The sequence below is a fragment of the Anomaloglossus baeobatrachus genome, chromosome 5, assembly GCF_048569485.1.
Source record: "Anomaloglossus baeobatrachus isolate aAnoBae1 chromosome 5, aAnoBae1.hap1, whole genome shotgun sequence".
In the NCBI taxonomy this organism is placed as follows: domain Eukaryota; kingdom Metazoa; phylum Chordata; class Amphibia; order Anura; family Aromobatidae; genus Anomaloglossus; species Anomaloglossus baeobatrachus.
In genome coordinates this window covers 331,160,385-331,448,742 of record NC_134357.1, presented here as the reverse complement: position 1 = coordinate 331,448,742, position 288,358 = coordinate 331,160,385, and the positions used below count along the sequence as shown (strand labels likewise).

The 288,358-nt window shown below is 46.1% G+C and overlaps 1 protein-coding gene, 1 long non-coding RNA gene and 1 pseudogene across 4 annotated transcripts; all 3 read right to left on the bottom strand.

Moving 5' to 3' along the window:
* Positions 1–131,768: 131,768 nt before the first annotated feature.
* Positions 131,769–269,256, bottom strand: KIAA1755 (KIAA1755 ortholog). 3 transcript variants are annotated; one of them, XM_075349806.1, is made up of 21 exons: positions 268,794–269,256; positions 259,302–260,665; positions 230,467–230,667; positions 221,813–221,936; positions 219,281–219,374; positions 189,507–189,593; positions 188,831–188,947; positions 186,886–186,984; positions 186,648–186,796; positions 166,914–167,052; positions 164,530–164,652; positions 163,367–163,558; positions 162,278–163,269; positions 160,871–161,120; positions 157,419–157,508; positions 152,776–152,997; positions 141,707–141,877; positions 137,934–138,111; positions 135,251–135,364; positions 134,515–134,757; positions 131,769–132,148 (listed from the first exon to the last, which is right to left on the bottom strand). In XM_075349806.1, the coding sequence occupies exons 2-21, from the start codon at positions 260,089–260,091 to the stop codon at positions 131,994–131,996; spliced, it is 4,530 nt and encodes a 1,509-aa protein (XP_075205921.1). In that variant the 5' UTR covers positions 260,092–260,665; positions 268,794–269,256; the 3' UTR covers positions 131,769–131,993. The 3 variants fall into 3 exon arrangements, with proteins under 3 accessions (XP_075205921.1, XP_075205920.1, XP_075205922.1); XM_075349805.1 differs by lacking the exon at positions 268,794–269,256 and adding an exon at positions 266,798–267,020; XM_075349807.1 differs by lacking the exon at positions 268,794–269,256 and adding an exon at positions 266,798–267,020 and having other exon boundaries at positions 230,467–230,664.
* LOC142310520 (large ribosomal subunit protein eL37 pseudogene) lies at positions 190,138–190,446 on the bottom strand (annotated as a pseudogene).
* A 1,266-nt stretch (positions 269,257–270,522) lies between the features above and the next one.
* Positions 270,523–272,264, bottom strand: LOC142310075 (uncharacterized). Its single transcript, XR_012754079.1, has 3 exons — positions 271,821–272,264; positions 271,026–271,100; positions 270,523–270,941 (listed from the first exon to the last, which is right to left on the bottom strand). It is a non-coding gene; the product is annotated as an uncharacterized LOC142310075 (long non-coding RNA).
* Positions 272,265–288,358: the final 16,094 nt, after the last annotated feature.

The window sequence follows — 288,358 nt, the reverse complement described above, 5'->3', positions numbered from 1 at the left end:
CAAATGCAAGAAGTCTTGTAAACAAAATGAATGAATTGGAGACTCTTATGTCAACCATGTATTATGATGTGGTGGGCATTACGGAAACCTGGCTGGATGAAAGCCATGACTGGCTGACAAACCTTCAGGGTTATAGTACATTTAGGAGGGACAGGAAAGACAAAAAAGGTGGTGGGGTGTGTATATTTATCAAATCTAACCTAAAACCTGTGTTGAAAGATGACATTGGGGGAAACTGCAACAATGTAAAGTCAGTATGGGTAAATGTACATGGGGAGGGGAATAATGGAAAAATGCTAATTGGAGTTTGCTATAAGCCTCCTAACATACCTGAGCAAACAGAGGGTGATGACAGACCACTGTATCTCATCTTTTTAGACTTGCTTGTAACAGGGTTGGTGCCTCAGGATTGGAGGATTTCTGATGTGGTACCGATATTTAAGAAAGGTAAGAGGGTAGATCCAGGCAACTACCGTCCAGTAAGCCTGACATCAGTAGTATGCAAAGTTTTTGATTGAATTTTAAGGGATGACATGCAAAAATGTATTGCAGAAAATAATATAATAACTGACAGACAGCATGGATTCATGAAAGATAAGTCGTGTCTAACCAACTTGTTGGGGTTCCATGAGGGGGTAAGTGCAAACCTGGATATTGGTAATGCAGCTGATGTGATTTATTTGGACTTTGTAAAGGCATTTGATACTGTACCACATAATAGCCTTTTACTAAAGCTCCAGAAGCAAGGACTAAGGGAAACTATATGAAACTGGGTAAGGAATTGGCTAAAAGATAGGAAACAAAGAGTAGTCATAAATGGTACATTCTCTAAATGGGCTATAGTCAGCAGTGGGGTGCCGCAGGGATCTGTGCTAGGACCGATTCTTTTTAATCTCTTTATTAATGACCTTGTGGATGGGATTGATAGTAAAGTGTCAGTCTTTGCTGATGACACCAAACTATGTAGGATATTAAAAACTGACCTTAATAGTACAATATTACAAAAAGAGCTGGATAAGATGTCAGAATGGGCAGATACTTGGCAAATGAGATTTAATGTTGATAAATGTAAAGTAATGCACCTAGGATGTAGTAATCCTATAACTGCGTATACATTAAATGGAAGTAAACTCGGGACTACAGAACAGGAGAAGGACTTGGGTATTCTCATTACAAATAAGCTGAGCAGCAGCACTCAAAGTCAAGCAGCGGCAGCTAAAGCAAACAAGATTCTAGGGTGTATAAAAAGAGAGATTAGATCCCGGGATCCCAACGTATTGTTACCCCTCTATAAATCACTTGTAAGGCCACATCTGGAATATGGGATCCAGTTTTGGGCTCCACATTTTAAAAAGAACATTCAGAAGTTAGAGTCATTTCAAAGGTGGGCAACTAGACTATTACAAGGAATGGAAGGCCTCCCATATGATGAAAGGTTGAAAAAGTTAGATATGTTTAGCTTAGAAAAAAGACGTCTCAGAGGAGATCTCCTTTATATGTATAAATACATGTTGGTCAATATAAAGGACTGACACATGACTTATTTCTTCCAAAGACAATACTAAGGACCAGGGGGCACTCACTGCGAGTGGAAGAAAAGCGATTCAGACAGCTAAATAGGAAAGGGTTCTTTACAGTTAGAGCAGTCAGACTGTGGAATGCCCTACCACAAGAGGTAGTAATGGCAGATACTATAACAGCTTTTAAAAAAGGGCTGGATGATTTCCTCAGTACACACAACATTGTTGCTTATAAATGACTTAGGGACAAAATGTAGAACTGGTGGAGGAAGGTTGAACTAGATGGACCTAGGTCTTTTTTCAACCTAAGTAACTATGTAACTATGTAATTGTTTCAATCAGGTCAGCGAGTCATCAAGACATTTTCAAAGTACAGCATAGAAAATCAACATTTAACTTTACTATCACTCTTTTTTTTCTGGTGCTGCTGGAGGAGATGACTGTACCAGGGATCCGGTCCTGGCCCCCTGGTCCAGGACACTCATAGGACAGCCTCTTGCAAAATGTCCCGCTTTCCCACAACGGCGACAGATGGGCTGACCATCGGCAGTATACCGATCAGGAACTTGGGACAACGGGTTCTTACCGCATCATCACCAGGGAAGGTCATCAGCATTGCAAGCCAGTTCAATGGATACCGGTAGCTGTTTCACCTGCTTGGAAAGCACCTGAGTAAGCACGTGCTGTTGTTGGTGTGTTTTGTGAATGCACCGGCAGGTTAACCTCCTCCTGACCCGGCATAGATATTACCCCATAAAAGTGGTGTAATACCCTGTGGCGCCTGAAGCCAAAGGGTGCCACACAAGCACATGGCAATAAAACAACAAACGGATTTCCACAGCTTCTCATGGACAGCTTCTCCTGAGAGGTCAGAATACAAGAACTATCACTGGCATGTGGGAGAGCCAGGAGTGAGTTTAAATAATGAAAGGGAGTGGCGTAAGGTGCAGCAGCTGAGATTAGAGCTAAATGAAATCTCAGCAGAATAAAAAAGGAAATCTTGACCCTTTGAATACCATATGAAGTTAAATCCGTTCTACTCGTGTTAAAAAGAACCTACAATCCACTAATCGCCGTGACCTTCTAATCCCAAATACTGCAAAGATCGCAGTGACACACTCGTGACACCACTGTCAGGTAAAACCAAATGTGAAGAAAGATGACATCCAAATAGATGGTGAATGATAAAAAGACTGGTCTCTTCTTTAGGGATAACTATACAAGGGATGATAGTGACTAGACTGCATTATGAGATTAAGATCCAGTTTAGTTCAAAACATGTAAGAGAGAATCCATGACCTGTTATAATCTTTGGATGAGAGATTCTTTCTTATTGTGTCAGGGGTTTAGGGAATTACAAAATGCCAACAATTTGACAATTACCTTAGATATTCCTCTGTAGCACAGGTAGGCCACTAAATTGTTTATATTATTTTATATTTTCATAGTGTTGGAAGACTATGTGATTTATATTTCAATTATATTAACATTCATCTAGTGGAGCCTCCTGTAGAGCTGTCATGTAGATTGGTAGAAACATTTTCTAGAAAATTATCACAAAATTGTCAATGTTTATGGAATGAATGTACCGGCAGCAGAATATCACATTGTACCATGTAAAAATTCTGTGTTAGAATCATTGCCTGGAGTAAACTAATAATGTAAACCCAGGGATGAGATTAAACCTTTGCATAATCAAGAAGAATATTCTGAGGAGCAGGAACTTTCATTATAATTCGCCATCCTTGGCCTTGCTTTACTAGGCAGCACAATTCTCATTGTTAAAACTGTGATATAAATCTTCCTTTACCAAATGACTGAAGAGGAACGTCATGGAACGAAACAGAGGACATGGCCAAGATAGATTGTGTTAAAGGGGTTTTAAATTTGCAAATCTCAGCCTGATCATTGTGTAGCATAAAGATCTGCAACTTTATAGCGTACTTGAGCTCCTCCATGGTTAGGGTCTCTGCTTACAGTCATTTAATGGGTGGTTCACTAATTATTTTTCCAAGACACATTGATATAATGTTGAGAAACAAGGCTCCTCTCAAATACCTTGTGTTGCCAATAGTGCCTGTGAGCAGTGCTATTGTGGTCCACTCATCCCCTTCTCGTGACTCCCCCTGGGCTCCGTGATCTCTGATGTCCGGTGTTGTCACACCCATTTCCAGTTGACTTGACTTCACCGCAGCCAGCCCCAAGCTTCTGTGAGTGATTGGGCTGTGGGCGGCGTTTCCCCCCTCATCACAGCCCAGCATTGCTCCTGCTTGCGGTGAGAGAAGGGGATGAGCAGATCTCAATAGCGCCACTCACATGCACTATTTTTTTTAAATAAGACTTCCTATTTACATGCAGGGATAGAAAACCAGTGTAAACCTAGTAATTATCATGGCTAAAGGCTACTTTACACACTGCGATATCGGTCCCGATATCGCTAGTGTGCGTACCCGCCCCCATCTGTTGCGCGACACGGGCATATCGCTGCCCGTGGCGCACAACATCGCCCAGAGCCGTCACACATACTTACCTGTCCGGCGACGTCGCTGTGACCGGCGAACCGCCTCCTTTCTAAGGGGGCGGTCCGTGCGGCGTCACAGCGACGTCACTTAACCGCCGCCCAATCGCAGCGGAGGGGCGGAGATGACCGGGACGTAACATCCCGCCCACCTCCTTCCTTCCGCATAGCGGCCGGGAGGCAGGTAGGGAGACGTTCCTCGCTCCTGCGGCGTCACACGCAGCGATGTGTGATGCCGCAGGAACGAGGAACAACCTCGTTACTGCTGAAGTAACGATAATTGGGAATGGACCCCCGTGTCGCCGATTAGCGATTTTTCACTGTTTTGCAACGATGCAAAATCGCTAATCGATGTCACACGCAACGGCATCGCTAATGCGGCCGGATGTGCGTCACGAATTCCGTGACCCCAACGACTCCGCATTAGCGATGTCGTAGCGTGTAAAGCCCGCTTAAGAGTTTGATATAATTGTATCCAGTCTGTGTAATTCTCCCTGATATAAATAGTCCAGACTCTATAATTGTACCTTTTGCCTACACTGATAAACTGTTGAAACTTATTAGTTGATACTTGGGCAATTAATAGATTGAAAGGGTTGTTCCCATAAATAACCCCACAAATTACTAGAATGGCTTTTACCAAGTCCCTTGTGAAAATGGAGTAGCAGTATGCATGAATGACCACATGCAGGGTGCTTTGCTATATCTGTTAGTTTCGTAGACAGCGGCCTCAGTTCTTTAAGGTCAGATCCTCACAATTGGGCTAATGGGGTTATTTTACCTAATTTGTACATTTTACATAAATGTCTCCAAAACGTTCCTACTTATTGTGTTTATTAGCATTGCGCCACTCCCTACAGGTAGTCTTACACAGAGTCTTGACTATCATGGGAGATACTGCAAAACTGAGCTACTGTAGGTCCTCTCAGCTTGGGAAACCTAGCTCCCAGTCTGGGTGGTGGTAATAGAATCTTTAATACAAAGTTACTTTCTGAAGATTTTATGAATTGAAAAGTTTCTGAATTTTTCAAAATTTACATATTTTTAATAAATTTGACCTAAAAGTACATCAGATTTTCACACAAGTCCTAAAAGTAGATAAAGAGAGTAGTGATGGATGAACACCCGATGATCGGGAGCCTCACCTGAATGTTTTGTAAAGTTCCAGTTTGGGTTCTGAGATAACGCGAACTTGCATCCGAACACCGAACTTGGACCTTACAGTTATGTGATATGGGGCGGGGGGGGGCTGTAAAATAAATAATATAGTTAAAAAAAAACATTGTCATTATACCTACAGGTCCCGCGACGCATCCTGCAGGCTCTGTCTGCCAGCCGCTTCTGCTACCGGGTCCGATCATTGCTGTGCCCCAGGGTTACAGGACCTTCCATGATGTCATAGCCATGTGACCAGTCTGGTGTGACTGTTGAACAGACATTGGGTTACAGACTGTTCACATGGCTATGACGTCACGGAAGGTCCTGTAACCCATGAGGTAACAACATTCACGTCAGACTGGTCACATGGCTATGATGTCATGGAATGTCCTCTAAGTCAGATGTAGCAGAGCTGAAGATGCTCGCCCACCTTTGGACTACGTCGGAGGGTTTTAAATAAAGATGGAGTCCTAAATGTCTGTTATATTTCTAATAAAATATTTTTTCTCTGTGTTGTTGTTTTATTTTACTGTTAAAATAACAGACAATCACAGATGCTGTCACAGAGAGGGCATCTGTAATTGGATGCTGGAGTAACATGAAACCAGCCCATATATTCTTGCATCCAGAATGTATGGGCAGATTCCAAGTTACTCAAACAGCCAATCAAAGACGCCCATTATGCGTGACAGCGTCTGTGATCGGCTGTTGGGTCCCTCACACATATAGTAGTGTAAAAATAGATAATTTATTTTAAATGACGTAGCGGTCTACAGTATTTTTGATTCTCAGCTCAGATAAGGTGGATGGCTACGGGCTGCCACCCCCATCTGCCTGGCTTTACCTTGGCTGGCAATCAAAACACAGGAAGCTCATTAATTTTTTTTTTTTTTAATTATTTAAAAAAATAATTAAAAAAATGTCTGAAATGGTGCATTATTTCTTAGCGCCATTTACAGGCGTTTTACCCGGCTCATCCAGCGGCCCTGATGGCAGTGGCACGCTGAGTAATAAGGGGGTTAATATCAGCTTTGTAGTCTTAGTTGGTACTAAGCCCGAAATTCATGATGTCACGCCAAATTAGAGATGGACACCTTGAATTTCTAGTAAACAGTGAAAAAAAACCCACAACAAACATTTTTTTTTATTAGAAATAAAACAAAAAAAAAAAAAAACATTTAGAGACTCCATCTTTATTATAAAAAAATCCTTAGTCTGATGTATTCCACAGGTAGAGCAATTTCACCTCTGCTTCATCACTCTGTACAGACAAGTGTCTTTACAGAACAAGAAGCAGGTAGAGCAATGTCAGCTCTGCTTCATCACTCTGTACAGGCAAGTGTCTCTACAGAGCGAGAAGCATGGAGAGCATTCTCAGCTCTGCTTCATCGCTCTGTAAAGACAAGCGTTTCTACAGAGAGAGAAGCAGGCTGACACTGAGGGTATGATTCCACTTGCATATAACTCGTGCAGTCTCACATTGCATCACCCTGCACGGCCTGACACTCCTGACAGGAGTGCCCCAGCTGCATGGAAATACATGCAGCCGACCTGCCCTGCCCCTGTCGGGAGAATGTGCGCCGTGCCGGGTGATGCGTTACCAGACTTGCACAGTGACAGTCAAAGTTCAATCAAGTCCTTGAGCCATGGACTCGGGTGAACCCTGACATCACCGCGAACACGGCCGAAAACAGCCAAAGACTGCTGAGTGACGAGCAGTGCAGTGAATACCCCCGGACGTTAACAGGACCTTCCATGATGTCATAGCCATGTGACCAGTCTGTAAGCCAATGTCTGTACAACATTCACACCAGACTGGTCACATAGCTATGACATCATGGAAGGTCCTTTACTCAGTGGTGGTTACGGGCACAGCAATGATTGGATGCAAAAACTGAAGTGGCCGGGAGACAGAGTCTGCAGGACGCATCTCGGGACCAGTAAGTATGATCATAATGTTTTTTAATAATGTGCTTTTTTTTTTACAGCCCATGGACCTGAACTGGACTCGAACTATAACACAAGCTTCCCAGGAAAGCTCGTGTTCGGGATCGTGTGAACGAACACTATGTGTTCGGTACGGACCCCGAAATTTACAGATCGGGTTCGCCCATCACGAAAACAGAGTCAAATAAAACAAAAGTAAAAAATAGTAGACTTTGTCATTTTTTTAAATGCAGACAATGATCTAGTATCACATGTCTGTGAGTGTCAAAAGTAAGTGAACCTTTAAGATTATCAGGTAATTTAAAGGGAAATTAGAGTCCGGGTGTTGTCAACCAATGGTATGACAATCAGGGGTAAGTAGGCAACCTCTTTTTTTTTTTTTTTTTTTTTTTAAAAAGAACGGATCTATCAAAGTCTGTCCTTCAAAGCACATTTGTTGGGGAAAACAAAAAAGATTTTTGAGGACCTTAGAAGAAAAGTTGTTGACATTAATCAGGCAGGAAATTGATTGAAACCACCTCTGACTCTGAAGAATTTAGACTCCACCAATCCACAGTCAGACATATTGTGTACAAAGAGTACATTCAAGACAATTATTGCCTACCCAGGAGTGGTTGACCAAGAAAGATCTCTCCAACAGAAAGGTATATAATAGTCCACAAAGTCACAAAGGAACCCAAAGAAGCAACAAATGGCCTCTCTCCCATTAGCTAAGGTTAAATTCATGAGCTCACTCACCCTGAGGAGAACGCTGGTCAACAATGATGTTCATGGCATGATTGTAAAGAGAAAGCCATTGATTTTCTCAAAAGAACATTCCTTCCTGTGAATAGCTTGATTAAGATCGCCTGGTTAAGCCAGAAGACTTGGAACAATGTTTTGTGGACAGATGAGACCAAAATAGTTTTTTTTTTTGTTTAAATGAGTAGTGTTATGTTTGGAAAAAAAACCCCACTGCAATACAACATTAAAACCTCATACTATCTGTAAACCACAGTGGTGGTAGTATAATGGTTTCGGCTTGTTCTCATATGCATCTAGCCTTGACATCATTGATGGAACAATTAATTAACTACACCAGTGAATTCTAAAGAAAAATGTCAGGAGTGGACATCTATCTGTGAGCTGAAACTCAAGAAAATGTGCCTCATGCAGCAAGTCAATGACCCAAAGCACACAAGTCGTTCTGCAAATGATTAGTCAAATAAAAATAAAGTTACAATTTTAGAATGGCCAAGTCAAAGTCCTGACCTTTAAGGGGTTGTCTGAAATTAACAGTGACTTTCATACTATATGTCTAGCTATTTAATTTAACTCTTTAACGACCGCAGGTACACATAAAAACAGTGATCAGAAATAAGTGAATAGCGCACCCCTCGTAGCATCGCCCCAGACCAGTTTTGGAACCGACTGCAGCCGACTAACCCCTTAAATACCACTGTCAATCATGACAGCGTTAAAAGAGTTTTAAAAGACCCCCTTTGGTAGGATCGGTCCTCCATGATCGTAATAGCGGGTGCTGCTCGTTGCCATGGCACCATGTGGTCATCTGATAACCCAAGGGTATGGTGGCCTGTTAGACTCTGCTTATAGCAGGAGCTAACAGACTGTGTCAATGAGTACTGCAGCGTATGAGATCAGTGATCAAACTAAAATATATTCAAGTCCCACAGTGGAACTAAAGGCCGCTTTACACACTGATATCGGTCCCGATATCGCTAGTGTGGGTACTCGCCCCCATCTGTTGTGCGACACGGGCAAATCACTGCCCGTGCCGCACAACATCGCCCAGAGCTGTCACACATACTTACCTGCCTAGTGACGTCGCTGTGACCGGCGAACCGCCTCCTCTCTAAGGGGGCAGTTCATTCAGCGTCACAGTGACATCACAGCTGCGTCACTGAACCGCCCCCCAATAGAAGCGGAGGGGTGGAGATGAGCGGGACGTAACATCCCGCCCACCTCCTTCTTTCCGCATTGTGGCCGGGAGGCAGGTAAGGAGAGCTTCCTCGTTCCTGCGGTGTCACACGGAGCGATGTGTGCTGCCACAGGAACGAGGAACAACTTCGTTACTGCTGCAGTAACGATAATTGAGAATAGGGGGGCATGTCACCGATGAGTGATTTTGCACGTTTTTGCAACGATGCAAAATCACTCATAGGTGTCACACGCAACGGCATCGCTAAGTTGACCAGATGTGCGTCACAAATTCCCCAACGAGTTCGCATTAGCGATGTCGCAGCGTGTAAAGCCCCCTTTAGTGAAAAAGTAAAAAAAGTTAAATAAAATATGTAAAAAAGTGAAAAACACACAGAAAAAAAGTGTACACAAATCAAGAAAAACTGTTTCGGCACTAAAAATGCAGCCTTTGTATTGTTTTTTGTGCGTCCGTAACAACCAGATTTATAAAACTTTCATGTTATTTATTATATATGGCCAACACTGTAAACCAAAATAATAAAAACATGCCAAAATGTTGTTTTTTCATCATACTTACACAAAAAAATAATAATAAAAAGTGATCAAAAAGTGATATGTAAATAGTGAAGGCAAATAAATGAAAATGAAAATGGCAAACCGTCCCTTCAAAAAAATCCTAATACGGCTCATTTAGCAAAAAAGTTACAGCTCTCAGAATAAGGCGATAAAAAAAAGAATAAATTTTTCTAAAATATTGTTTTTAGTGTGTAAAAAAAAATATGGTGTGTATGCCAAAATGGTACACAAGAAATATTCAACTCATAGCGCAAAAATTAAGCCCTTGTTCAGCTGTTTTTCTGAAAAATAAAATGTTACAGCTCAGAATATGGTGACAAAAAACTATTATAGAAATAATTTTTACTGTGTAATAGCAGCAAAACTAAAAAAAAAATATTTAAATTTGGTATTGCTGTAATTGCACCGATTTAAAGAATAAAGTTGTCTTATCACTTAGGGCTCATGCGCACGTACATACTGAATATTCTGCAGCGAATTAACAGCACATGTGCGCTTCAAATCGCTGCAGAAACACTGCATAATAGATGCAGTTTTTTTTGTAGAAAAAAAGCCGATTTCATGCGCTATGGCTGCTGCCCCCACCATAGACAGTGGGAGCTGCATCCATAGCGCACAGATAATTGATATGCTGCTTTTATGAACGCACGGATTTAGGTAAGATTTTAGCACCCAAATCGCTGTGTTCATAAATGAATCGTGCGCACGTCTCATGCACAATCTACATAGATTGTGCAGGGGACGCAGGATGCATGCATTTACGCTGCAGCGCAATACGCAGCGTAAATGCATGCAATGACGCAACGTGCGCACGAGCCCTTACACTGTACGGTGAACTGCGCAGAAATAAATTTAAAAACTATTCTTGTACTGCTTTATATTTGACCATCCTACCTCCCAAAAATCAGATTTTTTTGGTTCACATTTATCCTGTGCTCTCCGCTAAGCGCTTATATCGGAGTTTCCGTGTAAATCCCAAAAACAGTGATTCAGACAAAACCCTAAGGGAACCACAACCACTCTCTATAATGAGGCAGATGGAGTCACTTCGGACTCGGTTTGGTCTCTGTTACTTCAGAGTCCAATTTTGTTAGAAAAGTGTGGACATCCACAGTTCCGTACATGCCTAAAAAGATGAATATCACCAAAACAGATGCCAAACGGAGAACAAAGTATCTCCATCTGCCTCATTATAGTGAGTAGTTCTATCAGGGGTTTGTATGAATCACATTTTTGGGGTTTAAACATGGAAACCCCGATATATGCTCAGTGTAGAACACAAGAAACACTTTAGTGGCTCTCAAATATGACATGGTGTCGGCAGTCTATTTCAGCCAAAATTGTGTTTCAAAATTCAAGTGGTGCTCCTTACCTTCCAATTCCTGCCGTCTGTTGAAATAGAGGCTTCTGACCACATGTGGGGTATCTGTGCAGTCAGAAGAAACTGGATAACAGACTGTGGGACCAGTTTGTTAATTTAATTGTAGAGCCCCACAGGGCCTTAGGGTACTCGTCACCGGGCAGTGGTTTCTTGGGGTTGCTGTGACTGCCCGACCCGGCTCCGTGGCCCCGTCGGCTACATAAAAAAACAACAAACAGGTGTTCAGTGTAAATGGGGATGGAAGGGGGGCGACGGGTCCCTGAGAAGCATGTCGCCGGTTGCAATGGCGACGGGGTCTCGGCCTCCTCCGCTGCAGACCCTTCCTGCGATTTTTCCTCTCCCAGGGCGGTGTGGGACGAGAACAGGGGATGCTTCGCAGTGCCACCTGTGGTGCGCGACCAAGGATTAGCCGCCGCTGCAGAGTCTCTCTCCGGGGAAGTTGTTGGGTGCAGCCAGGATAGTATCGCTCCCCACAGGCGGAGCGAGATTACCCCGGGAGGTTGGTGAGAACGGGGCGACAGTCCACGGGAGTCACTAGGTGCGGGTTCCAGGTGCTTTTATTCACTGGTAAGCTGGTATCACGCCCCAGGTGCTGGTTCTTGCCGTCAGAGACTCCAGTCGATCCCGGGCAGGTCAGAGGTCCGGTCCGGTCTGGTCTGCTAATCAGTGGACTCTCTCCTCCGTGCACTACTCTGTACCTGGTGGGTCCCTGTAGCGCTTTAGGGTTCCCTCCTGGCCTTTCAGTCTTAGCCCTTATGCAGGCAGCGTGAACCTTGTCTGGGGTGGATTTTTGTCACTCTCCCTGGGTTCTCCCTTTGCTGCTGTGCTCCGGGCTCTTAGTTTGGTCGAGGGACCATGGAGATCCTCTCACTGGGCAGAGTTATCAGAAGAGCCTGGAGCGTCTGTCTGACCTAGGGTTCTGCACCCCGCCATGCTCAGTCCCCTGAGTACTCCCCGTACTCTCCCAGCGACTGTACTCTTTGAGCCCACGATTACTGGTACCGGGTCCCATCCCTCCAGGTGTTACTAGCCCCGGTCTGGCTGGCTCCCCTCTGCAGGAGACTCCTGCAGAGGTTGGTGGGGTCTTACATCCCAGGTTGTCCTGTTCTGCCTTCCCAAGGGGAGCCTGGCAGGCAACCCCTCAGGGAGCGGCTCCACAGCATGTTCACTCTCTTTCTTTCTGACTGGAACTGAACTCGACTTCCTGTCTGCTCTGTAACTTACTCCTACTCCTGCCCACCACCTTTGCAAGGATCCAGATCGTTCTTATGGTAACCTGGGTCTGCTAGGAGCTTGCTGAGTCACTTCCTGGCTGTGTTTGGATGAGCTATGTGAGAGAAATTATTAACTCTTTCCTAGTGACTGCTTCTCCCTTCTCCAGGTCCAGTGGATCTGAGGAGCCCCTAGGCTGCCTGGAATCCTGTTACCCACAATGGACCCAGCATGGGGGTGCCCATAATGACCCAAACCTGAACCCAGTCCCCATTGGGGAGGGCATCCCTGCTGTATGGTGATGTGAGGTGTGTGTAAACTTACTGGCTTAACCTCCTCCTGCCCGGGAAGGATCTAATGATATACCCTGTAGTGACCAGTCTAAGGAGCTCTACATAAGCCCTTGTAAAAATGAAAAAATTGGAGCTAAAGCAACATTTTATAGAGGAGAAGTTTTTTTTTCATTTCACTTTGCATTAATTCCTGAGTAGAGATGAGCGAACCGGTCGTGGTTCAGCTAGAGTTCGGTTCGCCGAACGGAGGTCTCGTTCGAGTTCGGTTCGGCGAACCACTCGAACCGCATAGGAAACAATGGGAGGCAATCACAAACACATAAGAACACCTAGAAAACACCCTCAATAGGTGTCCAAAAGGTGACAAACAACTCACAACACAACACAAACACATGGGAAAGTGACAAGAACAAATTCTCATGTGAAAACAAAACAGCGTTACGAGGAAAAAGAGGACGAGACACAGATATAGGCATGGCATGCCCTTCTAAAATCATGTATAACACCGCAAGGGGACTCCAAGCAGAGTCTCCCTTTTTTCCAAAAATTGGGCCACACAGACACCCTTCAGTAGCAGCACTTGTGCCCCAGTTGCAAACTGGACAGGTAGATTTGCATCAAGCACATTCAAAAATACGCCATCCTTAACCGTCCCCGGGATTGCACCGGGGTAGGTAGCAAAGTCTTTGCTGAACCATGACTTGTTCATCTTGGCTCCTTTTTAAAAACACTGCAAGCAAGGGTTAGTCCAAGCGGAGTCTCCCTTTTTTCCAAAAATTGGGCCACACAGACACCCACCCCTTCAGTGGCAGCACTTGTGCCCCAGTTGTACACTTCACAGGTAGATTTGCATCAAGCACATTCAAAATACACAAGCATTTACTCTCCCCAGGATGACACAGGGGTAGTAAATTCCTTGTGGATCCATGACGTGTTCATTTTGATGAACGTTATTCTGTCCACATTGTCACTGGACAGACGCGTGCGCTTAGCACACACCCAGCAGCACTGAAGACACGTTCAGAGACAACGCTGGCAGCTGGACACGACAAGATCTCCAAGGCGTAACTGGTGGGCTCTGGCCATTTTTCAAGATTTGAAGCCCAAAATGAGCAAGGCTCCAGTTGCAAAGTCATGACATCGATGTTCATTTGGAGATACTCCCGTATCATCCTCTCCAGCCGTTGACTATGTGTCAGACTTGTTGTCTCTGGTGGCCTTGCAAAGGATGGTCTAAAAAAATTATGAAAAGATTCCATAAAATTGCTGTTACCAGCACCAGATACGGTGCTGCTGGTACGGTTAGACTGTTGAAGATGACGAGACCGTCCCATGTTTGTCGAGTTACAACTGGGAGATTCACTCTGTGCACCACGGGTGTTTTGTGGAAAAGCCGAGTTAAGATCGAGTAACAGCTTTTGCTGATACTCCTGCATACATGGGTCCCTTTATATGGCTGGAATTATGTCACAAAATTTGGACTTGTACCGGGGATCTAATAGTGTGGCAAGCCAGTACTCATCATCACTTCTAATTTTGACAATACGAGGGTCATGTTGGAGGTAGTGCAGCAAGAAGGCGCTCATGTGTCTGGCGCAGCCATGCGGACCAAGTCCACGCTGTGATTGTGGCATAGAGGTGCTAACCGTTCTTTCTTCCTCTGACATCTCCCCCCAACCTCTTTCAACTGAAATTTGACCAAGGTCTCTCTCATCTGCTGAGTCTTCCATGTCCATGGACAGTTAGTCTTCCATTTCTTCATGTTCTCCTGCACCTTCCTCAACATTTCGCCTGCTACCATGCGCCCTTGTTGATCCCTGTCCCCCATGGTCCCATGCCTGCCGCCTTGGTGATGATGAACGTCTGGACCTTGGTGATGTTGTTGTCTCTTGCGCATATGAATCCTCCTGTAGTTCCTCCCCTTCCTGTTGTCCCACCCCCTGAGTCCGAATAGTGTTTAGCGTGTGCTCCAGCATGTAAATGACTGGAATTGTCATGCTGATAATGGCATTGTCAGTGCTAAACATATTCGTCGCCATGTCGAAACTGTGCAGAAGGGTGCATAGGTCCTTGATCTGAGACCACTCCATCAGGGTGATCTGCCCCACCTCTGCATCTCTTTGGCCCAGGCTATACGTCATGACGTATTGCACCAGGGCTCGGCGGTGCTGCCACAGTCGCTGTAACATGTGGAGAGTAGAATTCCAGCGTGTCGGCACATCGCATTTCAGGTGATGAACCGGCAGGCCGAAAGACTTCTGGAGCGATGCAAGTCGCTCAGCTGCGGCGGTTGAACGGCGGAAGTGAGCAGACAGTTTTCGTGCCCTGGTCAGAAGGCCATCTAGGCCGGGATAGTGTGTTAAAAATTGCTGGACAACAAGGTTCAACACGTGAGCCATACAAGGCACATGTGTCACCTTGCCCAGGCGAAGAGCCGCACCCAGGTTTGCAGCATTGTCGCACACGGTCTTACCAGGCTGCAGGTTGAGTGGAGACAACCATTTACCAAACTCAGTCTCCAGAGCTGCCCACAACTCAGCCGCTGTGTGACTCTTATTCCCAAGACATGTCAAGCTAAAGACCGCATGATGCCGTTACGCTCTGCTGCCAGCATAGTAATGAGGGGTGCGTGATTCCTTCTGCACAGTTACAATGCTGGTGGCCTGACCAGGCAGGCTTGGGGCGGAGGTGGAGGACCCAGACGAGATTGAGGATGCAGAAGCAGTGGATGAACTTGGACAGACAGAGGATTGACACACAAGTCGTAGGGACGGCAAGACTTGTGCAGCAGACCCTTCACCATCTATCACCATAGTTACCCAGTGCCCAGTCAGCGACATGTAACGTCCCTGTCCATGCTTACTGGTCCAAGTATTGGTGGTGAAAAACACCCGCTGACACACAGAGTTTCTCAAGGAAGCTGTGATGTTGTAGCGCAGGCACACCTTTCTTAGAGAAGTAGTGGCGAATGGGCATCTGGTACTGGGGCACAGCGACAGACATAAGGTCTCTAAAATCCTGTGTGTCCACCAGGCGGAAAGGCAGCATTTCGGTAGCCAAGAGCTTAAAGAGGGATAAAGTCAACCTCTTAGCTTTGTCATGGGTCGCAGGAAATGGCCTTTTATTTGTCCACATCTGAGGGACAGAGATCTGGCTGCTGTGTGTAGACGGTGGTGAGTATGGTGTCCCTGGAAAAATGCAGGTTTGTGAGGAAGGTGCAGGTGTAGACATGATGTTGCCTTCATCCAACATTGGTGCTATCGATGTCTGACAGAGCTGTACACATGCACTTGTTTCCCCTTCCAAACCAACTGACGACCTAACAAGCAAACTGCCTGTTGCGGTTACCGTGGTGGAAGTTGTGCGTGGAAAACCAGGTGTGACAGCTGTCCCCACAGTCCTAGAAGATGAAGAGCGCGCGGATGCACTGGAAGGGGCAGGCGGTGGATGGTCCGCTCCGCTAGGCCGCATTGCAGCACGGTGAGCTTCCCACTGGGACATATGATATTTATTCATGTGACGATTCATGGAAGAAGTTGTCAAACTGCTGAGGTTTTGGCCTCTACTAACAGATTCCCGACAAATTTTACTGATCACATGATTTGGACGATCCTTTGCAAGGTCAAAATAGGACCAGGCTAGGCAAGGCTTAGAGGGCATGTGACCTGCTGAGCCACCCCGACTAGTGCTCAGAGGCAGAGTGGTGGCTGAGGATGCAGTTGTAGACGTGCTACCAGTAATCCTCCTCTGTCAAGGAAGGCGCAAGGTAACTTCGTCGTCAGTTGCATCCTCCTCCACCGCCTCTGTTGACCTCCTCGAGACTGTGGGTTGACAGTAGGTGGGATCTAGAACTTCCTCATCAATTGTTGTGTTTGCACTCCCCTCACCCTCAGACCGAGCCTCTTCCTGCCCTGACCGAATATTTAAGTTGTCATCCCAATCTGGTATCTGCGTCTCATCGTCATCAGTATGTTCCTCATTGTCTATAACAACAGGTGTTACAGTTGGTCAATAAGGGTCGACATTATGCTCAGAAAATTGTTCCTCACGGCCTGAATCTGAGTCACAAAGGTTCTGGGCATCACTGCAGACCATTTCCTGGTCTGTACTCACTGTAGCTTGGGAGCAGACCTCTGATTTCCAGGCTATAGTGTGACTGAACAGCCCTGCAGACTCAGCCATCTCTGTTCCACCATACTGTGCAGGGCGGATGGAGACTTGAGAGCTGGGAGAAAGCAAGTGTGATTGGGATGACAACTCAGAGGACTGGTGTTTTTTGGATGCGGTAGTTGAGGTGGAGGAGAGGGCACTTGTAGCACCACTTGAGATCCATTCAAGCATTTTCTTTTTTTGGGCATCATATACCTTTCTTACAGTTCTTCGTGTCCGTAAAAAATGGAGCACATTGGATTGTCCACGGAAAGTAGTAGACATCTTACTCTTGCTGGTAGATTGCCTATCTTCAGCAGATGTTAATGGAGCTTTGCCACCTTCCCCACGGACACAAACTTTTTTTCCTTTTCCAACACGCCTGTTCCCCTTTCCACCAGCATCTGTTATTGTGCCACTCCTTTTGATTGCGACAAGATAATGCACTTAAAATGTGGTAGTAAAAATTGAGAGGTGGTGTAGATTGCAGCGGTGGTCTAGCTTTATTGACAGCAGAGTAAACAACAATAACTATCCACGACAATGCAACTATGGCCATTAAACTGGCAGCACAGTTTGCTATTCTAATAGCTTAGTAAAAATTAGTTTGAGGGTGCAATGCAGAGGTGCTGGAAATAGCTTTGCACCTGTGGGACACTAATGAAGTCCAACAGCTACTTTTAGGATGCCACTAAGTTTCCCCAGTGTTTGCTATTATAATGGCTTAGTAACAATGAGTTTGAGGGTGCAATACAGAGGTGCTGGAATAACTTGGCACCTGTGGGACACTAATGAAGTCCAACAGCCACTTTTAGGATGCCACTAAGTTTCCTCAGTGTTTGCTAGTATAATGGCTTAGTAACAATGAGTTTGAGGGTGCAATGCAGAGGTGCTGCAAATAGATTTGCACCAGTGGGACACTAATGAAGTCCAACAGCCACTTTTAGGATGCCACTAAGTTTCCTCAGTGTTTGCTATTATAATGGCTTAGTAACAATGAGTTTGAGGGTGCAATGCAGAGGTGCTGCAAATAGATTTGCACCAGTGGGACACTAATGAAGTCCAACAGCCACTTTTAGGATGCCACTAAGTTTCCTCAGTGTTTGGTATTATAATGGCTTAGTAACAATGAGTTTGAGGGTGCAATGCAGAGGTGCTGCAAATAGATTTGCACCAGTGGGACACTAATGGAAGTCCAACAGCCACTTTTAGGATGCCACTAAGTTTCCTCAGTGTTTGCTAGTATAATGGCTTTTTAACAATGAGCTTGAGTGTGCAAAGGGCAGGAGGGTACAGTGGCCGGGTTGTGGGTCAGTGTAGAAGAAAGGAAGCCTCACTTTCTATCCCTCCTAATGGTGAAATGCAGCAAGGAACTCCCTGACCTTAGCTACACAGACGATCTTACCTGTAGCTGTTAAAACCTCTTTCCACGGACCTGACTGTCACCTATGGCTCTGAGACTGCTGTAATTAGCCCTTACAGGGGCTGAAAGAAACTTCTATCCCTATTCTGTATAGCGCTGTGTGTAGAGCGTACACAGCAGTATTGGAGACAGGAGCTGCACCTGCGGTGACTGACACCCAGACGCAGAAGGCAGATAATGGCGTCCAGACGGGCAGATGCCCGTATTTATAATGCAGGGATATGTGACATGGACATCCTATCACACATGTCGTTGCTTCTCTGGCTAAAAGTCCACTTAGCTGTGTACGTGTCTGGGATTGGCTGACATGCTGGCCCGCCCCACTACACGCGCACTTAGGGAGGGAAGGAAGAACAGAAAAAAAATGGCGATTGCCATTATCCCAGCAGCAGTGATCTGAACGCGCTGTTCCCGCAGACTTTACGCTGAAATTTCATAATAGTGTGAGTCACAGAGTGACTTACAGTATTACAGCAGAAAGCCAGCTAGTAATTAGCTTGGCTTTTTGCTGCTAGAACCGTACTCGAACGTAACTAGAACTATCGAGCTTTAGCAAAAAGCTCGAGTTCTAGTTCGATCTAGAATAGCCCCCAAAATCACTCGAACCGCGAACTGGAGAACCACGAACCGCGCTCAAGTCTATTCCTTAGTAGCACATGAATGGTTAAAACATTTCCTGACAGTTTCGAAGTATTTGAGGTGTTCGGTTTTTAAAGTGGTATCACTTTTGGGGAGTTTCTGGCATAAATTTCTTTGAAAAGTCACAAAATGTTTGCAGAATTGGAACACAATAAAAAATGTTACGACTTTTTGAGGTTTTACACTAGTTTCAGCCAGGACTGGGGACAAGTGTGACGCCACAGATCATCTAATTCATGAAGTACTGTGGTGTGACTCACACCAGAAATATCACTCCAGTCCACGGCTGGAGTAAGATTTGTGGCGAGACACATGCCACTCGTCAGATTCACCTGACTCACTAAGTAGTGGACACCTCTTAATAAATCAGCAGCGTATGATTCCAACACACTCCCTCATCAAGAACATCATGAATATTGCCGGTCAACTGCTTTAATTCTGTAAGCCGTTCATGGGAGAAAACCCACCAACATAACAGGGTTGAATATGTTTTGTCTTTTGCCATCCACAGACATGGTATTGGTTCATTTCCTTTAAGAAAAAAAATGACAGACTAATATTTTTTATTCAATTATTCGCTATGCTTCTCTTTATCTACTTTTAGGACTTGTGTGAAAATTTAATTTAGTTTTAGCTCAACTCTAAGCAGAAATATGGAAAATCTAAATTGCTCACAAATTTTCATGGACCAATGTAGGATACCAAAACACAGGATCCTTGTAGTTTTCAGGTTGAATGGTGCACGCATTGCTCTCGTTAATATAGGTTTGCTGACTAACAATATTGTAGGTTCTTTCCCGCCGTGTGTTATACATTTATTTTCCTAACGGAACACAGTTAAACGTTGACTTCTATTAGGTGCAATGAAGTCACTGACTGACACCATATTGTAGACATCTGTTATCTTTGTTGATTATAATTGAAAAAAATGATTCAAAATATGTCCCCTTTTCTTTGGGTCATTAAAAGCTTCCTTGAGAATTGAAACAAGATGTTATTGAAAAACATGTTTTATATTCACAATCAGATGGATTCAAGAACATACCAGTGTTTTCTTGTAAGCGCATTCTGTTATTGTGAATATATTATCCTCAGGGCTGCTCTATGGCAAGTATTATACTGAGACACATGCATATATGCCATATAGGCTTCCTTTAAAGGGGGCTTTACACGCTACGACATCGCTAATGCAAACTCGTTGGGGTCATGGAATTGGTGACGCACATCCGGCCGCATTAGCGATGCCGGTGCGTGTGACACCGATGAGCGATTTTGCATCGTTGCAAAAACGTGCAAAATCGCTCATCGGTGACATGGGGGTCCATTCTCAAATATCGTTACTGCAGCAGTAACGAGGTTGTTCCTCGTTCCTGCGGCAGCACACATCGCTCCGTGTGACACCGCAGGAACGAGGAAGCTCTCCTTACCTGCCTCCCGGCCACAATGCGGAAGGAAGGAGGTGGGCGGGATGTTACGTCCCGCTCATCTCCGCCCCTCCGCTTCTATTGGGCGATCGCTCAGTGATGTCGCTGTGACGCCGCACGGACCGCCCCCTTAAAAAGGAGGTGGTTCGCCGGTCACAGCGACGTCGCCGGGCAGGTAAGTAGTGTGATGGGTCTGGGCGATGTTGTGCGGCACGGGCAGCGGTTTGCCCATGTCTTGCAACAGATGGGGGCGGGTATGCACACTAGCGATATCGGGACCGATATCGCAGTGTGTAAAGCCCGCTTAAGCCTATCGAACTCTCGTAGCCTAAATTGCTTCTGCATGAGCAATGTGAGTCTGCACAAAGCTGAATGTCTCAATTAATGGTCTCATCACAACATTAACAATGATAGTGGGGGCGGGGTGGGGAGTAATGGTCCTTAGGGTCTCACAAAGCCCTCCTGTCCTGTGATAAAAGGTAAGAATTAGCAGATGTTTCACTTTAATGCATAATATAGGGCCACGGTAATGTTAGAATTCATGGGCTGACTATATTGGAATGGTCACCTATAATAGATTTTCTTGTTATAAAAGACATATCTGTAGTAGGGGGGCAAACTACGCCCACTCCTATGTAGAAGTACTAGTGTATTGTACATTTTAGTGTATATTAAAGGTATAATGTATATGTATATATAAATGCAGAATGTAGCAGAGCTGAATGGGAGCGGCGTTCGGTTCCACTTAACGACCGAAGGTATTACATGTTTTAGGGTAAGAAAGGTATTTGATTGTAATGTATGTTGTAGAGAACTGTAAATACTGTGTAATATAGAGTACTGGCCCCTGGTGGGAGATAAAGTGTGAGGTATCAGGAGCACTGTAGGTAAAGGGTTAAGGGTAGATTTAGTATTAATAATAATATAGGACAGTTAAGTACTTTATATAGATAGGATGTCTTAGTTGCAACTAGGGAAACAAACAGCAGGAGGGGGAAGTCAGTAGTAGTTAGTTAGCTAATAGGATAGAACAGGGACACAGGAAGAGCAGCAAAGAGGTTACCAATGAGACGGAGATAGCAGGGAGGAGTGAGTAGAAGGTTTAGAAGCACAGAAGAGTTTGTAGTCAGTTAAGCAGCAGGAGCTGAAGTATACAGGCAGGTCTAGGGCCTGTCTAGGTTGGGAGGAATCCTCCCATGTGTGAAGACCTCACCCTGTGGACGGGCTGTGTCATGTCCTGAGATCGGTGGAACGTCGGAGTACAGCAAAACCACCGGCATTCCCTGAACTGATCAGGAGCTGCTACTCATCTAAGGGTCCGAGTGAGACACTGCAGCTGCATGGTAAGGATACATGGGAGAAAGCCTACTTAGGACTCAGCTACTGGAGGATAGTGCTCAGGGCGAGTGCCAGGAAGAGAGAAGTTTCTGCCGAGGCAGAACAGGCACAGCTCGAGCGGTCCTAAAGGCCTAAAGCACAGAAGTAGAGTGATCTGCAATAAAAAGGTTGCTATTTGTTTACCAGAGACTGGCGTGTGCTTTATGACGCTCTCCCCATCTATGATGAGGACCCTGCAAGTAAAGATGAAGGTAACACCAAACATAATGACTAATGCCTCATGCCCAACGAGAGCACAATACGGACATACACATTTCATGAAGTCAGGGGAAGCACTGCTGGCCATCACCCACCTCCCCTCTTCATATTCCACACAATATTTATTTTTCTATAGGATGCATCTACATGGAATAGCATAAACAACAATGCTAAGCTGTACATACAGCAAGACGGATCACAAAGGACACCATTGAGAGTTTTTGAGTGGATGAGTGGATGAGTGGATGGGACAAGAGATAAGCGAACCCGAACAGTAAAGTTTAGTGTTAGTACCGAATATGGACCTTACAAAAAAAAAAAATCAGTGTTTGAGTATGGAGTTCAGGCGCTTTATGTATGCTGACCACTCATGTGAACATCGCTGTGCTTCGGTACGCTCGGTGCGTGTGAGCCGCTTGCAGTGTTTGAATGGCTCCCACTGAGGTAAAATCAGCATGATCGGACGTAGTGTGCACAAAAAAATAAAAAATAAAAATCCAGCCTTTCCTCTCTGGGGGTGTGCTGTTTATTGCTGGCTGTATGTGGGTGGACACCCAAACTGCCCAATCAGTGACTTCCAATGGGGTACAGGTCATGTTCAGCTGCACAACCGAACTTTATCTAAAGCCTGTCTGTACTTGAACTTCCACGGGTCCACTCATCTCTCATCATTACCGCCTCCAAAGCAGCTAGCAGCTTGTTACAGAAACATGAAGGAGAACTTTATGATTATGACCTGTAGGGCTACAAAGGCCCCATATAAAGTTCTTACACAGGGGTCCTCTACTGTCTTGGCCACCTCTAATTTATAGGCTCGGAGCTTTTCCAATGCATACACCAAACACAGTGTAAATAGACACTTATACCCATAGTTTGACAAGTACTGATCTTTTACCAGATCTTCAAGTATGAGTAGACCACCAGCATAGACATCTGGTATTCTTTACATGCTGTCAGCACTTCTGATCAAATCTGATTCTGATCTGGTGAAAAAAAATAGTATGTGTTTTTTGAGGCAAGTAACTTTTTTTATTCGTCCATCGATGAACCCGTGAGAGGGTTCATTTTTTTGTGAACCAATCTGATGCTTTAGTTGCTATTTTGGGTACTTATGATGTTTTGATCACTTTTTTGAGAGAAGTGTGGTGACCAAAAAATCTCCAATTGTTTGCCTTTGTTTTTTTGGGGGGTACTCGTGACATTTTGATCACTTATCAATTTTTGGGGGGAGGTATGGTGACCCAAAAAAACCCACAACAATTGTGTGGCTTTGTTTATTTTTTTCTTTTTGGCATAAAATGTATGTTTTAAATAATTACGGTATATATTTTTATGAATCAGACTTTTACAGACATGACAATACCAAATATGTATTTTTTATTTCATATTTTTAGACTGGGAAAAGGGGGTTATTTAAACTTTTAGTTTTTTTAATAATTTAAAAAACGTTTTTTACTTCATTTTTAGCTCGTTTAGGGGACCATGACCTGCTTTTTTTGATCGCTCATACCATATACCACAATACTACAGTGCTGGAGCGCATCAGCGACCAATTTAAATGCTGTTGTCAGTGATTTGCAGGGACATGTACATTATTTAACAAAATCTGCTCAGAGAGCAGGTCCAGCTCCTGAGCCATCTCCATACACGTGCACCCTGAGATAGCCATGTTTGGGTGCACAAGGGGTTAAGTAGCTCTGCCACCAGATGATTGATTGAATGACTTTCTAGCAATTAAAAATGTAGTGACCTAAGAGAAAAGAACTTCTAATGATGCCTGAATTAGCTCTCTTAGCTCATGGAGTATTGCATGTATGATTCCATACTCAGCTGGACTCTTAAAGGAGAACTAGTACTTCACCCATGTTGTGCTGAAAACTAAATAAACTTTGAACATATTTTTTCCTATTTTATTTAATGAAAAGCATAGACTTCGTTGTCTACACCTTTTATTAAATCTGTATTAAACTCTTGTGTGCTCAGGGAGAAGCTGTGTGCTCCTGCCTGATGTGCACTGTTTGGGGAACCATTAAACGAGAGGCCTCAGGACCCGGATGACACCAGTCTGTTTCAGCCTGATGAGACCTCGGGGGAATCTGGGATCATAAGGTCACAGCCCTTAGTGGATCGCAGATCCACCTTAAAGCCCACTCGTAATTTATACTGAATTGGAGATTATTTAATTCCATTTGGTTATGAAAGGGTTAAGATTTCCTTTCTATCCTGCTGTGATTGACATGTAGTTGTAATTCTCAGCTGCAGCCACTATCTTCTGTTATATAATCCCACTCCTTATTCTCTCCTATGCCATCTGTAGTTCTTTCTATGCTGACCTTGGAAGAAGATGTCTCTGGAGAAAGCTGTGGTTATGTTTCCAATAAATGCGGTGACGTTCCCTCGCAGGAGAAGAATTGGAGTTTTTTTTCCTATCTGTCTCCCAGTTTGTCTCCCCTCCCTCGTGTTGTCTTTATATTAGTAGTAAGACTAGTGTCTTGCTGGCATGCTCACTAGTCAGGGTAAATCCAAAGTTAGCCAGGGTGTAGGCATGTGATCACGTACTGGGGGAAGGACTCGTCTAAGAACATTAGGGAGCTCAGGCATCAGCTACAGGTCAGTCAGGTGATAACCCACTCCCCTACTCCTATCGTCAGAGGCTTTCTTTTCTTGGTGTATCCCACCTCTTGTGCCATATGCCTCGCCCCAGCATGACATAGGACCCTACCAATTTGCAAGCAATTAAAGTGCATGGAAAATAAGACAAAAACATATTCAAAGTTTAGTTAATCTTTAAGGCCATCATACTCAGGTAGCCTCTTAGACGGGCGCCGTTTCTGCGACGATGGCGCTGTCTGCCTGTGGTCATGTGACATTCCTATGTCATATAAGCACTGCAGAAACTGATAGGCTGCAGCCTTCACAGTTCTGTAAGATGAAAGACTGCAGCCCTTTAAAGGGTCAGAAATTGACTGATAAGATCGCTACATTACTTCTCATAGGTTGTACTTATAAGACAGTTTCATTCAGTGTGACAGCTAGTTTCTATATCTTACTCCCATGATGCATTGCTTGTAAGACCCCATGCATGGTCTCTTTAAGAAGTAGAACTTACCTCATATTAAACTTTTGTTGTTTCTTTCTCAAGATGTAGAAGTAATTGAAATAAACTTTTTGCTTATTTTTGAGAGGCAGTCACTCTATTAATAAACTTTTGGTTTGTGTATTTCTTATAGTCACATTTCAGGAATCTGTTAATGCACTTTGTGATTTAGAATAGTTAATTGAAACAACATTCTGATATAAGTGGTCTTTTGCTGTCTGAGAGACATTGCCATATCCATCTGTTCTTAATAGACCGCGAGAATTCTCTCTTTGTTATATTAAACTCTTTGAAGGCTCCGATCTTCTATTGGACGGTATCATTTACACTGGCACATTTTAGTTAAATCATTTTACAAAGAATTATGGTAGAGAAAATGCAAAGCCCACAGAAAGACTGCTGGGAAACATATCTACTAAAAGAACAGTGCTTCTGCTACTAACACTGAGCTTAGAGATCTATGGCTTCAATAACTACTTTAAAAAATATCCTTAGTATTCTTTATGGTATAATTTCATATGACATTTGTAGACATAGTGGAAAAGATATCAACGTATGTACTTAGAAATATATGTAGACAGTAGCATTATGAGCACCCGCCATCAGGGAAATGTTAACCGGTTCTTTTGCTCTGAGGTTTTTTTTTTTCCATTTGATCACTTTATTTAATAGTATGTGTGTTACTCCCCTGTCCTAGCCTTTAGGGGTACTTTGCACGTTGCGACATCGCTATCAAATGCTAGCGATGCCGAGCGTGATAGTACCCGCCCCCGTCGCACATGCGATATGTAGTGTGAGCTGCTGTAGCGAACATTATCGCTACAGCAGCTTCACACGCACATACCTGGTCGGCGACGTCGATGTGACTGCCGAAGAATCCCTCGTTCAAGGAGGCGGTGCGTTCGGCGTCACAGCGACGTCACCGCGACGTCACTAAGCGGCCGGCCAAAAGAAGCGAAGGGGCGGAGATGAGCGGGAATGTAAACATCCCGCCCACCTTCTCCCTTCCGCATTGCCGGTGGACGGCGGGCACAGGTAAGGAGATGTTTGTCGGTCCTGCTGCTTCACACACAGCGATGTGTGGTGCTGCAGGAACGACAAACAACATCGTACCTGCGGATGCACCGACATTATGAAAATGAACGATGTGACACAGATCAGCGATTTTTGATTGTTTCACGCTCGTTCATCTTCTCTCCTAGGCTTTACACATTGCGACATCGTTACCGGCGCCGGATGTGCGACACTTTCGATTTGACCCCGACGATATCGCAGTAGCGATGTCGCAACGTGCAAAGTACCCCTTAGCATCACACACTACTCCTCTTCCTACTTTGGCCAGTTGCCTCTACTCTAATACATTTCATGTTGAAATGGCAACCTGTGACACTCCTTTGATGACTCTCTCAGGCCTTGTAGGCCAGCTTAGGTGGCAGGATAATGCCTGAGTATTCAGGTAGTTGGCATTATCACTACTCTGAACCTGCTGTCAAACTGAGTTCTGATATATTAAAATCAGCCTGAGTAGGGAATACTGGGAAAAAAAGATCCCATATGGTCTGGTGACAATGGTAAAGTTTGTGTAAGTAGGGCTGCTGTTGATCCAAGGTAGAAGGATGATGATAACGATGAATATTATAGAGACCTTTGCACTGCCCCTCTATTGTGATGAAGGAAAGTCCTCAGTCAAAAGAGTTTAATTGCAACTGTGGTTTATTTCAACGCGTTTCAAAATCTATTCTGGCTTCTTCTTTAGAAAAAACACAATTGTGAGCCCAGATGAAGAAGAGATAGAGAACAACATTTCTCCATCTTCTCCATTATGTCAGTACATGCATATCAGACTGCACTCAGATGTCATCCAAGTGCAGTCCAATAATTTCCACGCATCCATAGACTTTAGTGGTTGAGCCTCACCTGACTTCAAAGTGAAATCGGAGCATGTTGGGATTTGATTTTCACAGATGGATATTAGCAGTGAAAAAAAAATCAGTCATCAGCACTGTTCCATTGAAAAACATTAGTTTGAGTGGTATCAGATAAAAAATGGGATAGCACTTGTTTGATTTATACGGTGATGTGAACAAACCCTCAGAAGCAGGTCCATATAGTTCAACCTTCCTCCACCAATATCACTAAATCATTTATAACCAACAATGTTGTGTGTACTGAGGAAATCATCCAGCACTTGCTGCTGCTGCCATTACTACCTCTTGTGGTAGGGCATTCCACAATCTCACTGGTCTAACTGTAAAGAACTCTTTCCTATTTAGCTGCCAGAATCTACTTTCTTCCACCTGCAGTGAGTGCCCCCTGGTCCTTAGTATTGTCTTTGGAAGGAATAAGTCATGTGCTTTGTACTGACCACACATGTATCATACATAAATTTGAGATCTCCTCTGAGACGTATTTATTCAAAGCTAAACAAACCCAACTATTTCAACTTCTCACCATATGGGAGGCCTTTCCATTCCTTGCAATAATCTATCTGCCCATCTTTGAACTGACTCTAACTTCTGTATATCCTTTTTAAAATGTGGAGCCAAAACTGGATCCCATACTCTAGATATGGCCTTACAGGTGTGACACCCTGGACTAGCCAGGAAGTGACAGGTAGACCCCCTGCACAAACACCAGCCCCTAATAAGGTTACAGCAGCCTACCTACAAAACTCTTGTCACCTCTCTCAGTGTTCAATGGTCACACCAGGGGGCGGAGCCAGGTGGTTGGCCACGCCCACCGAGGAGCCCAGAGAGCCTGAGACAGGAAACAGTCAGTTCAGTTAAGTCTGTCAGTGGAGTTGAGGAGTACAGTTGAGTGGAGTTCAAGTGCAGCAGGCCTGTGGCGTCAGGTCTGCAGCGACAACACTGACCGGTGCCGGGGTCGTAGCCCTGGTACCGTAGCAAGGAGGCAGACGGTGGTTGCCGCCTGCAGGAGCTGGGAAGACAGCTGGTGGAACCGTAAGGGACCGAGACAGGGTAGTGGCCCGCAGGCACCGAACCGGGGAGCCAACTGGAAACCGGAGCAACAGGCCAAAGCAGGAAGAGGTGTAGTATCTGGTGGTAAAGGATAGGACAGGTGAGTAACAGATATTATTGAATAAGGTAATCAAATGAAAAAGAAAATAAAAAATACCGAGCAAAAGATACGGTAACATCTCCCTGATGGCAGATGCTCATAATGCTACTGTTTACAACCATATATATCTATGTATAGATTTTCCCCTACGTGTCCAAATGTAATGAAATTATACCATAAAGAATACTAAGGATATTTTCTGAAGTAGACGAAAAGACTCACAGCAGTCCCAAACATGCACCTGTTCACACTGCATGTTAGGGAGTGCCATCAGTCTTTTTGCCTAGATTAAGAGGGCCTTCCCACTGACTGTTCCCCCTCCCCCCATTAGCCACAGGTGATTTTATTCTCTAGTAATATGAAATTGCCTTGACGTGACTACTGGGCTGATATAGAAATGGCCATTTTTATATGCTAAATATCTACATTTTTCCTAGATTTCCTTTAGCAGTAATGCATGTCTGTATTCTTACATTCATGGTTTGCATGCTTTAGCATTTCAAAGTGCAAGTGTATTTTTTTTCGTCTTTATTTTCTACAGTAGATATTGAAACCATAGATATCTAAGCTCAGTGTTAGTAGCAGAAGCACTGTTCTTTTAGTAGATATGTTTCCCAGCAGTCTTTCTGTGGGCTTTGCATTTTCTCTAGCACATTTCTTTGTAAAATGATTTAACTAAAATGTGCGAGTGTAAATGATACCGTCCAATAGAAGATCGGAGCCTTCAAAGAGTTTTAATGTAACAAAGAGAGAATTCTCACGGTCTATTAAGAACAGATGGATATGGCAATGTCTCTCAGACAGCAAAAGACCACTTATATCAGAATGTTGTTTCAATTAACTTTTCTAAAATATTCTATTCTAAAATATTCACAAAATGCATTAGCAGATTCCTGAAATGTGACTATAAGAAATACAAAGTCCAAAAGTTTATTAATAGTGTGACTGCCTCTCAAAAATAAGCAGAAAGTTTTTTCAATTACTGCTACATCTTGAGAAAGAAACAACAAAATTTTGTTGTCCTTGTTAATATGAGGTAAGTTCGACTTCTTCTTAAAGAGACCATGTATACAGTCTTACAAGCAATGCTTTGTGGGAGTAAGGTATACAAATTAGCTATCACACAGAATTCAATAAACTGTCTCATAAGTACAACCTATGAGAAGTAATATAGTGACCCTATCAGTCAATTTCTGACCCTTTAAAGGGCTGCAGTCTTTCTAACAGATCTGTGAAGGCTGCAGCCTATCAGTTCTACAGCGCTAATGTGAAATAGCAATGTCATATGACCACAGGCAGACAGCCCCCATCATCACTGGAACGGCGTCGGTCTAAGAGGCCAGTACCATGTATGCTGGCTAGATGAGAATGATGACCTTAAAAACTAACTAAACATTGAAAGTGTTTTCTCTTATTTCACATGTACTTGTCTGGCATGCAGCGCAAGAGATGGGGTACACCAGGAAAAAGAAGGCCCTGATGATAGGAAAAGGGGAGGGAGTTACACTTGACTCACCTGTGGCTGATCCCTGAGCTCCCTAACATCTCTAGATGGGTCCTTCCCCCAGTATGTGATTAAATTTTTAGACTTTGGCTGACCTTGGATTAACCTTGACTAGTGAGCAGGCAACAAAGACACTAGTCTTACTACTAATATAAAGACAACACAAGGGAGGGGAGACAAAGAGGGCGACTGATAAAAAAAACCCCTTCAATTCTTCTCCAGAGAGGGAACTTCACTGCATTAACTGGAAAGATAACTACAGATTTCTCCTTAGACAACTTCTTGAAAAGTTTCAACATAGGATAATACAGTGATAGTGATGTGACACCCCAGTGGTCATGGGAGGGAGGGCAGGAGATTCCATGTTTCATGGCCCACCAACAAAGCCCTAAGGCAAAGTAGCAAAATAGAGCTCGAGGCCGTGGAGGAACACGCGGGCCCCATATCTGGCTCGTGCTGCCCATCAGAGAGGGACATAGGACTAAGCAACCAAGAACCGGGGTCCCAAAGTAGCTGCAAGCCACGGGGATCCGGCATTCAAAGAGCATAAAGGAAGGCCTCCAACGTACCTGGCATAGACACATTCCTCTCTTCATCTGGTTACTGTCGGCGTCCTCAGCCCTGCACCCTAACTCACCAACTCACCACTACTACCTCCATCATCTCCCTGGGGCCGGCTCCACCTGTGGGGAGCAGAAACATCCCGGCTGCTACTACCCTCTGCTTTGGAGGACAGCGACAGCAGCGACGCCTATTCCCTGGCTGCATACTGCAGATGGCATCACGAAATCAATCCTCCATTACCACCCCCTCCTTTATTGTACACCTCAGGGTCACGAAACCGGGCAAAAAGGCCACCCCGTGACATCCCCAGACCCGACTTCACCAGGCCCGGCGACGAGTAATTTAACCCCTTGCACCGTGGGTGCTACAGTGACATAAGGTGATAGCATATTATGGGATCATATTGAATGAAAATATATGACAGAAGCTGGCACAAACTGATAACATTTAAAGATGACCTTTCACCAAATTTTTTATGTTGATTTGGAGACAATTTTTTTTTTCATATTTATTTTGCTTCTGTATTAGCAATCAAAGTATTTGGCAACAATTTAGTTAACATTTTTAAGTCCAAGTAGGTGTTATCAGAGAGTTTTGGTGTGTATTTCTTCTCCTGTATTATGCTGACCAATGATAAGCAGCAACACTCTAAAGGGGGCTTTACACGCTACGATATCGTTAATGTTTTATCGTCAGGGTCACGCCGTTAGTGACGCACATCCGGCGTCATTAACGATATCGCAGCGTGTGACACTTTTGTGAGACCTAAAACGATCGCAAAAGCGTCCAAAATCGTTTGCCGCGGAGAGGTCGTCCTAAAACCAAACATCGTTTACCTCTCATTAGCGATGTTGTTCGTCGTTCCTGCGGCAGCACACATCGCTGTGTGTGAAGCCGCAGGAGCGAGGAACATCTCCTTACCTGCATCCATTGGCTATGTGGAAGGAAGGAGGTGGGTGGGATGTTTACGTCCCGCTCATTTCCGCCCCTCCGCTTCTATTGGACGCCTGCCGTGTGACGTCGCTCTGACGCCGCACGACCGGCCCCCTTAGAAAGGAGGCGGATCGCCGGACAGAGCGACGCCGCAGGGCAGGTAAGTCCGTGTGACGGGGGTGCGCAATTTAGTGCGCAACGGGCAGCGATATGCCCGTGTCGCACAAACAATGGGGGCGGGTACACTCGCTAGCGATATCGGCAATTATATCGTAGTGTATAAAGCCCCCTTATGGAAAGAAGAACACGCCCCCACTATAGCTTACAGCAGGTTTCTCAGTGTCTTGGAAAGGGCTCAATGGGACAAATAAATAACAGGTCATTGTGTTTTGGGCAACCTAGAACAATTATGTGTTTTTGACTCTTTTTACACTATTGAAAATCATGAAGTATGCTGTGCCATTCTTTTACACTTGTATACCAGTTATGGTAAGACAGAAAAATGTCATGCCTAGTAACCTTGTGGCGCCCTGGACAAGCCAGGACGTCACAGGTACTGCAACAACACACCCCACACCCCGGTTAGGCACATCAGCCGCACACACAAAATCCTTGTTGCCTCCCTCCAGGGGCTGATGTCCACACCAGGTGGGGTGGAGCCAGGCGGTTGGCTCCACCCACCGAGGAGTTCACAGTCCTGGAGGCGGGAAAAGGAGGGCAGTTGAGTTTGGAGAGTAGAGTTGGAGAGTGGAGGAAGTAGTAGTGGAGGAGCTGACTGGCCGTGTCCGGGTACGTGGCCCGGGTACAAAAACAGCAAGGTTGGCAGACGGTGGTGACCGTCTGCAGGCGAGGCTGATTGACGCACAACCGGAAGGACCGGGGATGGGCGGTGGCCCGCCGGTACCGGACCGGGAAGCGAAGAGAGGCCAGCACCATTCGGCAGGGCCTGCGGACCCGGACCAGGCTTGGAGTCGCCGTTAAACCGGTCAAATCCATCAGCGACGGGAACCTCCGGGGTTTCCCAGCAGTAAAGATCCGACTAAAGGCAACCGCTCAACCGTGAAGGGAAATACAGCTACCGCCACAGCTAGAGTTCCCAGGGCCAGCGCCTGCAGGCAAAAGGGGCTCCTCCGGCAAATATACCGCTGGGGAGCGGGTTACCGGTGGGAAGCCATCGGGGCTGAGAACACAACACTGGTGCAGGGAGAGACAGTTACCACCAACCTACCGGGAGTGACCGCCGCAGCCGTCTGTGGGACTCGTCCATCCAGCCGTTTGTTTTACCAGAGACTCCGTGTACGTTACTGGCTGAGTAAGTACCACCGTGCCGTCTGGCACTGCGCTGCCCCCGCGACCCTGCACCCGGCCAAGCCCCGCAATCCACCTTACAGTCAACAACTCCGGGCCCCGGAACTAAGAAAAACCCCCTACCCACGGAGGGGAGAGAAACATCCCAGCTGCTCCCTGTCATCGCTCCCGGGATCCCAGTACAGAGCAGCGGTGGTGCCCCAACCTCACCACACACCGTGGGTGGCGTCACAAACCGACATCCCAAACCCCAACAGACCACCCCTTTCACTCACGGGTGAGGAGCGCCGCTTGAGCCCCCGGATCCGGCCCACCGCTCGAGCCACCAAGCAGCAGCAGCCGGACCTGAGCCGCAAGCGCGGTGAAGCAGCGCACCCCCCGCCCGCAACAACTTGGCGTCACGAACAGGATCTTGCCGCTCTGCCATCTGGTAGAGGTGCGCCTTGTGTCCCGCCGGAGGGTCCGGCCGAAAATTTTCAGAAACCGCCATCTTGGGCGCAAAAAGTCCCCGCTCGAGTGTCTTCCCGAGCAGTGGAGGCACGAAAGCCGAAGCTCCGCCCCTGAAGAGGAGGTGCCGGAAAGAAACCAAGGGGGCACCGATGGCGTCTGGCCGCATGTAGACCGCGGCTATAAATGCAGGGACACCAGGACCCTGCGGCCATCTTTTGGTTCCTGGAAGAGGCCGCCGCAGCGATGCACCATCCGACCAGCAACACCGTTAGCTCCCGCGCCCGGCACTGCGGCGTGGGTGGAGGTCTGGACCGCTCAGCTGCATAGCCAACTGTAGATTTGAGTGCAGCTCCTCTTGGAGGAGTGGGAGACCGACATGGCGGATGTGGTGGCGGCCATACGGAGACGCGAGGTGGAGGAAGTTTTGGAAGAGCGGGTAAGCGACCCACGCCCCTGTATCCCGATAGGGTCGGCCATCGTGGCTGAGGAGACCGGTCTGCACCCGCTCGCCCTGCTGCCTCCCCCGCTGCCCGTGTTGGCTGCCGCTGCCCCGCCACTAGGCCCGCTACCACCGCAACCGGTAGCGGTACCCTGCCAATCCGCCCAGGCGGACCGACCTGCAGCTGAGGCCCGTGACCGCCCGGCACCGCTCCTCTGGAAGATACCAGAAGCCGAGCCCGTTAGCGGAGATGCCCCGGAGGCACACGCAGTGACCGTGCCTAGGCCCGAACCGACTCCGGCAGCTTGCCCCGTGCAGAAAGAGACAGAGGTCAAGCGGGAGAATCTCCCTGTACCCATCCCCCATGCCTCGGCTGAGGCTGCGCCGGGTTGTTGCTGTGAGGCACCACCCCAGGCCATGACACCGCGGGACCTCCCACCCTGAACGCCAGTCATGGGCAGCGTAAAGGAGATCTCTAGTGGCCCGACCTGTGCGCAGGGGCCCGCAATAGCCCCTTACTGGGACAGGGAGCCGACACCGCTGGGCCAAGAAATTGCGGAGAGGGAGAAGAGGAAGGCGGAGCTGGTAGCCCGCACAATAAGAGAGAAAGAGAACCTCCGCAGGGCCACTTTCCGAGTGCGGGGCCCGAGGTACGAGGGGCAAGTGAGGAGGTTCGACGTCCGTAGGGGATACGGCTTCATTTTCGAACCGGGCCTGGAGGCCGAAGTTTTTATAGCCCGGAGGGACGTAAATGACCACCTGCCGGAGGATCACCCAAGCCGCAACTTGCTCCCCGGCGACCTTGTCACCTATACCCGGCACTGCGGGGAGAGGGGCTGGTTTGCCCTGGACGCTAGGCTGAGAGGAGGCCAGGAGCCTCAAGCACCAACCCAGCCCCCTCCCCCGCCAGGTGGAGTGGATCTGGAGTGATGGCAGTGGTCCTCCGCCACAAGTTGTCCCCGTTGGGACCACCAGCACCGTTGTATGTTGTTGAATGTAACTGAATGATAAGAAAAGGAATCAACCGTTGTTTACCTGATTTGCACCGTGATTTAACCGGCCGTTGCCGGCAACTAGTCCCCGTAGGGACCTTCTGCAGTCGTTTGCGTAAGAAACTACTTACGGACAAGCCCGAGAACTTGCAGGGCAATCACAAACTTGTGGCATGTAAATAACAATGTTGGCTTGTTACCGTGATCGCCTCCGGAGAGGCTGATTTGGGAGGATGGGCCTGGAGGAAATGGATGGCCCAGGCCCGCCACTACCGTAACCGGTGGCAATCCTCCGGGGGCTCAGGGGTCCCCATGGACGCGGGTCCCCTGAAAGAGAACGTACCCGCTCGGGCAATTTGGTTCTGGACTGGGGAAAGGGGTGCTGCCCATTTTCTTAGGGGCAGCATCAGGGCCAGGTTGTTTGGGCGGGAGAGAGCGGAAGCCGTTATCATTAATAAAAATGTTCGTAACGTTTAAGACAGTGCCTCCCGTTATGGGAAGTTTTATAAAGTAATGCTTGTGTTTTACATGTTTTCTACTTTTTCAGTTGTGAAAATAAAACCGGTGATGGACGAGCAGCCCGCGGACGGTCTGCATTTAACCAAGGGGGAATGTGGCGCCCTGGACAAGCCAGGACGTCACAGGTACTGCAAAAACACACCCCATACCCCGGTTAGGCACATCAGCCGCACACACAAAATCCTTGTTGCCTCCCTCCAGGGGCTGATGTCCACACCAGGTGGGGTGGAGCCAGGTGGTTGGCTCCACCCACTGAAGAGTTCACTGTCCTGGAGGCGGAAAAAGGAGGGCAGTTGAGTTTGGAGAGTAGAGTTGGAGAGTGGAGGAAGTAGTAGTGGAGGAGCTGACTGGCAGTGTCCGGGTACGTGGCCCGGGCACAAAAACAGCAAGGTTGGCAGACGGTGGTGACCGTCTGCAGGCGAGGCTGATTGACGCACAACTGTAAGGACCGGGGACGGGCAGTGGCCAGCCGGTACCGAACCGGGGAGCGAAGAGACGCCAGCACCATTCGGCAGGGCCTGCGGACCCCGACCAGGCTTGGAGTCGCCGTTAAACCGGTCAAATCCGTCAGCGACGGGAACCTCCGGGGTTTCCCAGCAGTAAAGACCCGACTAAAGGCAACTGCTCAACCGTGAAGGGAAATACAGCTACCGCCACAGCTAGAGTTCCCAGGGCTAGCACCTGCGGGCAAAAGGGGCTCCTCCGGCAAATATACCGCTGGGGAGCGGGTTACCGGTGGGAAGCCATCGGGGCCGAGAACACAACACCAGTGCAGGGAGAGACAGTTACCGCCAACCTACCGGGAGTGACCGCCGCAGCCGTCTATGGGACTCGTACATCCAGCCGTTTGTTTTACCAGAGACTCCGTGTACGTTACTGGCTGAGTAAGTAGCACCGTGCCGTCTGGCACTGCGCTGCCCCCGCGACCCTGCACCCGGCCAAGCCCCGCAATCCACCTTACAGTCAACAAGTCAACAACTCCGGGCCCCGGGACTACCAAAATCCCCCTACCCACGGAGGGGAGAGAAACATCCCAGCTGCTCCCTGTCATCGCTCCCGGGATCCCCGTACAGAGCAGCGGTGGTGCCCCAACCTCCCCACACACCGTGGGTGGCGTCACAAACCGACATCCCAAACCCCAACAGACCACCCCTTTCACTCACGGGCGAGGAGCGCCGCTCGAGCCCCCGGATCCGGCCCATCGCTCGAGCCACTGAGCAGCAGCAGCCGGACCCGAGCCGCAAGCGCGGTCGAGCAGCGCACCCCCTACCCGCGACAACCTTAGTTAAAAGATATTTCAGTAAAAGTCCAACAAATATGATAATGTAGTTACATGTTTGACTTCCAAAAGTATGTTGAGCATATCATTAGAGGCCATCACTTTTGTAAGTTCCATATTTTGTGTTGCACATAGTACAGCAGGAAATGGAAGGTGAAGTATCACTTGATCCTCTCTTGCTTTTGTTCATGAAGATGTAAGAGGGTGTATAAATTGTGATTGAGTTCCTGCCCCAGGAAACACCAAAGAAGTTATTTTGCAGCATAATGTGTTGTGTCATATAAAGTGTAAGAAGTATAAATATGCATAGTGTTGTATGTAAGGTATGACGTACTGTATAATGTAGTGCATATTGTTGTAAATAATTGTATTGTAATGTATAAGATGTAGCAGAGTTGATAATGTTAATATGTAGAGTTGTTACAGTATTGATGATGTAATATATTGGTTTAAGGTGTAATGTTATGTAGTATATAATATAGGATGCTTAAAGGGAACCATCACCAGATTTGGCCCCTCTAAACTGCGATCACTACCAGTAAGCTCTTATATACAGCATTCTAGATTGCTGTATATAAGTTCCCATGCCAATCTGTACATGATAAAAAAACTTTTGTTATACTCGCCTGGGGGATGGTCGGGTCCGATTGGCATGGCTGGTCTTTGTCATTCTGCCCCATATTGTACTAAAAAATGGGAAATTGCGGTATTGCAAATAAAAGTGCAATTGCACTATTGTGTTTTTTTTTTACCATATTTACCGTATTCACTATTTTGAAAAACTGAGCTGCCATTATGATTCCCCAGGTCAGTACAAGTTTGAGGATACCAAACATGTATAGTTTTACTTTTATCTAAGTGGTGAAAAAAAATTCAGAAGTTTGTATAAAAAAAAGACGTGTAGCATTCTCATTTCATTTTTCGAGATCTGGGGCTCAGTGACGGTTTATTCTTTGCGTCTTGAGCTGACATTTTTAATTATACATTTTTGGATAGATGCAATGTTTTGATCGCCTGTTATTGCATTTTAATGCAATGTTCTGGCGACCAAAAAAATGTAATATTGGCGTTTGAAATTTTTTTCTTGCTACGCCATGTACTGATTAGATGAATTGATTGATAGATAGGGCATTTCTGAACGTGGCGATACCAAATATGTATATTTTTTAATATTGTTTTATTTTCAATGGGGCAAAAAGGCGGGTGATTTGAACTTTTAGTTTTTTTATTTCCAGATCTTTTAAAACTTTTTTTTAAACATATTTTAATGATTTTACTAGTTTCCCTAAGGGACTTTATGGCTGTGGACTCTGATCGTTCTCCTGATTACAGCGATGCTTCATCACAATATCACGACAAATGCTCTATTACTGTGAATGCTGCCATGCCACCTCATTGGCACCCTGTGATCCCGTCACAGGGCATCCGATAGCGGCAGGGAACAACTCAATCCCCGTCGGAGTGTTTTAGATCTTGCTGTCAGACTTTGACAGCGCAATCTAAGGGGTTAACAGGTGTGTGTGATCAGAAATCTTCCTGAGCCTGTTAAGCGGGCTTTACACGCTACGATATATCTAACTAGATGTCGGCAGGGTCACGTCGTAAGTGACGCACATCCGGCATCATTAGTGATATCGTAGCGTGTGACATCTATGAACGAGCAGAAATACTCACCTTCTCGTTCATAGTTGACACGTCACTCATTTTCTAAAAATCGAACGTCTTGGTCATTGTTCCCGAGGCAGCACACATCGCTCCGTGTGATACCCCGGGAACGATGAACACAGCTTACCTGCGGCCGCCGGTAATGCTGAAGGAAGGAGGTGGGCGGGATGTTTACGTTCCACTCATCTCCGCCCCTCTGCTTCTATTGGCCGGCCGCTGTGTGACATCGCAGTGACGCCGAACGTCCCTCCCCCTTCAGGAAGAGGATGTTTTCCACCCACAGCAAGGTCGTTTGGAAGGTAGGTACGTGTGACAGGGCGTTACATCATTGTTCGACACGGGCAAGGAATTGCCCGTGCCGCACAAACGATGGGGGCGGGTGCGATCGCAAATGCGATCGCACGATTAATTGTAACGTGTAAAGCAGCCTTTAGATGCACATGTCTGCTGATCACATCAGCAGACATGTGCAGGGAATAATGTGGGCTTGCCATGTGAGCCCGCAATTAAGGGACATAAAAGGCCAAGGATGTACAGGTACGTTCTTGATTGTGAAGGGGTTAAAATATCTGGTTTTAGAAAAAGACGAAAAATATTACATTCCAAATATATAATTGTTTTTACAATACATAATATTTTAACAATATACAAAGGGTGTTACAATGCATTGAACTAAAAAATAAATGATTTAAAAAGGTTAAAAAGCACCTAAAGTGTGAAAGTATTTGTAACAAAAGAGTAGCAAAAAATGTTAGCTGCAAATGATAAAAATTGTTCCAAGAATCATGGAAAGAGTGTGGAGGGGCAAACAGCAACTGCTTTATCCTGTACGCCAAAACTTGATTTCTTTATGAAGGGCCCATTTTGTCATTTACTAAAGACCTCTTTCTCTTCCATGTACCCTGGCAAGAATTGTTCATTTCACCTGAACTAATCTCATAAAGGTTGTGAGGAGCTGGCCACGGATTAAAGACTATTGGACCAATGGACATAGAACGGACTTTTTTCATCACGGAGTGCCAGCTACGTCTATCATATTGTTGTGATTGATTAGAGATTTGCTTGCTCTCTGTTTAAGATGCTCTTGACTGAGTGTCTCCATTAAGTCATTGTTCTCCCTGAAAGAGAATGTCAACCTCAACCTGTCTCCATGGACTCCAATATAATCAGGCCTAAAGTACAATTTCTTTTCCTGCACCTAGTGGGGGGTTGTGCATCTTTCTTCATCTCTGTGTTGGGCTTCCCCAATACACAACTTTTCAGACTGGGCTTCTGGAACCTTCTTCATACTTTGAGCTACATGTAGATGATGTTCACAGGAATGAGTGTGAGCACTTCTGCCCATCCAGAAGGCTGATCCCAGGAGTTGGTGTTGTGATATGGAGGAGCGAGGAGCTGTTGCTACGTCCAGGTCCTAGGCTCATGAATGGACTATAGAAATTTGAACTGGCTATGGTCGTGATATCCATCGTCTGGGTTTTAAAAGATAACCTAAGGACTATTCTTGTTGGCTATATCTGGATAGAAGTGCTACGGTCATGGTATTCATCATCTGGAGGAGCATAGGCTATAACAGTAGACTACAGAGGCAGAGGCTACAAAGGTTGGAGACAGTACGTATTGCTTGGTACAAGGGCAGTGGAACTACTGTTCCCAGTTTAGGATTTCATGTACTGGGGACATCTCATTTTGATCATATACGCAGAGTTGCTGTAAGACTGTATGGAAGAAATTAAAATTGTTGCATTGTTAACCTGCCTAGGTTGTTAATACAACCCACAAACTAAGATGTTCACAAAGGTAATTTGTTGGGTCCTCCACAAAGAGAGGTTCGGTGTAATCAATAGATTATTAATGGCAACCATCAATGAGGAACCTAATCTATTAATTCAGAATGACCATGAAAGGAAGACGACTGGATTAAAAGTCATTATCAATCCTTTACCAAGCCGTGTCAAATTCTTAGGAAAAAAAGCCAAACCAGAAACTCCATTGGCAAATACAAGTTTCTAGGTGTTTGCTCTTCATCAGTGCAAAGCATGAGGTTTGAGAGGCCTCTGCCCAGGAGTTTAAGGGGTCTAAAGGGCAAAGTTTCTCCTTGTGGAGAGTTTAAGTTGGCGTAAAAAGACGTATAGACCTTGCAATGCTCTTCTTAGATTTTAGATATACATAAATATTAGCAAATATTAGCACCACATAGATGCCAGTTATTATCGAAAATCCTAAGTTTGGAAAAGTTAACTATGGGAAAACGAAATCACAAAATGAGGCAAAAGTATAACATGCATTATAATTTGCATCTTTTTCCACCCAGAAAAATGATAGAAAATGTAAATTAAGCTGCTCCTCTCATTCTAATCATGGAAAACTCATTTAAGGCTACTTTCACACATCAGTTTTTTGGCATCAGGCACAATCCGGCGTGTGCCTGATGCAACGGATCCGGCGCAGAATATGCAAAAACGGATGCGCCGGATACTTTTTTTTTTGACGGATCCGGTATACCGAATCCATCAAAAAAACGGATCTGGTGCATCCGTTTTTGCATCCGTTTCGTCTGTTTTTTTTGCTGGATCCGTTTTTTTTACAATAAATTGTAGCATGCGCAGTTTAAAAAAACGGATCTGGCGGCCGCATCCGTTTTTTGCCGCATTACGTCGGATCCGGCATCCATAGGCTTCTATTGTAAATCACGCTGTATCGCGCCGGATCCGGCGCAATTCGTTTTTTTGTCAGAGACAAAAAACGTTACATGAGACGTTCCATCCGGCCACCGCATTAGCCAATTACGAAGGATCCGGCAAAAGTCGGATGCAACGCAAGGCCATCAGGCACAATCCGGCGCTAATACAAATCAATGAGGATAAAACGGATCCGGCGCCAGATCCGTTTTATCCGATTTTTTCCGGATTTTGCCTGATGGAAAAAAACTGTTGTGTGAAAGTAGCCTAAGCAACTTTTAACTCATCTGTTTCTTCCTATAGTGTAAAAAGATACATTATTGCTTATTGAGTGATTCTTATGAGCCATAATGTTTTACTCAGTTATGTTCTACAAACATTGAAATGTTTGTATTTGTCAGATCATCAAATAAAGACAAATCTTTATCCAATTACAAGGTGTCAGCAGGGAAATAAGCAGTAAGATAATAATTACCGATATAATTATACAGCTAGAACTTGTACGACACCCCACCTCTGGCAGAAGAAGCTTGGCCCCAAGAGTAAAATATGTTTCTGCCATTTGACATAGTGACTTTCATGTTCCGCCTTTGCACATTTTTAATTGAGTGGGCAGTTTTAGCTGATAAATGTGTATTATTTCTGGCACATTGAAGAAATTCCATTGAAGATGGAGATTTGCGCTCTTCCTGTTTGTTGATCGCTCACCACCACCTTTGGGTCTTTGCAGGATTATAGATATTTGCATGCTGATTTGATTCCCTTAGAGCTTGAGACTTGTATATATGCATTTATGACATTGGCTCTTTGCTCAGATCTTTCTACTTAAATAAGAAACGAAAAATATTTGACTCCTGAGAGATTGGAAACTTCTACACTTTTTCTACATTTCTTGGAGCGCTTACAAAAAGCCTGAAGTTAATGTATGAGGTATTTACATGGTTCATGTGTGGTATGTTCGGGCATGTGGAGGCTTTTGTATTACAAGCTGAGCTCACTGTTTGCATTGTCTGTCATTCAGCCACAGTGTGAATATTTCTGCATGAACACTTTTGTCCTGTCTCTCACCTGTCACCTTTACAAAATGCCTTATGTTTATTTTGGGAGGAGTGTTGTCCGGTTATACTGCTTCTCTTCCGCTTGCTGCTTCCTATGTTTTTTCACCAGGAACCAGGTCAAACCAGATGACATCTGGTAAAATGTTATGAGTTCCAAGGAATGCGAAACTTAGGATAATCAGCTCATAAGCGTTCTTCGGTAATATCATGTGGATGACCAATCTGCAGAATAGGTCATCAACATCGGATCACTATGCATTCTACAATCAACACCAAATTGATCACCTGTATTAGCTTCATATGTGTCTGGATTTGAAAACTAAAGAAAGCTGAAGTACACAGCTCATTTTAATGTGTTGTGGACACAGTCAATATTATTATAGATGAAATATTATTCAAGAGAAAAGGACGAGTGATGAGCAGATAACCAGGACAGGCGAGTCCCGTTTATCTGTTTTTTAACATACAGTTCCGGGCCGGATGCTGGTCCCATATAAGTATATGAGGACCAGAATCCTGCAACTAAATATGGTGGTAGAAGGGATAGGGGTATTGGAGCTGGCATGCTATACTTACCGAGGCTCCGGTGTGGCTGTACACTGTTCCCGTGGCCGCCCATTCATTTCCGGGTCCACACATTAAGCTCATGCATATGCACTGCTTTCCCTGCCCACCGGCATCTGTAATTGGTTGCAGTGCATATACATGAGTCTATTGCGCGGCCCCGGAAGTAAATGGGTGGCTGTGGGAGCATACAGCCTCGCCGGAGCCTTGGTAAGTATGAAGCGCTTGCTTCATTCTTACTTTATTTTTCTTTTATTTTTTTTTTTTATTTCCTAAGTTGCCGGTTCAGGATCAACACCCGGGTCCAGCACTCAGATAAGTTTGAAACTGCGCAGATCCGGACCTTTACAATCCGAGCCCATCCATCACTAAATAGGACCTGTTCTCCAGTACTCAGCTGCTGCTGCTACATATTGACCGAAGCTGTGCCGTTCAGTTCCATGGAATGTTACATCTGACTATTACAGAGAAGCGGATCTATGGAAGTTCGGTTCGGCTAGTTTCTCTTTTGTAAAAGTTCTGCTTGAGTCCCTGACTTGACCTGAACCCCAATAGAAGTCACTACTTGGGCAGTTTGGGTCTCAACCCACAAGCAGCCAGCCATAAACAGATCACTTCTGGGGGAGGGAGGGTATTGATTTTCCAATTTTTTTGTTTGGTGCACACTAGATCTAATCATACTGTTGTTACCCCCGGTGAGAGCCATCAAACACTGCAAGCATCTCTCACTGGGCTGAGCACCGAGCGTATCTGAGCACAGTGATGCTCGAGTGAGCAGTGTTCATATGTAAAGCATCTGAACTCCAAATGTGAACTCTGTTTTTTTCTAAAGTATGTGTTCAGTACGAACACCGAACCTCAGGTTTGCTCATCTCTACTGACCACTTCCACCAGAGCTAATATAAATTGACCGCCACCAATCTGATATCTTATCACCAGACATACCAGACTTTTTGTAGGTTATTAGAACCTGGTATATTATGATGTAGTGGAGAAGGGAACTTATCTTTACAACCAGCTACTAACCTGATTGAAGAACATTTTAGTTTCTACTCAGCCCGTCCCCTGAAGAGCATGCTGGGTCTTCTAGTGTGAGAAACAGACTTTGAAGCTATTATCTGTTCTGACTAATAGATGTGGGTTGTTAAAAGGGCCCACATGTTTTATTGAGGGGTGACATGCTTTTTTGTTGATGCTCTAGTCAAGAAGAGATGAGATACTAAGCAGAGAAGCTGTTCTATCAATTCAGAGTTGTTTTATAGAGTATTTGAAAATGGTTTTTTCCAACCATACAATGCGATTAAAGATGAATTGAAGCTGTGATCTTGATTATTACACAATTCTTCAAAAATGTAATTTACTCTGGTTGCTTCTTTATGACATTAGCCACCCACTCTTTTTTCTTCTTCTTTGCTAAGGAAATATTTCTAATACCAGTTCCACACAGATAATACTGAGATATGTGGATGTATTTCATCCACATGGAAGTCTATGTTGATTTTTTACGGGCACCAGCAAACATGACTCCCTTTGTCATGGTCCCATAAATTAGCACTTAGTCTCGCCCCTAAGTTAGTATACTACAAAAATAGTGCACTACATGTCTTTTTTCTATAGATATTTAATTGTTTCTTATCTAGTGATAATGCTCGAGTGCTCGGTACTCGAACCGAGCAGGTCAAACTTTTGGAGGGATTCAACTTGAGTACTGAGTATAATGGAAATCAATGGAAAACTCAAGCATTCTTCTGGAAGAATTATAATATAGATCTAGGAATACTGTGTCATCTAACTAAAATAACTAGGTGCAGAACTAAAACCACAAAAACATACCATAACCAGGTACTGATAGCATAATGGTGTCTTAGGAATACTTGGGCTGTAGGAAAAAAATGCCTGATTTATGTGTGGCCAATGTAAACAGTATAGCTAGATATGATATGTGGACAAACATTGGAAATACATACAGTACATCTAATATTAAAATATGCAAATTTAATATAATAAAATTTATTAAAAAGCTGCTTACCATTAAGTGGACCCTATAAAAGAAATCATTAAGTCCTTTGTGGACAGAGGCTGGAGATAAGTATTCACTAGCCCCCTGAACTGTGAATCAAGATAGTCACTTATAGTCCTTAAATAAAGATTAAGGGGGCACTTGTACTTGCCAGTAGATAGTCCTGTTGTTGGACTCCGTAATGAGGTCATCTGGGCGTCCTGTCTGTGGTTATTTGACCCTTCCCAGCCTAAAAATAGCAGCCTGCAGCCACCCTAGAAGTCGCACACCCTTTAGATGTGCCAAACCTGGCGGTTTGTCCGACTCTTCCCGATTGCCCTGGCGCAGTGGCAATCGGAGTAATATTTTTTTAGGGTTGATGTCTATTGTCTAATGTCAATTGGTATCAAACCCGGGTGTTAGTAATGGAGAAGCGTCTATCAGACATCCCCATTACTAACCAAGTAATCTCCCCCCAAAAAACCCAATACACAGGAAAAAATAGTTTATTTGTATAAAAACTACCCCACACTTTTCCTCGTTTACCAATTTATTATCAAAAATGTTCCCACAATGTTCCATCGCATTCCATGTTCCCTGAAAGCAGCTCAGGCCACTGTGAATAGCGCTATTCATAGGTGCTGGGTAGTGAGACAATTCTCATCAGAGCCAGTGAATCAACGTTGGGCTCAACAAGACCCGTTGAGCCAGATGAGACTTGGTCATCACTACCTAGCGCCTGTGAATAGCTGTACTTTACTGCTATTCACAGTTGCCAGAGCTGCATTCGCGGAACATGGATGATGAAGGAATTTCGTGGGAACATTTTTGATAATGAATTGGTGAACAAGGGAAAGTGTGGGGGAGTCTTTATACAAAAAATACGTAATTACTTACCGGTAATGTGTTTTTTCTGAGCCCATGATGGCACCACGAGAGAGGGGATCCGCCCTTCAAAGACAGGAAACCTCCAGAATAAAAAGGGGCGGCACCTCTCCCCGCATCAGTTGATTACCGAGCATGACAGGACCTCCGAAACAAGGAACATCGTTAAAACATAACCCACCACCATAACCGCCCAGTGAAGAGGAGCAAAAAAGGAAGCAAACTAGCAACCCCCAAGTGCAGGGAGGGAATGTAAGGGTGCCGTCATGGGCTCAGAAAAAACACATTACCGGTAAGTAATTACGTATTTTTCCAGCACCCATGACGGCATCACGAGAGAATTACAGAGAGGAAGACCTAGGGAGGGACAACAGTTTGCAGAACCCGTCTCCCGAAGGTGATGTCGGTGAACGACAAATCAAGGCGATAGTGATTAAAAAAGGTGGACGGAGAAGACCAGGTTGCTGCCTTACATATTTGCTCGATGGAGACCTCTGACCTTCTTGGATCCAGTGGATCCCTGGAGGCTCCCTGTTCAAGGACAGGAAACCAACTGATGCGGGGAGCGGTGCCACCCCTTTTTATTCTGGAGGTTTCCTGTCCTTGAAGGGCGGATCCCCTCTCTCGTGGTGCCATCATGGGTGCTGGTAAAAAAATAATTTTCTGTATGTGGGTCTTTTTTGGATTACTGAATTAGTAAGGGTGGTGTCTAAGATACAGCTCTCCATTACTGACCCCTGAGCTTGAGTCCAACTGACACTAAACAGCTGACATCAACCCCCAAACATATTACTCCAACTGACACTGCATGAGGGCAATCATGAAGAGCCAGGCAAAGTGCCACAATTGGTGTATCTAATGTGATGCACCAATTTTGGGGCGGTTGTGGGCTGGTATTTTTAGGCTGGGAAGGGCGAACATGCATGGACCTTCCTAACCTGATTATACTAGCTGTCTGCTTTACATTGGCTAGTTATCACAAATAACGTATAATAATAATTATATATATATAATAATATAATAATAATTATCACGTTATTTTTTTTAAGTATTTATTTTTAGGTTAAACAAGGCTAAAAAGACTGTTTAGTGCCACGTGAAAGGCATTAAAGGGTCAAGTGTACAAAATACAATGTACTGCAATAGCAAACAAACACTGCCTATATGCCTGCTTTAATATAAGCTCTCCTTCCTAGATGAACTCTGCTTGAACCACTTTCAGAGGAGAGTGTGCCAACCACTGCACCCCAAGTCTCATATAAGACCCAATGATGTAATGCGGCCCCAATCACATTACCACGTATGGAAAGCAATACCTGCATGTTCATTGGCCATCTAACAGCCACAAAACATGCGAGGCGGGGACTTGAGCATAGTGCTCAAGCACCCACAATACTCCATCGAGTATTGAGCAATGGCCAGCATGCTTGGTTATCACTAGTTATTTCAAGCAACATTGCGTATAAGCAAACATGAAGTATTACATGCCTTTATTGAGTAAGTGCACTTAGGGCTTTCAGGATGAGCTTCATACAGAAAGATCAATGACACAGCTTATCCTAAAAGCATAATACCAAGATTTGACCATGTAAGCAATTGTATTTGCAGTCATAGTCCCCGAAATCTGTGCTCATCATCTTGTTAAGTGTTCTGGGAAACCTGAAACTTACTGTTAATTCCAAGTATTTTATGTGAAAATGAAATATAGGAACATTCATTGCATTACAATTGTACCCAATTTATCTGGCATTGATTAGCGAGAAATTCTATTCTAAAATAGAATGCTATGATTTGTCTTGGTTTTCATTGAAAAGGAAAACATTCACATCCTTTGCTCCCATTGCATAATACATAAAATATCCTTTACAGAAAGGCGTTGGTCCAACAACTGATATTTATTGGCTAATACCTTAACATGGAGAAAGGTGTCACCTTTAAAAGACATTCCCCCGCTCTCACTGGTGCGCCTGTGACATGATTGCGGGGCGCCGAAGATTTGTCATGACAGCCGGGAGTCAGCGTATAACCACTGTGTCTGTCATCACAATCCTCCTGTGAACACTGGCTGTGTGCCGACATTCATAAGAGATTATCATTTCTGCTGTACAGGGCGGATGATCACAGCTTCAAGTTCCCTAAGGAGAATAATAAAAACAATAAAAAATAAAAAAAAAAAATTTAGAAATATGAAACCTCCTACAATAGTTAAAAATCACCCCCTTTTGCCCTATTGAAAACAAAACAATAAAAAAATTCACATATTTTGTATCTCTGCATCCACCAAGCTTCACGATTCAAACGTTTTATGTAATGGGTATAGAAAAAGTTTTACCACCTGTACGGGGAGGGGACCATAAAAGAAAACATTTGAATCGTGAAGCTTGGTGGATGTTTACTTTATGCACTAGAAATCCGCTCGGTCTGAATTTAAAACAAGATCTATTGTTTCATTATAATGTATAGTGCTTCCTGCAATTTCATTATATTTTAGATTCTTGATATATGTGTTTTAAAAAAAAAAAAACCTTTGCCTTTTCTTCTTTTCTTATGTTAAAAAAGTGTGATTTTTTTTCCTTTGTTTCTTTTTTTTCTATACTGCTGTTTAACTGATTAGATGCATTCTACAATATCTGTCTTTATTCACCTGATTGGTAGGTTTCCCACACATACTCAGGGGGATATGACGTACAGTACAGACCAAAAGTTTGGACACACCTCATTCAAAGAGTTTTCTTTATTTTCATGACTGAAAATTGTAGATTCACATTAAAGGCATCAAAACTATGAATTAACACATGTGGAATGAAATACTTAACAAAAAAGTGTGAAACAACTGAAAATATGTCTTATTCTAGGTTCTTCAAAGTAGCTATCTTTTGCTTTGATTACTGCTTTGCACACTCTTGGCATTCTCTAGATGAACTTTAAGAGGTAGTCACAGGAAATGGTTTTCACTTCACAGGTGTGCCCTGTCAGGTTTAATAAGTGGGATTTCGTGCCTTATAAATAGGGTTGGGACCATCAGTTGTGTTGTGCAGAAGTCTGGTGGATACACAGCTGATAGTCCTACTGAGTAGACTGTTAGAATTTGTATTATGGCAAGAAAAAAACAGCTAAGTAAAGAAAAATGAGTGGCCATCATTACTTTAAGAAATAAAGGTCAGTCAGTCCAAAAAATTGGGAAAACTTTGAAGTGTCCCCAAGTGCAGTGGCAAAAACCATCAAAGAAACTGGCTCACATGAGGACCGCCCCAGGAAAGGATGACCAAGAGTCACCTCTGCTGCAGAGGATAAGTTTATCTGAGTCACCAGTCTCAGAAATCGCACGTTAACAGCAGCTCAGATTAGAGACCAAGTCAATGCCACACAGAGATCTAGCAACAGAGACATCTCTAGAACAACTGTTAAGAGGAGACTTTGTACAGCAGGCCTTCATGGTAAAATAGCTGCTGGGAAACCACTGCTAAGGACAGTCAACAAGCAGAAGAGACTTGTTGGGCTAAAGAACACAAAGAATGGACATTAGACAAGTGGAAACCTGTGCTTTGGTCTGATGAGTCCAAATTTGAGATCTTTGGATCCAACCACTGTGTCTTTGTGCAACGCAGAAAAGGTGAATGGATGGACTCTACATGCCTGGTTCCCACTGTGAAGCATGGAGGAGGAGGTGTGATGGTGTGGGGGTGCTTTGCTGGTGACACTGTTGGGGATTTATTCAAAATTGAAGGCATACTGAACCAGCATGGCTACCACAGCATCTTGCAGCGGCATGCTATTCCATTCGGTTTGCGTTTTAGTTGGATCATCATTTATTTTTCAACAGGACAAAGACCCCAAACACACCTCCAGGCTGTGTAAGGGCTATTTGACTAAGAAGGAGAGTGATGGGGTGCTACGCCAGATGACCTGGCCTCCACAGTCACCAGACCTGAACCCAGTCGAGATGGTTTGGGGTGAGCTGGACCGCAGAGTGAAGGCAAAAGAGCCAACAAGTGCTAAGCATCTCTGAGAACTTCTTTAAGACTGTTGGAAGACCATTTACGGTGACTACCTCTTGAAGCTCATCAAGAGAATTCCAAGAGTGTGTAAAGCAGTAATCAAAGCAAAAGGTGGCTACTTTGAAGAACCTAGAATATGACATATTTTCAGTTGTTTCACACTTTTTTGTTAAGTATTTAATTTCACATGTGTTAATTCATAGTTTTGATGCCTTCATTGTGAATCTACAATTTTCAGAGTCATGAAAATAAAGAAAACTCTTTGAATGAGAAGGTGTGTCCAAACTTTTGGTTTGTACTGTATATCGCTGCTATTGTGGATTTAGTTTAGAAACAATGAATAAGGAATAACATCCGAAATGCATTTGTTTCTGTTCTTATCCTTTTTTCTCTGGATTTTCTATGCTACCATTTATGGATCTATTTTAATGGAATAATTTTTGGAATAAAGATTTATATATTTTTAAGAAGGTCGGTTGCTGGATTTCTACTCTCTTTCAAAAGTACAACTCATTTCACAAAAACCAAGCCCTTATACGGCTATACTGACGGAGAATTTTTAAAAAGTTATGTCTCTCAGAAGAATGGGGGCGGACAAAAGCACTAAAAAACTGAAAATTGCAATGGTGTGAAGGGGTTAAATAGGCTGCCAGGTGAAAGATCATCTTCAGGTTCTGGTTGCTTCAGTACTGGAGTAGGTAGAGCATGACAGTCATAATATGGTCCTGTGAGAGTGCTGATATGATATTCCAGCTGCAGTGTCTCCTCCTGTCCATCAGGGCGGTGTTTGCGTGGCTGCTGTGTCTCCTCCCGTCAGGCTTGGAAGAGGATTCTGTGAGGTACAAGTAAAAGGAAGAGGGAAGGAAATAAACAGACAGATTAAGGGGAACCCTGAAGTGTGATGGCAGCCTTTCCCTGCGATGGTGTGAGATCCCTGGACTGCTGGAGACAACCTGCTGATTGCTATGTGAATAGAGGCCACACAGCTAAGTGCCGGCGATCATAGGCTGTTGCTAGGGAGAGAAAAAACTGTGATTGGAGAGGTTTCCCTGGTTACTTGGACCTTCTGACTGATCTGCTGCTTGGTTCCTGAGGTGATTCGTTCCTGTGGTGATTCATCCCTGTTTTGATCTTTCTCTGAGGTGACCTGTCTCTGATTGATGGTGCCTTATGGACTTGCTGTGTAGTTAAAATCTGCTTGGATTTCTGTGGCGCCCTGGACAAGCCAGGACGTCACAGGTACTGCAACAACACACCCCACACCCCGGTTAGGAACATCAAGGTCAGACACAAATCCTTGTTACCTCCCTCCAGGGGCTGATGTCCACACCAGGTGGGGTGGAGCCAGGCGGTTGGCTCCTCCCACTGAGGAGTTCACAGTCCTGGAGGCGGGAAAAGGAAGGCAGTTGAGTTTAGAGTGCGAGTTAGGGAAGTGGTAGTAGAGGAACTTACTGACCGTGTCCGGGTACGTGGCCCGGGCACCTGACAGCAAGGTTGGCAGACGGTGGTGACCGTCTGCAGGAGAGGCCGATTGACGCACAACCGTAAGGACCGGGGATGGGCGGTGGCCCGCCGGTACCGAACCGGGGAGCGAAGAGAATCCAGCATCATCCGGCAGGGCCTATGGACCCCGACCAGGCTAGGAGTCGCCGTTAAATCGGTCAAATCCGTCAGCGACGGGAACCTCCCGGGTTTCCCAACAGTAAAGACCCGACTGAAGGCAACTGTCCAAACCATGAGGGAGATAAAGCTACCGCCAGAGCTAGAGCTCCCAGGGCCAGAGCCTGCGGGCAAAGGAAGGGCTCCCTTAGCCAACATACCGCTGGGGAGCGGGCTATCAGTGGGAAGCCATTGGGGCCGAGAACAGAACACCGGTGCAGGGAGAGACAGTTACCGCCAACCTACCGGGAGTACCGCCGCAGCCGTCTGTGGGACTCGTCCATCCAGCCGTTTGTTTTACCAGAGACTCCGTGTGCGTTACTGGCTGAGTAAGTACCACCGTGCCGTCTGGCACTTCGCTGCCCCGCGACCCTGCACCCGGCCAGGCCCTGCAACCCACCTTCCGACCTCCACCACCGGGCCCCGGGACCACCAAACCCCCCCTACCCACGGAGGGGAGAAAACATCTCAGCTGCTCCCTGTCAACACTCTCGGGATCCCCGTACAGAGCAGCGGTGGTGTCCCAACCTCACCACAAACCGTGGGTGGCGTCACGGACAATATCCCTAAACCAAACCACCTCTTTCACTCACGGGCGAGGAGCGCCTCTCGAGTCCCCGCGATCCGGCCCACCGCTCGAGCCACCGACTGAGCGAGCAGCAGCAGCAGCCGGACCCGAGCAGTGGGTGAGCGTAGCGCCCTCCCCGCCCGCAACAACTTGGCGTCACGAACAGGATCTTACCGCTCTGCCGTCTGGTAGAGGTGCGCCTTGTGTCCCGCCGGAGGTGTCCGGCCGAAAATTGTCAGAATCCGCCATCTTGGGCACGAAGAGTCCCCGCTCGAGCGTCTTCTTGAGCAGTGGAGGCGTGAAAGCCGAAGCTCTGCCCCTGAAGAGGAGGTGCCAGAAAGAGATCAAGGGGGCACGGATGGCGTCTGGCCGCATGTAGACCACGGCTATAAGAGCAGGGACGCCAGGACTCTGCGGCGATACTTCGGTCCCTCGAGGACACCGCTACCGACATGTCCGCTCCGTCTAGCCACGCGGAAATTACGGAGCCGGTGCCTGGAACAGTGGCATGGCTTAGGGCCTGAACAGCGGCAAACTGTCAGCGCTACCGGAGCCAGATATGTCTGCTGATGGAGTGGTGGACCGCGGAGGTGGAGGAGGTGGCGGCGGTCGCCCGGGTGTACGGGGTGGAGGCTATGATGGAGTTGCTGGTGAGTGACCCACGCCCCTGTGTCCCTGAGTGACCGGCCACTGCGGCTGAGGGACCCGGTCTGCCCCTGGCCCCCGTACTACCTTCGTCTTCCCTGCCCGCATGCCCCGCCGCTGCTGGGCCGTCTGGCTTGCGCCCCCTTGTAGCGGCAGCAGAAGGAGTGGTGGGCCCGGAGACTGCGGCAGCTGGCGGAAACCCACCTGGTGCAGAAACGGACAACAGTGACTCTGGCCCGATACCGAACCTGTCTCGGAGGACGAGGGAGTCATCGCCTTGTGTTACATGGAGGCCACTTACATCCCAAGGAACGGAAATAATGGATATCGGGCGGCCCTACCTCGTCGTGCCTGCTATGCGCTGGAGGGGCTGGTACCCGTGTTTTTCCACCCGGGGCCGGCTGAGGAGGATGAAAGTGAGCAGTGATGGCAGCGGTCCCCCGCCACAAGTTGTCCCCGTTGGGACCACCAGCACCGCGTGATACGTTGAATGTTAATGTTGTTGAATGATAAGGAAAATGAAAGAAATCAACCGAACTATGACCAGATTAACACCGTGATTCAACCGGTCGTTGCCGGCAACTAGTCCCTGTAGGGACTTTCTGCAACCGCTGCGTAAGGAACTACTTACTGACACGCCCGTGAACTTGCAGGGCAACCACAAACTTAGTGGCATGTAAATATATTTGTTGGCTTAATACCGTGACCGCCTCCGGAGAGGCAGATTGGAAGAAGGGCCCGCAGTGGAGTAGGCTGGGGCCCGGCCACCACATGGACCGGTGGCGATCCTCCGGGGGTCAGGGGTTCCCCATGGACGTGGGTCCCCTGAAAGGGACCGTACCCGCTCGGGCAGCCTGGTGATGGACTGGGGCAAGGGGTGCTGCCCACTTCTTAGGGGCAGCATCAGCGCCAGGTTGTTTGGGCGGGGGGAGAGCGGAAGCCGTACCATTTAATAAAAATGTTTAGTAACGTTAAAAGAAAGTGCCTCCCGTTAAGGGAAGTTTTATAGAAATGCTTGTGTTTTATATGTTTTACCGTTTTCTATTTTTCCTAGTTGTGAAAATAAAACCGGTGATGGACGAGCAGCCCGCGGACGGTCTGCGCTTAACCAAGGGGGGATGTGGCGCCCTGGACAAGCCAGGACGTCACAGGTACTGCAACAACACACCCCACACCCTGGTTAGGAACATCAAGGTCAGACACAAATCCTTGTTGCCTCCCTCCAGGGGCTGATGTCCACACCAGGTGGGGTGGAGCCAGGCGGTTGGCTCCTCCCACTGAGGAGTTCACAGTCCTGGAGGCGGGAAAAGGAAGGCAGTTGAGTTTAGAGTGCGAGTTAGGGAAGTGGTAGTAGAGGAACTGACTGGCCGTGTCCGGGTACGTGGCCTGGGCACCTGACAGCAAGGTTGGCAGATGGTGGTGACCGTCTGCAGGAGAGGCCGATTGACACACAACCGTAAGGACTGGGGCTGGGCGGTGGCCCGCCGTTACCTAACTGGGGAGCGAAGAGAAGCCAGCACCATACGGCAGGGCCTACGGACCCCGACCAGGCTAGGAGTTGCCGTTAAACTGGTCAAATCTGTCAGCGACGGGAACCTCCGGGGTTTCCCAGCAGTAAAGACCCGACTGAAGGCAACCGTCCAAACCGTGAAGGAGATAAAGCTACCGCCAGAGCTAGAGCTCCCAGGGCCAGAGCCTGCGGGCAAAGGAAGGGCTCCCTTAGCCAACATACCGCTGGGGAGCGGGCTATCAGTGGGAAGCCATTGGGGCCGAGAACAGAACACCGGTGCAGGGAGAGATAGTTACCGCCAACCTACCGGGAGTGACCGCCGCAGCCGTCTGTGGGACTTGTCCGTCCAGCCGTTTGTTTTACCAGAGACTCCGTGTGCGCTACTGGCTGAGTAAGTACCACCGTGCCGTCTGGCACTGCGCTGTCCCGCGACCCTGCACCCGGCCTGGCCCCGCAACCCACCTTCCGACCTCCACCACCGGGCCCCGGGACCACCAAACCCCCCCTACCCACGGAGGGGAGAAAACATCTCAGCTGCTCCCTGTCAACGCTCCCGGGATCCCCGTACAGAGCAGCGGTGGTGTTCCAACCTCACCACAAACCATGGGTGGCGTCACGGACAATATCCCTAAACCAAACCACCCCTTTCACTCACGGGTGAGGAGCGCCGCTCGAGTCCCCAGGATCCGGCCCACCGCTCGAGCCACCGACCAAGCGAGCAGCAGCAGCCGGACCCGAGCAGTGGGTGAGCGCAGCGCCCTCCCCGCTCGCGACATTTCCTCTTTATACCTGAGAATTCCCTGGATCTATCCATCAGTACTGTAAGTCCTGAGCTCAGGCCACATGCATATCTTTTTTTATTCTTGTGGCCAAGTGTGCACACACGTGGTAGTGGTTTTAGCGCCAAAATGGTTAAGGTACGCTGCGGTCACACAGAACTGAACTGGAGCTACTGTTGTACTGCTGTTAACAAGTGTTTAACCCCGAGTGAGCTTTTAATGTGCACATGTAATGAGGGGAGAGAGAGGGGAATATAAGTATAGATAAGATTGTTAATCAGTGTGTTGGTTCATAGACAGATCCTAGTTGCACTCAGAAATTTACACTTTTGATTAGTTTATAGGTTCTGTTCCAGCATTGTTTGGGTTTTCCTGTTAGGTAAATTGTGTTCCAGTAGTTCCCACGATATTGGAATGGGTCTCTAGCCTACCACACTGTTCCTGGCTTTCTGAGCCGGGTGTATGTATATTTGTTTGTGGTAAATTCCACCTTGGTCCTGTGTTGCATTTCCCACTCCCTAAACGGTTTATAAATATAAGAAGTTTGCCCTCAGCCCTAGTCTGGTCTTGTTTATGGCCCACTGTATCCTGAAAGTAACCTCGAGGTTCTACAGTCCAACAGGGCTATTGTAGAAGAAGAAAGCTGGAGCCGGAGAGAAGGAAATATCTGATTACGTTTAAGCTTTGATTTAATCTATATGTTAAGATCTGTCCATATAGGGTTTTTTGTTTGTTTGTTTTAGTTACGCTGATGAAAAACTTCACTGATTCATGTCTTATACGTGGATGGCACAGGAATGTGGATCTGGCAGCCTAACACATGAATCACTCTGGAATATCACATACTTTAACTTTACCCATTAAAAGGTATCTCCACCCAAAGAAATATTTGGGAGTAGGTAGGAGGTTATACTTATAATACGAATGATTGCCTTCTCCGCTTTAGTAGTAATAATTTCACTTATTTAATCACAAGCTGTTACAAAATAACAAGCAAAACACTCAAAAAACAAAGAGCGTTTTAGTGGATTTGGAGCGATTGCTATAGACTTCCATCTTGAAATTTTGTGGTTACTGTGTAAACTCTTTGCCCTCAGAGAAGATGAGTCTTACTAGAAATTGCATCTCAACACTTTCAATTGTGCACTATTGTGCAAGTGGTTATTACAAAAGAGTTACCTTAGGCTGAACTCTGTGAACGTCTCTAATTTAGATGATTCAGCCTAGAGCTGTTCTGTTTTACAGTATGTACTTAAGTTTCAAATATTTGTGTGACTTAAAAATGGCATGTTATTTGTTTTACAGTTATATTTAAAGTGAATCTGTCATCAGGTTTTTGCTATTTATTCTGAGCACAGTATGATGTAGACATTGAGACCCTTAATCCAAGGATGTGTCACTTATTAGGCTGTGTGCTGTAGTTTCAATAGTCAGTGTTTTTTTAGCAGAAGATTATAACTAGAGGACTAGGTCTCACATCAGTCAGGCTCATCTGTATAACCACAACCCCTTCACTGATTAGTAACTTGTTCATAATGCGCAGTGTACCAGGAAACTGACAGATGGGAGTCTGAGTGCAGTTCTACACATCTACACAGAGAAAATGAGAATTCTAGCAAAACAGTCCAGTTAGTGTCACGCTTGGATTGGTGAAAGTCTGACACACAGCGTGACAGATGAGCATGGACCAACAGATGTCTGGCGTATAGCGAAATACACAGGAAACAATGGGGATGGAAAAGGAAAGGAGGACCACCACAATAGGGAGCAGGGGAAGGACACTAACATGAGTCTGGTCCCTGAGCTCCCCTAAAGTCCCTATATGAGTTCTTCCCCTCATCGCCATCACATGCCTAATCTTTTACTGTCCCCCCACTCACACTGGATAGTGACAAGGCCGGTGAGTACATTAGACTTCACCACTATGGTAACGATACATAGGAAAGGAGGACTAACAGGGCAACATAGACAAAAGGATATTCAAACAAACTTCATTGCTGCAGCCAGACACTAAGGCTGCAGTCGACTAGGCTCCAAAATGTACCTTTGGAACAGGTAAGCTTCAGCAGCATAAAACCAGCAGCTCCAAGAGCACTTCCTCCCTCTATGGTGGTCAGAATAGAATGAGATTCTATTACTGGCATCAGGTGATTGATCATGTGACTATTTAAAGTAGATGAGAGTGGTCACAAACCGGCTGCACCTGAGGTGAACTAACCAGGAACTACTAGCAAGGAAGATGTCACTAACCTTTGCTGCACCAACTGAAAGTAAGAGGTAAAAAAAGAAAGAGGTAAAAAATATAGAAAATGAAAAATATGATTTATTATGTTAAAAAAACAAAACAATTAACCTCTTCGCGACACATGACGTATTGGGTACGTCATAGATCGTGTGAGGCTAATCCCCGCCCCTTCCCGTGGGCAGGCTGCAGTGATCCGCACACATATCAGCTGATTTCAACAGCTGACATGTGTGCCTGCTAGTTGCCAGTGGAATCACGTTCCACCCGTGACTATTAACCCCTTACATCTTGCTGCCAAAATCTGGCAGCGAGATGTATATGCACGCCGCCATTAGGATAACTTACCCCGCCCCCATCGGAAGTCACGTGACCTGATCACGTGCCTTCCGGTGGTTGCCATGGTAGCACAGGGTCATGCGATGACGCCTGTAGCTATAATGAGTCACTTCCTCTTACACCTGGCAGACTGCGGTGTGTAATAGAAGAGCTCCTTTTCTGCAGATCTCAGCTGTGTAGCTGTGATCTGGAGATATTATTAATATTATTATTTATTATTATAGCGCCATCAATTCCATCACTTTACATGTGAAAGGGGTATACATAATAGGGACAAGTACAATATTCATAAACAATACAAGACACAGACAGGTACAGGAGGATAGAGGTCCCTGCCCGCGAAGGCTCACAGTCTACAAGTGATAGGTGAGGATACAGTAGGTGAAGGTAGAGCTGATTGTGCGGCGCTGTAGCAGACAGAGGGTTTCGGCAGGTTGTAGGCTTGGCGGAAGAGGTGGGTCTTCAGGTTCCTTTTGAAGCTTGTCAAGGTAGGCGATAGTCTGAAGTGTTGAGGCAGAGCATTCCAGAGTATGGGGGAGGCACGGGAGAAATGTTGGATGCGATGGTGGCAAGAGGAGATGAGAGGGGAGTATAGAAGGAGATCTTGTGAGGATCGAAGGTTACGTGCAGGTAAGTACCAGGAGACTAGGTCAGAGATGTAGGGAGGAGACAGGTTGTGGATGACTTTGTAGGTCATGGTTAGGGTTTTGAACTGCAGTCGTTGGGCAATGGGAAGCCAGTGAAGGGATTGGCAGAGAGGAGAGGTCAGGGTGTAGCGAGGGGACAGGTGGATTAGCCGGGCAGCATAGTTTAGAATAGATTGTAGGGGTGCAAGACTGTTAGAAGGGAGGCCACAGAGCAGGAGGTTGCAATAATCCAGATATGGAAGAGCGATCAGATTGCTGATCGTTATAGTCCCCTAGAAGGACTAGTAAAATAAAAAAAAAGTTTAAAAAAAATAAAAAAATAAAAACACCTAAAAGTTCAAATAACCCCCCATTCGCCCCACTGAAAATTAAAGGGTTAAAAACAAAAAAAACATATATTTGGTATCACCGCATTCATAAATGTCCAATCTATCAAAATATAAAATTAATTAATCTGATCGGTAAACGACGTAACAGCAAAAAAATTCAAAATGCCAAAAGTACAATTTTTTGGTCGCTGCAAATTTTGCGCAAAATGCAATAACATGCGATCAAAACTTAGCATCTGCGCAAAAATGATACCGTTAAAAAATGTCAGCTCAAGATGCAAAAATGTAGCCGTCATTGAGCCTAAGATCCATAAAAATGAGAACTCTACGGGTTTAGGAAAATTGCGCAAAAGGTGCGCCACTTTTTTTGGACAATCTTCTGAATTTTTTGTAACCCTATGCATGTTTAGTGTCTACAAACTCGCACTGACCTCAGGCATCACAGCAACACATCAGTTTTACCATATAGTGAACATGGTGAATAAAATATTCCGAAAACTATTGTATGATCACACTTTTTTTGCAGTTTTTCCACACTTGAAATTTTTTTGCTGTTTTCCAGTACACTATATGGGAAAACTTATGGTTTAATTTAAAAGTAGAACTCATCCCGCAAAAAACAAGCCCCCATATGGTAAGACTGATGAAAAAATAAAAAAGTTATGGCTCTTGAAAGAAAGAGAGGAAAAAACCCCCCGGAAAAACGCCCAGGAGTGAACGGGTTAAAAAAGTGTTTTATTGGTATTTTCACGTCTGCGTCGACCCATGTATAAAAATATCTCATTATTTAACCTGTATGGAAAAGAGGTTACAAAAGAAAAATCATATATACCCCAAAATAGTACCAATGGAACCATCAACTCATCCAAAAAAAAGCCAAATTTAAAGATTTCTCAGTTGCTGGAAATATAAAAATATTTCTCTCAGAATATGGACACACAAAAAACAATTATTTTTAAAGTGTTTTATAGTGCAATAGTAGCATAAAAACTACACTAATGCCCTATTTCTGCTGTTGTACTAACCAGTATAGTAAAGGTGACGTCACTTATAGTACAGGGCAAGCACTGTAAAAAAAGATAAAAACAAAAAAATGTAAAATTGCTACCCTCTATAAAAAACAATAATTTTATTTTACACGTTACATACCCTGCAAAATAATGCCATTAGGGTTGTCCCATGAACAAAGTACATTTTAATCAATAGCTCTTGTAATAATAGTAGTAAGTTACAAAACTGTATAGGTTAAAAGAAATGTTCCTAAACTGCTGTGTTCCGAAACACAATAATAAAAAAATAGAAGAATTGGAAAAAGGTCGAAAAAACTGCGACCTCAAGGAGTAAATAATATTCTTCCTTGTCTTTGTATATTTGTGAATGCTAATAATAAGGTTTTATGAGCCTTTGCCTCATGTTGTGCCCACATATCATTTTCCTCAACCCTATATGCTATTTGGCTGCAGACTCATTGGGACGGATCCGGTGACTGTTCTAGCCGTTCCCCGAGACCCTTGCAGAGTTAGTAAATAACTGAATCAGACGGAAAAGGGCAAGATGTACGACCAAATATAACATATTGTTATGACTGCACCCAAGATACATAAGCACAACCCAGGAGAGACAGGGGCAAAGCAGTCATGGGTCACACAAGGGACCACAGGGTCAATAATCAGTACAACATCTTTTGCAAAAATATAACAAATATTTATTTAAATACAATGCATAGCAAAAGAAGTGACAGTACAAAGATATCATCAGAAAGAGTTAATAAAGAATACTGATCAGGCTAAAGTTATGTCACTGGTGTAAAACACGGGTCCACGTACCCTATAGGGAGTAAAGATACGACAATGTCAAATGATGACTCCTCTAAGCAACTATACATGGACTGCAGATTTGCCCATCATAGAATAACAAAGCATATACAGGGTTAGGGGGCATTACAGTATGTGTCCAAAGTAACGGGCACTCATTCAGTTAATAGTTCCCAGTGCTCAGAGGAGCCAACTCCTAGACCATGTTATAGACAGCCAGATAAGGAGTAAACAATAATGAGGGCAAATAGAAAACGTGCCCCTATATAGTTGCTTAGAGGAGTCATCATTTGACATTGTCGTATCTTTACTCCCTATATGGTACGTGGACCCGTGTTTTACACCAGTGACATAACTTTAGCCTGATCAGTATTCTTTATTAACTCTTTCTGATGTCTTTGTACTGTCACTTCTTTTGCTATGCATTGTATTTAAATAAATATTTGTTATATTTTTGCAAAATGTGTTGTACTGATTGTTGACCCTGTGGTCCCTTGTGTGACCCATGACTGCTTTGCCCCTGTCTCTCCTGGGTTGTGTTAGAGTTAGTAGATAACGTGAAGTATATCTGCCCTAGGATTCTGTATCCCGACAGCGCCGGTCCTATGGAAGCAGCTGCCCTGCTTCTCCCCAGCGACGGTGTTGAATGCCATGGCCCACAGAGCTGCTCGCGGCACGTCCGCTCTGCTCTGTGTCTGAAGCTGTTCTCTCTTGTAGTTGTGTTGTGTGTTCTGAGCTGTTGCCCCCAGCCTCTGCTACCGGCTTGTTCACTACTCTCACTAGGTCAACCTGTGTGCTCCTGACTCCCCCTGGTGGTTGCTTCTCCCTGACCCTGAGTCCCCGGTTCCAGTGGATTGGGGAGCCCCTGGTGCAGTGGCGTCCTTTAAACGCACCACTTTAGTGACCCCCTACTGTGATCCGACTCTGGCCCAGTCCCCATTGGGGAGAGCAACCCAGTGTTACTGCATGTATGTGTAAGTGGAAACTGGTACCGACCTCTCTTGGACCCAGGATAAGTACTACACCCTAATGGAGGTACAGTACCCTGTGGCGCCTGAAGCCTTGGGGGAGCCACACGATATATAAAAACTAGTGATCCCTGGCAGACACAGAAAGAAAAGGGCCCCTGTGCAAGAACAATATATGGGCCCTTTGCAGCTCAATAGATAATCATAATGCAAAATTTCACTTACACTGGAGGTACAAATGGGCTCCTTACCTCCTGGGCACCTGTGTGGCCTCACAGACTGCATGAATGATATGTCTGCCCTTTCTAGTGATGAGTTAGAGCTACCATGATCGTATGCTTGGGATTCGTAACAAGCAGCTGGATATTCGGAAGGGCGCGACTTGTGCACCAAGTATAATGGGGGACTCGAGTATTTTTCTAGGAACTCTTCCAGAAAAATGCTTGAGTTACCCATTGACTTCCATTATACTCGGATTCTTGAGTAGCGCCCATCCGAGTATCCAACTGTTTATTACGAGTACTGAGCACCCAAGTATGGTAGTGCTTGCTCATCACTACTTGTTCCAAGTACTGAGCACCTGAGCATGATAGTGCTCACTCATCACTGCTCGTTATGAGTATCAAGCACCTGAGCATAGCAGTGCTCTCTCATCACTATTCGTTACAAGTAACGAGCACCCAACCATGGTAGTGGTCGCTCATCACTACTTGTTTCAAGTAATGAGCACCTGAGCATGGTAGTGCTCACTCATCACTACTCGTTACGAGAACCGAGCATGGTAGTGCTCGCTCATCACTACTTGTTACGAGTACTGAGCACCCGAGCATGGCGGTACTCGCTCATTACTACTCGTTACGAGTACTGAGTACCTGAGCATGGTATTGCTCACTCATCACTAGTTGTTACGAGTACTGACACCGGAGCATGGTAATGCTCATTCATCACTACTTGCTATGAGTATTGAGCATCTGAGTATGGTTGTGTTTGCTCATTACTATTTGTTATGAGTACTGAGAACCCAAGCATGGTAGTACGCTCTCATCACTACTCGTTACAAGTATTGCGCACGCGAGCTTGGTAGTGCTCACGCTTTACCATTTGTTACAAGTAGCAAGCACCTGAGCATGGTAGTGCCCGCTCATCACTACTCATTACAAGTACCGAGCACCTGAGCATGGTAGTGCTCGCTCATCACTACTCATCATCAGTACCCAGCCCCCAAGCATGGTAGTGCTTGCTCATCACTACTTGTTACGAGTACCAAGGACCTGAGCATGGCACTGCTCGCTCAGCACTACTTGTTACTCGTACCGAGCATCCAAGCATGATAGTGTTTGCTAATCACTAATAATCACCCTTATTTGTGGAACCACATTACGATTTTTGAGAAAAAGAAAACCAGATTACTTAGGGGAACAGTGGAAATAAAATGAGAGGAAAAACTGATCAATTTTGACCAGTTGACAGACATGTAATCAGCACACCAATCCTGGGAGTGTATAAGGATCCCAATTCCACAACAAGAACAATCCTTAAATAGTAGTAGATCCAGCAGTTCAATAAAATATAAAACTTTATTTTCATCCAGTTAAAACCATATCACAAAAAATGGCAATATCATCTGAGAAAAAATCCCAGAGAGAAATACAGTCAAGGTTGGCGTGTTTCGAAGTGAAACTTCTTACCCATAACCTAAGGTAAAAACATGAAAAGAAAAAGTTTTATATTTTATTGAAGTCCTAGATTAACAACTATTTTCGGTTTCCTTTTTTTTTTTTCAAGATTACTTATCAGTCGGGTTTAATATTTTTTTTGCATATTTTTAACATTTCATTTTCTTCATAATTAACCAGTGATGTAGCCTCAGTATTTAACTCTACGCATACATGCTTCATTCTATATAGCGTATAGACCTGATATGAGATGATGTCTTCAATGTTGAATTTCATTGTTGGTTAGAGAAATTACCTTATGAAGTTTTTTTTCTTCTTAACCTGGAACCAAGGCTCTTAGGGGTACTTTACACGCTGCGACATCGCTACTGATATATCGTCGGGGTCACGTCGTTAGTGACGCACCTCCGGCGCCGGTAGCGACATTGCAGCGTGTAACACTAATGAGCGACAATCAACGATCGCAAAATTGTTCCGAAACGGTGATCGTTGACATGTCGTTCGTTTTCTTAATATCGCTGCTGCCACCGGTACAGTGTTGTTCTTCGTTCCTGCGGCGTCACACATCGCTGTGTGTGACGCCGCAGGAACGACGAACATCTCCTTACCTGCGTCTACCGGCAATGCGGAAGGAAGGAGGTGGGTGGGATGTTACGTCCCATTCATCTCCGCCCCTCCGCTTCTATTGACCGGCCGCTTAGTGACGCCGCAGTGACGTCGCTATGACGCCGAACGCACCTCCCCCTTGAGGGAGGGACTGTTCGGCTGTCACGTCGCTGACAAGGTATGTGCGTGTGATGCTGCCATAGCGATAATTTTCGTTACGGCAGCAAGCACCAAATGTCGCACGAGCAACGGTGGTGGGAGCTATCGCGCTCGACATCGCAAGCAATCGCTAGCGATGTCGCAGCGTGTTAAGCACCCCTTAGTTATCAGTGAGGGCATTTATGGGTGTAAATTTTGGCTGACACTTCTGTCCATGATAAGGATGAGATGGTGCCGGCTTCATTTTAGCTACCAACCTCTACACGCTCCCGGCACCACCGTAGGATCCTGGTCAAGAAGTGAGAATTTAATGATAAGTTTAGATTTTCTTGGGTTCCAAAATTATACGCAATTTAATTTTAAATTAACAATTTCTCTCCAGGGTTTATTCCTCTGAGTCTGAGCATTCTTATTTCTCTTCTTACCTGCCACATAAAAAAAAAAAAATCACAGGCAACAGCAAATTTGTACCATGAGCAATGCCCTGGTTGATTTTTCTTTCTTACATATATGAGACAATATATAACGACATGAAGTCACCGCTGTATGATACACACACTTTTAGGAATGACATTGATTTTGAAGATGTGCCAAAGGGCAAATTGTACGAATTTGTTCACTCCACCGCTACCAGACTGACATAACCACACAGCAAGATTATAATAAAGGAGACAGCTGCTGAGATGACAGTAAAGTGAGAGTATCACAGTCTAGAGCTGTCATTGTGTGCGCTCTTATAGAACATTGACCCTCCGCATCTGTCAGCAGCTCCTTGGTCATGTCATGACTGAGCCAATATTGTAATCTCTGTTCTGCTGCTTTATAACAGACAGGCTGAAAAGACACATCCATTTGTTAAAAAGCCTGTGATTATAGCGAACACCTCAAAGATTCCAGCTCCGGAGTTTAAAGTGAGGCCATCTCATTAGCACAATGATTGACAGGCTCAAATGGCAATAGGAACATGACATGTTTAACTTAGGCTTAGGTATAAATACATGTATTTTATTAAAAAAATGACATCTGTGACACACACTCTTGGTTCCTATGTGACTGCTATAGTGACGGCTCTGGGTTTAGTTTTTGTCATGCAGCAAAATCACCATTAAGGGTGCTTTACACGCTGCTATTTCGCTGGCGAGCGTATCCGCCCCCATCTGTTGTGCGTCACGGGCAAATCGCTGCCTGTGGCGCACAATATCACTTACACCCGTCACACGGACTTACCTTCCCTGCGACGTCGCTGTGGCAGGCGAACCGCCTCCTTTCTAAGGGGGCGGTTCGTGCAGCGTCACAGCGGCGTCATACGGCAGCCGTCCAATAGAAGCGGAGGGGCGGAGATGAGCGGAATGAACATCCCGCCCACCTCCTTCCTTCCTCATTGCGTGCGGCCGCAGATACGAGGTTGTTCCTCGTTCCTGCGGTGTCACAAATAGCGATTTGTGCTGCCGCAGGAACGACAAACAACCTCGCTACTGACCAGACAACGATTTTTGGTAAATGAATGACGTATCACAGACCAATGATTTTTGCCTCTTCTGCGATCGTTTAAGGTCGCTCATAGGTGTTACACGCTGCAATGTCGCTAACGACGCCGGATGTGCGTCACAAACAACGTGACCCCGACGATATATCGTTAGCGATGTTGCAGTGTTTAAATGGCCCTTAAGTCTGTTTCCCCAAGCAAGAGAAACAGTACAGGATATAAGAAGTGTTTCTCTCCATTCAGTGGGAAAAAAACTACAGAATCCTATAAATTATAGTTCATTATAAGAATGTCACTCAGACATTAGATATGTACCACGCACACATAAAGCCTGCTTTACACGTTGCAATTTCGCATACAATATCGTATGCGATTTGTAACGCCCCAATCATATGTGTGGCACGTTCAATTTGTTGAATGTGCCGCACATACGAGTAACCCCCCGTCACACGTACTTACCTTCCATACGACCTCGATGTGGGCGGCGAAAGTCCACTTCCTGGAGTGGGAAGGACGTTCGGCGTCACATCGACGTCACGCGGCAGCCGGCCAATAGAAGCGGAGGGGCGGAGCTGAGCAGGACGTAAACATCCCGCCCACCTCCTTCCTTCCGCATTCTGGGCCGGGAGCTGCAGGACGCAGGTAAGATGTGTTCATCGTTCCTGGGGTGTCACACACTGCAGTGTGTGCTACCCCGGGTACGATCAACAATCTGATGTGCAATTCTAGAGACAGGTACGATGTGTATGTGATGAACGTTTTACCATTCAATCGCAATCGCACGTAGCTGTCACACACTGCAATGTAACTTACGATGCCGGATGTGCGTCATTTACGACGTGACCCCGCCGACACATTGTAAGATACATTGCAACGTGTAAAGGGGGCTTTAGACACATCCCATTCATCCTGCACTAGCATACGTCACATTATCACGAATGATGGGCAGACCCGGAATGTAAAAGTCCGGATCCGCGCGGTTTCAAATGTACTCGAGTGCTGGACCCGGAATTCCAATTATTGATCCGGATCCACCAACTCTGGAAATAAAAAAAATAAAGGAAAAATAAAGAAAATAAGAATGAAGCTAACAGGGTGTACTTACCGAGGCCCCGGGATGGCTGTAAAGCCTGCTTTACACGAGTCGATTTATCGTGCGATAGCACAAGCGATCGTACCTGCCACCATCATTTTTGCGTCACAGGCAAATCGCTGCCCGTGGCGCACAAACTTGTTTAACCCCCGTCACACGCACTTACCTTCCGGACGACCTCGCTGTGGGCTGAAGTGGGAGGGACGTTCAGCGTCACAGCGACGTCACACGGCAGCCGGCTATATTTCGCTGAAGTATAAGAAACACAGGTCCAGATATAGGACTGGTGTCCAATACATGTTCTTGTATATAACAGTGTTCGCTACAACATAGATACAGGAAACACTTGTCAGTTCCTGGTAACACAGAGCCCTCTACATCCTCCACAAGCTTCTAACTATGGAATCCACCTGAATGCCATTTCTCTGATTTTATAAGACACTGTGCACACAGCCTCTCCAGATAAGCACCTTGATAAAGGCCCCAAAAGGCCGAAACGTTGGTCTCTGGACATCTGTATTCTTTTTTTACCCCTTTTTTTCTGCTTGAAAAATAAAAAGTAGACTTATATTGCAAATAATATTCTTTGGACTCTTATTATTTCACCTATGGTGTGCCGAAAATAATCTACCTTTAGCTGACAATCAAGTAACTGTTTTTAGTGGTTCTCTACCTATATTTAAATGAAAATGAAAAACCTCCTCATAATTCATCATTTAATAGATAACTACCACAGTTACATGAAAATGTCCCTAAAAAGAAGGTAAAAATCTTCAGTAGGTCAACGTCTCTTCATGTTCACCACTGTTTCGTTCCACGCAGCCCGCTAATGAATACAGTCCTTTTTTCATTTCTTCCTTCTTGCCTTTGATGTAATTCACAATAGCTTTGATTTCAAAGAAATGAATTGGTAAAGTGTATATATTTAAAATCATTTCCAGGCTTCCAGTTTCCTTCCGTATTTTTGCTTAAGAAAACTTCAACACAATTTATGTGTTGAATTGCCGACCTTTAGCATGGTGAAAATCGCTTTCTTAAGTGGTTTTTGTCAAACTGACTTGCAATTTTTTTTACCACTTAAATTAAAGGGAATCATCAGAGTTGACATTATGATCACAATTCCCCATGTTTTCCTACTTCCAAGTAACTGTGGTGCAGAATTATTTAATGTTACAAGACACAACGTGACATCTCTTAAAGCTGGGACACATAATGACTGATTTATGAGTTGTCCTGCTGGAACTTAAAATAGTTTCCCCTTTATTTTATGATAATTGCCCAGTATAAACAATCATTCATGCATACAAGTTGTGTTCTTAAAAGTCCCACAGACATTACGGTTAAATTCTCCAAAACTACCAATTTTGTTGGAACTGGCTGGACATGTAAGATCTATACAGGTGTCCTGAGTTTTATGTTTTGATGTTTTTGTTTTCTCATGAAAACATTCTGAGGTTTCAATAGAATCACAGTCCTCTTAGCTCTAACCCTCGCCCCACACTGCCATGAGATCAGATCAGGAAGTGTTTGTAATGATACCTAACTTAGCTCTTGTAACGTCCATACCAACTGTCCTACCCCCCTCTCACGCTGGGGACACCGTCACACTCATCCACCTGGCCACTCTGTGGTGGCTGCTCCTTCCTCAGTCCCTGCCTCTGACTCTCGGGGACTGTGCACACTGCTCATGCCTCCTGAGAGCACTCAGGGTGCTTGTGCACCTTTTCTTAAAGGACCAGTGCGCCCTAACATGGAAGGGCCTGTAAAATTTGTTCTATTCCTAGAGACGCATTGCTAGTTGTTCATGTCCCTTACCTATGTGCTGCTGTGTTACTTACTGCTGTCTGTTTCTTACTTCCAGCTACTGCATCATACCTTATCGTCCAAGCCTGCTGTACAGTCTACTGCTGCTTCGTACCATATCGGTCAAGCCTGCTGTTTCAGCTGCTGCTACGTTGTACTACATCGGTCAAGCAAGTTGTACCGGACACTGCCGCATTGTACCCTTGCAGCTGAGCCTCCCATATCAGCCGTTCTGGCTGCACCTGCCTCATCAGAGACTGTCAGTGTCCATATCCCTGGGGTCAGCTGTCGCAGCATCGAGTCTCCCTGAGTGGCATCTGGTTTCTACCTGCAGCTCAAATCCAACCTCTCAATCAAAGGCTCTGGTGAAAACCTGGTGTGAGCGATAGTATTGCCCGTCAGGTATTTTATGTGCTGTGGCCCAGTGGGTCCACTCCCCACTCACACTTGTGAGCATTACAGGTCTGCTTTGTCTCTACGTAGTAACTGCAGAGATCAGTGAAGTTAGGAGGGTGTGTTCCTTTTCCCATGTGTTGCTACCTGCTTTTAATTGATCAACCTCACTTGGGGGAAGAGTTACATGCCATCAGTCAAATCTCTTGCCACACCGAGTAAACGTTATATAAATTATAACGTAAACTTTACAAGCTAATATCTCAGCAATGGAGAGGAGAACTTACATACTAAAAACTACATTTTACTCAGCTTTGCAGCCACTATTCCATGATGTGTCCAGTTTAACATGCTAAACCTGGTGAAAGGTTCCCTTTAACCCTCAACTGGAGAGGTAATAATAATAATCTTTATTTCTATAGCGCCAACATATTCCGCAGCGCTTTACAATTCAGGAGGATCATATACAAACAAGTAACAGTTATAGAAAATACAATATTTAGAGGGGAAAAAAAGACAACTATGCTTGTGAGAGATTACAATCTACAGTGAGATGGGGGGAGGGGCAAGGTACAAGTGCTTATTTACAATGACAATCCAGCCATCTCAAAGAAATAGGGGATAGATAATGGCTTCCTGGACCAGTTGGCCAAAGCCTTGAGATGCATTTGGGTGCCATGGAGTTTGACGTGGGGTTATGTTCTGAGAAGTTGTGGAAGGATTATGTGAATTTAGTTTGGCTAGGGAGTGTGATAGGCCATCCTAAAAAGATGCGTTTTTAGAGTCCATCTGAAGCTGAGCAAGTTATGATTCGTCCTAACTTTTTGGGGTAGAGCGTTCCAGAGGATTTGTGCAGCTCGGAAGAAGTCTTGGATCCGGGAGTTGAGGTGGGATTTTTGTCACGCAACTGGTGACGTGGGGGCTTCCTATACCCCAGTGTTAGAAATCTCTAATTTTTACAGAAAATGCAAAGATCAAATTTGTTTTGTTTTCTTATTGGCAATTGATTACACATGAGTATACCACTTATTTGACACCCACAAGTATCGGAAAATGTAATACATTGATGATTCATACCAGCATTTTCCAACGAATGCCAGCTGAACAAAATTTCCCTGGGGTGTTGCAAAGCCCACCTCACCAGTTGAGGGTTCAGTCATGGACATGGTACTTATGATCCACCATGGACACCACTATGTATACCCTTTATGTAGTTAAAATTGCACATAATTAAAATGCTTTTGACCTGGACTTGTGTGGTAACCTCATCTTTTTAGAACCTAATTGGATAACCCAGTTGTTATCACTGCTGAATATGGTCATGTTGGTGCACATCAAACCATGGAAGCATTTCCAAGGACTGCATGTTTTCCTCCTATTTGTTCTTCTGTTTGTAAATTAATTAAATGGTATTAATATGTCAATCACAACAGACTTTCACTGCCAACATTACTGGACATGGTAAGCTGAGACGTGCCAGAGGATGTCATTGACAACTTGGTCTTGGCCGCTTTCTCCTTGCCAATGCTTAGTTTTATTCCTGACAGATCCTCATTAGGTATCACAGTAGCTTATATCCAGTTATTCTATTAGTGTACTCTGTCTTTGAAACATCTTTCCAAAATACATTCTTGTTATCATTGGCGACATGAATTTCTTGCAAAGCAACTGATTTGTAGAAAACTATCTCAATAGTATTCAGGACTGTATGTGAACTCCATGCGTGCAATAATCTCATTGTGTGAACTAGCGAGCAATGTGTCTGAATTCCAACATCTTAGAAAGCGCAATGGTTCCTTCCTGTCCTTATACACATTTGAATACTTTCTCCAGTTATATAGAGACAAAAATATGAAAAAAAGCAGAACTGTAAGTTAGAACAGCTCTGATTTGGCATATTACATTTCTAGAAAGTAGCAACTGTTGTAACTTTTTATTTTGCTAAAGGAAATCCACCTCTTACTTTGTGTATGGGGACAAATATATATTCTGGAATGTTTGTCAGTGTTGATAATATTTTGAAGCCATCAACCATCTTGAAAATATTAGCAAGCTTCTGTTGATAGATCTTTTTGCTGATTCTGAGTATATACTTGGCCTATTGAGTGCTCACTAACACATGATTAGAACTGTGTTGCTTGGATAACATATGAACAGATAATTTAAATAGAACAAGTCAATAGATTAATGTGGCCCAAACCAACGATATCATAAATCAGAGCCTGGCTGTGCAGAAGCATTTAAAAAAAACAAACCATAGGTTGAAAATTTGGCAAGGTACACACATGAGCGAAAGCGTCAATCAAATGGAGGGGTCAAGGAAAAGCCGGCTGTGGGCTGCACTGGACTAGTCACATCTCTCCCCAAAATCCCTGTGAGGATTTTACAAACTAAGATCCTGATTCATCAAAGTGTTTTCAGCAGAAATCTTGTGTAAATACTTCTTGATAACCTGCAACATTTTTACACAACTATAGGTTGCTCAACACCAGTTTTTCCCAGCTTTGCCAAAATAGATGCGGTTGGGTTGGAACGCAGTGGAAAGATGGTGTGATGTCACAGCTCGTCTAATTCATTATGGGTTGTGGCGTATCTTATGTCAGAAATCATATTCTAGTCATGGCACATGATTAGGGATGAGCGAACCCGAACTGTAAAGTTTGGGGTTCGTACCGAAAACCAGATGTTCGGTTTCCGCACCCAAACACAAATGTTTACCTGTATATTCGGTTACAGTTTGGGTTCAGTCACTTGGATAATTAAAAAAAAGAAAAATTAAGCAAACTGGTTAAAGCAGGACATACCAGTCTCTGCACACGTGGCTGTCACTCTGCTTCTGGGTCTGCTCATCCCACACATATTCACTGCTTCCCCTGCCCACCATCTGTGACAGCACCTGTGACTGGTTGCAATCAGACTGACGGCGTGCTGGTGTCTCTAATTTATTGCCCTCACAGAGGCTGTCTGAGTCCCCTAATGGAGTGTAAAAATAAATAGCTAAAAATTGACAAAGTGTCCCCCGTATATTGATACCCTTCACAGATAAAGCAGACAGCTACAGGGTGCAGCCCCATCCGTGCACGTTATCTTTGCTGTGTATCTAAATACGAGGGACACCATGCGGCTTTTTTTTTAATCATTTAAAAAAATAATTTTTTAAAAAATGACGTAGTCCCTCCCAATTTTTATACACAGCCAAGATTCAGCTAAAAGCTGGGGGCTGGTATTCTCAGGCTAGGGAAGTTCAAGGTTATTGGGCCCCCCCAGGTATTAGATGCGTCAATTCCAGCACTTTACCCGGCTCATCCCAATTGCCCTGGTGCAGTGGCAATCGAGGTACCATAAGGGGCTAATAACAGCTGTGATTTGTCAAAAATCACAGCTGCCACTAAACCCGTGTTTAGCAATAGGTAGGGGTCTATGAGACCCCCTTTTCTAATCATGTAAATAAAAAAGATATAAAGAAATCCTTTATTAATAAAAAAATAAAAAACAAAAAGCAAGCACACCCTCTTTCTCCATTTTATTAACCTCCAAAACACCCAGGTCCAACGTAATCCACACCACGACATCCTCGATGATCCCGGCCCTGCTACATACTGAAGTCTAAGCACATGGGAATATTAAAGAACATGACCACCTGCTGCGGCTTCAGGCAAATACTGACTGAGACGCAGCTCTGAGCGGTGACGGCACTGAGTTTACCTGCAGTCACAGCTGGAGGTAGCCATGGTACCCCACCTGTGACCACAGGTAAACTCACCTCAAGTGAACTCAATAAGACCTGCATCTCCTGGCAGAAAACTGCTTTTTTTTGCCAAGAGGGGCAGATTTGGTACTGGAATTTATATACCAAATTCCTGCACAAATACTGCATCTCCTGACAAAAAAAAACCATCAAAACGTGATGCAGTTTTGATGTGTTTTTTTGGTAGGAGATGCAGATTTGGTGTATATATCCCAGCACCAAATCTGCAATACCTGGCAGAAAACCACACAAAAATGAATAACATGGGAATTAGCAAACTCCGTTCTTTGTCCTGTGGACTGATTTTAACTAATTTGGAATAAACTAACTTTTATCTACATTCCTGAGGACATGTTGCTGGATATTTTTTTTCTTTGCTGAAAGTTCCCACCATACCTTGCCAGTGCACCGCTCTGAGATTGCTTCCTACTATATTGTCTACCATGGTGAGCTGAAGATTTTCTTTTCCCCACTATTTACAGTGTAAGCCTCCACATAGCTCCACTTTTTACAGTATAAACCCCCACATAGCTCCACTATATACAGTATGAGCCCACATATAGCCTCCCTACATACAGTGTTAGTCCCCTATATACAGTATGAGCCTACACAAAGCCTTCCTGTATACCGCATGAGCCAACATATAGCCTCACTATATACAGTATTAACAGTATTAGAACTCTATATACAGTATGAGCCCATACACATAGCCTGCCTATATACAGTATGAGCCTCAAATAGCCCCACTATTTACAGTATGAGCCCTCACATAGCCCCACTATTTACAGTATGAGCCACCACATAGCCCCACTATATACAACACGTACTCACCTTGTTCCCATTCCCGAGAGGTGTCCTCTTTCTGGTTCAAATCCAGCGAGGTAGTTAAAATGGCATCAGCGTTCAGCACATAGTAGTGACATGACTACCATGTGCTGCATGCTGACATTGGCTGCCGGCCTACAGGCCAGTGGCTATTTTAATGCCTGAGCAACAGTTACCGTCAGGTCTCCTCTGCATCCTGGGAGGCCTCACCGAGGACCGGTGCCCACAGGAGCATCGCTGGTGTCCAGGTGGGTCAGACTGATGCTGATCATAGTACAGGTGAGGAGAAGATGGAGAACAAAATTTCTCCATTCTGAAATCGGCCTGCAATAGGATGTCATCTAAGTGCAGTCGAATGATTTAGATATACCCATAGAGTTCAATGATTGCGCTCTGTCCGATATGCGCTGTTACTTTCAGCATGCTATGCTTTTTTTACTTATGCCGAATTGGCAAGAGAAAAAAAAGAGCCGATTGGCACTGCCCCATAGTATAACATTGTATGGCGCCCTGGACAAGCCATGGGCCACAGAGCACAACACCAACACACCCCACACTCCCAGCAGGCACACCGAAGTCAAACACAAAACCCTTTTTTCCTTCCTCCAGGGGCTGATGTTCACACCAGGGGGTGGGCCAGGCGGTTGGCCCCACCCACCGAGGAGTTCACAGTCCTGGAGGCGGGAAAAGTGGACAGATTAGTTTTGAGGTGAAAGTGAGCAGAAGGAAGGAGTAGTTGAGCAGCCTAAAGTTGGTCCGGGTGTGTGGCCCAGACAGATCAGCAAGGTTGGCAGACGGTGGTGATCGTCTGCAGGAGTGGCCTATCGGAGTTTACCGTAAGGACCGTGGACGGGCGGTGGCCCGGTGGTACCGGACCGGTACGCAAAGAGAAGCCAGCACCATCTGGCAGGGGCTTACGGACCCCGGCAAGGCTAGGAGTCGCCGTGAATTTGCCAAATTCGTTAGTGAAGGGAACCTCCGGGGTTTCCCAACAGCCAAGTCCCGACAGAAGGCAACAGTCCAACCAAGTGAGGGAGACACCGCCACCGCCAAGGCAACCGTTTCTCAGGGCCAGCGCCTGCGAGCATTAGGGGCTCCTCCGGCCTATATCCAAGCCGGGGAGCGGGTTACCGGTGGGAACCCATTGGAACCATCTACCTTATCTAGGTGCAGGGAAAGTCAGTCAGTATCAACCTGCCGGGAGAAAACACTACCGCAGCCGTCTGTGGGACCCGTCCATCCAGCCGTGTGTTTTACCGAGAACTGTGTCTTCATCATTGGCTGAGTGAGTACCACCGTGCCGTGCGGCACAGCGCTGCCCCTGCGACCCTGCACCTCACCAGGCCCCGTAACCTGCCTGCCATCCATCCCTACCCCATCACCGAGCCCCGGGACAACAAACCCCCTACCCACGGAGGGGAGAACTAACAACAAAGCTGCTCCCTGTCACCGCTCCCGGGTTCCCCGTTCAGAGCAGCGGTGGTGTCACCAATATCACCACAACCGTGGGTGGCGTCATGGACAATAATCAAAACCCCCACAATCAAAATCCCCTTTTCACTCACGGGCGAGGAATGCCGCTCGAGTTCCCGGGATCCGGCCCCACCGCTCGAGCCACCACCGAGCAGCAGCAGCCGCAGCAGCGGCAGCCGGACCCGAGCAGTGGGAGAGCGCAGCGTCCCCTCCTCCGCCCGCGGCAATTGGATTGAGTGTTATCCAATAAAAAATCAAGTAGCACTCGTCCAATGTATACGTTTATGTGAGCGAAAACTAAAGGTATATTATGGTCCGATCAGACTCAATATCCAATTATAAAATTCCACCCTTTAAAGTTTGTTGGCTGGCTACAAGGTTGTGTGTTGTAAGTATAGTGATTCATCTCAGCTTCTGTTTTTAATTCTTGTCTTCATACGTATTTTGTTTTTCATCACAAATTGTGCCAAAATTATTTTTTTTTCAGATATTCCATAAAATGCAGGGCAACACTCCCAAAATACAGAGTAAATTATCCTGTCCTTTCTTTCTGTATTTAAAGTGTAATTTCGGAGAAACAAAATACTATTCAGTCTCTGGATATCTACAGTAACACTTGCACCACCAAATCTTTACTGGTACCCTGCATTACTAAAGTTGTTGTTGTCCAAGATTGTCCAAGTAAAAGAAAATAAGCTACACAGTTTCATCATTCATGGGAGTTGCAAAAGTGCAAAGAGAAATTACAGCTTTTGCAATGTCATCAGGATGTTTTTGCACCTGAGCCACCCTCGGAATGATGGTGCCAGTACAAAATGTTAGCCGGTCGAGCAATTCACAGGAAAGAGTAACCTGTCAATTACTTGCAGAAGGCCAGCGTATGGAAGAAAAGAAGGTCTGAGAAGTAGGAGAGCTACAAATGCACATCTGCGAGGGTTGCCGGGGGGAGGAATATTGTGTGTGATGATGAGTAGACCTGGTTATGTATGAGAGTTTGAGTGGTGCAGGTAAACCAAGTCCCATCCACAATGGTGATAGACAACAAGGCAAACGGGTCTTTCTCAATGTTTCTTTTAGTTTAACACATTGAATTTTGCATGTGAGGTAGCGGGCACAAATCGTACGTACATTCTCTTCATATACAGTGCTGGCCAAAAGTATTGGCACCCCTGCAATTCTGTCAGATAATACTCTGTTTCTTCCTGAAAATGATTGCAATCATACATTTTTTGGTATTATTATCTTCATTTATTTTGCTTGCAATGAAAAACCACAAAAAAGAATGAACCAAAAATCAAATCATTGATCATTTCACACAAAACTCCAAAAATGGCCCGGACAAAAGTATTGGCACCCTCAGCCTAATACTTGGCTACACAACCTTTAGCCAAAATAACTGCGAACAACCACTTCCGGTAACCATCAATGAGTTTATTACAATGCTCTGCTGGAATTTTAGACCATTCTTCTTTGGCAAACTGCTCCAGGTCCCTGAGATTTGAAGGGTGCCTTCTCCAAACTGCCATTTTGAGATCTTTTCACAGGTGTTCTATGGGATTCAGGTCTGGACTCATTGCTGGCCACTTTAGAAGTCTCCAGTGCTTTCTCTCAAACCATTTTCTAGTGCTTTTTGTAGTGTGATTTGGTTCATTGTCCTACTGGAAGACGCATGACCTCTGAGGGAGACCCAGCTTTCTCACACTTGGCCCTAAATTATGCTGCAAAATTTGTTGGTAGTCTTCAGACTTCATAATGCCATGCACACGGTCAAGCAGTCCAGTGCCAGAGGCAGCAAAGCAACCCCAAAACATCAGGGAACCTCCGCCATGGTTGACTGTAGGGACCATGTTCTTTTCTTTGAATGCCTCTTTTTTTCCTGTAAACTCTATGTTGATGCCTTTTCCCAAAAAAGCCAGGCTGGAGTTTGCCAAAACTTACCTGAGAAAGCCTAAAACGTTTTGGAAGAATGTTCCTGGTCAGATGAGACAAAAGTAGAGCTTTTTGGGAAAAAATGAAGATAATAATACCAAAAAATGTGTGATTGCAATCATTTTCAGGAAGAACCAGAGTATTATCCGACAGAATTGCAGGGGTGCTAATACTTTTGGCCAGCACTGTAAGTTCATATACACAGCAGTAAAGTCTCTTAAATTTCATGCCCTAACTAACAGACTACCTTTGCTTCCTTATTCTCCATGAAATCATCATGGGGCACAAGTATTATGGTGTGGATCAAGACTCCGGCCCTCAGATAAACCAAGTCTTAGCTTCTAGGCCACTTCCGCTGGAAGCCCTATCCTCTTTAGACAAGAGGGGGGTAAGCGGGTCTCGCCATAGTCCCAGTGAATTCACTGCCGAAGGTTATGTACAAAAAGGTGGACCCCTGCCGCATCAGAGTTTGTGCTTAACCCTGCCAGAAAAAGTCAGAGGCCTGGCTAGCAGTACTGTCACGCTCCCCGGGTCCCCCGTCACGCTCCCCGGGTCCCCTGTCACGCTCCCCGAGTCCCCTGTCACGCTTCCCGGCTCACCTGCCTCGCTCCCCGGCTCCTCTGCCAGGCGTCCCCCGCTCCACGGCCTCCATGCTCCAGCTCCTGCGGTCCCCAGGCGGCCCGGTCCCCGCTCCCGGCGCCCGCCGGCATCCCTGCCTCAGCCCGGCTCTCCTGCCTCCTCTTCACCGCTTCCTGCTCTGGCTTCTGGCACCCGGGCCTCGCGCATGCGCATTAGGGCGCGCGCGCGGTCATTGACCCTCTCTTAAAGGGCCAGCGTCCACTGACAGGATATTGAACACACAGGTACAGGGTATAAAGGGGTTTAATGTCCAAGTGGGCGGGGCCTGTTCTTCGTGTTTCCTAAGCTAGGAGTCAGGTCTCCTTGTGTCTCTGTGATATACTCACCTATCTCTCTTCTAGAGCCGCTCCTGCCTCGCCATCCGGTCCTGCCGATTCCCGAACCCCGAACACTGACTATCTGCCATCCCGTCAGTCCGTACCATCTCTGATCCCGGACTACCATCAGTGACTCCGTGGTCCCAGGGACTTCTCCATTCCCCTCTTTTGCACGGACTGTCCTGCTACCCGTAGTGCTCCGGCTACCGGACCCCTTGCCTTCATTAAGGTGTTCGGCCCAGTGGATGCACCTCCTGGGTCTGCCCGTCCACCTGGCCCTAACAGTAAGAACAGGCCATGGATCCCGCCGAAGCACTAGCGGCCTTGCAGGAAGAACTCACACGCCAGCGTGAGACCCAGACCCACATGCTGAACTTCATGTCTTCTGTGGACGCCCGCCTGAACACGCTGCAAGCGTCGGTCACATCTTCGGCATCTCAAGCTTCCACTGTACAATCCACGGCCACAGCTCCCGTGGCAGCCTCCTCGGATGCTTCCAGACTTCGTTTGGCCTCACCAGCCCGGTACGCTGGAGATCCCAAGACCTGCAGGGGTTTCATCAATCAATGCTCTCTCCATTTCAAGCTACTGCCGCACTGGTTTGCCTCCGACCAAGCCAAGGTCGCGTTCATGATGTCCCATCTAGAGGGTGAGGCGCTGGCCTGGATGAACCCCTTGTGGGAGAAGGAGGATCCAGTGACCACCAACATCCAGGAGTTCCTGCAGGCATTTCGTGGCACCTTTGACGAGCCCGGACGCGCCTCCGCGTCGGCCTCATCTCTCCTCCGGCTACGTCAGGGGACTCTGACGGTGGGTCAATATGCCATCCGTTTTCGCACCTTGGCTTCGGAACTCGGGTGGAACAATGAGGCTCTAACCGCCGCCTTCTGGGAAGGCCTCTCGGGTCGTATCAAAGATGAGCTGGCTGGTCGTGACGTGCCGTCCACCCTGGATTCCCTGATTGCCCTAGCGACTCGAGTGGATCTTCGTTTTCAGGAACGATCCAAAGAGGTGTCCCGTGAGAGACGTCCGATACGGCATTCTTCTCCTCCGCAGAAGCCCGCCGTACTTCAGTCAACGTCATCTGGTGTCTCCGTCCACGAGCCCATGCAGATCGACCGTTTGCGGCAGTCTGAACAACGCAGAGCAGAACGGCTCGCCAAGGGTCTCTGCTTCTACTGCGGAGAGGGCACACACCTTCTACGCTCCTGTCCAGAGAGGCCGGGAAACTCCAAAGCCTAGGGCTGGTAGGAGAGGCCACCCTAGGTGCTGGGATTCTCTCAGACCCGGTTATGTGGACTGTTCAAGTGACAACGGGAGAGACGCGGTTCACGGCCGAGGCGTACCTCGATTCCGGGGCAGCAGGAAATTTCATCCAGCAGGCCACGGTGGACAAGTACCAGGTGCCTGTTACTCCACTCGACAAACCCCTAGTGATTGCCTCTGTGGATGGGAGACCCCTCTCTGACACCATCTCGTGGATCACCAAGCCGGTGGAACTGCGTATCGGTGCCCTGCACACCGAGAACATCGCTCTCTATGTCCTCCCACACATGTCCCATCAAATCCTGCTGGGACTCCCCTGGTTACGGACACACGAACCCTCAGTCAGCTGGGGTACTGGTGAAATCACCCGATGGGGCTCCTCTTGCCACGAGAACTGTCTGAAGACTATTCAACCCATCCGATGACCTCCGGTTCCAGAGTCCCTACCGGGGCTGCCCTCGGCCTATTGGTCCTTCGCGGACGTCTTTGATAAAAAGGAGTCAGAGGTACTGCCACCACATCGTCCTTACGATTGTGCCATCGACCTGCTCCCGGGAACTACACCACCTCGAGGACGGATATATCCGCTGTCTCCTGCCGAAACAAGGGCCATGTCTACCTACATCACAGAGAACCTGGCAAGGGGATTCATTCGGAGATCCTCCTCTCCTGCTGGAGCAGGCTTCTTCTTCGTTAAGAAGAAAGAGGGCGACCTACGCCCATGCATTGACTACCGGGGATTGAACCAAATCACCGTGAAAAATAAATACCCCCTGCCGCTCATCCCCGAATTGTTTGATCGGCTTAGAGGAGCTCATGTGTTTACCAAGTTGGATCTTCGGGGTGCCTACAACCTGGTCCGCATCCGCTCTGGGGACGAATGGAAGACCGCGTTCAATACTCGCGATGGGCACTATGAATACTGTGTGATGCCCTTTGGCCTGTGTAACGCACCAGCAGTCTTTCAGGAATTGGTGAACGATGTGTTCCGGGACCTTCTCTACATCTGTGTGGTGGTGTATCTTGATGACATCCTGGTCTTTTCTCCGGACCTCCAGACCCACAGAGAGAACGTGCAGCTGGTACTACAAAGACTGAGGGAAAATCGTCTGTACGCCAAGTACGAGAAGTGCGTCTTCAAGCAGTCTTCTCTTCCCTTCCTGGGTTACGTAATCTCCGATACCGGACTGCAGATGGATCCGGAGAAGGTCTCTTCCATTCTCAACTGGCCCCCTCCTTCTGGACTGAAGGCAATCCAACGCTTTCTGGGATTCGCAAACTATTACCGTCAGTTCATCCCTCACTTCTCGGCTCTGACTGCACCTCTCTCCGCCTTGACCAAGAAGGGGGCTAATCCAAAGGACTGGTCACCTGCGGCCGACGCCGCGTTTGGCTCTCTGAAGCGGGCATTTGCTTCCTCCCCTGTGCTCCACCGTCCGGAGTTAAACCGACAGTTCACCTTGGAGGTGGATGCCTCCTCCTCGGGAGCCGGAGCAGTGCTCATGCAGAAGTCCTCCTCCGGGAAGATGGTGACTTGCGGTTTCTTCTCCAAGAGCTTCTCAGCGCCTGAACGCAACTACACCATCGGTGACCGAGAGCTATTGGCAGTCAAACTGGCTCTGGAGGAATGGCGCTACCTTCTGGAGGGAGCAGTGTACCCCGTGATCATTTACACGGACCACAAGAACCTGGAATACCTGCGGTCCGCTCAGCGACTGAACCCACGGCAAGCCAGGTGGTCCTTGTTCTTTGCCAGGTTCGATTTCCAGCTCCATTTCCGACCTGCGGACAGGAATATACGCGCAGATGCCTTGTCCAGGTCATTCATGCCCATGGAGCAGGAGGAGGAGACATCCCAGCCCATCATCTGCCCTAGTAAAATCATTCCGGTGGCCCCTGTCACCCTGGCCCAGATACCACCTGGGAAGACCTATGTCTCTGAGACTGACAGGCAAAAAGTGTTGCACTGGGGCCATGCCTCGAAAACAGCCGGCCATGCTGGTCAGAAAAGAACATGGAGTACGATTGTACGTCATTACTGGTGGCCATCCCTTCGTACGGACGTCGCTTCTTTTGTCTCAGCCTGCTCCTCTTGTGCCAGGAACAAGACGCCCAAAGATCTGCCATATGGCCATCTTCTGCCTCTGCCTATACCCACGGTTCCGTGGCAACACATTGCAATGGACTTCATTACGGACTTGCCCCTGTCCTCCGGACACACAGTCATATGGGTCGTAGTGGATCGGTTCTCCAAAATGGCTCATTTTAGTCCCTATGGCTGGACTGCCCTCTGCCCAGGAACTCGCTGACGCCTACATACAGCACATCTTCCGCTTGCATGGCTTTCCATCACACATTGTGTCCGACAGAGGAACTCAGTTCACCTCCCGCTTCTGGAGGGCTCTCTGCAAACATCTGGGAGTGACTCTGGACTTTTCTTCAGCCTACCATCCTCAGTTGAATGGCCAAGTGGAACGAGTCAATCAGATCTTGACCTCCTTCTTACGTCACTACGTTAACGCCCATCACGACGACTGGTCCACGCTTCTTCCTTGGGCTGAATTCTCCCATAACCACCACGTCAGTGAGTCCTCCTCCAGCTCTCCCTTCCATGTTGTTTACGGACTTCAGCCTTCCGTCCCGTTACCTGTATCCGCTTCCTCGGATGTCCCTGCTGCTGATGCTGTAGCCCGTGACTTTGCAACAATTTGGGACTCTGTCAAGGCGTCCCTTGGACGTGCTTCCCTGCGGATGAAGAGACACGCAGACAAGAGGCGTTTGGATCCTCCGTGTTTCTCTCCAGGAGATCTCGTCTGGCTTGCTTCCAAGTACGTCCGATTGAAGCTACCATCATACAAGCTGGGTCCTCGCTACATCGGGCCGTTTAAGGTCATCAGCAAAATTAATGAGGTCTCCTACAAGCTGCAGCTCCCGGCCACGATGAGAATTCCCAACTCCTTCCACGTCTCCCTGCTCAAGCCGGTTGTCCTTGGTCCCTTCTCCGCTGCTGCCAGTTCTGCTCCTCCTCCTATTGCTGATGATGACATCTATGCGGTAAGGGATATCGTGGCCATGAAAACCGTACGGGGTCGGCAGTTCTTCCTGGTGGACTGGACAGGGTATGGTCCTGAGGATAGGTCCTGGGAACCCCGGGAAAATGTGGGTACTCCTCTGATACGTGCCTTCCTGTCCCGGTTGCGGGGAGGGGGGTGTGGGGGGGGGTACTGTCACGCTCCCCGGGTCCCCCGTCACGCTCCCCGGGTCCCCTGTCACGCTCCCCGGGTCCCCTGTCACGCTTCCCGGCTCACCTGCCTCGCTCCCCGGCTCCTCTGCCAGGCGTCCCCCGCTCCACGGCCTCCATGCTCCAGCTCCTGCGGTCCCCAGGCGGCCCGGTCCCCGCTCCCGGCGCCCGCCGGCATCCCTGCCTCAGCCCGGCTCTCCTGCCTCCTCTTCACCGCTTCCTGCTCTGGCTTCTGGCACCCGGGCCTCGCGCATGCGCATTAGGGCGCGCGCGCGGTCATTGACCCTCTCTTAAAGGGCCAGCGTCCACTGACAGGATATTGAACACACAGGTACAGGGTATAAAGGGGTTTAATGTCCAAGTGGGCGGGGCCTGTTCTTCGTGTTTCCTAAGCTAGGAGTCAGGTCTCCTTGTGTCTCTGTGATATACTCACCTATCTCTCTTCTAGAGCCGCTCCTGCCTCGCCATCCGGTCCTGCCGATTCCCGAACCCCGAACACTGACTATCTGCCATCCCGTCAGTCCGTACCATCTCTGATCCCGGACTACCATCAGTGACTCCGTGGTCCCAGGGACTTCTCCATTCCACTCTTTTGGACTGTCCTGCTACCCGTAGTGCTTGCCTTCATTAAGGTGTTCGGCCCAGTGGATCCACCTCCTAGGTCTGCCCGTCCACCTGGCCCTAACAAGTACGTTCACTAGCTCAGTCTCTTGTATTGGGGATATTCATGCATTTCCAGCACTTAGCTTTCTCATCTGAAGTTTTAATCATTAGGACTTCTCGCTACCTCACAGTCATTCTGTCGCTTTGGAGTAAAGAAGATCACCCACTAACGGCAGCCGTTTTAGTCATAACTCGACCTGCATGTCTGAACTCAATTGTAGTCAAATCTTATCTGAAGATCTAAGATGGTTCCTCCCCCTTTGAATTACTCCCAAAAGTTACCTTATACTTAATTTCTTCCTTGCTTGTAGTGACCTAGTATCAGAGCAAGTCCTACCTTAGCAACATACTATTATTTACAATGCAATCTCACATAACATTCCTACATATTATATACGTTCTAAAGCTGGGGTCACACTAAACGACAGCGACAACGACGTCGCTGTTACGTCACCATTTTCTGTGACGTAGCAGCGACCTTGTAAGTCGCTGTTATGATCGCTGCTTAGCTGTCAAACAGCAGCCGAAGCAGCGATCATAACGACAGTGCTGCAACATGTGCAGAGAGCAGGGAGCCGCGCACACTGCTTAGCGCTGGCTCCTTGCTCTCCTAGCTACAGTACACATCGGGTTAATTACACGATGTGTCCTGCAGCTACATGTGCAGAGAGCAGGGAGCCGCGCACACTGCTTAGCGCTGGCTCCCTACTCTCCTAGCTACAGTACACATCGGGTTAATTACACGATGTGTACTGTAGCTACATGTGCAGAGAGCAGGAGCCGGCACTGGCACCATGAGAGCGGCGGAGGCTGGTAACGAAGGTAAATATCGGGTAACCACCTTGGTTACCCGATGTTTACCTTGGTTACAGCTTACCGCAGCTGCCAGATGCCGGCTCCTGCTCCCTGCTCTCTTCATTTCGTCGCTCTCTCGCTATCACACACAGCGATCTGTGCGTCAAAGCGGGAGAGCGACGACCAAAAAATGAAGCTGGACATTCAGCAACGAGCGGCGACCTCACAGCAGGGGCCAGCTCGTTGCTGGATGTCACACACAGCGACAGCGACGGGACTTTGCTGCAACGTCACAGAAAATGGTGACGTAGCAGCGACGTCGTTGTCGTTGTCGCTGTGTGTGACACCACCTTTATACTCTATACATTAATATGCATGTACCTTCAGGGGCAGGAACCAGTCACCTCCTCACAGATCAAGCCCTTGCACTTGCAAACTCCTTTGCATGACAATATGCCAGTGTATTACAAGACAATGGAGACACGAATTTGAATTACAAAGGTGTGGAGGTAAACATAATTAGAAGAATTTTACTGTGCTAATGTTACTTCGGAGTAAAGGCCCCGTCACACTAAGCAACATCGCTAGCAACATCGCTGGTAACGAACAACTTTTGTGACGTTGCTAGCGATGTTGCTGTGTGTGACATCCAGCAACAACCTGGCCCCTGCTGTGAGGTCGTTGGTTGTTGCTGAATGTCCTGGGCCATTTTTTAGTTGTTGCTGTCCTGCTGTGAAGCACAGATCGCTGTGTGTGACAGCGACAGAGCAACAACTAAATGTGCAGGCAGCAGGAGCCGGCTTCTGCGGAGGCTGGTAACCAATGTAAACATCGGGTAACCAAGAAGCCCTGTCCTTGGTTACCCGATATTTACCTTTGATACCAGCCTCCTCCGCTCTCACTGCCTGTGCTGCCGGCTCCTGCTCTGTGCACATGTAGCTGCAGCACACATCAGGCAATTAACCCGATGTGTGCTGTAACTAGGAGAGCAAGGAGCCAGCACTAAGCAGTGTGCGCTGCTCCCTGCTCTGTGCACATTTAGCTGCAGCACACATCAGGCAATTAACCTGATGTGTGCTGTAAGTAGGAGAGCAAGGAGCCAGCGCTCAGTGTGCGCTGCTCCCTGCTCTGTGCACATTTAGCTGCAGCACACATCGGGTTAATTAACCTGATGTGTGCTGTAACTAGGAGACTGGGGGCTGGTCACTGGTTGCTGGTGAGCTCACCAGCAACTCGTGTAGCCACGCTCCAGCGATCCCTGCCAGGTCAGGTTGCTGGTGGGATCGCTGGAGCGTCGCAGTGTGACAGCTCACCAGCAACCTCCTAGCAACTTACCAGCGATCCCTATCGTCGTTGGGATCGCTGGTAAGTTGCTTAGTGTGACTGGACCTTTAAAAACCTACTGACAGGTTCCCTTTTACGATGCCTGGAACACCATGGAGTATGACGTAGGGGATGAAACAGGAAAAAATAAGATTTGTGCCTATTGGGCTGTTAGCAATTCCACAATATATTTTTATAGTGTTTGGAGATATTATACCCTTACCCCTTCCCTGTAGACTGTAAGCCCTTGCAGACATGGTCCTCTTTCCTTCTGTACCAGTCTGTGCCTTGTATTGTTAATGATTATTGTACTTGGTTTTATTATGTATACTCCTTTTCACATGTAAAGCGCCATGGAATATATGGCACAATAATAATAAATATTAATAATAATATTTAATTGATCCAAGCACCGTGGAAGCGCACATCAACAGAAAAAAGCACTAAATTAATAAACAAATGAACCCCTCTTACGAATTTGTTACATCTTATTCCAGCGCACTCTTTGGCAAGACCACTGTACAAATATCAGTCTATAGGTAGAATCAGGGCCATGGAGTTAAAGACAGGTTGGACACTTTATTTTAATAAATATTGGACAACCCCTTTTAAATGAAAATGTTCTGTCTTCCAGCAGTTTACACTAGAAGAAACTAAGGAATGTATTGCATGCTTATTGATTATTGTGTTTAATACTTTTCTGACATATGATGTACTGGAGCGTCCTATTTCAGGTGCGGGTCTATGGAGAGGGTTCAATAACTACATCACATGTCCGTTCCAGCGCCCATCATGACTCCGGAATGTCTGACTGAAGGCCTTTGACCTTCACCCAACAGCCCCCTACCCCCTAGGGTTCTTATCTAAAATAAACACAAACACTGCGTGACGTTGGATATAAAGGCCACAGCAGCCCCATTTATTAGTAACAGAAACATAAGCCATGTAACAATACAATTCTTCATTGAAGAACCCCCGAAAAAGGAGGGGGGGTACCTGAAGGTTAACCAAAATGTTCCTTGCAACATCAGCCCATCTCCTGACCCTCAGCCGCAACACACCGACTCGAGAGCCCAAGCCAGATGTTGCCCACACTATGTCCCGCTGAGACTCAACCCAGCAAGGACCCGTTTACCAAACAATTGCACCGCTAGAGGTAACCCGCTCCGGCACTGGGTTCCGTCCTCTCCTCTGTGCAAACCCCCACCTTCAGACACCCCCCTCCTTTCCGCCGCTGCGACAAATACGATCTTCCTCCTTTTCTTCGTCGATGTCGAATCCACAATCAGGGCGGGCGGGCGGGAACGATTACAGTCACTGTCCAGGTAGGAATGGCCCACCCCCCCTCTGACCTGCCCTATATACGACCCCCTATAGCACCACCCCCTGGCCAATCACACTGACCCCTGATCCTAGCTGCCCCTTAGCACCACCCCCAAATTTCGCGCCCAAACTGACTTCTCCATTAACCCCTTATTAACCCTATGGCCTGGCATCCCTCCTACTCATGTAGCCCTCCCTTGAGCCCCTTCGGGGCAGCAGTCCGGGCTCTTCCTTGACTCCGGAATGTCTGACTGAAGGCCTTTGACCTTCACCCAACAGCCCCCTACCCCCTAGGGTTCTTATCTAAAATAAACACAAACACTGCGTGACGTTGGATATAAAGGCCACAGCAGCCCCATTTATTAGTAACAGAAACATAAGCCATGTAACAATACAATTCTTCATTGAAGAACCCCCGAAAAAGGAGGGGGGGGTACCTGAAGGTTAACCAAAATGTTCCTTGCAACATCAGCCCATCTCCTGACCCTCAGCCGCAACACACCGACTCGAGAGCCCAAGCCAGATGTTGCCCACACTATGTCCCGCTGAGACTCAACCCAGCAAGGACCCGTTTACCAAACAATTGCACCACTAGAGGTAACCCGCTCCGGCACTGGGTTCCGTCCTCTCCTCTGTGCAAACCCCCACCTTCAGACACCCCCCTCCTTTCCGCCACCGCGAGTGCGCATGACCCCTTGTGCGCGCGAGTCCTCCCACACCAACAAAGCCTTCTCAACCCCCTCCATCAGCCCTAAGGCCCAAATATCATTTCCCACCGAATTTAAATGGACCCCGTCCCGGCGCAACAAGTCGGCGGACGCCGCTTCCAACTCCGGGTGGCGAACAGAGACACCCCCGACCCGGGAAATGAAACGCCCAATCTCCCGATTCACTTTGCTTCGCGCCCTGTTTACTGCCTCCACCGACCTGGCGTGCCGCCATGCCAGCCGCGCAACCATATCAGACCAGACAATTATTAGACCCGGGTGGGAAGACAGGAGCCGCAGGCAGTCACACTTTATGTCTTGTATCAGGTCCCTGGAAGCCCGGAGACCCAGGTCATTCCCACCCGCGTGTAGTACTACCACGTCCGGTGCTCTGTCCAACTGTGAATGGTGGCGCCAGGTAGGCAACACCTCACTCCACAGCATGCCCCTGACCCCGATCCATCGCACTGTCGCCTTTTCCCTGGGGACCCCCAACTGACGGCCGTCCGGTCGTATTCCCGCACGAAACGCCCCCCAATACACGTATGAGTGGCCGAGCACCCACACCAACAATGGTAAACCTACAAAACAAAAGGTGACAACACGGAGGGGGGGGGCACGTGGAAGAAAAGGGGGTAATGAATACCAAACAAATACCACCCCCGACCCCCCCCCCCCCCTGTGAGGCAAATCCCGGGATATGAAGATGAATTATGACTTCCAGTCATAATCGCTCATCACTCCCTGGCAGTGCCCCCCTCCCTTCTTGTTCTCAATGTCCAGCATCTGTGAAGGTGTTACACCTCCATGGCCATCTCCTGTGATATGGAGATGAGATGATGTGGGAACAATGGACACAGGAGGACTCCCTGCCGTGACCCTGTGGTAGGAGCTGCTATCTAATTAGCAAGCTTGGAAGTATCCAGACAGAACGACTCCAGTAAAAAATGGTTCATATCTCGCAAGCCATATTTCCGATAAATATGGCAACCATAAAAATGGTGTCTCCGCATGCGGACGATGCTGGCACACCCTTTTTATGGGAGCGGGAGCTTGGGAAATACCCCAGGCGTGATATCAGCCAATGTGGAACTAGTAGACGAGTCATGAGTCCTCTCATTCTGTAGCTAAATTCATAACTGTCACAATGAGAGCATTGGCGTCCGCCTACGACGCTCCCAGGCAAAGTTATGGCCCATATTCCATGTTGGGATATTGTCCATAACTCAAGCCAGGGGTGGAGCAGTGCTCCTTCTGAGGTCACTAAGGTAGGAGGGGACCTGGATTTGCCCAGGTTGATAACCCTACTTCGGCCATTTTCCAGCGTTCTTTCGCTGGGGGGTCACGTGTAGGAAACATCTGTGGGAAGGATCCTAGAAACCTGGCCTACAGCGCCCCCCTGTGGCCAGACGCACAAGGTAACTGCTGGAACTGTGTATGCCTGTTTGTAACCCATGCTTTGCTTGTAACTGTACTCTGACATATGTATATTCTGTAGATTCCCTATTGTATATATTGTAGTTCTAGTGTGCTTTAGGCTGATTAAATTATATAATTAATCTTGGGCTGTTCTGTTATCTCGATCTTGAATCCCACGTCTGTGTGTTCGGCTAATAGTTACCGTGAAGCGGTTGGTGGCAGCGAGTTGTGCCAAGGATTATTGTGGGGAGGCCAGTGAGATTCGGGGAGGTTTTATATATTCCGCCCGCGGAGGTCGGGGGAATATATACCCTACTCTCACCGGGGACCCTTCAATAATCGGCATAAGTAGTATAGCGGCCTCCTTGCTTATTGTCGGGCAATTCCATAATTGGCCTGACTATAAGAGGGGCGCTAGAGAGCGCGTCACGTGCTCTGTCTGTCGGTCGGGAGGTATAAAGGAGGGGTGACCCCCACTTGTTACCCCCCGATTGTGACGTACTGGTAGCCAGCGCGGGGGATTTCTGAGTGACCCCCCCCGGTGGTTTGTGACATATTGGTGGCATAGCGGTGGGATCGAGATAATAGTGTGTGTGAGTGTGAGACCCATACTCCCAGACACTAAAGACTGCCTGCAGCAGCTGTGGCTGCTGGGGTCTTCAGACTAGCTCAACACTAGAGTGTCAGAGTGCAGATACTGTAAGGTGTGTGGAGGCATCAGGTGTCAGTTCTGTGTCAGTGACCAAAAGTCTGCAAGAATGGCTGATGGCACCAGGAGCAGAGCTAGGCAACTGGCCAATGCTAAAGCAGGAGCCGAAGAGAGGGAGGACGGTGCTGTGGACAGTAATGAGGAGGTTGCCCACGAGTCCTCCAGGAGCTCGACGCCAGAAAACCGTTCTCCAGAGAACAGCTCTGCAGAGGACATTGCACAACCTGGCACTGCTGGACAAGATGAGGAGGAGCTCGCCCAAGGGTCCTCAACGAGCCAGATGCCAGTCCTCCGCTCTGAAATGGACAGTGAATCACCTGGCTCTGCAGCGTGCCGCAGATCACCACTTGCCAATCCCTCCGGCCTGAGAGGTGCAGAGGCCCTCCTTCAAGCTGCCTTGGCCAGGCTTATGGCTGGAGACCGGGATACCTACGAGATACTCATGGCCGAGCGTGGGCGACAGGCAGCGCGTGACGCTGAGGCTGCGGAGCGGCAAGCAGCGCGTGACGCTGAGGCTGCGGAACGGCAAGCAGCGCGTGAGGCTGCGGAGCGGCAGGCAGCGCGTGAAGAGCGAGAGCGAGAGCGACAGGCAGACCGTGACTACCAGCTGCAGCTAGCTCAGCTCCGGCCCTCATCAGCCACATGTGACCTTCAAAACACCAAACTTCCAAAGGTCCGTGTTGAGGACTTCCCAGTGCTGGAGAAGGATGGAGACTTGGACTCTTTCCTGACTGCTTTTGAACGGACTTGCTTGCAGCACCATCTGGACAAGGATCAGTGGGCCAAATACCTGACCCCCGTCTAAGGGGTAAGGCCCTGGATATCCTTGGGGACTTGCCTGCTGAGGCAGATCAGGGCTACGACACCATCAAGCGGGCCCTGATCCAACAGTACAACCTCACTCCAGAGTCCTACCGCAAGAAGTTCCGGACCCTGCAAAAGGGACCAAAGGACTCCTGGGCTGACCACCGGCGGGCACTTGCCCGAGCTGCCGACCACTGGACCCAAGGCCTGCAGCTTTCCACCGGACCGGAGATCCTGGACTTGTTCATCACGGAGCAACTCTTGTGGAACTGCCCTGAGGATCTCCGCCAGTTCATCCGAGACCAGAAGCCAAAGGGGTCCACGGCTACAGCTGCCCTGGCCGATGACTACACCAACAATCGGGCTCCTGAGGCCAGGAGAGCAGCCACCAGCAGCACCTGGAGAGGGGGTAAGATGAACTCTGCGACTGCCCCACCTGCCCCTAGACTGCAGGGGGTGTCCCCCTCAACTCCCCTCTCCAGGCCCGTGGCAGAACCAAGACGGTGCCACCAGTGCAACTTACCTGGACACTTCAAGGCCATGTGCCCTCAGCATCCCAAGGCCTCGGCTCCGTCCCCGTCCCAAGGGCCGCCCAAGGTGTATTGTGTGGGTGGGGGTGGTGGTAGGTCCCTGGACAGCTTCCAACCTGTCACCGTCGGCCGGTCTGTGACCATAGGACTGCGAGACAGCGCCTCGGAGGTGACTCTGGTGCGGCCTGACATGGTGTCCCCCCAAGACTTGATCCCGGGAAAAACCCTCGCTGTCTCCGGGATTGGAGGCATTGACCCGGCGCTGCCTGTTGCTGACATTTATGTGGACTGGGGCGCAGGGCGAGGGGTGAGGGAGGTGGGGGTAACTGATCGGATCCCCGCAAACGTGCTACTTGGGACAGATTTGGGGCAGATAACCTCCCAGTTTGGGCCCCCACCAAGGGCTGAACCTTCAGCCAGTACGGACATGACTCCTGACAATGTTAATGTGTTATCTATGAATGATGTGAGAGAGGGGGGAGTGAACTCTGATATTTCTGCTTGCATAGACACCATAGACACACACTCAGCTGCAGCTGTGACAGGGGAGGGGGTCAGAGAAAGGTGTGACAATGCCTCTACAAGTAACCAGCCTGTGAGCTGGGATCTGCTGCCCTCTGCAGGGATAAGCAGAGAGCAGGGTGCTGCAGGGGGAGGACCAGTGTGTGGGGTGGGGGCTACCACAGCAAATGTGGGGTCCCCAGAGATTTCACAGCGGGGTTCTGTTGCTGCAGGAGGGGAACAGGCAGGTGAGATTGGGGCCGGTCCAGGAGCGGAAGTGCTCCCAGGTAAGATCTCGGTGCATGGTTCCCCCACAACCGGGGTGTCAGGAAGCCAGGTAGGTCTGCCTGAACCGGCGACTTGGTCAGGAACGGAGGAGGAGCAGGCACGACCCACGGTCGCAGCGGCTGTGGCCGCTGTCACCCGCAGTGGGAGTGCTGGAAGCCAAGGGGCCTCCCGGAGGTCCGATAGCTCTTCCCCTTCTGACCAAGTGGCAGCCGAGTCAGGTGGAGGCCAGGACACAGGTCCCGGGGTACTGACTGAAGATGTGACAGTCTCGTCGATTCTGGCCACATCTAGTCAGGGGTTTCAGGCAGCGTTAGAAGCTGACGACAGCCTGAAAGCTCTTAAGGAGCAGGCGGCACAGCCTCCCTCGGACTCGGACCCGGAGCGAGTGGTCTGGGACCAAGGACGGCTGTACCGGGCCACGGTCCAGCAAGGTTCACCGGAGGCGTGGCCCAGGGACCGACAGTTGGTGGTACCCTATCCGTTCCGGACGGAGTTGTTGCGGATCGCACATGAGATTCCGATGGCCGGACACCTAGGGATCGCTAAGACCAAGGCCAGGTTAAACCAGCATTTCTACTGGCCAAAAATGGGGGCCGATGTGGCTGCCTACTGCCGTTCGTGTGAAACCTGTCAGAGAGTGGGGAAGGCGGGGCCACACCCCAAAGCCCCACTAGTATCTCTGCCAATCATCGATGAGCCTTTCAGGAGGGTGGCTGTGGATCTGGTCGGCCCGCTGGCCATCCCCAGCAGCTCCGGGAAACGCTTCATACTGACGGTAGTGGACTATGCCACCCGGTACCCAGAAGCAGTGGCCTTGTCGTCCATTCGGGCTGACAAGGTGGCCACCGCATTGCTGGAGATTTTCTCCCGAGTGGGTTTTCCCCAGGAAATGCTCACTGACCGGGGGACCCAATTCATGTCCCAGCTGATGGAGGCCCTCTGTAAGCAAGTCCAGGTGCAACATCTGGTGGCCAGCCCGTACCATCCACAGACTAATGGCCTGTGCGAGCGGTTTAATGGCACCTTAAAGCAGATGCTTAAGATGTTGGTCGACTCCCATGGGCGTGACTGGGAGCGGTATCTCCCACACCTGTTATTTGCTTACCGGGAGGTTCCACAGGCCTCAACAGGATTCTCACCGTTTGAGCTCCTGTACGGGCGACGTGTGCGGGGCCCCCTGGCTCTGGTGAAAGAGGCTTGGGAAGGGGATTTGGCCACCCCTGGAGTGTCGGTTATCGAGTATGTCATGCGCTTCCGGGACAAAATGCAGGCCTTGACGCAACTGGTACACGACAATATGGCTCAAGCCCAGGCCGATCAGAAGCGTTGGTACGACCAGAACGCTTGTGAGAGGACCTACCAAGTGGGTCAAAAGGTGTGGGTACTGGTCCCCGTACCACAGGACAAGCTTCAGGCAGCCTGGGAAGGCCCATACCTCGTGTACCAGCAGCTCAACCCTGTGACGTACCTGGTCACCCTGGACCCTGCCCGTGGAAGGCGGAAGCCCTTCCATGTGAACATGATGAAGGCACATCATGAGCGGGAGGCATGTGCGCTCCCCGTGTGCAACCTGCCCGAGGAGGGAGAAGCGGAGACCCTCTTGGATATGCTAGCCCAGGTTAGGGCAGGCGGATCCATTGAGGATGTGGAGGTTGGCCACCAGCTCTTGGAGGACCAACGGTCCCAGCTGTGGGCCACCCTCCTCCCCTTCCGGGGGTTGTTTACCAACCAGCCCGGAAGGACTGACTTGGCTGTCCATCACGTGGACACTGGGGATCATCCCCCGATCCGGCGTTCAGCATATCGGGTCTCCCTGGAGGTGCAGCAACACATGCGCCAGGAGATTGACGAGATGCTGAAGCTGGGGGTGATCCAGGCATCCAACAGCGCTTGGGCCTCGCCTGTAGTCCTCGTCCCTAAGAAGGACCGAACCACTCGGTTCTGCGTGGACTACAGGGGGCTCAATGCTGTCACGGTCGCCGATGCGTACCCAATGCCACGCATCGATGACCTGCTCGATCAGTTGGCCGGGGCTCAGTACCTGACCATCATGGACCTGAGCCGGGGATATTGGCAGATCCCCCTGACTCGCAAGGCCAGGGAACGCTCTGCCTTTATTACCCCATTTGGACTATACGAGTCCACGGTGATGCCATTCGGGATGAGGAATGCCCCTGCCACTTTCCAGCGGATGGTCAACACCCTGCTCAAGGGACTTGAAGGGTACGCGGCCGCGTACCTGGATGACATTGCCGTCTTCAGTCCCACCTGGGAGGACCACCTAGAGCATCTAGCACAGGTGCTCAGGCGGATCCACCGGGCAGGTTTGACCATCAAGCCGGGAAAGTGTCAGCTGGCCATGAGCGAGGTCCAGTACCTCGGTCACCGGGTAGGCGGGAGAACACTGAAGCCCGAGCCTGAGAAAGTGGAGGCCATCGCATCCTGGCCCACCCCCAGGACCAAGAAGCAGGTGATGTCCTTCTTGGGGACCGCCGGGTACTATAGGAGGTTTGTTCCACGCTATAGTAGCCTGGCAAAGCCCTTGACGGACCTCACCAAGAAGAAGCTGCCCTCTGCAGTCGATTGGACAATGGACTGCGAGACAGCCTTCCAGGCCCTAAAGGACGCCCTGTCCAGCCCGCCCGTGCTACAGGCAGCCGACTTCACGCGGCCGTTTGTAGTACAGACCGACGCCAGTGACTTCGGCCTCGGTGCGGTGCTCAGCCAGGTGGACTCTGCGAGCCAAGAGCACCCAGTCTTGTACCTGAGCAGGAAGCTGTTACCAAGGGAAGTGGCCTATTCCACGATGGAGAAGGAGTGCCTGGCCATAGTGTGGGCCCTGCAGCGTCTGCAACCCTATCTATACGGGCGCCACTTCATCGTGGAGACGGACCACAATCCCCTCGGCTGGTTGCACACCGTCTCTGGGACGAATGGGCGATTGTTGCGATGGAGCCTTGCGCTCCAGCAATACAACTTCACCATTCGCCACAAAAGGGGCCGTGACCACGGTAACGCAGACGGGCTGTCCCGACAAGGAGAGGTCGCGGACGGGCGCACGGGGGAACACCGGAGTGTGCTGCCCCCTAGCGCCCTCAAAAGGGGGGAGGTGTGAGGCAAATCCCGGGATATGAAGATGAATTATGACTTCCAGTCATAATCGCTCATCACTCCCTGGCAGTGCCCCCCTCCCTTCTTGTTCTCAATGTCCAGCATCTGTGAAGGTGTTACACCTCCATGGCCATCTCCTGTGATATGGAGATGAGATGATGTGGGAACAATGGACACAGGAGGACTCCCTGCCGTGACCCTGTGGTAGGAGCTGCTATCTAATTAGCAAGCTTGGAAGTATCCAGACAGAACGACTCCAGTAAAAAATGGTTCATATCTCGCAAGCCATATTTCCGATAAATATGGCAACCATAAAAATGGTGTCTCCGCATGCGGACGATGCTGGCACACCCTTTTTATGGGAGCGGGAGCTTGGGAAATACCCCAGGCGTGATATCAGCCAATGTGGAACTAGTAGACGAGTCATGAGTCCTCTCATTCTGTAGCTAAATTCATAACTGTCACAATGAGAGCATTGGCGTCCGCCTACGACGCTCCCAGGCAAAGTTATGGCCCATATTCCATGTTGGGATATTGTCCATAACTCAAGCCAGGGGTGGAGCAGTGCTCCTTCTGAGGTCACTAAGGTAGGAGGGGACCTGGATTTGCCCAGGTTGATAACCCTACTTCGGCCATTTTCCAGCGTTCTTTCGCTGGGGGTCACGTGTAGGAAACATCTGTGGGAAGGATCCTAGAAACCTGGCCTACAGCGCCCCCCTGTGGCCAGACGCACAAGGTAACTGCTGGAACTGTGTATGCCTGTTTGTAACCCATGCTTTGCTTGTAACTGTACTCTGACATATGTATATTCTGTAGATTCCCTATTGTATATATTGTAGTTCTAGTGTGCTTTAGGCTGATTAAATTATATAATTAATCTTGGGCTGTTCTGTTATCTCGATCTTGAATCCCACGTCTGTGTGTTCGGCTAATAGTTACCGTGAAGCGGTTGGTGGCAGCGAGTTGTGCCAAGGATTATTGTGGGGAGGCCAGTGAGATTCGGGGAGGTTTTATATATTCCGCCCGCGGAGGTCGGGGGAATATATACCCTACTCTCACCGGGGACCCTTCAATAATCGGCATAAGTAGTATAGCGGCCTCCTTGCTTATTGTCGGGCAATTCCATAATTGGCCTGACTATAAGAGGGGCGCTAGAGAGCGCGTCACGTGCTCTGTCTGTCGGTCGGGAGGTATAAAGGAGGGGTGACCCCCACTTGTTACCCCCCGATTGTGACGTACTGGTAGCCAGCGCGGGGGATTTCTGAGTGACCCCCACCATATCAGACCAGACAATTATTAGACCCGGGTGGGAAGACAGGAGCCGCAGGCAGTCACACTTTATGTCTTGTATCAGGTCCCTGGAAGCCCGGAGACCCAGGTCATTCCCACCCGCGTGTAGTACTACCACGTCCGGTGCTCTGTCCAATCCATCGCACTGTCGCCTTTTCCCTGGGGACCCCCAACTGACGGCCGTCCGGTCGTATTCCCGCACGAAACGCCCCCCAATACACGTATGAGTGGCCGAGCACCCACACCAACAATGGTAAACCTACAAAACAAAAGGTGACAACACGGAGGGGGGGGGGGCACGTGGAAGAAAAGGGGGTAATGAATACCAAACAAATACCACCCCTGACCCCCCCCCCCCACCACCAATATCTCACAACAAGTTCGGCCGGACGTAAGATCTAAACCTGGCCGAGTCCCATCATCCAATCTTACGGAGAGCCTGCGCGCCCAGACCCCAACGAGCCGCCTGAGTCGCAGCCCCAATCCGAAAGGAATGTGACGCGAACTCAGCCTCGTTGAGACCGCAACACTGCAGGCACCTCCGAAAGATACAGACAAATTGGTAACTGGACAAGGCTGACCCGTCCTGGTGGGACAAAAGGGACCCCGGGCGAGTTCCCCTCACTTCTAAAAACGCCGACAGCCATCTGACAGGGCATTCCGCTAAACCAGGTACACCCCATAGTTCCACCATTCGACCTCTACCCAGCTGGTCCGTCTTTGACCGTCTCAAGCAACACCGTACCACATCCATACCGCATTCCACGTCCTCCAACAACAAACCTCCGTGACTCCTCGTGTTTCTGCTCACCAGTTCACTAATTCTAAACGCCCCAAAGAAGGCCAAAACAAAAGCGGTCCCAAACAACTGGCATTCATACTCCGAACAGCACACCCGAGGCAAAACCGACAACAGCTTGCCCAGCAGCTCAAAAGATACCGGGCGCCGAAGGTCTCGGCGCGCCCCCGCCCTACGGTAACCCTTCAGCGCCTGGCGCACCCAGAAATCCTTCGTGACATCCTTCCAGCCCAGTAACCTGAAAAAGAAAGCAATGCCTGCCAACCTACCCGCCACAGCCGACCACGAAAGGCCTTCTTCCTTAGCCCTGCCCATCATGAACAAAACTAAATAAACTCTGTCACCTTCAGGTACATCACCTCCCACCTCATCAACCAACTCGAGCCAACGGTCCCACGCTGAATTATAGCTGCGCCACGTACTGGGTGCCACCGAATGTCTGACCAATCCCAGGCCGGCTGCAAACCAGGTCCCACAACCAGACGGGCCACACGGTCTCCTGCTGCTCCGCGTCCGGCGCCAGCATTCGAAAGCGGTCCCACTGGAAGCGAGATAAAGCATCAGCCACGGAATTCAGCACCCCCGACACATGTACAGCGCAGACCCACAAGTTCAACTCCAGACATTTCAACACCAAATGACGCAAGAGATCCACCACCGGGGGGGAATCAGCTGTCAACTTGTTAACACACTGAACGACCCCCAGGTTGTCACACATGAAACGCACCTTCCTGTCTTTCAAATCCTGTCCCCAAACCTCTATGGCCACGACAATAGTAAAAAGTTCCAACAGGGCCAAATTCCTAGTCAGACCGCAAACCCGCCACGAATCAGGCCACCTGCCGACACACCATCTCCCCCCAAAATATGCGCCAAAACCACTGGATCCCGCCGCGTCCGTATAAAGTACCAACTCCTCATTTGACACCACCTCACGAAGCCACAATGACCGTCCATTATACAGCTGCAAAAAACGGGACCACACTCTCAGGTCCGCCTTGTGCTCCACCTTCAAACGCACAAAATGCAAAGGGTGCAACACACCGGTAGTGGCTTGAGCCAAGCGACGGGAAAAAACTCTTCCCATCGGCAAAATCCTACACGCAAAATTCAACTTTCCCAACAGGGACTGCAAGTCCCGTAAACGAATCTTCTTGGCCTCAATGGCCCCTTGAACGCAACGCCTCAAATCCGCCAGCTTGTCCTCCGGCAAGCGGCACTCCATGGCAACTGTATCCAGCTCGATACCCAGGAATTTCAAAACAGTAACCGGACCCTCCGTTTTTTCAGGCGCCAACGGAACGCCAAAGCGGCGAGCAACCTGCTCCACTGTCCGAAGCAAAAGGGAACACTGCGAGGATCCAGCAGGTCCCATGCACAAAAAGTCGTCCAAGTAATGCAACACTGAATCTAGACCCGCCTCCTCCTTAATTACCCATTCCAAAAAACAACTAAACTTCTCAAAATAGGAACATGAAATTGAACAGCCCATAGGCAAACAACAATCTACATAAAACTTGTCCTCCCACCAACACCCCAACAGGTGAAAACTGTCCGGGTGCACCGGCAACAGGCGGAAGGCCGCTTCTATATCCGTTTTCGCCAAAAGCGAACCACAACCCAACTTCCTTAACCATTCCACCGCCTTATCAAAACGGACATACGATACTGAAACCAGCTCAGGATCAATACTGTCGTTCACCGACCTGCCAGTAGGATAGGACAAATGGTGGATAAGCCGAAACTTGTTAGGTTCCTTTTTCGGGACCAACCCCAACGGGGACACAACCAAGTCCGGCAATGGAGGGGCATCAAAAGGCCCCGCCATCCGTCCTAGTTCCACCTCCTTCTGTAACTTATCCGCAACAATCTCACCATGTAGGCGAGTCGACTGTAAATTCTTCAAACGAATCTCTCCCGTCTTAACCACTGACGGTATCTTGAAACCAAAACTAAAACCTTCACTCAACAATTCCGCCGACACCCGATCCGGGTATCTACTTAGAAACGGCGCCATCCGATCTACCCTCACCGGGGTCCTCCCTTTTTGACGAAGACTCAGCGGCCTTCCCTTTTCCCTTCCGGAAGCACTTGAGGTGACTGTGGGCGCCACCACAGCCCGAACACTCATGCTTGAATCGGCAGGAGGAACCAAATCGGCATTCCTTTTCATTGAACTGCCAGCAAACGCCCTTTTTGGGCCCCGGCGAGGTGCCAAATGATCCCCCGCCGGTGCCCCCTGGAAACGACTGCGATGCCGACTTCGGCGCAGCCATCAGCCGCATCCATAGACTAATTTCTTTGTGGTCCCACCGTAAACTGGGTCTGACCACCTTCCTCTGGCGAAACTGCTCGTCATACCGTAGCCAAGCAGTCCCCCCGTAGGTCCTATACGCTTCACAAATAGAATCCAGATAGCAAAAAAGCGCCGAACAGTTATCCGGAGCCTTTTCCCCCACCACACTGGCCAGTATCACAAAGGCCTGCAACCAATTCTGAAAAGTGCGAGGAATAAGGCGATAACGCCGCCGTTCTTCCTCGTCCTTTTTGCTCTCATCCGGTTTAACCCGATCCAGATTAAACTTTTCCAACGGAAGCAATGAGAATATTTCAACATATTCATCCTTCCATATTTTTTCCCTGGTCTCCTGCTTCAGATGTGCCCCCAACGGTCCATCAAAGCAGACATACACTTCCCCTCTCGCCTTGTCATCTAATCGAACAATGTCCACTGGAGCCGCAGCTGCGGCAGCGGGAGCCGCAGCTGCGGCCGCGGGAGCCGCCACCACCGGCTCACCAACCACATTGCCACTAGCAACCCCTCCAGCCGCAGGAGTCACAACCTCCTGCCCCGTCGCTCCCTGCCACACCATGCTAGGGCCCCCCACAGGGGCAAACAAACCCCTGACCAACCTCAACAACTCGGATGCCACACTGCCGTCACCCGTCACCGCAGTCATGACCTGCCCACCACTCGGGCCACCAAGCAAACCACCCATACCACCAACCACATTCACGCCCTGCACGCCATCCATATCACCAGACACACCATCCATAGCCAAACCAGGTGTACGAGAAATAGGAAAAACCGTGGTCTTACCAGGCTGACTCCGAGAAGATCCCGAAACAGCCGTCACATGTCCTCCGCGTCGCACTCCAGCCGTTTCGCCGACCTCCACGATCTGGTCCCCGGTGTCGTCCTCCGCGACGTCCTCCTCCAAGGTGGCCTCATCCTCCTCACTGGACCCAGGCCCAGGGAGCCCGCCGTCCGGCAGACTCGACCTTAGGCCCCGTCCGCCCGCAGCACCATCCATCCTCCGCGCCGTCCGCGACGATCCAGACGCTGGCGCCGCCATGTAATCACCGCCTGGGGCATGCCGTCCGGCATCCCCGCGCGCTCCAGCTGACCCCGACGCCGTCCCATCGCTGTCCATCCTCTGTGATCCAAGGCCGGGCCCCGCTGATCCGGGCCGTCTCTGTATGGAATCCCCCGCCGGCACTGGGACCCTATGCTCCTGCATAGGCCCCGCTCTGTTCCTGGCCTTTGCTGCCGCTGCCACTGCGGCCTCATCCGTGCCCTGCGATCCCACTGGCCCACGCAACCCAGCTGGCCCCCGTGACCCCACTGGCACATGCGACCCCGCCGGCCCACGCGACCCCGCCGACCCACGCGACCGCGCCGGCCCACGCGACCGCGGCGGGTCAGGTGATCACGCCGAGTCAGGCAAGCCTGCCGGATCGCGGGGACGCGCTGGGCCGGGTGAGTACGAGGGGTCACGTGACCGCGCCAGGTCAGGTGACCGCGCCAGGTCAGGTGACCGCGCCGCCCCACGTGACCGCGCCGCCCCACGTGACCGCGCCGACCCACGTGACCGCGCCGGCCCGCGCGACCGCGGCGGGTCAGGTGAGCGCGCCGGGTCAGGTGAGCCCGCCGGAGCACAAGGGAACGCCGGGCCAGGCGAGCGCAGCGGGTAACGTGACCGCGCCGGGTCAGGTGACCGCGCCGGGTCAGGTGACCGCGCCGGGTCACGCGGCCGCGACGCGCGCGTCACTGCCGTGCGCCGCGAACCGGAAGAGGAGGGGAGGCCGGCCATGTCGCTCACCGCCCCGCTGCCTTGGTGCCCGCGGCCCGACTTCCGGCCGGGGCCTCGCGACGTCCCGGCTCCCGGATCCACCGCCGCACGTCCACTTGGGCTCCGTCTCCGCTGCCGGCTCCTCGGCGTCATCTCAGGGCTGAGGCGCTCCGGAGGCCGCGTTCTTCGCTGCCGCTTCGGAGGCAGGGGGGTCCCATCTTCCTCACCGACGCCGGACCATCGCTGCAGCTGTTCGTCCATCCACCGCTGTCCACGCTGCTCCGCCATCCTCTTCATCTGTGCCATGAAGTCCTCCATCTTCGGGATCCAGCCACAATGATTACAGTCACTGTCCAGGTAGGAATGGCCCACCCCCCCTCTGACCTGCCCTATATACGACCCCCTATAGCACCACCCCCTGGCCAATCACACTGACCCCTGATCCTAGCTGCCCCTTAGCACCACCCCCAAATTTCGCGCCCAAACTGACTTCTCCATTAACCCCTTATTAACCCTATGGCCTGGCATCCCTCCTAGTCATGTAGCCCTCCCTTGAGCCCCTTCGGGGCAGCAGTCCGGGCTCTTCCTTTCTACTGTGATGCATTTGCAGGGAGCCGGTGGGTTGCCATGGCTGTATTTCATAAAATATCATAATTTCTTCTATTTACTGCAATACTTAAGAATATCAAACAATTTCAATCAATTGAGGGACTGAAAATAAAATCAGCATAAAGAAAATAAAAAGTAAAAAAAGTATAAACATTTGAATGACTGTGATACCAATGTGATATGACTGAAAGAATGTGTGATTAGATAGGAATCAAATCATAATCATAAGATAGGAGTGATCCCAGATATTATTTGATCCATCAATAATTCAGTATCAAAGAAGATGTCCTTTGGATAATATTTCACTAATACCAAGGAATACATGTCACACAGGTTTCTGAAGCAGTTTTGAAGATAAAGGAAGTAACATTTACAGTTCCACTTACAGGAAACTTGTGGTTAGCTAAAGACAGGTTGAAGGAAGCTTGCATATGAAATTTACGGCTCATTGCAATATTTCGCTAACACTATGGCCGACCACAGTTGGTCAGTTGACCACTGGCTAAATGTGCAGGAAATGTGCAGGAAGCTACTGGTGCCCACAGCAGCTTGTGGTCAAGTTACATGAACATGACTCAGCTGTCATATGCTGGTGACCATGTAAACCCAACCTACAATATTTTCCTATAAAAAATACACCGAACTCGCTTAATGTTAGGGAAAAACCTTCCAGGACATTGAAGTGTACGTACGCACTGTTCCTGTGATGCAAGATGATGCCATGTTGATTCCTTATCATTAACTCGAGTTCCCTCCGATGTGAAAGGATTGCTACAACATAACGGTAATGTTGATGCATATTTCTGTTATTGTATAAGTTTCTATGACTATAGTTCTTATGCCTATGTACCATTGACTATATATATATTCATGTGCTATTAAAATAAATAGTATCTTGCTATAAAGAATATTAGTATTCGTGCCTGATTAGGATATCAGTGAGCGCTTCGTAAGTACGGGCTTTCAGCCCCCTTTTTAGTAGAATTTAGCAAGACATAAATTGGCGTAGTCGGCAGGATTACTTCTATAAGAAGTAATTAATGAATTTTTGTAATTTAGAAGTTAAAAACATATATTTGGCAAATTTCCAGATATTTTTTCAATCTTTTTGCATAGTGTCAAAATGTTCAGAAAACGTAAGGATAATGTTAAGGAGGTTGTTGTGGAGATCCCATGCTGGACTGAGGCTCCCTACAATCTTATAGCACATGAATTGGTCAATTGTGGATTGGCAGAACAATGGCAGAATAAGCTTAAGGGTTGTGTACCTACTGATGTTGTGAATGTACTCAGTGGTGCCCCTGTGAAAACAGGTGATGTATTGTCTTGTGGATTGGCAGAACAATGGCAGGACAAGCTTAAGGCGGGCTTTGCACACTACGACATCGCAGGCCGATGCTGCGATGCCGAGTGCGATAGTGCCCGCCCCCGTCGCAGCAGCGATATGTGGTGATAGCTGGCGTAGCGAAAGTTATCGCTACGCCAGCTTCACACACACACTCACCTGCCGTGCGACGTCCCTGTGGCCGGCGACCCGCCTCCTTGTTAAGGGGGCGGGTCGTGCGGCGTCACTGCGACGTCACACGGCAGGCGGCCAATCAGAGCGGAGGGGCGGAGATGAGCAGGATGTAAACATCCTGCCCACCTCCTTCCTTCCGCATATCCTACGGAAGCCGCAGTGAGGCCGGTAGGAGACGTTCCTCGCTCCTGCGACTTCACACACAGCGATGTGTGCTGCCGCAGGAGCGAGGAACAACATCGGACCATTGCGTCAGCGTAATTATGGATTACGCCGACGCTGTACCGATGATACGATTACGACGCTTTTGCGCTCGTTAATCGTATCATCCAGCCTTTACACACTGCGATGTCGCATGCGATGCCGGAAGTGCGTCATTTTCAATTTGACCCCACCGACATCGCACCTGCGATGTCGCAGTGTGCAAAGTGCCCCTAAGGGTAGTGAAGCTACTGATGTTGTGAATGTACTCAGTAGTGCCCCTGTGAAAACAGGTGATGTAGTGTCTTGTGGATTGGCAGAACAATGGCAGGACAAGCTTAAGGGTAGTGAAGCTACTGATGTTGTGAATGTACTCAGTAGTGCCCCTGTGAAAACAGGTGATGTAGTGTCTTGTGGATTGGCAGAACAATGGCAGGACAAGCTTATGGGTATTGAAGCTACTGATGTTGTGAATGTACTCAGTGGTGCCCCTGTGAAAGCAGGTGATGTAGTGTCTTTAGCACGGCACAAACAATGGCAGGATAAGCTTAAGGGTAGTGAAGCTACTGATGTTGTGAATGTATTCGGTAGTGTCCCTGTGAAAACAGGTGATGTAGTGTCTTTAGCACGGCGCAAACAATGGCAGGATAAGCTTAAGGGTAGTGAAGCTACTGATGTTGTGAATGTATTCGGTAGTATCCCTGTGAAAGCAGGTGATGTAGTGTCTTTAGCACAGCACATCTGGATTTTGGCAAGTGCATATAGTGTAATGCATGAGCGTAATCTAAAGATGCAGAAGAAAAGTTCCCAGATGGAACAAAAGATGATAGAATTAGGTTGCCTGAAAACAGTTCTGGAATGTAATACCAGACTGTTGAAGGATAAATTGGAACATTATCAGAATGTGGCACAAAAAGCTGCCATAAAAATTGCTCAAAATAAGTACAAGAAAAGAAGAGGAAAGGTAAATAAAACCCAAATTGCTCAAAATAAGTACAAGAAAAGAAGAGGAAAGTTAAATAAAACCAAAGTACATAAAAGTATCGTCTCAGCTTCTATAAACTGGGATCCCGATACTTGGGATGGGGATGTGTGGGATTCATCTTCATCATCTGATGAGGAGGATTACCATAAAGGGAAGATTCAGGCTAATCCAGTAAGGAGGCACCTAGAGAGGACAGAGAATGAGATCATCCGGGAACATGTCCGGGATGGTCAGGGGAATCTGCAATATGACGAAGATGGTAATGCCATCACAAATCAGAGAACGATTCCTCATGTAAAAAATCGAGTAACCATTGAAGATTACTCTCAGGGAGAAGTTGATAGCATTTTAACACAGTTTAGACAAAAACCAGGAGAAGGAGAAATTCCCTGGTTGGTCAGGGTGCACGATCTCGGAGGAGGTGCAGTGCACTTTGATGCCGGAGACGTGACAAAATTTGTCACCATGTCTCGTGACCCAGTAATTTAGAGATCAATAAAAAATTATTTTGTTGATCATAATGAGCATGGTACTCAAAACTTAATCATGATCTTAGCCCATGCTTTTCTGGACAAATATCCATCAGAAGCAGACTTTCCTATCAATGATAAACCTTGGTATACCTTAAAAGATGGTATGGAACGGCTGAAGGAAGAAGCAATGAGGAATGCTCTTCCTCTTTTGGGAATGGATGATGATTATCTCCAGTACCCATTGACAGCCAGCATAAGAAATAGGCTGGTTAAACATGCTCCTCCAGCATACAAAAAGCCAAACAATCCTGATTGTAAAGAGAAATCAGTAGGGGAGGCCCCATGGGTGCCTCGAAAAGACATGTTCCAGGCTTTGCTTAAAGCCGGGATCAATAAGGAAAGGATTGATGGAAAGGAGACAGGAGAATTATGGAAGTTGTACAAACAGAAAGTTCTATCCGCAAAGAAAGTGACCACTACAAATGTGGAAGGGGGCTCAAAAACCCCCAAGGTAAAGAAATCAGAGGGAAAAGGGGAAAAAACCCCAAAGAATGTGTCTTGGGAAGATTTTCAGTCAGTTTATCCATGGGAAGAACTGGCTGCAGCCGTGGCCACAAAGGTCACGGAAGGAAGGGCTAATACACAGACTGAAGTCTGTGTAAATGAAAGTTCAGAAGGAAGTGATTTTCCATAGGTAGCCAGCCAAGCCCCCCTATTGATAAAAAGGGACGAACGTCCCTACGTCAATCTTAGCATACATTGGAAAGGGGGAAATGTTCAAAGAGTCCCAGCTTTGATTGACACGGGGGCGGAGGCTACTTTAATTCATGGAAACCCAGAAAAAATAAAAGGACCTCGAGTAAAAATTGCTGGACTAGGTGGTCAAGTGATCACCGGGGTTCAGACACAGGTAGCTTTGAAGATAGGTAATTTACCTATCAAGCAGTATACGGTGCTGGTAGTTCCTATACCAGAATATAATTTGGGAATTGATATCCTAAAATGGATGACTCTTAATCTAACAGAAGGGAAATTCTCCTTTGGGGTTATGTCTTGTCATAAGGAAATGCAGATCTCACATTATATCAGTGATATAATGATACAAGGACAAGATGAGCAAAGTGTGAAAGATCAATTGACAAAACTGGTTGCTCATATGTGGAGTAAAGGATGGGAAATCAATGATGCCAAGGTTCAAGGACCGTCTCAGGTGGTAACATTTCTAGGGATTCAGTGGAACAAGGGGCACAGAGAGATCTTGCCCAATGCCAGACAGAAAATTATTAATTTTCCGGTCCCTAAATCCAAACAGGAGACTCAGTCTTATATTGGATTGTTTGATTTTTGGAGACAACATATCCCTCATTTGGGACCAATGTTGGCTCATTTGTACAAAGTAACGAGGAAAAAATATGAGTTCCACTGGGGAGAGGAACAGCAAAATGTGTTTGAGATGGTCAGGGAAGTGTGGCAAGACATTGAAGGGATTATTCAATCTACCAAGACCACTGTATTTCATGTCGATGCTCATGTCCCTACTAACTCACTTGAACGTTTGTTTAATTCAGAAGCAGATAAAGCAGCAGCCATCAGACAAGTCAGTCCGACAGTTGACAAGGCAAGGTACAGCTGTTTGGGCACACCAGAAAGAGCGACGCCTTATTCAGCAGGTTTAGACCTCAGTACATTGGAAACTGTCGTGGTACCCCCAGGTAAGGTAAAACCAATTTCAACAGGATTGGGTTGCCATACACCAAAGGATCATTATGGTCAAATAGCCACTCGTTCTAGCTTAGCGTTAAAAGGAGCCATAGTGGTGGGAGGGGTAATAGAGGCAGATCATCAGGGAGAAATCAAGGTACTGATGTTAAATTTGGGAAATGAACCTTTGATCTTGGTGAAACACCAGAAGGTGGCTCAGATGTTGATAATTCCAATAAACTTGTCTGAGATAAGAGAAGGAACTGCCCCAGCAGAATTAACAATACGGGGTACTAAAGGTTTTGGATCCTCTAATATTAAAAATGTAGGAGCAAAAATATGGATTCAAAACCTCCAAGGACCGCCCTCAGAGATAGCGGTAATAGCGGTCGGAAAAGATCGTACTCTCCTGATAATGAGACCAGGAGTGGAAAAGTGGGAATATGTCCCACAAGAAAAATGTTATTTACGAGAATAATAGTGTATCTTTATTTGCAGAAGGTGTTGTAAATAAGCGGAATCCATGGTATCGGTTACTGGGAAGAGCTCGATAGTGATGAGATGGAGAAATTCCTGTGTTTGATGTTTGCCTCTCTGGTCGTTGGATGGACAAGTCTACATCAGGAGGAACCTGTGGCGAATACATTTCTGATGCACCATCACATTTTCAACACACAGATTGCTGGATCTATACACATTCTTCGGTTACAGCCACCAGTATCCCTTATCTGGATGTCCCGGTATCGATGGAGGAAATCTTAAAGTAGAAAAGTTGTTCTGATCATCTTGCTGATAAAGACACTCGAAGTGTTCGTCTATAGAATACTACAGTACCCATTTCCATAGTGGGATGGATCAATCTTCCATGGTGGCAAGGCAATTTGAATGCAACAGTCACCAATTTGCAATATCTGGCTTTTAAGGGAGGAATTTGGGTACTAAGAAATAAGACTGGACTGACTAACCTGGGATTCATCCCTATGGGGAATATAAAAATAAGTTTTGGGACAGCTATAAATACTGTAGATGCTTTTAAACCCAGCTTAGTGGAAAGGACAATTCATGATATGTTATGGCCTTATGCCAATATGTTCATAAATGGGACTAGTGAAACTTCTAGTAACATATCGGGAAATGTAATGTGTAATGATTCCTTTGAATATCGAGCAAATGCCAAAACACATGATATTCAAGGGAGCTTTTCAGATAATATTGCTTTTAGTTTTAATATACTATACATAGTAGTGAAACTGATTATATTTGTGATTCAACGTTTATCTAAACAAAGCAAGACAATTTGTGGCAAACAATATTTCTTGGTCATGGTATGGTATATTCCGAGTGATCTTCTTCTAGTGGAATACTGATGATGGAAAATAATCCCTGGGATCAAGGACCGATTGTGATACCAATGTGATATGACTGAAAGAATGTGTGATTAGATAGGAATCAAATCATAATCATAAGATAGGAGTGATCCCAGATATTATTTGATCCATCAATAATTCAGTATCAAAGAAGATGTCCTTTGGATAATATTTCACTAATACCAAGGAATACATGTCACACAGGTTTCTGAAGCAGTTTTGAAGATAAAGGAAGTAACATTTACAGTTCCACTTACAGGAAACTTGTGGTTAGCTAAAGACAGGTTGAAGGAAGCTTGCATATGAAATTTACGGCTCATTGCAATATTTCGCTAACACTATGGCCGACCACAGTTGGTCAGTTGACCACTGGCTAAATGTGCAGGAAATGTGCAGGAAGCTACTGGTGCCCACAGCAGCTTGTGGTCAAGTTACATGAACATGACTCAGCTGTCATATGCTGGTGACCATGTAAACCCAACCTACAATATTTTCCTATAAAAAATACACCGAACTCGCTTAATGTTAGGGAAAAACCTTCCAGGACATTGAAGTGTACGTACGCACTGTTCCTGTGATGCAAGATGATGCCATGTTGATTCCTTATCATTAACTCGAGTTCCCTCCGATGTGAAAGGATTGCTACAACATAACGGTAATGTTGATGCATATTTCTGTTATTGTATAAGTTTCTATGACTATAGTTCTTATGCCTATGTACCATTGACTATATATATATTCATGTGCTATTAAAATAAATAGTATCTTGCTATAAAGAATATTAGTATTCGTGCCTGATTAGGATATCAGTGAGCGCTTCATAAGTACGGGCTTTCAGCCCCCTTTTTAGTAGAATTTAGCAAGACAATGACCTACCTTCTCCTAGTTCAGATCAGTCCGTACCATCTCTGATCCCGGACTACCATCAGTGACTCCGTGGTCCCAGGGACTTCTCCATTCCACTCTTTTGGACTGTCCTGCTACCCGTAGTGCTTGCCTTCATTAAGGTGTTCGGCCCAGTGGATCCACCTCCTAGGTCTGCCCGTCCACCTGGCCCTAACAAGTACGTTCACTAGCTCAGTCTCTTGTATTGGGGATATTCATGAATTTCCAGCACTTAGCTCTCTCATCTGAAGTTTTAATCATTAGGACTTCTCGCTACCTCACAGTCATTCTGTCGTTTTGGAGTAAAGAAGATCACCCACTAACGGCAGCCGTTTTAGTCATAACTCGACCTGCATGTCTGAACTCAATTGTAGTCAAATCTTATCTGAAGATCTAAGATGGTTCCTCTCCCTTTGAATTACTCCCAAAAGTTACCTTATACTTAATTTCTTCCTTGCTTGTAGTGACCTAGTATCAGAGCAAGTCCTACCTTAGCAACATACTATTATTTACAATGCAATCTCACATAACATTCCTACATATTATATACGTTCTAAAGCTGGGGTCACACTAAACGACAGCGACAACGACGTCGCTGTTACGTCACCATTTTCTGTGACGTAGCAGCGACCTTGTAAGTCGCTGTTATGATCGCTGCTTAGCTGTCAAACAGCAGCCGAAGCAGCGATCATAACGACAGTGCTGCAACATGTGCAGAGAGCAGGGAGCCACGCACACTGCTTAGCGCTGGCTCCTTGCTCTCCTAGCTACAGTACACATCGGGTTAATTACACGATGTGTACTGTAGCTACATGTGCAGAGAGCAGGAGCCGGCACTGGCACCGTGAGAGCGGCGGAGGCTGGTAACGAAGGTAAATATCGGGTAACCACCTTGGTTACCCGATGTTTACCTTGGTTACAGCTTACCGCAGCTGCCAGATGCCGGCTCCTGCTCCCTGCTCTCTTCATTTCGTCGCTCTCTCGCTATCACACACAGCGATCTGTGCGTCAAAGCGGGAGAGCGACGACCAAAAAATGAAGCTGGACATTCAGCAACGAGCGGCGACCTCACAGCAGGGGCCAGCTCGTTGCTGGATGTCACACACAGCGACAGCGACGGGACTTTGCTGCAACGTCACAGAAAATGGTGACGTAGCAGCGACGTCGTTGTCGTTGTCGCTGTGTGTGACATCACCTTTATACTCTATACATTAATATGCATGTACCTTCAGGGGCAGGAACCAGTCACCTCCTCACAGATCAAGCCCTTGCACTTGCAAACTCCTTTGCATGACAATATGCCAGTGTATTACAAGACAATGGAGACACGAATTTGAATTACAAAGGTGTGGAGGTAAACATAATTAGAAGAATTTTACTGTGCTAATGTTACTTCGGAGTTAAAAACCTACTGACAGGTTCCCTTTTACGATGCCTGGAACACCATGGAGTATGACGTAGGGGATGAAACAGGAAAAAATAAGATTTGTGCCTATTGGGCTGTTAGCAATTCCACAATATATTTTTATAGTGTTTGGAGATATTATACCCTTACCCCTTCCCTGTAGACTGTAAGCCCTTGCAGACATGGTCCTCTTTCCTTCTGTACCAGTCTGTGCCTTGTATTGTTAATGATTATTGTACTTGGTTTTATTATGTATACTCCTTTTCACATGTAAAGCGCCATGGAATATATGGCACAATAATAATAAATATTAATAATAATATTTAATTGATCCAAGCACCGTGGAAGCGCACATCAACAGAAAAAAGCACTAAATTAATAAACAAATGAACCCCTCTTACGAATTTGTTACATCTTATTCCAGCGCACTCTTTGGCAAGACCACTGTACAAATATCAGTCTATAGGTAGAATCAGGGCCATGGAGTTAAAGACAGGTTGGACACTTTATTTTAATAAATATTGGACAACCCCTTTTAAATGAAAATGTTCTGTCTTCCAGCAGTTTACACTAGAAGAAACTAAGGAATGTATTGCATGCTTATTGATTATTGTGTTTAATACTTTTCTGACATATGATGTACTGGAGCGTCCTATTTCAGGTGCGGGTCTATGGAGAGGGTTCAATAACTACATCACATGTCCGTTCCAGCGCCCATCATTCTACTGTGATGCATTTGCAGGGAGCCGGTGGGTTGCCATGGCTGTATTTCATAAAATATCATAATTTCTTCTATTTACTGCAATACTTAAGAATATCAAACAATTTCAATCAATTGAGGGACTGAAAATAAAATCAGCATAAAGAAAATAAAAAGTAAAAAAAAGTATAAACATTTGAATGACCTACCTTCTCCTAGTTCAAAAATAAAAAATAAAAGAGACATATTCCTTATGGTTGTGTCCATAAAAGTCCTGTCTTTATAAAAGTATAAAATCAATTAATCCATAAGGTTAACAGCATAAACAAAATAACTTGCTAGAATTGGAATTTTTGGGCCACTGTATTTGCACCAAAACTGCTATGAAGAGTGATTGAAACGCCATATTTACAGAAAAATATTAAAGTTGACTATCTACAAAAATGTTGAGATAAATCAAAAATACATTTAAAAAAATATAAAAATATATAATAATATGATATAATATAAAAATATAATATGTAGTAATAATATAAATATTATATAAATATAATATAAATATATAAATAAAATATAAAAAATATAAAAAATACCATAAATGTCTGGCATTGCAGTAATTATAGTGACGTGAAAACGAAACACAAAAAATAATTGTAGGAATATAGTTTTTTGACCGGAATTTATTTTTGTTTTTCAGTGCATTATATGGTAGAGCAGGTGGTATCATTCAACACTATAAGTTGACCCCCCAAAAACAAGCCCTCATGTGAGTCTTCTGATGGAAAAAAGTTCTCTTGAAAGAAAAGAGCAAAGCACTTTCCCTCCCAAAGCACGAACATTAAAAATTGCCTGATTGCGAAGGGGATAATGTATAAAAAACATTTGAGAATGAATGCCTAAACTCCCACCATGATGGCTGCAAGCAACAAGGATTTTATAATTGAACTATACTGTTTGTCTATGTAGGAAATTAGGAGTTTTTACAAGGTTGGACATAGGCACAGGCTGCCAAGTCAACGCCATAAAAATATGCATGCCGTTTTGTCAAAGCTGCCAAAAAGTAACTTAAGTTTTCCTCAATAACCTTCACAGTAAAACAGCAACTAAGTATAAAAGATATTAATCTTGATATTAGTAACCAATAAAATAAAAAGTAAATGTATTTGTTTTATTAGAAAATACTACTTCTATATCTCATATGAAAATTAAATTTTGTAAAAAAAAAAAAAAATTGCATCTATAGGAAAATAACAGACAATGCATTGATATTCTAGAGTAATAATACACGTATCTGCTTTCTGTACTCATAAATAATGGATTGTTTAGTACATTCCCTTAGGATGTATCATCTGAAATCCATTGATGTTATGTAGCAGATAAAACACTTTGATGTTTTAAAAGTGGCAACAGGGCACTTAACACAACTGGCGAGTTTCTGTAAATATCTTGTGTTCTAGTTTTATTCATTTCATCCTAGAAACAAACCTAAATGATGAAGACAATGGCTGGAAATTAGGAATATTGCTGTTACTGTGCAGATCAAATTCGAAGATTTACAGAGTGATAGATGAAGTCATGGTCTATGAGAATAGTACAAATAATTTGTCTTGGTACATTATGTATCTGGGATTGGGCGGCACTGTTTTGACTCCATGTTACACTATTTATGCATTTAGTTTCCGTTTAAAGTGTAACTAAGCTTTTTTTTATTTGATTATTGACCAGCTTTTGCAACATTATGACTATTTGTAATAAACATTTGGACGTTGTTTGCCTCCTTCTGTCCCAAAAATCAAGCTGTAGCGCTTTTAAAGGGAATCTGTCAACAGGTTTTTGCTATGTAATCTGAGGACAGTATGCTGTAGGGGTTAACACACAGATTTAAGCATTGCATTTCTCATCACTCTGTATGTTGCTGTGAACCTGCAATTATTGTTTTAGCACCAGAGGTTATTATATTATAATACTAGCTGTAGTACCCGGGCGTTGCCCGGGATAGTAACTGTCTCTCTGTCTCTCTCCCAGTCTCTGTCTGTTTGTTTCTGTATGTCTGTCTGTCTGTCTGTCTCTGTCTGTCTGTCTCTATCTGTCTATCTGTGTTTCTGTCTCTGTAGGTCTTTCTCTGTCTGTCTGTCTCTCTATGTGTCTTTCTCTGTCTATCTCTGTCTCTTTCTGTGTTCGTCTCTTTCCCTGCCTGTCTCTTTCCCCATCTGTCTCTTTCCCAGTCTCTGTCTGTCTGTATCTCTGTCTGTCTCTTTACCTGTCTGTCTCTGTGTGTCTGTCTCTCTCTTTACCTGTCTGTTTCTGTGTCTGTCTATCTGTCTGTCTCTTTCTGTGTCTGTCTCTCTGTGTCTAGCTCTCTGTCTGTCTCTTTCCCCATCTGTCTCTTTCCCAGTCTGTCTCTTTCCAAGTCTGTCTCGTTCCAGGTCTGTCTCGTTCGAGGCCTGTCTCGTTCCAGGTCTGTCTCTTTCCCCGTCTGTCCCTTTCCCCGTCTGTCCATTTCCTTATCTGTCTCTTTCCCCATCTGACTCTTTCCCCGTCTGTCTCTTTCCCCGTCTGTCTCTGTCTCTTTCCCTGTTTCTTTCCTTGTCTTTGTCTTTCCCTGTCTTTTTCCTTGTCTCTGTCTCCTTCCCTGTCTCTTTCCCTGTCTGTCTCTTTCCCTGTCTTCCTGTCACTTTCCCTGTCTGTGTCTGTCTACCTCTGTCCCCTTGACTGTCTGTCTCTCTCTGTCTCTTTCCCTGTATGTCTGTCTGTCTGTCTTTCCCTGTCTCTTTCCCTGTCTGTCTGCCTCTGTCTGTCTCTTTGACTGTCTCTCTCTGTCTCTTTCCCTGTCTGTCTCTTTCTGTCTGTCTCTTTCCCTGTCTGCCTCTTACTCTGTCTGTGCCTATGTCTGTCTCTTTCTGTCTCTCTCTATCCGTCTCCCCACCAACATCTTATTACCTCACACATAAGCTTCTTATACTAACAATTTATTTTGTTCCTATAGCAACCAATCACAGCTCCTATTAATGACCTGTAGCTCGCAGCTCCATTGACTTTAATGGAGGCAGGTTTTTTGGAGAGTAACTGTAAAGTGCGGGGTTACATTTTCCCGTCAAAATATAGTCTATGATGTTCCCTGAGTCACATGGGGTGTCTGTGCAAAATTTTGTGATTGTAAATGCGACGGTGTGGATTCCTTTAGCGGACATACATACATACATACACACATACACACACACATACACTCAGCTTTATATATTAGATTATATTTTTATATTATTGCTTTGATTACACCAGCATGTAAGCGCTGGTCTGGCACATTCTCTGTTGTGATAAGCAACTCACTGTCTATAGACTTTGTATATAGAGAGCCTGGTGTGGTCGACGGCAGCTTTCTCAGCTCTTCTGAATTGCTAAATCTAAAAACTCTGTGTCAGTACCACTGCACTCAGTAAACTAACTGATACATCTTTGGAATCAGGGTCGCTTTACCTACATCATGCTGTTCTCAGATACTGTAGCAAAAACCTGCTGACAGATTCCCTTTAAATGCTAAGTTCAAGCTCCCTAAAAACTGCTATTTAGCAAGAATTCGAACTCTATTTGCAATTTGTGTTAGTGAATTTTCTTTTCCAGAGTAAAAGGCTGAGCAGAGAGGCTTAGAGATGAAAAGACCTGTAAAGGCTACTTTACACACTGCGATATCGGTCCCGATATCGCTAGTGTGGGTACCCGCCCCCATCTGTTGCGCGACACGGGCAAATCGCTGCCCGTGTCGCACAACAGCCGTCACACATACATACCTGTCCGGCGACGTCGCTGTGACGGGCGAACCGCCTCCTTTCTAAGGGGGCGGTCCGTGCGGCGTCACAGCGACATCACTGAATCGCCGCCCAATAGCAGCGGAGGGGCGGAGCTGAGCGGGACGTAACATCCCGCCCACCTCCTTCCTTCCTCATAGCGGCCGGGAGGCAGGTAAGGGGAGCTTCCTCGTTCCTGCGGCGTCACACGCAGCGATGTGTGCTGCCGCAGGAACGAGGAACAACCTCGTTACTGCTGCAGTAACGAGATTTGAGAATGGACCCCCGTGTCGCCGATTAGCGATTTTGCACGTTTTCGCAACGATGCAAAATCGCTTATCGTGTCACACGCAACGGCATCGCTAATGCGGCCGGATGTGCGTCACGAATTCCGTGACCCCAACGACTCCGCATTAGCGATGTCGCAGCGTGTAAAGCCCGCTTTAGGTTCTTGAAAAGCAGTGGTAGATAACATATTCTTTGGGACTTTAACTAGGCAGTTAAAACAGCACTGCAGCGTGATTTTTGGGAGAGAAGGAGGTACAATAAGGTAATGAAGTACACTCCGAAAATCCATAACTTTGCAAAGGCTGATCAATAATTAAAGGGAACCTATAATTTGTTGCCCTAATTGTTCATTTTAGAGAAAACATAGTTTGCACAGCTAGCTGAAGAGATAGACCTGACGAATCTAGTGTGGTCTATGGTCATCATCGTCTCCCCACTATTGCTTTGCAGCACTGGGGTCCTGGGTTTCAAAGCCCACCAAGGACGACATCTGTAAGGAGTTTCTATGAACTCCCCATGTGTCCGTGGATTTCCTTCGGTTTCCTCCCACACTCCTAAGACATACTGATAGGGATTTTGAGCCCCAATGGGGACAGTGTTGCTGATATCTGTAAAGCACTGTGAACTTAATGATGCTATATATATATATATATATATATATATATACTAGAAGGTGGCCCGATTCTACGCATCGGGTATTCTAGAATTTACGTATTGTGTAGTTAATGTATGATTTTTGTTATATATATATATATATATAGATGTTGTTGTGTGTAGTTACCAAGTGTTTGTGTAGGGGCTGTACATGTTTTGGGTGTTGTCTGGGTGTGGCGGGGGGTGAGAGCGGTGTTGTTTGTGTGTTGCGTTGTGTGTGTTGCGTTGTTTGTGGGGCGCTGTGTGTCTGTAGCGTTGTGTGTGTGTGTTGCGCGGTTTGTGTGGGTGTGGGGTGTGTGTGTGTTTTGGTGGGAGGTATGTTTTGTGCAATGTGTGTGTTGTGCGGTATGTGCGTATATTTGTGTGTGCCGCGGTGTTTGTGTGTTGGGTGTTGTGTGTGTGCGGCGTTGTCTGTGTGTGTGGGTGTCTGTGTAGGGCGGTGTTTGTGGTTCCCAGTGTGTGTGTAGTGTGGTGTGCAGTGCGTGTGTGTGTGTTTTGGGGGAGGTGTGCACCCCCCATCGTGCTCCATCCCCCATGCTGCGCACCCCCCATCGTGCTCCATCCCCCATGCTGCGCACCCCCCATCGTGCTCCATCCCCCATGCTGCGCACCCCCCATCGTGCTCCATCCCCCATGCTGCGCACCCCCCATCGTGCTCCATCCCCCATGCTGCGCACCCCCCATCGTGCTCCATCCCCCATGCTGCGCACCCCCCATCGTGCTCCATCCCCCATGCTGCTCACTCCCCATCGTGCTCCATCCCCCATGCGGCGCACTCCCCATCGTGCTCCATCCCCCATGCTGCGCACTCCCCATCGTGCTCCATCCCCCATGCTGCGCACCCCCCATCGTGCTCCATCCCCCATGCTGCGCACCCCCCATCGTGCTCCATCCCCCATGCTGCGCACTCCCCATCGTGCTCCATCCCCCATGCTGCGCACTCCCCATCGTGCTCCATCCCCATGCTGCGCACTCCCAAATGTGCTCCATCCCCCATGCTGCGCACTCCCCATCATGCTCCATCCCCCATGCTGCTCACTCCCCATCGTGCTCCATCCCCCATGCTGCGCACTCCCCATCGTGCTCCATCCCCCATGCTGCGCACTCCCCATCGTGCTCCATCCCCCATGCTGCGCACCCCCCATCGTGCTCCATCCCCCATGCTGCTCACTCCCCATTGTGCTCCATCCCCCATGCTGCGCACTCCCCATCGTGCTCCATCCCCCATGCTGCGCACTCCCCATCGTGCTCCATTCCCATGCTGCGCACCCCCCATCGTGCTCCATCCCCCATGCTGCGCACCCCCCATCATGCTCCATCCCCCATGCTGCGCACCCCCCATCGTGCTCCATCCCCCATGCTGCGCACTCCCCATCGTGCTCCATCCCCCATGCTGCGCACTCCCCATCGTGCTCCATCCCCATGCTGCGCACTCCCAAATGTGCTCCATCCCCCATGCTGCGCACTCCCCATCATGCTCCATCCCCCATGCTGCGCATTCCCCATCGTGCTCCATCCCCCATGCTGCGCACTCCCAAACATGCTCCCTCCCCCATGCTGCGCACTCCCAAACGTGCTCCATCCCCCATGCTGCGCACTCCCCATCGTGCTCCATCCCCCATGCTGCGCATTCCCCATCGTGCTCCATCCCCATACACACACACACCCGATCGCATACACGCACACACACATTGACGATATTGCACATACGCACTCACACTCACAACATCCGGAGATACCACATGCTTCTGGCCATGTGATCTTCTGGCAGGTCCTGGAAGGTCACTGCACGCACAGTATCGCCGCCGAGAAGCAAGCGATATCACTGGAAGTTGTGAGTGTGTGGATGCGATCTGATGTGTGTGTGAGGTGTGTGTGAGAGTGAGTGTGATCTGATGTGTGTGTGTGTGTCTGTTGTTATTTGTTTGCGTGTGTGTGTGTTCTGCCGCTGCAGGACGTGGATGCGATCTGATGTGTGTGTGAGGTGTATGTGAGAGTGAGTGTGATCTGATCTGTGTGTGTGTGTCTGTTGTTATGTGTGTGCGTGTGTGTGTGTTCCGCCACTACAGGACCTTGATGCGCTCACCTGGGAGCCGGTGTACGCTGGTAACCATGCTACACAATATTACTCGATGTGTACCATGGTTACCAGCGCACCCCGCCCCCCGCTCGCACGGGAGCCCACACCAGCGTACGCCGGCAACCCCAGCAATGCGAGGGTATGTGTCGACTGGGTTGCCGGCGTACGCTGATGTGGGCTCCCGGGGGTACAGCACTCACCTGGGAGTCGGGGCTCCGTGTCGGTTAGGGGAATGCGTGCAGGGGGCGGGGCCAGAGCGAGCGTGCAATGCGTGAGGGGGGCGGGGCCAGAGCGAGCGTGCAATGCGTGAGGGGGGCGGGGCGTGGCCGAGTTGCCAATGCGTGCAGGGGGCCGGGGCGAGAGGCCAATCCGTGTGGGGGGCGGAGCCTGGGCGAGCGGCCAATCCGTGCGGGGGGCGGAGCCGAGGCGAGGCGAGCGGCCAATCCGTGTGGGGGGGCGGAGCCGAGGCGAGCGGCCAATGAGACGCTTGTCGCAGTAAGGACAGAATTTTGGAGCAAGACAGACAGACAGACAGACAGAATAAGGCAATTATATATATATAGATATATATATATATGAGTAAAATAAATTAATGTTAGAGATCTGCCAGTGATCTGGAGAAGGGCAGGAAGAAATGGGTTGGGTGCTGCACTGGACTTCTCAGGTTTCTCCCATATGTAGGGATTATAGGGAGATATGCTGCTATATAACATAATGTATAGCAGCATATGTTGTTCAGTGTTAATTATGAGTGGTAAAAGAGTCATATGGTAGTGAATTACAGTGCCTTGTGAAAGTATTCGGCCCCCTTGAATTTTTCAACCTTTTCCCACATTTCAGGCTTCAAACAAAAAGATAAAAATTTTAATTTTATGGTAAAGAATCAACAACAAGTGGGCCACAATTGTGAAGTTGAACGAAATGTATTGCTTATTTTAAACTTTTTTAAAAATAAATAACTGAAAAGTGGGGCGTGCAATATTATTCGTCCCCTTTACTTTAAGTGCAGCAAACTCACTCCAAAAGTTCATGGAGGATCTCTGAATAATCCAATGTTGTCCTAAATGACTGATGATGATAAATATAATCCACCTGTGTGTAATCAAGTCTCCGTATAAATGCATCTGCTCTGTGATAGTCTCAGTGTTCTGTTTAAAGCTCAGATAGCATCATGAAGACCAAGGAACACAACAGGCAGGTCCGTGATACTGTTGTGGAGAAGTTTAAAGCCGGATTTGGTTACAAAAAGATTTCCAAGAGCTTAAACATCCCAAGGAGCACTTTGCAAGTGATCATATTGAAATGGAAGGAGTATCATACCACTGCAAATCTACCAAGACGCGTCCATCCAAACTTTCATCTCAAACAAGGAAAAGACTAATCAGAGATGCAGCCAAGAGCCGCATGATCACTCTGGATGAACTGCAGAGATCTACAGCTGAGGTGGGAAAGTCTGTCCATAGGACAACAATCAGTCGTACACTACACAAATCTCGCATTTATGGAAGAGTGGCAAGGAGAAAGCCATTTCAGAAAGATATCCATAAAATGTGTTGTTTAAAGATTGCCACAAAGCCACCTGGGAGACACACCATACATGTGAAAGAAGGTGCTCTGGTCAGATGAAACCAAAATCGAACTTTGGGCACAATGCCAAACGATATGTTTTGCGTAAAAGCAACACAACTCATCACCCTGAACATACCATCCCCACTGTCAAACATGGTGGTGACAGCATCATGGTTTGTGCCTGCTTTTCTTCAGCAGGGACAGGAAAGATGGTTAATATTGATGGGAAGATGGATGGAGCCAAATACAGGACCATTCTTGAAGAAAACCTGTTGGAATCTGCAAAAGACCTGAGACTGGGATAGAGATTTGTCTTCCAACAAGACAATGATCCCAAACATAAAGCAAAATCTACAATGGAATGGTTCACAAATAAACATATCCAGGTGTTAGAATGGCCAAGTCAAAGTCCAGACCTGAATCCAATGGAGAATCTGTGGAAAGAGCTGAAAACTGCTGTTCAGCTCTCCATCCATCCTCACTCAGCTCCAGCTGTTTGCAAAGGAAGAATGGGCAACAATTTCAGTTTCTCGATGTGCAAAACTGATAGACACATACCCCAAGTGACTTGCAGCTGTAATCGCAGCAAAAGGTGGCGCTACAAAGTATTAACTTAAAGGGGATGAATAATATTGCATGCCCCACTTTTCAGTTATTTTTTTTTTTAAAAGGTTTAAAATAAGCAATACATTTCGTTCACCTTCACAATCGTGTCCCACTTGTTGTTGATTCTTCACCATAACATTAACATTTTTATCTTTATGTTTGAAGCCTGAAATGTGGGAAAAAGTTGAAAAATTCAAGGGGGCTAATTACTTTCACAAGACACTGTATAGTAACAGAGTTCAGACTTTACCCATATAATGCAGTCTATATAATGTAGAGTGGATCCAGAGACTCTGAGCAGTAGCACTAAGCAGTATGTAGCTGTACCTACTCTTTCACCATTAAAAGTAAAAAAAATACAAAAGAAACACAGGTGGGACTTTTCAGCTGAAACCTCTTCCAGCTAACATAGCAGTACTTATGAAAGTCCTTCATCTTTATTGGCATTTAAGTTGGCAAAGATTTAGTACTGATGAGTGGGTGTTTGAAATGACCTTGCATGCAAAATGCACATCATCTCTGAACATGAAGTCATTCTCAGAGGTTCCTATAGTTACTGAGTCTTTTATAAATGGTATACATCATGTTATCACAGCGGCAATGAAAAGTATGGGTTAGCACTTCACTAGTTAGTATTGCATTCAACCGCAGACTTTAGTTTCTGTGATAAATTTTCAAGCAAAAGTTTAAAGATTTGTATTGATCTCGGTTCCTGGTAGAATGTATATGTCAATTACCAATCAAGCAAACAGTTTGCTTTTGTAATAAAAGACCTGTTCATTAACCTATTGAGGCATATTCACATCATTGTAGGTGGTGATCTGCTCAATAGCAGCACTAAACGGACACCATGTACACTGTTTTCCCCCAATAGTGGCCTTTGGAAAATGAGCAGTCAGTCCTGTCCCAGCCTATTCTGGAGAGATGGATCTGTAATGATCAGCTGCAAAGCAATTATGACTTAGATAATGTAAATATAATACTACTGTAATAAATATATTTCACTATTAATATCTGGCATATTTCAAGATCTCAGGGCACTATTTGATAATGGAAACAATGATACTATTATCCCGAGCATGTGGCTACAATTAAAAATGGGCAACAATGAAAACGCCCATGTCTGGCTCCCTGGTCAAATTAATGCCATAAGTTTAGGTCTACTTTACCTAATTCTTATTTCAGATGTGGAAGAAGGAAACTGGGATATTCCGCGCTGACATCAAACATCCATTAGTTGATTCATTTCTCTTTTATTCAATCAGGTCTATGCGTTTTGGAGGATGGAACCACCTTCTTCAGGACAATTATTACAGAAAAATTAACCTCAATGGTACATCAGAGTCTCCTCTACATATATACACTTGTATCAGTAACGACCAAATTCAAGACCGCCCCCAAATCTTCAAAAAAAGGTGGGTGGCCGGTCAGTGGGATGTACGATTGGTAAATAACTCACAATTGTCCAAAACATATTAAGAAACATTTGAGTAACATTCCGTCCATATTGACGTGCTTTAGAAAAAATTAAAAGAAAAAAAAAAAGGAGAGAAAAGAAAAAAAGGGGGGGGATATATACATTGCTTTAGAAAAAATTATATATTCCACCCCCCTTTTTTTCTTTTTCTCCTTTTTCTTTTAATTTTTTCTAAAGCACGTCAATATGGACGGAATGTTACTCAAATGTTTCTTAATATGTTTTGGACAATTGTGAGTTATTTACCAATCGCACATCCCACTGACCGGCCGGTCTTGAGTTCAGTCGTTACTGAGACAAGTGTATATATGTAGAGGAGATGCTAATGTACCATTAAGGTTGATTTTTATGTCTGCGTCCTCTGAAACGCATAGACCTGATTGAATAAAAGAGAAATTAATCAACTTAATCAACTACTGGATGTTTGATGTCAGCACGGTATAGCCTGGTTTCCTTCTTCCACATCTGTAACACATCACTCTGGGGCTGCAGTAGATGCCATTTTATGCTTATGTAGGAGTTGTGACTGGCACAACTTCTACAGCTGAGTACCTAACTGTTGTCTTATCAAATCCCACCAGATGAGACCCTATCTGCGCTTCTTATCCACAGCATACTTTTATTACCTAATTCTTTACAGATTATTTCTTAAGGCACAAGGAGACGTGATCAAGAGACATTTTAGTTATAAGGAAATAAAACAATAGTCTCAAAGTGACAGCTGGAAGTTACATTTTAAGTTTTTTGTCTTAAGTAACAGAAGTACATGGCGGTCGGCCTTATTCTTCATACTGTAAGGAATCTGGAGCAAGCAAATTGGGCATTGACATGTGAAGTATAGATGTGGACATTTAGGTGTAGTTTTTGTGGACTATGGTACAGGGCTTCTTTTTCTTCTCACTTTACTAATTGACTTGGTCAAAAGGTAAAAATGAAACTAAAATGGTTAAAGATTTTAGGGTTAAAAGATTCGTCCTGATTCTGAATGTTTCAACATTATTGCATTTGGCAAACTATGGAAATGTGTTAGTTTTATCCATTTAAATATGACTGCTAGAAGAGTTCAGTAGAACCAGCAAACTCAATAAAACTCAAGTAAACTGTTCAGAAAATACAGTGTATTGCATTATCTAGTCGTGGAACCAATTATGTGCCAACTGCCTCCATGTGTTGTGTATCTTGGCTACGTAATAGGAGACAGGATCATATGTCAAGACTTGAAGAGAGCAATAGCCTACTTCAAACAAAGACGGTGTTTCTAAAATAGGGTACAATGAATAACTTCAAGATTTGGAGATTTTCCCTAAAGCTAGGGCAAGATATCAAATATGTGGCAGGTTCCTGTTTTATATTCTGACCCGTATCATTTATTATATTCCAACTGGGAAATATTTAGTTAGGGCCAAGTTAGACATCAATCGAATTTCTTTGTTTAATCCCTTACTTGGATTTCTCTCATGTACAAAATGTAGATTTCATAGTATTTAAGCTGGAGCAGATATACAGTGCTTCGGAAGAACTATTAATACTTGGGAAATTTTCCACAATTTTTCACGTTATACGCACAAACTTAAATGTCTTTTTTTCGGATTCTATGTGATATACCAGCACTAATTAGTAAGTATTTGTGAAGTGTAAAGGAAATGATAAATGGTTTTCTACATGTTTTAAAAATATAAATCTGAAAACTATGATGTGTATTTGTATTCAGTCCCCTGTAGTTTGATACCCCTAAATAAAATCCTGAGTGACCAATTGCCTTTAGAAGTCACCTAATTAGTAAATTGAAGCACCTGTCTGTAACTTATTCTCAGTGTAAAAAACACTGTTCTGTGAAGGCCTCAGAGGTTTATTTCAGAACATTAGGGATCAAACAGCACCATGAAACACACCAGAGATAAAGCTGTTGAGAAGACTAAAGCATTGTTAAGGAATAAGAAATATATAGCCAAAGCTCTCAACATCTCATGGAGCTTTCCTCAATCTACAATCCAAAATTGGAAGTACTGTAATATGTAATAATTGCAGACCGTCCACCTAAACTGACATAATAAGCAAGCAGAGCACTAATTAGAAAAGCAGTCAAGAGGCCTATGGTCACTCTTGTGAAGCTACAGAGATCTACTGCTTGGGTTTGAGATTCTGTCCACATGACAACTATTAGTTGTATACTCCACAATTATGGCCTTTATGGAACAGTGGCAAGGAGGGAACCATTTTTTAAAGCAAGCTATAAAAGATTCTGTTTGCATTTTGCAAAATGTAAGGGATACAGCTATCGTGTGGAAGAAGGTGGTTTGGTCATATGAAACCAAAATAAAACTTTTGGTCTAAATGCAAAATACTATGTGCGACGGAAAACTATGGTACGAATTCATATCACCCTGAAAACACCATAGATGGTGGTGGCAGTATCATGCTGTGGTGATGCTTTACTTCAGCAGGGACAGGGTAGCTCAGTTTATGGGTAGATGGATGGAGCTAAATACAGGACAATCCTAGAGTAAAACTTGTTAGAGGCTAAAAAAGACTTGAGACTGTTTAGAAATGTTCAGACTTCATGGTAAGCATGGAAAGGTCTGATTTTGTATGTAGTGTTATAAGTTTTTTTATATGTCCTATAAGATAACAATCTTATCACCGACACTTATTCGCAAATAAACGTCTGTTCTAAACCAGCCCTATCAGATGTCGGATTAGGGATATTTTCAAGTCAGAATATGGGATTGGTAAACCTGTCAACATATTTCTCAATAAAATGTTTAGTACACTGTTCAATTGACTCAAAGCTAATTCTGAAACTAATGATTTTTATCTTATTATTTATTTACATATAGCACCAACATAAACTTTGCGCTGAATTTCTCCTTGGTCAGATTTGATCCCACGACTACTGTACCATCCCTTTCATTACTACTGAGGCTGCATCCAACACCTCGCATTTCTTAGGTGGTGCTTGCCATCGTGAAAGGAGCAGGGTAAGAACAGTTGTGGTTTCCTCCATGGCATTCTGTCTCGGCAACTTTACCCTAAAACACTGACCAATCTTTTGCTCAGAACGAGAACTATTATATTCTTGGAAATAAAGGTCCACAAGCAGCATGTATCAGATAGTGTCTATATAATTTCAGCCATAAATGTTTGACTCTGAAACGCTACGGCATTTCAGGGAACATACTTTAAAAGCCACCAGAGTCAAAGCCAAACTATTTGAAAAGGCCGGTCCCTGGTAGCTTCATTCCATCCGCTGCCCTTGAGTGATGGGTCTCTTTCTGCATACAACTACATGCAGAGAACTCTGTCATTGGCAGCATGTGGGGAGAAGCCACCAGGGATTGGCCTTTTCGACTAGTCATCTGTGTGCCTTGGACCCCGCCAGCTGTTAAAGTATGTTTTCCTCTGAAACGCCTCAAACATATCTGACTGAGATCATACAACCAGTGTCTTATACAGTTAGGTCCAGAAATATTTGGACAGTGACACAAGTTTTGTTATTTTAGCTGTTTACAAAAACATGTTCAGAAATACAATTATATATATAATATGGGATGAAAGTGCACACTCCCAGCTGCAATATGAGAGTTTTCACATCCAAATCGGAGAAAGGGTTTAGGAATCATAGCTCTGTAATGCATAGCCTCCTCTTTTTAAAGGGACCAAAAGTAATTGGACAAGGGACTCTAAGGGCTGGCATTAACTCTGAAGGCGTCTCCCTCGTTAACCTGTAATCAATGAAGTAGTTAAAAGGTCTGGGGTTGATTACAGGTGTGTGGTTTTGCATTTGGAAGCTGTTGCTGTGACCAGACAACATGCGGTCTAAGGAACTCTCAATTGAGGTGAAGCAGAACATCCTGAGGCTGAAAAAAAAGAAAAAATCCATCAGAGAGATAGCAGACATGCTTGGAGTAGCAAAATCAACAGTCGGGTACATTCTGAGAAAAAAGGAATTGACTGGTGAGTTTGGGAACTCAAAAAGGCCTGGGCGTCCACGGATGACAACAGTGGTGGATGATCGCCGCATACTTTCTTTGGTGAAGAAGAACCCATTCACAACATCAACTGAAGTCCAGAAGACTCTCAGTGAAGTAGGTGTATCTGTCTCTAAGTCAACCGTAAAGAGAAGACTGCATGAAAGTAAATGCAAAGGGTTCACATCTAGATGCAAACCATTCATCAATTCCAAAAATAGACAAGCCAGAGTTAAATTTGCTGAAAAACACCTCATGAAGCCAGCTCAGTTCTGGAAAAGTATTCTATGGACAGATGAGACAAAGATCAACCTGTACCAGAATGATGGGAAGAAAAAAGTTTGGAGAAGAAAGGGAACGGCACATGATCCAAGGCACACCACATCCTCTGTAAAACATGGTGGAGGCAACGTGATGGCATGGGCATGCATGGCTTTCAATGGCACTGGGTCACTTGTGTTTATTGATGACATAACAGCAGACAAGAGTAGCCGGATGAATTCTGAAGTGTACCGGGATATACTTTCAGCCCAGATTCAGCCAAATGCCACAAAGTTGATCGGACGGCGCTTCATAGTACAGATGGACAATGACCCCAAGCATACAGCCAAAGCTACCCAGGAGTTCATGAGTGCAAAAAAGTGGAACATTCTGCAATGGCCAAGTCAATCACCAGATCTTAACCCAATTGAGCATGCATTTCACTTGCTCAAATCCAGACTTAAGACGGAAAGACCCACAAACAAGCAAGACCTGAAGGCTGCGGCTGTAAAGGCCTGGCAAAGCATTAAGAAGGAGGAAACCCAGCGTTTGGTGATGTCCATGGGTTCCAGACTTAAGGCAGTGATTGCCTCCAAAGGATTCGCAACAAAATATTGAAAATAAAAATATTTTGTTTGGGTTTGCTTTATTTGTCCAATTACTTTTGGCCTCCTAAAATGTGGAGTGTTTGTAAAGAAATGTGTACAATTCCTACAATTTCTATCAGATATTTTTGTTCAAACCTTCAAATTAAACGTTACAATCTGCACTTGAATTCTGTTGTAGAGGTTTCATTTCAAATCCAATGTGGTGGCATGCAGAGCCCAACTCGCGAAAATTGTGTCACTGTCCAAATATTTCTGGACCTAACTGTACATGCAGTTTGGGCAATGTGTATCCACTGTCAGGTTCGCTTTAACACTAGAAGTCCCAGAGAAGGGTCATTTACCATTTCTATCTTTAGAACCCAGAGACAGGTCGAATGATCTGAAGGATTTTAGCTAACATCCTATAATCACCGTCTTTTGTTCTGTAATTAAGGTCATTACTGTCGCACCACAGGAGGTTGTTGTTTTCCATTGAGTTTAGCCATTTAGTTTCTAGTTAGTTCTATTCAGTTTAACTAAAGGCCCAGTCACACACAACGATGCGACCTGATAGGGATCGCAGGTAAGTCGCTGGGAGGTCGCAGGTGAGATGTCACACAGTCAGATCTTACCAGCGATGCAGGAACAATACAGGTCGCAGTAGCGACCTGTATAACGATCTCAGCAGTCACTGTGACCCTGTCACACAGTGTCAAACACAACGATGAGTCCTGTCCAGCAGGACATCGCCTTTGAAGCAAATGGCCTGGACCATTCTGCAACGACTAGAGATCTCACAGCAGGGGCCTGATCGCTGGTAGGTGTCACACATAACAAGATCGCTAACGGGATCGCTACTGCGTCACGGAAACCGTGACTCAGCTGCGATCTCGTTATGTGTGACGGTACCTTAAGGGTCATTTGACCCAGTTTCGGGACTTCAGGGGGAGCTCGAAATTTCTGGGACTTCTAGTGTTAAGTACTTATTGCTCAACTTCGTAAGATGCAATACATTCTCTGTTTCATGTAAACTGTGAGAAATACTTTATTTTAGTATTTTATTTCCACATAATATATAGAGGCTTGAAGCTTCTGTACCTGCCATGTGCCATTTTTAATATTAATGTCTTTCTATCCAGCAGAGAAAAATGTGGGTGTCCTAACGCATCGGGGCCTGGGTGCGACTGCTGTCTCTGCACCCACTATTAGTATCATTTCTTTATATAAAAGATTTGCTTTCATACATAAACTTTATCTTATGATCGGTATATTTTGACAGCATAATCACTTCTCCATCAGGGAAAGAGGTTGAAGCAATAAAATAACTGATGTATACAATCTTGTTTTTTTTCATACAACAATTCATTATGTTATGTCCTTCATGTCATTGTTAAATGCCCATACCGACTAAAGTCGTGGATCAGCCTCTAAACTGCCAGAGAAAAAAATGTAACACTGGTCTAAAGGAAAGCTGCTGTGTTGCATGAGGATACTGAGTGGTAATGTATAGATTGCCTCCTTGTGGAATTTTTATAGATCATGCAAAAGGAAAAAATAATCTATTATTTAAGGGATTAGTGAAGAAAAAAGATTATTAGGATAATGGGGAAAAAGGAAATTATCGTATTCCAAGTAATGATGAAAAGTAGATTATTCAGGCAAATGGGGAACAATGGAGATTATTCAATGTAATGGTAAAGAATTTAGAATATCCAGGGCAATGATGAAGAATAGTGAGTACTGTAGTAAGGATGTGAAAAACTGAGATTACTCAGGGTAATGGTGAAAAATTAAGATTGTTCAATAGAGAATGAGGATTATTCAAAGGAATGGTAAAGAAAGGAGAATATCTAGGGTAACGGTGAAGAATAAAGAGTAGTAAGGATAATAGTGAAGAATGGAGACTACTCAGGGTAATGATGAACAGTAGACATTATTCAGGCAAATGGGAACAATGGAGATTATTCAACATGATGGTAAAGAATGTAGAATATCTAGGGTAATGGCAAAGAATAGTGAGTACTGTAGTAAGGATGTGAAGAACTGAGATTACTCAGGGTAATGGTGAAGAATTGAGATTGTTCAATAGACAATCGGGATTATTCAAAGGAATGGTAAAGAAAGGAGAATATCCAGGGTAACAGTGAAGACTGAAGAGTAGTAAGGATAATAGTGAAGAATGGTGGCTGCTCAGGGTAATGGTGAAGAATTGAGATTGTTCAATAGAGAATAGGGATTATTCAAAGGAATGGTGAAGAAAGGAGAATATCGAGGGTAAATGAAAAGAATGGATATTTTTCAAGATAATGGCGAAGAATGGACATAATATTGGATGATAGTGGAGAAATGGAGATTATTCAGGTTAATGGTAGAGAATGGGGATAATTAATAATGATGGCGTAGAGTACACAATAGGTATTTTTCACAGAAATGGTGAAGGAGGATTATTCAGACTAATCAGAAAGAAGGGAGATTATTCAAATTAATGATTGTTCAGAGTAAGGGGTACTTCTCACATAGCGAGATCGCTAGTGAGATCGCTGCTGAGTCACGTTTTTTGTGACGCACCAGTGACCTCATTAGCGATCTCGTTGTGTGTGACACTGAGCAGCGACCTGGCCCCTGCTGTGAAATCGCTGCTCGTTACACACAGTGCTGGTTCATTTTTGGACGTTGCTCTCCCACTGTGAAGCACACATTGCTATGCTTGACAGCGAGAGAGCAACGATCTGAATGTGCAGGGAGCCGGCTTCTGGCAGCCTGCGGTAAGCTGTAACCAAGGTAAATATCGGGTAACCAAGCGAAGCCCTTTGCTTGGTTACCCGATATTTACCTTGGTTACTAGCGTACGCTGCTCTCAGGCTGCCAGTGCCGGCTCCCTGCATACGTAGCCAGAGTACAAATCGGGTAAATAAGCAAAGCGGTTTGCTTATTAACCCGATGTGTACTGTGGCTAGGTGTGCAGGGAGCCAGCGCTAAGCGGTGTGCGCTGGTAACCAAGGTAAATATCAGGTAGCCAAGCAAAGTGCTTTTTTTGGTTACCCGATATTTACCTTAGTTACCAAGCGCAGCATCGCTTCCACGCGTCGCTGCTGGCTGGGGGCTGGTCACTGGTTGCTGGTGAGATCTGCTTGATTGACAGCTCACCAGAGACCATGTAGCGACACACCAGTGATCCTGACCAGGTGGGATCGCTGGTGCGTCGCTAAAGTGTGACCGTACCCTAATGCTAGAGAATGGAGAATATTCATGGAAATAGTGAAGAAATATTATTCAGAGTTACGATGAAGAATGTGGATTGTGCGAGAGAATGGTGGAGAATAGAGATTATTCAGGGTGATGGTGGAAAATGTACAGTGCTCTGCAGTTATATACAAATGTAATTGAAATTTCCCTGTTACTAAATCTATGGAATAAAGAAAATCTGGTGTTGATGTTTATGTGGACTTGGTAAGAGCATACCTACTATAGAGGAGGTCTCTGCAAAGAATAGGTGAAGATCAAGTTCGTGCATCTCTAAACTCAATGGTGGGGCACAAAGGCACTTTTGGGGCTATCAACTTAATATTTTTTTTGGGGGGGCGGCAAAAGTGACAGCCAGGTAACTATTTTTATGAACAAATAGGAAAATCATGATGAATTATAAAATTATAAGTCTCAGTAAATATCTATAATTATTTTGCAGCTCAGAGCAAATGCCTGTAATGTCTTCAGATTAGTATTCAGGGCTATAATTACAGTAATAACCTGTATAAACTCCTCCAGCTTCAAACAAATCACTATGAATTATTTACAGACAATAGAAAAAAAGTGCCCTATTTCTACGGATTGTCCAGGACTTTAGAAATGGTCCGCAATACTGGATCCTAAAATACGGATTTGGGGAGTGTAAAGATGGTATTCAATAATTCTGAAAATCGAAGAAACCAGCCCATTTTTAATGTAATGCTTTTATGTGATTTGCCGGCGTTCTTCATATGCATCTTTTAGATTTGGTGGATTTTCTTCTAATAGTGTTTCATAATTATTTCATCTTTTCTTGTTCTGAAAATTAACCCTGAAAGTTACCATGATGAATATTTACTGAGTTTACCATGTTGCAGGTGTTCTGCAGCATTTCTACACATATGAGGTATAATTTGGTGTCTTGCATCGTTCATCATATTTTAATTAAAGCTTTTTTAGTTTTTATACTTCCTGCTACTTGGCTTTGACAAAGCATTACTAATACGTTATGTGTGGATTGCATGTGTTTTTAGTGCATTTCTGCAATGGAACTGTACTAAATCACATATGCATTTTTTACCTGCGTTTTTTACACATAAAAAAGTGGAAAAAAAGTAGCATATAAAAAGAAAAGCAGAGTTGCACGAGATTTATATGAATTCCATCCACTTTTCTGGAACTTTAAGACATTTTAATTGAGGGAACTTAAAGAGGTTGTCCACTACTTGGACAATCCTTACTCATTCACCTTGATCGACACCCCGTAAAAATACATAAGCCTATATTCACTTACGGTGCGGCCGCGGTTCCAGCAATGTCTGAAGTCGCGCTCCTAAGGCCCACATGAAATTGTTATTACACGTGAGTGAGCCCCTCGACCAATCAGTGCCGCCTTCCTTCACCAACACCTTCAAATATTTAAGCAGGAAGTCAGCGTAGTGCTCATATTCTGCTCAAATGTCCAAAGGCAGGGAGAAGGAAGCTGATTGGTCGAGGGGCTTGCATGTCATTACTATGTCACATGGGCCTTGAGAGCGTGACTTGAGACATTGCTGAAATCATGGCCGCACAGGAGGTGAGTATAGGCTTATTTATTTTTGCGAGACATATAAGGTGAATGAGATAGGGTTGTTCAAGTAGTTGATATCCTCTTTAACCTTAACAACCAGGCACATTTGGAAATTTCTGCTAAAGAAAACTAGTATTCATGGATTTGAAATAAGTGCCACACAATTAAAGTAGCTAGGTTTACACAGAAATGAAAGTATTTTATAATCATGGTACAAAATCACACTTAAGTGGGTTATCCAGGACTTTTATCTTATTTGTATATGTGGCTAAGAAATTACAAGCAGGTAGTTGCACAGACGATATCTGACAGCTCAGCCAGTGATTTTCATTTCATCTCATCTTCGACTTAATTTCACCTTTTGTCCACAGAGCAGCTCTTTCTCTTCTGCACTGCTCTGTCGATGGGGCATCACTGTCATAACTCACCGAGTGTCATAATGTCTACTGGCCCTATTCACACTGCAGAGTCTAATACGTCACACTATGGTTTTCCTGGTGCTTTTGAGTTGCACAGTCAGACTCGGGCGTTGACCATTTGTGTGCTTATTAGTGATCAGTCTAGCAGGAGTTAATTTCTGCTAGCCTGTGGATTGCTGCTAGGGTCACCAGTTACGGGAGATCTATCACAGGTGCCTCCCCCCTTTCAAAGATGGTGGAGCCTATTCCCCCACACCGATTATAGCTTAATTTGCGATACCAGTCCTTGTGCGGTGGTGATCTTGTTCTGCAGATCTTCTGTGCGTTATTTGGTGTGTTGTGGAAATATTCTTACTCTCTGTTTATTTCCTCCATGATTTTTTAATTGCTTCTGTGCACGTATTGTCTTACCTCTGTGTGTGTACAGTTTGAGTTTTGTTTGTCGTCTATTTGTGCGGGAGAAACCACTCCTTTCTCTGCCCTCTCCGGGGGTGGGGGAGAGGGTGTGTTGACCAGGGCATATCTTTGGAAACAGGGACAACAAGGGCCACCCTAGCCTTAAGGCCAGCGTGAATGACCCTGTTCCAAGTTACCTCATCACATCCCTTGACAATTGACATCTGGCAATGCACAGTTAGGCAGTGGAGAACCGGCTGTCAATCAGCATGACATCGGCGGAAATGCCTCATCAACAGAGAAGCAAGAGAAGATGCTGCTCTGTCAACATGACATCAGGAAATCTCAAAATCGCTGGCAGTGGTTGTTGTCATGCAAGTAGTTAGCTACTACCTGCCTATTAGGTCTTAACTCTATGCGAAAAATAAATAGTCCTTGGATAACCCCTTTAAGCTAATCATTTAAATTTTGGTATATCTTTGGCAGAATGACAGTCTACAAGTAACCTAAGTCTTAAGGTCCAGTCACACTAAGCAACTTACCAGCGATCCCAACAACGATAGGGATCGCTGGTAAGTTGCTAGGAGGTTGCTGGTGAGATGTCACACTGTGACGCTCCAGCGATCCCACCAGCAACCTGACCTGGCAGGGATCGCTGGAGCGTCGCTACACGAGTTGCTGGTGAGCTCACCAGCAACCAGTGACCAGCCCCCAGCGCCGCGTGGGAGATGCTGCGCTTGGTAACTAAGGTAAATATCGGGTAACCAACCCGATATTTACCTTGGTTACCAGTGCACGGAGCTACACGTGCAGAGAGCAGGGAGCTGCGCACACTGAGCGCTGGCTCCCTGCTCTCCTAGTTACAGCACACATCGGGTTAATTACCCGATGTGTCCTGCAGCTACATGTGCACAGAGCAGGAGCTGGCACTGACAGCTGAGAGCGGCGGAGGCTGGTAACAAAGGTAAATATCGGGTAACCAAGGACAGGGCTTCTTGGTTACCCAATGTTTACTGTGGTTACCAGCCTCCGCAGAAGCCGGCTCCTGCTGCCTGCACATTTAGTTGTTGCTGTCTCGCTGTCACACACAGCGATCTGTGCTTCACAGCGGGACAGCAACAACTAAAAAATGGCCCAGGACATTCAGCAACAACCAACGACCTCACAGCAGGGGCCAGGTTGTTGCTGGATGTCACACACAGCAACATCAGTAGCAACGTCACAAAAGTTGTTCGTTAGCAGCGATGTTGCTAGCGATGTTGCTTAGTGTGACGGGGCCTTTAAAGTAACCTATATACCTTGTAATAACAATTTAAAAAAGGTTAATTGCCAGTATTGTTGTAAACCAATCTGTGCAGGAAAGCAAACCTATTTTCTTTATTGAACTATGCCAAATTTCAGTTTTTGAACTTTGCGCTACAATTATGTTTTTGGGTGTTTAGGCGCACTTAAAAATGGACCTGACTCCACGTCAATAGTGACCAGTTTGTGCACTTATTTAGTTTCCGCTGTTCACCTAAGTATTCCATTTTTTTTTCTTTTTTTTTCCACCTGATATATAGTTTCTGAGTTCTTGTAATCCATACATTGAATAATACCTGTAGGACACCCATCTCAGATTCATATCAATAAAGCAAGGTTTTAGTCCTCCTGGACTAATTATTAATATAAGACACCTCAAGAAAATCGAATAAACTGCATTATAAAAAGAATGTAAAAATGTAAAAACGCTCCCTTGTGGTTAATTTGGCATATAAAAACCACATGCACTTTGTGTCTCCATTTTACTTTTAATAATTGACCATCAGAAAGTCTGCAGTGTACTCGAACACAGTAAAGTATATTTGGTATAGTGGTCCTATCACTTTCATTCTTTATGAAACATAAAAGTATAACAGCATTACAATATTATAATCTGCACTAGAATGTAATGTATTTACATATATAAATGGCACATAAATATAGATATTTAATTCAGTAGATTGTGTAGATTCTGTATCCAATATTTTCATGGGATACTGTTTTCCGGGGGCTTTTCTGTAACATGTAGTGGGCGCCAGCACTCCAGAGGATAACACGTATTTATGTGGGATACAGGTATTTGGCTTGTCTCGGGGGAGCTAAATCCACTGACACTTCCTTCTGAGGAACCAGAACTGGCAGCTGAAATAAACAGGAAAGAAGAAAAGTGAAAGTTGTAGAAAATGAAAAAAGGTGACAATGGAATCACATCATCCACTACACCGTGTGCAGAATTATTAGGCAAGTTGTATTTTAGAAGATTTATTTTATTATTGATCAACAGCTATGTTCTCAATCAACCCAAAAGACTAAATATCAATGCTTAATATTTTTGGAAGTTGGAGTGGGTTTTTCTGGATTTGGCTAACTTTGTGCAGGTAAATATTACTGTGCAGAATTATTAGGCAACTTAAAGCCAAATATATTTCCATCTCACTTGTTTATTTATACCAAGTAAACCAATATAACTGCACAAAATTTAGAAATAAACATTTTTGACGTGCAAAAACAAAACCCCAAAAATGAGTGACCAATATAGTCACCTTTCTTTATGATGACACTCAACAGCCTACCATCCATAGATTCTGTCAGTTGCTTGATCTGTTTACGATAAACATTGCGTGCAGCAGCCACCACATCCTCCCAGACACTGTTCCGAGAGGTGTGCTGTTTTCCCTCCCTGTAGATCTTACATTTTATGAGGGAGCACAGGTTCTCTATGGGGTTCAGAGCAGGTGAACAAGGAGGCCATGTCATTATTTTTTCATCTTTTAGACCTTTACTGGCCAGCCACGCTGTGGAGTAGTTGGATGCATGTGATGGAGCATTGTCCTGCATGAAATTCATGTTTTTCTTGAACGATACCGACTTCTTCCTGTACCACTGCTTGAAGAAGTTGTCTTCCAGAAACTGGCAGTAGGTCTGGGAGTTGAGCTTCACTCCAACCTCATACCGAAAAGTTCCCACAAGTTCATCTTTGATGATACCAGCCCATACCAGTACCCCACCTCCACCTTGCTGGCGTCTGAGTCGGAGTGGAGCTCTCTGCCCTTTACTAATCCAGCCTCTGGCCCATCCATCTGGCCCATCAAGAGTCACTCTCATTTCATCAGTCTATAAAACCTTTGAAAAATCAGTCTTAAGCTATTTCTTGGCCCAGTCTTGACGTTTTATCTTATGTTTCTTGTTCAAAGGTGGTCGTTTTTCAGCCTTCCTTACCTTGGCCATGTCCCTGAGTATGGCACACCTTGTGCTTTCTGATACTCTTGTAACGTTGCAGCTCTAAAATATGGCCAAACTGGTGGCAAATGGCATCTTGGTAGTTTCACGCTTGATTTTCCTCAATTCATGGGCAGTTATTTTGCGCCTTTTTTGTCCAACACGCTTCTTGCGGCCCTGTTGGCTTTTTGTCATGAAACGCTTGATTGTTCGGTGATCACGCTTCAAAAGTTTGGCAATTTCAAGACTGCTGCATCCCGCTGCAAGACATCTCACAATTTTGGACTTTTCAGAGCCCGTCAAATCTCTCTTCTGACTCATTTTGCCAAAGGAATGGAAGTTGCCTAATAATTAAGCACACCTTATATAGGGTGTTGATGTCATTACACCACAACCCTCCTCATTACAGAGATGCACATCACCTGATTTACTTAATTTCTAGTTGGCTCTCAAGCCTATACAGCCTGGAGTAGGACAACATGTATAAAAAGTATCATGTGATCAAAATACTAATTTGCATAATAATTCTGTACACAGTGTATAATGGGGGTGACAGTTTCTTTGGACATGAATTGTGAGTTTTGAGCAATGACTAAGAGTTACTCCATTGCTGCTCCATTACTGTCTTTAGTGGGCTATTGCATCCATATTCCAGCATTGGAAGCTGATGATCACCAAGATTAAAGTGGTTGATTGGCCTCAGTAAATTTATGTGACTGCAGCTTGTCAAATCATGGCAGAATCTGGTGTGCACACTCCAATGATTCCCCTTTATGCCCCATGTGGGTGAGCAGTCACGTGACCACATATATGTGAGTTGCACACTTGCAATTAAGTGTCGATTAGACTCCTGTGATTCTATCAATTCTCTTCAATTGAGATTGGCCAGGTAAGACTAGTGGGCATGTGGCCACAAGAATGCAAATTGAATAGATGTGGTCATGTGACTTCACACCGACAAGGGGAATAAAGGTGAATCATCAGCGTGTGCACATCAGACTGTCATGATTTGACATCCTGCAGTCACATAGATTGACTGCAGACTTTTCTTCTGAGGTTGGACAAGCCCTTTGATGGGTTAACCTACCTCATTGTTGACTATTTGTAGCTAAACATGCAACATTGCAACAAAATTACTCATGTAGACCTGTCTTTTTGCTATATACTTTTAAAACAATCACTGAATTATAAGACTACACCAAAGCAATATAGTTTTTATCCAATTTCCACATTGGTTATGCAATGGTTCTTTTAGTAGATTGTTTTTCTAATAGGTCTTTTAGACTCACTCAGGAAAACGTTGGGCTCCTTATCCTGGGAGGATTCTGCCCTACAGCATCTCCACGGCTGCTCAGTCCCAGGACATCCATGAAGTGGGCTGAGAGAACCCCGACCAGATGAGGTGGAGGAGCATCCTCCAAGAGATACAGCACTGCTAGCACTACTTCGAGAGCCTACTGACATAGAACGAAGTGGTGTAGGGGATGTTGGGAATGGTAGCGCAGTAGAAGGAGAAGAACGAAGGTTTTCATCTAATACAGAAAGAGAAAGAAGCATTAATGGAGTATTCTCAAGTTTGGAACGTTATCCCATGGAGTAGTGGGTAACTTCCTGATCATTGGGGTCCAACCTCTGGGATCCCAGCGGATCCTGAGAACCGGGGCTCTTAAGTGCCCCATGTGAAAGCAGCTGTGGTTGACCATGTGCATTGCTGCTCCATTCATTCTTATAGGAGTGGTGAAGAACAGCACTCGGTTATCTCCAGTGGTCCTTGAAAGAATTCATGGAGCGGCAATGGGCATGATTGTCCACAGCTCTCTTCTCACAAAACTCTTCAGAGCCATGGTTCTTGGGATTGGTGGGGGTCATAGAAGTTGGATCCTCAGGAAATTAACACCCCTATCTTATGAATATGGGATCGTTTCCAAAAATAAGAATACCCCTTTAATGAATAAACAAAAAAAAATCAATTATACATGAAATTCACACAAATGGTAAAATCCAAAGCCATACTAATTTATTTACCTCCATTGCCAGTCAGGGGGATGGCTCTACTACTGATTGCAGCCTCACTTGGTTGGATGTCAGTGAACGGCTTACATCCCAAACCAGAGAATGCTCTTTCCTGCCTGCGCATTTCTACAGAAGAAATATAAAAACTTAAGCACATGGAGACCACAAGACATGACAAATGGTTTTCTTGTGACATTTGTTAAACTGAGTGATGATCTTCTGTCATGTGAATATCAACCACCATCTTGCTGTACAGGGTATGCTCAATTTTCCAAATACATATCAAGATTAAATTACATTAATTACTATATGGACTCAGTCAGGACAGGACTGGTCATAGGGAAAATCTGGCAAATGCCAGATGGGCTAGTCCGGTTATGGGCTGTATCAACTGCAACACTGTTAACAGTATCAGCGTCTTCAGGTTGCGGATACTGTTAATAGCATTGACGGAGCACAGAGCCGCTCGCTAGTTGCTTCTTCATCTCCGCTAGCAGGCCTCAAGATACTTCCGCTCTACGGCCTGCTGGAGGCTGACACCACACAGGCAAAAATCGGTTGGCATGATGACATCACTAAATTGCATTGCCTGCATATCCGATTGCCTGCCGGAGTAAGTGAAAGTATAGAAGAAGAGACAGCAGCTGGGTAAGATGAGTATAAATCTTTTATTTTTTGTGGGCTGTGGTGAACATAATACTTTGCGAGGGATCTAGGGTGACTATACCTTCTCTGTAGGGTTTGTGGAGCCATCATAGTAGGTGGACAAATGTGGGAACATCATTCTGTGTGGGGGCATCTTTCCGGGCATCATACTCTATGGGGGCCATGTAAGAGTTGATGAGAACACTTAGGGGTACTTTGCACACTACGACATCGCAGGTGCGATGTCGGTGGGGTCAAATCCAAAGTGACGCACATCCGGCGTTGCTGTCGACATCGAAGTGTGTAAATCGTTTTTGATACGATTAACGAGCGCAAAAGCGTCAAAATCGTATCATCGGAGTAGCGTCGGTCATTTCCATAATTTCGGAAAGACCGATGTTACGAAGTTGTTCCTCATTCCTGCGGCAGCACACCGCTGTGTGTGAAGCCGCAGGAGCGAGGAACATCACCTTACCTGCGTCCCGGCTGCAATGAGGAAAGAAGGAGGTGGGCGGGATGTTTATGTCCCGCTCATCTCCGCCCCTCTGCTTCTATTGGCCGCCTGCCGTGTGACGTCGCTGTGACGCCGCACGACCCGCCCCCTTAGGAAGGAGGCGGTTCGCCGGCCAGAGCGACGTCGCAGGGCAGGTAAGTGCATGTGAAGCTGTCGTAGCGATAATGTTCACTACGGCAGCTATCACATGATATCGCAGCTGCGACGCGGGTGGGGACAATCGCGCTCGGCATCGCTACCATTGGCTTGCGATATCGTAGTGTGCAAAGTACCCCTAAGAGGCTTAAGTAGTGTAAAAATAGCTACAGTAAGTGCCACATTAGATCTCACTCACCATGTCCTAAGAAGTAGAGACATCTGCCCTTTTGTCACTGCACTAATATGCCATGATATGACTTCTGCTGTTGGGTTTCTTGATTTCTATGTACACCCATGCACAGGGGCTTTAGTATTAGGATGCACAATAAGGGGGTTATGGGAGAGGGAGTATTATTATTAGGAAGCACAATGAGGGCATGATGGGGTATTATTATAAGGAGGGACACATTAATAATAATAATAATAATAATAATAATATCTTATATAGTAGTATTATTGCAAAAATTGGTCTTGTAGTAAATTTTGATTTCCTCCAGGCAGGGTAATGTTAGTAATAGATACCCGATCTTCTCAGGAAGGGTGAGGAGACAGTATGGCCCTATATGCTTTCAAATGCCATGGCTCAATTTTCTTCTCAGTTTACTGTGGTTTCAGTTCAGGTTGCGTTCAATGAAAGATTGTTACATCTACGCTGGTATTCCTGCTTGGTGCTGATAGATTTGAAAGGAGTTAAAATGTATAAAATATTTACTAGGAGTTTTCGTACGGTGAGCAAGTTTATATTTATTCTCTTATACTGTATATTATTATACAATATTAGTATCGGCACCTCAGACTCTTTTTTTTCCGCCTTCCATCGTCATTACGTGAAAAGCAAGAGAACATAATTTTGTGCTGCCTTCCCACTGTCTTCTACTGCGGGATAGGCTTGGTTTGCTTATATGATAAATACACCTCTAACTTGTCAGGTAATAGTTTTCTGACATTAGCGCCACTTGCTGAATTGACACGTTATATTTATTCTAGTAAGATATACTGTGTACTTTCAAATGTCTTCAATATAATCCACTAACTCCTGGGACAGCAACAAAAAACATGTCGGATTGTTCAGTAATACAGCATCCACCAGTATAAGCCAAAATGTCAAACTCTGGTTACATTGACAGTAAAATAATTTGTTAGCTGGAAGCTCAGCTAGATAGGTATTAGCAACAGTAACACCTGGTTCAAATATAATTAGGAAATGAGATTTGAAGTCAAAATGGCCAATACTGATCTACAAGAAATTCTCAACTCCTTTATAGGATTTTCTACACTATAGTAGGTGCGTTGACTTCTTTGCTTTGGGCATGGGTGGTGGGAGTATATGATCATGGCGCTCAACTGACTTTAAGAACAAACAACTAGGATACACAACATACACAACGCATGGTTTACCTCGATTTTTAATTGCCTGGTCCCACAGGATCTTCTGCAAATCCCCAGTCCAGGCTTCCTTAACATCAGGAGAAGGAGCTTGAAAAGTGTATGTGTCTTCCAATTTTCTTCTTCGAAACCAGATCTCAAAACAGAGCCCACTGCCTCCTAAGCTGTGAGTGAGGCCAATCTCAGAAGTCTAAGTATTAAAAGCATGTTAAAATCAAATAATTCAATAAGTAACTAACTAAGATGAAAAATTGAGACTCTGGAGATATCTGACAACCCCCCCCTCAGGTAATAAAAGGTGGCCTTTCCATAGTCTACACGAGTCTCCTGAAGAAGAAAGGTTACCATGCTGGCATGAGAAAATTTCACAAAGTAAAGATGGTACAGGTCTATAAGATGTTCAAGTGAAAATTTCTGCTTTTATAATAATATATCCACTATTAACACATTTAAAACTATGTTAAAAGAAAAAGGTTTTGATACCGTGTTAGCCAGTTGAAAAATAATTGATTGCTCTCAGTGAAAGAAACAAAATTAAAATTTTGTAGTTTTGATACCTTTTAATGGCTAACTAAAATAAAATAAAATGATGTTACAAAGCAAGCTTTCGAGACATCTCAGGTCTCTTCATCAGGCATGGTATAACAAAATATCTGAAGAAACACAAATATATACATAAACAGAGCAGAGGGATAGCATAAGAAAAGGACATTTAAATAAACAAACACTGAGCTTATAGAGTGAATCCTTAATTAGCTTTGATTAGTGGTGTGAACATTTTATTGTCCCAATATCCATGTAGGATCAGGAGCAGACCTCTCAGATTTTGTAATGGGGTGCGTTAAGCTGGTGTCACACATAACGACGACGACAACGACGTCGCTGCTACGTCACCATTTTCTGTGACGTTGCAGCGACGTCCCGTCGCTGTCGCTGTGTGTGACATCCAGCAACGACCTGGCCCCTGCTGTGAGGTCGCCGGTCGTTGCTGAATGTCCAGCTTCATTTTTTGGTCGTCACTCTCCCGCTGTGACACACACATCGCTGTGTGTGACAGCGAGAGAGCGACGAAATGAAGCGATCAGGAGCCGGCACTGGCAGCTGCGGTAAGCTGTAACCAGCATAAACATCGGGTAACCAAGGGAAGACCTTTCCCTGGTTACCCGATGTTTACGCTGGTTACCAGCCTCCGCTCTTGCTGCCAGTGCCGGCTCCTGCACTGTGACATGTGGCTGCAGTACGCATCGGGTAATTAACCCGATGTATACTGTAGCAAGGAGAGCAAGGAGCCAGCGCTAAGCAGTGCGCGCGGCTCCCTGCTCTCTGCACTGACATGTAGCTGCAGCACACATTGGGTTAATTAACCCGATGTGTGCTGCAGGAGAGCAAGGAGCCAGCGCTAAGCGCGGCTCCCTGCTCTCTGAACTGTGACATGTAGCTGCAGCACACATCGGGTTAATTAACCCGATGTGTGCTGCAGGAGAGCAAGGAGCCAGCGCTAAGCGCGGCTCCCTGCTCTCTGAACATGTAGCACAGCGACCTTATGATCGCTGCTTCTGCTGTGTTTGACAGCTAAGCAGCGATCATAACAGCGACTTACAAGGTCGCTGTTACGTCACCGAAAATGGTGACGTAACAGCGACGTCGTTGTCGCTGTCGTCTAGTGTGACACCAGCTTTATTTGTGACCAAAAACACTGCATCTTTGTGGTTAGCAAAGATGCAATGTATGAACATAGCCATAAAGGAATTTGTCAAATCAGTGTGAGTACAGCAATGCTAAACTTGTATTGCTTTTTTTTTATAATAAAGTGAGAAAAAATATTTAGAATGTGTAACTTTTTATTTTTCTAAAGATGAAGCCATGTAGTGCTTCTATTTTGTGGGGTGAGCCGACATTTTTAATGGAACAAGTTTGAAGTACATACAATTTTTTTTTTATCACATTTTATTGCATTTTATAGGGAGGTGAGCTGAATAGTGACTAGCGTGCTTGCCACAGTTTGTTACTCAATCGAGCCTGCAGCATCGGAATTTGAAAATCCTGAAGTTTCCCATTGACTTCAATAATACTCAGTACTCAAGTAGCGTCGGAGAAACCTGAAGCTCGATCGAGTAACGAGCAGTGATGAGCACGCTCACCCATCATTAGAGGTAACCGAAAAAATGCAATTATGGCATTTGGATTTATTCCATGTTTATCATGTGGGTTCATTAATAGGGATGATCGAATACCTCAAATATTCGGCTTCGTGAATATTTTCCGAATAGGTCGCTGCTATGCGAATATTCGATGCACAATGTAAATCTATGGAAAGCCCGAATAGTTCCGAATAGTTGTTATTCAGGTTTCTCATAGACTTACATTGCGCATCGAATATTCGCGAATAGTCGAATAACGGCGACCTATTCGGAAAATATTCGCGAAGCCGAATATTTGAGGTATTCGATCATCCCTATTGATTAACTCTACATTTTGATAGATTAGACTTTTCCTGACATGGTGATACCAGATATGTTTATTTTTTTATTTCCTTTATTTTTAATGGGAAAAAAATTTGGTTATTTGAATTTTTAAAACTATCTTAAAAATATATTTTAATTTTTTTATTTCACCCTTTTTAGGGGGCCTTAAATTGTTTGATTGTTTGTACTGTATTGTGCAATACCATACTGCTACAGTTTATAGTGAAAATGATTATATTTATGGCTGAGCTTCAAAGGAGTACCAAGATGGCAGTCAGTAGGCCATGTCTGCCATAGTAACCAATTGTACCTTGCAATCAAATCAGGGGGGCTGGTTGTAGTGTGTACGCTTGAGCACCGGTGTGTTTCACTTAAATTCTGCAGTCATGTCTTAATGCATGAAGGGGTTAAAGTGTTGTTGGTCATTACGAATGATAGTGTCATGATCCAAGCCTGTATCAGCCGCTGTGGATTATTTCACTCAGCATCAGCCTGGTCATGTCACGGGTTAACTCCTCCCTGCGTTGCTCCAGTTTCTGGGATGCTATATCCTGGCCCTGCACCTCCGATTCAGTGCCAGTGATAGTTTATGCTTTGCAGCATATGTTACTGGCTCTGGTGAGTTACCTGATCTGTCCTGCCTCCCACCTACCTTGTTCTGACCCGTACCCTCCTTCATTCTTCCAACAGTCCCGGTCCCTGAAAACCCGCTCCTGTCTACTGTGTACCCTTCCCTGTCTGTGTTATCCCGGTCCCAACCTGTTTGTCCTCCACTTTTGTTTGTACTTGAACTTCCCGGCATCTGACCTGTATCCACGTTCCTGACTCCAGCCTCCGTCTCTCCCTTCTGCTATATCTGTGACTTCTCAGCTTCTGACCCTTGGCTATCACCTGATCACGATTTGACTATCCCTGTACTACTGTTGAGACATCTTGCTGCTGACCTGGTTTACTGACTACTCTACTGCCTTCTGTTGGTTTTCCTGCTAACTTCACTCTGAAGCTACACAACTTTTAACTTCAGTGTCTCCCTTAGTACAGTCCGACAGATGACCATTATGCATTTACTGAAAATGAGGTCAAGACTAGAATAAAATCCTTCTCAGCCACTTCTATTCAGATTTTAGTTAAGTGGCCAAAATATTCACTTTTAAGATAATGGGAAAATTGATATCTATGTGTTATGAAGATGAAGGTTCTGAGATTTCTGTGATTTTATTTTAGATAACTTGAGATTTTCTGGGATGTTATTTTAGATAACTTGAGATACATACAGTGAATGCTGAATCTAGTGATGAGGATCGGAACAATTTAGATTACCTTGAAGGACTGCTTATACACATAGGTCTCTTTTCCTGATGCAGTCTTTTTGGTTTTGCTAAAAAGAATCAGATCCTCAAACAGAAAAACCCTTCTTAGGCACTTTCTCTTTCTGTAGGAAATTACAAACTCCCCTTGGCGCAGTAGTCGGCCTTGTTCCTTTAGGTTAACCTGAAATATATGGTAGATAAATGAAGAGAAGGTAAATAGAATAAATCAGTGAAGGTAAATGTATCAACTAAGATCCTACAATACTAAGGTCATCTACGCTTAAAGGCCACTTTACACGCAACGACATCGCTAACGAGATGTCGTTGGGGTCACGGAATCTGGCCTAGTTAGCGACGTCGTTGCGTCTGAAACGCACAAACGACCGTTAACGATCAAAATAACTTACCTTATTGTTGATCGTTGACACGTCGTTCTATTCCCAATTATCGTTGCTTTTGCAGGACGCAGGTTGTTCGTCGTTCCTGCGGCAGCACACATCGCTATGTGTGACACCGCCGGAAGAGGAACATCACCGTACCTGTGGCTGCCGGCAAAGAAGGAAGAAGGTGGGCGGGATGTTCCGCCCACTCATCTCCGCCCATCCGCTTCTATTGGGCGGCTGCTTAGTGACGTTGCTGTGACACCGCACGAACCGCCCCCTTAGAAAGGAGGCGGTTCGCCGGCCACAGCGACGTGGCTAGGCAGGTAAGTACATGTGACCGTTCTTAGCGATGTTGTGCGCCACGGGCAGCGATTTGCCTGCGACGCACAACCGACGGGGGCGGGTTCTTTAACCAGCGACATCGCTAGCGATGTCGCTGTGTGTAAAGTGCCCTTAAAGGGAACCTGTCAGGTGCAATATGCACCTAAAACCACTAGGAGTTTCTGGGTACATATTTCTAGTCCCTGCTTAACTGTCCCTGTATCTAGTAGCATGCATAATGAGATTTTAAGAAAAAGTATTTCTAAAGACCCTTTATGATATGCTAATGAGGCCAGCGACTAGTCGCAAAGGCTTTAGTTCCCCTGCTAGTCTGCCCTCTTAGCATGTTAGCACACCCACAGGGACGTGCTAACATGCTATTCAATGCTCATTGCCCAGTATCATCGGCAGTGACACACGTACCTGTGTCCATTGTCACCGCCTCAGACACCAGGTTAAGATCAGTGAGCATGATCAGACATCCCGGCACTTCTGGTCATGCGCACTAGACCTCTCTGAAGCTGGGACACGTACACCTGGCTTCATAGTGCGCATGACCAGAAGTGCTGGGACTTCTCATGATGCACACTGACCCTAAACCTGGCGTCGGAAGCAGTGACAACAGACACAGGTACACAAATCACTGCAAATGACGCTGGTCAATGGACATTGAATAGCATGTTAGCATGCCCCTGTGTGCTAGTCGGGGGAAATAATGCCCTTAGTCTAAGGAACTTTAGAAATACTTTTTCTGAAGATCCCTTTATCTATGTTAGTGTATATTGGGACAGTTAGGCAGGGATTAGCAATATACACCCAGGACTGCTCGTGGTTCTGGATGCATATTGCACCTAACAGGTTCCCTTTAAGTCTGGAAGAACATTACATTTCAGAGAAATAGGAAATATGCCCCATCTTTAGCTATATTCCTTACGTCATACAGCTGTCACATTTATATTGAAGGACTGGCTGATCATTTGCATCCTCCTAATGATTTCAATATTCTTTGGTTTGGCACATGGACAGATAATTATGCAGACAGAGTTACGCCAAAAATGATAATTATATACAAATATGTCACACAAATATCAATACATACCCACTGGGAAGAAATGGATAAATATAATTACAATAATTTCTGAGAGCACTGGGGCCCATTCTTATAGAATATAGTATCAAGAGCTATGCTACAAAACGTTCCCCTCACAGCAGATCATGCATTTCTTATCATACTATGTATCTGTTTTGGCATCATTGGTTAACTACAGCAAATTGTCATTTGAACGCGGTCACACCACCATGTACATCTCCATCAGATTTGGGATTGTCCTGTTCTTTATTAGTTGCCTTGGGTATCCTTCTCTTTACAAGATTTACAAGATATCACATTTTGGCTTCAAGCTTATGCTCATGGCTTCATGTTCAGATCTTAAATCCGACTCCATGCTCCATAAAATAAACCACTATACCAAATAGATTGGGTTCCTGTGAATACAGATCCGTAGGCCGCGGGGGATGGTTCCGTGTTTGATGTAGTTGTCTATGAAACTGCTATAGTCATTGATATTCATGAGCTCTGACTATCCTCAACCCCATCATTGATTGGCTGCTTTCTGCCTATAAATAGTGGTTTGGGTGGTGATAGATTAAACCTATCACTAAGCAGAACTGCAGAATAAAACATTAATTTTATTAAAAGTACGTGAAGGAGCCCAGTAATTGAAACATTGTTGGAATCAGGGACTCCATTACTATTTGTGCTGCTCTCAGATTAAGAAATATACACCTTGTGATAGATCCCTAAAATTAAGACAAGTAATTTGGGTCGGATTTTGTTAGCCACTCGCAGCTCCCCAACTATAGGATGTCACAGTATTATTAGACATCAGCTCCATGCCACAGTTTCTTTACCCTTGGGTCAAGATCCCATAACAGGCATTTGGCAGACAGTCATCATCTATCCTCCACCGTTAGCTGTTAGGAGGTTCAGAAGTGTAAAAAGTATTGTTGCAAAACTGCTGCCCCATGTGTTCAAGGAAGGGTGCTATGGTGCAGTACTTAATGCACCACTCCAGAGTTTGTTTTTCAGCTCTGGAGTGGTGCTTTAAATCTAAGTCCCCTGCCCCTTGTCCCATACTTACCCTTCAGCGTTTTCATCCTTTTTTGGTGCCTTTTCCAGTCCCGCGGTGCAATTTTGTGCCCTTAACGTCTGACTGGCCGTAAGTGAGAAGTTACATCCCAGGCTTTCTGTGCAAGTCTATGAGAGCCAGAATGAGGCTTTCATAGAGTTGTATTGATCTGTGACCTCCGACACTGGAGCAGCCGGCAGGTCACAGAGTGCTGGAAACAGACAGGAGCAATGCTGAAAACAGATGAAGATGCTGGAAGGGGGGTATAAGACAAGCTGTGAAATAAAAACAACAACCTGGAGTGGGGCTTTAATCTAAAAACCTGAGTTAGGTTTGGATGAAGATTCACTCTCCCTATCAGTGGCGTAACTACAGTCTGATGGGCCGCAATGCAGAGTTTGAGCCTGGGCCCCCCATCCTGGGCCACTTCCTGGTATATATGTGACGCGCCCAGGGGGTCTCAGGGGGTTTATCGTCACCGAGTCGGTGCAGAGATTTGGGTTTTCACAGCAGCCAGGCCCGGTTCCGTGACCCTGGCGGTGTCAATAAATGGGTTAATTACAGGGAGAGAGTTTGTATTTGTGATGCCATCTGTGGTGTGCGGCTAACATGGGAGCCGCCGCTGCATGGGTGTCTCCTGGGGCTGATAGTAACGCAGCTCAGATGATACAGCTCTCCACAGGCAGAGCTAGGCCCCAGGGCGGATGGGAGTAGTAGCCCACTATTAAAGGAGCACAGGGTTGGAGGCGAACGAGGAAAGAGAGCGACACAGGGATTGCAGTCAAAGTTCTTTACTCACTGTTGTATGTCCCTTAGAAGCATGACATGTCAGTATCCACCTTTGGAGTGCCGGGGTTCCACTGTGATGGGCTCCAGCTGATCTCGGGTACCTCGGAGGATTAGACCGGCGCACCTTTCTGTATATCCTTCCCTGGTTGTCTTCCTGCGCTGACCTCTCCCGCCTGTCCTTCGCCAACGCTCACAGTGCCCTGAGCCAGTGTCCTTGTGTCTTACGGGGGTTGCTCCATGCTTTCGATCCCCTGACCCCATGTTGACACCTTCCAGTGGATTAGTGCGCAGGTTTTGGCTTCGGTACTTGCAGTATCCTTGGCCTCCGGTTTACTAGTAGAGCACATAGTTATTCTCTCCTAGTCTAGGATCCAGTCCCCGTTCTTGCGGCCAGTCCCTCCACTAAGTTGCTATAAGTGGAACGAGTCCACAGGTGTTTGGCGCACAACCCGTGGTCCCTAGAACCCTTCTGTCTGTGCCCCTAAATTGAGCTGTCCCAGCTCCAGACAACAGGTCTTTCCTCCTCGACTCCTGGCTCGGTTCTCTTTGCTCCATACACTTCCCTCCCATTCGCTATGCTCCATCCCCTGGTAAACCGGAATGGAGTGACATCACCAGTGATGGCTATTTCTAGCATTAATGGCCACCCTACCCATGTCACTGTCCAGAGCTGCTAATAGAGAGTGTTGTGCGCTTTTGTGTGTATCGGTAGTTGTCCTCCTCCTTACCCAGGAATGGAGCACCGCACTTCTGGCTGAGGTGCAGTACCTCTGTGGCGACTGAAGCCTCAGGTGCGCCACATATGTCCATTATCATGGCTCCATTCAGGTATATATCCCCATCATAGTATATATCCCCATCATGGACCCATCCTGGTGTATGACCCCCATCATGCTTATATCCTGGTATATATGGTCCCATCCTGGTATATGTCGCCATCCTGGTGTATGACCCTGATCATGGATATAGCATGATATATAAGGCCCCACCCTGTTTTATACAGTATATCCCCATCATTGCCCATCCTGATATATATTACCCCATCATGGCCCATCTTGGTATATATGGCCCCATCTTGGTATATAGCCCCCCATCCTGGTATATAGCACTCCATCCTGGTATATAGCCCCTCATCCTGTTATATAGCCTCCATCCTGGTTTATAGCCCCCCATCCTGGTATATAGCCCCCATCATGCTACACTCCCTGACAGAAGTTCTGTCACATCCATGTTATGTAAATAAAAGCTTATAACCTGACTTTAAATTCATCCATTGGTTTTATAAATTACTCTTTTGAAAGCTGAAACCCTCCCAAATTTGCTTTAGGTTATGAAAATAAAGTTGCTGCAAAGCTGAAATATTGATCATTTAATGAACACAGAAAGGTCAGATTTTGGCAAGACAAAGGTTTTTTTGCCCATAGAAAGTGAAAGTAATGTGAAATTCAAACAAATAATTAACTTCTAATAAAAAAATTGTTTAAAAGAACAGAGTCCTCAGTGGTTGATACCTTTTAATGGCTAACTGAAAAGATGGTAATAATTGCAAGCTTTCGAGACTACTCAGGTCTCTTCATCAGGCATGGTATAACACAAAATCTGAAGAGTCACATATTTATACACAACAGGACTTAGAATAGTGCAGTAAAAAAAAACCCAAAAAAAACAAAAAAACAAGTTATATGAAACAGAACTATCACTATGGCAGGGGGGCAAACTGTTGTGGGGCCATAAATACTGCTGCAGTTCAGTGTGAAAGTTTTATTGTCCTTTGATAAGGGTCTGGTCCGGGCTGTGACACGCTCGGATGGTCAGAGGAGCACATCTTTTAACTGATGTAAAAAGACATGAATCCATGAGACACATTCATTCCTTCTCTGAATGTGTCAAAGGTCATCATAAGTTTGTACTCCCAGAGTCTCCTATCTCTCTGGGACTTGAAGTTTCCTTTCAATGATATTTTAATTATCTGGACAGAGTCTGAGCAGCAGCTGAAGACCTTCCATGAACAATTTAATCAGTTTCATCCCACCATCAACCTAACACTCAACTACTCCTGCACGGAAATCAACTTCTTGGACACCATCATTAAACTACGGAACAATGAAATACAGACATCCCTGTACAAGAAGCCAATTGACCGTCCAACATACCTGAAATGGGACAGTTTTCATCCAAAACACATAAAAAACTCTATTGTATACAGCCAGGCTATCAGGTACAATCGGATATGTTCCAACAGTACAGATAGAGACAATCACCTTGAGGGCCTCAGAAAAACCTTTCTGAATCAAGGCTACCACCCAAGAACAATTGAAAACCAGATTACAAGAGCCACCAGAATATCAAGAAACCATCTTCTACATTATAAAACCAAAGAAGAGAACAACCGGGTCCCTCTTGTAGTCACCTACAATCCACATCTGGAGATGTTTAGAGGAGCTGCACGGAAACTACAACCATTACTGCAAAAAGATGCCCGGTTAAAATCTATTTTTCCAGACCCCCCACTTCTGTGTTTTAGACAGCCCCCAAATCTAAGAAGCATCATTGTCAGAAGCTCCCTGTCCTCTCCAACAACAACAGGAACATTTCCCTGCAACCAGAAAAAATGTAAGACCTGTCCATTTATATTGACAACGGACAAGATAAAGATTCCAAGATCACATCAGGACTACAAGATCCCAGGTACCTTCAGCTGCACTACAACCAATGTGGTGTACTTAATTATATGTACCAAATGTCCAACTGGGGGTCTGTATGTAGGGGAGACAGGATAACAGCTCAGGACAAGGATGAATTCTCACCGCCACACAATTAGAGAAAAAAGGATGGATCTACCTGTGGCCAAACATTTTTGTAACTCAGACCACAGCATCATGGACATGAAATTGCTGGTATTGAAAGGAAACTTCAAGTCCCAGAAAGATAGGAGACTATGGGAGTACAAACTTATGATGACCTTTGACACATTCAGAGAAGGAATGAATGTGTCTCATGGATTCATGTCTTTTTACATCAGTTAAAAGATGTGCTCCTCTGACCATCCGAGCGTGTCACAGCCCGGACCAGACCCTGATCAAAGGACAATAAAACTTTCACACTGAACTGCAGCAGTATTTATGGCCCCACAACAGTTTGCCCCCCTGCCATAGTGATAGTTCTGTTTCATATAACTTGTGTTTTTTTTTTTTTTGTTTTTTTTTACTGCACTATTCTAAGTCCTGTTGTGTATAAATATGTGACTCTTCAGATTTTGTGTTATACCATGCCTGATGAAGAGACCTGAGTAGTCTCGAAAGCTTGCAATTATTACCATCTTTTCAGTTAGCCATTAAAAGGTATCAACCACTGAGGACTCTGTTCTTTTAAACAATTTTTTTATCTCTACTGGCTAACACGGTACAAAGATATATTTTACTTGTAACTTCTAATACAAAGATATGTTGCATAACATTGGTGAATGAAGTTGTGGTGCTATTAGAGCCATATTTAATATTTTGTGTAACTTCCATGAGCTTGAAGGACTGCATTCATGTGGTTCAACAATGATTCATACAATTTATTGATGATGTCTTCAGGAATAGCAAAGAAATGCAGTCTTACATGCCTAGAGTTCATCTAGATTAGTATTGACAGACAAACAGTATAGACAGACAGACAGTATACACAGACACTATAAATGCATACAGTCGCACACTGAAAAAGCCAAAAATGTACAAGGGAAAATATGGCACTGCATTACTGCAAAAGAGAGATATTTAGTTTATGTATTAGCCAATGCATGTAAGCCCCGAAACCAACGGCAAGGTATATCTCTGTAATCCGGAAACCTAACTCAAATCCCACTATCTAGGTTAAAAACATCCTTATATACCCTATATATTATATACCTTGCCGTTGGTTTCCGGGCTTACATGCATTGGCCAATACATAAACTAAATATCTCTCTTTTGCAGTAATGCAGTGCCATATTTTCCCTTGTACATTTTTGGCTTTTTCAGAGTGCGACTGTATGCATTTATAGTTACTTTGTTTTTTTCAGTTAGCATCTGTTCACATTTGTTGGATGTGCGGGTCAGTTTTTTGATGTTTCTAGTATACACAGACAGACTGTATCCACAGACAGACAGTATAGACAGACAGTATACACAGACACATTATATACAGACAGACGGACAGTATACACAGACATACAGACAGTATACACAGACAGACAGTATTGACAGACAGACAGTACTGACAGACAGACAGTATTGACATAGATAGTATACACAGACAGATAGTATACACAGACAGACAGTATACACAGACAGACAGTATTGACAGTATTGACATAAATAGTATACACAGACAGACAGTAAACACACACAGACAGTATACACAGACATCCCGACAGCTACATATTGCACACTATACAGGACAAACATATCTTGTACATACAGACAGCACATAACACATGATTCACATTATACTCACCTCCTTCTTGGCCTCCTGGAGTTCAGAGGGTCTTTAAAAGCAGCTTCTCCGGCCGCAGCAGTACAGGCGCCCCTCCCCCTCTCTGTGTGGTGAAGACAGGAGCAGACAGGACACACAGCACACAGGAGGGTGCCCTGTGCTGGAGCTTGTGCACCGCAGTAGCAGCAAATGACAGTGAACTGCTGGTCCCTGCGGCGCCCCTTCTGCTGTCTGCCGGAAGGGGCCTTGTGTGACTGGTGGCTATGGTACTCACCTGCCCTGTGCTCCCCGGCGTCCTCCTGCGACGCTGGGCACTGACCAGCGTATAAGCGGCGCAGCACATGACGTCAGTATCATGCGCAGTCACTTACAGCATTGATAGCTATCAGCATATTCTCTGCTCCCCATGCCCAGAACGTGCGCTTGGGAAGCAATTTTTATGGCCTTAATCGGCGGCCGGCATATCGCAGTACAGGGATCCGACAGATATCTGTGTTGCGATCTGTTTCAGGTGGATGCGCAGCCTCTGACACACATCTATCTGAATCAAGGGCTCGGGCCGGTGGGCCCCCTGCACCCCCGGGCCGGTTGCAGTTGCGGCCTCTGCGACCACGGTAGTTACGCCCCTGCTCCCTATCCCCTTCCCTTTCTTTACTAACAAGCATTACAAAAAATTACCAGAGGAGTAGTGAGATCTTTAGTTCAGTGGTCCCCGACTTGTCATATTTGACTATTACTAGTCCCATATATACTGACATTTCCATAGTATGATCATGTACATGCATTTGTATGCAAGCATTGATGGGAGGAGAATTTTAGCTGTGCTTTACTTTGCTTGGGAGCTATCATTTTTGTTGTTGTTCCTTTCCTGGTAAAATGTCTCTGCAATGCTCACAACATCCCAATAATTAATTTCCAGTTGTCCGTCTGACGGGAGGAGGGGGAGAACGGCCCCTGCACAGAGCTGTACTTATTACATTTCTAAATTAAAGCAATATATCTGCAATCTCCTATCATGGAGGCAGAGCAGATCTGGTAGCACGCTGCGCAGCTAAAGGCCAGGGCTTATGGGACTGCGCTTCACACAAAACCCATTCAGCCACAGAAGATGCTGATGTTCAGATTCAGTGACAAGTGATATGAACTCGGTGACAGGGGCACACTGGGCACAGCTGTAGCATATTTGACACGTGTAGTTCGGTGTGTTGAGGGACAAGAGGCTCTCGGAGCTGTTTGTATTAGAATCAGTAGCCTGGTTACCCCCTGTTGACCTCGGTCCCTCTATCTCATGCCTGGGATTTCTTCCTATTGTAAATGATGCTCTTCCACAGCATCCTCTATCTAATCCTATACTTTGTCTCTGTCCCTGTGTGATGTCTCCGCTGCGCCCCAGTCCATTGCTGCGTGTATGTGATTAATCTCACTCCTCCTCCTGTCTCCCTCCGCTGTGTTCCGAGCAGTTACTCTCACTGCTCAATACGTCTCGCTCTCCCTAATGTCCCCTCTCACGCACTGGTAATCCACTTTTACTCTAATAGCCATAAATGCTTTGACGTTCTTGATATTACATCTTCCCCGCTACATTTCACGGCAAATTTAAAACCTGTCTGTCACCTTTCCCCTGCCATCCTTCAAGGGGATGTAAGGAGCAAATCCTGCATCAGTAAACTTTCTCCCAAAAAATGTAATTAAGCACAAGACAGGAATATATGCATGCAAGCTGCAATGGATAACAGAATATTTAGAAACCCTGCACCTTCTAGTAAGTTGAAGGTAGATAATAGATACACAGTGTTCACTATCCTCAAAAACTGCAGAATATGTTTGAGATGAACAGAATTTCACCATAATAGCATAGTTGCCAATATTTCAAAATTTGCTAGGACTGTCCCAATGTTTCTGACACCACCGTGGCAAATTTGAGAATTGCCGAGACTTTTATAGGGGTTTTCCCAGGCTGAACTCGGGACAGGACTTTAACGTCTGTATTAGAAATATCCAGAGTAATATACATTCGCTATGAGTTACGATAAAGCACAATGCCAATTGAATAAAAACTATATAATGTGACAGTACAAGTTACACAATTCTCTTAAGGTGACCCTGTCACGAATGTGTCGCGTCCACAGGTTACATCTTGTATTGGAGTGGATTTACTTTCTTTTGTCATCACACTTCCGTGTTGCGACTTCCCCTACATATATCCAGTCTTGGCTTCGCTCCATGCTGGTGATAGATTTTCTATCTTGACCATTTTGAAGGAGCTTGTCTCTGCATAGCTGTGGTGTCATTTCAGTTGCACCTGTGAAGTTTCCTACCAAAGAAACCAAGGAGTGCTTTTTGTTGTGTCTTTCCCCACCCATTTGTCTTCCCTTCATCGTGTTGTTTTTTTGTAGTAGTGGAACTAGTGTCTCGCTGACCTACTCACTAGCCAGCATACGTTCAGAGTCAGCAGCAATAATAGGGAGCTCAGGTATCAATCACAGGTTGAGTGTAAGGTGGTGACCCCTCTCCCTATTGCCAGGGCCTTCCTTAACATCTTCATTAGTTTTCCATCTGTGTTGCACCGCATGCTGGCCATCCCCTTGCAACGTCATGATAGACACAATGTGACCATATGGCACATTGAGGCTAAAACACGCATAAAACATCACCGTTTTTCCTTGCTCTTGTTTATATTAAAACACATATGGAAAATAGCAGAGAAAAAAATTGCGGTAGAGATCAGAGAAATGTATATAGATGCCTTTCCTTTAGGCAAGTGATGTCAGAGGAGCGCCTTTTATGAGCTGCAGTGGAAACTACACCTGAGCAGCACCCCTATTGCCCCTTTCAAATTTAGGGAAGGAAAGGGATATGCCGTGTTATTTATTGTTCAGGAAGCCAAGTGGCCAGATGCATTCCAAACTGATGGACATCGCTTTTAACGCTAGACAATAAGGAGTATTCACTGAGAACCCACCCAGATCAGCTAATCAGTAATGAAACCATTATCTTACGTCACAGTCCTGAATGTCATCCATGGCAAGGAGATCATTCCCGTGACGTAGCTGGAATCTGACGACCTCACGTGCAGCCTTCAGCTCTGCCTCCCTGGTACTCTGTCCTTTGCACTCCCACTCCATGTCCTGCAGGAGCAGACTGTATTTGCTGATTCGCTGGATGGGTTTTAGAAGATAGGAAGAGAGATCCATCTTGTCTCCCAAATCTTGTTGCTTTCTCTGTGGGAACAACAAAATGATGACACACAAGTACAAAATAACAATACATACAATGACGTTCTCCAAAGCTTTCCATAACACGTCTTTGATGAAACTTCTTAAGCAAAAGGCAGGGGTTTTGAAATCTGCCATAGTACAGGCACTGTTCCATCAAAGTGCTTTTATGTTTACGTCTGGTACTGCACCTCAGTACTATTCATTGGGACTGAACTTTGGTAGAAGACACAGCCCAGTGGTGCAGCGTGGGTTCCCAGTGCCTGGGGCAAGACAAGTATTTTGCGTGGACCATTAACACTCCTTGAGTCTCTTCCCCTGGACAAGTATTGAACCCTTATTCCCTAAGTGCATATATTGCATTTTAAGAAAATTTATGTTCATTCCAATTGTCTGTTCCAGTTAAAGGGACATGAGCAAAATAATTAATTTACATTAATTATGCAAGGGTTACCCCATTGATTATTATGGAGTTTGCTAGGGTTCAGTTTTGTGTCTATTTTTACATAGGACATGTGCTTCCGAGAACAATGACTTTTATACAAGCTTTAAAATCATTTCACTCAACGAACAAGCATTTTTCAGCGTAAATGCACCTTTGTTTCTATGAATAAAGTTAATTTTGATAAATAGATCTTGAAATAATAAGTTCCACAATTGGATGTATTTAGAAAAAATGTTCCTGTGCTAAGATAATCTTTTATAGTATATATGCCCCTGCTATGTACTGTGTAATGGCCGTGTCTGACTTTACAGGAACATGGCCTGATCATACCACATGGGCAGGGGCGACACAAGATACATTACAACATGAAATAGCAAATTATTCTTTGAGGTAAAACATTTTTTAAAAACAAGCCGGGATATGTATTACCTCACAAAAAAAATCAGTTATGATCCATTGCTGTAATGTCTTTATACTCTTTTGTGTCCTCCCCTGCCCAGGAGCTGTGGTATAATCAGACCCTGTACAGTCAGACACGGCTATTACACAGTACACAGCAGGGGCACATATATAAGATTATCTCAGCACAGGAACATTTTTTTAAACACATCCATCTGTGAAAATTATTATTATTTCAAGATTTATTGATTTAAATACATTTTAAAATTAACTTTTTTGTTGGAAAGCCCCTTTAAGTCTTTATAAATTACAAGCTGCCCAGCCTGTTTCATAGTATCTCTATTATTTCCTATGTAGCATCACAGCAGTCGAGATGACTTTGTTATTGGTCTCTTCATTCCACATAGATGGTGACCAAGATGACAAAGCACTCAGTATAATGAGTAGCGCTCAGCAGCATTACAAGTCTTCTCTATTATTGCGCTTTCCCTCAATGTTGCAGTTGGCAATGAGCAGGCTGCCTGAAGCTCGTGTTTGCTTGGCCCCAGGTGCGCTACTAATAGGAATGGTCAGTGAAGTTTCCGTAAGGGACTGATCCTGCATCAAATTGACCATGGAGTGAGGTGACATTTTTCCCTATGGAATTTAACGGCCACTCCATGATATGCCACTGACACAGCCATATACAAGAATAGCTACATTCACACCAAATTTGTAAAATACGTTTAGTGAATGCACTGGGAAGGATCCTGTGGTCATCTCTCTCTATGCTCTTTAATATAGAGTATTAGATAACACTATTCTTTGTAAAAGAATCCTGTAAAAGTGAATACAAGCTGGTATATGTTTTACATTCGGGAAAATATGGGCAATATATACCAATGTATGCTTCTGAGGACGGGATATCTTCACATCATCCACAGAACAATATTACTTTGTAGATATAAAAATGGCTAACACAGCACAAAGATATATTGTTCTTGTACCAAAATGGAGGATACTAGAATGTATCACATCTTTCTATATACTGGTCATTATACACCATGAATGGAAGGCTGTAGCCCAGTATGAATAGAGCCATAGTAACACGATGTTATATGACAAGTGAAGCGGCAGGAGTTACCCAAGTGTCCCTCCACTCTGCTAATCTGACCACCCTTGGTGACATATTAGTGCCCTATCCTAAAGACACATTATTAATGCTATATCCTAGAAAGCTTTTTTCTTAGAATAACCTGATAAATGGCATAGGCAGAATTGCCATGCCTCAACTGCTGCCAACGTCTCTTCTCCTTCATTGAACAGTGCCAACTGAGCTTCAGCTGTAAAGTTGACACAGTCTTGTTGCCAGCGGGTAAATAGCTTCATGGCTCAAGTTTATTCTATTAGGTTGTCAGGTACAGTAGATTTTAAAGCCAACATGTGTATTAAAAGTGGCCAAACTTGCCAACAGAGGTGGGATCTGCCGACCAACTAATGTTTAAGGAGGTCTTCTGACTATCTCCTGATAGATGATGTCAGGGAAGAGACAGTTCACCCAGTTTAAATTCCAATGCCTTTTAGCTCCACGGCTGAGCCAAGAGAGACAGATCTAACAAGAGTTACCTTGACTTAGATAAGACAGCACTGGGATATCATGACACAAAAATTGTAATTTGAGACCTAACTTGTTATCAATCAATGGCTTATGCAATGTAAAGTTTTCTTACGTTTCTGTGACAAGTTATCAAGATGATGTGTGACGCCCCTGGACTATCAGGTCATCACAGGGTATTACACAATCTGCCCTCCCGTACAATATCCACCTCCTTCCTGGTTATGGGTCCCCAACTATATGGTGTTGCCTCCATCAGCTAATCAAAATCCTAGGTACACTCTGCACCACACCCACCAGACACACCAGTGGACGGCCTGAGTGGAATAGGGTCGCCCACTTGGGGGGGTTGGTAAGGGGAGGTCAAGAGTGTCAGGGGAAGGAGAGTCGTAGTTTGGAAGTGAAGGAGAGAGGAGGTCAGGAGCAGGGCTCCTAGGAAGTTATCTAGGTGGCAGACTTTGGTCTGGGCCTGGTAGGAGCTGGACCCCCGGTCGCAGGGAATCGTGGCAAGGGGCACGGAACTGTCGAGGAGGGCAGCCGGCGGCCTTGCACCATCACCAGGCTAGGACCAGAGCACGACGGGCTACGTGGACCCTAGGTCAGGGAGTAGCTTCAGGCAACCTGACAATTTACCCGAAGAACGGAGCCTTCAAGATCCGCTCTCCACCCGCTCCAGAATTGGGGTACTAGCGCAATGAGGTGGATAGGACTTCCACACAAACGGTCCAGAAAATCCTAAGCGTGAACCCTGAGAGCAAGCTTCCACACTTAGCCATAGTGGGGAGCGGGACCCGGCAAGTTCCATACTACCGGGACCAACAGAGAAGTAAACGTAGTGCCAGGAGGCAGGTCACGGATCACTAGGCAGCACCATTGGGGACGGGACCCGAACTAACTCCCCTTAGCGGCAGCGGTATCCAGAACTTTGGTTTATCCAGTTTTCGGTGTCAGCTTAATGGACTGAGTGAGTACGCAAGTGACCCCTTCAAACCCAACAGCACTCCCCCTCACCATCACCGAGTCCCAGGGCATTCCCCCTACCCGTGGAGGGTTCCAACACCTGGCTGCCCCATTCTATCACCCTCGGGTACTCCCAACTGCAGCGTTGCTACTCCAAATTACCACATACCACGGGTGGTGTCACAAACTCTAACACAATCCCCTGTAAATACCCCCTTCATTTGAGTGGCAGCACGACCCCCGGGTCCGGAGACCCCTCGAGCCACCGCGGATGTGGATCCGAGCAACCTGGCTGCTGGCACGGGGGCGGCACAGATGCCTTGTGGGTCATGTTAACTTTGCTACATCAACAGTTGCCGTCAAACATTTGACCTGCAGCTATCCAATGTATATGGGCACCTTTATCTAAGAGATGAGCAGTCCCATGGAAGTTCGGGTTCGGCGGGTTCATCCGGACTTTAGATAAAGTTCTGTTCGGGACCCAGACTTCACCTGAACCCCAATGGAAGTCGATAACTGGGCAGTTCAGCTCTACGCCCACATACAGCCAGCCATAAACAGAGCACTTCTGGGGAGGGCAGGTTTTTTTGGTTGGATACAGTACATTTAAAAACGTTTTTACCCCACAGTGAAAGCCATTCAGAGACATCAAGTGGCTCACACTGGGCCGAGCACCGAGCGTAGCCAAGCACCTCGATGCTCGATGGAGTGGTTAGTATACATTCAGCACCCGAACTATGAACTCGGACACTGATTTTTTTTTAAAAGTGTGTGTTCGTTACGAACCCCCAACTTTACAGTTCAGATTCGCTCATTCTACTAGTAACCAGTCTGTCTTTGATTTCTTCTACTCAGTGCTCAACTATCAACTGAACAAGGGCAGAGAAGAATAAGACACATCAAAGTTTCATCCACCTTTCTTTTATTTGATACTTCTAAGAGTTAAAACAATGAAAAATTAGCTCTATTATAACTGGTACTTGAGGTTCCTGCCTGTCCAATTTATCCTTGTGTTTGTCTTGCCCTTACCTTAAAAAACGTTGCTCCATGTTCTTGTAGTAGTCGGTCAGATTGAGGTTTGTTCTTGCTGTAAAAAGCATAAAGTCCAAACTGTTCCTTCTGTAAGGTAAAACAAATTCAATTACTTGTAATAGGAAATAATGTCTTGAATTTACAAAGGTGCGCACACAAATACAAAACACACATTTGTTATTCATATTAAGGCATAACTAATACGTTATTCAGTAGAACAGTTTGGTGGTCACTGGTTTATGTGTATTTTAAAAGGGACTTGTCCAAGGTCAAACGTGGGTCTTATTTTATTCCTGCTGCTCCCCTAAATATTCCATTTTTTTTTCTTTTAAGTCCACCATAGGTACGTTCCCGGTATGTGTTTTTGACACTCATTGAGGACAAAAAACACAGCATCTTGAAGTCCCAGAAAAGCGGATGGGATTTATGGAAAGCTTTTTTAAAACATGACATACTGAAAAGAGATTAAAACCGCAACGTCAATAATAAGATAAAAATGCAAAAAAACCCCCGCAAGTATCCTGAAGAAAAGCTGCAATATAAAAAACTTACCAAATACTCATTGCGGGAATGTAGCCAATCATTTCCAGAGATATGGGCATTTTTATTTAGTGCCCACGTTTATGGTCTTTTATGGGGGTGTGGATCTCAGGATTGTTTTAAAAAAAATAAAAATGTTGACATTGGCCTACTAAGTAAAAAGGGCCATATCTCTGTAATGCTATGGTAGCTAAAAATAAATCTAAAATAAGGGAGCAATAGCTGTAAAATAAGAGCAAAAATGGCCACTATTGACTTAGCAAAGATTGTCTTTATTGCACCACTCCAGCCCTTTTTTTTAAGAGCTTGAGTGGTGCTTTAAATCTAAATCTCCTGCCTCCTGTCTTATATTTACTCTCCAGTGTTTTCATTCTTTTTCAACACTGTTCTGGTCCCATCTTGTGACCACAACTTTTGACTGGCTGAAAGTCAGAAATTATGTCACAAGATCTCAATACAAGTCTATGAGAGTCAGAACGAGGCTCCCATAGAGTTGTATTGAGTTGTGACTTCCGGTGCTCTCCATGAAACACTGGAGCTGGCGTCAGTTCACAAATCACAAGAGACCGACTGGAGCAATTCTCTAAACAAATGAAGATGCCAGAGGGTCAGTATAAGACATGAGGCAGGGGACTTACATTTAAAGCATTACTGAAATAAAAAAAATGGAAGGAGTGGGGCTTTAAGTTGCAGTTGCAAAATCAATTTTATGAGTATGTCTAATATATGTATCAATACACGCACAGATGCACAGTACAATACAGATACATGTCATTAGATTCAGATGAAATATCTGAAATCAGAAAGTAGAATGAACCCCTTAGGCTACGTGCGCACAGTGAATATTTGGTGAGTTTTTCGCCAGTAATTGTAAGTCACAACCAGGAGTGGAACAATCAGAGGAAAAGTATAATAGAAACACGGGCACCACTTTTGTATTTATCACCCACTCCTGGTTTTGTCTTACAAATACGGAGGTAAAAACCTCACCAAATACTCAATGTGTGCTCGTGGCCTTTGTGATCAGCCCTAATTTTTCAAATTGGCATGTGTCACTTTATGTGGTAATAACTCTAATGTTTCCACATATCCCAGTGATTTTTAGATTATTTTTTGGGACATATTATATTTTATGATAGTGGTAAATTTAGGTTGATAGGTTTTCCGTTTATCAATGAAAATATCAATAACCTTTTTGAACTTTGAATGATTATTTCTTACATGAGCGTATAAATTGAATGACTACAATCCAATGGATTGCATATGAACAGCACACATATGACAAGTGAGAAGAAATCGTACCACTTTCCTGGATGAGAATGGGACTGATTTTTTTTTAAAGGCTCATGTGACCCCAGCATAATCCAGGTAGTCACCCCACACAAAATAGTTAATAACAATTACCTCATATCTGCTTTACATCAGCACCATCTGTAAGGATGTTAGAAGCTTAAAAACTGTAGCAGTAATTTTTCATTTTTTTCAGATAAATTTACAAAATTTATTTTTAAGGAATCTATTCAGTTTTAAAGTGACTTTAGGGGACTTTTATATAGAAAATCCCCCAAAGTGATACCATTTTAAAATCAGCGCCCCTCAACATAATCCAAACTGCTGTCAGGTAGTTTATTAACCATTTAGATGATTTTTAGGAATCAATGCAAAGTGGCATGAGCGGAAAGAAAAATGTTATTTTTACTACGTAAATGTTGCCAACTTTTGATCAGGCCCCTATAGCCAGCAGAGTCTAAGGGGTACTTTGCACACTACGACATCGCAGCTGCGATGTCGGTGGGGTCAAATCGAAAGTGACGCACATCCGGCGTCTTTGTCGACATCGGAGTATGTGAATCGTTTTTAATACGATTAACGAGCGCAAAAGTGTTGAAATTGTATGATCGGTGTAGTGTCGGGCATTTCCATAATGTCGCTGCAGCGACAGGTACGATGTTGTTCCTCGTTCCTGCGGCAGCACACATCGCTGTGTATGAAGCCGCAGGAGCGAGGAACATCACCTTACCTGCGTCCCGGCTGCAATGAGGAAGGAAGGTGGTGGGCGGGATTTTTACGTCCCGCTCATCTCCGCCCCTCTGCTTCTATTGGCTGCCTGCCGTGTGACGTCGCTGTGATGCCGCATGACCTGCCCTCTTAGGAAGGAGACGGTTCGCCGGCCAGAGCGACGTCGCAGGGCAGCTAAGTGAATGTGAAGCTGCCGCTGCGATAATGTTCGCTACGGCAGCTAACACAAGAGATCGCTTGTGCGACGGGGGCGGGGACTATCGCGCTCGGCATCGCTACAATCGGCTTGCGATGTCGTAGTGTGCAAGTAGTGTGCTAAGACCGTTATTTGACCGTAAATTGCCATGTCAACCATCAGGACCATAAAATCATGATCTGAGGATACCGACGGGGTTAAAAAAGGGAGCCCCCACGCTCAGTTAACCATCTAGATGCCGGAGTCACTATAGATAGCAGCATCTAAGGTGTTAATTGGCTATGGTCGGTGCCAACACCGATCGTGAGGATGTCACCCATATTTCAGGTCAGTTTTACCTTCATTTATTTGCCCAGATATGTCAATCCGCTGAAATATCCATTTTACGAAATACTCCTATTTCTATTTTGAGTTTTTCCATTCCAATATTAGTCTCCCTGGAAATGTACATACTGTATATACATTGGCATCTGGTTGTTACCATCACCCTTGCCAATAAGGTGCGTCATTAAGTAATCTACCAACTTCCGCACTAATTTAACAGTAGGAAAGTGTGTGGCGACCCTTGACAAAATTATTGGCAACAATTGTTTATCATACTTTCAGAGCACAGAGGACCAATCCAATACAGTGTCTGTAACTTTACTGCGAATTAGACTATTTACTAGTGACGCAACAGAAGAGAAACACGCACATGTTTCAGAAAACAACGCCCTACGTGACTTGGATCTCGTCTGCAGCTTGTAAGTTCCTGTAGGAAAATATGGCTATGGAATTCATAGAGTTTTTCCAAGTTTCCAAATATAGCAGCATGTTGTCCACGAAGGGTGGGTGGGAGCTCTGGCTGATCCATCTCACTCAGGTAGTGGGAAAGAACATATCCCAGGGAACATACATAGTCTCTCTCTGTGGCAAGCAGCTCTTCCATTATTCGATGGAGCTTACTGATGAGGAATTAAGAAAAGATTGAGTTTACTGGCATGAAAACATTATAAAGATATACACTGATGCTCCATAACTATGGATGGTTCTGATCATATGAGCACAATCAGCTGTGGAAATAGCCATCTTTATATCTACCTATTGCAAAGTCATGTACCAGAACCTGGGCAACCCCTAGTGTGGTCCCATATGGACCCAAACTTGGCACTTGCAGGTTCTCAGTGTGCCATTTATATACTGACTGTGTGATGCATCCTATTCTCTTCTAAAAGGGTTGGACTGCCCCACGACAGTACAAGGGCAACCTTTGGTGGTCCCAGGATATTTTACAGCAATGTGCCTCAAAAGTCCAACATGTGATCGTAAGAAGACGATTTTGGAACCAATGACTTTCATCCCATATGGATGAGTCACATACAACTTACTGAAGACGTGTTGTGCGTACAATGATAACTTCAAAGATTCTGAAACAATTAACAATATATATATATATATATATATATATATATATATATATATATATATAAATATATATATATATATATATATATATATATATATATATATATATATATATATATATATATATATATATATATATATATATATATATATATAATATATATATATATATATATATATATACACACAGAGTGGTCCAAAAGTAGGTGGACAGTATGTGTTATTTAATCGGGTTATCAAATATGGTGTAAAGTGAAACTGACTCAGTTGCCCTTAGCAGCTAATCAGATTCCACCTTACACTTTCCAAAGTGTCTGAAGAATGAAAAGTGGAATCTGATTGGTTGCTAAGGGCAAATGAGTCAGTTTCACTTTACACCATATTTGACAACCCTATTGTACATACTGTGCACCTACTTTTGGACCACCCTGTATATATATATATATATATATATATATATACAGGGTGGTCCAAAAGTATATATATATATATATATATATATATATATATATATATATATATATATATATTATTTTATCCACAATACACAAATAAACTACAGCTTTTGTTGAATGTGACAAAAAAATTAGAATCTTCTAAACTCTTTGTCTCGATTGAGAAGAAGTGACCTACTCTGGTTAAATATATCTACTGATGAGATGGACCTGACCAGAGAAGCTACACTAGGCTCACTTACGCAAAATTGAACTTTGCTGTCCAATCACTTTCCCTGGATGATTCAGTCATGGCTCTTCTCATCCAAGGCAGGCGGGAGGTAAGTGGTTCCATTGGTAGTAAGGGAGAAATGGCTGAAGAATTTTCAGAGGAGTATTGGGAACTAGAGTCCCCTGTGGAGAAGCTGGCATGCCTAGAAAGGAGGCATCTTCTACCTGACTGCTTTATTTTACTACTATCACTCTGAGTCAGAATGCTTGAGTCATCACTATTAGTCCTGCCATAGGATACCCATGTGAAGTGGTCTGTATTTGTTGCAGAGGATGGTTGTACTGGGGTTGGCCTAGGGAGCTTTGGACTTGGAGTATGTAAAATCTCTAGAGCCTCATTGTTGGAGTTTTGAGTCATAAGTTCAGTGTTCTCTGGGTCAGATCCATTGCTGTTTTTGGTTTCCTCACTTGTAGAACATCCCTGGGAAATCATAGTTTCTCTGGCTGCTCTTGCATTTCTTTGACTTCTTGATGCTTTAAGAAATAGACCCATGGAACCAGCATGGAGACCAAAACTACAGCAGTTAATAACTGTTGATTCTGCGGATCTCATGCTACCACGAGGCCGAAATTCATCTTCTTCCTTTCGGCTTCCTTGTGTGACTTCATTTGAGAGGTTTACCACAGTATCTTCTCCTTTACTGATGCTAGAGGACAATGTGGTGTCCTTGTGCCAGGCTAAGGCTGCAGTTTGCTCATCTTTACACTTCTCTAGAGTTTCTTCTATAAGTTGCTTTGCTTCCTGACATTTGAGCCAGGTCTCATTCCAAACAGCTAGTCCTCTACAGCTGCTTAGTTTGTAGGACTCTTCTTTCATCTCTTGAAATTTGTCATCTGTTAGTTCCTCTGTTAGTCTATGGAGATAGGTCTCCAGACACTGCTGAGTCTCTGGAAGGCAAAGCCTTTGTTCAGCCATTTTCAATTGTCCTACATAGCGGATGCAGCTCATGGTGAGCTGTGTGATCTAGTAGAAGAAGCAGATCATCAATTAAGACTTTTATTTCGTTCATTTTTTATGACATACCGTAATAAGAACTAGAACATGTGAATAAAATGTATACCTTGTCACAAAACCGGTACAGACTCAGCAGCTTCTCCAGTTCTTCCTTTTGCTTTTCAACATTAATGTAGAAGCTGCTTAGTTTGGTCTGGAAAGCTCCTCTTGTAACTTTGAAAGAATCCATCTCTGGAAACATGGATCCACTGAACTTATTTGCATCATCCAGCAGGACCAGCCCATGGTTATAATGCACCTATAAATAAAAAGTGTTAATGACAAAAAATGGGCAGATAAATCCACAAATCATACAAATCTTTGCAGCTAAAACCAAACTACTATAATTTTGGAATCAAAGAGCATTTTTGGTTTTGGAAACCCCCTGACCCATGGTTCAGTTTGTTTTAAAAGAACACACTGTACTTTACTGACACTCCCCAGATCCAGCACGGAGTCTCTGCCTCAGTGTGTATTAGGCCTAAGCCACACGTCGAGAAAATCGGTGCAAGTGGAGTGCGATAAAACATTGCATTCCACTCGGACCAATTCTAGCCTGTGTCTCAACACACATGAGCGATTATTTTCTCAGCCCTAATCGGACCGAGAAAACAATCGCAGCATGCTACGATTGTAATGCGAGACTCTTTTCTCTCGCACCCATTCAAGTGAATGGGGCAAGAGAAAAATCGCACTGCACTCCCGTTACACCGGTGTACTGCGCGTGCAGAGCGAGAATGGCAATAGCCGGCTACGGAGGAGAGAGTGAGAGAAATCCCTCCATCCCCTCCTCCGTGCCAGCCCGCCCCTCCGCAGCGCTGGCCCGCCCATCCGCAGCACCGGCCCGCCCCCCGCAGCTGAGGTCCGCTCGCACGCAGTCTGCAGGGATACTAACATGACACTCGGCTCCTGCTGTGCTGCCAGCGCGAGCCGAGTGTCATGCGAGCATCGCACTAGTGCCCCGTGTGGCCCCGGCCTTATTGTTCGCAGTGCTGGACTCACATGAAAACGCTGCAGCCAATAACTGAGATACTGAAATCAGAACTGTAGACAATAATAGACACGGGGAGCAGCAGAGAGGGTAAGTAGAACAATTTGTTTTTATTAAAAATAATAATAATAAAAAAAAAAAGGAAAAATCGTAAAAACCCCTTTATAGATTCTTTGATCAGATATAGAAGTTCGATGAATACTGAATATACTTTTTCAATATTTATATGCAATACTTACTGTTGCTTGGAGGAAGAATTCCTTAAACTTCTTGTGATACTTCTCTAAAGTTTCTAACGCCCATTCCATAGTGTCCATCTCATGTAGTTGATTTTCTCCATCTCCATCCATCCATGAACTAAGCTGTGGGATCATAAATAAGATTAAAGCTATGTGCGCACGCTGCTTTTTTTTTTTTACAAAGATGCAGCGTTTTTGTGCGTTTTTGTCCACACAAAATGCACAAAAATGCACCCGTGGTAAAAACGCATAAAAAAAAGCATGCGTTTTTTGCTGCGTTTTGCTGCGTGTTTGTTGCATTTTTTCCAATGCACTGCATGGGTGAAAAACGCTGGCAAAACACAGAAACAATTGACATGTTGCATCTTTGTGGTCACCACAAAAATGCACCTAAAACAAAACTTCAATGTGCACACAGCAAAAATAAAAACTCATAGGTTTTGCTGGGGAAGCAAATTCATGCAGTTTTAAGACCAAAAACGCCGTGAAAAACGCACTGCGCACATAGCCTAAGATGTCACCCCCCAGTGTTTCAGTAAAACTAGAATTAAATAAAAACTAAATAAACAGTGAGTTTAATTTTGTATTAAAAATACTTGATTTCATAATCACTATTAATACAAAAATAAAAAAAGTGACACTTCCCTTTAACTCCTATAACTCGCCTGAGGCACTTAATGCCTAATTTGCATATTAATTAAAACACTAATATCTCAGGAATACAGTAATAGAAAGAATATCTAAGGGTGTCAATTTAGACCAAAAACGCACCCGAAAAACGCGCAAAAACGCAGCGAAAAATGCAGCGTGTGGACATAACCTAAAGGGTTTTTTTGAAGGCCACAGAAATTATAATCAAAATAACAATCTATTTAGTGTCGTAATCTAATCTAATATGCTTGCAATAAAAATTCCCTACTGTTCCTTAACTACACTACCTAACTGTTGTTGTTAAATTTCCCCTCTACTTCCTTTGTGATGACGCTTCGTTTGAGAATCTCAGTACATCCTGGAGTAATCAAACAAAGCGTCATTAGGGAGCAGAGGTTAAGGTCACTGCCACAGCATCTGTCCCTTCCCTTCTTCCCTATAACAAAGCATCATCAGTGACACTCGTTTCAGGAGTTATTATTATTATTATTTTATTCATTTATATAGCGCTATTAATTCCACAGCGCTTTACATACATTGGCAACACTGTCCCCATTGGGGCTCACAATCTAGAGTCCCTATCTGTATGTCTTTGGAGTGTGGGAGGAAACCGGAGAACCCGGAGGAAACCCACGCAAACACGGGGAGAACATACAAACTCCTTGCAGATGGTGTCCTTAGTGGGATTTGAACCCAGGACCCCAGCGCTGCAAGACTGCAGTGCTAACCACTGAGCCACCGTGCCGCCCGGAGGAGTTGGGTGTCTCCCTGCGTGCTGTCATTCTGTGATGTGCGCAATGACAGCACACTCTGTGTTTTCAGTTCAGTTCATTAGTAAGTAGCCATCAAAAGAGTAGAACGCACTGTTACTGCGTGATGTCAAGATACGTGGTGTTTAGAGACCAGTGCCGCCATGCCCCGCAAGTGACATGACTGTACTGGTCTCTGAACACGAGTTATCCTGACACCATGCACTGTGCAGTGTGCTCTGCATTGTTGGCAGCTTGTTACTACTGACCCGGCAGCACAGAGCATGCTGTTATTGTGCACATTGCACAATGACCGCACGCATGAACATAGCAGGGACTAGCCCAACCCCTGAAATGAGCGTCGCTGATGACGCTTCCTTTCAGGGAAGGAACAGAGTCTGTGTCAGTGACCGCTGCCTCTATCCACTGATGATGTTTCCTTTCAAGGAAGGGGCAAAGGCTGTGGCAGTGACCGCAGTGTCTACTAGATAATGACGCTTCGCTTGAGTATCCCAGCATGCACTGGGATTCTCAAAATAAATGTCATCACACAGGAACTAGGGGAAAATAATACAGTAACAGATAGTGTACTTAGGGAACAGTACAGAATTTTCAATGCAAGCATATTAGAAATTAGTTTTGATTATGGCACTAAATAGATAGGGATTTAGATTAAAATTGCTTTGGCCTTCATACCTCCCCTTTAAATAGGATGTAAATTATAAGAAAATACGGCTGCTTTCCTTCAAAAACACTGTCCATACCTGTCCATAGGTTGCATTCATCATAGGTGGAACTTGAAATTTCTCACTGGAGCTGCACTATTAGGCACAACTCATGGACACCTGTGGCACTGTTTTTTTGGAGAACACTGCCATGTTTTCTGATATTTCAAAAGCAATCCAGTTTTTATTGTCCTTATCGGTGCTTGATTTGGAATTATCTATTTATTGAGGTCATTCACTTATTTATTGCAGTCTTTACCTGGTTAAACTGTTTCTCTAACTGCTGGATCTTCAACATTGATTCTAAAAGTTCCAGTCTACGGTTGGACTTAGTAACTAGGGCATGCACTCGTTCTTCCAAGTGGTTGTACATCTGCACAGCCGACTCCACTGCACTCCTGCAAGTTATAATAATAATACGTTTTATTTCTATAGCGCCAACATATTCCGTAGCACTTTACAATTCAGAGGGGACATGTACAGACAATATGAGACATTACAGAATAACAAAATTAAGATCCCAGGAGGAGTGAGGGCCCTGCACGTAAGCTTACAGTCTATGAGGAAATAGGGGAGGCACAGAAGGTGAATGGGGGGAGAAAAGCTTGTCATATATGGTCCAGCCATTGATTTAATAGGGTATTCAAAACCAACTGTATGAACCTGTCATCGGCCAGAATTTATACAGGTACAGGGGACAAGAATTGGAAGTAAATTTTTTGAAGGGCAGAAAGGGACTAGATTAGATCAGGGCAGTGAGGTGATAGGCTAGTCTAAAGAAATGCGTTTTTAGGGCCCACTTAAAGGTGTGGATGTTGGGAATTAATCGGATTGCTCTTGGTAGTGTGTTCCAGAGCATAGGTGCAGCTCGTGAGAAATCTTGAAGACGGGAGTGAGAGATTCGAATTGTTGAGGATGTCAGTCTTCGGTCATTAGCAGAGCGGAGGGCACGGGTGGGGTGATAGATACATGAGGGAGGAGATGTAGGTGGGTGCGGAAATGTGGAGAGCTTTGTGAGTGAGAGTGATAAGTTTATGATGGATTCTGTAGCAGATAGGCAACCAGTGCAATGACTGGCAAAGAGCAGAGGCATCAGTGAAGCGGTTGCAGAGGAAAATGATCCTGGCTGCGGAATTCAGAATGGATTGGAGAGGGGAGAGTTTAGTAAAAGGGAGACCAATTAGTAAAGAATTACAATAAGAATTACAATAATCCAGGCGAGAATGAATGAGAGCGACAGTAAGAGTTTTTGCAGAGTCAACGTTAGAGAATAATCCAAGTTTTTAATTAAAATTCGATTAAATGTGCATTTCTATCATACAGTATCATATGGTATATAATACTTGTTCTGTCATACAATATCAGGCCTCTGCCACACTTACGTGACAAAACGTTACGTTTTTGTCACGTACGTGTTAAAGGGGTGGTTTTGTCCCCGTGTGCCGTGTTTGTAGCACGTATGTGTTCTCTGCGTGTTATACGGTATAACACACGGAGAACGGAAAGTTCCGTCTACCTGCATCATCCGGCGCTGTCTGTGGTGCTGAATGACAGCGTCCGGCCAAAGCCACGCCCCGCTGACGCTGCGTCCGGCCCCCAGTGAAGGAGAAGCGTTGTTCAAATTCACTGGGGGACGGATGCAGGGGACAGCCGCGGCAGAGACTGCAGGTATGGTGGAGGTGAGTATGTGTTTTTATTATTTTTACACTGACACGTGTCTTTCTCTGACACGTGTCACACATGCCCGCATCCACACTACATCCGTGTGGTACGGGTGCGGAACGTGTGACACCCGTGCTGCCGGAGCAACACGGACATGTCAGAGGGTTTAAAAAACGGACACACGTAAGTACGGAACGGACACACGTTCCGTTCCTGAATACTTACGTGTGTCCAAAACAATAACAAAACATAGGAACACATGGGCCCGTGTCTCCGGTACATGAAAAAAAGGCACACAAGTACTGGAGGCACGTGAGTGTGATGGAGGCCTCCTATGGTTTAAAGTACTTGTTCTATCATACAGTGTCATATTGTAAGGGGTAGTCGGACCCCTGGTAGTGAAGGAGCGGTTTCCCCCCCCCCCTGAAGACGCCACAGTAGTATGGTGGCAAACTGTAAATGTTAAGGGTAAAGTGTTACCAGTCATAAACTGTTTCCCCACTAGATGCCAGTGTAGAGCAGTGGTTCCCCTGGTAACAGTGGCAGGGAAGGAGGGGAGGGCAGCCTAGGTGGGGAAGGAAGGAAGGGAGGTCTCTGAATGCAGAGCAGAGTGTGCAGTGTGCAGTGAGATGTGACTGGAGAAAGAAGTCTGAGGTGACGGGGCAGAGTGTGGAAGTGGTGCAGTGACAGAAGAAGTGGAAGAGTCAAGACTAGTCCCAAAGCCGGTAGTGTGTACTACAGTGCAGTGCAGCTATCAGGGGGGATAACAAGTGGCCCCTGCAGGCGAAGGGTAGTGCCCTGACAAAGAAGTGAAGGTAAATGGGAACGCCCGTAGAAAACAACTGAAGCAGATCCCCGGCAAAGAAGTGGAAAGGTGAGAACTTATCCGGAGCCGGTAGTCTGTGCTAGATCTGCCCTATAGTAAATCCGGGTTCAGTGTGCAGCTACTAGGGGGTTAACGCATGTCCCCTGCAGGCAAGGGAAAGTTACCGGGGAAAGAGGAAACCGTCAGCAAGAAGTTTAACCTGTAAACCAAAGTGACTTGATGCTGAAAGGTGTAAAGAAGAGTGGAAGCTGTGTTCAATAAAATGTTTCTTAGTTCACCAACTGCCTGTCTGTGGCTCTTTACTGGGAGTGGTGAAGAGGCCTGTGAGCCGAGAGAAAAAGGTGTCACCGAGAAGGAAATTGCCCACATGGAAGCGTTCCTGCCACCTACACTCTGCCCCACAAACAACACCTCTGATCTAACAGTGACGGCCGGGCTGGTGGTCAGCCTGCCGCCCCCTGGGCGGGAGACCGCGACTACAACCCCTGAGGCGCCCCCTGCCCCCGTTACAAACTGGCGTAGTCGGCAGGATGAAGCCTGCATGCAAGAAACCCCGACCAGAGACTGTGAGGAAGATCAAGTGGTGCCTGACGTGCTGAACAGGCCACAAGATGGCGGCAAGATGGCGGCCGTCCTCATGGACTCAGCAGAGGCGCGAAAAGTTGGCGCCAAACGAAAAGCGGTGGGCTGGTCTGGGAGGAAGAAGCCCGGAGTGCACCGCCCAAAGAGGGGAGGTACCTGCCCCAAGAAGCTGCAGAGGTCTAGAGACATGGGCGGCGCCGCAAGAAAGAAGAGGCGTCGCAAACGCTGTGCCGACCTGGTGGGTGAGGCCGGGGGCGGAGTATGGGCGGAAGCGGGAAAAGTAGAACCGCCTCCACCTTCCCCGGCGCCATTGCAATCCCAGCAGCAGAAGCAACAGTTCCAGTTACCTGCGCTAAACAGAATGGAGGCCAGGACAAACAAGCAAGCCAAAGCGGGCGTGCTGGTGCCCGTAGGACGCGAAAGAGGACGTCCGATGGAGAGCTCGGTGGGAGAGTTACCCACCATCACGTTGCCGGCAAGCATGATACCGGCCATGACTGGAGTCTCGGAGAAACCAGCGAAGATTACATGGTTTACCACCTGGGATGCCGTTACCGGGGAGACGACGACGGAAGTCCGGGCCACCTACAAGTCCCGGCTAACTCAGGGGAGCGGGCCACCAGGAGCGTCCGTACAGATTCCGGAAGCACCAGCGTCTGACCAGGTAGGCCCTCCCCCCCCCCAGAAGTCAAAGCCCCGTCCTGGTGAGATATTCAGGAATCAGAGGTGGATGAATTGGGGTTCGTCTGGGAGCCAGTGAAGCCGGCGCGCCCGACCCGGAGAAGGTCCCCACCACCAGTAGTAGACCCCGTGCAGGAAAGGTTCCTCGCCGATACGGTAGCCAGAGAAATGATGGCCGGGCCCCGCAGTGAGGAGTTCGACCGACAGAGCAGTATAGGCACCGTGGTGAAGTTCAACCAGGCAGAAGGGTACGGGTTCATAGAGGACCGTATCACCGGGGACCATTACTTCTATAACCGGGTCAACTTGGACACGGAAGGACTGCCGCAGCGCCTGCACACCCAATACCCGGGCGAGGCAGTTCGGTTCATGAGAGAAGAAGGGTGCCGGGGCCTGTTTGCGGTGGGAGTGACCCGTATGCCCACCGCTCAAGAGGCCGCTCAGTGGCAGCAGGAGATCGAGTGGGAGGGCTGCCAGAGAACGTGGCGCGCTCAGCCTAGGCCAGCGCCCGCTGAAGCCGACAGGCTGAAGAGTACCCCGGCGGTAGCACCCGTAGCAGCCGCCGAACCTACAGTGGAAAACAAGTCAAGGGAGGCACCGGCAGTTCTGGCGATACACCAAAGCATGGTGTCGCACCCAGTGGTGGTCGTTGGCAGCCCGGCGCTGTCCCGCGCAGCTACCCCCTCACCCCCACAGGAGGCTGAAGGCTCTGAACCGGAGAGGGAAGTACCGGAGCCGCAGCCGTGCTATGAGCCATTCCGAAGGCTTCCCCGCTTACCCGGGCAATCCCTTTCTGAATATGTGAAGGCCCAGCGGGCTGAATGGCTGCGTGCATACCACCCAGCCTGAGGAGGTAATCGTCCGGAAGAGAGTGATTTGTTTGCCGTTGAAAACCGGTACTGTTGAAAGCCGGTGAATGTTACCAGTTACAGTAACGTTAAAAGTACTGAACCCGGGAGGATCTTAATGCAGAACTGTGCGTGGACTCCTTCCGTGACTGTTAAGAAGGAATCTTGCTGTCCTGTGTTTTCTGCCCACCCAAAGACTGGGAGCGCTTGGAAATAGCCTCCGGGCAGAAGGTCAGCTAAGACCGGGAGCGCTTGGAAATAGCCTCCGGGCAGAAGTACGACTAAGACCGGGAGCTTCCCTGGAGGGACTCCGGGCACCAAACTCGTGTGCCAGTCTGTGTGTTTTAAGTATTGTGTTATATAGGCTGGTTTTAAAAAGTTTTACTTGGCCTGATAAAAGAAAGAAAAATGCTTCAGTACTGTGTGCGTGTGTTTTCCTACGTGTTTTGTTTTGCAGGTACGAACCTCGCCAGGAGGCTGAGGTTAAACAGGGGAGGAATGTAAGGGGTAGTCGGACCCCTGGTAGTGAAGGAGCGGTCCCCCCCCCTGAAGACGCCACAGTAGTATGGTGGCAAACTGTAAATGTTAAGGGTAAAGTGTTACCAGTCATAAACTGTTTCCCCACTAGATGCCAGTGTAGAGCAGTGGTTCCCCTGGTAACAGTGGCAGGGAAGGAGGGGAGGGCAGCCTAGGTGGGGAAGGAAGGAAGGGAGGTCTCTGAATGCAGAGCAGAGTGTGCAGTGTGCAGTGAGATGTGACTGGAGAAAGAAGTCTGAGGTGACGGGGCAGAGTGTGGAAGTGGTGCAGTGACAGAAGAAGTGGAAGAGTCAAGACTAGTCCCAAAGCCGGTAGTGTGTACTACAGTGCAGTGCAGCTATCAGGGGAGATAACAAGTGGCCCCTGCAGGCGAAGGGTAGTGCCCTGACAAAGAAGTGAAGGTAAATGGGAACGCCCGTAGAAAACAAGTGAAGCAGATCCCCGGCAAAGAAGTGGAAAGGTGAGAACTTATCCGGAGCCGGTAGTCTGTGCTAGATCTGCCCTATAGTAAATCCGGGTTCAGTGTGCAGCTACTAGGGGGTTAACGCATGTCCCCTGCAGGCAAGGGAAAGTTACCGGGGAAAGAGGAAACCGTCAGCAAGAAGTTTAACCTGTAAACCAAAGTGACTTGATGCTGAAAGGTGTAAAGAAGAGTGGAAGCTGTGTTCAATAAAATGTTTCTTAGTTCACCAACTGCCTGTCTGTGGCTCTTTACTGGGAGTGGTGAAGAGGCCTGTGAGCCGAGAGAAAAAGGTGTCACCGAGAAGGAAATTGCCCACATGGAAGCGTTCCTGCCACCTACACTCTGCCCCACAAACAACACCTCTGATCTAACAGTGACGGCCGGGCTGGGGGTCAGCCTGCCGCCCCCTGGGCGGGAGACCGCAACTACAACCCCTGAGGCGCCCCCTGCCCCCGTTACAATATCGTAGGTAATACTTAGTCTACACTATAGTGTCATATGGTGTGTAATACTTGGTTTAAAAATAAAGTACCATATCGTATGTAATACTTGGTTTATCAGTAATAGGTGATCTATCATACTGTATCATGTGGTATGTAATATTTATGCTATCAAATGGTATCATATGGTATGTAATACTTGCTCTATCATATGGTATCATTTAGTATGTAATAATTACGCTATCATGCGGTATCATATGCTATGTAATACTTGTTCTATCATACGGTATCATATGGTATGTAATATGTGGTCTATCATACGGTATCATAAGGTATGAAATACTTGCTCTATCATATGGTATATAATACGTGGTCTATCGTACGGTATCATAAGGTATGTAATACTTGTTCTATCATGCAGTATCATAAGGTATGTAATACCTGCTCTATCATTTGATGTCATATGGTATGTAATACCTGCTCTATCATTTGATGTCATATGGTATGTAATACTTGTTCTATCATACGGTATCCTATGGTATGTAATACTTGTTTTATCATTCAGTATTATATGGTATGTAATACTTGGTATATCATACGGTATCATATGGTATGTAACTCTTGGTGTGTCATACAGTATCACATGGTATGCAATACTTGGTCTTTTATACAGTATCATATGGTATTTAATACTTTTTCTATATCATACAATATCATGTGTTAGATAATACTTGGTCACTATTGTCACTACAGACAAAACCAGTTTCTCATCATTCATTCATTCATTCATTCAACAAAATGCCTTGTTTTTTATTATTATTGCTATTATTATTATTACTATTATTATTTAAAAGCTTAACTAATGTGGGTAATGTGATGTAGCTGAACAGTGGGTTCCCAGAGCCAATGTTACTGGTGGGTGCTTGCCACCCTAGTCTGATACTGGGTATAAGATAAGTAGAATTGCTATAACTGAGCATATATTCTGTTACAATGCAGCCTTGAGCACTAATGTAATAGCCTGCGGATGAGTTTAGGGGAGCGCATTTATGCTTCTTTGCATCTCATCAATGTGCACAGGAAGCTCAGAGATAATACCGCTATAATGTAAGATGAATATCGTGTTTGGTTATTTCAGCTCTATTTATGGACTCTCAGAACCTCTGTATTTATCTGCAGATTTCCTACCATTAAATAACAGGCACCATCCTTCTCTACATAACATCACAAGTTGACCTTCTATGCGAATGTTGTGATCTGGATTGATTTGCCTAATTGTCCTTTCTTTAGATCCAAGGACTTCAGCTTTGCTTTATTATCCCTTTTAAGTACATAATATAGAGGTTTATGGATTCTTCCTTTTCAATGGCTCATGAATATCGTGCCTCTGCCAGGCTTGTAAACCACTATAAACCTCTCTATAGAGAATTTTTATATTAAATTTTATAGTTTTGTTATATTTGAGACATTCCACAGTAAGAACACTTCATTTTATATATACGTTTATATGTTTAGATCCACTGGATATATGTTCCCAATCAATGATTTTAACTTGATCAATGTATTTAAAAGGTGTTATACATTTTAGACTTTCTTCATACATGGCAACAGCCTCATTTTTTTAACGGGCCTGAGCCATAAACCATCTCCCTATAATAGGTGTGGCTCATAAAAATTTGCATATATCTGGGATGTCCTTAGACAGAGAAGGTGGAGCTTAAAGGGGTTCTCTAGTAATAAAAAAACTAAATGAGATGTCATCTAATATATAAAGCTGAATGTGTGTATGTATGTATGTATGTATGTATGTATGTATGTATGTATATATATATATATATATATATATATATATATATATATTTATATGTGTGTGTGTATGTGTGTGTGTGTGTGTGTGTGTGTGTGTATGTCCGGGATTGGCATCTGCACCGCCGCAGCTACAGCCACAAAATTTTGCACACTCACACGTCTGGACCCCAAGAGCGTCATAGGCTATGTTGTGAGGCGAAATATTAACCCTGCGCATTCCAATTTACCAATCAATTTTGCCCCTATCTACATAATGGGGAAAAAGTGAAACGAAAAGTGTATCCGCAACGTTGCATTTACAATCACGAAATTTTACACAGACAGCTCATGTGACCCAGGGAACGTCGTAGACTATGTTTTGATAGGAAAATTTCACCCCGTGCTTTACAGTTACTCTCCAAAAAACATGCCTCCATTAAAGTAAATGGAGCCTGGAACTACAGGTTATTAGTAGGAGCTGTGAGTGGTTGCTATAGGAACAAAAGACATTCATAGTATAAGAAGCTTATATGTGAGGTAATAAGATGTCGGTGGGGAGACGGATAGAGAGAGACAGAGAGACATAGGCACAGACAGAGACAGACAGGGAAAGATACAGAGAGATAGAGACAGACAGGGAAAGAGACAGACAGGGAAAGAGACAGGCAGAGAGACAGACAGAGAGACAGAAAGGGAAAGAGACAGAGATAGAGACAGACAGGGAAAGAGACAGACAGAGACAAACGGTGAAAGAGAGAGCCAGAGACAGACTGTGAAAGAGACAGACAGAGACAGACCTGGAAAGAGATAGACCTAAAAAGAGACAGACCTGGAAAGAGACAGACCTGGAAAGAGACAGATGGGGAAAGAGACAGACGGGGAAAGAGACAGACGGGGAAAGAGACAGACAGACATGCAGACAGGGACAGAGACAGGCAGACAGGGAAGGAGGAGACAGACAGAGAGATAGACAAAGATAGATGGGGAAAGACACAGACCTTGATAGAGACAGACGGGGAATGAGACAGAAATAGAGACAGACAAGGAAAGAGACAGACAGAGACAGACAGACAGGGAAAGAGACAGACAGGAAAAGACACAGACAAAGAGATGGGGAGACAGACGGGGAAAGAGACAGACCTGGGAAAGAGACAGACCTAGAAAGAGACAGATGGGGAAAGAAACAGAGAGATAGAGACAGACAAAAAAAGAGACAGACAGAGACAGGCAGACGGGGAAAGAGACAGACGGGGAAAGACACAGACGGGGAAAGAGACAGACGGGGAAAGAGACAGACGGAGCACATTACTTGGCCAATTTAGTTGAATCTGTGTGGAATATCTGTGGTGTTGAAATATATGTTGTGAAATGCTTCTATTAGCTTAGTTTTTGCCTTTTAATAATTACATTTCTATCTATTTGTTTTGTGGTTTTTGTGTGCAGAATAATTTTTTCTAAATACATTCTATTTTGTTAACAACAGTTATTAACCCGGGCGAAGCCGGGTAGTACAGCTAGTTCTAAATAAATTTTTAAATATATTTAATTAGCAAATTACAATTGTTTTGTCTAGGGAGGTAATCACTGTAGACTTAAAATGGCCACCGTCCTGTTACACTGAATGAAACCTGTCCTACAATGTTAGGACAGGTGCCTTTGAGCATGTGCAGTAGAAAAATAATTGTTATTTGTAAATTAAATGTATTTGGCACATTTTTTATAATGACTTTTCCTTTATTTTTTTTTACTAATGGAGAACCCCTTTAAATGTCATGTGATCCAGGATGGTTAAGAAGGTACATTTGTGATTTATTGTATGAAATATATATTTTTTCTAAATATATTAAAGGTGTTATCTGCTACTAGACAACACCTTTTCAATGTACAAACAATTCACAGAAAAAAACGATCAAAAGGGAGTAACCCGAAAATATAAATCACAAAAAAAATACTCCTAAAATGTTTCGTTAAACTTTTATTGAATATCAATATATTGAAAACGTGAAGTGAGGGGGGGGGGGGGGGGTGTTCAGAAAAATATAAAATACCCTAAGGGTCTAAAGTACAATAAAAAATGCAGTCTAGTGGACCAGCCAGCGGTGTATCCCGACAAATGGTGGGAAATGCTTATATTGCTCCACCAGTCAACTTTACAAATGATAATACATCAATTATTTAACATTCATTGCAGAAACATTTTTAATACACAATTATTATCATCCAGATCCAATAATTAACCATGCATTGAAAAGAGACTTATATAAAATGTAAATTTATAGATAGATTTGGCCTATATCTCTCAAATACAGAAACTTGGACTGTATGTATTATTTGTAGAACAATGTAAAAAAAATATAATTATAGAGTACTGTAGTAGGATAAAGTAAACATACAGTATTCTTTTCATGTCAAAAAAGCATAAACAATTTAGCCCCAAGAAATGTTACCCAACGCGTTTCGCCTCCTTGGTGGAGGTTCATCAGGGGTATAAATATTACATATGTTCCATAGTGTATCACACGTTGTAATATATTGGATTAGATTCTCATTCCTCAAATAAAGATATTTTTACAATGTAATAGAATTCATCAGTGGGACCTCTTTTCCATCCATAAATATAGCCTCACTATGATGAAATATTTCACAACAGAGGGCTCTCAGCCCATAACAGGTCAGTGAACCCTTCAATGGTTAATCAGTTGTTTTTTTAAGTCCATTCAGGAAATACATTCCTGTGACTGCATGTTTCATCAGAAGTAAGTCTGCTTCTTATATTGATAAGAAGCGACAAGAGGGGGATGGGGGGTTTAAATAACCACAAAAAGTCCCCTTCTGCTAATTGTAAGGATGTAAGGCTGTGGATGAAAGTCCTCCTCTCCTGTCAGACATCATGTCTGTGACACCAGACCGTGCCTGATATCTGACAGGAGAGGAGGACTTTCATATTCTATAATTATATTTTTTTTACATTGTTCTACAAATAATACATATAGTCCAAGTTTCTGTATTTGAGAGATATATGCCAAATCTATCTATAAATTTACATTTTATATAAGTCTCTTTTCAATGCATGGTTAATTATTGGATCTGGATGATAATAATTGTGTATTAAAAATGTTTCTGCAATGAATGTTAAATAATTGATGTATCATCATTTGTAAAGTTGACTGGTGGAGCGATATAAACATTTCCCACCATTTGTCGGGATATACCGCTGGCTGGTCCACTAGACTGCATTTTTTATTGTACTTTAGACCCTTAGGGTATTTTATATTTTTCTGAACACCCCCCCCCCTCCCCCTCACCTCACGTTTTCAATATATTGATATTCAATAAAAGTTTAACAAAAAATGTTAGGAGTATTTTTTCTGTGATTTATACCTTTCCAATGTACCAAATGTGTCTAGTAAATTAAATAAAACATACTTACCTCCCAAACCGGTGCCACTCTTCCACTCCAAGTGCTGTGCCCCCCCGAGATCTCGTGACATTATGTGAGTGCTGCAGTCCATTAGAAGCCATTGATGCACTGCAGCGCTCAAGTGACATAAACCATATTAGGTGCTTTGGAAGAACGGTGGAATGTTATTATACAATCCATGGTAGATAGACTCTTTTATAGGTGCAAACATCTAGCTGAAAACCAAAAGAAGCCATAATGATGAAGAACAGTAGAAATCCTTTTTTTTTTTATATATATAAATTTCTATGTATACAAAGTGTACCAGACCTCAAAGGCCTCTTTCTCAAGTAAAAGAGCTACACCTCAAAAACCAGGGCTACTTTTCCCCCTCCAAGGACTGTTTACCCTTGAGATCTCTTCTTGATCTCTTTTGATATCTTTTGATATTATGCTGTGTGAGTGCTGCAGCCTATCAGGAGACATGACACACAGAGGCAATAGAACGTGTGTGGTGCGACACGGAGATTAAACCAGAGAAGATGTAAAGGAAGGCCCTAGCGATAGGTGGAGAGAGGAGTGGGGACACCACCTCACACTGACCTGTGGCTCATCCCTGCACTCCCTAACGTTTCTAGATGGGTCTTTCCCCCCCATGCATCATCATGTATCTAGGCCCTTGCTGATCCTGAAGTCACCCTGACTAGGGTGTTGGCCAGAATGTCACTAGTCCCACTACTACAATAAAACAATACAAGCAAGGAAAAATAAACAGGTGGGGAAACACACAACAAAAAGAACACCTTGGTTTCTTCATCAGGAAACTTTGCAGCTCCAACTGAAACAATATCACAGCTATGCAGAAACAAGCTCCTTCAATGTGGACAGTATGCAGAATTTCTATCACCAGCATGGAGTAAAACCAGGAGTAGGTATTGTGAGACTCATGTGGGATTAGTGGATGAGGGCAGGTATATCTCACCCCGGTATCGGTCCTATGTGACTTAGCTGGCCAGGATCACCTGGCTACTAATGGATTAATGGGTGGTGAAGGACGGAGGTAAAAGGAATCTGGGAAGTTGGGGGAGGGTCTCCATCTGGGAACACAGTAAGCCTGTCTGTGTAGGAGACACTTGTGAGGAGCAGTGCCTGATGTTTGTATGGTTTAGCTGGAAGGGAGAAGCCCTCCAGTTGGTAGTTAGGATAACACCGTGTATAGTTAGTGCCGGACAGGCAAGGATTTATTTTGTTGGTGTTTTTTTTCTTTTTATTTATGCTTCACTGCAATAAACCTGACCAAGCGTCAGTTACACCTTGAATTCGGCTGTCTGCCTGAGGTGAATACGTGCCCTTTGAACCCAGCAAATGCGATCCCGGAGCGTGTTATCACAGTATATATAGTGGAAGGGCTGAAGCTTTGTTTAGGACTAAGAATAATCCCATCCAGCAGAGTAAAAGTCCTTAGCCCCTTCAGCATCAAAAGAACGTACATCTACTCCAATATAAGATGTAACCTGCGACACACTCATTAATGGAAGAGACAAGTAATGTCAGGACAGAGTGTTTGGAGAAGAGGAGTGGCGTTGGCAGGAAAAGGAGAAGAAAAAGGTGGAGCAACACAGTGATATAACTACACAGGCTGGAGTATGGGAGGTGCTCCGGTCATGACCAAAACACTTCAGGCTCATCTGCATATAGATTAAAATGTGCAATTTTCAGGTTATGGAGTAGAAGATTTTATGAATAAAAATATAGATTGGTTTATTTTTCAAAGAACTACATGACATTATAAGGCTTTTTGAGGGTGGGGATAAAGTTGATCATCACAGATTCCTTTTAAGTAATAGCACAAAAATCATCTGACATTACACATTGTAAGACTTAGGTTACGTAATTATTATTTAATAGGTAATAGTCAATACTAGTGAATATGTGATAAATGTTCCACTGCTGAGATCACCACCCATTAATTTAGTTCCGCTGGACTGCATGACTGCAGAGAGGAGAATTACGAACAGAATAGCAGTCAATGAGACTGACAGAGACAGCTAAGACCATTATTTGACTCCATTCTAACTTATGCAGAAGGGCAAGGCGCATCTGTGGTGACCCTGAGGCTCAGTCGCCACAGGGTATTGCATCTGACTTAAGGTGCAACACTCATCCTGGGTAAGGAAGAGGTTAAATACTGGTTTTCACTTATACAACACAGCCAGGAAGTGAATCAGCAGTTACACAACACACAGCTTAGCAGCCAACCACTGGAACTCGGTTAAAGGTGGTCACCATAACAACGGGTTTTCCCAGCCACCAGTGAGTCCTCAGGAAGGTGGGGGCAGAACAGGGGAGGTGAGAGAACACACAATTTTTACCTTAGAATAGTCTGGGACACAGAACAACATGGACGTAGGGGAGAGTGCTTCAGAGCTTCCCCTGTTAGGACCGGCCCGACTGAAAGGAAGCAGGGGAGTTTACTGTATGAGCTGGAGAAACAGAGGAGCAACATGGTAGCTAGAGGTAGTGCTCAATAGCTCCCTCAGTACCAGCGACGTTAGGGTGCAGAACCCTAAGGTGGTGTACACTTCAGGTTGTGCCACTAGAATCTGCCGGACAGGGGAATTTCACGTCCCTCTGGCCACCACAAAGAATCGTGATCAGGGTCAGGCCCAACAAAGGATTTGCGCTGCCTGTGGACGGGAGGACGGGAACTAAAGCCAAGAACACCGGGGTCCCCAAGTAACTTCAAGTTACGGGGATCCACACTTAAGCTCACAGAAAGGAAGGTCTCTCAGTTCACAACTCCGGTGGTGCCCCTGAACTACCCGGGAACGGCTGGGGACCATCACGGCAGAAACTAGCACTCTGAGGGTGACGACAGTACTGTCAGTAAAAAGAACTTTGACCGCAGCCCCCTGTGTCCTCCCGTTATTGCCGTCACCATCGCCCCACGCTACGACGCCAACGCCCACTACTACCACCATCATCCTCCCTGGGGCCAAGTTCTACCTGTGGGGAGCTGAACCATCCTGGCTACCCCAGAGGACAGCACCCGCAGAGGCGGCTATCTACCTGGCCGCATAACGCAGGTGGCATCACGAGACAACTACTACCACTCCCAACATCCTCATCCAATCCCTTTTTGTGCACACCTCTGGGCCACGAAGCCGGGCAGGGCCACCCATGACATCCTAGACCCGACATCACCGGCCCAGCACCGAGTATTTAACCCCTGCCCTGTGGGTGCTACACATCACTTGAAGTTGTAACGGAGCCTTTAGAGAATCTCATTATTGGATGGTTAACAAATACATATGCAGGACTCCTCTCCAAAGCAACTTTGGGGAATAAGCCCAATGTTCTTAGAAAGAGCATGGAGGTGGAAACATACAACAGGGTGGGAACATAATGGAACCACATGAGTTAACGAAAATGCTCCCAACCCTTCAATTTGGAAATCATTTGCCTTGTTCCATATTTTAAAATAAATAAAAGCAGAACAGAAACATCTGATTTTAATGGGGTATATCTATCAACGGCTGCGACCCCTACTGATCATCAGACTTAGGACCCGTTCTCGTCTGGTTCTCCCTTGGCCACGGCATTGTGGACAGGAGGAGCAAAACACAACAGCATGTCAAGCATTACTTGTTTATTGGAGTACGGCGATAGACAAGTGATTTGGTTATTTATCTTTGTCAGTAACATAATGTCAAGGTGATAATTTTTGTAGCCTGGAATACCCCTTTGACAGATCTGATGCTATGATGAAGCTTAAAAATGGCAATTCAGTATACAGTAACTTGCAGTTAAAGGGTTAATCCTAAATTCTTACTCTTTTCCTGACTGGTAACCGAGAGCTGTTCAATTCACTGTCAGGAGCAGAATTTTATGTTCGCTCCTCCAGGCCTGCCTGTGCTAAAGGTAAGGTTGTTGACAAGAGCGGAGTGTTCTGAGGACATGTAATGAGCAGTATTTAACACCTATCTCTCCCCAGTGAGAACACGCTCAGCTTATTGCAACTCCTAGATAAAACAACTGTGCTGCAGTGCCACCAAGTGGAGCCCGATGACATCAGAGAGGATTTCCACACACCCATATGGGTGCTCACCATCCGATATAGGCTGCTACTTTCAGAAAAAAATACTGATCCGCACTGCCCCATAGTATAGCAATGGTCTGAGTCCTATCTAACAAAACATCAGAGCGCTCATCCGAGTTATACACTCATGTGAGCAAGCCCTAATACCTAACAATTTCTTGGAAGCCATCTTCTCTGCAAATCTCCAAAAACCCAGAAGAGGACTGGAGATTTTTATAGACATGCGCAGTGCAACACACGTTTATTAACTTTGACACCATCTAGGCTTCATTTAGACGTCCGTTTTTCACGAACGAGCTCTGACCGTGTTTTCACTATCCAAGCTGTTATGTGGACTGCGTGTCCACAAAAAAAAAATTAAGGAGAAATGTACATTTTTTTCTTAGATCAAAATTACCGTACAAGTCTATTTTTCTATGACAATCACGGACAGCACACATTGTTGTCCATGTGCAATTTGTTTGCTCTCCGTTGTTAACTCCGCAATGAGTAGGAAATTTCTTTTTGCACAAGAGAAAATCCTCTGATAAAGAAACACTGCTGAACAACAGTACCTTTTTCACACGCATGATAAGAGCAGACGTCTGAACGAGACCTTATTTTGTTGCTGGTTCTTGTAATTGGTCAGTGACTCCACTGTAAGGGGGTGTAGGGCTCTGCCCACTCCAGACCTGCATATCTTTCATGCATAAGGTCTACTGGTGAAATGTATGTGTGCAGCCACTAGGTGGCCACGTTGGGCTGGCAGCTCATCTTGGTACTCATACTCCCCAAGAGAATTAATTAGACTGACCCTCAAGGTCGAATCCCGCTGCCGGATGCGTGGGGCCCTAGAGAGAGAGGGTTGCTCTAACCATGTCCCAAATGGGTGAAGTCCGGACGACCTGTATGGTGGCAGATACCCAGAGAATCCCCTTAATCAGCGGGAGTAGATCCTGACGAACCGGATACAGAGGAGTGCTGTCCCTGAAAAGGCCTTTCCTAGCTTATAGCCGAAAATCCCTGTGGGTGGGACGACGGGATATTCTGAGAACTATTTGAGTATGCTGGACAAAGTGAAGTTGAGAGAGGGGATGAAGGGCTCGGAAGCCTGAGCACCAGGGAGGTGGCTGGCTGGCAAACTGAAAGTGACTCCGGTTGCTATCGGTTACCCCGACCGGAGTGTACAGTAAAGACATTATGTCAAAAGACTTGTGTGACCCCTGTATCTAAGGAAGGATGTGCCCGTAGAAGGCGTGATGGAAGATGTGATTATGTTTTATACAGTAAAGAACTGTTGCCACTGAGAAAGAACTGTGTCTCTGTGTGGTGCTTGAGGGTGCTGGGACCTGCTGCAACCGGCAGCTGGGAAATGGTCCTGAAGAAGAGAGAACCAGCACTGGCCTCCGACCTGAAAATAAGTGTGTGGCGCCGTGGACTAGCCAGGTCGTCACAGGTACTGCAACAACACACCCCACACCCCGAGATAGGCACATCAGCCAGACACCAAATCCTTGTTGCCTCCCTCCAGGGGCTGATGTCCACACCAGGTGGGGTGGAGCCAGGCGGTTGGCCCCACCCACTGAGGAGTTCACAGTCCTGGAGGCGGGAAAGGAAGGCAGTTGAGTAAGGGAGGTCAAAGAGTGAGGAGTAAAGTGGTAGTAGAGGAGCAGACTCACCGTGTCCGGGTATGTGGCCTGGGCACCAAGAGCACGGTTGGCAGACGGTGGTGGCCGTCTGCAGGAGAGGCAGATCAACGCGGAACCGTAGGACCGGGGATGGGCGGTGGCCCGCCGGTACCAAACCGGGGAGCGAAGTGAAGCCAGCACAAACCGGCAGGGCCTGCGGACCCCGACCAGGCTTGGAGTCGCCGTTAAACAGGTCAAATCCATTAGTGACTGGAATCCCAGGGGTTTCCAAACAGCCAAGACCCGATTGAAGGCAACCGTCCAAACAGCGAAAGGGAAATACAGCTACCGCCACAGCTAGAGTTCCCAGGGCCAGAGCCTGCGGGCAAAAGGGCTCCTCCGGCATATATCCACACTGGGGAGCGGGTTACCGGTGGGAAGCCATCGGGACCGAAGTTACACAAAAGGTGCAGGGAAAGGCAGCCACCACCAACCGTCCGGGAGAAACCACAGCAGCCGGCTGCGGGACCCGTCCATCCAGCTGTTTGTTTTACCAGAGACTCTGCATCCATTCTTGGCTGAATGAGTACCACCGTGCCATCCGGCACCGCACTGGCCCCGTGACCCTGCACCTCACCAACCGTGCCTCCCCGCCTCACCTCACCGGGCCCCGGGACAACCAACCCCTACCCACGGAGGGGGAAACAACATCCCAGCTGCTCCCTGCCATCGCTCCCGGGATCCCCGTCACCAGCAGCGGTGGTGCCCCAACCTTACCACAAACCGTGGGTGGCGTCACGGACCAAATCCCCAAACCAAACCACCCCTTTCACTCACGGGCGAGGAGCGCCGCTCGAGTCCCCGGATCCGGCCCACCGCTCGAGCCACCGAGCAGCAGCAGCGCCGGACCCGAGCGTGGTGAGCGCAGCGCCCTCCCCGCCCGCGACAAGTGCCCTGCAACACAATCCCCAGCAAACCTCCCCCTGCACTAAAGAGGCAATCGCGGTGCAGAGACACATCCCAGGGCCATACTGCGGCTGAACAGCAGTCTCTTCTGCGACTACTACGGCACCAGAACGCCCCTTTAACACCACTATGGGATCTTCTCATCTCAGCTTCCATCTGGTGCATCACCACCATGCTAAAGGAAACACGGCCGAATGTCCACATACGGTAGATGGAATCAAGGTCTTTGTGAGCTTCTGTTTTTCACCATTTTCAGACACAAGCTTCTGTTTAGTAGTATTTTAAAACGTGGAAATTTGCTTTAGATAAAAATTGGACATTTTCAGCTAATTACATATATTATGCACCAACTGAAGCATCGGCTCCCTGATATTAGACAACACTATACTTATAAGCCAGCATTATGGAGAGCACATCAGAGCGCTTTTTTTAAGACCCCCTGATTTAGCTCATCAAAGCAACTGTGTTTTGCGGCCGCACACTGTGAAACACCTGCGACATATCATTTTCTGAATCTATAACTATCACTCTCTGCTTCTCCTTATGTTGTTAAGTACATTAACCATTCGTAGGTGTCTGGTTTATTATTCTATGCTATTGTTCTCCAACCTTATGAAGCTACAACACCCATCATGCCCTGGTTTACTCAGGTCATGGAATGAAGTCATCATTGCTTTAGTAGGGCTAGTCATCAAAATATTACACAATTTAAATTAATTTTTATTGTAAACTTTTTTTAAATATAGATTTTTTATTTTTATGTAACAAAATACATACGGTACACAGATAAGCATGTCTGCTGTCACTGTACTCTGTTTTCCATTAAGAGTCGACTATAGTAAACAAACAATGGTAATTTTTCTCTCCAATAACATCTACTACCTGGACAAGCCCTTTTTAAATTAATCAAAACCCACAATATATTCACCTTCCAGACATTTCTGGAATACCACCCCCTCTCCCGGGACTCACGTGACGTTGTTGCATCTCATGAGCCCTGCAACCAATCAGAAGCGGCTGTTGCGCTGCTACGCTCTGAGTTCCTTTGGATGAATGTAGCACATGCGGAAGAAGGATGAGAGCAGCAGCCTTATAGTGGCCCCTAATTGGCTGCAGGACTCATAACAAAAACCCAGAACCAACATTGCTGCAATGGTACCGGTCTGGGAGGTAAGTATATGATGTTTTTATTTTACAATGTGGACTAGGTCATTTATAATTGAGTTCTCCAGATAGTAGACAACTCCTTTGATGCCAGTTGCCAAAAAGCACACATGCCATATACCGAAATGATATGTGGGTCTCTAATATGGCTGAATGGAAGAACATTTTTAAAAATAAAAAACTAACTCCAATATTTATTTTCTACGGGCTTATATCTAATTTACATCCCTAATGTGAAATACATAACACAGTCTTTTTGTATTTACCTTCACATTAACAAAGTTAGTGTTAGACCACGTTGAGTATTTGGTGAGTTTTTTATCTCAGTATTTGTAAGCCAAAACCAGGAGAAGAACAATCATAGGAAAAGTGTAATTGTAACATGAGCACCACTTCTGTATTTTTTACCAACTCCTGGTTTTGATTTACAAAACTGAGGTAAAAATTCAAGAGTATAGGAAGAAAGCGGCACTAACCAACGCCTCGCATAAAAGTCCACTTTATTGACAAAGGTGCGCTAAGAACATGCAGGAGAGAAGCCAGGTGCAGCCACTCCAACGGAAAGATGGCCGTTTCGCGTTACATGGACCTGTATAAGTGCATGTAGCGCGAAACGGCCGTTGCCCCCTGGAGTGCCTGTACCCGCCTTCTGTCCTGCATGTTCTTAGAGCACCGCTCTCAATAAAGTGGACTTTTCTGCGAGGCGTTGGTTAGTGCCGCTTTCTTCCTCTACTCCTGCACTTATTATCGTACTTTTTTCTGATTAATAGCATGCACCCTTTTCCAGCTCTACATGGAGTATCCAACCAGATTCTTCTCTCTGCAGCACCTGACAAGGTATTCCCCGTTGGCGCAGGATTGTACTTTTCTGTTGTCCTAAGGTAAGAAACTCACCACATACTCAATGTGTGAACATGGCCTTAAAGTTACCTGACATCCTGGGAGCAGTAGAAACGAGTTGCCTCTTTGCGAAGCCTGGCCAGTGTTGTGCCTCCTTCCCGCTGTAAGGAAACTAAACGAGAGTCACTTAGGACCACCTTCATCAGCTCCCGGTACTGACCCATTTTCTCCTCTGCTTCCTATGACGACATATGATGACATATTTGTTCAGCCTATGGCATACATTTATCACACAAGCACAAGTAAACGTTTTGGCCATGACTATTACCTTCGAATCCTGTAGCGTGTTGCCTTCACCCAGTTCTTGAATGGCATGCTGCAGTAAGTCGGAGGCTTTTCGGAGGTCTGCAGAAAAGGCATCAAGCTTCTAAAATACATAAAACAAGTTTTATGAGAAACATAAATGAAATACTGTATTTGATAAAATGTAGTAAAGCCCGGTGCAGAAACTGTCAGAATACTTGTTCTACAATATATGCTATACAGTAAACTGTCTCTCAATGTAGCACAGACATCTTTAAAAGGAAGCATGAAAGGATAGCACAAGCAATCATGCTGCACGAGAATAAAACAATAAAGAGGCAAAGGGGAAGGATCACAAAGTTTTGTACATTATATAGGGTTTTACTATTTTATATTATATAAAACTAACAAACGTGATAACAGTATTATTTATCAATCTGAGACAACATTAACATTGATCTCAGTTTACATGATTAAAGGGGTTGTCTCAAAATGACATGCATTCTTGAAAAAAGATGGATCTAATTACAGGGAAGATGTTCAGAGTTGATGGAAAGATAGATGGAGCTAAATACAGGGCAATCCTTGAGGGAAACCTGTTAGAGGCTGTAAATGGCTAAATTGGGGCACAGGTTAAGCTTCTAGCAGGACAATGACCCTAAACATTATGCTAGAGTTTCAATGGATTGGCCCAGTAAAGGTCCAGAACTAAATCCTATTGAGAATCTGCGGCAAGACTTGTAAAATGGTGTTCACAGACGCCTCATTCCAAACTCATTCAGCTATAACTATTTAGCAATCAAGAATGAGCAAAACTTTCAACCTCCAGATGTGCAAAACAGCGAAAGAAGATCCTACAAAGCATTAAATTATTGAGAAAACCTTGAATCATCTCCTATACACTTCACAAATACTTGCTTCTTAAGGCCCCGTTACACGCAATGACGTATTAACGATATATCGCCGGGGTCACGGATTTCGTGACGCACATCCGGCATCGTTAGCGTCGTCGTTGCGAGTGACACCAACGAGCGGCCATTAACGATGGAAAATACTCACTAAATCGTCCATCGTTGACACGTCGTTCATTTTCAAAAAATCGTTGATTGTTGAGGTTGCAGGTTGTTCGTCATTCCCGAGGCAGCACACATCGCTATGTGTGACATCTCGGGAACGACAAACTACAGCGTACCTGCGGCCGCTGGCAATGCGGAAGGAAGGAGGTGGGCGGGATGTTACGGCCGCTCATCTCCGCCCCTCCGCTTCTAATGGGCGGCCGCTTAGTGACGCCGCTGTGACGCCGCATGAACCACCCCCTTAGAAAGGAGGCGGTTTGCCGGCCACAGCGACGTCGTTAGGCAGGTAAGTACGTGTGACGGCTCCTAACGATATTGTGCGCCATGGGCAGCGATTTGCCCGTGACGCACAAATAACGGGGGCGGGTATGCTCGCTAGCGATATTGCTGTGTGTAAACCCCCCTTTAGTGTTGGTAAATCAAATAAAATCCTAATAATCTACATTTAGTTTTGTGGGTCTAGCATGAAAAAAGGTTCACAGAGTATGAATACTTTTTCAAGGTTCTGTATCTTCACAAATAGTTTTTCTGAGTCAGATTAATTTTTTCCCTGTCCAGGCTCTATGTATTTTTGTTTAATCATGGTCTACCTTGGCACAAAGCAGCAGAACAGTAAAGGTTTTCCTCCTTACTACAAAGTCTTGTATATCCTTAGCTATAATGTTTCTGCTGGTGTAACATCACACAGAAAAGAACATGTAAGAGGGATTGAGCTTCAAGAACATATACTACAACCCAAGTAAATGCAGGATAACAAGCGTATTCCTGAAAGCTGCCTTACTGATCAAGGTTTTGGACATTCGCACCAGAGACACTGCACTTAGGAGCACTCAAGACATCAGATCATACAAAAGAAATACTAAGCTGCAACTTAGTGTTAGCAGGCAGTGGCACCTGATAAAATTGGACCCACTCGCTGTGGCAGTAGGGATAGGTGCCTCCAAGGTCCCAGGTCAGCTGTCCAATGTCCACATATCTGCCCAGAGATTTCAGTGAAGTCAGGACTTCCACCTATAGATGTAAACATTCAGGAAAAGCAACCATCTTGTTAGGAAAAAACAACATTAACTTTTTTAGAGCAAACTGGCTTAAAGTGAATCTGTCCGCAGGTTTTTGCTATGTAATCTGAGAGCACCATGATGTAGTGGAAGAGACTGATTCCTGCGATATGTCACTTACTAGACTGTGTTTTACTGTTTCAATAAAGTCAGTATTTTATCAGCAGATTATCCCCACAAGACTAAGTATCTCGTGTCTCATGGTCCAACCACTCCCTCGCACCACCACTGATTAGCAACTTTCTGTCAATATACAATGTAGATAGGAGCTGCCAATCTGTGGTGTGTGGGGGTGCACACTGTTCAGCATCTGACTTCTGCTAGATCAGCAGCAGAGAAAACTGTGACTATCATAACTGTCACTACATCATGCTGCTGTCAGGTTACATAGCAAAAACCTGCTGACAGATTCCCTTTAAATGGTAGTGGGTGAAGATAGCGACAAAACATACCGTAATTGTATCTCATACAAATGCAGATATTTAGAAAGGAGAGACAATCTGAGGACTTACCTGTAGTCCAGGTATTCTATCCAGCTGGGGAGCGGTTTCCTTTTCTACAAGAACGACAGTGCTCTGGATAGAACCAGGAGAAGAAGCCTGAAGAGTTAAAGGAGATAATCAGGGGGTAAGTACAGTTTCCTTCTGTTTCAGACATCTTGCGTCTAACCACCAGGTTACTTATATCTAGCTCCCAGGCTCAGTGGTATAGTATTCGGGCCAGAGGGAAGACTTTTGGGCACATGGGTGGTTGCTCGGGAGCCAAAGTCTATGTGGGGCGCAAAATTCCACCCCCTTGTTGGCCTTCACAATCTATTAATTGACACTGGAAAGCACCAATTCTTCTTGGAGTGGTCGCCCAGTACATTAGTCGAGATAAAATGAAGTCAACTTTGCATTTCCAGGGTGCAGGAGTAGTTGACAAACTTATGTTGTCTGCTGCACTGTGCATAGGCAGTAACTGAGGTGTCAAGCTGAACAGGTAATGAATGAAGACAGTATTGATTGTAAGTTGCATATGAAAAGATCTAAAACTCTAAAAGCATTATGTACAGTGTATATGACTTAATATTGTCTTCATTCATTACTAAGAGATGCAGTCACATTTATTTATTTATTTTTTATGTATAACAGGGGCAGATTCTTAATTTTTTTCCACCACATTTATTTTAACAAATTTGTGTCTTTTGGATGAGCTGGAAGCCGCCACTGTGGCTCTCTTGGGCTTGCGTGTTGTGCCTTCACGGAATCCATTTTTGAATCTGCGGCCGATGCCGGTGGTGTTGCGTCTCTTCGCCTTGGCACTCCAGTTGTACTTTCTCTTGCGCTTGGCTGGGTATCCGCACTTTCCACAGGTGGACTTCTGGAGATGGTTGGAGCCGCAGTGACGGCACAGAGTGTGCGTCTTATTGCGGCGCTTTACGAATGACGATGTTCCCTTCGTCATCTTCCCCTACGGTCAACATTTTTATACTTTTCTAACCATGAGTAGGGTTAGGGTTAAAGTTACTGTTATGCTTAAGGTTAATGTTAGAATTAGGGCTACTAAAACTAGGCTTAAGACTAGGGATAGGATTAGGTCTAGGGTTAGTGATATCTCTAAACCTAAGGTAAGTTATATAAATACAATGATGTACCATGATGAAGATACAGCAGAAACGTATCTGCCTGTATTTTTTATTACTGTCTATGGAGCTGCGACTTCATTTTTAGGAATGCTTTTTGGAATTTAATTAAGAAGAATTCTTATGAAGATTGACTTGCTAGATTTAATCTTTCTGCAAGTGATATCAATAGTTACATCATATAAAATAATAAATACAAAAAGTAAAAAAAGAATATAAGATATACAGTTTTTACATTTTATTTTGGATTTGGGAAAAAAGTAGAAAAAACTAGAGAGGAATGGGACATCACCATATTCCTAAAATGCAATTAAAATCTAGCCTTTGCTAAATTATCAAAAATAGCATGATGCAGAAAAGGGTAATATGACACCTGATACAAATTCTGTGGGATTGTTTGAGTTAAGTGTTTACTTGCTGCATTGTGATATCTGTTTTATATATAAATTTAACAGAGAATAGTAGAGATAGGTGATAATGCCGCGCCACAGATCACTCCTGGAACAGTAAGATTAACGTATCTTTATTGGCATAGGTCTACGCGTTTCAGGAGCACCGCTCCCTTCCTCAGGACCGTGAAGAACCAAGAGACATCAAATCCTTCAAGGATTTGATGTCTCTTGGTTCTTCACGAGGATTTGATGTCTCTTGGTTCTTCACGAGGATTTGATGTCTCTTGGTTCTTCACGGTCCTGAGGAAGGGAGCGGTGCTCCTGAAACGCGTAGACCTATGCCAATAAAGATACGTTAATCTTACTGTTCCAGGAGTGATCTGTGGCGCGGCATTATCACCTATCTCTACTATTCTCTGTTATCTGCCGTCGGGTGGCTGCTGCCTGGATCAATTATTTGCATGCTGTTTAAGGGGTTGTGACTTGCACAACTACATCTGGTGAGTATTCACTCCCCCCCCTCACCCCATTGTATTGGGGTAATACCCTATTTGCGCTTCTTTTTCCACAGTTTTACATATATAAATTTAAGAAAGGCCACACCTTTACAATACGACTCAGTGAGTGGTAATGGTTCACGGGAAAATCTTAATTACTTACCGGTAATGGGATTTTCAGAAGCCCATGACAGCACAACCTATCTCTCAGGTGGTGCTGTCATGGGCGAAAGGGAAAATAATACTTGCCTTTTATGTAAATATAAAATAAAAACAGATTTCCTAAAGCCGAGAGATAAAGGGCTGATTAAAAAAAATCCTCTACTAAATACATTCTATAGGAAGAAGTGATCTGTTAGTTCCTCAATCAGTCAAACCAAGCAGACAATAGTCTGATTTGATATAATTATGCAGTAATTACCCATCACAATTGCCAGCATGCAATCAATGCTAGACAGGATCAGCCACGCTAACCGCACTGCGGCTGTCATTAAAAACCCTGGTTTGCAATTAAAAGTAGTCTTCCTCAATAAAATCCTTTTTATCTGTTAAGAAAAGAAGACTCCCTCATTAGTGGATAATCCCTCCCATACTAAACTATGTCTAATGTCAGTTTATGTGTCAATGGCAGCAGAAAGTTATGCCAGTGAGCGGGATGGGATAGACTGCGGAAAATTTACAATGACGGTTTATCCATAGGTGACCTTCAAAGTCAGGCTAAGGCCCCCTTCACGCGTCCATGCCTCCGGTACGTGCTAGGTCCGTTCCCGCATGTACCGGAGACACGGGCACACGTATACCCATTAAAATCAATGGGTTTATGTGCACGCACGTGTTTAGCCATTGGCCCGTGCCTCCGTGTGGAGCAGACGTGAGCCCGTGTGCTCCATACGGCGGCATGTCCGTTTTTCTCCGGCAGCACGGGTGTTACGCGGCCTGCACACGTACCACACGGATGTAGTGTGGATGCGGTCCCATGTGACATTCGCCGGAGAAACACACGTGTCATTGTAAAAAAAAAAAAAACCTCACCTCTCACCTCCACCATCCCTGCAGTCTCTGCCGCGGCTGTCACCTGCATTCGACTCCCAGTGAATTTGAACAACGCATCTTCTTCACTGGGGGCCGGAAGCAGCGTCAGCGGGGCGTGGCCTGTGCCGGACACTGTCATTCAGCACCACAGACAACTCCAGAAGAAACAGGTAAGGCGGGGCTTTCCGTTCTCAGTGTGTTATTATGTATAACACACGGAGAACAGGAATGTGCCACAAATACGGCACACAGGGGGCAAACCATCCCTTTAATACGTCCATGAAAAACGGTTCGTTTTTTTCACATGCGTGTGAAGGGGGCCTAAGGCTGGGTTCAAATGTTCTGTAGTTAATGTTATCATGGCTCCGTTAGAGAACCGTTTGCAAAAAAGTTCTCACAACTTTTTTGTCCGTTGTTAAATAACAGATGTCGGCCGGATACATTTTTAACATATTGAGTCTATCGACAACCGATCCGTCAACGGATTGCTATTTATCGTCCATTTGTAAAGGATCCGTTAACGGATTGCTATTTATCGTCCATTTGTAAAGGATCTGTTAATGAATTGCTATTTAATCGGCTATTTGTAAGGCATCCGTTACAAATGCAAGTACAACGAATGGCTAAATAGCAATCCGGTAATGGATCCGTTGTCCATAGACTCCCATGTTAAAAATCTTGATCTGGCAGAAATCAGTTTCCCAATGGATCCATTTTAACAGATGACTATAGGAACATGTACATATGATCTTAGCCTAAAGTTGATCAAAAAGGCAGGCTGACATAAAATACAAACTAACTGTACAAAAGAAAAAGACATCTTTGCTCGTCCATGTGCCAAAAGCACAAATCTACTGTACACCTGCTGTCAGCAATTTATTTTCTGCAAGTTATAATAAAAGTGATAAATGGCTGGTAGCGATGTTACTCTCACTAAGCCGCTCCATTATTTTGTAAAATTGTGGACATTTTTAAAAACAAAATAGATGAACTTTTCTTCCCTAGAAAACTCTATAATTTTAATTTTTTATATAAAGGCCAAACATTCCCAGATTGCATGTCACTTTTTTACTCAGCAGGGGGCGACAAAGAGCCCAGGAGAAAGCTATTCATAGTAATGCGAGTGATGTTCTGATTCAACTCTATTTTATTGGATTTATTCAGATAGGGTAGTGGGGTGTAGGGTGATACATTTCTACAAATAAATGCACTTGTGTCTGTTGTATTTCTTTATAAATATAAGATAAGCTGTCATATTGAATGCAGACCACTGCTAATTTGCTCTTTAATACCATGAATTGAGGAGTAACCATCATTTTAATTTTTATTTCCTAAATTAATAGTAAACAGGAAGATAATCAACTTTGTAATATATCTTATCAGAGAAATCGGCTTCTTTCTTCTCCTGGATTCATTTTTCACTCTAAGGGCGGCTTTGCACACTACGACATCGCAGGTGCGATGTCGGTGGGGTCAAATTGAAAGTGACGCACACCCGGCATCGCATGCGACATCGTACTGTGTAAAGCCTAGATGATACGATTAACGAGCGCAAAATCGTCGTAATCGTATCATCGGTGCAGCGTCGGCGTAATCCATAATTACGCTGACACGACGGTCCGATGTTGTTCCTCGTTCCTGCGGCAGCACACATCGCTGTGTGTGAAGCCGCAGGAGCGAGGAACATCTCCTACCGGCGTCACTGCGGCTTCCGTAGGATATGCGGAAGGAAGGAGGTGGGCAGGATGTTTACATCCTGCTCATCTCCGCCCCTCCGCCGCTATTGGCCGCCTGCCATGTGACGTCGCTATGACGCTGCACGACCCGCCCCCTTAGGAAGGAGGCGGGTCGCCGGCCAGAGCGACGGTCGCAGGGCGGGTGAGTGCATGTGAAGCTGGCGTAGCGATAATTTTCACTACGCCAGCTATTACACGATATCGTACCTGTGACGGGGGCGGGGACAATCGCATGCGACATCGCAGCATCGGCTTGCGATGTCGCAACGTGCAAAGCCATGGGTAAAATCGGTAAAATCTGTATTCAATGATACCAGCTTCCCCATTACTAGGATAGAAGATGCCAGTTGGTGTTTTTAAAATTCTGTGGAGATGGGTGAGTGAGGAGGAGGGAAATGCTGGAGGAAGGCACAGACATTCTGTTCCAAGTTCTCCATAGAGCTTTATAAGTACAAACTGTCATTTCTGATTTTAGTAATGGGAAAGTTTGTATTCACTGAATACAGATTTTATACACAAATTTTTTAGAATAAGTGATCAATCCAGGAGGAGAAAGAAACAGATTTCTCTGATAAGATATATTACAACAATTTAAATTTTCAAGTGAATTATTGATTTATGAAAAAAATAAAATAAATAAACCAACAGCTACTGTTTAAAATATCTTACCCTATTATGTTCCTTTAGTCATATTGCTACTATCTGAAGATTACACTCGGATTTACCAACCAATCCACCTGTGGACCGTGATCTTTGGAGGCATCTGACTGAGAAGGGAACTTCATTTTCTAATTTTTTGCTCCGATGTGTTTCCATTATTATTGGCATTACACATGTTTAGCTGAGGCAGGGTAAGGCCACGTGCTCACGTTGAGTATTTGGTGAGTTTTTTACCTCAGTATTTGTAGCCAAAACAAGGAGTGGGTGATAAATGCAGACGTGGTGACGTGTTTCTATTATACTTTTCCTCTGATTGTTCCTCTCCGGGTTTTGGCTTAGGCTGCTTTCACATTGCATTCCTATCCCTGTTCAGTGACCCCATTGAGGCTTCCTTCCCCTGCAGAATGGGTTTCGGATGTAGGCACCGACTGGGCCACTGACTATAATGGTGCAGCCGTCGTGCACCATTTTGCGGAGGTATACGCTTATGCAGTGGCGTAACTAGAGTGCGATGGGCCCTGGTGCGAAATTTGGACCTGGGCCCCCCCCGGACAATGATCAGATTAATGGGCATCTGTAGTGTTCTAAATCATATAAAAGACATATTGATTGCCCCTTCCCCCCTTCATTATGTAGTAATGTCCCCAACCTGGTACATATGTCCCCCATGCTCGTATATATGTCCCATATCCTGGTATACATAGCATGTAACGTTCCCATCCTGGTATATATTTATCCAATCCTGGGCCCATCGTAGTATATATGTCTCCCATCCTGGTATACATGTTCTTCATCCTGGTGTATATGGTCCATATCCTGGTATATATGTCCTCTATTCTGGTGTATATGTTCCTCATATTGGCATATATGTCCCCCATCCTAGTATATACTGTATGTCCTATCTTGGTGTATGGGCTCGTGCGCACGTACATGCTGAATATTCTGCAGCGATTTGAACGCACGGATTTGGGTCAAAATTTTGGCACCCAAATCGAAAAAATTGGGTTAAAAAAAGCATTGTGCGCACGTGTCATGCACAATCTTCATAGATTGTGCAGGGGACGCAGGACGTATGCATTTACGCTGCAGTGCAATACGCAGCGTAAATGCATGCAATTACGCAACGTGCGCACGAGCCCTATATGTCCCCAATCCTGGTATATATGTCCCCAATCCTGGTATATATGTCCCCAATCCTGGTATATATGTCCTCTATCCTGGTATATATGTCCCCTATTCTGGTATATATGGTCCGGGACTATCTCTAATGCATAATTCAAAAAATATTTTTTTCAAAAAAATTCTACTCATCTTTCCTTAGCTCCCACGTCTCCCAGTGTCCTCTGTAGCGAGCGCGGAGTGGCCTGCAGCTGACATCGGCATTCGTGCCATGACGGATGACAACACTGTCATGCGCTGCCCCCAGTCATGGTATGGACGTTGTCTGCCAGCCACTGTTTGGCTGACAATGTGTATTGCAGTGCAGGGACCCGGTGTGTCTTTGTGCTGTGATGCATTTCAGCTGGATATGCGCCCTCAGACACACATCCAGCTGAAGTAGGAGCTAGGGTTGGTGTGTCCTCTGTGCTTTTGGGCCCGGTAATGATCTCTATATTTGTGATCATTATGCCCCTACCTGCTCTCCTCATCCCATCCACCAACTATTGTTTGCTCAAGTTAGCTCATGTATTGTAAAGATAAAACACGCTCCCAGGACATACTGCATCAAATGTACTTTAGGCTATGTGCCCACGTTGCGTTTTATGTGCAGAAAATAACATGGGCATTACACATGCATATTTTCCTGCGTTTTTCACCGACTCCATTGAAGTCAATTGATGAAAAAGCGGGAAAAACACAGAAACAGTTGACATGCTGCTTCTTTTTTTCAGCAACAAAAACTGCAAGGAAAAAAGAAGCAACGTGCGCACAACATGTCAGGATTTGCTTGTATTGATTATAAAAGCAAGGAAAAACGAGTGAAACAAGCAACATGTGCACAAGGTCTTCTGTGTATGTAGCTGAGCAATGCACAGTAATTTAGCTGTATTTAGATACAGGACCTGGCTGTGCTGCTTTCAACAAACTGCTGCAAACACTTCCCCACTGCTCACAGTGTGGCTGATTCTGTGGGCTGGGGACCCCAATCACCTTATCAGCCTCATCCTCCTCATCCCCCACCCCACCACCAAATCCCATAGTGTCCAAAGCAGCACCGTGAATGGTTTACATTAAGATACGATACAACGTTAAAAACATCAGCTGCACTTTCCTGTCATGGAGTTCACCCCTCTCCACATGGTCGCACATAAGTAAATAAATGCACAGACGCTGTCGGTCACTGCACAGAGCGAGGGGGAGGAGAAAGAGTAAATATACAGCTGTGCGGACGCTGCTGGGACGAGGAGGCAGGGTAAGTGCTGCCTCACAGACTATGCGCCAGTCAGATTGCACTGCTGCCACTCACCTAATTTACGTTCTGCAATGGCCGGCAGCACACTATACAGTACACCGCACACAGAGCCCGAGGAGACCGATGTGACAGGCAGAGGCTGGAGAGGGCAGAGCTCAGCGCTGCATGGCCGCTTCTATTCAAAGTGCAGGAACAGCGCAGCTCCTCTCTCACTGACAGGAGCGGCTGTTTATCTGCAAGGCGGGCGTCGGGCCCCTAACCTGCCGCGGGCCCGGTCGCAATGGTGACCTCTGCGACCGCGGTAGTTACGCCCCTGCGCTTATGTGACGCCCTGGACTAGCCAGGTAGTCACAGTTAGTGCCCCGCACAACACCTGTCCCCTAACAAGATGTCAGCAGCCAACCACCAAAACCCTAGTCCCCTCCCTCAGGGCTTGATGTTCACACCAGGGGGTGGAGCCAGGCGGTTGGCCACCCCCATCGTGGAGTTCAGAGAGCCTAAGGCAGGAAACACAGTGGAGTTTCAGTTTGGAGGTGTTGAGGAGTGGAGTTCAAGGAAAGTGGAGGCAGGCCTGTGCCCAGGTCTGCAGCAGTCTGACAGGTGTCTGGGTTGGAGCCCGGGCACCTTTGGCTAGGAGGCATACGGTGGCCTCAGCCTGCAGGAGCCAGGAAGATGGCTCGGTGGAACCATGGTGGACCGGGACAGGGTAGTGGCCTGCCGGTACGGACCCGGGGAACCGACTGGAAACCGGAGCACAAAGGGGGTACTCAGACCCTGAAACGAGTTCCAGAAGCTACTGGACCGAGTTAATTAACTGATTGAGGCTAGGACTATAGGTCCATTCCCACCCAAAGTCCCGACTGAAGGCAACAGCCCAACAAGGGGGATAGAAAGCCACCGCACAGGCAGAGAGATCCCACGGGCCAGCGTCTGCGGGAAATGGGCTCTCCCGACATCCACAATGCCGGGGAGCGGACTCCTGACGCTGAAGCGCAGGCAGCCCACTGATACACAATGCGGTGCAGGAGAAAGGAAGAGACCACCAACCGGGGGGGGACCAGACGCAGCTGGCTGCGGGCACCGACCACCATCATCTTGGTTTACCAGAGACTTGTGTGTGTTACTAATCGTGAGTACAACAGAGCCCTCCGGCCGCGCACCTCCTTGCACCGCCCATCACACAGAACCCAACGGGTCCCGGGGCCACCATCCCTACCCACGGAGGGGTTAACATCTTGCTGCGCAACATCTCCCCCGGGTGCTCAGTAACTGCAGCGGTGGTGTCCACCTTCACCACAGCCCGTGGGTGGCGTCACAAACTCAAACACGGCTCCGGCCGTACACCTACGTCCCCTTAAAGCATCAGTCCCCTTTCAGATCGAAGTGGACCACGGCCCCCCCCCTGGGTCCGGAGATACTCGAGCCACCACCCGGCGAGTCTGGATCTGAGAGGCTGGTTGCCGCTGAGCGCGGGGTGGTACACTTACTGGAGGCGGACACACAGATGTAATCTACTACTTCTGAGTGTCCACCTCGAATAGACACATACTTCTGAAAATGGTGCACGACAGATCACAAGGTGACTTCGTCTACACTATTAGGCTATGTGCCCACAGGACTCTGTACCCGCGGATATATCCGCAGGTAAGTCCGGAGGTTTCCCGCAGCTGATTTCCAGAATCCGCAGCTATACATAGCTGTGGGATTCCAGCAAAATAGCTACGGTAAACCTGCGGACATTCATGCGACTTATCTGCGGAAGTCCTGGCCTCTATCTCCATAGTGGAGAGGCGGGATATCCGCAGATATTTCTGCAGGAATAATTGACATGCATTATGTGTGGCTGCGGGACATCCGCAGCATATTCCACAGCCTCACATACCGCAGCATGGACATAGCACTGCCCATGTCCCATAGGATAACATGGGGAGTTTCTGTATTTGCTAAAACCTGCGGATTTCTCTAGAAAATCCAGACAAATCCGCAGGTTTTCCGCTACAAAATCCGCGGGTACAGAGCCCCTTGGGCACATAGCCTTATAGGCACTCGGCCCGTCGGCTCATACGTCCGAAACCCGATTTGCAGGGGGTTCAGACAGAAGCTTGATGGAGAGGGAGAACAGGGAGAGGAACGCAGTGTGAAAGCAACCCAACATATATTGATGTAAAATCTCATCAAATAAACAATTTGTGCACGTCAAATATTCCTTGAATACAACTCCAACTGATTTTAAAGGGAAAAGCTCCTATAGTGCACACAGAGCTGTTTTTTTTTTAACTTTTCCTAAGTAAACAAGTAGGAAACTTATTCAAAGAGTGTTTAAAGCACTTCTTTAAAATATTGATTTGCAGTAACATCCACTTCCAAATCCTAGTAAAACAACACTGTGTGAAGAGGCCCTAAAGAAGAGGTGAAGAATGCACAATGCTACAATAGGTCATGAGTCTTGTGCTTACTGCCTAATGTTTCACAATTTCCATAAACTACAGAGGAGAGAGGCCCAGGCACAGAAGGCCCTCTGTACAACCAGCTCTCTGGAGTGCTGAATGGGTGACGAGACTCCATTTGCCAGACATATGAGGCATCTAGAGATGTCTATATGAGATGGTAGACTGTTGCTGTCTCACAATCCTTTACCTGAAGACTGCAGTCATGTTATTGTAGTGTCATGTAACTTGTGTGCTGCGTCTTTTGTAAATATTGTGACATGTGAACAGTGGTATAAAGTGTGATATATCTTGTGTTATTATGATGGTAATGTGATGTGTTCTAATATGTCCCGTTGTAATGTACAAAGTATAGCAGTATTTGTATGTAACTGCCAGACTGTAGGGCAAGAAGTAATTAAATATTGGTACTAGCCCACAACAGGAGGGGTTAGTTCATATGGAGAGAGACGGTTCCTTCTAGAAAGTTAGTGAAGACTCGGATGTAAAGTCTATGGATCATTGAGGCCACATGCACTCGTTGACCTGTGGCAGGAGAAAGGAGTCCATATAGGAGATAGCGTGATCCTGAATTGTTGACCGAGACATAGAACATAAAGCAACACTGAAGCTAGAGACTTGCTTTCTAATGAAGTGGCCCCAGGCAGAAGGGTCCGGAGGATGGAGCTTCAGCGACAAGGCCTCAAGCCTAAAAGTTAATGGGACAGGATGGACTGTTACATGAGCGAAGTTGGCTTTCGTGGGCGACGCCTCTCCAAGTGTCGGATAGCACAAAGCCCTACTCCGAGTCTACTGGCTACTCTTTACCCCGTCCTCTACGAGGAGAAGAGACATGGATACGGAAGCATCTGGGAGCACAAGTTTAAGCTAGTTTAATATGTAAAGCTGAGTGTATGTATGCATGTGTGTATGTGTATATGTGTGTGTGTATGTCCGCTAAAGGAATTTGCACCGTCGCATTTACAATCACGAAATTTTGCACAGACACCCCATGTGACCCAGGGAACTTCATAGACTATGTTTTCACGGGAAAATTTAACCCCGTGCTTTACAGTTACACTCCAAAAAACCCGCCTCCATTAAAGTCAATGGAGCTGCGAGCTATTAGGTTATTAATAGGAGCTGTAATTGGTTGCTATAGGAACAAAATAAATAAGCTTATGTGTGAGGGAATAAGATGTCGGTGGGGAGATGGATAGAGAGAGACAGACAGTCAAAGAGATAGACAGAAGCAGACAGAGACAGACAGACAGGGAAAGAGACATGCAGACAGGGAAAGAGACAGAAAGAGAGACAGACAGGGAAAGAGACAGGAAGACAGGGAAAAAGGCAGAGAGACAGACAAAGACAGATAGGGAAAGAGACAGACAGACAGGGAAAGAGACAGACAAGGAAAGCGACAAGGAAAGAGACAGAGACAAGTAAAGAGAACAGGGACTTAGGCAGAGACAAGGAAAGAGACAGGGAAAGAGACAGAGACAGACAGGGAAAGAGACAGAGACAAGTAAAGAGACAGGGAAAGAAACAGATACAAGTAAAGAGACAGGGAAAGAGACAGAGACAAGTAAAGAGACAGGTAAAGGGACATAGACAAGTAAAGAGACAGGGAAAGAGACAGAGACAGACATGGAACGAGAAAGACCTGGAACGAGACAGACCTGAAATGAGACAGACAGGGAAAGAGACAGACGGGGAAAGAGACAGACGGGGAAAGAGACAGACGGGGAAAGAGACAGACGGGGAAAGAGACAGACGGGGGAAAGAGACAGACGGGGGAAAGAGACAGACGGGGGAAAGAGACAGACGGGGGAAAAGACAGACGGGGAAAAAGACAGACGGGGAAAAAGACAGACGGGGAAAGAGAAAGACCTGGAATGAGACAGACCTGGAACAAGACAGACGGGGAAAGAGAGAGCCGGGGAAAAAGACAGACCTGGAACGAGATAGAGGGGGAAAAAGACTGACAGACAGATAGAGACAGACAGACACAGAGATAGAGACACAGACAGAAAGACAGATACAGAGACAGACAGAGAGACTGATACAGAGACAGACAGAGACAGAGAGACAGACAGAGACTGGAAAAGAGACAGCTACTATCTCGGGCAAAGCCCGGGTACTATAGCTAGTCTGTATATAATGGCTAAACCCCTGACCCCCTCCTCTACAAAGAGACTGGACGTGGAGCTGCATAAAGGGAAAGTGAGTGCCATAAATTGGACTCTAGCATTAGGGTGGGTTGTGCTGGGAGTCACAGGACCAATAAGATTGTAAAACACCCACTGGGAACTGAGGATGTGTCTCCATATGCTCTGTAGAACTGAACCATGCTGGAGGATGTGTATTGATGAAGATATATCATGAAGTAAAATGATGTTGTTAAAACTGAACTGGTGGTTTCCTTGTGGAAACGAGTCGTCATCCGGTCCTGGCCAGCTAATGTCAGCAGCAATATGCGGCCTGCATGGGCGTAGTGACAATACCACACAAGTCCACATACCCAGCCAGGAGCAGGTCTTTCATGTAGTGTGTCGGGGCATCTGGAGTCAATCGACTACCGCCCTGCACCACACTGCATCTAGATGTGCACTAATAGTTCTGGCCAGTCAGTTAATAGATCCATTCTCCATAGACTTCAGTGTTAATAAAAAAAACGGACCCGGCAGTCATCAGTTCTTTAACAATGGAGAAAAAAGTTGTGTTAGTGTGACGCCCTGGGCAAGCCAGGGGTCACAGGTCATCACACCACCACACCCTACATCCCAGTTAGGAACACCAAAGCTACTAAAATCCTTGTTGCCTTCCTCCAGGGGCTGATGTTCACATCAGGGGGTGGGCCAGGCGGTTGGCTCCGCCCACCGAGGAGTACACAGCCCTGGAGGCGGGAGGAACCAGGCAGAACAGTGAGGGAAGTGAAAGTAGAAGGAAGTGGTAGAGGAGCTAAGTGAAAGTGAAGTAGTAGTGGAGCAAAGAAAAAAAGAGTAAAAGTGAGCTTAGAAAGCCCTGAAGTTAGTCCGGCTAAGTGCAGGACAGTGTCAGCAAGGTCAGCAACAGCGGTGATTGTCTGGAGGGGGACTGGTCGGAGGTTGCTGGAAGGACCGCGGACGGGTAGTGGCCCGGCGGTCTGGAGCAGTATACGAAGGACAGTCAGCACCAGGGCAGGGGCCTCTCGGACCCCGGCAAGGCTAGGAGTCGCCATAATTTGCCAAATCCGTCAGTGAAGGGGACGTCGATCCCCCAACAACCAAGTCCCGACTGAAGGCAAAAGTCCAACCATTAAGGAGGAACACCGCCACCGCCAGGGCACCAGTTCCTCGGGGCCAGCGTCTGCGGGCAAAGCAGGGCTCCTCCGGCCCATATCCAAGCCGGGGAGCGGGTTACCGGTGGGAACCCATCGCTACCAACACAGAAACACTAGGTGCAGGTCAAAGGGACATCACCGTTACCTACTGGGAGAGCAAGTGCAGCCGTCCGTGGGAACCGTCTTTCCAGCCGTGTGGTTTACCGTAAAACTGTGTCAACGTCTCAGGGTGAGTGAGTACCACAGTGCCGCAAGGCAGAGCGCTGCCCCCGCGTCCCTGCGCCCACCAAGCCCTGCATCTCCCACCTCCTGACTGGGCCCCGGGATCACCAACCCCTACCCACGGAGGGGCAACACAACAACTGGCTGCTCCATACCACCGTTCCCGGGATCCCCATACAGAGCAGCGGTGGTGCCAATAAATCACCACAACCATCCCCACACCCAACTACCCCCTTTCACTCACAGGCGAGGAGCGCCGCTAGAGTCCCCGGGATCCGGCTCATCGCTCGAGCCACCGAGCAGCAGCAGGCCGCAGCAGCCGCGGCGGCCGGACCCGAGCAGCAGAGGGAGAGCGCGGCGTCCCCTCCTCCGCCCGCGACAACTTGGCGTCACGAACAGGATCTTACCGCTCTGCCGTTGGGTAGAGGTGCGCCTTGTAACCGCCGGAGGTATCCGGCTGAAAATTTCCAGAAGTCGCCATCTTTGGCGCGAAAAGTTCCCGCTCGAGCGTCTTCTCGAGTAGCAGAGGCGCGAAGGCCAAAACTCCGCCCCAATAAAGGAGGGGCCGGAAAGAAGCTAAGGGGGACGGAAACAAGATTTCTGCACCCGACGGAGCCGCTGGAGGAGCGGTGGTCGCAGCCGCAGTGGTACCCGCGGATGGGAATGGGCCTGCCCAGGTCCCGGCCGCACTGGCGGGAGGTGCCGCGGCCCCCGCGCTCGCTCAGGTCATGCCGTTCTCCTTGCCCTATGCGCCCGGAGCTGCCTGGCTACCGCAGTATGACGGGAAACCGGATGCCTTACAGGCCTTCCGGAAAAAGCTTAACCCGTTGCTAGAACTGTACCCCCTGACTGATAAGCAACGTGCAGCGATAGTGCTAGGCCAGTTAACCGGTGCGGCTGAGCAGGAAGCGGAGACCTGGGCCGAGGGGGACCGGCTCTCTGTAGCCACCATCTTTGAGAAGCTACAGACTGCCTTTGAGACCCGGACTGAAGCTGAGCTGAGGATGCAGTTTTACCAGTGCCGGCAACGGGCTGTGGATAGCATTCGGGACTATGCTTTACGTCTGCAAGCCGCCCTCCGCACGCTGAAGCGGGTGAACCCTATTAATGAGGCGGATAGCAACAAGATGTTAGTAGAGCAATTTGCGCAGGGGATGAGGTCCCCTGAAGATCGTAAACAACTCCGGCTGTGGGCCCTGGAACACCCTGATGTGGACTTTGCTGTGTTAAAGGAACGGGCCATTAAAGCATTACAGCCCCCAGCCTCAGAAGCCCTGGAGCCAGCCCCGTGGCCCATCGAGACAGCTCCCGTGGTGGTGGCCCCTGCCCTACCAACCTCTCCAACACCTGCAGCCCCAAGCAGCACTATGGAGGAACTGGCAGCCCAGGTCCGTCGCATGGACCGAGACCTCGCCAAGATTCTTGCTGCACTCCAACTGTTGACCAGATCTCAGCCTTCAGCACAGATACAGCTTGCCGACAGCCCTGAAGATGTCCCCTAGATGCAGCGGAGAAGTAATAGCAACCCGCGGGGCAGGCCTCCCATCTGCTACAAGTGCCGTAAGCCTGGGCATTACATCCAAGAGTGCCCGTTAAACGAGCAACCCCTGGGGCCCCGGGCCAACCCTCAGGAGTAGAACCCCGTGGCCCCCCGGACTGGCGGGACCGGTATATCGGGGCCCGACCCATCATTCCCGTGGTTGTGGACGGCATACCGGTGATGGCTCTCTTGGACACTGGATCCCAGGTAACTACCATACCTTATACGTTGTACCAGCAGTATTGGGGGATAGACGAGCTGGCACCCCCAGATACTAGTATAACGCTAATTGCTGCCAATGGACTCCCATTGACCCAAGTGGGATATAAATAGGTGGCTATGACGGTAGGGCAAGCTGAACTGCAACACCAGGGTATGATTGTGATCATGAATGAACCCAGTGATCATAACCCGAAGATAGTGCTAGGAACCAATGTGATGGAGCACTGTATGGGTGATGTGTTGGCCCTACTGCAGCAGCTGGCCGCCACGGCGGCGGGGAGCCGACAGAGAGCTGTGCAGCGAGAGATCCGAGCCTTGATGTACCGCCAGCATGTAAACTCAACAGGAGGAGAGATTGGTGGAGTGAGAGTGATGGATGTGGCCCCGTTGCTTGTGCCCCCTAGGAGTGAGATGATGATCTGGTGTAGAGCAGCGGTAGGGCCTCAGGGGCGTGACTACCCTGCCATGATGGAGCCCATACCCTCTGAGCACTGGCCCACGGTAATGGCCGCCCGAGGGGTGGTAGACGTGAAGAAGGGGAGAGTGCCCGTGAGGGTGTTGAACTGTGGGGAGGAAGAAGTCAGGCTTCCCCGGTATGCCACCATTGCCAAGCTACTCACCCTAGATCCCCACACCATCCATGAAGCCAGTCCCTCCGTCCCCCCACCTACTACCAGCACTTCCCCGCTGCAAGGGGAGGTAAATGAGTGGCACCAACAGCTACACGTGGGCACTGACGATACCCCTACACATCACAAAGCAGGGGTATACAGGGTGGTGCGGGAGTACGAACAGGTTTTCAGCAAACACCCACTAGACTTCGGGCAGATCAAGGGGGTTCAACACCATATCCCGACCGGGGAACACCCCCCTATCAAAGAGAGGTACAGGCCTATTCCCCCTGCACATTATCAGTGTGCCAAAGATATGTTGAGGAATATGAAGGAGGCAGGGGTTATTCGGGACAGCTGTAGTCCCTGGGCCGCTCCGTTGGTACTGGTCAAGAAGAAGGATGGTACCATGCGGATGTGTGTGGACTACCGGAAGATTAATCAGATCACGCATAAAGATGCCTACCCACTGCCCCGGATTGAAGAGTCTTTGGCCGCGCTGAGAACTGCAAATTACTTCTCTACCCTTGACCTCACCAGTGGGTACTGGCAAGTGGCCGTGGCCCCGGAAGATCGGGAGAAAACCACCTTCACCACCCTGATGGGGCTCTGTGAATTTAATAGTATGCCGTTCGGGCTGTGCAATGCCCCAGGAACCTTCCAACGGCTGATGGAGTGCTGTCTGGGACACCTAAACTTCGAGACCGTCCTATTGTACTTGGATGATGTGATTGTTTACTCCCAGACGTATGAAGCCCATCTGGAGCACCTGGCCGAAGTGTTTGCGTCCCTTGCCAAATACGGGATGAAGTTGAAGCCCTCTATGTGCCACCTGCTGAAACCCAGAGTGCAGTACCTGGGGCACGTGGTGAGTGCAGAAGGTGTTGCCCCTGACCCTGAGAAAATCACTGCCATCCAGGGCTGGCCAAGATCAACCACCGTGAGGGAAGTAAGGCAGTTTCTGGGTCTGGTGGGGTACTACCGGCGCTTTATCAAAGGGTACACGAAGATGGCTGCCCCCATGCAAGATCTCCTCGTGTGACAGACCAAAGGTGGTAGACCCATCGGAGCCCCACTGGTGTGGGAAGAAAAGCATGAGGAATCCTTCTGCCAGCTGAAAGTGGCCTTGACCGGAGAAGAGATCCTGGCGTATCCCGACTATGGCTGCCCGTTCATCCTCTACACAGACGCCAGCAATGTGGGGCTAGGAGCAGTCCTGTCCCAGGTCCAGGATGGGAAAGAGAAAGTGATTGCTTATGCTAGCCGGAAGCTTCGGCCAACTGAAAGGAATCCGGAGAATTACAGCTCCTTCAAGCTCGAGCTTCTGGCATTGGTATGGGCTATCACGGAGAGGTTCCGTCACTACTTGGCCGCAGCAAAATTCACCGCTTTCACGGACAACAATCCGTTGACTCACCTGGATACGGCCAAGTTGGGCACGTTGGAGCAGCGGTGGGTGGCCCGGCTAGCCAACTATGACTTCACCATCAAGTACCGTGCTGGTCGTGTCAACATTAATGCTGATGCACTCTCCCGAATGCCCCATTTGTCAGAAGAAGGGTGCGAGGATGATGACCTCGAGGAGATCGAGTTGCCTGCATTTCACCGGCCCTCAACCGAGAGGATACAGGTACACCAACAACGGGTGGACTTGGACCCACGGCCCAGTCAAGAGTGGCAGGAAGCTCAAAACCAGGCGCCGGCTGTCCGCCTCGTCAAGACCCTGGTGGAACAAGGTGCTGTTGGGATAGACCCTGCCGCCCCGGCTGAAGCCCAGCGCTTGTGGAAAGAACGGAAGTGGCTGTATCTACATCAAGGGAAGCTGTACCGTGAGCTGATCAACCCGAAGACTCGTGAGAAAATCTGCCAGTTGGTTATTCCCCAAGCTGATGTGGCTACTGTTTTGCGGGCATACCATGATGGTGCCGGGCACTTCGGGTGGAAAAAGCTGGAGATGCTGTTGAGAGAGCGGTTCTACTGGAGTGGGATGCGAGAGTCGGTAGAAGCCTGGTGCCGGGAGTGTGGCTCTTGCACGCTGAGGAGGAAGGACGAGACCAGCCAGAGGGCACCCCTGCACCCAATCATCACACATCAGCCGCTGGAACTGGTCACCCTAGACCATGTCAAGCTCACCCCCAGCCGAAGTGGGTACGCCTACGCGTTGACCATCGTAGACCACTATTCAAGATTCATGGTGGTTGTCCCCGTCAAGGACCTAACTGGCAGAACTGCTGCTCGAGCGTTCCAGGCTTATTTCTGCCGCCCACATGGATATCCAGAAAAAGTGCTTACTGACCAAGGCCCGGCTTTTGAAGCGGAGGTGTTCCACGAGTTTTGCCAGTTGTACGGCTGTAAGAAGATCCGGACCACCCCTTACCATGCCCAGACCAACGGCATGTGTGAGAAGATGAACCATTTGGTCCTGGGAAGAGCGGAACCTGTGGCCGGATAAGCTACCCGACTTGGTCGATATGTACAACAATATCCCGTCCAGCTCGACAAAGTGCACCCCAGCATACCTAATGAGGGCTCGTCCCGGCCGCCTGCCGGTGGACCTGGAAATAGGGTTGGAGTCCCCGGAAGCACTCCCTTCGACAGCTGAATGGGAAACTCGGCGGAGAGCACAATACCGGCAGATTCAGGAATATGTGGAGAAGAACCTAAGTCGAAGTCGAGAACAGCAAGAGCAGCGATTCAACCAGAAAGCATCTGCGGGCCCTTTCCAGCCAGGAGATGTGGTGTTAAAGCGGAAGAGGAAGACCCACAAGCTGGATGATCAATGAGAACCAATCCCATACGTCATGCAACCCACAGGGTGGGAAGATGGGAAGGCCTACCAGATCAGTCGTGACCAAGGGGGCACTTTGGCCACGGTTTCCCGGGACCATCTGAAAAGGTGCCCACCAGCATTGAGGGCAACGGCAGATGAAACAGTTCCTCCACCAGCAGAGAAGGAAAAAGAGGTGATCCACACTGTGATGGGTGACTTCCCAGCAGACTGGCCTACACAGAACGACGCGGTGATTCTTCCAGTGATACTGTTCCCACAACATGTGGATGAAGAAGTGGTGGAAGCGGTCGACCGTGAGCCAGAACCAGTGCCAGTGCCCAGGGATGAACCTGTACCCAGCTCCCCTATGCCTCCGCCTGCCCCACACGATAGAAGGGAAGAGGAACCGGTTGTTCCCTCTGCCCCACTGCATAGCCCCACTGACACCGGACCCCGAAGGTCCACCCGTCCCAACCTAGGTAGACCCCCACTTAGGTACAGGGAGACTGTCCTTTAAAGAGGGGGGTCAGGAAGTCTGTGTGAGTTCATGTTTAAAAGTGTTTGAAAGTTTAAAGTGATGATAAGCAAAATGATTACCGTGTACTTGACCTGATTTACAGTGATTGAACCGGCCTGAGCCGGCACCGTTGTCCCCGTGGGGACCGTTTAAAAAGTTGTTTTGCATGGGAACTATCCTTGGACAAGCCCGTGAACTTGCAGGGCACCCACAAACGTTAAGTGGCTTGTAAATAAGTTGTTTTACTGTACCGGTTTCCGCAGTTGCCGCCTCCAGAGATGCAGGTTGGAGGGAGGGCCCTCAGCAGAGCAGGCTGCCACCACAGGAACCGGTGGCTACCCTCTGGAGGGGAAGGACAGATCCCGCTCGGGTAACTGGTGCTGGACTGTAGGTCAAGGGGTGCTGCCTGGGCTTTAGGGGCAGCATCAGGGCCAGGTTGCTTGGGTGGGAGAGAGCGGAAACCGTACCCGTAAAACCGTTTAAGAAATGTGCCTCCCGTTGTGGGATGATGTTATGATTTATATGTTACCTTTTATACATTTACAGAAAATAAAACCGGTGTTGGACGGGTAGCCCGCGGACGGTCTGCATTTTGCTAAGGGGGAATGTGACGCCCTGGGCAAGCCAGGGGTCACAGGTCATCACACCACCACACCCTACATCCCAGTTAGGAACACCAAAGCTACTAAAATCCTTGTTGCCTTCCTCCAGGGGCTGATGTTCACATCAGGGGGTGGGCCAGGCGGTTGGCTCCGCCCACCGAGGAGTACACAGCCCTGGAGGCGGGAGGAACCAGGCAGAACAGTGAGGGAAGTGAAAGTAGAAGGAAGTGGTAGAGGAGCTAAGTGAAAGTGAAGTAGTAGTGGAGCAAAAAATAAAAGAGTAAAAGTGAGCTTAGAAAGCCCTGAAGTTAGTCCGGCTTAGTGCAGGACAGTGTCAGCAAGGTCAGCAACAGCGGTGATTGTCTGGAGGGGGACTGCTCGGAGGTTGCTGGAAGGACCGCGGACGGGTAGTGGCCCGGCGGTCTGGAGCAGTATACGAAGGACAGTCAGCACCAGGGCAGGGGCCTCTCGGACCCCGGCAAGGCTAGGAGTCGCCATAATTTGCCAAATCCGTCAGTGAAGGGGACGTCGATCCCCCAACAACCAAGTCCCGACTGAAGGCAAAAGTCCAACCATTAAGGAGGAACACCGCCACCGCCAGGGCACCAGTTCCTCGGGGCCAGCGTCTGCGGGCAAAGCAGGGCTCCTCCGGCCCATATCCAAGCCGGGGAGCGGGTTACCGGTGGGAACCCATCGCTACCAACACAGAAACACTAGGTGCAGGTCAAAGGGACATCACCGTTACCTACTGGGAGAGCAAGTGCAGCCGTCCGTGGGAACCGTCTTTCCAGCCGTGTGGTTTACCGTAAAACTGTGTCAACGTCTCAGGCTGAGTGAGTACCACAGTGCCGCAAGGCACAGCGCTGCCCCCGCGTCCCTGCGCCCACCAAGCCCTGCATCTTCCACCTCCTCACTGGACCCCTGGATCACCAACCCCTACCCACGGAGGGGCAACACAACAACTGGCTGCTCCATACCACCCTTCCCGGGATCCCCATACAGAGCAGCGGTGGTGCCAATAAATCACCACAACCGTGGGTGGCGTCACGGACAATAAACCATCCCCACACCCAACTACCCCCTTTCACTCACGGGCGAGGAGCGCCGCTAGAGTCCCCGGGATCCGGCTCATCGCTCGAGCCACCGAGCAGCAGCAGGCCGCAGCAGCCGCGGCGGCCGGACCCGAGCAGCAGAGGGAGAGCGCGGCGTCCCCTCCTCCGCCCGCGACATTAGCACAACTCTATTGCCAACGGATCTCTGCAGGATCTGTAGTAACAAATGATTACTGGACATGTGAACTTAGTTAGTGAACCATATTAAAGTCCTATGGAATTACTATATACTGTATTTTTTGCATTATAAGACGCACCGGATTATAAGATGCACCCCAAATTTAGAGAGAAAAAAAATATATGGGGTCTGTTTTATAGTGTGGTGTCTTACCGGGAGCCAGCAGCTGTGGTGGAACGGAGGTCACAAGGCAGCGGCAGTGCTGGAGTACGGTGATGCTGCTGCGGTGTAGAGGGGGGCCCAGATGTTCACTGGGGGCTGCGGCGCCGTCCTAGGTCAACCGGCGCTGCTCTGTACCTAGGTAGTGGGCGCTTCTCTGTGCTGCTGCTCGTTGCGGGTGGTGAGTCACGGGACATTCCGAAGATTTCGGTGGTGCGGGCTTTAAAGAAATGGCGGTCGGAGTCAGCGCGTGCGCAGATGAAAGCTTGAACTTAGAGCTCCATCTGCGCACATGCCGACTCTGGGCGCCATTATTTGAAGCCCTCACTGCAGACATCTTCAGAATGGCTTGTACCTTACTGCCCGCCGCACAGACCTCACTGCCCGCCGCACAGACCTCACTGTCCACTGCAAAACAGAGCTGCTGCCCGCCGCAGACTTCACCGCCCACCGCACAACAGAGCCGCTGCCTGCCGCAAAGACCTCACCTCACCGCCCGCCGCACAACAGAGCTGCTGCCTGACGTACAGACCTCACTGCCAACCGCACAACAGAGCCGCTGCCTGACGTACAGACCTCACCGCCCGCCGCATAACAGAGCAGCTGCCCGCCCCACAACAGAACCGCTGCCTGATGTACACACATCACTGCCCGCCGCACAACAGAGCCGCTGCCTGCCACACAGACCTCACTATCCGCCACACAACATTGCCGCTGTTTGCTGCACAGACCTCACTGCCCGCCGCACAACAGCACACAGCATTCCCCCAGCCTCCTGTGACCCATCTCCACCACCCCCCGGTAAGCTACATTCGGATTTTAAGAATTTTAAAACACACCCCTCATTTTCCTCCCAAATTTTTGGGAGGAAAAATACATCTTATAATCCCAAAAATACGGTACTTCTATTACAGCCCCAGAGTTAAAATATAAGAATGTGCAAGTGCCCAAACTGAGTTAACATTTTGTCTGTCTGAATTTGGCCCCAACCCTTTCATGTCCGCAGTGCTCATATGCTGGGCATTTTATATTTGTACTTTTTACAAATTCGTCCACATTCAGGTCATCCTCAGATGTCATATATACCTTTGGTCATTATTATTGAATGCGATCATTGCATCATTGTAAATCAGAGGTGTTACCGGAAGCTACTGGGTCTTGATGCGATTCTGAAATTGGGTCTGAATCTGCCATGTGCAATTTGTAATAATGCTGTAATACAACATCCAGTATTTCATTATTTATTCACTAGAAGGTGGCCCGATTCTACGCATTGGGTATTCTAGAATTTACGTATTGTGTAGTTCATGTATGATTTTTGTTATAGACATATATATATATATATATATATATATATATATATATATATATACAGTTAGGTCCAGAAATATTTGGACAGTGACACAATTTTCGCGAGTTGGGCTCTGCATGCCACCACATTGGATTTGAAATGAAACCTCTACAACAGAATTCAAGTGCAGATTGTAACGTTTAATTTGAAGGTTTGAACAAAAATATCTGATAGAAATTGTAGGAATTGTACACATTTCTTTACAAACACTCCACATTTTAGGAGGTCAAAAGTAATTGGACAAATAAACCAAACCCAAACAAAATATTTTTATTTTCAATATTTTGTTGCGAATCCTTTGGAGGCAATCACTGCCTTAAGTCTGGAACCCATGGACATCACCAAACGCTGGGTTTCCTCCTTCTTAATGCTTTGCCAGGCCTTTACAGGCGCAGCCTTCAGGTCTTGCTTGTTTGTGGGTCTTTCCGTCTTAAGTCTGGATTTGAGCAAGTGAAATGCATGCTCAATTGGGTTAAGATCTGGTGATTGACTTGGCCATTGCAGAATGTTCACTTTTTTGCACTCATGAACTCCTGGGTAGCTTTGGCTGTATGTTTGGGGTCATTGTCCATCTGTACTATGAAGCGCCGTCCAATCAACTTTGCGGCATTTGGGTGAATCTGGGCTGAAAGTATATTCCGGTACACTTCAGAATTCATCCGGCTACTCTTGTCTGCTGTTATGTCATCAATAAACACAAGTGACCCAGTGCCATTGAAAACCATGCATGCCCATGCCATCACGTTGCCTCCACCATGTATTACAGAGGATGTGGTGTGCCTTGGATCATGTGCCGTTCCCTTTCTTCTCCAAACTTTTTTCTTCCCATCATTCTGGTACAGGTTGATCTTTGTCTCATCTGTCCATAGAATACTTTTCCAGAACTGAGCTGGCTTCATGAGGTGTTTTTCACCAAATTTAACTCTGGCCTGTCTATTTTTGGAATTGATGAATGGTTTGCATCTAGATGTGAACCCTTTGTATTTACTTTCATGGAGTCTTCTCTTTACAGTTGACTTAGAGACAGATACACCTACTTCACTGAGAGTGTTCTGGACTTCAGTTGATGTTGTGAACGGGTTCTTCTTCACCAAAGAAAGTATGCGGCGATCATCCACCACTGTTGTCATCCGTGGACGCCCAGACCTTTTTGAGTTCCCAAGCTCACCAGTCAATTCCTTTTTTCGCAGAATGTACCCGACTGTTGATTTTGCTACTCCAAGCATGTCTGCTATCTCTCTGATGGATTTTTTCTTTTTTTCAGCCTCAGGATGTTCTGCTTCACCTCAATTGAGAGTTCCTTAGACCGCATGTTGTCTGGTCACAGCAACAGCTTCCAAATGCAAAACAACACACCTGTAATCAACCCCAGACCTTTTAACTACTTCATTGATTACAGGTTAACGAGGGAGACGCCTTCAGAGTTAATTGCAGCCCTTAGAGTCCCTTGTCCAATTACTTTTGGTCCCTTGAAAAAGAGGAGGCTATGCATTACAGAGCTATGATTCCTAAACCCTTTCTCCGATTTGGATGTGAAAACTCTCATATTGCAGCTGGGAGTGTGCACTTTCAGCCCATATTATAAATATAATTGTATTTCTGAACATGTTTTTGTAAACAGCTAAAATAACAAAACTTGTGTCACTGTCCAAATATTTCTGGACCTAACTGTAGATGTTGTTGTGTGTAGTTACCAAGTGTTTGTGTAGGGCGCTGTACATGTTCTGGGTGTTGTCTGGGTGTGGCGGGGGGTGAGAGAGGTGTTGTATGTGTGTTGCGTTGTTTGTGGAGCGCTGTGTGTCTGTCGCGTTGTGTGTGTGTGTTGCGCGGTTTGTGTGGGTGTGGTGTGTTTTGGGGGGAGGTATGTTTTGTGCAATGTGTGTGTTGTGCGGTATGTGCGTATATTTATGTATGCCGCGGTGTTTGTGTGTTGGGTGTGGGTGTGTGCAGCGTTGTCTGTGTGTGTGGGTGTCTGTGTATGGCGGTGTTTGTGGTTCCCTGTGTGTGTGTGTGTGTGTTGGGGGGAGATGTGCACCTCCCATTGTGCTCCATCCCCCATGTTGCGCACCCCCCATCATGCCCCATCCCCTATGCTGCGCATTCCCCATCGTGCTCCATCCCCCATGCTGCGCACCCCCCATCGTGCTCCATCCCCCATGCTGCGCACTCCCCATCGTGCTCCATCCTCCATGCTGCGCACTCCCCATCGTGCTCCATCCTCCATGCTGCGCACTCCCCATCGTGCTACATCCCCCATGCTGCGCACTCCCCATCGTGCTACATCCCCCATGCTGCGCACTCCCCATCGTGCTACATCCCCCATGTTGCGCACTCCCCATCGTGCTACATCCCCCATGCTGCGCACCCCCCATCGTGCTCCATCCCCCATGCTGCGCACCCCCCATCGTGCTACATCCCCCATGCTGCGCACTCCCCATCGTGCTACATCCCCCATGCTGCGCACTCCCCATCGTGCTACATCCCCCATGCTGCGCACCCCATCGTGCTACATCCCCCATGCAGCGCACCCCCCATCGTGCTACATCCCCCATGCTATAATAGTTCTCCTATTATACTCAGAGAGGAGTATAATAGGAGGACTGTAATAAGAGGAGTAGTCCTGGGGGGAGAGGAGTATAATGCCGGCTCCCTGCACATGTGTACCGGGAGCCGGTGTACACTGGTAACTATGATACACATCGGGTAACTAAGGGACCTTAGTTACCCGATGTGTATAATGGTTACCAGCGTTCACGGGCTCCGTTAAGATCCCAGCATCGCAAGGTTATGTCTGGTGCTGCTGGGATCGTGACGGAGCCGGTGTACACTAGTAACTATGATACACATCGGGTAACCAAGGGACCTTAGTTACCCGATGTGTATAATGGTTACCAGCGTTCACGGGCTCCGTCAAGATCCCAGCATAACAAGGTTATGTCTGGCGCTGCTGGGATCGTGACGGAGCCGGTGTACACTGGTAACTATGATACACATCGGGTAGCCAAGGGACCTTAGTTACCCGATGTGTATAATGGTTACCAGCGTTCGCGGGCTCCGTCAAGATCCCAGCATCGCAAGGTTATGTCTGGCGCTGCTGGGATCGTGACGGAGCCGGTGTAGAAGCAAGCGATATCCCAGGATGTTGTGAGTGTGTGGATGTGATGTGTGAGGTGTGTGTGAGAGTGAATGTGATCTGATGTGTGTGTGTGTACTCACCTGGGAGTCGGAGCTCCGTGTCAGTTGGGCCAGAGCGAGCGTGCATTGCGTGAGGGGGGCGGGGCCTGCAGAGAGCCGGGGCGAGAGGCCAATCCGTGGGGGGGGGGCGGGGCCATGGCGAGCCCAGCGGCCAATCAGCTTTGTGTCACCGTAAGGACACAATTTTGGAGCATGACAGACAGACAGACAGACAGACAGAATAAGGCAATTATATATATAGATAGTTACATAGTCACTTAGGTTGAAAAAGACCTAGGTCCATCTAGTTCAACCTTCCTCCACCAGTTCTACATTTGGTCACTAAGGGTGGCTTTACACGCTACGATTTCGCTACAGCGATCTTGTTGGGGTCACGGATTTTGTGTCGCACATCCGGCCGCTGTAGCGATCTCGTTGTGTGTGACTCCTAGGAGCGATTTTGGATTGTTGCAAAAACGTCCAAAATTGCTCCTCGTTGACATGCGGGTCCCATCTCAATTATCGCTGCTGTCGCTGGGGCGAAGTTGATCCTCGTCCCTGCGGCAGCACACATCGCTACGTGTGACGCCGCAGGAACGATGAACCTCTCCTTACCTGCCACACGTCAGCAAAGAGGAAGGAAGAAGGTGGGTGGGATGTGCGTCCCGCTCATCTCCGCCCCTCCGCTTTGATTGGGCGGCCGCTTAGTGACGTCGCTGTGACGCCGAGCGAACCGCCCCCATAGAAAGGAGGCGGTTCGCCGGTTACAGCGACGTCGCCGAGCAGGTAAGTACGCGTGACGCTGCCGTAGCGATAATGTTCACTACGGCAGCGATCTTCACATATCAGCATAACGATAGGAGCAGGTGCTATCACGCTCGCTATCGCTAGTATCGGCTAGCGATGTCGCAGCGTGTAAAGCCCGCTTAAGTCATTTATAACCAACATTGTTGTTTGTACTGAGGAAATCATCCAGCCCTTTTTTAAAAGCTGTTATAGTGTCTGCCATTACTACCTCTTGTGGTAGGGCATTCCACAGTCTGACTGCTCTAACTGTAAAGAACCCTTTCCTATTTAGCTGTTGGAATCGCTTTTCTTCCACTCGCAGTGAGTGTCCCCTGGTCCTTAGTATTGTCTTTGGAAGAAATAAGTCATGTGTCAGTCCTTTATATTGACCACACATGTATTTATACATATAAAGGAGATCTCCTCTGAGACGTCTTTTTTCTAAGCTAAACATATCTAACTTTTTCAACCTATCATCATATGGGAGGCCTCCATTCCTTGTAGTAGTCTAGTTGCCTGCCTTTGAACGGACTCTAACTTCTGAATGTCCTTTTTAAAATGTGGAGCCCAAAACTGGATCCCATATTCTAGATGTGGCCTTACAAGTGATTATACAGGGGTAACAATACGTTGGGATCACGGGATCTAATCTCTCTTTTTATACACCCTAAAATCTTGTTTGCTTTAGCAGCTGCTGCCTGACATTGAGAGCTGCTGCTCAGCTTATTTGTAATGAGAATACCCAAGTCCTTCTCCTGTTCTGTAGTCCCGAGTTTACTTCCATTTAATGTATACGCAGCTATAGGATTACTCCGTCCTAGGTGCATTACTTTACATTTATCAACATTAAATCTCATTTGCCAAGTATCTGCCCATTCTGACATCTTATCTGTTTGCTTATATATCGCCATCATATGCCGCAACACTTTACAATCAGACATGGAGTAGTAAAGTGCAAAGAGCATGTCATTAATTGAGCACCATGAAGCCCAGAAGACAATGGTCGTCACCCACTGCAAATTCCTTCATTGTTGAAATCTCATTTAAATAATCTCTTTTTGCAGCTCTTTGCACCACGTTAGTGTCCCCTTCCCCCATCTCCAGGAAAGTGGTCGCACTAGTATTGATGCATAATATCACAAAGCCGCACTTAGACGTTGCCTCTTTTGTATATGAGCGTGTTCATCATGGCGACTCCTAGCCAGACAGGCTGATGGAATGAGATAATGAATCCACATTTATCATTTAGCAGGGAATTAATAGATGCAGTTTCAATATAAGTGTTTCCATCTTCTATATTTAGAATCACTGGGAACATCATTAAAGGAGCAGTGTAAACTCATTAGAAAGCAGTCTCGCTTTAACAGGCAGCCTAAGTTATTACCACCTAATAAACTTTATGGAACCCTCCTGCCTAATGGTACAATTAATCTTCAAATGTCATTTTTGGGCTGGGTACTCTGCTTTAAACTAACTCCTCATTAACCACTCATGTGCTGAATGAATCTTATATAACTCCATCATTTAGAAAGTTGGAAAATTCCAGCTTTCTTTTTTTTTTTGGGGACAGTCTGTAGAGAGTTCATCAAATGTGATTGAGTAATTGGGGCACTGAGAATCTTTTGGCTCAGTCCTCGTTGCTAATGGTCTGAATCACATAGCGGCAGAGTGTTGTATGGGTGAAAATATGTCTAGAAGCGGCAGGACACAACCTCTGTCAGCACTGCCCTGCAGCTTTAAGCACATGGCCCTATTGCGGCTCTGTATAGGTTATGACCTTTATGAAAAAGAATATGTGGGGTCATATTGTATGGCATCAAAGAGAAAACAAATAATCATAAGATGCCATGTTCGAGAAAGGTTCTCTTGTACAAAAGTTATACATAATAGTACAAAACTGTCACATTTCCATGTGTTTCCGCGATTACCATTAAGGGTGCTTTACACGCTGCGACATCGCTATCGATTGCTAGCAATGTCGCGAGCAATAGCACCCGCCCCCGTCGTTGGTGCGATATGTGGTGATCTCTGCCGTAGCGAACATTATCGCTACGGAAGCGTCACACGCACATACCTGCTCTGCGACGTCGCTGTTGCTGCCGAACAATCCCTCCTTCAATGGGGAGGTGTGTTCGGCGTCACAGCGACGTCACAAAACAGCCGTCCAATAGCAGAGGAGGGGCGCAGATGAGCGTCCGGAACATGCCGCCCACCTGCTTCCTTCCTCATTGCCGGTGGACGCAGGTAAAGAGATGTTCGTCGTACCTGCGGTGTCACACATAGCGATGTGTGGTGCCGCAGGAACGACGAACAACCAGCGGCATGCACAATCACCGATATTATGAAAAGGAGCAATGTGTCAACGATCAACGATTTTTGCGATCGTTGATCGTCGCTCCTGTCACACACTGCGATGTCGCCAACGACGCCGGATGTGCATCACAAACACCGTGACCCCGACGATATATCGTTAGCAATGTCGCATGTAAAGCACCCATTAAGTCCCCGTTACACGCTACGATTTATCTGACGATCTCTTAAACGATGTGACACGCCCAGATCGTTGTTACGATTTGCCGAGATCGCACATAGGTCATTTATTTGCAGTCACACGTAACGATCTCACAAACGACGCAACAGCGATCAGCGATATATTGTTTGACCAAGGCAGTTATTTGGGTGTTGTTCGTCGTTGGCAGGGTGTCAAACGCACCAATATGTCTGCTGCGATCCAAACGACGAACAATATTTTGAAACTGAACGACGTGTCAACGATCAACGATTTTCAACCTATTTGCGATCGTTTGGAGTCGCACGTAGGTGTCGCACGCAACGACGATGACGGAAGTACGTCATGGAAACCGTGACCCCGACGACATATCGTCAGATAAATTGTAGCGTGTAAAGCGGCCTTTAGTTTCAGCTGTGTTGTACACTCACCTGGACACATTGCAGTGCCGCATGGAGGCAAGGAGAAGGAGGGTGCTTTCTGGCATCCACTAAAATCATCAGTCCCAGGTCTCTTATTTCCTTTCTGGAATAAAAAAGAATCATCAGAATAACTTAGAATTGTGTTGCAATAGTAGCTAATATTTTTATATTGTCGTATCATTTTTTATAAGCTGTGCAAAGACCTGGTGCTAATTTTGCTTGCAGAGTCTAAGTTTACAGTACCTACTACCTGTAAATGCAAAGTGAATGTACTGTTGTTACACAGAGTTTTGCAGAAACTTCGCCGACTGTCATATCGATTTGGCCTCTGTTCAGATTGCAGATTCTGACACTCCACCTGATGGTTTCTCTGGTGTCTGGGATCAACAAAGGCAGACTTGGGCATCGACCTGCTGTGTGCTGATTCACAGGTAGGCTAGCTCGAGTTAATCTCTGCTGCTCTGTTTGCTCATTTGATCACATGTTGTGGGGGAGGCCTAGCACATCTGCTCCCCTTCTATTTATGCTGGTTGAATCCTTCCACCCATGTCAGCTATAGTTAGTTCTATGTTGGCTGTGTGGTGTGGTGTCCCTGACTATCTGGTAAAAGTTGTTATTACGATTGTGAAGTTTACTCTTGTTGTTTTGTAGTTTCCTTACTGCTCTGGTTTTCCTCCCCTACCTTTTATTGTCTTATCCTCTGTGTGTTTCTGCTGTTAGATAGAGTTTTGGTTTTCTCTTGTCTGTCTTTATCTGTGGGTTTCATCACACTCCTGTCCCTTCTCTGGTGGAGGGGGAATCAGATCAGGACTGGTCATGAGCCGGACCAGGAAGGAGACTCACTATGGGGAGATAAGGTATGCACACCAGTGACTATGTAAGGGGAATACATGAAATAGCAGAAACTGCTGTGTGAATACTGACTTGAAAAATCCAATAGCTATATGTAAGAGTGAAAATGTGAAAAATGTGAAAAATAAGCTAGGGACCCCAACGTAGAGAAATACTTTGGCGTAGTGTTGGGGCTCTATTGCATTGATCAATTCAGTAGCTAAATTTCTCTTGATTCATATGTTCATGGCAGTAATGCAGATTCCATTTTTCACATTTTCACTCTTGCATATAGCTATTGGATTTTTCAAGTCAGTATTCACACAGCAGTTTCTGCTATTTCATGTATTCCCCTTACATAGTCACTGGTGTGCATACCTTATCTCCCCATAGTGATGTTTTTTTAGGTTTTTGCACCCAGTTCAGACTTAGAATGGTGTTCCAAACGTTATTCCTTATTGTTAGTAGTTTTTAGTTTGTGAACCCTCCCCAACCACACCTATTGCCAATCCACATGATACGTATATATAGCCTGGGTCTCAGCTTCCCATACACGGTAAGTTTTTTAACTGCATGAGAGGACAAACATAAGCTAGGGACCCCAACGTAGAGAAATACTTTGGCGTAGTGTTGGGGCTCTATTGCATTGATCAATTCAGTAGCTAAATTTCTCTTGATTCATATGTTCATGGCAGTAATGCAGATTCCATTTTTCACATTTTCACTCTTACATATAGCTATTGGATTTTTCAAGTCAGTATTCACACAGCAGTTTCTGCTATTTCATGTATTCCCCTTACATAGTCACTGGTGTGCATACCTTATCTCCCCACAGGAAGGAGACTCAGGCATCTCCACCATCAGGAGTATCTCTGAGGTTAGGGCTAGCATAGTAACCTCCTAGCATGACGGATAGGAGTTAGGAACCCTGATTCCCCACTACACCATAGCTGTGGTATTCTCCTACATCTTCTAAGCATCACACTCTTGTGTTTTTTTTAGTATTGCTTAATAAATTCCAACTATGTCAACACATAAAAGGCATTTATTATGTGATTATGTCCCATTTTTTGAGCAGTTACATACCACAAAATGGCAGTCTTTTGGATCACAATTAATGATGAATGAGAGTGCTCGGCACTGCTTGCTTCTTCATCGAGCATTTGGGTGCTCAGCTAGTCACGGAGCTTGGCCGAGTATCACGGGTGCTTGGCTGTGTCGTCCATAAAACAACAACCACAAAGCACAGGCTTTCTTCACTGCATGTTGTATGCAGGCAGCCCAGGGAGAGCCATTCACGGTCTTTGAATGGCTCAAACTGTGGGTAAAGCAACATTTTCGGATGTAGTGTATCAAAAGAAAAAAAATATTGAAATGCACTCTTTATGTCTGGCTGTATGTGGGCGGAGAGGCGAATTGCACAATCAGTGACTTCAATTATACTCGTTACTCAAGTTGAGCGTTTTCAGCGCGTCTGACCTACTCAATTCGAGCACCCGAGCATTTTAGCGCTCGCCCATCACTAATCACATAGTTTATGAAGGCACATACACTAATATACATAGAGCTCCTTCTTTGTGTTAGATGATGTTCTGGCTTTGAAGTCATCTTTCATCCACTTGTGGTTATCATAGTAAGACTAGTCATGGTAATACTAATTGTGGTAGTTGATTTGTGAAGAACAAAGATTTCAAGAATGTCTTATCTTACCTGGCCACTGAAAAAAGATAGAGGAACAGCCGAGCCACTTCTCTTACTGAGCACCATGTGGCATCCCATGCCGTGCTGTCTGTGGTCACTTGGATTATAGCTCTGCCCACTTTATCGCGACTTCCTAAAATTACAATTAGAAAGTTTATATGCACAAATGAAGCCAGCATGTAAGTAATGTACTTCTACAATTAACACCATTCTTCATTTTTCCATTACTCATTCACTAGGTGACATCAGCATTGTAAAAGTATAACATTAATTAAAAAAAGCCAACTTATAGCCACAGCAGCAACAAACGAAGGATCTAGATATCAGAATTGTGCTGGTAACCAACCTGGAAATATATATATACAGTGCCTACAAGTAGTATTCAACCCCCTGCAGATTTAGCAGGTTTGATAAGATGCAAATAAGTTAGAGCCTGCAAACTTCAAACAAGAGCAGGATTTATTAACAGATGCATAAATCTTACAAACCAACAAGTTATGTTGCTCAGTTAAATTTTAATAAATTTTCAACATAAAAGTGTGGGTCAATTATTATTCAACCGCTAGGTTTAATATTTTGTGGAATAACCCTTGTTTGCAATTACAGCTAATAATCGTCTTTTATAAGACCTGATCAGGCCGGCACAGGTCTCTGGAGTTATCTTGGCCCACTCCTCCATGCAGATCTTCTCCAAGTTATCTAGGTTCTTTGGGTGTCTCATGTGGACTTTAATCTTGAGCTCCTTCCACAAGTTTTCAATTGGGTTAAGGTCAGGAGACTGACTAGGCCACTGCAACACCTTGATTTTTTCCCTCTTGATCCAGGCCTTGGTTTTCTTGGCTGTGTGCTTTAGGTCGTTGTCTTGTTGGAAGATGAAATGACGACCCATCTTAAGATCCTTGATGGAGGAGCGGAGGATTTTGGCCAAAATCTCCAGGTAGGCCGTGCTATCCATCTTCCCATGGATGCGGACCAGATGGCCAGGCCCCTTGGCTGAGAAACAGCCCCACAGCATGATGCTGCCACCAACATGCTTGACTGTAGGGATGGTATTCTTGGGGTCGTATGCAGTGCCAACCAGTCTCCAAACGTCACGTGTGTGGTTGGCACCAAAGATCTCGATCTTGGTCTCATCCGACCAGAGAACCTTGAACCAGTCTGTCTCAGAGTCCTCCAAGTGATCATGAGCAAACTGTAGATGAGCCTTGACATGACGCTTTGAAAGTAAAGGTACCTTACGGGCTCGTCTGGAACGGAGACCATTGCGGTGGAGTACGTTACTTATGGTATTGACTGAAACCAATGTCCCCACTGCCATGAGATCTTCCCGGAGCTCCTTCCTTGTTGTCCTTGGGTTAGCCTTGACTCTTCGGACAAGCCTGGCTTCGGCACGGGTGGAAACTTTCAAAGGCTGTCAAGGCCGTGGAAGGGTAACAGTAGTTCCATAAGCCTTCCACTTCTGGATGATGCTCCCAACAGTGGAGACAGGTAGGCCCAACTCCTTGGAAAGGGTTTTGTACCCCTTGCCAGCCTTGTGACCCTCCACGATCTTGTCTCTGATGGCCTTGGAATGCTCCTTTGTCTTTCCAATGTTGACCATGTATGAGTGCTGTTTACAAGTTTGGGGAGGGTCTTAATTAGTCAGAAAAGGCTGGAAAAAGAGATAATTAATCCAAACATGTGAAGCTCATTGTTCTTTGTGCCTGAAATACTTCTTAATACTTTAGGGGAACCAAACAGAATTCTGGTGGTTTGAGGGGTTGAATAATAAATGACCCTCTGAATAAACTTTTCACAATTTAAAAAAAAAAAAAAAAAAAGAAATAACATTCTTTTTTGCTGCAGTGCATTTCACACTTCCAGGCTGATCTACAGTCCAAATGTCACAATGCCAAGTTAATTCCGAATGTGTAAACCTGCTAAATCTGCAGGGGGTTGAATACTACTTGTAGGCACTGTATAAAAAAACTTTTCCAGAATCTCTAAATTCCTATGCGACCATGGTGTAGGAGACTGGTTCCTTCATCGTTCTCATATGAAACACTTTCCATCATGTTATATTCAAGGAAGAGGTTATCTAATGATGACATGCCATCACTGGGTTGTAAAGTCACAATATGGTCCTATTGTGCATAAAAGTAAACACAAACCTGTTTACTCAAATTCATAGAAATCCAAAAATTAAGAAAAAAATGTGATCTTCTCCATTGGAAACTGTAGAAGTATCCTGCCACAAAACCATAACAATTCCATAATACTGTTCTGTACAGAGGCAGCACATAGAGTGCATATATCTCTACACTATATAGGGGTAATAACTCCATTTACACAGACTCCATATACATGTGCAAGGAACCTAACAAGGGTAAGAGCATGATTTAGATCTTCAGAACTGTAGAAAAAAGCATCTGATAAGCAAAGATAAGTGTGTCTTGCCTACAGTAAAGCATGGTGGTGGGAGTGTCATGGTTTGGGGCCATGAGTGCTGCCGGGTGTGGGGAGCTACAGTTTATTGAGGGAACCATGAATGCCAATATGTACTGTGACATACCGAAGCAGTGCATGATCCCCTCCCTTCATATTGCAACATGACAATGACCCCAAACACACCTCCAAGACAACTACCACCTTGCTAAAGAAACAGAGGGTAAAGATGCTGGACTGTCCAAGCATGTCTCCAGACCTAAACCCTACTGAGCATCTGAATCCACAAACCAACAATAACATTAACTTTGAGCTTATAGTACACTGGCTGACACATTTTTTAAGCAGTTACAGTATATCACTAAAGTGAGTACACCCCTCACATTTTTTAAAATATTTTATTATATCTTTTCAATAGAAGATATGATACTTTGTTACAATTTAAAGTGTACAGCTTGTATCCCAGTGTAAATTTGTAAGTAACTCAACACAAAGCCAATAATATCTAAACTGCTAGCAACAAAACAGAGCACAACTCTCAGTGAAAATTGCAAAATTGTGCCCAATTAGCCATTTTCCCACCCTGGTGTCATGTGACTCATTAGTGATACAACATCTCAGGTGTAAATGGGGAGCAGGTTTGTAAAATTTGGTGTTATCGCTCACACACTCTCTCATACTGGTCACTAGAAGTTCACCTTGGCACCTCATGGCAAAGAATTCTCTGAGGATCTGAAAAAAAGAATTGTTGCTCTACATATAGATGGCCTAGGCTATAAGAAGATTGCCAACACCCTGAGCCTGAGCTGCAGCACAGTGGCAAAGACCATACAGGGGTTTAACAAGACAAGTTCCACTCAAAACAGGCCTCGCCATGGTTGACCAAAGTTTAGTGCACGTGTTTAATGTCATATCCAGAGGTAGTCTTTTCAAAATAGAAGTATGACTGCTGCCAACATTGCTGCAGAGGTTAAAGGGGTGGAGGGTTTAGCCTGGCAGTTCTCAGACCACATGCATCAAACTGGTCTGCATGGCTGTTGTCCCAGAACGAAGCATCTTCTAAAGATGATGCACAAGAAAGCCCGCAGTTTATTGAAGACATGCAGACTAAGGACATGGATTACACTGGGGAACAATTTGAAAAAAAAATTCTGTTGAGTTAGGTTTTTGAGCTGATTTATACTAAAATTGGCATGCTGATTCCAAAAATGTAGTCAGTTTTTTTCTATCACGTCAAGTTTTTCCTCCTCAACTTACCTGCCAGAGAAGCACAATTGCACTGATTTCTGTAATAAGACTTGTTATCTGAGTACAATTCGAGCTACGTGGCAACTTGTAAGAGTAGTCACAACTAAAAAACATATTTGTCATGCCTATTTCTTATATATTTCATTTTTTGTTCATATTTGTACTATTTAAAAAAAAACCACTTTTTAGGTACAGTAGTTTACATATTTTTGAGAAGACAAAAATCCTATAGTTCAAAAACTTGACGTGATAGAGAAAATCCGAGATCATTTCTGGATTCAGCATCCAAAAATTAATTAAGAACGGTTGTCTGACCTAACTCCTAAAAAATTGCGTTCCCCAGTGTTACTAGAACCATGTCTGTGGTCTGATGAGACCAAGATAAACTTATTTGGTTCAGATGGTGTCAAGTGTGTGTGGTGGCAACAATGTGAGGAGTACTACAAAGATAAGTGTGTCTTGCATACAGTAAAGCATGGTGGTGGGACTGTCATGGTTTGGGGCGATGAGTGCTGCCGGGTGTGGGGAGCTACAGTTTATTGAGGGAACCATGAATGCCAATATGTACTGTGACATACCAAAGCAGAGCATGATCCCCACCCTTCATATTTCAACATGATAATGACCCCAAACACACCTCCAAGACAACCACCACCTTGCTAAAGAAACAGAGGGTAAAGATGCTGGACTGTCCAAACATGTCTCCAGACCTAAACCCTACTGAGCATCTGTGGGGCATTCTAAAATGTGGGGTATTCTGATGTCGTCAAGGAGTTATGGAAGAGGATTCCAGTGGCTCCTGTGAAATGCTAATGAATTCCATGCCCAAGAGAGTTAAGGCAGTGCTTGACAATAATGGTAACCACACAAATTATTGACACTTTGGGCACAATTTGGCCGTTTTCACAGGGATGTACTTACTTTTGTTGCCAGCAGTTTAGACATTAATGGACGTGTGTTGAGTTCTTTAGAGGCCACATCAAATTTACACTGTAAGGCTATGTGCGCACATTGAGTAATTGCATGCAGTTACGCTGTGATCTTTACCGCAGCGTAACTGCGTGCGTCCTGCGTCCCCAGCATAATCTATGAAGATTATGCAGGAGACGTGCGCATGTGGCGTATTAGAGCGCAGCGCTTTGGCTGCTGCCCGAAGCGAGCGTTCTAAGAAGTGAGATGTCACTTCTTTCCTGCGCTCTGCCTGCAGCTCCTGCTCTGTCTATGGGAGGGGCTGCAGTCAGAGCGCATGGAATCGGCTTTTTTTTTTTCACTACGGACTCTTTCTGCAGCGATTTGAAGCGCACGTGTGCTCTTCAGATCGCTGCAGAAATTTCTGCAGAGACAAACGCAACGTGCGCACATAGCCTTATACAAGCTGGACACTGACTACTTTACATTGTGTCTAAGTGTCATATCTTTCAGTATTGTCCAATGAAATGATATAACAAAATAGTTACAAAAACATGAGGGGTGTACTTACTTTTCTTATATTCTGTATAACCAGCAGCATCTTATAATCTCTTTAACCATAATTGTATTATGGTTTATGTTATAGTATTGTTGCCATCATGATATACATTTGTAAGCGTAAAAGGTCAAAAATAACTATAAAGCAGTAGGGAAAAAAAAGATGTGCTAGGTCATCATTCTCCTTGTGATATACAGCGGAGTATCCAAGTACAGCCACACAGTGCACTAAAAACCATTGTAATAAAGCATACACTTAGACACCGCCTAAAGCTTGCAAACTGGCCACTGCGCCCTGTGACCCTAGATGATTATATGAAGTACTAGAAGGTGGCCCGATTCTACGCATCGGGTATTCTAGAATTTACGTATTGTGTAGTTCATGTATGATTTTTGTTATATATATATATCTATATATATATATATATATATATATATATATATATATATATATATATATATATAGATGTTGTTGTGTGTAGTTACCAAGTGTTTGTGTAGGGGCTGTACATGTTCTGGGTGTTGTCTGGGTGTGACGGGGGGTGAGAGCGGTGTTGTATGTGTGTTGCGTGTGTTGCGTTGTTTGTGGAGCGCTGTGTGTCTGTAGCGTTGTGTGTGTGTTGCGCGGTTTGTGTGTGTGTGGTGTGTTTTGGGGGGAGGTATGTTTTGTGCAATGTGTGTGTTGTGCGGTATGTGCGTATATTTGTGTGTGCCGCGGTGTTTGTGTGTTGGGTGCTGTGTGTGCGCAGCGTTGTCTGTGTGTGTGGGTGTCTGTGTAGGGCAGTTGTTTGTGGTTCCCAGTGTGTGTGTGTGTGTGTGTGTGATGTGTGGTGTGTGGTGTGTTGTGCAGTGCGCGCGTGTGTGTGTGTGTGTTTTGGGGGGAGGTGCGCACTCCCAAACGTGCTCCATCCCTCATGCAGCGCACTCCCCATCGTGCTCCATCCCCCATGCAGCGCACTCCCAAACGTGCTCCATCCGCCATGCTGCGCACTCCCAAACGTGCTCCATCCGCCATGCTGCGCACTCCCAAACGTGCTCCATCCGCCATACTCCGCACTCCCCATCGTGCTCCATCCCCTATGCTGCGCACCCCCTATCGTGCTCCATCTCCCATGCTGCGCACTCCCAAACGTGCTCCACCCGCCATGCTGCGCACTCCCAAACGTGCTCCATCCCCCATGCTGTTAACTCCCCATCGTGCTCCATCCCCGATGCTGTGCACCCCCCATCATGCTCCATCCCCGATGCTGCGCACCCCCCCATCGTGCTCCATCCCCCATGCTGCACCAGCATCAGCCTCTCTGCCCCCAGCATCAGCTTCTCTGCCCCCAGCATCAGCCTCTCTCCTCCCAGCATCAGCCTCTCTCCTCCCAGCATCAGCCTCTCTCATCCTAGCATCAGCCTCTCTCCTCCCAGCATCAGCCTCTCCTCTCTGTCCCCAGCATCAGCCTCTCTCCTCCCAGCCTTCCTCCACCAGCATCAGACTCTCTCCTTCCAGCCTCCCCCAGCATCAGCCTCCGCCAGCATCAGCCTCTTTCCTTCCAGCCTCCTCCAGCATCAGCCTCCCTCTCCCAGCCTTCCCCAGGATCAGCCTCTCTCCTCCCAGCCTCCGTCCTCCCAGCCTTCCCCAGCATCAGCTTTCCCCTCCCAGCCTCCCTCAGCATCAGCCTTCCCCAGCATCAGCCTCTCTCCTCCCAGCCTCAGCCTCTCTCCTTCCAGCCTCCCCCAGCATCAGCCTCTCTCCTTCCAGCTTCCCTCAGCATCAGCCTCCCCTTCCCAGCCTTCCCGAGGATCAGCCTCTCTCCTCCCAGCCTCCTTCCTCCCAGCCTCCCTCAGCATCAGCCTTCCGCTCCCAGTCTCCCCCAGCATCAGCCTCCCCAAGCATCAGCCTCCACCAGCATCAGCCTCTCTCCTTCCAGCCTCCCCCAGCATCAGCCTCCCCTTCCCAGCCTTCCCCAGGTTCAGCCTCTCTCCTCCCAGCCTCCTTCCTCCCAGCCTCCCCCTCCCAGCCTCCCTCAGCATCAGCCTTCCGCTCCCAGTCTCCCCCAGCATCAGCCTCCCCAAGCATCAGCCTCCACCAACATCAGCCTCTTTCCTTCCAGCCTCCCCCAGCATCAGCCTCACTCCTTCCAGCCTCCATCAGCATCAGCCTCCCGTTCCCAGCCTTCCCCAGGATCAGCCTCTCTCCTCCCAGCCTCCTTCCTCCCAGCCTCCCTCAGCATCAGCCTTCCCCTCCCAGTCTCCCCCAGCATCAGCCTCCCCAAGCATCAGCCTCCACCAGCATTAGCCTCTCTCCTTCCAGCCTCCCCCAGCATCAGCCTCCCCAAGCATCAGCCTCCACCAGCATCAGCCTCCCTCGTCCCAGCCTCCCCCAGCATCAGCCTCCCCCTCCCAGCCTCCCCCAGCATCAGCCTCTCTCCTCCCAGCCTTCCCCATGATCAGCCTCTCTGCTCCCAGCCTCCTCCAGCACGCCGTGCTCCTCTGCCGACACTCACACACCCGATCGCATCCACTCACACACACCCGATCGCATCCACTCACACACACCCGATCGCATCCACTCACACACACCCAATCGCATCCACTCACACACACCCGATCGCATCCACTCACACACACCCGATCGCATCCACTCACACACACCCGATCGCATCCACTCACACACACAGACACTGACGATATCGCACATACGCGCTGATACTCACAACATCCGGACATACCACATGCCTCTGGCCATGTGATCCTCCGTCAGGTCCTGGAAGACCACAACAGCACAGTATCGAGGCCGAGAAGCAAGCGATATCGCCGGATGCTGTGAGTGTGTGGATGCTGTGAGTGTGTGGATGCTGTGAGTGTGTGGATGCGATGTGTGTGTGAGGTGTGTGTGAGGTGTTTGTGAGAGTGAGTGCGATCTGATGTGTGTGTGTATGCGTGTGTGTGTGCTGTTATGTTTGTGCGTGTGGAAGTGCCGCCGCTGCAGGACCTTGATTTACTTGTAACTATGCAAGCATGGTTACCAGCGCAACACGTCCCCCGCTCGCACGGGAGCCAACACCAGCATACGGCGGCGGCGTACGCTGATGTGGGCTCCCGTTGGTGAGGGGGGAAAGGGGGGGGGGAGTACAGTACTCACCTGGGATTCGTGGCTCCGTGACCGTGCCAGTTCGGGGAATGCGGGGGGGGGGGGGGGGGGGGGGGGGCGAGAGCTAACGTCTATTGCGTGAGGGGGGGCGGGGCGTGGCGTGGGCGAGTTGCCAATGCCTGCAGGGTGCCGGGGCGAGAGGCCAATCTGTGGGGGGGGGCAGAGCCTGGGCGAGCGGCTGGCCAATCCGTGTGGGGGCGCAGCCGGGGCGAGAGGCCAATCCGTGTGGGGGGGCGGGGCCATGGCGAACCCAGCGGCCAATCAGCTTTGTGTCACCGTAAGGACATGTCACGGTGACACAATTTTGGAGCATGACAGACAGACAGACAGAATAAGGCAATTATATATATAGATGAAACTAAAGATCAGCAGTTGGACAAACCTGGAAGACAAGCAATTCCAGAATACAATAGCTTGGCACTGAGATCTTGGCATTGGATTGGAAGATCAGTAATGGTCTCCCAGGGAATGGATCCTCTTGATGGAGAGCCTACAATGGATACCCATAGTCCAGTTTTGGATGGCACTTTTTGAACAGAAGACGTCACTTCAATACCCGGATTGGTATTTGCGACCGTACCTGCTTAAGAGAAAGATAACATTTTAGTTAAAAAATAATCAGAGAATCGGCACAATCTGGTGGAGTGATAATTCAGGACCCTCGGAACTTCCATATTGAGGAAGTTGCAGGAATTCTAAGTTGGGACATTGCTATTAAAGGTATGTGACACAGTGTGAACCCCAATTCCAAAGAGGACCCTATGGCTCTGTGTGTCACAGAAATATGTTGTGCTTTTGAAGGGGGTCACATGAGGTCATAGACTATTTTTATGTCCTGAAGAGATCTGATTCCTAAAAAAATACACAGAGTTCATACAGAGGAAGATTGTGATCGTGAGCAGAGAGTGAGATCAATGAAACCACTGCGAGTATAGGAGATCCTTGAACTGTAAGTTACAACTATTGGGAACACTGTAGGCACTGACGCTTTTCTTGCTCTGATAATGTATAATAGCCATACTGCTGCTACATGAACCCACCAAATAACCACCATACTTCATCTTTTTGGACACCCTGTGAGTGAGAGGTAGGAGGAATTGGACACTGAGGAAACTTAAAAGGTTTTTCCCATCCCCAGATCTTATCCCACTGTGTAGTAGGTGTAATACGAGGGGCTGCTGACAAGTCTTTGGCTTTACCCAGAAAGAAACGAGATAGGATGATGAAACTTTACATTTATTCCACATACTCTCCACTGATGTCAACACACTTCTTATATTGGTATTCCAAGTTCTGTAAGCCTAGCAAAAAGAAGGATTTCAGTTGTGCCTCAAACCAGGCATCTGTAGCAGCCATGGCATCAGAAATGGAGTGAAATTTGGTACCCTTGAGGTGTTTAATCAGGTTTGGAAACAGATTATAGTCGGAGGGAGCTAGATCTGGTGAATAAGGTGGATGGTCAAACAGCCCAGCTCTGCCAGTTTTGCCGTGGTCGCTTGTGCTGTCCGTGGAGGCGTTGTCTTGCAGGAACAAGATTCCTTTGGACAGATTGCTGCACCTTTGGAGCTGCCTTCAATTGGTCCAAAAGTTCAATGTAATACCTTGCATTGATGGTGGAATCCTTTTGAAGGCAGTCCACTAGCAGCACGCCCTTCTTATTGCAGAACACAGACACCATCACCTTAGTGGCTGATTTTTGCAACCTGAACTTCTTTTGACGAGGAGAACCACTGTCCCTCCACTCTTTTGACTGCTCCTTGTTTTCAGGGTCATACAAATAAATCCAGGTCTCATCCATAGTGACCAGTCGATCCAGGAAGTTCTTATCAGTCCTGAAACGCTGACAAATGGACCGGGAAGTTTTCACTCGCATTCTTCTTGTCAAACATTTGGGGACCCACTTTGCAGATAGCTTCCTCAGGTCCAAATGTTCAAGGATAATGACGCAAACACGTTCATGGGAAATCCCCATGATGTCTGCTATTGCTTTAGCTGAAATTCGTCGATTCTCCAGTATGAGGTTGTGCACAGCATCGACGATCTCCGGAACAACAACCACTCTCGGTCGTCCAGGACGTTCCTCATCATTGGTGCTGAACTGGCCCATTTTAAATTTGGCAACCCAGTTCTTAACTGTGGAATATGAAGGGCATTGATCCCCCAATGTCTGCGACATATAACTATGAATATCCTTCATGGACTTTCCTTGCAGAAACAAGAATTTTATCACTCCTCCGCTCTCAGTTGCTGTGAATATTGCATTAGACTCCGCCATTTTGTTTTCCCGCGTGCGTACAACACTGTTGCCATAAGCAACAAACATTTTGAAAATATATATTAGACACATAAAGCTTTTATGTGATGTAACATACGTTACCACAGAAGCAAAAAAAATCACAAAGCCAAAGACTTATCATCAGCCCCTTGTAATAATAATATTAGCAAATAATTCCAATTAGAAATGTAGTATAGTTCTCCTGATATAGCCATGTTTCTTAACTCATGTGTAGGGCATTGCAGCTTAGGTATCCATGGTTATATCCACTCATATAGTGACAGTTAGTTAGTTGCTCATGATCATAACCATAGATACCTAAGCTGCGATGCCCTGCTCATGAGGTAAGAGACATGGGTATATCAGGAGAACTATACTACATTTCTAATTGGAGGTATTTGTTAATATTATTTTTATTATTACAACTACTACATATTGGGATAGGATCTAGAAGATGGGATTATCCAGGTCAAAAGTAGCTAGATTTTGCACTTGTTTTTTTCCTGACGCTCACCCAAATATTCAGTTTAAATTTAAAAAAAAAAAATCCTCCATGTGGTCCCAGAGATATGGGCCTTTTTATTTAGTGATACTGTTTATGTTGTCTTTAACAAGGGGGTGTGGCTCACAAAATTCTCTGGGGCTGATGTGTATTATTACCCTGTGAGCCACGCTCCCTTGGAACATCCAGTAAAATTAGTACTAATTCAATAGGCCAACATCTCAGCACCAATATGGCGGATTTAGCAATAAAAAAAAAAAATAGGGGAGCAGCGGGAATAAAGCCAGATATTTTTAACCTTGCTGCAAGTCCTCTGTAGTTGAAGTCCCCACCAGAACAATTCCCTATATTTCAGCTCTTGAATACACATATTATACAAATGACATTGTAGAAGTATTACATTGGCTCAACTAGCGTGAAAATCTCATATGTGACATTCCTACATGGTGAAATCCTGATCTAATTGGTGAAGATCGCAGATCACAAATTTGCAGTTACTGAAAAGAACCTCCATACATGCCAGCACTCCATTCATTCTCTGAAGCATATAATCGGCAGATAGTCACCTCCACTCCATTCATTCTCTGAAGCATGTATCGGCAGACAGTCACCTCCACTCCATTCATTCTCTGAAGCATATGTGGCGCCCTGGACAAGCCAGGGGCCACAGAGAACAACACCATCACACCCCACACTCCCGGTCAGGCACTCCGAAGTCAGACACAAAACCCTTGTTGCCTTCCTCCAGGGGCTGATGTTCACACCAGGGGGTGGGCCAGGCGGTTGGTCCCGCCCACCGAGGAGTTCACAGTCCTGGAGGCGGGAAAAGCAGACATTAGTTTTGGAGGTGAAAGTGAGAGGAAGGAGAAGTAGTAGTGGAGCAACTAACTGACAGCGTCCGGGTGTTTGGCCCGGGCGGTACAGCAAGGTTGGCAGACGGTGGTGACCATCTGCAGGAGTGGCCTATCAGAGTTACCGTAAGGACCGTGGACGGGCGGTGGCCCGGCGGTACTGGACCGGTACACGAAGAGAAGTCAGCACCATCTGGCAGGGGCTTACGGACCCCGGCAAGGCTAGGAGTCGCCGTGAATTTGCCGAATCCGTTAGTGAAGGGGACCTCCTGGGTTTCCAAACAGTGAAGTCCCGACACAAGGCAACAGTCCAACCAGAAGAGGGAGACACCGCCACCGCCAAGGCAACCGTTTCTCAGGGCCAGATCCTGCGGGCAAAAAGGGGCTCCTCCAGCTCACATCCAAGCTGGGGAGCGGGTTACCGGTGGGAACCCATCAGAACCATCAACCGTACATAGGTGCAGGGAAAGGCAGTCACTATCAACCTGCCGGGAGAAACAACACCGCAGCCGTCTATGGGACCCGTCCATCCAGCCGAGTGTTTTACCGAGAACTGTGTCTTCATCATTGGGCTGAGTGAGTACCACCGTGCCGTGCGGCACAGTGCTGCCCCTGCGACCCTGCACCTCACCAGGCGCCGTAATCCGCCTGCCATCCATCCCTACCCCATCACCGGGCCCCGGGACAACCAACCCCCTACCCATGGAGGGGAGAACTAACAACAAAGCTGCTCCCTGTCACCGCTCGCGGGATCCCCGTCCAGAGCAGCGGTGGTGTCACCATTATCACCACAACCGTGGGTGGCGTCACGGACAATAAATCCCCACAATCAATCCCCTTTTCACTCATGGGCAAGGAACGCCGCTCGAGTCCCCAGGATCCAGCCCACCGCTCGAGCCACCACCGAGCAGCGGCAGCCGCAGCGGCAGCCACAGCAGCAGCGGCCGGACCCGAGCAGTGGGAGAGCGCAGCGTCCCCTCCTCCGCCCGCGACACATATAATCGGCAGACAGTCACCTCCACTCCATTCATTCTCTGAAGCATGTATCGGCAGACAGTCACCTCCACTCCACTCATTCTATGAAGCATATAATCCGCAGACAGTCACCTCCACTCCATTCATTCTCTGAAGCATGTATCGGTAGACAGTCACCTCAGCAGGTGGAATGAATAACTACTGTTATCCACATACAGTGCCTACAAGTAGTATTCAACCCCCTGCAGATTTAGCAGGTTTACACATTCAGAATTAACTTGGCATTGTGACATTTGGACTGTAGAGCAGCCTGGAAGTGTGAAATGCACTGCAGCAAAAAAGAATGTTATTTCTTTTTTATTTTTTTTTTTTAAATTGTGAAAAGTTTATTCAGAGGGTCATTTATTATTCAACCCCTCAAACCACCAGAATTCTGTTTGGTTCCCCTAAAGTATTAAGAAGTATTTCAGGCACAAAGAACAATGAGCTTCACATGTTTGGATTAATTATCTCTTTTTCCAGCCTTTTCTGACTAATAAAGACCCTCCCCAAACTTGTGAACAGCACTCATACATGGTCAACATGGGAAAGACAAAGGAGCATTCCAAGGCCATCAGAGACAAGATCGTGGAGGGTCACAAGGCTGGCAAGGGGTACAAAACCCTTTCCAAGGAGTTTGGCCTGTCTCCACTGTTGGGAGCATCATCCAGAAGTGGAAGGCTTATGTAACTACTGTTAGCCTTCCACGGCCTGGACAGCCTTTGAAAGTTTCCACCCGTGCCGAGGCCAGGCTTGTCCGAGGAGTCAAGGCTAACCCAAGGACAACAAGGAAGAAGCTCCGGGAAGATCTCATGGCAGTGGGGACATTGGTTTCAGTCAATATCATAAGTAACGTACTCCACCGCAATGGTCTCCGTTCCAGACGAGCCCGTAAGGTACCTTTACTTTCAAAGCGGCATGTCAAGGCTCGTCTACAGTTTGCTCATGATCACTTGGAGGACTCTGAGACAGACTGGTTCAAGGTTCTCTGGTCTGATGAGACCAAGATCGAGATCTTTGGTGCCAACCACACACGTGACGTTTGGAGACTGGATGGCACTGCATACGACCCCAAGAATACCATCCCTACAGTCAAGTATGGTGGTGGCAGCATCATGCTGTGGGGCTGTTTCTCAGCCAAGGGGCCTGGCCATCTGGTCCGCATCCATGGGAAGATGGATAGCACGGCCTACCTGGAGATTTTGGCCAAGAACCTCCGCTCCTCCATCAAGGATCTTAAGATGCGTCGTCATTTCATCTTCCAACAAGACAACCACCCAAAGCACACAGCCAAGAAAACCAAGGCCTGGTTCAAGAGGGAAAAAATCAAGGTGTTGCAGGGGCCTAGTCAGTCTCCTGACCTTAACCCAATTGAAAACTTGTGGAAGGAGCTCAAGATTAAAGTCCACATGAGACACCCAAAGAACCTAGATAACTTGGAGAAGCTCTGCATGGAGGAGGAGTGGGCCAAGATAACTCCAGAGACCTGTGCCGGCCTGTTCAGGTCTTATAAAAGACGATTATTAGCTGTAATTGCAAACAAGGGTTATTCCACAAAATATTAAACCTAGGGGTTGAATAATAATTGACCTACACTTTTATGTTGAAAATTTATTAAAATTTAACTGAGCAACATAACTTGTTGGTTTGTAAGATTTATGCATCTGTTAATAAATCCTGCTCTTGTTTGACGTTTACAGGCTCTAACTTATTTGCATCTTATCAAACCTGCTAAATCTGCAGGGGGTTGAATACTACTTGTAGGCACTGTAGGTGCAGATTCCAGAAGTGGGGTAAACATTTATGGTATATCCTGTAGTTACCATAAATGTCTGTTATGGAAATATCCTTTAACCCCTTCACCCCCGGGTCATTTTCGGTTTTTCCTTACCTTCTTCCAAGAGCCATAACTTTTTTATTTTTCTATCAATATGGCGACATGAGAACTTATTTTTTGAAGGACATGTTGTACTTTTGAATGGCATCATAAATTTTACCATGTAGTGTACTGGAAAATGAGAAAAAAGTGCCGAGAAATTGCAAAAAAAAGTGCAATTCCACAATTATTTATATTTACTGTGTTCACTATATGGTAAACCTGACCTGGCTGTATTATTCCCCAGGTCGGTATGAGTTCATAGATACCAATGTATAGTTATTATTAAGTGGTGAAAAAAATCTAAATATTTGTAAAAAAAAAGAAGAATTGCACTTTTGGCTCCATTTTCCAAGACCCATAATGTTCTCATTTTTGGGATCTGGGGCTTAGTGATGGCTTATTTTTTGCAACCTGAGCTGATGTTTTATTTATATCATTTTTGGGTAGATGCAATGTTTTAATCTCCTGTTACTGTATTTTATTGCACTGTTGCAGCAACCCAAAAAAATGTAATTTGGGCATTTTTAATTTTCTTTTCTGTTACGCCCTTTACTGATAAGATTAATTTATTTTATATTTTGATAGATCAGACATTCTGAATAAAGCAATGCCAAATATGTCTATATTTTTTATTTATTGTTTTACTTTCAATGGGGAAAAAGGAGGTGATTTGAACTTATTTTTTTTTTTTTTTTTTTTACTATTTACAAGTCTGCTGATCAGAGCGATGCTTGAGCATTGCTGTGATCAGGAGAAATGCTGATCTCCTGTGAATGCCGGAGCTTAACTGGTGTTCACAGGAACTTCGTCAAGAAAGCAACAGGGTTCATCAGCTGACACCCCCGGCTGTCATGAGATCTCATCAACACCCCTGATCACGTCACGGGGCCGCTGATGGGACCAGTGAATTGCACGCTGCCCACCGACGCATGTTAGATCGCACTGTCAGAGTATGACAGCATGATCTGACTAGTTAACAGGTGCGGGTGGATGGAAGATCTACCCGCACCTGTTAGCTGCACATGTCGCTAATCAGATCAGTTGTCATGTGCAGGGAAATCTGCAAGCTCATTGTGTGAGCTACCATCTAAGTCCGGGAAACGACCAAGGGCATACATGTACGTCTTTTGTTGTGAATGGGTTAAATATATGTGGAGTATATATCTTTTGTACCTCATTCTAGTTCTAAATAAATTGTGACATAATGTTAAAGCTGTTGTAATGAACGGTATCCATTACACAATATGCAGCACGCACTGGTCCAATATCTTTGGGCATTTTTCCTTCTTCAGTAATCTAATAAATTTACTATATGTTCTTCCTCACATACCATCAGGGCTGTATTTTGCCTTCGTGCTGCCCTAGGCACTTTAAGTGGTCGCGCCCTTAGAGACAACGTAACACTGAGTTTTCGCACACGACATCTGTTTAAGGCAGATCTACTCTGTAAAACACTTTAAAAAGTATCAATGAGAAACAAAGGGCACTAACCCCCCCCCCCAATGGGGATCACCACTGGCACATCAAAACATAGCATGAGTATAAAATATTCCCACCACACCGTCCCCACTTATATGCTGTGACTGTCACACTGCCCCTAATAAACTACACACTGCCCTCCCTTATAAATTATACCCACCACACCTTCCTCAATTATGAAATATGATCTGCACATTGTCCTCACATCATGCTGCCCCCTCCTCACAGTGTCCCATGCATGCTGCCCCCTCCTCACAATGTCCCATGCATACTGCCCCCTCCTCACAATGTCCCATGCATACTGCCCCCTCCTCACAGTGTCCCATGCATGCTGCCCCCTCCTCACAGTGTCCCATGCATGCTGCCCCCTCCTCACAGGGTCCCATGCATGCTGCCCCCCTCCTCACAGGGTCCCATGCATGCTGCCCCCTCCTCACAGGGTCCCATGCATGCTGCCCCCTCCTCACAGGGTCCCATGCATGCTGCCCCCTCCTCACAGGGTCCCATGCATGCTGCCCCCTCCTCACAGGGTCCCATGCATGCTGCCCCCTCCTCACAGGGTCCCATGCATGCTGCCCCCTCCTCACAGGGTCCCATGCATGCTGCCCCCTCCTCACAGGGTCCCATGCATGCTGCCCCCTCCTCACAGGGTCCCATGCCTGCTGCCCCCTCCTCACAGGGTCCCATGCATGCTGCCCCCTCCTCACAGGGTCCCATGCATGCTGCCCCCTCCTCACGGTGTCCCATGCATGCTGCTCCATCCTCACAATGTCCCATGCATGCTGCCCCCTCCTCACAATGTCCCATGCATGCTGCTCCCTCCTCAGTGCCCCATGCATGCTGCCCCCTCTCACAATGTCCCATGCATGCTGCCCCCTCCTCACAGGGTCCCATGCATGCTGCTCCCTCCTCACAGGGTCCCATGCATGCTGCCCCCTCCTCACAGTGTCCCATGCATGCTGTCCCCTCCTCACAGTGTCCCATGCATGCTGCCCCCTGCTCACAGTGTCCCATGCATGCTGTCCCCTCCTCACAGTGTCCCATGCATGCTGCCCCCTCCTCACAATGTCCCATGCATGCTGCTCCATCCTCAGTGTCCCATGCATGCTGCTCCATCCTCACAGTGTCCCATGCATGCTGCTCCATCCTCAGTGTCCCATGCATGCTGCTCCATCCTCAGTGTCCCATGCATGCTGCTCCATCCTCACAGTGTCCCATGCATACTGCTCCATCCTCACAGTGTCCCATGCATGCTGATCCCTCCTCACAGTGTCCCATGCATGCTGCTCCCTCCTCACAATGTCCCATGCATGCTGCTCCCTCCTCACAGGGTCCCATGCATGCTGTCCCCTCCTCACAGGGTCCCATGCATGCTGCTCTCTCCTCACAGGGTCCCATGCATGCTGCCCCCTCCTCACAGTGTCCCATGCATGCTGCCCCCTCCTCACAGTTGTCCCATGCATGCTGCCCCCTCCTCACAGTGTCCCATGCATGCTGCCCCCTCCTCACAGTGTCCCATGCATGCTGTCCCCTCCTCACAGTGTCCCATGCATGCTGCCCCCTCCTCACAGTGTCCCATGCATGCTGCTCCATCCTCACAGTGTCCCATGCATGCTGCCCCCTCCTCACAATGTCCCATGCATGCTGCCCCCTCCTCACAGTGTCCCATGCATACTGCCCCCTCCTCACAGTGTCCCATGCATGCTGCCCCCTCCTCACAGTGTCCCATGCATGCTGCCCCTCTCCATGAGCTCCTAATGCTGCCTTACTCTTTTCCATAATGACACCTCCATGCTGCCCCACTCATCATACTAAGACCACCACACTAACGCTTATGCTGAGACCCCCCCACACACACACTACCCCACTCTTGATATTGACTCCCCTACATTGCTCCACTCCATACTGAGCCCACACATGCTGCCCCTTCTCCATAATGCGCTCCCAATGCTGCCCCCCTCTTATTCTGAGTCCTTACACTCCCCCCATCGATTTTGTCATTGCACTATCCCTCAACCCTTGTCCTCTGTCTCTAGCATTAGCCCCTCTCTCCCATTCCCCCAGCAGCAGCCTCACTCCCCCGCCTTCAGCCTCAGCCTCTCTCTCCCCCAGCCTCCCCCCCAGCCCTCAGCCTCTCTCTCCCCCCAGCCTCCCCCCCCAGCCTCTCTCTCCCCCCAGCCTCCCCCCCAGCCTCTCTCTCCCCCCAGCCTCCCCCCCAGCCTCTCTCTCCCCCCAGCCTCCCCCCCAGCCTCTCTCTCCCCCCAGCCTCCCCCCCAGCCTCTCTCTCCCCCCAGCCTCCCCCCCAGCCTCTCTCTCCCCCCAGCCTCCCCCCCAGCCTCTCTCTCCCCCCAGCCTCCCCCCCAGCCTCTCTCCCCCCCAGCCTCTCCCCCCTCTCTCCCCCCCCCCCCCCCAGCCCCCCCCCTCCCCCCCCCCCCTCCCCCCCCCCCTCCCCCCCCCCCCCCCCCCCCCCCCCCCCCCCCCCCCCCCCCCCCCCCCCCCCCCCCCCCCCCCCCCCCCCCCCCCCCCCCCTCCCCCCCCCCCCCCCCCCCCCCCCCCCCCCCCCCCCCCCCCCCCCCCCCCCCCCAGCCTCCCTCTCCCCCCCGCCTCTCTCTCCCCCCCAGCCCTCTCCCCTCCTCCCCCCCCCAGCCTCTCTCTCCCCCCAGCCTCTCTCTCCCCCAGCCCTCCCCCCAGCCTCTCTCTCCCCCCAGCCTCCCCCCCCAGCCTCTCTCTCCCCCCAGCCTCCCCCCCAGCCTCTCTCTCCCCCCAGCCTCCCCCCAGCCTCAGCCTCTCTCTCCCCCAGCCTCAGCCTCTCTCTTCCCAGCCTCCCCCCAGCCTCTCTCTTTTCCCAGCCTCCCCCCCAGCCTCTCTCTCCCCCCAGCCTCCCCCCAGCCTCTCTCTCCCCCAGCCTCCCCCCCAGCCTCTCTCTCTCCCCCCAGCCTCCCCCCCAGCCTCTCTCTCCCCCCAGCCTCCCCCCCAGCCTCAGCCTCTCTCTCCCCCCCAGCCTCCCCCCCAGCCTCAGCCTCTCTCTTCCCAGCCTCCCCCCCAGCCTCAGCCTCTCTTTTCCCAGCCTCCCCCCAGCCTCTCTCTTTTCCCAACCTCCCCCCAGCCTCTCTCTTTTCCAGCCTCCCCCCCAGCCTCTCTCTCCCCCCAGCCTCCCCCCCAGCCTCTCTCTCCCCCCAGCCTCCCCCCCAGCCTCTCTCTCCCCCCAGCCTCAGCCTCTCTCTTCCCAGCCTCCCCCCAGCCTCTCTCTTTTCCCAGCCTCCCCCCAGCCTCTCTCTCCCCCCAGCCTCCCCCCCAGCCTCTCTCTCCCCCCAGCCTCCCCCCAGCCTCAGCCTCTCTCTTCCCAGCCTCCCTCCAGCATCTCTCTTTTCCCAGCCTCCCCCCATCTCTCTTTTCCCAGCCTCCCCCCAGCCTCCCCCCCAGCCTCTCTCTCCCCCCAGCCTCCCCCCCAGCCTCAGCCTCTCTCTTCCCAGCCTCCCTCCAGCCTCTCTCTTTTCCCAGCCTCCCCCCAGCCTCTCTCTTTTCCCAGCCTCCCCCCAGCCTCCCCCCCAGCCTCTCTCTCCCCCCAGCCTCCCCCCCAGCCTCAGCCTCTCTCTTTTCCCAGCCTCCCCCCCAGCCTCAGCCTCTCTCTTTTCCCAGCCTCCCCCCAGCCTCTCTCTTTTCCCAGCCTCTCCCCAGCCTCTCTCTCTTCCCAGCCTCCCCCCCCAGCCTCAGCCTCTCTTTTCCCAGCCTCCCCCCAGCCTCTCTCTTTTCCCAGCCTCTCTCTTTTCCCAGCCTCCCCCCAGCCAAAAAGAGGCATCGCAACGATCATCAACTAACCTGTAAGGTGCCCATACATTCTAGGCTCTGCCTTACGCATACCTGCTCCGGTGCCTGCTGCCCTGCTCTGCTATTATCCTCTTCTCCTGGCTGGCTCCAGCTCCAGTCGCGTCCTCCTCCGCGGCGTGTGTTGTCTGCAGAATTGGACGCTGCAGCACGGGTCAGTGAGCTGATTGGCGCGCCCGCGCGCCTCTGACCCGGAAGTGCAGGCGCTGGAACTTCCGGGGTTAATCAGCTCACTATGCCTGGCGCCCTCCGTGTATTTAAAGAGACAGAAGTGCGCCTTTCCTCCCTCTCAACCCCCCCTCCCCCCCGAGAACACAGCGAAGTGCAACGGAGGGAGGGGCGGGGGGCGGGGATGTAAAAAAAAAAAAAAAAAAAAAATTATATATATTTTTTTTTTTTTTTTTTTTTTTTTGCTGCCAGAAAGTGCCGCCCCCCCGCAACGTGCCGCCCTAGGCACGGGACCACAGGTGCCTAGTGGCAAATACGGCCCTGCATACCATATGCCATATTACTTTATAACCATTCCAAATGTTAGTCTATATATTGTAACTTGTGCACCACAGAATTGTATGTGCCTCTGACGTGAAGCCAGAATACTAGTATTACCTCCTGAAACAGCAGTTTACGGGTTGTAAATGACTTTTTGATAGACTGTGGCTGACCTGCAGGGAAGGTGAGTGATCACACATAATGATGGTGATCTACTAAAATGCAATAACTCATACAAAACAACGCTGATTGAAATTTGGAATAAACGTCTGTCAGCCAGTAAAGGGTCACTGAACTTTAGGACCTCTCTTCAATCACCAGAATTAGGTGTGATTTTATAGAATTACTTGGGTGGCATTCTAATGGACTAATTTGTATGACTGCCTTAAAGGTTAATAGGATAATTATTAGTAGGTGGCCCTATGTGACCGAATTACATTGACTCCAGATTGGAAATTCTGGACTTGTTTCTAGCGCTGTCTGCAAATGATTCCCATCAGTGGTGTTACTGTTGGGGTCATCATAGCGATTGTACTTGTGACCAGACCCCCATGCCAAGAGACCTTCTTGTCTGTCTGCCTCCATTGTAAGAGATGAGTCTTCACGCCCTTCTCTTTCTAGAAGATTCCCTAAGGCCTAAGAATACTTCAGTGGTATGTTAGAAATTATTATCCTGATGAAGATTTGAACCTTCTTCAGAAGAGCAAGATGCTGCTCAGTCATGGTAGCACACATATCAAACGTATATTAAAGGTAATCTATCAGTAAGGTCAACCCTAATACCCCACTAATGCTGCTTTCACATCAGCGATTTTTTAACTGCAGCACAAATGGATTTTTTGCCGCAAAGCCGGATCCTTTACAAATGCGTTGTCATTTCAATGCATTTGCAATGGAATTGCGGCAATATTTGTCACATGCGGTTGCATGTGGTACACACTGGATTCGTTGCTTTGCGGTATTTTACCTTCTTTCAAAAATGCTACTTGCAGCATTTTTGTCCTCGGGCAAAATACTGCATGTCAATGGATCTGTGAGATTGTGGCGATACCTGCAATGTAGTTCAATGGGCACCGGATCCTGTTGTACCGGAAGTAGCCGAATCCTGATAGACAGGATCCTGTTTTTGGTAAAAGCCTGCGCAGAAAGCAGCCTGGCATCGTCAGTACAGAAATCTCTCTCTCTCTGACAGGAGACTAGGATCGTGGAGGGGTGAGGGGGAGTAATACACATGGAGTTCCTAAGCATGTCTGTGTATTTATTTCTAATAAAGTATTTTTTCTCTGAGTGATGTCTTTTTTAACCCTTTATTAGAGATTCTTAATGGCAGGGTCAAATTTGGCCTGACATTAAGAATCTCGGGCTTTATAACAGCTGGTAAAACAAAGCTGGTAAAACAAAGCTGGTATCAACCCCTTATTACCCATCATGCCACCCGGCACCAGGGCCGCTGAGAGAATTGAATACTGCGCCAGAAGATGGCGCTTTTATGAAAGCGCCATTTTCTTTGGGCCACCCTGCGCTGCGAATTCCAATCCCCAGCTGCCTAGTTGTACCTGGCTGGACACAAAAATTGGGCAAAGCCCACAACATTTTTGTTTTTGTAATTATTTCATGAAATTCATGAAATAATTAAAAAAGGGCTTCCCTATATTTTTGGCATATATGGGCATGCAGGTGTCAGAAATGTAAATAAATTGACACCCTTAAATATTCTATTACTGTATTCCTGAGTTATTAGTGTTTTAATTCATATGCAAATTAGGCATTAAGTGCTTCGGGCAAGTTATAGCACTTAAAGGTAAGTTGTCGCGTTTTTTTATTTTTGTATTAATAATAGTGATTATGAAATCAAGTATTTGTAATACAAAATTAAACTCACTGTTTATTTAGTTTTTATTTAATTCTAGATTTAATGAAGCACTTGGGGCTGTCATCTTGGATTTGCTGTGTGTAACGACAGTTACTCACCTCCTTTATGGCAGCTCCCAGGGTATTGGGTCTGATAGTCGTGCTCCGACCCTATACTGAACACAGGAGAGCTGGACATGCCCCCTTGGCTTTCCAGATCACAGCAGAAGGAGGACATAGTCACCATCTCTGTGGAGCTCACAATGTATGCTGTGTTGTGCACTTTCCCCATGCCACCTGTTCGGCCTGTGTGAGTACCAGCGCCTAGCGCTGCCGCTGCGCCCTTCCCCAAAGACACCCACCCCCCTGCTCTCCCCAGCTCTCCCTCCCGCCGCTGCTGCTACCCTCCCCCCGCTCTTCCTGCTGCCGCTGCGGGCATGCATGCAGCAGAGCATTGTGTGTGTGTGTGTGGCAGAGCATTGCGGGTGTGCAGGTGGCAGAGCGGGCGGGCGTGCATGCGGCAGAGCATTGTGTTTGTGCGTGTGGCAGAGAATGGCGGGTGGGCGGGAGGGCGTCAGAGCATTGTGGGCGTGCAGGTGGCAGAGCGGGCGGGTGTGCGTGTGGCAGAGCATTGCATGCGTGCATGTGGTATAGCATTGCGGGCTTGAATGGGGCAGAGCATTGTGGGCGGGTGTGCGTGTGGCAGAGCATTGTGGTCGTGCGTGTGGCAGAGCATTGTGTGCGTGCGTGTGGCAGAGCATTGAGTGCGTGCATGTGGCAGAGCATTGAGGGCGGGCATCCGTGTGGCAGAGCATTGCAGGCATGCATGTGGCAGAGCATTGCGGGCGTGCATGCGGCAGAGCATTGCTGGACCGTTGCGTGCGGATCACTATGTGGGGAGCACTATGCAGCTGTCCTTGGTGACACTTTAGACATTAGGATCACTTTGTAATCACCATCAAAATGGCTCCGCACTGTGACCTTAAACTTCATCTTCCCTTATCTTTTTGGAAACACCTAGATTGGGAGGGGGAGGTGTGACATCACACACAGGAGGGCAAATTCTGCCCACTTTTACGCAGGTGTAATGTGAACTAGATCTACAGTAGTTCTACAGCAGGATTTCAGCAGCTGCTCCCCCTAGTGTTTAAGAGTGGAAAATGTCAAACTTTTTAATTTTTTTTAGATTTTGGTCAATTAAAACAAATAATAATATTTAAACAAAACATTAAAACATTAATACGTTACATTTTTTTCAGTTATTGAATTTTTTTTTTTTTTGGACGACACCTTAATTTTAAGGAGCCACTGCATCCTGAGCTTGTATCCCCACACAGCACTAGCGTCTTTAGCTTGATTGATAACTCACTGTCAGATTTCCTTGCCTGGCGCTACAGAAGCAGTGAGCTACCAATCAAGCTGAGGAGGCTGGTACTGGTCAGGGAAATATCTGAGGGAGGCAGAGTCTCAGTAAGGACTCTGTCACACCCAGGGACTTAATGACTCATTTGCATATGAATTAAAATGCTAATTTCGTGGAAATGCAGCAACAAGAGGAAATATAAAAATGTTGATGGTTTTACACATCAAAGAACTGCATGCCTATATACAGTGGGTGAAATAAACACACATTTTCCAAGTAAGTATATTTCTAAAGGTGCTATAGACATTAATTTCTCAACAGATGTTGGTAACAACCCATCCAATCCACACAGACAAAGAAATCAAAGAAAACTGTCCATGAATAAAGCTATGTGTAGTAATGAGAAATGACACTTGAAAAAGTATTGAACATGCTTTTTGAAATGCAATTAATACTTTGTGCAAAAGCCTTTGTTGGTGATGACAGCTTCAAGATGCCCTACCACAAGAGATAGTGATGGCAGATACTATAACAGCTTTTAAAAAAGGGCTGGATGATTTCCTCAGTACACACAGCATTGTTGGTTATACATGACTTAATGACAAAATGTAAAATTGGTGGAGGAAGCTTGAACTACATGGACCTAGGTCTTTTATCAACCTATGTAACAATGTAAGATTCCTTCTGTATGCAGAAACTAGTGGCGTACATCGTGCAGGTATTATCTTGGCCCATTCTTCCACACACACTCTTCAAATTCTGAAGTTTCCGTTGCTCTCCTTCTATGACCCCTGAGCTTCAGTTCCTTACATAATTTTTTTTATTAGATTCAGGTCAGGGGATTGGCTGGGCCATTCTAGCATCTTTATTTTCTTTCTCTGAAACCTACTGAGAGTTTCCTTGGCTGTGTTTTTGAGATCATTGTCTTGATGAAATGTCCACCCTAATTTTGTCTTCATCATCCTGGTAGATGACAGCAGATTTGTATTAATAATATCTATATACATTTGTTCATTCCTCCTTCTTTCAATCATATTAAGTTTGCTAGTGTCATATCCAGAAAAACAGCCCTACACAATGATGTTCTCACTTCCAGACTTCACTGTTAGTAAATATGCTGTGTATTATGGCTTCCAAAGAGTTCAAGTTTTGTCTCGTCTGACCTAATTATATTTTTCCAGTATTTCAGAGGCTTGTCTAAATGTTGTTGAACAAACTTTAAAAGCACTTGAACATACTTTTTGTTCAGCAATGGAGTCTTGCGTGGTGAACATGCATACAGGCCATACAGGTTGAGTGCATTACTTATTGTATTCTTTGATATAATTGTAGCTGCTGATTTCAAGTCTTTCTGTAGCTTTCAATGGGTGGTCCTAGCTTTTAGACAACTCTTCTGATAATATGTTTTACTCATCCTTCTAAAGGTTTTCAAGGAGCACCTGGTCATGGCCAGTTTATGGTGAAATGATGTTTTAACCACTTCCAGATTATGGCCAAAGCAGTGCTCACTGGAACATTCAGTAGTTTAGAAATTCTGTAACAAATTCCATCAGTATGTTTTTTAACAGTAAGGTTGTGAAGGTCTTGAGACAGCTCACCAGTTTTACCCATCATGTGATGTTTCTTGTGTGGCACCTAGGCAAGGCTGCTTTCACACTACGTTTTTTTAACATGAGTCATGAATGTTTTTTTGCTGCAAAAGCGGATCCTGCTTTTACAGCAAAAAACGCATGCAAACGCATGTGTTATTTTGCAGGATCCTGTCACTTTAAGTTTATGGCGGGCATTGGAGTCATGTGATCGGGAGTGAGGGGAACTGAACGTGAAAGACTGGGAGCCGACATCTAACAGCTGTGGAGGCTCATAACCAAGGTAAACATCGGGTAACTTGCTTGGACACCCGATATTTACATTGGTTACGAGCATCTGCAGCTGCTAGGAGCTGGCTGCCTGCTCCCTGCACACGTAACCAAGATAAACATCGGGTAACTAAGTCCGCAGTTACCCGATATTTTACCTTGGTTACGAGCATCCTCCGCTCTCAGGCGGGGGATAGTGGAGAGAGAGGGAGGGAGGTGGAGAGAGAGATTGATCACGCTTGGCTGGTTTCTGGGCATGCTCAGTGGAGCAAGCAGGATCTTGTCTATCAGCATGCCAGCATTCACATGTGTTTGCATGCTGTTTAGTCAGTATCCAGCAATTTGCAGTATTTAGACGCAGCTCAAAAACGCTACAAGTAGCGTTTTTGAAAAAAGTTAAAAAACTGCAAGTCGCTGGATCCTCACTATAACGCACGCAAACGCATGTGAACGCATGTTGACGCGAGTCCATTGCAAATGCATTGGAATGAAAACGCATTTGCACTAGATCCGTTTTTGCGTTAAAAAAACGTTCATGACGGATGTTAAAAAACGTAGTGTGAAAGCAGCCTAAGGTAAAATAAGGTTAGACACCTTATTTTAGGTCATCAGTTGAACCAGCTGCGATTATTTTTCAGTTAGTGGCAGGATTGCTTTCTAATTACTAATAGATTTCAGCTGGTGTCATGACTTTCCATGGCTTTTTGCACCTCTATTTCTGCAGGTGTTCAACACTTTTTCCTGTCATTTCTCATTATTGCACATAACTTAAGTTATGGACATCTATTGTTTGATTTCTTTGTGTGTATTGGATGGGTTGTTACCGATATCCAGGGCCGTATTTACCATTAGGCACCCGTGGTCCCGTGCCTGGGGCGGCAGGATGCGGGGGGGGCGGCACCTTCTAGCAGTAAAAAAAAAATAATTTTTTTTTACACATCCATTAAATCCGCTGTATTTTCGGAGGAGGGAGGGGGGAGAGGCGCACCTCCATTTATTTGTATCCGCGTCAATTAAGACGTGAATGCAGACAAACTGCGGCGGCAGGGCACAGAGAGCAGATTGACCTCGGAACTGCCGGCGCCTGCGCTTCCGGGGTCACAGGCGCTCCAATCAGCTCCTTCCTCTGTGCTGCGTCCAATGCTGTGTGGACGTCACATGCAGAGCTCACAGCAGGACGCCGTAGAGGACGCCGCGATGGAAGCCGGTGTCAGAAGAGGATACTCACACGAGCCAGGAAGATGACGGCGGGCCCTGGAGCAGGTAAGTGCTCGCAGAGCTGAAGATTCATAAGGAGCGTGGGGGTGTCTCTAATGCAGACCGGAGATCTGCGCATGTGGTGGGGGGAGAGAGGCTGTTACTGGGGGAGACTTTGTAGAGCTGTAGGGGGAAAAAGCGCAATAGGGTCTTACCCGGTATGAGGGTAGAGAGACAGAAAGAGGTACACTCACCTGGTAGGGTTGTGAAAGTCACAACTCCTTATGATCGCATGTGAGTGCCTTTTTGTGGTTTAGCAGCGGCCCCGGAATGCAGTATATAAAATATAGGTCAGGTAAAGAGAAAACCGGTTTAAATGCGCGCTAAAAACCACTGATGTTGTAGATGAAAAAGATTCCTTTATTTCATAATTCTACGCGTTCAGAGACATCTCCGTCTCCTTCCGCAGGAAAATAAATCATATTACAAAAAAGGGGCAACAGAGCCTATATAAAGGAAGACGAGTAGCCACATATGCATTTGAAAAGTGAACAGCCCATATGACTCAGAGCCGATGACTCAGCGCCGCATGGAGAAGAGAAGGAGAAAAAAAAAAGGGGAAAGCACACATTAAATCAGCACAAATGAACCGAAGGAATTACCGTGAAATAACATGAACATCTCAAGGAGAAAATTAGTGGATCAGTGAAGGATCAATAAAAAACATAAAAATAATAATTATTGCGTGTTATTTAATAAAAGAGTATAAAAAGAAAAAAGTGGGGACAAGGGTAAAAGAAAAGCAGATGGTGTGCAAACCCAGAAAGTGTAGGTGATAGCACGGAGGCCAAACCTCTACACTAAACAGGAATATGGTTACTGTGGATTTGTACTTGGGGAAGTGAACATAAATAATATGTGGAACAGGCACAAGGTGGTGGGATTAAAATACATAGAAAGTGCATATTTGCTAAAATAAATCTCTCTTATGTGTATTTTGAATATATAAAAATGGCATATTTACATGTGAGAGGGACCGGAAGAGAAAAAACTTTTTTATTATTAAACTTGAGTTGCAAGAAAAAATTATATACATATATATACATATATACACACTTATATATATATATATATATATATATATATACATACATACATACATACATACACACAAAAAAAATATTAGTGGTGTATAGGGAATCGCTAGATTAAAAGTAATTGATATTTAAGGGCAAAGAATCCACTCCACTATGGAGCGGTTCTATAGAAAGGGAAAATTGTTAAAGCGTATGCGTGGAAAGGTGACAAGAGTTAAATAGACTGAAAGGTAATGAAAATTCATAACCATGGGAAAAAAAGCTCAATACACCTGTGCTCAGCAGGTAGAGAAGAGGAGCGGTTCCCTGTGAAAGAGAGAAGACTGCTAGAGCGTGTGCATGATGGGGTGATGTGAGTTCAAAACAGTAAGAAGTGCAGGAGTTCATACCCGTGAAAAATAAACTTACTGCGCCTGCGTTAAACAATCGAAGGAAAAGAATTGGTTCCTTATAGTGCACGAAAGCACACAAATGAGTATGAAAAAAAAAAAAAAAAAAAAAAAGGGAAAAAGAAAAACATGGAATACTATAGAGTAAAATCTACAGTGATTCAAATGAGGGTGTTGGGGATGTGTAGACAATAAGCTGGAGGAAAGAGAAAGGAATAGATAAAAAACGCAATAGAAGCATATGATAAAAACATGAATAAATGCAGGGCTGTCATGATATTAAAATTATATATAATATTATAGGTTGATATAAAATGGTATAAAAGACAATGAGTGTTAATGAAACAACACATACATGAAGAGGGGGTATTAAAAAGGGAAAAATATATAAATATATATATATATATATATATATATATAAATAAATAAACATATGTATACATAAAAACATTCATGAAGATGCATACATATATACGTATAAAACCATTTTTGCAGTGGTCGAAACACCATTATAGGAACCTAAAAACAAGAAAGGGCAGCAGGAGAAGAAACCAGATCAATAAAACAAATCAGTGACCTCATTTAGGCCCAGGGGTTTCAAAGTGTTTAATTTATGGATCCAGAAAGTTTCCTTCTGCTTAAGGTTTCCATTCTATTGAGAGCATCGGGGGCTACCTGTTCTATCGGTGTAATATTAAAAGCCATCTCTTTATTGTGCTTCAAGGCACAATGTTTTGAAAGACCGTGTAGCATATAGCCCTTCTTCACATTGTGCCTGTGCGAGTTCAACCTGTTATGAAGAGACTGGATAGTCCTCCCTACATATTGTTTGCCACACACACAGTCCACTAAATAGATCACAAAATCTGACCAGTGCGCGGCCCCGGAAATTCCCCTTTGCTCTGAACCCGGCAGGTATTTACTGTGTTTATGTTCCACTGTGTATATTCTGTTCTGTGCACATATTGCGGTTACATATTACTGTGTATATTCTGTTCTGTGCACATATTGCAGTTACATATTATAAAACGTCTTTTGCACCAAGAACTCGTCTCTGGTTGTCATTGCCCTAACGCAATCGAAATCCTCAGTACATACAATAGTATTACAGGAGGGGGAAGCATGCATGGGACATTGTGAGGAGGGGGCAGCATGCATGGGACATTGTGAGTAGGGGGCAGCATGCATGGGACACTGTGAGGAGAGGGCAGCATGCATGGGACACTGTGAGGAGGGGGCAGCATGCATGGGACACTGTGAGGAGGGGGCAGCATGCATGGGACACTGTGAGGAGGGTGCAGCATGCATGGGACATTGTGAGGAGGTGGCAGCATGCATGGGACACTGTGAGGAGGGGGCAGCATGCATGGGACACTGTGAGGAGGGGGCAGCATGCATGGGACACTGTGAGGAGGGGCAGCATGCATGGGACATTGTGAGGAGGGGGCAGCATGCATGGGACATTGTGAGGAGGGGGCAGCATGCATGGGACATTGTGGGGGGGGGCAGCATGCATGGGACATTGTGAGGAGGGGGCAGCATGCATGGGACATTGTGAGGAGGGGGAAGCATGCATGGGACATTGTGAGGAGGGGCAGCATGCATGGGACATTGTGAGGAGGGGGCAGCATGCATGGGACACTGTGAGGAGGGGGCAGCATGATGTGAGGTCAATGTACAGATCATATTTCATAATTGAGGAAGGTGTGGTGGGTATAATTTATAAGGGAGGGCAGTGTGTAGTTTATTAGGGGCAGTGTGACAGTCACAGTATATAAGTGGGGACGGTGTGGTGGGAATATTTTATACTCATGCTATGTTTTGATGTGCCCGTGGTGATCCCCATTGGGGGGGGATTAGTGCCCTTCGTTTCTCATTGATACTTTTTCAAGTGTTTTACAGAGTAGATCTGCCTTAAAAAGAGGTCGTGTGCGAAAACTCATAGTGTTACGTTGTCACTAAGGGGCGCGACCACTTAAAGTGCCTAGGGCAGCATGAAGGCAAAATACAGCCCTGCCGATATCTGTTGAGAATTTCATGACAATAGCAGCTTTAGAAATATATTTACTTAGAAAATTGGTGATGTCTTCAATACTTATTTTAGCTGCTGTATGTGGTTTGGGGGCGAACGGAGGTTGAACTTATTAATAGAGTCCCTTTAATGAATGTTGTTGTGCCCCTATGATAGTTCCTCTATAATGAAAAACTGCAGAATTCAGGGGTATAGCAACAAAGGGTAATCTGAAGTGACGAAAAAACTCCTATGCCCTATATAAAGAAAGAGACTAGTGTTCTAAAAAAACTTAATACTTTTTTTGCAATAACCCCTTCACCACCTAGCAATTTTTTTGCGAGATGAGTTGTCATTTTGAATAACACCATTCATTCTGCAATATATTTTACTGGAGAACGGGGAAAAAATTCCAAGTGTGGTGAAATTGCAAAAATAAAGTGCAATTTCACGATTGTTTTTATTTACCTTGTTCACTATATGGTAAAACTAACCTGGCAGTATGACTCCTCAGGTCAGTACGAGTTTGTACATACCAAACATGTATAGTTTTGTTTTTTTTTTTTTATATGTAAGAGATGAAAAAAAAAAAAAAAAAAACCCCAGAAATTTGTCAAAAAAAGAATTGCTCTTTAGGTACCATTTTCAAAGACCCATAGCATTCTAATTTTCTATAAATCTGGGGTTGTGTGGTGGCTTATTTTTTTGCGTTCTGAACTGACAGTCTTAATAATACCATTTTTGGGTAGATGCAATGTTGATCCTCTTATGTTATTGCAATGTTGCGACAGCCAAAAAAACAAACAAACCATAATTCTGGTGTTTTGATTTTCTTCTCATTACGCCGTTTACTGATCAGATTAGTTCATTTTATATTGTGATAGATTGGGCACTTCTGTCCTCGGCGATACATAATATGTTTAATTGTTTTATTTTCAATACGGCAAAAGGGGGTTAATTTAAACTTGTAGGGAGTTTTTTTATATTTTTCTTAAACTTTTTTTTTACACTTTTTCTTTTATTTACTAGTCTCATTAGAGGAAATGAAACTGATACAGTCCAATCGCTTCTGCTGATTAGAGCGATGCTTCAGCACCCCTGATTTCTCATGGTCCCCACTTTCTCAGAGACTCCACCAGTTGTATTCTGAGGTTAAGATTGTTTAACAACCTTTGATGACATGACAGTGATGTGACATGATGTAATCAAAGGTCTCTTAATTGTAGGAGTCTAAGACCCTGTGCGCACTTGAAAACAGAATTTTCTTAAGAAAATTCCGCAGAGTCTGAAAGATTACCGCACCCGCGGTAAAAATCCGCGGCAGACCGCACCCAAAAACCGCATGCGGTTTGCCGCAGTTTGCTGTGGTTTTACCGCAGTATTGTTCGCGGTATTGCCGCGGTTTTGCAGCAGGCGGGTTGGTACATGTGCTTTAATGCATTCAATGCAATAAAGCAAATTGAAAAATAAAAAGTAATTTCCTTCTGAGATAGATAGCAGACAGATAAATAGATAAATAGACAGATAGAAGAATAGATAGAAGGATAGGGGGATAGATAGAGTCCCTGTGAGCACACGCTGCAGTTCTCCCGAGCGGTAATGTGTGTTCACATTACCGGCCGTGGGAAATGACCTGTGGTTACCTCTGCTGTCTCATTGCGAGGCTGCATTCAACAGTGTCAGTCGCGGCTGGATGCAAGCATCGGAGGACGTAGATCATGCCGGACCTGTGTGGATTACGCTGGAGCTGTGTGTTTCGGGGGGGTTAATAAAGGGGTGAACCAGGGGCTTTTTTGTGTTTTATTTAAAATAAAGGATTTTTCGGTGTGTGTGTGTGTTTTCACTTTACTTACGGGTTGATCATGTCAGCTGTCACATAAACGCTGCCATGATAAAGCCTGGACTTAGTGGCGGCGATCCGCTGCCATTAACTCCTTATATTACCCTGATTGCCACCGCATCACGGCAACAGGAAGAGCCGGGGACACTCCGGGACTGCCGCATAATGCCGTTTGCTTGCTATGTGTATTCTATATGTCTGTGTATGAGTGTGATGTGTGTGTGTGTTCTATGTCTTTGTCTATGATGTGTGTGTGTTTACTCTCTGCTCCGCTTCCTCTTCCTGTCATAATGACATCACTTCCCTGCAAACCTCAGGGCAGCGATGAACATTACCGCAGGTGAACCGCGAAATACCGGAGGGAATAACGCAGGAAAACTCAATGAACCGCACAGAATTTGCTGCCTGCGTTATTCCCTGCGGGATTTAACGATTACATGGCAGTCAATGGAGTGAAAACCCGCAGCGATGTGTGGAAAAGAAGTGACATGCAATTGTTTTTGCTGCGGGAATCCCGCAGCAAAACATGCAGCTGTCAAAATCCGCATAGTGCGCACAGCATTTTTTTTTCCCATAGGTTTTGCTGGTGAATCACTGCAGAGATGTTATGAACATTTTCTGCAGCGAAACATGCAGCAAAACCGCAGGAAATCCGCGGCAAAAAAACGGCAAGTGCGCACAGGGCCTAAAATAACTGAACAGGAGACAGGCTGCTATGCTGGACTGGAATTAGGGGGAAGGGAGAGCAAACTGGGCAATTCCACAGGGCCCCCATTCTCCTATGGGCCCCAGCATTTCTATCTTGATATGGTAAGACTGCTGAAGGACCTTTATTACATTAGTAACATTATGGTCACATGAGGTTACTTAATTGCAGGAGTCTAAGGCGGGCTTTGCGTGTTGCGACATCGCAAGCCGATGCTGCGATGTCGCACGCGATAGTCCCCGCCCCCGTCGCAGGTACGATATCTTGTGATAGCTGGCGTAGCGAAAATCATCGCTACGCCAGCTTCACATGCACTCACCTGCCCTGTGACTGTCGCTGTGGCCGGCGACCCGCCTCCTTCCTAAGGGGGCGGGTCGTGCAGTGTCATAGTGACGTCACACGGCAGGCGCCCAATAGCGGCGGAGGGGCGGAGATGAGCAGGATGTAAACATCCCGCCACCTCCGTCCTTCCGCATAGCAGCCGGCGGCAGGTAAGGAGATGTTCCTCGCTCCTGCGGCGTTATACACAGCGATGTGTGCTGCCGCAGGAGCGAGGAACAACATCGTACCTGTCGCGGCAGCATAATCATGAAAAAGTCGGAGCCTGCAATGATACGATAACGAAGCTTTTGCACTCGTTAATCGTATCATCTAGCATTTACACACTACGACCTCGAAAGTGACGCCGGATGTGCGTCACTTTCGATTTAACCCCACCGACATCGCACGTGCGATGTTGCAACGTGCAAAGCCGCCCTAAAGCTGAAAAGGAGACAGTTTGATCAAAATCAGCTTCTCTACATGTCGATTCCAGTGTCAGTTGAATTCTAACCAGAGTACACCTCATTCTACTGGCCAGGAGTGCCATAAGGTCACCCAAAAGCAGTGTGAAAGACTGGTGGAAAGCATGCCAAGACGCATGAAAGCTGTGATTACAAATCATGGTTATTCCACAAAATATTGATTTCTAAACTCTTCCTGAGTTAAAACATCATTAGTATTGTTGTTTCTAAATGATTATGAACTTGTTTTCTTTGCATTATTTGAGGTCTGAAAGTAATACATTTTTTGTTATTTTGACCATTTCTCATTTTCAGAAAATAAATACAAAATTTATTTCTTGGAAATTCGGAGACATGTTGTCAGTAGTTTATAGGATAAAAGAACAATTTACATTTTACTGAAAAATATAGCTATAAGGCTGGGACTACACAGGGATTAGTGCAAGTGCGCGCATGACACTTGGCTCACGCTCGCAGCATTGCGGGAGCCGAGTGTCATGCGACTGTGATCCGATCCTGCGATCAGACCACAGCTGCGGAGGGGAGGGCCGGCGCTGCAGGGGAGAGGGAGGGATTTATCTCCCTATATCTCCTCCGTTGCCGGCTGATGTGAGAATCGCACTGCACTTTACTGTAATGCGAGTGCAATGCGATGTTTCTCAGTTTACCCATAAACTTGAATGGATGTGACAGAATCTAGGATCGCATTCCACCCGCAGCATCCTGCGATTTGTTTTCTCAGTCCGATTAGCGCTGAGAAAACAATCGCTCATGGGAGCAGCCCCATAGAGTAATATTGGTCCAAGTGGAATGCGATTTTTTTTTTTGTCGCATTCCACTCGCTCCATATTACTTGCTCTGTGTGTTAGTCCTAAAGAGAAAAATCAGAAAAACTTTTGCAGTGGTCTCTTCATTTTTGCCAGGGCTGTATTACACACATGTTACACACAGGGTTTGGAGAGTTATGTTGATGTTCTAGAATGTGATGACATGATTATATTTGAATAAATATTGATTTTTTTTATTTCAAGAATAAAATGGGGATTGTTGTTCATGAAAAAAAAAAACATTCCTGGAAAATAAGCCCTAGTGAATCTTTCAGAGCAAAAAAGAATATAGTACCCTGTCTTATTTTCGGAGACACAACGTAGGTAAACTAAGATACTCGTGATTTTCTCATTGCGTTTTTTTACATGCATTTTATCTTGTTTTAGACGCTGCTGTTTCTGTTTCTTGATAGTACAACATGTATTAAATAAATCTGCTTTGGTTTTGATACCGATATTCAATTATGACAAAACTGTTTTGATACAGTCATATACGGATTACATGCGTTTTAGTGCGTTTTTTACTTGCAAATTTTTCACATCTAAAGCCCGCTTTACACTCTGCAATGTATCTTACAATGTGTCGGCGGGGTCACGTTGTAAGTGACGCACATCTGGCATCGTAAGTTACATTGTAGCATGTAACAGTTACGTGCGATTGCGATTGAACGGTAAAACGTTCATCGCATGCACGTCGTTCAATTCCTAAAAATTGAACGTCAGATTGTTTATCGTACCCGGGGTAGCACACATCGCAGTGTGTGACACCCCGGGAACGATGAACAGATCTTACCTGCGTCCCGCGGCTCCCGCCGGCAATGCGGAAGGAAGGAGGTGGATGGGATGTTTACGTCCCGCTCATCTCCGCCCCTCCGCTTCTATTGGCCGGCTGCCACGTGACGTCGCTGTGACGCCGAACGTCCCTCCCACTCCAGGAAGTGGACGTTCGCCGCCCACATCGAGGTCGTATGGACGGGTAAGTGCGTGTGACGGGATTTAATCATTTGTGCGACACGTTCAACAAATTGAACGTGCCGCACATACGATGGGGGCGGGTACGATTGAATACGATATCGTATGCTGAATCGTATGGTGTAAAGCAGGCTTAATGCAAGTCTATAGAGAAAATCTGCACATAAAACTCAGCGTATTCACAAGAAAAATTGACATGTTGCGGATTTTAAACATGCAGGTTAGTTTACACTGAGTAAAGAAGCCCAGTGGGCAGGAGACTTCTATAAATCCCATCCACTTTGCTGGAACTGGAAAACACTGCGGTTTTTGAAGCAGTCAAAATACGCAACCATCAAAAACTCATTGTGGGAACTTAACCTAAATGTATTCGCAATAGTTGTTCTCTCCTGCAAACAATGCTTCTAGGTCAAAATACCTACACAATGCAGTAACTGATAAACATTTCTGCCTATGAAATGCACTGCCTATGGGTATGAGGGGTCAAATACTTTCTGAGCTGTCAGAAACATGTGGTGGACACATTAGTCATTGATGAGCTATTTGAGGACTGCATGCATGGCTGATCAGCAGCTGTGGTCATAGCCTTTGTGAATGCAAACACAAGGCTGTCAAAAGGATCAAAACTTAAAAAGCTGTTTAACTATCCTTCATGTTGCAAAATTAAACTAAAACATAATTTTTAGGCTCAACCATTCCTGACATGTCAAAACTGAGAAGTCTACTCAGTTAAGCCACTTTTTATCCCACTCAAAGATATCAACATGATAGAGCTATACTTGTATTAAAGGCCCATAATAACTACTGTTGTTAGCCAAATATACCACACTTTATACCAGGGGTGGGGAACCTCCGACCCCCAGTGATGTATATTCCCCCAGCATCTCCTGTGAAGTATATATCCCAACATCTGCTGTGATGTATATGCCCCAGCCCCTCCTGTGATTTATGTGCCCCAGCTCCTCCTGTCATGTATATGCCCCCAGCCCCTCCTATGATGTATATGCCCCCAGCCCCTCCTGTGATGTATATGCCCCAGCCCCTCCTGTGATGTATATGCCGCAGCCCCTCCTGTGATTTACAGTATATACCCCCAGCCCCTCCTATGAAGTATATACCCTCAGCCCCCCCTGAGATCTATGTGCCCCAGCCTCTTCTGTTTTGTATATGCCCCACATCTCCTGTGATGTATATACAACAGTCCCTGTGTCTCCTATGTGATGTATATACAGCAATACTAGTGTCTCTTATGTGATGTATATACAGCGGTCTCAGCGTTTCCTATGTGATGTATATGATTTACAAAACGTATTATCACAAAGATTTGACTGCGCTCCAGACTGAGACAAACCTAGAAAAGCAGTTGTGAGAAGTAACATCATCTAACATCACAGCCGCACCAGAGAGAAACAGCTCCAGCCACCTTTAATTGCTTGACCAAATATAGGAGGATAATTTTCAAGTTGATAATTTTGTGTGGCCTGCGAATGATGGTAGAAATTTACAAATGGCCCGCAGCAGAAAAAGGGTAACCCACCCTTGCTTTATACCGTCACTTAACTTTTTGAAGTTTTTTTCGATCTAGAGTGAATCCTAGTTTATTTCAACTGAATCTTAAAGACGTTGTCCAAGATTCCAAAAAAGTCCTGATTTTCTAAATCCAATACATCTCTTCTTAATAGGCTGTTTCTGTATCACATCACATCCCCATTCAGGAATGAGATGTAATAGGGGGCACAGAGTGGTACCATGTCTGCCCCCCTTTTTTCTAGTAATCAGTATCACTTCCTGTGGCAGTGGAAGTACTTTTACAATATTTGCAACCATGCATCTTTATTGATGTCTAACCTTCTAGAGCTTTAGGGGATGGTTATGATACTGGAAGTGGTTATTCGCAAATGCTATCACATATGTTCCCCAATACTTAAACCATATTTTGAATGCAACCATACATATAAGTTAAAAAGTCTTTTTGCTATAAACAAACACTCTCATGCTCTTACTGATACCTTTTCCAGAGAACTTAGCCCGGCTAAGTCTAGGAGAGCAGACCGCAGATACCCTTCTCCAAGTTCCACCATACTGATTTGAGCTGTTATCCATAGCGAGGCCATCTCCTGATGATGAGGAACCACGCTGTCCTTTTAGGAAGGAGAATCTGTGCACAAGGGATGGAGAAGAAGAGTCTGTTCCATGTGAAGAAGTCACTTTTTGATTTCTTGAAGCACCTGGTACTTGTATATCTCCAGATTTTGAGTCTGTTTTTCCAAGGAAAAGCCATGAAGAAGATGTTTGGTTTTGAGGTTTACGACGAGAACAAATGGGGCTTTCTAAGGCAGCAAATGTGCTGGACCTACTAACTGTCTCTTCAAAAATTCCAGCCATTGGTGCTGAGATGAACTTAACTGGATTTTTAAGAGCAGCAAGGTATGACTGTCGGAAACGACACTTTGTTTCCTTGACATTCAAATCTTTATTGAGTTTTCTCCTCAGGCATGGGGTGCACACCCCTTCTTCACTGGCTTGAGTTCTCCCACACACCCACTTATTATTAGCAACGCTTGAAATAGGATCTCCGTTGACTTTTGTAACCCTGGTACAATCCCCCATTTCCCGGTGGCAAGAATTGGATGGTTTATTTTCTGCAGTGAGAGCAGTTTCTAAAAGGTCTACATAGTCTCCTTCCAGATCTTTGTCTACTGTATCATCCAATTGTGGTGTCATGAGATCGCTGGTCTGACCTACAAGTTCTTCAAGCTCTGAAAAGTCTATAAAGGAATATGAGGTTTTGTTCTGCATGGACGTTAGCGTCTCATCAATATTATCTTTGCATTGTATTTCCAAGGAAGTATGACATGATCTTTCATCTATTCTTCAGCTTATTTGTTGATATGAGCATTCCAGAGATGGGACAAGGTAGACAACACAAATTCAGATATGTTTAAATTCAAATCGATAGTTATTTTGTGTATTTAGGGATTACTAAATTTCTCTTTGAAATAGATTTTGTTATTTTGTTGCTTTACAGATTACCAGTTTTCAACAGTATTTCCAGGAATATGTCCACACCAGGCAGTCAAGAAATTCAATTAAATTAGATCTCTGCTTGAGTGGAAAAATCCATGTCACTTTTTAAATGTCAGTGTACTAATGAACCGCCTGATTTTGTCATGGCCGCTTAACATCCTCAAGCAACTCCCAAGAAGATGGGGCCGAGTCAGTGTTCCAGTGCATGTCTCCAGTTATGAGTCCATATGGGGACCAGCCATGCTGTGTCCACCAAGCACTCGGCATGGAGGCTGCAATTAAACAGTACATTAAGCAGCCTTGTAATCACTCTCTAATGAAGCAACGCGACCGGCGTCCAAGAGACCTGCGGAAGGAATATAAATTGAATTAGGAATATGCTTTATGGACGCAGGATGTGTGCAAATACAAGGGAATAAAGCAAGGCTGGGATAAATAATTGCGCAGACAACAACCCTCGCCGTATGTTTACATTTTCCTGTGTGCCTTGTCCTATTTTTCATGGTGAGGCAAAAATAAATGTTTGTTTAGCAGGAGTTCATTGGCATTTATCCACCTAAGGAAAGATGAATAGAGCAGACTACTAAGCGCATGCAGCCAAGATATTTACACATCACCATTTCCTACAATCCGGCACAGAAAACACAATCACAATGATAGTTACTGTGTGTAAAGGGGCACATTTTCACTCCTATCAGTAGAAAGTTAGTTGCCATTAGTTGTATAGCTCCCACATATAATGTAGCGCTGTATGCATATCATATTGCGCTATAAAGGCTTTCTGGGGACTCTGAGTGTCTATGACCTGTGCCTCAGTGTTAAGGGGGGCACCACGGACCCTGATGACCTTGCACTTCTGATCCTACAGATTTTGCCTGACATGATGCATCTACCTTTAGGCAATACTCAGGTAGTGCTATTTGGACCCCATATCCACAGCATTATTTGGGCACTGCAAAGTAGTGATAGTACATTGTGTGACCACTGGCTTCACTTGACGCTCATGGGCCCGAAAGCATGGGCTCCAAATATGGCAGAGTAATGGTCTTTTCATATGGACCCACGGGACCTCTCAGGCTATGTGCCCACGCTGCGGAATATGTGCGGATTTTGCCGCGGATTTCTCGCGGAAAAGCCGCGGATTTTCCAGAAATCTGCAGCACAGCTACTCACCAGCCATTTCTATGGCATTTGGGAAATGCTGTGCCCACGCTGCAAATTTTTCCGCAGCAGAAATCGTGCGGATTTTCGTGCGGAAAAATCTGCAGCATGTCAATTATTGTTGCGGATTTTCGTGCGGATTTTGCCTATTCAATTGAATTAAAAAAAAAAAAACGCAAATTCCGCAACAAAATCCGCGTCAAATCCGCATCACATCCGCACAAAATCCGCACCTATGAAAAGGTGCGGATTCCAGGGGAAAGCTGCAGATTTTGATGCAGAAAAATCCGCAGATACAGAGTCCCGTGGGCACATAGCCTTATACGTCTAGGCCATGCACCTATTATATTTAGGTGACTGTATTATTAAGAAACTATATGGCAAACCTTAAGGGGAATTTCTCAGGTATCTTCAGGAGCCCCCTGTTTCTATGCCTCTCATTTGCCAGAGGCGGTGTGCTCCTGCAGATTGACAGTTCAGATGAGTGGCATAATCGCAATCCAAGCTAGCTTCAGAGCAGTACTTTTAGGGTATGTGCGCACGTTGCTTTTTATCTGCTTTTTACCTGCTTTTTTGCTGCAAAAACTCAGCTTTTCAAAGAAGCAACATGTCAATTGTTTTTGCCATTTGGGTTTTGCACTGCAAAGCTGAGTTTTTGACCAAAGTTCTGCCACAAAAAGGCAGCATTTAGAACAACATAGTGTGAACAAGAAACCCAAATTCCCATAGACTTTGCTTGAATAGAAGAACACATCCATTTTGGCATTAAACAGCGCAGAAGAAAAAGCAGCAAAAAAGCAGGTAAAAAGCAGGTAAAAAGCAACGTGCGCACATACCCTAAGGGCTCTTTTCCACATGCGATTTTCATGTGCGAGTGCGATCCGAAAAAACATCTGATCGCACTCGCACCAGTGTTAATCACTGTTTCCTCTTTCCTGTTATTTCTCGACACGAATCGTGCTCTCGGTGCAATTACAGCATGCTGCATTTTGCACCAAGTCTCGGCTCACGCACCCCCATGCAACCCTATGGGACCGTGTGAACCATCGCACTGCACTCGCATGTTATGCGACTGCAGTGCGATATACGCAGAGAGGCAGCGGAGGAGATGGGGATAAAGTGCTCCCCCCCTCTTCTCCAAGGCTGTGATATGATCGCAAGCAAAGGGTCATCACATCGGAAGCTATGCACAAGTGGAAAAGAGCCTTTAGGGTGCGCTCACACAAGCGTTGAAATCGGATAAGTGCAATGAGAGAAAATCTCGCATTGCTCTCTGACCAATGCTAGTCAATGAGGGAGAGCAGTTGGTCAGCTTTTATCGCATCCAGATTCTGGATGTGAGAAAAGTAACAGCATGCTGCGATTTTCTGCTAGAGCCGTATCTCTTGCACCCATTCAAGTGAATGGGTGCGAGAAATACATCGGACTGCACTCGGATGTTACCCCAGTGCAGTGCAATATACACACAGGCTGACAATGGAGGAGATGGGGGGGATTAACCCCTCCCTCTCTGCAGCGCGCACCCTCAGCTTCGCAGCTGTGACCCGATTGCAAGATCGGGTCACAGTTGCATGACACTCAGCTCACGCTCTTGCAGCAGAGCCTGAGCCGAGGGTCATTAGCATATCGCATCTGATGCCATACGCTCGTGTGAGTCCAGCCTAAAGCAAAGAAGGTAGCTGATGACTGAGATTGCAGGTGGATGTAACCATAGCAACACGCTGTATACTAAAAGAAAAATATCCCTCTGTTTTTGAGAACATAAAGGATCTTTAATAAGAGGTATATTACAAAGTCCCCCTTTTTTTTTTACAAGCATTTTGCAATTGTACAAATTTAAAGGGAATCTGTGAGCAGGCTTTTGTTATGTCAGCTGTGAGCAGCATGATGTAGGAGCAGAGATCCTGATTCCAGCGATGTGTCACTTAATGAGCTGTTTGATAAAATCCCTGTTTTATCTGCTGCAGATCTAGCAGTTCTCTAAAGCGGGCTTTACACGCTGCAACATCGCTAGCCGATGCTAGCGGTGACGAGCGCGATAGCACCCGCCCCCATCGTACGGCCGATATGTGGTGATCGCTGCCGTAGCGATAATATTCGCTACAGCAGCGATCACCATATATCAGCCATACGATGGGGGAGGGTGCTATCATGCTCGGCATCGCTAGTGTCACACGCACATACCTGCTCTGCGACGTCGCTGTGACCGGCGATCTGCCTCTTTTCTAAGGGGGCGGTTTGTTCAGCGTCACAGCGACGTCACAGCAGCGTCACTGAACCGTCGCCCAATAGAAAAGGAGGGGCGGAGATGAGCAGCCAGAACATGCCGCCCACCTCCTTCCTTCCTCCTTTTCCGGTGGACGCAGGTAAGGAGATGTTTGTCGTTCCAGCGGCGTGACACACAGCGATGTGTGCTGCCGCCGGAACGACAAACAACATTGTACCTGTCACTGCAGCGATATTAAGGAAATGAGCGACGTGACAACGAGCAACGATTTTTGACGTTTTTGTGCTCGTTGATCGTTGTTCATTTGCGTTACACGCTGCGATGTCGGTAACGGCGCCGGATGTGCGTCACTAACGACGTGACCCCAACGATATATCGTTACCGATGTTAAGGCTGGGGGACACATGGACTTTATTGCGAGTCAATCGCATAACACTCGGCTCCCGTTCTGCTGGAGTGTAAGCCAAGTGTTATCTGAGTGTCATGCTACTGTGCTACGATCCTGTGATCACTACACAGCTGCGGAAGACAGGGCGAGCGCTGCGGAGGAGAGGGAAGGACTAATCTCCTCCATTGACAGCTGATGCGATTCTCGCACTGCACTCGCATTACACCGGTGTAATGCGAGTGCAATGCGATGTTTCTCTTGCACCCATAGACTTGTATAGGTGCAAGAGAAAATGAATCGGATTCCACCCACAGCATACTGTGATTGTTTTCTCGGTCCGATTAGAGCTGCCCCATTGAGTAAAATTGGTCTGAGCGGAATGCGATTTTTTTATCGCATTCCACTCGCTCCGTTTTTCTTGCCGTGTGTCCTTATCCTAAATGTTGAACTATGTATAACGCTATCCACACCAATAATTGAAAGATTTCTGCCCATCTACAGTGTACACAGACAGCTGTCAATCCATGGTGAGTGTAGGGTTAAACAGAGATCATGAAAATGGAGGACTACCTAGCAGTTTACTAATCTTCTAATGATAATCTCCAGCTAATAAAACATTGATTTTATCAAAACTACACTAAGAAGCCCAGTAAGTGACACACCGCTGGAATTAAGCCCACTTTACACGCTGCAATGTATCTTACAATGTGTCGGTGGGGTCACGTCGTAAGTGACGCACATCCGGCATTGTAAGGTACATTGTAGCGTGTGACAGGTACGTGCGATTGCGATTGAACGGTAAAACGTTCATCGCATACACATCGTACCTGTCTTTAGAATTGCACGTGAGATTGTTCATCGTACCCGGGGTAGTACACATCACAGCGTGTGACACCCCGGGAACGATGAACAGATCATACCTGTGTCCTGCAGCTCCCGGCCGGTAATGCGGAAGGAAGGAGGTGGGCGGGATGTTTACGTCCCGCTCAGCTCCGCCCCTCCGCTTCTATTGGCCGGCTGCCGCATGATGTCGATATCACGCCGAACATCCCTCCCACTCCAAGAAGTGGACGTTCGCCGCCCACAGCGAGGTCATATGGAGGGTAAGTACGTGTGACGGGGGTTAATCGTATGTGCGGCATGTTCAACAAATTGAATGTGCCACACATATGATGGGGGCGTTGCAAATCGCATACGAAATTGTATGCGAAATTGCAACATGTAAAGCAGCCTTTAGTCTCTCTGTCTCTACATTATGCTGCTATCTGATTAAAGGGGTATTCCCATCTTCAAGATCCTATCCCAATATGTATTAGGTGTAATAATCAGAGATGGACAAATAGTAACTATTCATATTTGGATTATTCGTAACGAATCCCAAAGTGCTATTCCTGTATTTGTCACAATAATAAACCTAATACAAGTCAATGGGGAACCCCAGCATTTTTCTTGCCATGACGAATGCTGGAATACTACTCGTTACACTGGTAATAATGATATTATCTAATACCTCCAATTAGAAATGTAGTATAGTTCTCCTGATATAGCCATGTCTCTTACCTCATGTGCAGAGCATTGCAGCTTAGGTATCCATGGTTATGTCTACTCATATAGTGACAGTAACTGCGGATGCTCTTGTTTGTAACCATGGATACCTAAGCTGCAATGCCCTGCCCATGAGGTAAGAGACATGGTTACATCAGTATAACTATACTACATTTCTAATTGGAGGTATTAGCTAATATTTTCATTACACCTTCTACATAACAGGATCTTGGAGCTGGAAAGGAATACCCATATAAGTTTCAAAAACCTGGTGACGGATTGCCTTTGCAAATCTGAGACTACCATTTCAAGGGGAGGTGGTTATCATGGCACTTTTTAGCCCAAGTCTGGTCTTCAATATGTCATGCTGATTTTCTAAGAAGACAATAAATGTAGTAGTATATAAATGCCTAATGGGCGGAAGCCAACAAATAACATACAAACTGCTAATAGATGTTGCCCGATTGTATTCAAATTCAGGACCCGAGTACCAAAAAGTAACAGTACCAGACAAAAGAGAGGCAATATGACTGCAGGCTTATGTTTTAGGTGCACACATTATATAAAAAAGTTGACAAAGTGAATTAAAAGACAATGTGCAGAGTAATATTTGTGACTTAATAACATAATGTGTGTGATATTGAGGCATTTGGTGGGGAGTGTATAGATGACTCCATTTAGGTGGTCCAATGATGTGGAATACTTCTATAGAAATGATAATGGTATCTGATCCAGGGGAGGACACATCATTGGTGCAAGCTGTGCGGGCACACAGGGGCCCAGCAGGTGAGGGGGCCATTATCACCTCCAAAGCAGGTGGAATTGTGCATTATGATGAGTTATTGGACTGAAAAGGGCACATATACTGTTGTTGCATCTCCAGCTGTGATCCCAAAGTGATACCGGACCGTGTAGACCAATCTGTAGTCACAGGTGCTTTGCACAAGACAGCCTTGTAATAGGAGCTGTATTCTCTGGTTCCCCATTATGGCTGACAATGCAACCAAGTGCATTCTGGGAAGGCAGCCTTGAAGTGCGAGACAAACTACACAAAAAGGAAAAAGTGAAGAGTACGGGAAAGCCAGTGTACATGTGGTGATGAGCGACATCACACGTCACCCGTCTGCACCTAATGAAGCATAATAAGTACATAATACCTTCCAGTGATGGACGCCTGCAGGAGTCGGGTACAAAACTTCTGGCTTGTACTTCTCAGGAGGGGCTGCTAGCTCCAACTTGCTTCTAACACACCTCCACTCACCAAGCTGATCCTGCCACAAAAAGGGACAAATCCCCGGCACCTACAGTCAAGCAAGCCTCCCATCGAAGGACCCCCTCCCTGTGCCTTCCATTGATGTGATTGGAGGGCTGTGGTCCGAATTTAGCTGCACCAAAGACAGAGGAATGTGGAGACAGAGCTTGGTGTCAGGCTGTCAGACTTTAATAGAAGCCCCCTCCCTTCCCCCCACAGCTTGCTGGCACTGATCACAAGCTAACAGTTGTATCAACAGTCACCTGCTGGGACTTGTACCCATTCACACACCCGAGAGTAGAGTAAAAAGTGTACTGTGCCGTATCGGATGGGCTGGACCCTGTACTGTCTGTACGGGACCCTACGCAGAATGACATCCCCTTACGTGCTCTTTGTCTGAGCTGCAGAGATTTAGCCTAGAGATGCAACAGAGCTGAGTATTGTAAGGGTACTTTCACACTTGCGTTTTTTCCTTCAGTCGCAATCAGCCGTTTTGGAAAAAAGCTAAATCCGTTAATGGATTCCGCTGCTTCCCATAGACTTGTATGGACGATGCATTGCGACTGATGGTCCTGCGTTGCATCCACCGGCCAACGCTGCGTTGCATCCGCCGGGCAGAAAGAACGCAGCATGTAGCGTTTTTCTGCCCTTCCCAGAGAGTAAAAGAAATGCAATGTGCTGGATTCCGTCGGCGTCTGTCATTTTTATAATGGAAGTCTATGGTGGCGGAATCTGTCATTTGACGGATTCCTGTGACGGATCCGTCTTTACACAACTGCGCATGCTCAGTTGAGTAAATTGCTGAAAAAAAAGCTACAACGGATTCCGTTGTTTTGCAGGATCCGTTGCATCACTTGTGCCACTATATGCAACGCATCCGTTACATCCGTCACACAACACAATGCGACGAATGCCGCACAACGCAAGTGTGAAACTAGCCTTACTATGTTGTGATATCTCTTAGGCTATGTTCACATGTCTAGTAATCATCCGTTAGAACGGATTCAGCAGCGATAAGTTGCCAAAAAGTTGTGCAAACACAACTTTTTTTGTCCATTTTTTAAAAATTGATTTTTGACGGATCCGTTGGAGTCTATGGAAAACAGATCCGTTAACTGATTGCTATTTATCTTCCATTGTAACTGATCCAGTATGCAAAAAACAGATCCTTTACAAATGAAAGAAAAACGGATAGTAATCAATAAGGTGTCTCAATCTTTTTTGCATCGGTTATGTAACAGATCCATTTTTGACAGTAAAGAAATAGACCAAAGGAATGCAAAAGTTTGTGTGAACATAGCCATACTTAGCCCTATCTAAAACCACACCGAACAGATCGTTATATCAACAGAGTTATGCCGAACGACAAACTTAGCTCTGCTCTGCTACATCTGAACTCAGTTCTGACACGATCAGTATCTGTGGTATGTTTATATATAAACTTGCATGTTATATAAAGCCCAGTATATGAGCTCCAGTGGCGGTTTCACTATGATATTTACCCCACAGGTCACACGTGTGGACGGACCCAGAAGAGCTTTATTAGGTATCCCTCCATTGTGACAAGTCCTTGCTGACACATTGTAAAGCCAAGAAAGTAAACAGTGATACAAACAAGCTCCTTGCCCTGACGTCTTTCCTTGATTGTTATCACAAGTAATAAAACATTAAGGGGTGCTTCACACATAGCGAGATCGCTGCTGAGTCACGGTTTTGGTGACGCAATAGTGACCTCATTAGCGATCTCGCTGTGTGTGACACTGAGCAGCGATCTGGCCCCTGCTGTGAGATCGCTGCTCGTTACACACAGTGCTGGTTCGTTTTCTTCAAAGGCGATGTCCTGCTTTGCAGGACGCAATTCTGTGTGTGACTCCTAGACAGCGACCTTGTTCACGACTTACGTAGGCGTGCATCTTCGTTGGTTTCCACGCCCTCTCTGTTCTGATTGGTGATCGCTACTGCGTTCTCATTGGACGTCTCATTGGGCGTCTTCCATTGTTTGGTAGGGCTAGTTCACTTGTCCCTGACCGCGTGTAGCAAGCAGATCGCAATACAGTCCATTCTGCATCGCTTCATCCGTTCATCAGATATTCTGGGCGTTGTACTCTGCAAGGTAGGAATTTTTTTGAGGTCGCAAATACATTTCCATAATATTATTACATTTCTATAAGTATCTATCATTGTGCTATAGAACATTGTGTGTTCATGCTTCTACACTTGCAAGCAAATGGTGAGAGGGCTTGGCTACTATCTGTACACATGCTTTTCTATGGGCAGACATTTTAACCCCTTCAAGACTGACCTTTTTTTTGCTTTACGTTTTTATTTCGCCATTCTTTTTCTGAGAGACGTAATTTTTTTATTTTACAGTCAATATGGTCATGTGAGGGCTCATTTTTTTGCGGAAATAACTGTGCTTTTAAATGAAACCATAAGTTTTCCCATATAGTGTACTGTAAACCGTCCAAAAATTCCAAATGAAGAAAAATTGTAAAATAAGTGCGATAGCGTCTCAATCACATGTTTTTACCGCTAACCATTTTTGCGCATATGATATGTTTGGCTCGCCTATTATTTCATTTAGCACAAAAGTTGTGATGACATAAAAATGTCATTTTGGCGTTTGAAATGTTTTTGCCGCTATGCCGTATCGTGATCAGATTAATTTTTTTTTTTTTTTTGCTTGATAGAGCGGCCATTCCTGAACGATACCAAATGTGTGTATATTTCAAATTTTTATTTTTTAATTTTAGATTTGGCGTATTAACATCGCCAACATCGCCATTTAAAGGATTAATCGGCACAAACAGATAACGATTTTGCTTGTGCCTGGCAGGCACACATCTCAGCTGTGAAAATCAGCTGAGATGTGCGCTGAACTCGGCATGCTGCCGCCGGCGGACCGCAGGCATTAACATTATGACATTTATGATGTAATATTACTGCCTGCCTGTGGTCGTTAAGGGGTTAAGGGGGTCTCATGTGTATACAACCATATACAGTACCTTTTGTGGCACACTTACAAATGTAATTAAACGTATTTTTCCTTAAATTTTACTATGTATAGTAATAATAGCGATATTTTTTGGTTACTATTCTAATTTTTTGCATTTCATTGTCATTTCCTAGATTACACAACATGAGCGATGAGGAGTGTAATCTTGTGGTGGCTGCTTTGCTGCTTGAGGCAGCTCAGCTAGAAAATAAGGCAGAGAGGAGGCGTTCCAAACAAAAACGGCGCATGTGGACAAGAGAGTGGCTGCAGAAGCGGTCTGAATTCACGCACATGCAACTGGTTAGAGAGCTTCAGGAGAAGAATCCTCACGATTTCAGGAACTATCTCCGGATGTCGGAGGAATCCTTCAAATTTTTGCTGGAAACAATAACACCAGTCATTAAACGGAAGGATACAGCAATGCGTGCTGCTGTCCCGGTAGATGAAAGACTGGCCGTCACGCTCCGTTTCCTCGCCACCGGTCGCTCGCTGCAGGATTTACACTTTTCTTCAGCCATTTCACGGCCCCTGCTCAGCGTATTAATTCCTGAGACATGTGATGCAATTTACAACTGTCTGCGCAGCTACATTCAATTTCCCAACACGGAGGAGGAATGGAGAAAGATTGCCTCAGATTTTGATCACCTCTGGCAGTTTCCTAATTGTGGAGGGGCGTTGGACGGGAAACATGTCCGTATAACTCAACCACCTAACAGCGGATCATACTTTTTTAACTATAAGGGCTATTTCAGTGTCGTCCTGATGGCTTTGGTGAACGCCAATTACGAGTTTATATTTGTAGATGTCGGCATGAACGGCCGAGTTTCCGATGGGGGTGTTTTTGAGCAAACACGTTTTGGCGATCGTTTGAACAACTGTGAACTGTTAAAAAATTAACGGCTGCTGCCCTGTTGTTGGGACGCCACATATTTGGCGATCAGCACTCCGTGCTGCTTCACCGCTAAGGCCAGTGTGCGCTGTGCCGCTGCCAGGGTGCGCTGCGTTGCTACAATCCTCCGGTGAGAGGCCTGAAGGTCTTCCAATGTTGGTATTTCTGTGGAAGGAATGGTACCACTTAAAAAGGCTAATTATATGTAGACATATAAATTAGAGGTACATGTTTGTTGTTAAAACTTACGGTTCGGTTGTTCCTCCTCGTCCGATAAGGATGGGCTGATGTTCCACCCGAAACTTCTAGCATCAGCATCAATGTCTAGGGAGAGACAAAACACTTCATAGTACATGATAGGTGGAGAGGCTGCTTTATACATGGAGGCCTGAAGAGGCTGCTTTATACATGTAGGACTGGAGAGGCTGGCTGCAATATTATACATGGAGGACTATGGAGGTGTATTCTAATATATGATTGGTTATGTGGGACCCTTTATACTATATGGAAGGCTATGTGGGGGCCATTATTGTATTTTGAGAACTAAATACAAGGGGGTACAAAGATACAACCAGGGGATGGGAATGTTTTGTGGTGAGGGAGAAAGGGTCGTTCTCTCAGCACCCAGCTTTCCTATGCTCTGCTATACATCTTCTCTCAGCACTCAGCTTTCCCATGCTCTGCTATACATCTTCTCTCTGCACCCAGCTTTCCCATGCTCTGCTATACATCTTCTCTCAGCACCCAGCTTTCCCATGCTCTGCTATACATCTTCTCTCAGCACCCAGCTTCCCCATGCTCTGCTATACATCTTCTCTCAGCACCCAGCATCCCCATGCTCTGATATGGGAAAGCTGTGTGATGATGGAAAGATATATAGCAGAGCATGGGGAAGCAGTGTGCCGAGGACAAGATGGATATCTCAACATAGGAAAGTTGGTTGCTGATAGAGGGATTTCAGTTCATGGGAAATCTGGGTGCTGTGGGTAAGATAGCTCTATCCAGTCAAAGTTATATGCCCCTAGTTTTATCTTCAAAAATTACCAGGCAAGCCTGCTCCCATGACATTGAGTGAGGAGGGAGAGACTGCAGGTGGCTCCTGCTGGTGCTCCGCCTCTGGTGGTGGCTCCAGCTGTGGCTCCGGGTCTGGTGGAGGCTCCAGCTGTGGCTCCGGGTCTGGTGGAGGCTCCAGCTGTGGCTCCGGGTCTGGTAGAGGCTCCAGCTGTGGCTCCACGTCTGGAGGTGGGTCCTGCTGGGGCTGCTGGTCTGTAGGTGGCTCCTGCTGTGGCTGCGGGTCTGGAAAAAATTATACCTTATAATATTTTCACGTGGGGGTAACTCACAAGAAGTACTCTTGTGGTACAACTCATGTGCTGTGTGTCATGTGGGCGGAATTACTCATGTGGTACTACTCATGTAAAATAGCCGCCATATACTGTGCAACCAATGTTAACACTAGTGCTGAGCGGACCCGGACTGTAAACGTCTGTATCCGCTAGTTTTTTGCGCTATCCCTGGGGCCAGACCCTATTGACTTATATGGGCAACGTATTCCGGAGCGGATCGTACTCTTTTAGTAAATCTGTCAGTAATATCCCCATGGCCGGACCACATTGACTTATGGGCACCGGATTACGGAGCGGATTTGAATTTTTTTTTTTAAATCGGTCATTGATTCGCCGACCCCGTATTATTGGCTGTTCGATCAACTATAGTTAACACCACTCACCGGGTTGGGGCTGGCTCTGAGAACGGATGCTGGCAATGCGGTTGCTTGATCTGTACCGCAGATCTGCCAGCTTCTTCCTTATTTGCGTTGTTGAACGCTGCACCCTGAATTTTTTAAAAAGGCCCCGACTAATCCTCCTCAGAATTGCCTTCTTGTGGAGGACAGGATGGTCATGGTGTCCAGCACACTGATAATCTCTCCTGTCCATGGTTCTAATAAGATAGGTCACTTCTGCCTCTCCCCATGGTGTAGATCGGCTTCTGGACGCCATATTTTTGCAGGTCACACCAACCCAAACAACAACACTGGGAAAACCCGCCCTAAAATCAGCGTCGTCCAATAGAATTATAACGTCGACGCAAGGGACTTGCGTGACGCAGTTGCGTTCTCTACGGGATCCCTGAAAATCAGTGACTCTGTGCAGTTGAATATTAAGTGACCGCCCAGTCACAACGCACCTACAACCACCAATAGGACTGGAGGGGGCGCGGAAACGGTGCACGATTCAAGATTAGAATCGTGCTATGTGACATGGTCCCTGCGACCGCTGAGATCGCTGTGAAGGTCGCCGTATCCTTGCGGCGTCGCTGTTGAGATCTGCTTGTTTGACAGCTCAACAGCGACCATGTAGCGATGGAGCAGCGATCCTGACCGGGTCAGATCGCTGGTGGGATCGCTGCTGCGTCGCTATGTGTGAAGGGACCCTAAGTCCAGGGTTAGATGACATCTACAGCCATTCACTCTGAGGGCCCTTAAGGCCCTGTCACACACAGAGATAAATCTTTGGCAGATCTGTGGTTGTAGTGAAATCATGGACATATTGTTCCATTTGTACACAGCCACAAACCTGGCACTGATTGTCCACAATTTCACTGCAACCACAGATCTGCCACAGATTTATCTCTGTGTGTAAAGTGGCCTATAGAGAAGTATGGAATCACATACTGTGGGCCATTCAATATGGCACCATGTGGAATCACAACCAAGTTGTGTTACTGTGTAGACCTATACAAATTTATGCAAAAAAAAAAAAATGTATATATATATATATATACATATACATATATATACAGTATATATCTCTAATATATAAAGCTGAATGTGTGTGTATGTCCGAGATTGGCATCTGCACTGTCGCAGCTACAGCCACAAAATTTTGCACACTCACACTTCTGGACCCCGAGATCATCATAGGCTATGTTTTGAGGGGAAATTTTAACCCCGCACTTTACAGTTATTCACCACAAAACCTGCCTCCATTAAAGCGAATGGAACTGGGAGGCACAGTGCAGCCAGAAGTTCAGAAGAATGCGCAGCCACGCCCTTATATGGAATGTTGGCGTGTCACAATGCAGCCAGGGAAAGAGACAGACACAGACAGGGAAAGAGGCAGACATAGACAAGGTAAGAGACAGACACAAAGAGACAGACACAGACAAAGAGACAGAGACAGACAGGGAAACAAACAGACAGGGAAAGAAAGGGAAAGAGACAGACAGGGTAAGAGACAGACAAAGACAGGTAAAGAGACAGACAAAGAGACAGACATAGGGAAAGAGACAGAGGAAAAGAGGGAGAGAGACAGACAGGGAAAGAGAGGGAAAGAGAGGGAAAGAGACAGACAGGGAAAGTGACAGATAGATAGGCAGACAGGGAAAGAGATAGATAGACAGACAGGGAAAGAGATTGAGACAGACGGAGAAAGAGACAGAGACAGTCAGAGAAAGAGACAGACAGACAAAGAGATAGAGAGATATATACAGAGGGGGAGACAGGGATCCCGGGAATGTTAATACATTCTATTTTGTTAACAACAGTTATTAACCCGGGCGAAGCCGGGTAGTACAGCTAGTATATATATATATATATATATATATATATAGTATGTCTATCTATCTATCTATCTATCTATCCATCCATCCATCCATCTATCATCTGTCTATTCATTGTCCCATGGTTGCTTTGTGTCTTGTGTAGCAACTCCTTAATTTCCCTGCAGCACCACCAAAGTCAGACCCTGAGCGACAGTCTCCTTTTAGCCAATCTTTGCTGTAGGTAACAGAAGTTGAAGCTAAATAGGAATTCATTATTTAAAGGAGTGGTTACTGGTATTTATAGTGCACTGCCACTCTACCTGCAGTCAGTACCATGTATAGTAATCCGCAGGTCACTGCAGTGTAGCAAAATAGTTTTCTGTCCTGCTTATCAAGGAAGAAACAAAACATTTTAGTGACCTGGCAGTGTAGCTGAGAACACTCCTTTTAAAAGGATGTAAGAAGGGAATATACTATCAGCTGCCAGAGGGGGAAGAAGACTAATTCTACCCAAAGCGTCCGCCAGTAGTACAGATTAGTAGCAGCAGTAACAAAGGGCAATATATAGAAACAAGGATTTTATTTTTAAAAGGGTTTACCTTTAACATTTATGGACTAATCTCAGAATAAGTCATCAATGTCTGATCAGTGGGAGTGCGACCACTGGCATCCCCTGCCAATTGTCACGGTTGTCCTCCTGTTTTTGGAGACTATGACAGCTTTTTGACTTGAACCCCTCATCTCTATATGGGATTCTGTATTTAAATGTTGTTTCCTTTCCTTTGGTCCTGAAGTAGTTAATGTCAGCTTTTCTGCTAGCAGCTTTCCTTCACTTCAGGTCAGCTGCACTTGCTTTGTAGCCACCGCCCCTTTGTGTTTAAATAGCTAGGTTTCCCAGCAAGCCTTACTGATTATACAATGCCATTTGCATGCTGGCCTCCTTTGGTGAAGGAGCTGCTGAGGATTCGTCCTGAAGTTGAATCTTCTTCATTTTTGGTTGTATTCACCTGTTGTCTCATCTAGCCTCTTATTGTATTAGTGGATTGGTGGGCCTAGGGAGCCTCACCGCCCCATACTTAGCTAGGACTATAGCAGGGATTTTTTAGGACTTCAGGTATTCCTGCTTGGCTACAGGTGCGGAGCCAGTATAGGGTCTGGCTAGGAGTGCAGGGTACAGCGCGAAGTTAAGGCAGGACGTGTCCATCTACCCTCTCACTAGCGCCAGGGCACCTCATTGTTACTGTGTTTCTGGTGTTTCCTCTTGTTTGTGGTGTAGTTGTTGGGGTATTTTTGTTGCGCTTTAGACATCTGTTGGTCTGAACGTGCTTGCCACGCTTGTTGCGTGACACCATTAAATTGCTGCAGGTGCTGCTGCCAGCCGAAACTATTCAGTTGAACACCACAACTCCGTCAACTGTATAGTGGTCATGACTGGGTACTGTATATCCGCTTCCTATTGATTTGAATAGAAGGCAGATGTGCAGTGCCTGGCCGTGGCCACTGTACAGTTAACAGAGCTGTGCTGTTCCTTAACTGAATACAGCTGATCGGTGGAGGTGCCATAAGAGGAGGGTGGGGGGGCAAACTGGTCAATTGCCCAGGGCTCCACTCCCTTGGATTCCCCCAGCGTCTACAGCAGAAGCTACATAATAGCATTAAACAATTAAAAAAAAAAAAAAAACACAAATATGGTATCTCTACATTTGTAAAAGTCTGTGCTATCAAAATATAAAGTAAATTAGTCCAATCAGTAAATGGCGTAATGAGAAAAGGAAAATCAAACCGCCAGAATATGTTTTTTTAGCAGTTGCAACATTGCAATAAAATACAATAAAGCCTGCTTTACACGTTGCAATTTCGCATACGATTTCGTATGTGATTTGCAACGCCCCCATCGTATGTGAGGCACGTTCAATTTGTTGAACGTGCCACACATACGAGTAACCCCCCGCCACACGTACTTACCTTCCATACGACCTCGATGTGGGCGGCGAACGTCCACTTCCTGGAGTGGGAGGGACATTCAGCGTCACATCGACGTCACGCGGCAGCCGGCCAATAGATGCGGAGGGGTGGAGCTGAGCGGGACGTAAACATCCCGCCCACCTCCTTCCTTCCGCATTGTGGGCCGGGAGCCGCAGGAGGCAGGTGAGATCTGTTCATTGTACCCGGGGTGTCACACACTGCAATGTGTGCTACCCCGGGTACGATGAACAATCTGACGTGCAATTCTAGAGACAGGTACGATGTGTTTGCGTTTGTTTGTGTTTGAGCGTTTTACCGTTCAATCGCAATCGCACGTACCTGTCACACCCTGCAATGTACCTTACGATGCCGGATGTGCGTCACTTACGACGTGACCCCGCCGACACATTGTAAGATACATTGCAGCGTGTAAAGCAGGCTTTAGAGGTGATCAAAACATTGTATCTGCCCCAAAATGGTATCAGTAAAAATATCAACTCACAGCGCATAAAATAATCCATCACACAGCCCCAGATAACGGAAAATGAAAACATTATGAGAAAATGGAGACAAAACAACGTTTTTATTTATTTATTTTTTTTCACCACATAATAAAAAACCATAGACATTTGGCATATTTGTACTTGTACTGACTTGGAGAATCATATTGCCAGGTCAGTTTTACCATATAGTTAGCAAGGTAAAAAAAAACAACTAAAAAATAATTATGGAACTGCACTTTATTTTGTAATTTCAACGCCCTTGGAATTCTAGTACACTATGTGATAGAATTAATGGGTTAATTGAAAAGTACAACTCAACCTACAAAAAACAATCCCTCACAAGGCTATGTGTAAGGAAAAGTAAAAAAGGTATGGCTCTTGGAAGAAGAGGAAAACGGGAAATCACCTAAGGTTGAAAGGGTTAAAATCCTTGTGATAGCCATATAACAGCAGCAGGAGAGCTCCCAGCAGGCTTCATTCTTCAGGTGGTTATGATGGGTTTACTAACAAACAAAAAATAATCATATCTATAAAATGTAATTAGGGTAGGTACTTAATTCCTAAATTTGTAGACAGTTATTACGCAGAAGTTAGAAGGCATTAAGTTCAACATTAGTGGCCCCCTTGGTGACCCCATAATAAGACAGGAAGTGTTGTCATAAGGATTTTGCAACACCAGGATGATGCTTAATAAATCAAATTTACTTTTTTTGTGTAAAAATAGACTTTAGTATAAAGTAGCTCTTTGTTAAAAATTACTGTAAATTTACACTGAAGAGCAAAAGGGTAACAATGTTTTGAACTTTTGACTTTCAGGTTCCATTTCTCATTAACCACTTTAGTGTGTTTCAAGTGTCCATTAAAATACATTAAAATACAGCCACAGGTGTGTATCTAATTTACTTAGATGTTGCCAATAAACCTATCAGAAGCTTCCAAAGACATGACATCTTAGTGTATGTAAACTTTTGACTTTGCAGAAAGTAATAAAAATGCCTTAAAACATTCTCTCTCTCGTTTTTCTGGCATTTGGCAAATATAAATAATTTTAGTTCTTAATTGACCTTAAAACGGGAAAGGATTATTCTCATTTCATGTCAGATAGTGAGAAAGATTTTTTATTAGTTCGAAAAACTCATAATTAGACGTTCATAAACGCTTTTGGTATTTATAGCCTTTTTCAAAAGTAGGTCTAGATACAAACAAGCTGATTTTCAGCTTTATCAGGTACCCGGTCATTTTCTATATGATGGTTGGACTTTACCTCTGCTAATGTTTCATACTTTGTCTACTTATAGCAATTTACTTGGTACACCTGTACTATTTATGTACCCCCCAATTTTGTCAGTAGATATATTACTGTATAGAAGATTTGCTTTTTTCTTTTTCCCTTTTTTAAAAAAAATGCCTTTTTAAAAAAATCTTATTTTTATTTTCCCCCTTTTTTATTTTTTTCTCCTCTTTTCTATATATATTTTCTACTTTTTATATTTAAATTTATTTTTTACATTTTTTTTTACATTTATTAGCTTTTCTTCCCTTTTTCTCTTCTTCTTTTTCTTGCTTCCTCTCTCATTTTTTCCTGTTTTTTTAAGGTTTTTCTAAATGCTTTTTTCAGTTCCAGCGGCAGATGAGCCTATCTCCCGCCAGCTTTTGAGAGCGATCAGCTGATCTCCCGGCGGCCGGCTTTTCAGATCGATCAGCTGATCTCTCGGCAGCCGGCTTTTCAGAGCGATCAGCTGATTGGCTTTTGAGAGCGACCACCTAATCCCTTGGCGGCCGGCTTTTCAGAGCGATCAGCTGATTGGCTTTTGAGAGCGACCACCTAATCCCTTGGCGGCCGGCTTTTCAGAGTGATCAGCTGATTGGCTTTTGAGAGCGACCACCTAATCCCTTGGCGGCCGGCTTTTCAGAGCGATCAGCTGATTGGCTTTTGAGAGCGACCACCTAATCCCTTGGCGGCCGGCTTTTCAGAGCGATCAGCTGATTGGCTTTTGAGAGCGACCACCTAATCCCTTGGCGGCCGGCTTTTCAGAGCGATCAGCTGATTGCCTTTTGAGAGCAACCACCTGATCCCTTGGCGGCCGGCTTTTCAGAGCGATCAGCTGATTGGCTTTTGAGAGCAACCACCTGATCACCCGGCGGCTGGCTTTTCAGAGCGATGAGCTGATCATTCTCTCTATCAACGGAATCCACTTTCTCATGGCAATCAATTCCATTTCTTATCACCCGTTGTACAATGCATCAGTCACAAGCGTTAAGCAATGCAGGTGACTGATGCAAAAAAACAGAAATGTGAACATAGCCTAATGCTCTATAGTATTGTATTTTTTCTCTGAGCAGCCCCCTAAACAGTGAGCAAGATTAATCGTTAGTGAGACAGTGAGAAAAACATGCAGATGTGTCTTTTTAGGTAGTGTATGTAAACGTATGGTTTCCACTGCATATACTGTAGATCAGCAGCACTAACCTTCTTTGCTAGTTTACTACAATGTATCAGTGAAAGTAAAATATATGTTGGAGGCCAAGATGCTGACTTCACAGAGAGTTGCCTGGAGGGGATACAATGATAGCAAACTCACAGCGGTATGATGTCTAACTCCTTGCGCCTCTGGATATTATCATGAACATTCATGTCACTGACAGCACTTATTGTAATTAGGGAGAAAAAGAAAAAAACTGTTAAAAAAGAAAGCTGGAAAGTTGCATAATATTATAAAACCTCTTCTAATGTAAGATTTATTTCATAATCTCCCCCATGAGAAGAAACGCCTCGGCTGGAAACAGCTTCTGGAAACGGTTTCTGGTGACTGTGATGTCATTTATGTGATGACATAAACCATCTGATTTACAGACTGAGTTCTGGAATATGCACGCCATTACTTGTCTTGGACCGAACGACTTGCCATTAATTCTGCACATACAACTTTGCTACTTTGCATAGTTTTGTGCCAGTTCATGGTCTGAGCTCATAATCTCTCCAAAATATTCAGGAAATGTAATATCCTGCGTTCCATAAAAAGCGCTCCCCAATTAGAAATGTAATCTACCAATACATTCCTTGCAATGCAATTAAACTGGGGCACGGTGTAACCCGGGGAGTTCTGCAATGCAATTAAAACTAAACTCTGTAACTTTCGCTATACAAAGTGGAATGATACTAACAGAGCGATCACTGGAAAAAGACTAACCGCCCATGTATAAGCCGGTAAATACTCCGGGAGGCTTAGCCCCTATGTGTATACGTCTTCCTGATGCTCTCTGAAGAAAATATAGTAAATGTCTCCAGTACAAATCCATTGTCAGTAAATTTATCCATTTCTTAGATCCCGGGAAAACTGGGTGGTAAGTTGGCAGCCAATGCCCACAGGACAGTATGCAGTGATATGGTAATTTTCCATTTAGTCTATGATTAGACTGTCAGAACTGCAAGTGGTGTTCCCCCGGGAAAGTACAAAGATAGAAGCCATGTTGGATGTCATTCAGCTTTACGAAACATAGATATAAAATAGAAATATCTGCAATGAAATGTAAGAAAAAAAAATACTCAGTGAGTGAACAGTATCATTGTACCGCTATAATCTCTACATCATGGACATCTGGTGGCTTTTTCCTGAGTGTAGATGCTCAACCACCAGGATGACAATGTCATGGCTCTGTAGCATCACTGTCACATCCTTGAGGCAATGTTCAGACCCCACCAATTATTTTGTAGCCTTTCTGTTGCCGAACTTCTGCAGTGATCATGATCTTTGCAGCATGCCAAAATGTCCACAATGTATTGAAACCACAGTCCCAAAAAAACACCAAAGCCCAAATTACAGACAGCATTAATTAAAGCCTGGTTGCAAGATTGTGGCCAGGCCAGATATGTTTTTCTCTGAAAACCTGTGGCATTTCAAAGCAGATATAGTTTAAAGATCCAGCCAGTGACTATGGCTGAGACTAGTCGAGTGCCGCCTCCGGCTGGCAAATACCTGCGCTGCTCTAGCTGAGGAGTACTATCATGACAAACACAGAGGCCATCAGCTGACCCCATGCTGTCATGGCAACTCATCGGTGTCCTGCGATCATGTCACGGGCACGCGGATAGGAGCTCAGAACAGCACGCCCCCTGCCAGTGTGCTTTAATTTTCGCTGTTGGAGATTGACTGCGGCATTTAACAAGTTAACAGCGATGGGTGGAGCAGATGAAGGCTGAATTATTCAGCCTTCATCTGCAGAGAAAGGTGTGGGCTCCGCGAGGGAGCCTGTATCAAAGGCAGGGAAATGATTCATGACATGCATAGCACGTCATTAGTTGTAAAGGGGTTACAAAAAACCCTACGCTCTACTCACTTTACCCAGTATTGAGTCTAAAGCACTACTCCTTATTTCTGTTATTGTCTACAGAGCTAACGTCATTTCGACAGCGCTACAGCTATATGTAGATGTATTATGGCCTCATAACCCTCCAACTACAGAAGTGAAATTCAATGCCCATAGCACTTTAAAGGACGGGGTGGTACCTTTGTTTGCTATTGATATCATTCCAAAACATACAATGTTTTCATCTGTTGGAGTCTATATGAATCAAACTGGAAAAAAAACGTTGTGCTCCATCGGATACAGTATTATAGAGAATAACAAAATAATGGAGGGTGGTAAGAACGCTCCAAATGGTGGTGCAAAGGATGCCTACAAATTTACTCTAGAGAGGTGAGGGGCACCATGGGTCACTGATTAGGGTTTGGATATAGTAGAAATGTGTCTTTTTCAACCTTAGTGACTGTAATTAGGAAATGTCTATTATTTTATCAGTTGTCTTACAGTATATATCTATTGAGGTGATACCTGTCATACGGGCTTTACACGGTACTATCGTGTGATAGCACGAGCAATAGTACTCGCCCCCATCGTTTGTGCGTCACGGGCAAATCGCTGCCCGTGTCGCACAAAGTCGTTAAAGCGCCGTCACACGTACTTACCTGCTGTGCGACCTCGCTGTGGGCGACGAACATTCACTTCCTGAAGAGGGTGGAGCGTTCGGCGTCACAGCGACGTCACACAGCCGCCGGCCAATCGAAGCGGAGGGGCGGAGATGAGCGGGATGTGAACATCCAGCCCACCTCCTTCCTTCCGCATAGCCGGCGGGAGCCGCGGGACGCAGGTAAGCTGTGTTCATCGTTCCCGGGTTGTCACACGGAGCAATGTGTGCTACCCCGGGTACGATGAACAACCGGCGCCATGTAAAATAAGCAATATTTTAAAACCAAGCGCCGAGTACACGACTCACGATTTGTGAGCGATACTGCGTCGCTTGGAGGTGTCACACGAGACGGCGTCATGAACGATGCCGGATGTGCGTCATGAAAACCGTGACCCCGACGATGCCTCGCACGATAGCTCGTCTCGTGTAAAGCCCGCATTAGGCTATGTCCGCACTTTGCGTCGTCCTAGTTGCATTTCAAAACGCATATTTTGGCAGAAATTGCTTTTGACTTTCAAAACACGTTAAATACGCATGCTTATTTACCGCGTTTTAGCTGCGTTTTTAGCACTTTTTACCTGCTTTTTCATTGCCTAAATTCAGATGCGTTTTGAACACAAAGACACACCTAAATAAAGTTTTAACATACAAACACTATGAAAAAAGATGATAAAAAAAGAAAACAAATATAATTATTAAAATCATAACGAAAATAGTTATATTTAATACAATTATAGCGCTTTTATACTATTTTTGGCTAAAATATCAATAAATAAATAATTTTCATTATTTTAATTGTCGGACTATGTGTGTGTGTAAGGGGACATATCATTCCATTATTTTGATGTCAGAAACGCATGCGTTTATGTAGTTCAAAACGCATATTTTCTGCAGCTAAAAAGCAGGTAAAACGCTGGAATTTTGATGTTTGTTGCTTTTTGCAACTTCTCATTGACTTCAATGTTAGCAAAACGCAGCCCAAATGGCAAAAACAATTGACATGCTGCTTCTTTGAACGCAGAGGTTTTGCCCCAAATTATGCAAATTAAACGCTGCGTTTTGAACTGCAAAGTGCGCACAAGAAATCCACTTTTCCCATAGACTCTGCTTGAAAATCAAAACGCATGCCTTTTGGCATGAAAACACTGCAGTTCAAAACGTACCTGAAAAGCAGCTGTAACACAGGTGGAAACGCAAAGTGCGGACACAGCCTAAAGAACTTAACTTTAAAGTGTAAAGGGGGCTTTACACGCTGCGATCTCGCTTGCGATATCACTGGTGAAAGCACCCGCCCCTGACGTTTGTGCGACACGGACAAATCGCTGCCCGTGGTGCACAATATTGTTAGGAGCTGTCACACGTACTTACCTGCCTAGCGACGTCGCTGTGACCGGCGAACCACCTTCTTTCTAAGGGGGCGGTTCGTGTGGCATCACAGCGGCGTCACTAAGCAGCCGCCCAATAGAAGCGGAGGGGCGGAGATGAGCGGATGTAACATCCCGCCCACCTCCTTCCTTCCCCATTGCCGGTGGCCGCAGGTAAGCTTTAGTTCGTCGTTCCCGAGGTGTCAGACATAGCGATGTGTGCTGCCTCGGGAACGACAAACAACCTGCGTGCTCAACAATCAACGATTTTTTGAAAATGAACGACGTGTCAACGATGGAGGATTTGGTGAATATTTTCCATCGTTAACGGTCGTTCGTGCGTGTCACACACAACAACGTCGCTAACGATGCCGGATGTGCTTCACGGAATCCGTGATCCCGGCGATATATCGTTAGATACGTCGTTGTGTGTAACGGGGCCTTTACTGTCATTTCAGGTGAACTTGCAGCAGAATTTGTGTCTAGATCCTCCCCTTCTTCATAGAACTATATAAGCACCAGCTGTCGCCTTCTATCTTTGCAATGGAAAAATAATGTACTCACTTAAGAATGATTACTCGGAAATTGAGAATATTGAAAATGAAATATAAATTTAAGAGGTGAAAAAAGAAGATTTCTTTAATAAGATATATTACAAACTTTTCATGTACTATTGATTTCGGGGAAACAAAATGACGGTTACTCTTTAAAGTGTTTGCTAGTAGTCAGTAACTTAGTTTATTTACTATTCTCATTGCCTTTAAATGTCACTTTCTTATATTGTGGATATGTGTATTTTTGCATGTGACGGGTTTTTTTCTTGAAGTTTCCGTTCCCATTCCACGAACACACTTGTGCAATTCTTTCAAGCTCACGTCTCACCACTTCCCCCATTCAGAAAGAATAAGATCCTCGGACATAGAGAGCAGCTGGGCCAGCAGTTTAAGAAGTGGTCATTGTATACCGAAATGGTAGCCTTTTGTCTTGGAAAATCCCTGCTTTGTCTCCCTCCATTGGGGTAGATTCTTAGCATGCAGAATTGAAGCAAGGCTATTTTTTTGCAATTTGGTGTGGGAAAATATAAGGTTTGTAAAATAAAACCACTGACTGATTATGGAGCTGTAGAGATGATTGTTTGTATTTGTAGTAGTAGTGATTTTTTACAATCATAAGATTTATCCAGTAAAGTTGGAGAAATGACAATAGAGTTCATCTGATTTACATTTCACCTGTCCACATTGCGGTCTCAGCAGTGCAGCTTTCCCATCATTGGGTACCAAAATGGAGCCTAATACAGAATACATAATTATCTGATAAAACTGTAGGGAATGTCTGATATATTTAACAATTAAACAACTCATGTCTCTGCCCTGATCAAAAACTCATTAGGCACTCTTATTCCAGTAGAAATAAAAAAAAAAGATGATGATGTCCACTACTTGGACAACCTCTACTGATTCCCCTTGTTCGCTCATGTAAAGATAAAAAAGCCTATAATCCCCTCCAATGCGGCCACGGTTCCAGCAATGTCTGCAGTTGCGTTCCCGGGGCCCATGTGACATTGCTATGACGCGCGAGCCTCACCACTAATCAGTACAAGCATCTGTCGACCCACCTTCCGACATGTGAGCGCTGCTCTGACTCAAATCTGCTCAAATATCCGAAGGGGGGAGACAGACATCGGACACTGATTGGTCTTGTGGCTCGCATGTCATAGTGTCACACTGGCCCCGGGAATGCGACTTCAGACATCACTGGAACTACAGCCACACCAGAGGTGAGTAAATGTGACGCCCCTGGACTATCAGGTCATCACAGGGTATTGTGCAATCTGCGCTTCTGTGCAATATCCACCTCCTCCTTGGTTATGGGTCCCCATGGTGTTGCCTACATCAGCTGATTAAATTCCTAGGAACACTGTGCACCCCACCCACCAGACACACCAGTGGACAGCCTGAGTGGAATAGGGTCGCCCACTTGGGGGGTTGGTTAAGGAGAGGTCAGGAGTGTCAGAAAGGAGAAGTAATTTGGAAGTGTTGGAGAGAGGAGGTCAGGAGCCGGGCTCCTTGGTAGCAGACGGTGGTCTGGACCTAGTAGGAGCTGAACCCCGGTTGCAGGGGATCGTGACAAGGGGCACGGAACTGTCAAGGAGGACAGCCGGCGGCCTTGTACCATCACCGGGCTGGGACCAGGGCATGACGGGGTACGTGGACCCCAGGTCAGGGAGTAGCTTCAGGCAACCTGACAATTTACCCGACGAGAACGGAACCTTCAAGATCCGCTTTCCACCCGCTCCAAAATCGGGGTACTAGCGCAACGAGGGGGATAGGACTTTCCACCAAAACGGTCCAGAAAATCCCAAGCGTGAACCCTGAGAGCAAGCTCCCACAGTTAGCCACACTGGGGAGCGGGACCCGACTAGTTCTATACTACCGGGACCAACAGACAAGAGAACTTAGTGCCAGGAGGAAGGTCACGGATCACCAGGCAGCACCACTGAGGACGGGACCCAAACTAGTTCCCCTCAGTGGCAGTGGTGTCCAGAACTTTGGTTTATCCAGTTGTCGGTGTCAGCTTTATGGACTGAGTGAGTACAAAAGTGACCCCCTTCGTACCCAACGGCACTCTCCAGCTCCCATCATCGAGTCCCGGGGCATTCCCCCTACCCGTGAAGGGTTCCAACACCTGGCTGCCCCACTCCATCGCCCCCGGGTACTCCCAACTGCAGTGGTGGTACTCCATCTTACCACATACCATGGGTGTCGTCACAAACTCTAAAAATAATCCCCTGTAAATACCCCCTTCATTTGAGTGGCCGCACGACCCCCGGGTCTGGATGCCCCTCGAGCCACCGCGGATCCGGATTTGAGCAGCCCAGCTGCTGACATGGGGGCGGCACATATAGGCTTATTTATATTTACAGGGTGAACAAGGGGAATGTATGTAGTGAACAACCCTTTAATATTAAAACTGCTAGTTTGATGGCATCTGTGGCATGTCCACTCCTGAGAATACCTGACTATCCGTATGATGTTACAGCAGATGACCTGACAGAAACCCACATGTGATGACATGCCAGTTTTCCTCATGAAGCACATTTATAATGGTTCAGCTAGAGATGAGAAAACTAAGTCGATATGATTCATGTAGAATTTTTTTTAAAAGTTCCTGGATCCAGCAAATTTGTACAATTTGTGATTCACATAGGCCAATGTATCAGAAAACGTTCTAGCCTTTTACACAATGCAGAATCAGCCAGGAGAATGCTCACATGATGTTAGGCATGATCAGGCTGGCTTCCCTTCAATGCCTTCCAGCTATCACATCACATGGTTATAGCACAGTCAAACAGGAAGGACTATATAAAAGCCAAGGTAGGAAATACAGCAATCATTTTCATTTTCAGGTGATTCTGGATAGAGAACGTCAGAGTTCACAGCTTAGATATAGAGAAAGGGGGAAACGACATAAAACACTTAAGAAACTATACTGATAGACTATGCTACGGTGGCCTCCACTTCACCCACACTCCTCGCCCTGGCAATAGACAGGGTGGAGGAGTGGGCTTCCTTCTTTCTAACAACTGCAGCTTCAACCCAATCCCACCTCTACCCTCCCTTGTCCTGCCTTCCTTTGAAGTGCACTCTGTCCGCATCTATTTTCCCTCCAACCTCCAAGTGGCCGTCATATACAGACCCCTGGGCCCTACCACTGCCTTTATCGACCAGTTCTCTGCCTGGCTTCTACACTTTCTCTCTGCTGACATTGCCACTATCATCATGGGTGACTTCAACATCCCCACTGACACCCGCCAGTCAGCAGCGTCCAAACTCCTCTCCCTCGCTTCCTCTTTTGGTCTAACTCAGTGGTCCGCCTCTGCCACCCATAAAGATGGGCACACACTAGACCTTATCTTCACCTGTCTCTGCTCTCTATCAAACGTCACAACCTCCCCTCTCCCCTTATCTGACCACCACCTACTGACCTTTTCAGCCCTGTCCTCCTCACCTGCCCCCCCCTGTCCAGCACCTAGCACACCCCCGCAGAAACCTTGCACACATCAACATACACACCCTTTCTGATTCTATCCTGCCTCTGTCCTCCATATCTTCACTCCACGACACAAACAGTGCTACCAGTTTCTACAACGCCACACTCACATCAGCTATTGATTCAGTCGCTCCCCTTGTACATGGCAGAGTGAGACGAATCAATAGACAGCCCTGGCACAACAGCCTCACTAAAAAACTACGGCAAGTGTCTAGGGCTGCAGAGCGGTGCTGGAAGAAAACGCACTCCCAAGAAGACTTCACCACATTCAAAAATGCAATTCACACAGTTCGCTTGGCCCTCACCTGCGCTAAACAGGACTACTTAAGAAACCTCATATCCTCTTTAACACACAACCCCAAACAGCTATTTAATACGTTTACCTCCCTCCTTCGCCCACCGCTGCCCCTCCAACCTCCCTCATCTCAGCAGAAGAGTTTGCTACACATTTCAAAGAAAAGATCGACCAAACCAGACAAGTCTTTTCTGCTCAACCACCACAACCCCCTCATATAACAGACCACTGCCCCTCCCCCATAAACTGCCTCCCAACCATCACCGGAGAACTTGCGCATCTTCTCTCAAAAGCGCACCTCACAACCTGCGCACTTGACCCGATCCCATCCCACCTCCTCCCCAACCTCACCGCTATGCTTATTCCAGCCTTAACCCATCTCTTCAACCTATCTTTAACAACTGGTACCTTCCATTCTGCCTTTAAACATGCAACAGTCACACCCATCCTAAAGAAACCTTCCCTTGACTCAACCTCTGCTGCCAGCTATCGCCCCATATCACTACTCCCATTTGCCTCAAAACTCCTGGAACAGCATGTCCATGCTGAACTTTCCTCCCACCTCTCCTCTAACTCTCTCTTTGACAACCTACAGTCTGACTTCCGTCCACATCATTCCACTGAAACTGCTAAAATCACAAATAACTTACTGCCAAAGCTAACAACCACTTCTCTATACTCCTACTTCTAGACCTGTCCTTAGCCTTTGACACTGTCGACCACTCCCTGCTACTACAGATCCTCTCTTCCCTTGGTGTCAGAGACCTCGCCCTCTCTTGGATCTCTTCATACCTCTCCAACCGCTCTTTTAGTGTCTCCCACTCCCACACAACCTCTTCATCCCGCCATCTCTCTGTTGGCGTCCCTCAAGGCTCTGTCCTGGGACCCTTTCT

Excerpts from the sequence above, each read along its gene's own strand:
- KIAA1755 (XM_075349806.1), bottom strand. The coding sequence starts at position 260,091 with ATGCAGAACAAAACCTCATATTCCTTTATAGACTTTTCAGAGCTTGAA. Across the intron at positions 221,937-230,466 it reads TGGAATTGCTTGTCTTCCAG|GAAGTCGCGATAAAGTGGGC; the intron begins GTTTGTCCAACT and ends TTGTAATTTTAG. Across the intron at positions 186,985-188,830 it reads AGTGGGTCCAATTTTATCAG|AAGCTTGATGCCTTTTCTGC; the intron begins GTGCCACTGCCT and ends TATGTATTTTAG.